The 247,120-nt window shown below is 37.0% G+C and overlaps 2 protein-coding genes across 4 annotated transcripts; both read right to left on the bottom strand.

Annotated features, from left to right (window-relative positions):
• Nucleotides 1-3,800: 3,800 nt before the first annotated feature.
• On the bottom strand, nucleotides 3,801-51,247 carry LOC150083353 (tRNA (adenine(37)-N6)-methyltransferase). Its single transcript, XM_090377990.1, has 5 exons — nucleotides 51,141-51,247; nucleotides 49,026-49,150; nucleotides 24,561-24,735; nucleotides 17,930-18,102; nucleotides 3,801-4,634 (listed from the first exon to the last, which is right to left on the bottom strand). The coding sequence occupies exons 1-5, from the start codon at nucleotides 51,215-51,217 to the stop codon at nucleotides 3,817-3,819; spliced, it is 1,368 nt and encodes a 455-aa protein (XP_090234116.1). The 5' UTR covers nucleotides 51,218-51,247; the 3' UTR covers nucleotides 3,801-3,816.
• Nucleotides 51,248-75,280: 24,033 nt separating this feature from the next.
• On the bottom strand, nucleotides 75,281-234,185 carry LOC150083352 (OTU domain-containing protein 7B-like). 3 transcript variants are annotated; one of them, XM_090377206.1, is made up of 10 exons: nucleotides 233,934-234,185; nucleotides 182,323-182,527; nucleotides 159,127-159,220; nucleotides 142,785-143,012; nucleotides 133,767-134,012; nucleotides 123,511-123,609; nucleotides 113,604-113,731; nucleotides 91,872-92,014; nucleotides 88,193-88,500; nucleotides 75,281-76,552 (listed from the first exon to the last, which is right to left on the bottom strand). In XM_090377206.1, exons 3-10 carry the CDS (start codon nucleotides 159,197-159,199, stop codon nucleotides 75,417-75,419), a joined length of 2,361 nt encoding a protein of 786 aa, XP_090233332.1. In that variant the 5' UTR covers nucleotides 159,200-159,220; nucleotides 182,323-182,527; nucleotides 233,934-234,185; the 3' UTR covers nucleotides 75,281-75,416. The 3 variants fall into 3 exon arrangements, with proteins under 3 accessions (XP_090233332.1, XP_090233333.1, XP_090233334.1); XM_090377207.1 differs by having other exon boundaries at nucleotides 142,791-143,012; XM_090377208.1 differs by having other exon boundaries at nucleotides 75,282-76,552; nucleotides 91,872-91,996.
• Nucleotides 234,186-247,120: the final 12,935 nt, after the last annotated feature.

Below are 247,120 nucleotides of genomic sequence, written 5' to 3'. Positions count from 1 at the left end.
TAACACGTTGCAGCAACACTTGCAAGTCCAAACAAGCACTAGGCATTTCTTTTGTTTTTCGTGGTGCATTGTGGGTGGAATGGTAGCTACGCCAAGAGTTATTATTATTAGCCATATGGTGCAAGGAAGCCTGAGTCTTATGCTGCACCAGGAAAAAAAAATTCCCAAGTTACCCTGAGATAGAGAGAAGAATGATGATATCCAGCTCAAGACCCTGGGTGTGCCAAGCTTATACTCACCAGGTGTGAGCCCCGGGGTTCTTTGGTTACATTCAGTGTGCCATGTTTGTTTCATTGTGAATTTTCCCTCAATTGTTAATGAGTTACAGTGTTATTTCTCATTAATAATAATTTTTGTGTAGCCATGAGCGCTAAGCGGAGGGCAGTTTCTGTGCGGGGGGGGGGGGGGGTAAAAAGAGTGTAAAACACGAACAATTAAGGAGAAAATGGATGTGATCGTCACATGGAGTCTGATGAGCATCGGTCGGATGTGTGTAAGGCATTGGGTTTAGCACCTTCTACTGTATCAACGATTATTAGCATTAGCAAGGGCACATGATGCAAGAAAGCAAACTTATATAGCATCAGTAGTAAAAAAAAACCCTTATTTCACCACATCCACTCGCTCCAAATGTTTGTCTAGTTCTGCTTTGAATCTATTTAAGCTATCAACTTCTACGACAGATGGAAGTTTGTTCCAACAATCAACCACCCGCTGGCTAAAGGCAAACTTCTGCACATCTATCCTACAACAGTCTTTCCTCAATTTGAATTTATGCCCTCTTAGGCAATTATTCTGAGCAAGAGGAGGAATCCCATCAGCATTGAGAATGCTCAAACCACTCAAGGCTTTATGAACAATGTTGATAAAATAAAGTGCACACACACGCAGGGATAACAAGTGTGTCATAACTTATTCATGCAGTGAGACGATGGAAAAAATGGAGAAATTGTTAGTGTTGTGGGTTGATGATATGAACCAAAATAACAGGAATGTTATTTTGGTTCATAATTCTGGACACAGCAAAGTTGTTATTTGACGAAATATGTGAGTAGTCTGGTAGCACTGAAACATTTACAGCCAGCAAGAGGTGGTTTCATCAGTTTACAAACTGTTGTAAAATTCACAATGTGAATGTGTCTGCTAGTGCTGACATTGCAGTGGTGGAAGAGTATTCTTGCGAATTTAAATGCTTAACAGATGAAGGCAACTAGTACCACCATGATTTAGTTTTTAATGTGGACGAAACGAGTAGTGGAGTCATCACTTGAGTAAATATGTACTCAAGTGATGACTCCACAGGACCAAAGTAAAATTTTATTTTATTAATTATTTTATATATAAAGTATAAAAACATGTGCATTAAATGTTTAAAATATTTAATTATTTATAAAGAACAGAAATATTAGCACATACTTGGAAAAGGTTTGGGAATTTTGGAACCTATCTATCTCATTCAATTACATTATAATTTGGTCTTGTTTTGCTGGAACCTAACCATGTCGTAAAACGGGTCTTACCTGTACTGCTGGGTGTACCTGATTTGCAGGAATGTTCAGATATGCTCTGGCATTCACAGTTTCCTCCAGCAGTCTGTACTGTCAGTAGGCAATACGATAGTTCCAATACCTTGTGGTTTCTTCTATATATGCATTCTTCTGAAAAGCATCAATTAGGACTCATCAGACCACAACACAGCAACTCTCAGCAATTTGGCTAATATATACCATAAAGAAGCCTATCAGAAGCTGTAGACACCAGAATTGGTGTACACCATATCAGGGAGACTACTTTGAATGCAGTCTAGGTTATTAGGTTTCTTCATTTTTCCAATATCAGTTTAGTCCCCAAACTTATTCACCACACTTTATATACTGTTCCCAAAACAGTATGTACAAAGTACTTTTTTTTCTTTTCTTTATATTCCAATAAGGTTTTCTTTTAGTTTTATTTCTTCAAAATTTCTTAGTTTTCTCTTCCCCCTACTGCCTCCGTCTCTTGGGGTCCACTACAATGTCCTGAATTTCACTTTGTCAGGCTTTCTGCTTACGTATCTTTTGTTGTTGTTTGTTATTTGGTTTTTAGGAGCATTAGCAACTAAGACCATATTGCTCTGGGGATATGCGGTGGTCATTCTGACCTTTCCGCATCCTCTGTATTTGGTGGTCATGAGCTCTAACTCCGGTCTAATCAAGAAGCGTGTGCTACACACTGCTGCTCCTGCCCACCTGGCTATGGAGGCACCAATATATGTATCTTTTGCAACTCCCACTAGAGTTCTAAATTTTTGCCTTTCTTCATCTGAAGTCATATTAACATCAGAACTGTCCATCTTGCTTATCATGGTCAGGCACCAAACTCTTCACTTTGCTTGTCAGCTATATTCCACCCACATGAAACTGTAGCTATGTATTGATATAGAAGTGCCTGTCAATTGGTCATTTCATTATATATAATTTTTGCCATTAGATTTGATGCTCGAAGCCTTCTATTAATGAATTTCTGGTAGTGAGCATCTAAATTACTGAAAGAAATTTAAGTGCTATCAGCAAAGTTCTCTTCTGTTTTGTATCTAATATCAATTTGCAGAAGCCATATGATCATTCTCAACAACAGAAAATGCAGCTTTACAGGGGGCAATGGTCCAAGGGGTATAGTTCACATGATGCACAAACTTTTAGATTTCTTTACATGTTTAACTTTTATTCCTGATAGACTTCATGTATCTTAAGCTAATTTATACCATAAAATACAACCAAATAATCTCCAGATTTCTATTCAGTGTACAGCTAGAAGTATTAATATGTATAAAATAAGTTAGTGTAGCACTAAACTATATTTTATACAAAAATATCTTGCAAGCCAAGAATCTAACATTCCTCCCTCCCCCCCTTCCATAGATCATTCAGACTTCTTTGGGAATGTAACCCCATATAAATGAGATTCTATTATATAATTATGATTGTTTATAACACTTGGCCACAATCAGGTCCTAGGATGCCCTAATCAGCAGAAAAATTTAACAGTAACTTTTGAGGAGGAGAATTTGTGCCAGGGCCCAAAAAAGGGTTGCACCCTAACTATTACTCTATCTTTTATCTGGCAGCAGAGTATGTACACATGGGAGAAAGGGGACTGTTTGACATCCCATTTTTGAATCTTACAACAGCTATGATCCTCCACCCTTCCTGGTGACATGTGACTTCTCCAAATTTTTACTTTAAAAGCATATAAAACATGAATATGAATATTTACCTCTTGTAAAATAATAACGGTTACAAATGCTGTAATGATATGAACTAAAAAATATAATAATAAATAAATAAGCTTAAAAGTAGGAATTTTTGTCCATGTAAAAAGGCTGGTTATCTCAGAGCAAATAAAAACTGTGATTCACCTGTGCCACAAACCAACCTTTTAAAAATCTTACATGAATGAATGTTTATGTAGTTGGGGATGACAATCCAACAGGAAAATCTGAAGTATAAATTTGCATCATTAGCCATTTCTCACATTGTACTAAAAATAACAACACTTTTAAACAGGAAGGGTTTTTATGTGTGTAAGGTAGCTCCATTTAGCAGTATGCTGCTTGCTGTGCAGTTAATGATGCCTGACCTAGCCAAGTGGTCTACATGTTTGGGTAGACTGTGGTTCAACCCACATGACTACTAAATATTTTAATGATTGTACTCTTGTCAAAACGATTAGTTATAAACTCCTTTGACCTATGTAGATCTTCTGGAATAAAAAAAAAAAAAAAAAAAACTAATTACTTTTTTTATTTTTGTCTGGTTGCACTAGTGGTCTACTTTATTAAGTACTATTCCGGGAGGCATGTTTTGCAAGAGGTATAATCCTAAGGACCTCTACAATAGGCAGATATTCATCAAACCAGCATGTCAAATGCATATTGTCTATAGCACAATAATAAATTCTGTCAGCACACTTCTGTTTCCTGTATAGAGAACGCGGATCTGCCTCCAAAACATTTCTAATTACTTCCCTTGCTTCTTGTGAGCTAGATAAATATTTAAGACAAAAATCACACTTGTTATGATAGCACTGTTTGTGAAACTTATTTATCTCCTTTTCTGCCCTTTCAGTTAATGAAATGAAAAGCCGAGAACTTCCAAAATTTGTCACCCATGGAGGAACAACAGGATCACACGGCTGCACACTTTCAGAAGTTTGATTCTCCTTATCATTTAAAATAACTTCTTGAATACATTTTAAAGACAGATTTTCACTTTCACTAACTGTTTCAAAACTTTGCTTCTCAGTCTCGGTACAATAATCCTTGCCAACCTGAGCTTCATTTCTGGTTAAAAGATTATAATTTTGTTCAATTGGTTTATTGATTACTTGGGGATGCCATATCTTATCACTGAGACCATCAGATGAAATCTCTTTGGAACTAAAACTACAATCATCCATTTGTTTTGTGTTACCTTCTGTACACTTGCCATTCTGTGAACTTGACATTTCAAAGAGTTCTTTGTGAGAATCGTAGCAATACTCACTTTCTAGAAATTCAACCGAACCAGGGTTATCATACGATGGAATATATGGTTTTATATCCAGGACAGGAGTTCCATCTATTAAATCTACTCCACTGAGGTGAAGAGTATCTTCTACAAAGAAAGAAAGAAAGGAAAAGTTTAGTTGATAGATAGGTATATTGCTTTTATAAATGTAACATTTTTATTAATTAACAATATTGAAATTGTACACATTTTGCTAACAAAACAATATTAAATATTCTTTTAGCAGCATGGTGTGTGGGTATATCAAGGCCTGAAAATTGGTAAAATAATGAGTACTTAAACCTGTATGGAGTGTAATCTGCCTTTAATTTCTTAAAGCATTACAGATTATTCTCAGATATTTTAAGATACTTTCTGTACCACTTCTTCAGTGAACTCTTGTAATTACATGAATCACTTCTTGTGAGAGTTCACTGCAGAAATGGTACAGGAAGTACCACGAAATGTCTGAGAATCATCTGTAATTATTTAAGAAATTAAAGGCAGATTACACTCGATGCAGGTTTAAGTACTCATTATTTCACCACTTTCCAGTTCAAACAAATTAAAAGAACATTCACATCCAACTTTTTTTCAAATTCCAAAAAAATAACTGTTGCTAAATTTATATTATAGCAAACAGAAAAACAATGCGGCACAAGTTCACTTGGCCTCCAACTCCACACAAATGCTATGGAAGAGAAGGACTAGTGAATGACCTTGAGCTCCCTGTTTTTTTTTTCCTTTTTGCTATAACAACATGGCAGCAAAATGTTTTCTCTCTCTATGATAAAATTATGTGTTTACATCCGTTCACCGATGATAAAACACCCTTAGTATTTTTGCTACTTTAAAAAAAGATTTCAAAACATTTTATATTTGTATAAATAAATAAAAAAATTCAGCTAAAACGAATTAAATTAATCACATACAAGTCTACACAATATTTAATTTGAAATAGAGAAAGTGCATATTTTGATGAAAATTGACTTTTTAGTTCAAGTTTCTCCCCCCCAACACCCATGGGCTTTACTCTATTCAAAATTACTCTATTAAAAATTTTTGCAAATAGGAAAAATACTGAAAAACCCATTAGCAATATGGGTTTCTCTGTTTCAATGATTTAACTGAAAGAAAAAGACACCCTTTTATAATTTAAAACAGCCAAAGCCACAGAACTCTTTTTTTGTGTTGTCTTTTACAAATATTCCTTTGTATCTGAATACAGTACAACAGCTTATCACACTCATATGTATGTTTTTCTTCTTTAGTTAGTACATACATACATACCAAGTCCTATTTGTTTACTACAGGAATAATGGCCCTTTGTGTTCACTCAATTATTGCCATTTTCATTTAAAGACTTTCATGTTCTAGTTCCTTGCAAAAATATTATAAAATGGACTCTATTTTGAGTATAGACTGAAATACATGATTTATATACATTCTGGCTGAATGCAGCATGTGTTCAAAAGTGGTGAGTTTTTTTTGGAAAGAAACTACAGCCACTATTACTGACTAATAAAAAAAAAAAATGAGAAATATAAGTGCCTACAGCATACACAGTTCTCTGGGACTAGTAATGTTATAATTTTGTGAGTATGTACCAATCTGCTGGTTTTTATTGTTGTATACTGTCAAATTATGATAAACTAGCCAAAAGACATTTCAATAAAATAAATATGACATATACAAACAAGAAATGTAAAACTATATTGTGCACAATGCCCTAACTATGGTAACAACTACATTGATGAATGTATGTGAGGCTTAATGTCCAAGTTTGCAGATGATACAAAGGTTGGCAGGGTTGTTAATGACAGTATGCTACTGCAACAGGAGCTAGAAAAGTTAGGCAGATGGGCTGAGAAGTGGCAACTGAAGTTTAACATTGACAAATGCAAAGTACTGCATATGGGTAGTGGTAACCCAAGAGAAACATACCAATTGTGTGGTACTATACACTCAGGGAGGTGGAGAATAATAAAGACCAGGCAGTAATTGTGCAGTCAGATATGAAGTTCTCTGACAGTGCAGACAGGCTGTCAGAGCAGGTCATGGAGTTTTGTCAATGATATATAGGGATTTTGCTAGCAGAGACAAGGAGGTGATTATCCCTTTGTATAAGGCAATGGTCAGGCAAACACCTTGAGTACTGCATATAGGTCTGGAGGCCCTCATTGTAGGAAGGATGTGGAATTGCTAGAACGAGTACAGAGAAGGCCAACAAGATTGGTGAGAGGAACAAAGGGGTGCTCTTACCAAAGTTCTGCAAGTTGCAGCATCTGGAGACTGGGCACCTGCTAGGTGATCTGATTGAGGTGTATAAGGCCTATCCCATCAGCATTGAGCTGATGGGATTCTTCTGCTTGCTCAGATCAAGAACCTGAGGGGGCATAGATTCAAATAGAGGAAAGACAGTTGGAGAATAGATGTGTGGAAGTATGTCTTTGGGTAGTGCTGGAACAGACTTTATCTGTTGTTGTGGAAGTTGATAGCTTAAATAAATTTAAGGCTGAACTAGAAACATTTGGAGTGACCAGATGGGTGAAATGGGAAGGTGTGTTTTTTTTTTTTTGGCTGATGCTATATAAGCTTGCTTTCTTACATCATATGCCTCAACTAATGCTAACTACAGTGGACAAACAAGTCACAGTATTAAACACAGAATAAATTAATGTAATACTGTAATTGGGCAGCCAATTTTACGAAGTTCGTTATTAGGAGGAACTTCACCAAGGGAACCCAAATAATGCTTATACTTAGAAATTTTGTAAAAGTGAAAACTTTGTACATACATGCTTTTGAATATTAATATTTTCTTATTTTGATTTGATTACCATCATTAAATAAATTATCATAAACAATGAACCCAAAATTTTTAAAAAATCATAAAAAAAAAACAACTTACGTTACTTTATTTATCTTCTACATCTATTGATGTTGTTATTTGGTTTTTAGAAGCATTAGCGACTAAGGCCCTATTTCTCCGGGGATATGCGGTGGTCATTCCCTGACCTTTCCGCATCCTCCGTATTTGATGGTCACGGGGTCTAATCAAGAAGCGTGTATTACGCACTGCTGCTCCTGCCTACAGAGGTGCCATCTATTGATGTATTGTCTAATATGATTTTGTCATCGCCTGGATCTAAATTCCAGAGAATTTCAGCTTTTTCAAACCAAATCAGACAACAATGATTGTCTGATTTGGTTTGAAATCATGATTGTCTGATTTGGTTTGGCCTATTGTTGTGGTCATCATCTGACCAATGTTAGATCAATAATAACAAAGGTTCAAACAGAGCAGCCCCTCAAAAATATAAATTAAGCAACTGTTTTTTATTTTTAAACTAAGTTTATCTTAGTTAAGCAATAGAACCATATGGCTTCGTATACATATTCAGTGCTTTTTTTGGGACGGTATGCAATGGTACGGTATTAACAGTGACGTGTGACATTTGGATGCAGTACACTTCAAAATTTGTAATATTCCGTAAATTTTTTTCGCAGGTTTACTTACTATTCAAATAAGCTTAAAAGTTATTTAACTAAATTTGCATTTTTCACTGTCTATTGTTAAGAAATTTTATATATAAAACTTTATAACCATATTTAGAATTCTAAATTACTCAGTTGGACCTCTGTTTAACGAACTCCTTTTATAGCGAATTCCCCTTGGAAGTTACATTTAAAATATAGTAGTTTCCGTTCAGCAAAGAAAATTTTCATATAGTAAAAGGATTGGGACAGACTTAACTCGGTACGCACAGTTCACATTTCTGGCCCTCAGACAATTAGTGCTCCAGCACGAATTAAGAGAGCTAAAGGGATTACCATTCTGCAATTGAGTGGTACTCGTAAACCCTATCCAACCTCTTGTCCCACTTACGGAGAAGTGCGACAAGTGGTCAGTCTGGTCAGTGGTGAGCAGATCAAGGGGGTATTCCAGATGCTGACAATGGGCTCAGGTCAAGCTTCTACTGCATTAGTGTCCAACTTTTTCCCATACAAGGGCCATATTCAAATTTATTTTTCTTTCGCTGGCCGCACTGAGTGATTCGAGAAAAATTAGTGTGTTACATTTTCCATATCTTGTTACATGTAAAATTGAAAATATTCAAAAATATTACTAAACAATATGCAATTACATTTACTGAACAAAACATGTAATGAGAAAATTTTTTTTATAATTAACAAAATTTAAAATACTGTTTTAGTTTACTTTTCGTGTGGGCCGTAGGTTGGACACTACTGTGAATCAACTTTAAGCACCCTGTTCAAGAATTTTCAGAGAGTGGTGTTCTTTTATCCCATCAAATAATCATCTGTTGTTTCGCACAAGTGCATTATCCACATTTTTCCCTATCTCTGTTTACATGGTCTCAGTATCTGAATATCCGAATGAAGTTAGAAAGTTGTCAATTAGGTTACAGTTATATGAAAGAGATACAATTTTGGAAATGCCTAATTGATAAAGATGGGTTTGGAAAAATTGAAGCATTTGTTGAACACTCTTGAGTGCGATACTAATTTCATCGAGTGAATGTGAACGAGAATTATCACAAATGAATTTGATTGTCAACCCAACCAGAGCTTCGCTGATTGACAAAACAATTTCTTCACTACTATTTCTTAAAATTGTAGGCCCACCGCTGACACACTTTGTCAAAGCACTTTATCCAGCAAATATGTCGATTCTTGGCTGCTTTGGAAACGTCATTCAAACACACAAAGAGGAAGAAAAGAAGTCAGGATAGGGTGTCGGATGAGAACTTAATAAAAATTTGGAATATTCTACAAAAACTTTATTAAGAAATTATTTTTACTTAATATATTCACATTTTTTCACAAATACTTATTTTTTACATACTTGAAATTTGAATAATAAATTTATGCTTAATAAACTGTTAGTATACTTAATTCGTTGTTCTTATTCCAAAAACACTACTACTAAAGTAACAATATCACGAAAAAAAACTTTTTAGAGTACATTTCATATCCTTTTTAATTTTTCCTGATAACGAAGAATGAGTACTGGCACCTATTTTTTTTTAACAAAAAAAAAAGCACTGCATATAAGTGGCTCTCAAATTTCAATTATGCCATTGCAGCAGCAGCACATGGATTTGATTATACAATACATATGAACATGTACAAGTAAAACATGGCTGTCCATAAAGCTGATAGTACAAAACTTCTCTGAGAGTGCTGCTGGATAATGAATGGAGTTCTCCTGATATGATAACTTGATGTGCCCAAAAATTCATTCAAAAACTTCCTCCTCCACTATTATTCAAAACAATAAGTAAAGTGGCCAGTGGACTTTTAACTGCCATAAGTAAATGCTATAATCTCATGAGTTCACAGCAGTCTGCTGACCACCAAAATGTGTTCTTTCATATAATGAATGCATAGTGCTGCATTCTCTAACCAGCCTGTTTAATGATTTCTAATTCATCACAGGAATCAAAATACATAATAAAATTTCATTATACTATATTTTCATACTGTGCCTAATGTTGCAATGTGATACATAAATTTACTAGAAACATTTCAGCAGATGTAAACAGAAAATATCAATAGCCTGTTCCACCAGCAGTCAGCCAACCTATTTTTTTGACAGTTTCTCTGTGTGACTAACTTTTATATGCAGGGTATGTGTAGGTAAAAATATGGGAATGAAGCTGACAATCAACAAACATGGGTAGAACGTAGTTGTTATGACAAATTATAATGAACAGCAATTAATGATGATTATTTTTTTTTTTTTGATAGAACATTATTAAAGTGATTTTGTCAGCAAATGTTTGGCAATTTTTTTGTGCCTTGGTTTCCAAATTTTAACCAGCAGCCTAAGGGGATAAAAGAATTAACTCAATAAGTTAATCATGTAGAGTGGGAAAAAGTGTAGTGACTGGAGAAAATTCAAGTAGTGTTTATGCAAGGGGCATTTTCAAGGCCACTTTATGTCAAGGAACTGGGTATTTCTTACCATGTGTACACCATATCTAAAAATTTCATTACTTCATACAGTATTTCCTTGCTACCTTTTCTTATTTCTGATTACACCATGAATTGTCAAAATAATAGAACAAACTTATCTAAATCTCCCAAATGCTCCCTCATTCGTTTTAGAAATAAACATGGTTTCAGTTCTGATCTCAATGATGTCCATTTCCATTTAACGTCTGCCAACCCTGTGTACTAGATATTGCGAACTAGATAGCGTAAGCTCAGTATAGTACAGTATATAATATAATACTGTCAATTAATCAGTAAAATCTATTAATTTTGTTAAACTTTGTTGTCAATTAATTGTTATGTATTTTAACTAAATACATAGAACGACTTAGATTACAAACGTAACATAATTAATTAATAGATAACTTAATATGGAAGTTATATAAACGTAACTCGTAGATAATACTTGATACTGAAATATATAGCGTTATAACTGTGTTCGGATACAAGTTTAGGGTTATAATTTTGTACTGAAATTTTATTGAAATTAAATCTAAATCATGACACAGACCAGAGCAGCAAAGCAAAAGGCTCAAGCTAATGGGAGTGCTGTGGCTCAGGGGAGAACTGAGGGGGCAGTTGCCCTCTGAATCACAGCCTTTTAAAATGCACTGCTTGCATGATGTTTGTGGAGCAATCAGGTACGGGACATGATATTGCCATGGGGGATGTCTTTGTGTGTATGTCCGATGCAAGGAGTGTAACGAAATCAGATGACAACTCAGCGTTGTTATGGGCCTATATGAGAGCTTAAAGGACAGGGTGGATGCCCTCGAAGGATCTAAATTGAGGGGCCCATCAAGCTCTCAGCTGCCCACATCAATGCCAGAGCTTGCACTTGGTCATCACACAACACAGCGGCAACCCCCAAGGCAGAATGCGTTGGTCCCACAGGAACTAGTAGTTGTTCGTGACTATTGTCAGGGAAACGGGGAACATGCTTTGTAAAAAGGATAGGTGGAACAGGACTAGGGTATGTCTGCCAGAGGCAAAGGTTGATGACGTTGTAGAGCGGATATCTTCTTTTAAGGGCACAAAAGGTGATATAGTTGTACGTGTTGGCATTAATGATATTAAGAGTAGGAGACCGGCAGAATTACTTAACAAGTACAGGTCACTGTTGAAAAAAAGCCGTGAATTAGGGTTGAATTTGAAAGTATCTGCAATTCTGGCCAGACACGATAGGAGGGAGTATATGATGAGAGCCTTGTCAATCAATTCGGCCCTGGGAAGATTGTGCAAGGCACAAGGGGTAGAATTTTTTTCAGCCTGGTCTGTACTTGTTAACAGGAGAGACTGCTTCTACAGGGATGGGATACACTTAAATAGAAAGGGTGCAAGAATATTTTCTGTGCTCTCGAGGCAGAGTTAGGTGGGTTGGGGGGATACAAAGACTAATAGATTAACAGTAGCCACTGGCAGAGGTGAAAGTGATTCTTGCACTGCTTCTATTGGAATGAGCAACAGCCTTGAAAACAAGATGCAGGATATTTCAGAGACTACTGGGAGTCATTGCGGTACAAGTAAACACATGGGTTGTGTTAGGGTAGCTAAGCATAGGAACAGGTGCATGTAGTAGTAGTGGCATGTGATACAAGAAAGCAAGTGTATGAGCTTATGCAGCATCAGCCGAAAAAAAAAAAAAAAAAACACACCATTCCCTCCAAATGCCTGCTCAGTTCCTCCTTAAATTTATTCAACCTATCAACTTCCACAACGACAGATGGAAGTTTGTTCCAGCAATTAACCACCCGCTGGCTAAAGGCAAATTTCCGCACATCTATTCTACATCTGTCCTTTCTTAATTTGAATTTATGCCCCCTTAGATTCGTAATCTGAACAAGTGGAAGGATCCCATCAGAATTCAGCGTGCTCAACCCATTCAAGGCCTTATACACCTCAATGAGATCACCACGCAGGTGCTTAGTCTCCAGCCACTGCAATTTGTAGAACTTAAGCCTCTCTTGGTAAGAGGATCCCTTCATTCCCCTCACCAATCTTGTTGCCCTTCTCTGTACACGCTCAAGTAAATCTACATCCTTCCTAATATGAGGCCTCCAGACCTGTACGCAGTACTCAAGGCATGGCCTGACCGTTGCCTTATACAGAGGGACAATCACCGCCTTTTCCCTGCTAGGAAAATTCCTATATATCATTGACAAAACCCCATGACCTGACCTGGCATCCTGTCTGCATTGCTCAGAAAACTTTATATCTGACTGCACAATTACTCCCAGGTCTTTTTCATTTTCTACCACCTTAAGTGTACTACCACACAATTGCTACGTTTCAGTGGGGTTACAGAAACCCACATGTATACTTGCATGTACACCAATGCTAGGAGTTTGGTAAATAAATTTGATGAATTTGAGGTATTGCTCAAAACAACAAAGGCAGATATTGTTGGGATATCAGAGACGTGGTTTCACACAGATATAAGGAATGCAGAACTGGAATTTGGGGAGTACAATGTGTACAGAAAGGACAGACAGGATAGGAAGGGAGGAGGGGTTATGCTATTAGTTAAGAAACACATAAAATCCAAGGAAGTGAAGCCAGTCAACATCGCTGGACAGTGCAGGGTCGAGTCAGTTTGGTGTGACATAAGCATTGAGAGATCAAAACTGAGAGTAGGGGTGTGCTATAGGCCTAATGACTCTGGTGAGTATAATATAAAACTGTACAGGGAAATAGAGTGGGCCAGTAAATCAGAGAGTCTTATAATTCGGGATTTTAATTTCCCAGATATTGACTGGAATTTATGGGTTGGTCACTCACACACTAGCAAGGCTTTTATGGATTTATTGGATGATTGTTTTCTACATCAGCATGTTCGGGAGGCAACTAGAGGGAGTAATACTCTTGATTTGATTATCAGTAGTGATTCTTCATGCATTAAGAATCTGCAGATAAAGGAACCACTAGGTGGCAGTGATCACAGTGTGCTGAAGTGAGAGTTACTCAAAGAGGTAACTACCATCAGGGGTAAAGGGAAGGGTTATTTCTTTCGTAAAAGTGACTACGATGGTCTGAGACAGTATTTAAATTCTATACAGTGGGACCAACTGATGATGTTACCAACAGGAAATTCAAAATGGGAAGCATTCAAAGAACTTATCTTGGAAGCTACTAGGCTTTACATACCAACTAAGAAATATTGTTCAAGGTTTAGGCCTAAATGGATGTCAGATGAACTAATGAGACATATGGCAGAGAAGAAAAATGCATGGGATACATATAAATTAACATGTGACACAGAAGCCTATAATAGATATAAGTTGATCTCTAACCAAGTTACAAAGGAGGTTAGGCAGGCGAAGGCAGATTACGAGAAATCTTTGGCAAAGGATGCAAAGAAAAACAGCAAAGAGTTCTTTACTTATGTAAACTCTAGAAGGAAGGGGATGAATCAGATTGGTTCACTTGATATCGATGGTTCAACTGATGATGATCCTGCTCAGGCAGCTAACAAACTACACGAATATTTTGCATCGACATTCACACATGAGGAGTTATTCAGCAAGGGGAATGCCAGAGGTGTATTCAACTCTAGCAGTAAGCTACAGAATCTTGAAATAACTGGGAGTAAAGTGGAGGAGAAACTGTTGAAGATAAACACAAGAAAGGCACCCGGGTGGATGGGATCTATCCAGTTATATTAAAGGAGGCAGCAAAGGAAGTAAGCAAAGCCTTAGGCATAATTATGAGAGATTCCTTGGACTCAGGGGAGGTACCCATAGACTGGAGATGTGCAAATGTGACCCCAATTCACAAAGGAGGACAAAGGGTGACACAAGTGATTATAGACCTGTGAGTTTAACTTCTGTTCCAGGAAAATTAATGGATGGACTGGTTAAAGAAGCACTGCAGGATCATCTAGACAAGACTTCAGTTATAGCTCGGACACAGCATGGTTTTGTTAAAGGAAAGTCTTGTCTGACCAATTTGATTGGATACTATGATGCAGTCACAAAAAAAATGGATGCAGGGAATAAATTTGATATTATATATTTGGATCTTAGAAAGGCTTTTGATACTGCTGCACATGGAAGACTGCTGTACTAATTGGAGCAGTGTGGCATTGGAGGCAAATTGCTGCTATGGATAAAGGGGTGGTTGAGGGGAAGAAGACGGAGAGTGGTAATCAATGGACACTGCTCATCGTGGACTAATGTTATTAATGGAGTCCCTCAGGGTTCAGTGTTAGGTCCATTATTGTTTTCTGTATTTATAAATGATACTAATGATGGTATAACAAGCTTAATGTCCAAGTTTCAGATGATACAAAGGTTGGCAGGGGTGTTAAGGACACTACTGACACTATGCTGCTGCAACAGGATCTGGAAAAATTGAGCAGATGGGCTGAGAGGTGGCAAATGAAGTTTAACATTGATAAATGTAAAGTACTACATATGGGAAGCAGTAACCCCAGAGCAACGTATCAACTCTGTAGTACTACACTGACAGTGGTAGAGAATGAAAAGGACCTGGGGGTAATTGTGCAGGCAGATATGAAGTTCTCTGAGCAGTGCAGACGGGCTGCAAGAGTAGCTCATGGTGTTTTGTCAGTGATATAGAGGAATTTTTAAGGAATTTTTATTTCATAATTTTTATGAAATATTTTAAGGGAGGGGGGGGGGAGAACACAAGGCAAGTTCGGAAACCTTGTGCCTTAGACATTTCACCTTCAAGGCCATTAGGTTCTTTTCTTCTTTCTGCTCCATATGTCATGACTGGTATTATTAATGCCTGGTCCGGTTTGATCTTTAATTCTTTATTAATTTTATCACTTCGTCAGATTTTATTCATTGATAACTATCTAATAGCTGTTCTTTGTTTAACTGTTTCCATATTATCTGTTATCACCATCTCCACGTAGTTAAACTTATAAAATAGCTCGACAGTTTGTCCATTCAGTTCTATCTTTATTTCTCTTTTCTTTCTTATTTTCATTAGTTTAGTTTTGTCAATATTCATTGTGTTATTGTAGTTTGCACATGTGCTGGCTAATGTAGTAAGCAGAGTTTCTAACTTGGTCTTTGTACCTATAATTAAATTAGTAAACTAATAAGAGGAGTTTACCTCAATATAGTGCGTAGAACACTTCCTTATGATACCCTCCAGAAATTAAAACGGAAAGAACGAAAAAATCGACAACTTAACGGTACATTAGAGTAAGATATAAATAATTAAATAATCAATTTAACACAATTCAAATCAATTTAAAACAATTAAAAATCAAATTAACGCAATTAAAAGAATCTAACGAAAATATTCAAACCAATAATAAAACAGGCCTACGTGCTCTGGATTCATAAGCGAAAATTTATTTTTATTTTGTTACACAGAGCATTAAAAACTACGATAAATGAATTAGCTTTCGGCTGGGTGGCAGCCTTCATCAGATTAAAATACTTTGAATGGCAGTTGGAATAGAGATGCACTGCCAGGATGGTGCGTGAGGCACGTGGTTAATTGTTTGTTGATGTTTGTGGCTGTGACGTATGGTGGTGACGTGGCCAGCGTTTGTCTATGGACAGAATTACTGCTTCTGTGATGGGGTTAAGTTGACAACCACTGTTCCTGTTCAAAGAGGTATCCGAGCATTTTATACTTAACGATTCCAACCAGGTGCGCCTTAGGTAATGGTGGGACTTGTCTACAACCACGACATCGCGGTGTGGGTCGATGTCGTGGTGGGTTGTCCGGACATGCTCGGCAATAGCTGAGTGTTCTACATCCGCCAAACGGATCGCCCTTTTATGTTCTGAGAGGCGTTTCTCGAGACGATGTCCAGTCTCTCCAAAGTAGCAGCTCGTGCAGTCACGGCAAGAGATGCGATAGACCACACCACTCTGTAGAAGGGTGGGGACATGTGTTTTTATGTTGGAAAGGAGAGAACGCAGTTTCTTGCCTGGGAGTTGGATGCACTTTACCCCATGCGATCTTAGGATTCTACCGATCTGCTGTGACAGGTTGGGGTAGTATGGGATGAATGCCCTCGTGGAAGACTCGTCACTGTTGGCGTTGCTGTTGGTCGTCACGTTGTCGCGTGCTTGTAGATCACACCTGTTAAGGACATCGATGGGGTAGCCACACCTCGTAAGGTCTACTTTGACTCTGGTGATCTCTTTGCGCCTTTCATCTGCAGAGCTGGAGTGTGTCCAGGCGCGAGTTAGCAAGGTTCGGGCATATCGTAAGCCTATGTGTGCTGGCCAATTTACCAACTTCCAGTCAGCACACGCACGGGGCCACCTCCTCTCAACCGCCCGAACCTTGCTAACTCGCGCCTGGACACACTCCAGCTCTGCAGATGAAAGGCGCAAAGAGATCACCAGAGTCAAAGTAGACCTTACGAGGTGTGGCTACCCCATCGATGTCCTTAACAGGTGTGATCTACAAGCACGCGACAACGTGACGACCAACAGCAACGCCAACAGTGACGAGTCTTCCACGAGGGCATTCATCCCATACTACCCCAACCTGTCACAGCAGATCGGTAGAATCCTAAGATCGCATGGGGTAAAGTGCATCCAACTCCCAGGCAAGAAACTGCGTTCTCTCCTTTCCAACATAAAAACACCTGTCCCCACCCTTCTACAGAGTGGTGTGGTCTATCGCATCTCTTGCCGTGACTGCACGAGCTGCTACTTTGGAGAGACTGGACGTCGTCTCGAGAAACGCCTCTCAGAACATAAAAGGGCGATCCGTTTGGCGGATGTAGAACACTCAGCTATTGCCGAGCATGTCTGGACAACCCACCACGACATCGACCCACACCGCGATGTCGTGGTTGTAGACAAGTCCCACCATTACCTAAGGCGCACCTGGTTGGAATCGTTAAGTATAAAATGCTCGGATACCTCTTTGAACAGGAACAGTGGTTGTCAACTTAACCCCATCACAGAAGCAGTAATTCTGTCCATAGACAAACGCTGGCCACGTCACCACCATACGTCACAGCCACAAACATCAACAAACAATTAACCACGTGCCTCACGCACCATCCTGGCAATGCATCTCTATTCCAACTGCCATTCAAAGTATTTTAATCTGATGAAGGCTGCCACCCAGCCGAAAGCTAATTCATTTATCGTAGTTTTTAATGCTCTGTGTAACAAAATAAAAATAAATTTTCGCATATTCAAACCAATTTTCCTTCCTAGAGGAAGGAAAATCGGTTTGCGTTAATTTGATTTTTAATTGTTTTAAATTGATTTGAATTGTGTATATTTGAATATACACAATTCAAATCAATTGTGCAAAATAATATATTTCTCATGAGGAATTTGCTACAACTGAAACTGTTTGATGTTATAACAAAGATGTCACTTTAACCAATAATATTATAATCAAGTTCAATGGGCTATCATATCACCTACCTTCTACTCTCTCTAGTCTACTTAATGTCAGACCAATGGGATTAAATCTGTGAGGAGAGCGTGTAGCAAATACACCAACACGAGCACCTTGTAACCGAGGTGGTTGAACTTTGGCTTTTGTAAACTTCTCTTTTCCAATTGTTGGAGTATTTTTATGGAAGGCAAATATTAACCTAAATTAAAAATTTTACAATTAAAATCTTCAAAAACAAAATAATCAAATTATATTAGCATAGGCACATTCCCACTAGACCAAACTATGTATACTCATTAAAACTGCTCTTTGTTTGTTTTTTTTTTTTTTGCTTTCATTCATATCTTCTTTCTGGACATTCATATTTCTGGATATTGAGGGGAAGAACAGTAAAAAAAAATTTTAATTAAAAAAAAATGAAGAAATAATTTTTCTGATTACAACTAATACACTTTCTCTATTTATATTCTCTTGGAACCTTACAGAGATGTGCAACCATCTACTGACTGTATTTATAAGTAATAGTAGCCATTTACAATAGTTCTGAAAATCAGCATATATTCACTTCTCAGAGCTATACACACCTCAATCAGGTCCCCTCTAAGGTACCTGGCTGCCAAGATCCGTAGACTACACATTAGAAGTATTTCCTCATATGGGTGCCTTTTACAAATCTCACTAAGCAGGTTGCCCACCTTTGGGACCTTTCAAATCAATACAGCTAAAATAAATGAAACAGAAACTATATGAACATTCAGTATACAGCTGAAAGGCTCCTATTATTTATCTGTGCATGTGCAGTAAGTTTTTCTAATTAAAACTAAAATGAAAGCAATCTGTTAAGATGAATGTGATCTATAAATCCACATGTCAAGAAACATTTAATTTGATGCCACATTTGTTTATTAAAGTTATTTTTTTCTGGATTTGATATTACACAGTTTTTTTGTTTCTTTGTTTTTGCAATTCTTGGAACAAAAATTATTTCCTAATGATTTCACAGAACAAAGCCATATGGAGGCTATTTTTGCACTTACTTTATAAAATAGTCAATCTGCAAAACAAAATTAAAAAAAAAAAAAAAAAAAGCATTCCTGGTTTTCTCCCCCTTTGGTATCCATGTTATGCAAGAAAAAAAATTATTTTCTACTAAATACCTCACTACTTTAACCATAAATAAATATGTCTCAATACCTCACTGATAAATTTGATTTGTAGTACTGCTGAGATTCCAACGTAAATGAATTTCCAAGATATACCTTTTAAAACCTCCTAATAATGGAGTCAAGAAATATCCTGTACTATGTGGATATGAATTGAAAATCTACTGGCAAAAACCTAACTTCCAAGCTCATCTACGTTAGAAATTATTGTATAAAAAAAAATCTAAAGCACTAACTAGACATTTTTCATAATGTAAATTTAAGATCATCATCCTTTTTTTTTCTCCACCCAATAAAATGAGGCAACTCTCTCTCTTAAATTAAAAACACAAAATTAAGTACTAGTTTACCATAAAAAATAAACATTCAAACAGGAGGTGTGTGCAAGAGACCAAGGCATATATTTCACAACTGCTATAAGTACTGAAGTTGTTGTTATTTGGTTTTTTTTTAGGAGCATTAGCAACTAAAGCCATATTGCTCCGGGGATATGCAGTGGTCATTCCCTGACCTTTCTGCATCCTCCGTATTTGGTGGGCATGGGCTCGAACCCCAGTCTAATCAAGAAGCGTGTGCTACGCACTGCTGCTCCTGCCCACCTGGCCACGGAGATGCCAAGTTCTGAAGTATGTGAGTTCTTGTATTTTGTGCTTTTTTTATTATTTTTTTAAATTTTGTTACTGTATTTATAGTTTAAGTTTTATTTAATACTATCTTTTTATTTATTACTTCATGTTTTTTTTTTTACCTATTAATTACTACCAATATACAAAGGTCATTCATATGAATACCACAAAAACAATGTGAAATCCAAACTATGCAAAATGTGATGTTAACCTTGTGTCAGATTACTGATTGAAGTTTGCCAACAACACTGAGCACCAAAGCAACACCATCTTGCTGGTATTATTTGGAATCAGTCAATTTTCAAGATGGTGGTGGCCTTTGCAGTTATAAACCAAGAATTTTGGGGTTTCATAAAAAAAAAAAAAAAGAAGATATAATCTGTAATATTATTTTTGAATAAAAAAGAAATAAAACCTAATGAAATTTATTGCAATATGTTGGCTCAGTATGGTAAAGCATGCAAGAGTCAACGGTAAGTCTGTGAGTGGGTGAATAAGTTTAAGAACAGTACTGAAAGTGTTGAAGTTTCTTTTTCCCAAGGCAACAAATTATACCATGCCCAAAGAAGGGAAGTGAGTTTGCACAAAAAAATAAATGCATGTCACAGTGCTGTTAATTTAAAATATGTTTTCAATTTGAAAAAAAAAAAAAAAAAATTGTTCACAGTTGTATACGAGGTGCTACCCACAAGTTCCCAAAATGAATCTATAAAATAAATTGGACTCACCCTGGGTCTTATTCACCACCATCACCTTCAAAGTAGTCCCTTGAGAGGGTAAACACCCATCCCAGCACTTCCCCTATGATTTTAATGCATCCTCAAAGTCCTTCTTCATCATAGTGTTCAGCACCGCCTGCGATTTGGTTTGGATATCCTCTATTCTGTCAAATCTTTGACCCTTCAGCTTGATTTTCATTCTTGGAAAAAGGAAGAAGTTGCAACGGGCTAAGTCTGGTAAATAGGGGGGGGGGCGATTGTCATGTTGCTGGATGCCAAAAACTGCACCATAGCGAGAGATGTGTGGGGCAGCGCATTGTCATGATGAAGGACCCAGTTCATTTGTGCACCACTTCTCTGGATGTTTCCTCCTAATGGCTTCCCTTAACCACTTCAGGACATCACAGTGGAACTTTGTGTTGACTTTTATGACATTTTCCAGGGTGGTGCTCGATGATGGATGCCCAGATCGATTGTCGTCATCAACTGACATTTGACCGTTTTTAAAACGGTTAAACCAGTAGTAGGTCTGCGTCTGGCCTAAAGCATTGTCACCAAAGCTTGTTTCAACTTCTTATGGGTTTCTGCTGCTGTATTGTTAAGAAGGAAACAAAACTTGATGCAAGCACATTGCTCTCTCGCATCAGCCATTGCAACAATCGCAAACTAAGCAAAACACACCACCAAAGAACTGTGCATAAATATTCAATGACTCTATCCAACCCGACGCCACGTGGCACACTGATTCGCAAAGGATGCATGCAGTGTTACCTAGAGTGCCACAAGTCTGTACTAGATGTAGTTCCAGTGCAACATTCAAATTTTGGGAACATTTGGGTAGCACCTCGTATAACATGTTGAAAGGATGGGTGGCATGAAAACATGAACAACTTTAAAATTTTCCTTGCCCATTTTATGATGAAAAAATTAGTAACTTCGTGGATGACACACCCGTTCAGGTGAGAGAGTTTACATGCCTGCTCAGTTGTTAATGTCAGTTATTAGACTTTGTATCTTTATTGGACTGTGCTATAAAAAATTAAGTCCAAATACAGCAAAAAAATAAAATCTACATATAAGATGAGTGATGAATGCATAACATTAAGTAGCACAATTTTGAAAACTTAAGTACGGTCAGTCCTCGTATAGCACGATAGTTGTGTTCCTAGAAACCCTCGTGCAATATAAACAACAGGCCCTATAGGAAAAAATAGGGTTAGGTGCCGACCACCCAAGATTGAACACACATTTGTAATCAAAACATTACCAAACTCAATAAATAATCACAATAAAATACTTATATATTTTATTATGACTATTACGTAATAAAATATTGCTAATGCTTTTGCTTCTATCGTAAGCAAATTTGTTCCTTGTTTGATTTTCTATCCAAACAGATGACAGCCATTCCATCTCTTCCAATTCTTTGTGTTTTAATCTAATGGATTTTAATTACACTTTGCGTTGTTCCTTCTATGAAAGTTATTTTTATTTTCTCTGCATTCTTTGTAATTCTCTGCGTTGCCTCGTTTAGGCCTATAGCACGTGCAATATCACATAGTCTTTCATTTCGCTCAAAGCGTTTCACAATTTAAAATTTTACTCTATCAACAGAGGCGGACTGGCCATAAGCCTTACCGGGAAAACCCCGGTGGGCCAGAGGCCGGTGTGATTTTGGCCATAAACCATAGTATGAGGCCACTACAAATTTTCCCGGGTAAGAATTTTTGACCCAGTCCCCCTCTGTTTATCGATATTGCTTTTCTTTTTCTCCCTGAATCTGCAGTGTCTTCACCAGGATGCTTCCTTTTCACATCTTTTAAGTATTTTACTTATTTTAGGGAATAAAGCACAATTACAAAAAGAGGAGGCATGCTTCATACACATAAACAAAGCTGCGGGCGTGTAACAACTGAATAAACAACACTGTAAAGGCAAAGATACATTATTAACACCTCACATTTTACTAAAGCACATTTCTGGGGGTTACTACCATAAAACAATAAAAACAATTTCCAGTTGCGTTCCTGCTAGTGGAATCTGTTATAAACTGGCAGTAAACTCGATCTAATTGCATTTGCGATTATATCAATAGCTGAAATTGTGTTGGTTTTTACGTTATTATGGTCATATGTGTTTCCCCTTCACTGATATAAAAAACATTTTCAGAATCTTCTCTTCATTCCCATCGTGTTGCATTCGGTTGGGGTGCTTCTGTGTTCGACTGCCATTTCTTGTAAACACAAAGGCGAATCGTGCATAAACAAATTCGGTTCGTGTTATATAAGATATAGTTCCTCTATTTATAAATTGTGTGTGATCGAATTCGTGTAGTGTAAACATGTGTTATACGAGGACTGACTGTACATTATTTCAATATTTATTTACATCCATGTATACTCAATATCCAACAGATCTGTAAACATTAGCTATTTTGATTCAGTTACTAGAAAGCTTGACTACAACTGCCAAAATATTCAGCTTAGGTTGAGATTAGTCCTTTGACCAATAAGAAGTCCCTACACCACAAGACCACAAAACACCACTGAAAGTAGAGGCTAACACTCTGTCTTATCACAACCCATGTATTAGCACTCTAGCTACTCAAAAGTGCCCATCAGTATAATTTTGACTGGAAAATAGCTGCTGCACAAAAGTTAATTTATTTCTTTTGACATGACAAAGTTTGGAATGAAACATCACTGGAATAGAGTAGGGATGTCAAATGGTTGAGTAAGAGGCTAATTTCACTTAATCGATAGTTGTAATTAACTGAAGTGTGGCGGAACAGCTCAATATCCAATAAACTAACAATTTCTGCTCACAACCTAAATGGAGTTAAGTATTTGTTATCTAAGTACCCCTAGAATTGATAAAAAAAAAAAAAGAACTGATATAAAATTTAAAATTTTTAAACTGAACAGTAAATTTAGGTTATTGTAAATTTAGAAATATCCAACTATTTTTTACATTTTTTGTTGACCATTAGAGATTACAATGAGATTAAATTCCTTCATAAAAAATAATTAGGGAGAACATGTAATTTGGTGTCAGTTTAGTATTAACATTGGCAAATGATGAAAGGAAGCAAGCTTATACACCAAATCACCTTTTGCACCCTTAAAAGAAGATAACTGTTCTAAAAAAATAATAATAAAATAAAATAAATAAATGAATCAAGAGGTTTACTAGACTTTGCAATTATTTTGTAGTGATGGGCATAATTGAATGATTAATTCAGTTATGCCAAATGAACATAAGAAAGGCACCTGGGGTGGATGGGATCTATCCAGTTATATTAAAGGAGGCAGCAAAAGAAGTAAGCAAACCCTTAGCCATAATTATGATAGCTTCCTTGGACTCAGGGGAGGACTCCAGTCGCCATGGACTGGAGATGTGCAAATGTGTCCCCAATTCACAAAGGGAGATCAAAGGGTGACACAAAGGGTTGCTGTTACCAAGAAAGGTTTAAGTTCTGCAAATTGCAATGTCTGGGGACTAGGCACCTGCAAGGTGATCTAACTGAGGTGTATAAGGCCTTGAATGGTTTGAGCCACCTCAATGCTGATGGGATTCTTCCTCTTGCTCAGATTCTGCACCTGAGGGGGCATAAATTCAAATTTAAGAAAGAGAACTGCAGAACAGATGTGCAGAAATTTGCCTTTAGCCAGTGGGTGGTTAATAGTTGGAACAAACTTCCATCTGTTGTGGTGGAGGTCAACAACTTAAATAAGTTCAAAGCAGAATTAGACAAACATTTGGAGTAAATGGATGAGTGAAATGGGAAGATTTTTTTTTTTTTTTTGACTGCTATATAAGCTTGCATTCTTGCATCATATACTAATGCTAATTAGCAATCAAGAGATTTAAATAACTGAAATAATGAATGATTTGAATAATTAATTGAAAATAATTGAAAGAGATCTCAATAACTGAAATAATTGAATAATTTGCTATAATCAAAATAATAAATTATGAATTATGTAAAAAGAATTAGGATTTATTAGGATTGGCTATCAAAAATTTACATGATAATTACATTATGCTCTGAAAATAGAAGCGTAGCTTCTATTAGGAGATTTACTCATAATAAATTAATTTTGAGCCTTAAGGCACCTCACTTCACAATTGTATCCAAAGAAAACATACCATATGTGAGAAAATCCAGATATTCCAACAAGTGCATGTATAGGATTAGAAAAAATATTTTTCCTTATTTTCAGCTGTGCTTTGCTTAAACCACATACCGCAGCTTGGCGAGGTGTTGCATTTTTTGAATTAAAACATGTCCTAATGTATCCAATTGGTTGCATCTTCCAAATATCTAAAACAAATGGAAAAAATGGGTAAGAAAAGGCTTTAAATAATTAAACTGCTTCTGATTTAAAAAAAAAAAAAACTTCTTTATGCACTTTTTATATTTGCTTAATCCATACAGTATTTCTACTTAAGATTAATGAAACAGCACAATAAGTACATCAAAGGTATACTAGAAGTAACATAATTATGAGAACGAAAAAAGTACCATAATGGATATGAACAGAATTCAAGTTATTTAAACATGGCAAATTCAATTATACAGACTACATAAATAAATATGTACTCAAATCATGTTTCAACTTCCGAGTACTATACTTAAATGTAATTGTGTATAAAATTTATAATCATATTTTAATGGAGGAGAGGATCCGGTGTGGACAGCGAACCGCCATTGTTTTCATTGACTTTAAGTCTGCTTTCGACTGTGTCCACCGGCCTGCCTTATGGAAACTACTAGAGGTTGAACATGTACCTCGAAAAGTCATCACACTCCTCCAAACTGCATACAACGGTTTAACCAGCCAGGTGCGCATCCAGAACGATTTATCTGAGGAATTTACCATCCAAACTGGAGTCCGCCAAGGGGATGTAGCCTCCCCGTTGCTTTTCAACATCGTGGTCGACGCCATTATGAGGCAAGCATTCAGAAACAGACAGGGCATACAATATGACAAGGATCACTATGTGACTGACCTGATGTTTGCTGATGATAGTGCTATCCTTGCCGGTAACGACGCTGAAGCCACGGACATCCTCTACGACATTGCCCGCATTGCCCGGCCATACGGTTTGAAGATCAATGCTGATAAGACAAAGGCCCTGACAACAGATGGGTCGCAAGCCACCATCTATCTCGAAGGCGTCCAGATCGAGCAAGTGCAGGACTTTAAATACCTTGGGTCGCTGGTCCAGGAGAAGAAAGTTGCATCCACCATGGAAATCCACAGCAGAATTGGACAGGCGGCCACTGCGTTCGCCTCGCTCAAATGGTGTCTGTGGAAGAGGACCAACATTTCCACAAAGACTAAAATCCGACTCTTCCGGACTTTGATCCTGCCCATTCTTCTTTACGGATCGGAAACATGGATTTGTCTCAAGTTAGATTTGAACAAACTTGAGGTATTCCAAATGCGATGCCTGCGGCAGATCTTGGGCATCTCTCTTCGCGACCGCATCACTAATGATACCATCTGTGCCAGATGCCAACAGCAACCAACCATTGCCGACCAAATCCAGAAGCGAAGGCTTAGATGGTTTGGCCACATATGTAGAATGGGCACGAATAGAATACCATCCACACTCCTTTGGAGACAACGACCCACCCAATGGAGCATCCAACGGACCGCGCCTAGGAAAACATGGGCCAAGCAAGTGGAAAATGACTTGAAGAGCCGACGTCTCGACCTTAACCAGGCTAGGACTGACGCCATGGATCGTAAGGTATGGAAGAACATCACAGAGCAAGTCCGAAACCCTGCGGCACCTACAGCAGCATACTGGTTGCGTGGCCAACCGCCTCCCCCAGCTGCCAGCTAAGGACCGAAGAAGAAGAAGAAGAATCATATTTTATTTTAACTACACTTTAACATTTTGATCTATTTGAAAAAAATTGTGCACATAGGAACAGCCTCAAGAAACAGTTTCATGAAATGGGCTTACTTTAGGCATTAAATTTTTCCTGCCATCCAGCCCCATAAGTGAAATTTGTATTTTAATATATTACCAGATGTTTCAATACTTATGAACAAACTATGTGCTAGTCTTTAATCTGCTGCTTAAAACACATTGGTTCTAACATGTTTGAGCAACAAATTAAGGACTTCACATGAGGTAAATGGTTATGGTTAGTTTAACTATCATTCAATGACTTTTAGCATGGATATTTTTTGCCTTTAATGGTTAAGAGGCAAACATATTATCATTAACTGTTAGTCGTTTGTATCACATTATTTCAATAGCTAACATACACTGAAAGGACAGAATTCATGGAATACCTGGTTCCGGGGCAACGCAATGCTGTCACCCCTCTCACTAGTGGACAAACCCACCGCTTGGCAGGTATATAGGTACACTACATTTATGTAGACAGTAATTCGACGTCAGTATGGATAAATGTTGTGAGTTAACCGACTTTGAAAGAGGAATGATAGTGGGTGCCCGATGCATGGGTCACGCTATTGTGGAGATGGTACAGAAATTATACACCTGTCACATCAACAAGGAACTTTAAGGCAGGTGGTGGTCGGTAATGGCCTGGGTCATGTTCAACTGGCACACGTTGGGCTGGTACATCTAGATGCATCTCTGAATGGTCTAGGTTATGTGTCCATCCTTGCAGACCATCTGCATCCCTTCAAGGTCATTGTGCACTCATCACAGGGCAATGGTCTCTTCCAGCAGGACAATGCGCCTCCTCACAGAGCCGTGGTGACTAGAACATGGTTCAAAGAGCATTCCACAGATTTTACCACCACGGAATGGCCTCCCCGTTCACTGGACATGATCCCTATGGAGCATCTTTGGGATACTGTGGAAAGGTCCATTTTAGCTTTGGATCCTCCACCCAGGAATGTGATGAAATTACAGACAGCAGTACAGCAAGCACAGACGGAAATACTGCATTTTGTGGAATTTGTGGTACAGCATTTACTGCAATTTGTGGAATATTTTCGTGAACTAGTTTGTTTTTTGGTTTTTAGGAGCATTAGCAACTAAGGCCATATTGCTCCGAGGATATGCAGTGGTCATTCCCTGACCTTTCTGCATCCTCTGTATTTGGTGGTCATGGGCTCGAACCCCGGTCTAATCAAGAAGCGTGTGCTAAGCACTGCTGCTCCTGCCCACCTGGCTATGGACGCACCTTCGTGAACTAGTAGACTCAATGCTTCGAAGTGTGACTGCCCTTTTCCGAGTGAAAGGTGAGCTTAACCGTTACTAAGTAGGTATCCCATGATTTCTGTCCACTCATTGTACTCATATCCAATTTATGAATTTTGTTTATAGATGACCATTATATATAAGCTAATTTTCATAATAAATATTTTTGAAAGTTACATGCATCTGTAATTGCATTACAAGTATTAACTTAATCTATCAATATTTTTATTGATTTAACTATACTTTTATTATTTTAAATTTATATACAGTAAACGCTTGATTTTAGAAACCTTGATTTAATGGACTTCTGATTTAAAGGACAAAAAATTTGACTGGTGTCAAGGTGTAATCACCTGAATGCCTCCCATTTAGAATTTGCAGTCATTAACATTATCAGTTGGTAATGCTGAAAAGAGTTGAGAAAAGAGGTTCCCAAACTTTTATACCATGTGCTCCCTTGAAATATTAACAAAATTTGACACATCCACTTACTCAAAATATAGTTAGCAAATAAACAGATTTTATATAAAATTTAGCTATAAATATATATATTTTATAAATTAATATATACTTCAATACATTTAATCTCAAAGACTGAAATAACATAGAATATTTATTTCTTTGTACTTTGCAATAAATATTCTATGTTAGTAGGACGGTTTGACCATATTTCATTAAAAGAGGCTTCATAAAAACCTGACCGCCCAAAAAACCAACTGCACACCACAGATGGGGGGGGGTGCCTCGCACTTTGGGGACATCTGACCTAAGGCCATTACAGTCACCTTTATGAAAACAAAATCCCTTCCCTTTATCCTTGACAGTAGTTGCATCTTTACATAAATCTCACATCAATACACTGTGATCACTGCCACTCAGTGGTTCTTTCACCTGCAGATGCTTAATGTGCATGAAGAGTTACTGCTGATAATCATATCACTGTTGATAATCAGACCATATGTTTTCCCTTGTTGCCCTCTAACATGGTGTATAAAGCAGTCATCCGATAAATCCAGAAAAGTTCTGCTACTCCGTGAGTGATGAGCTCACAAGTTCCATCCCGGAATTTTTCTGCTTTTTAAAACAGATATATCTGTTTAACTGTTTCTAACTGTTCTTACAAACATCGTGTGACCTTTAATCTCATTTTTTTTTTTTTTTATGTAAACCCCAAACACGAGAGGTGTTAGAACCTATAGTACTTAGTACCGTGCTTGGGTTGGAGGTTGAGAAGACGAAAGAAGATATTTGTTGACATTGGACTTGAACTTCTGTAGACTGTAATTTTCAGGAAATACGTATGAAGGAAGGTTGTTCCAGAAAACGGCAGTTGAATGAATAAATGAGGAAGATGAAAAGTTGGTTCTGTGGGTTTGAAGATGGACAGTAAATGGATGTTGGCTGGTGGCGGCACGTGTCCGGACTGTTTTGAAAGAGAGAGAGAGAGCGGGAATTATAGAAGCCAATTCAGAAGAACAGTGCCCATGGAAGTATCTGTAGAAGAGGCATGCAGCAGAAACAGTACGTCTATGAGAAAGCGAGTGGAGAGACTATGTTAGAGATGAGTCATTAATTAACCTAACTGTCCTATTCTGAATGGAACCAAGAAGCCTGAGAGAGGTTTTGGGGGCACCACCCCAGATGTGGGAACAATATTCCATGACAGGGCACATTTGCAATTTATACAGAGTGAGCAGCTGTTTGGAAGAAAAGTAACACCAAGAGCGAAAGAGAAAACCAAGTTTTTTAGATGGAGAAGAAGCAATATTTGTAATGTGCTTATGCCAAGAGAGATTAGAAGTCAGGGTAATCCCCAAAAGAGATATATCATTTTGCCTAGAAATTGGAGTGTCACTAAAGATAAGCATAGGAGCAGAAGAATCCTTTTTGCGAGATATAAGACAAGCCTGAGTTTTAGAAGGGTTGAAATCAACTAAGTTGTCTTTGCCCCACTGGAGAATTATCTGAAGATTGGCATTTAAGGAATTGGTAGCAGATTTTTGAGAAGTTGAAGTTGATTGAGCAGGACAAGGTTTCTCAAAATGGAAAGTGGGATGCAATGTGCTTTCATCGGCAAAACTATGGATAGGATTTCCAGTCAATGGAAGGTCATTAATATACAAGAGGAAAAGAGTGGGGAAAAGAACTGAACCTTGGGGGACACCGGCATTAGTGGAGAAGTTAGAAGACAGAGAGCCATCTATCATCACCCTCAGTGAGCGATCAGAGAGAAAATTGCATAACCAATTACTAAAAACAGGTGGCAAACCATAAGATGGAAGCTTGTTTAGAAGACCTTTATGCCAAACATGATCGAAAGCCTTTGAGATGTCAAGAGCAGCTACTTGTGTTTCACCGAACCTTTCCATCGAATAAGTCCATAAATGGGTAACATAAGCCAGAATATCACCAGTGGATCGACATTGACGGAATCCATACTGGCGATCATTGATCAGACGAAAGGTTTCTAGGTAGTTTAAAATTTGGCGGTTAATTGATTTCTCCATTACTTTAGAAAGAGTAGAAGTAATTGCAATGGGATGATAATTGGATGGGAGGGATTTCTCACCCTTTTTAGGAACTGGCTGGATATGAGCAAATTTCCAAGCAGAAGGGAAAACACCTTTGGAATAAGAAAGTGAAAAAAGGGGGCAAAGAATAGGAGTAAATTCAGGAGCACATGTTTTGAGAACAAGTGGAGAAATACTATCGGTACCTGGAGCTTTCTTAGCATCAAGATTCGTCAAAATCCTTCTGACATCCTTTTGACGGAAGACCACAGGAGGCATTGAATGGAGCGTGTTGGGAATAGTGGGAGGTGTTTTACGAAGATCGTTAATGCATGCATTGAAAGAAAAATGGGCTACTAGCAGGTCAGCTTTATCCTTGGCTGAAGTGACAACAGAACCATCTGGTTTGGACAGAGGTGGGAGCAGAGATGGGCAAAAGTTGCGGCCAATAGCTTTGGCAAGAGACCAGAATGCTCGGCTACCATTAGGGCAAGAAGCAAGTTTTCTACTCTTAGCCTGTTCAAACTCTAGTTTGGACTGGTTAATAACTGCTTTACAATTGTTGCGAGCTTTGGTGTAGGCAGAAAATGAAACTGAAGAATTAGAAACAAGCCAATTACGATATGCAACATTCTTCTCTTGAACAGCCTTAGCACATTTATTGGAAAACCAAGATTTAGATAAAGGACAATATTTTAAAGTGGAGTGTCTGATATAAAGGATTCCATTCCTGCAAGAATAATTTCACTGACACGATCTGAGCAAACGTTGACATCAGAACTTTTGAAACAGTAATCCGACCAAGGAAAAGAAGAAAAGAAGTCTTGCAGGTCATCCCATTTTGCATTCTTGTAATGCCAAACAACACGAGGTTGGGAATAGCCATGAGATAAAGGTTCCATTGGAGAAGAGACAATCACCAAATTGTGATCTGAAGTGCCTAAAGGACCTCTCACTTCGACCGTGTACTTAGAAGGGTTGTTTGTGTGAAAAAAGGTCAAGCGTATTGGCTGTATGATTAGGATTGTCCAGTATTCTTGTAGGTGAATGAACAATCTGGGCAAGATCATTAGTAATTGCAAAAGCCTCAGCATCTCGACCAGCTGGGTCGGTGTGACTAGAAAACGGAAGCCAGCTGGAGTTGTGAACATTAAAATCACCAAGGAAAATTACTTCACTATTAGGAAAGTTGGACTGGAGAAAGTCAAGTTGCAAAGAGAGGAAGTCAAAGAGCTGCAAGTGATCAGTGGAGATGGGAGAATGGTAGAGACAACAGATGAATTTGACACAATGAGGTAGAGAGATTTTAAGCCAGAGAAGATCAAAGAGAGGAGATTCCAAATTGCCAAGTCTCTGTCAGGGAATATCAGAATGGACATATGCACAAGTACCACCTTTGAGGCGAAAAGAATCATACAGCAAATAATTTGGGCATCTGAGATGAGCAGTAGTAGTAGTTATAGACACAATATTATTATTATTTTTATTATTACTAGCCATATAGTGCAAGGAAGCCTGAGGCTTATGCTGCACCAGCTAAAAAAAAATTTCCAAGTTATCGAGAGAGAGAGAGAGAGAGAGAGAGAGAGAGAGAGAGAGAGAGAGAGAGAGAGAGAGAGAGAGAGAGAGAGAGAGGGGGGGGGTAATCGCCAAGAAAGAGAAGAATGATAATATCCTGCTCAGGACCCTGGGTGTGCCAAGCCCATACTCACCAACCAGATATGAGCCCCTGGAGTAGAATATGGCCTAAGTAGCCCTTGCGCCAGAAATAACCATACCAATACAATACACGAGTTCCAACCAACATCTGGAAAGTTAAAGTCCTCCCATTATGACAATCTGATTTACTGCTTTATTTGCCTATACAGCTCTTCATTATATCTATCACAGTCATTTATAATATATCACTACTCTCATTTTTGTTTTTCCAGTGCTTATATCACACCAGACTGACTCAACATTACACTGTCTACCTATGTCAACCAGGTGCACGCTTCTTATCTAAGGGCATAAACCTCCCTATCCTCTTTGTAAACATTGTACTCTCTATATTCAAATTCTGCATCTACTATATCTGAGAGGTACCACATTTCTGATAGCCCTACAATGTCCACATTTGATGATCTAATCAATATTTCAAATTTATTTGAAATATTGATCACATGTAACTGTTTGCCCCATGAAGGCTACCAATAAGCCTTATAATACATGCACCTTGTTTTCTTGGCTGTTGTGTGTTCCAATAGAAACAGTGCAAGAATAAATTTCACCTCTGCTTATGGTTGCTGTAAGACTATTAGTGTGTGTATCCCCCAACCAGAAGCTAGCAGTTTTCTGATCTTAACACCACCTTGATAGCATAACAAATATTCTTCACCCTTTCTATTTAAGTGTATCCCATCTCTGTAGGAAATAGTCTCTCTTGATAACAAGCACAAATCAAGCTGAGAAAAATTCTATCATATTAGCCTTGCAGAGTCTCTACAAGGCCGAATGATCAATAAGGCTCTCATCATATACTTCCTCCCGTCTGGGCAGAAGTGCACTTTCAAATTCAATCCTAATTGGTGACTTTTTTTGTGAATATTGCCCTACACTTGTTAAGAAAATCCTCAGGTTCCCTATTCTTAATATCGTACAAATATTGTACACATTAGTGCCAATGTGTACAATATCACCCTTTTCCCTTAAAAAAAAATGACTGCTCTACAACATAAAACTTTTGCTCCTGGCAGATATACGCTGATCCAATTCCACCTTTTCTTTCCTTCACCCATTCTTTTTACACAATATATTTACAGTTTCCCTGATAATAGGGCCATTGACAACAGCTATCTCAAATTGTTATCAGGTTTGTTCAGAATAAAATTTTGAAGTAGTTAATGTCAGTTTGTCTTTATACAGTACAACTATTTAATATCTGCAGTTTCAATTATTCGTGGATATTTTCTCTGCGAGCCTACTTCACATTTTAAGCATATATTTTTTTTTTTTCTCTACATAATTATGCCATAGAGGTGTAGGTGAAACTCTCCTAATTAAGCCACTCTCTGAATGATTGAACATATACATTTGATGCCTTTTCTACCCTGTATCACATATTATGGGAGTATTTACACGATGTTCTTGCTATTACTGATAGTTGCACTATTCAAGACATTTTACATTCATTTAATAATATTCATCCTAGACTCAATTACATTGTAAAGGGAAAATACTGAAACAAAGTTATTAAATTTTCTAAAATTTGCACTTACTCAGAATTCCTAGTAACAATACTTTAGTTTAAATTGAATTTAGATAGAGATTTTGTAGGTTATTACTTAGTACCAGTAAGGGTATCAAATCCATGTGTGGACAGGTTTTGCAGCTCCGACTAACGAAAAGTTTTTAATTATATTTAGCCGCTTTATTGACTTAATTGTTAGATTAAATTATTTTCTATAAGTAGTTTATAGACCTAGTCAAGCTCCATGGCTTATTTTGAATTTAGATAGTGCGATTTGGAAAGTAAATAATACCTTGTGTCCGTAGATTAACCATTCATAACTTGCCGCCATTGTTATACGATACACCGTGTGCTAGCATAAGGTTTAACTGAAAACTAGATAGCGGGTATAGTAGTATCAATTAATCAGTAAAATTTATTAATCTTATTAAATTTCATTGTCAATTGAACTGTACTTTTTTAACTAAATAAATATAGCGACCTAGTTATTACAAACGTAACATAAATTAATACATATAAGTTAACAGGGGATAAGAACGTCATATAACATAACATGGAGATAATATTTGATACCGAAATACATATATATAGTGTTATAACTGCATTGGGATATAAGTTTAGGGTTATATTTTGTACTGGAATTTTATTGAACTTGAAAAGAAATCATGACTCAGGGGAGAACTGAGGGAGGTGGTTGTCCTCTGAATCACAGTCTATTGAAATGCACTGCTTGTTTGATGCTTGTGGAGCAATCAGAAACAGGACATGATATTGCCAAGGGAATGTCTTTGTGTGGGCACAATGTAAGGAGTGGGAGGAAATCAGGTGCCATTAGCATTAGCATTAGTAGAGGCATTTGATGCAAGAAAGCAAGCTTATGCAGCATCAGCCAAAAAAAAAAAACCCCACTTCCACTTCACCCCTCTGTTCGTTCAAAATACCTGTCCAGCTGAGCCTTAAACTTATTTAGGCTATCAACCTCCACCACAAGGGATGGAAGTCTGTTCCACCAACCAACCACCCGCTGGCTAAAGGCAAATTTCCGCACGTCTATCCTACATCTGTCTTTCCTCAATTTGAATTTATGCCCTCTCAGGTGATTTTTCTGAGCTAGAGGAAGAATCCCATCAGCATTGAGCATGCTTAAACCATTCAAGGCTTTATACACCTCTATCAGATCACCTCGCTGGTGCCTAGTCTCCAGACACTGTAATTTGCAAAAATTAAGCCTTTCTTCGTAAGAGCACCCCTTTGTTCCATTCACTAATCTTGTTGCCCTTCTCTGTACTCGTTCCAGCAGCTCTACATCCTTCTTGAAATGAGGCCTCCAGACCTGTATACAGTACTCTAGGTGTGGCCTGACCATTGCCTTATACAATGGAATAATCACCTCCTTATCCCTGCTGGAAAAATTCCTGTATATCATTGACAATACTCCATGAGCTACTCTTGCAGCCCGTCTGCACTGCTCAGAGAACTTCATATCTGCCTGCACAACCACCCCCAAGTCCCTTTCATTCTCTACCACTGTCAGTGTAGTACCACAGAGTTGATACGTTGCTCTGGGGTTGCTGTTTCCCATGTGTAGTACTTTACATTTGTCAATGTTAAACTTCATTTGCCACCTCTCAGCCCATCTGCTCAACCTTTCCAGATCCTGTTGCAGCAGCATAGTGTCAGTAGTGTCCTTGACAACCCTGTCAACCTTTGTATCGTCTGCAAACTTGGACATTAAGCTTGATATACCATCATCAATATCATTTATAAATACAGAAAACAATAATGGACCCAACACTGAGCCCTGAGGGACTCCACTAATAACATTAGTCCACGATGAGCAGTGTCCAGTGATTACCACTCTCTGTCTTCTCCCCCTCAACCACCCCTTTATCCATAGCAGCAATTCCTCCAATGTCACACTGCTCCAATTTGTGTAGCAGTCTTCCATGTGCAACAGTATCAAAAGCCTTTCTAAGATCCAAGTATATAATATCAAAGTTATTCCCTGCATCCAGTTCTTTTGTGACTGCATCATAGTATCCAATCAAGTTGGTCAGGCAAGACTTCCCCTTAACAAAACCATGCTGTGTCTGAGCTATAACTGAAGTCTTGTCTAAATGATCCTGCAGTGCTTCTTTAACCAGTGCCTTCATTAATTTTCCTGGAACAGAAGTTAAGCTCACAGGTCTATAATTACTTGTGTCAGCCTTTGATCCTCCTTTGTGAATTGGGGTCACATTTGCACATTTCCAGTCTATGGGTACCTCCCCTGAATCCAAGGAAGCCCTCATAATTATGGCTAAGGGTTTGCTTACTTCCTTTGCTGCCTCCTTTAATATAACTGGATAGATCCCATCCACCCCGGGTGCCTTTCTTGTGTTTATCTTCAACAGTTTCTCCTCCACTTTTCTCCCAGTTATTTCAAGATTCTGTAGCTTACTGCTAGAGTTGAATACACCTCTGGCATTCCCCTTGCTGAATAACTCCTCATGTGTGAATGTCGATGCAAAATATTCATTTAGTTTGTTAGCTACCTGAGCAGGATCATCAACAGTTGACCCATCAATATCAAGTGGACCAATCTGATTCATCCCCTTCCTTCTAGAGTTTACATAAGTAAAGAACTCTTTGCTGTTTTTCTTTGCATCCTTTGCCAAAGATTTCTCGTAATCTGCCTTCGCCTGCCTAACCTCCTTTGTAACTTGGTTAGAGATCAACTTATATCTATTATAGGCTTCTGTGTCACATGTTAATTTATATGTATCCCATGCATTTTTCTTCTCTGCCATATGTCTCATTAGTTCATCTTACATCCATTTAGGCCTAAACCTTGAACAATATTTCTTAGTTGGTATGTAAAGCCTAGTAGCTTCCAAGATAAGTTCTTTGAATGCTTCCCATTTTGAATTTCCTGTTGGTAACGTCATCAGTTGGTCCCACTGTATAGAATTTAAATACTGTCTCAGACCATCGTAGTCGCCTTTACGGAAGCAATAACCCTTCCCTTTACCCCTAATGGTAGTTACCTCTTTGAGTAAATCCCACTTCAGCACACTGTGATCACTGCCACCTAGTGGTTCATTTACCTGCAGATTCTTAATGCATGAAGAATCACTGCTGATAATCAAATCAAGAGTATTACTCCCTCTAGTTGCCTCCCGAACATGCTGATGTAGAAAACAATCATCCAATAAATCCACAAAAGCCCTGCTAGTGTGTGAGTAACCAGCCCCCAAATTCCAGTCAATATCTGGGAAATTAAAATCTCCCATTATAAGACTCTCTGATTTACTGGCCCACTCTATTTCCCTGTACAGTTCCTTATTATACTCATCAGAGTCATTAGGCCTATAGCACACTCCTACTCTCAATTTTGATCTCCCAATGCTTATGTCACACCAAACTGACTCAACACTGCACTGTCCAGCGATGTCAACTGGCTTCACTTCCTTGGTTTTTATGTGTTTCTTAACTAATAGCATAACCCCTCCCCCCTTCCTATCCTGTCTATCCTTTCTGTAGACGTTGTACTCCCCAAATTGTAGTTCTGCATCCCTTATATCTGTGTGACACCACGTCTCTGATATCCCAACAATATCTGCCTTTGATGTTTTGAGCAATACCTCAAATTCATCAAATTTATTTACTAAACTCCTAGCATTGGTGTACATGCAAGTATACCTGCACCTGTTTCTATTCTTCTCGATCTTTCTATTCTTCCATCTCGGCATTGCATTGTTATGGGCTTATATGAGAGATAGAAGGACAGGGTGGATGCCCTGGAAGGATTTAAATTGAGGGGTCCATCAAACTCTCAGCTGCCCACATCAATGCCAGAGCTTGCACTTCAACATCATGCAACATAGCAGCAACACCCAAGGCAGAATGTACTGGTCCCAAATGAACTAGTTGTTGTGGGTGACTATTGTCAGGGAAACGGGGACCATACTGTGCAAAAAGTATAGATGGAGCAGGACCAGGGTATGTCTGCCAGGGGAAAAAGGTTGATGACGTTGTAGGGCAGATATCATCCTTTAAGGGCACAAAGGGTGATATTGTTGTACACGTTGGCACTAATGATATTAAGAGTAGGAGACCAGCAGAATTCCTTAACAAGTACAAAACAATGCCGAAAAAAAAAGCCACGAGTTAGGGTTGAATTTGAAAGTGTCTGCAATTCTGCCCAGACACAATAGGAGGGAGTATATGATGAGAGCCTTGTCGATCAATTCTGCCCTGGAGAGATTGTGCAAGGCTCAAGGGGTAGAATTTTTCTCAGCCTGGTCTGTGCTTGTTAACAGGAGAGACTGCTTCTACAGGGATGGGATACACTTAAATAGAAAGGGTGCAAGAATATTTGCTGATGCTATCGAGGCAGAGTTAGGTGGGTCGGAAAATTGCTAGCTTGGGGGGGATACACAGACTAATAGATTAACAGTAGCTGCTGGCAGATGTAAAAGTGATTCTTGCACTACTTCCATTGAAATGCAATTGGAAATGCAGCCTGGAAAGCAAGGCAATGTGAATTTCCAGGACTGCTGGGAGTCATAGTGGAACAAGTAAATACATGGGCTGTGTTAGGGTAACTAAGAGTAGAAACAGGTGCATGTATACTTGCATGTACACCAATGCTAAGAGGATAGTTAATAAATTCGATGAGCTTGAAGTGCTAGTCAAGACACTGAAGGCAGATATTGTTGGGGGTATCAGAGACATGGTGTCACACAGACATAAGCAGTGCAGAATTGGAATTTGGGGAGTACAATGTGTACAGAAAGGATAGACAGGACAGGAAGAGAGGGGTTATGCTGTTAGTTAAGAAACACCCAAAATCTAATGAAATGCATCCAATTGATGTGGGTGGACAATGCAATGTTGAGTCTGTTTGGTGTGACATAAGCACTGGGAAAGGAAAAATGAGAGTAGGTATGTGTTACAGGCCTAATGAATCTGATGAGTATAATGAGCAATTGTGCAGAGAAATAGAATGGACCAGTAAATTAGAGTGTCTTATAATGGAGGATTTTAATTTCCCGGATATTGACTGGAATTTGTGGGTTGGTCACTCACACAATAGCAAGGCTTTTGGGGATTTATTGCATGATTGTTTTCTACAGCAGCATGTTTGGGAGGCAACTAGAGGGAGTAATACTCTTGATCTGATTATCAGTAGTGATTCTTCATGCATCAAGAATCTGCAGATAAAGGAGCCACTAGGTGGCAGTGGTCACAGTGTGCTGAAGTGGGATTTACTCAAAGAGGTAACTACAATCAAGGGTAAAGGGAAGGGTGTTTGCTTTCGTAAAGGTGACGAGGGTGGTCTGAGACAGTATTTAAATTCTATACGGTGGAACCAACTGATAATGTTACCAACAGCAAATTCAAAATGGGAAGCATTCAAATAATTAATCTTTGAAGCTACTAGGCTTTTCATACCAACAAAGAAATACTGTTCAAGATTTAGGCCTAAATGGATGTCAGATGAACTAATTAGACATGTGACAGAGAAGAAAAATGCATGGGATACATATAAATTAATGTGACACAGAAGCCTATGATAGATATAAGCTGGTCTGTAACCAAGTTACAAAGGAGGTTAGGTAGACGAAGGCAGATTACGAGAAATCTTTGGCAAAGGATGCAAAGAAAAACAGCAAAGAGTTCTTTACTTATGTAAACTCTAGAACGAAGGAGATGAATTAGATTGGTCCAATTGATATCAGTGGTTTGACTGTTGATGATCCTGCTCAGGTAGCTAACAAACTAAATGAATATTTTGCATCGATATTCACACATGAGGAGTTATTCAGGGAGGGGAATGCCAGAGGTGTATTCAACCCTGGCAATAAGCTAGATAATCTTATAATAACTGAGAGTGAAGTGGAGGAGAAATTGTTGAAAATAAACACAAGACAGGCACCTGGGGTGCATGGAATCTATCCAGTTATATTAAAGGAGGCAGTAAAGGAAGTAAGCAAACCCTTAGCCATAATTATGAGAGCTTCCCTGGACTCAGGGGAGGTACCCATGGACTGGAGATGTTCAAATGTGACCCCAATCCAGAAAGGAGGATCAAAGGGAGACACAGGTAATTACAGACCTGTTAGTTTAATAACTTCTGTTCAAGGGAAATTAATTGTGGCACTGGTTAAAGATCATCTGGACAAGAATTCAGTTATAGCTAAGACACAGCATGGGTTTGTTAAGGGAAGTCTTGTCTGACTAATTTGATTGGATACTATGATGTAGTCACAAAGGAACTGGATGCAAAGAATAACTTTGATATCATATATTTGGATCTTAGAAAAGCCTTTGATACTGTTGCACATGGAAGACTGCTGCACAAGTTGGAGCAGCGTGGCATTGGAGGCAAATTGCTGTAATGGATAAGTTGGCTGAGTGGGAGAAGACAGAGAGTGGTAATCAATGGACACTGCTCTTCTTGGACTAATGTTATTAGTGGAGTCCATTGTTGTTTTTTGTATTTATAATTGATATTGATGATGGTATATCAGGCTTAATGTCCAAGTTTGCAGACAATACGAAGGTTGGCAAGGTTGTTAATGACACTAATGATGGTACACTGCTGCAAAAGGATCTAGAAAAGTTGAGCAGATGGGCTGAGAGGTGGCAAATGAAGTTTAACATTGACAAATGTAAAGTACTATATATGGGAAGCAGTAATCCCAGAGTAACGTATCAACTCTGTGGTACCACACTGACAGTGGTAGAGAATGAAAAGAACCTGGGGGTAATTGTGCAGGCAGATATGAAATTTTCTGAGCAGTGCAGATGGTCTGCAAGAGTAGCTCATGGTGTCTTGTCAATGATATACAGGAATTTTTCTAGCAGTGATTAGGAGGTGGTTATCCCCTTGTATAAGGCAATGGTCAGGCCACACCTTAAGTACTGTAAGCCTCATTTTAAGAAGGATGTAGAGTTGTTGGAACGAGTACAGAGAAGGGCAACAAGATTAGTGAATGGAACAAAGGGTTACTCTTACCAAGAAAGGCTTAAGTTTTGCAAATCACAGTGTCTGGAGACTAGGCACCTGTGAGGTGATCTGATTGAGGTGTATAAAGCCTTGAATGGTTTCAGCATGCTCAATGTGGATGGAATTGTTCCTCTTTCTCAGAATAATCGGCTCAGAGGGCATAAATTCAAATTGAGGAAAGACGTTTGTAGGATAGATGTGTGGAAGTTTGCCTTTAGCCAGCAGGTGGTTGATTGGTGGAACAAACTTCCATCTGTCGTAGAAGTTGATAGCTTAAATAGATTCAAGGCAGAACTTGACAAACATTTGGAGCGAGTGGATGGGTGAAATAAGTTTTTTTTTTTTTTTTTTTTTTTGGCTGATGCTATATATTTAAGGCTCACATCTGGTGAGTATGGGCTTGGCACACCCAGGGTCCTGAGCTGGATATCATCATTCTTCTCTTTCTTGGTGATTCCCTTCTACTTTTGACTCTCTCTCTCTCTCTCTCTCTCTCTCTCTCTCTCTCTCTCTCTCTCTCTCTCTCTCTCTCTCTCTCTCTCTCTCTCTCTCTCTCAGGTTTACCTCGGGAACTTTTTTTTTTTTTCCTGGTGCATCATAAGCCTCAGGCTTCCTTGCATCATATGGATATAATAATAATAATAATAATAATAATAATAATAATAATAAGCTTGCTTACTTGCATCATGTGCCTTTGCATTTAAAATCTAATTTAACATCTATTGTAAACCTACCACACCGGTATTCTTCTGCATTATAACAGCTATCACCTGTTCACCTACAAAAGATCGATTATCTTTAATCAATTTCTCAATGCCTATAAATATTCAATGACGGAATCTGCTTTGGGCTCAGAAATACAAATATTAAACAGCAGATTCTTAAACAGGGGTTATCCCCTTGCTACAATAAACCGAATTAGTATACAAAAAAACTACACCAACCAACAATAGTAATATCAAAAATACTTTATTTCTGTCCCATATGTTGAACAGTGGCACAAACAGCTTAACAGATTCTTTAAAGATACCAAATTTAAAATTGTGGCCAAGCCAATAAGGAATTTACACAGTATACTGAACAATCGCTCAGTCCTTTCCTCGTTCACAACACAAATAAATGACCTGGTATACATTTCTTGCGGCGACTGCGACTCATCTTATCAACGTTCTACGCAGTTTCCTCTCAATTTTCATGTTAATCAACATGCAGCCTCAGTTCGTGCTTCTCATTCAGCAGCATCAGAATTAGCCTTTCATGCCATTAACGAAAAACACTTTTTTATTTAATGAGGCCAAAATACTTAGTGTCCAATGTAATTATATGAGACTATTAATTGCAGAAACCATCGAAATTAAATTACACGAGAATTCTGTTAATGTTCGCCAGCTTTGGCGAACATTAGCACGAATCGGAGATATCTAATCTCTGATTTGTGGTCTTTTATGTGCATGCGTGAACACAAATAATCTCTATTTAAGTGTCATGCTGGCCCTATTCAGTAATTTTCATTCCTGTGATCACTACATACGGTCGAAAAGTATTGTCAGCTTCAGGAAGGAAAATCATTCTGCAATTTTTTCATTAAATTAATTTTTTATTTAAATTTTTAATTGCATTAAACTGATTTTTAATTGTGTTCAATTGATTTTTAATTATTTTTTCCTTTAATGTAAGATTTTCGATTTTTAATTGTTTTTGTTTTTGTTTTAATTTCTGGAGAGTATCATATGGAAGTGCTCTATGTATCATATTGAGGTAAACTTCTCTTATTCTTTTACAAAGTAATGATATATTAATAAATTTATAGCATAAATAAAGAAATTTTTCATCTTTTCGTTTATTCAAGAAAAAACAAATACTTTACAGTAAACCTATCAAAACAGCTAGTAATGTGAATGATAATACATTGTCTACAAAGTATTATCGTTCACATAACTAGCCATTTTGATGGGTTACGGTAAAGTATTTGCGTTTTTTCATTTGAAAATGTTCTCAGTACAAAGATAGATGATTGTCTCTGTTATGTTGCCTCCTTGTCCTGACTACTTTTCACCATCCACTATCAATGAGTGGTGCCTCCATAGCCAGGTGGGCAGGAGCAGCAGTGGTTAGCACATGCTTCTTGATCAGACCGGGATTCGAGCCTGTGACCACCAAATATGGAGGATGCGGAAAGGTCAGGGAATGACCACCGCATATCCCCGGAGCAATATGGCCTTAGTTGCTAATGCTCCTAAACACCAAATAACAAACAAACTATCAATGAAACATTCCTTGCACTTCCAGTTGCTTGGCTAAAGCATCTGCTTTTTCATAAGTTGTGAGTGAAAATCTATAGTATCAAAGTACCCAGAATGTATCACTAGGAAGAGGGAGTGCACCACCTTTTCCTGGTTGTCATTTATAAAACTGTATGAAAAATTCACATGTTTAAAAGCCAAGAGCTAGACATAAAGCTTTCGATGTTGTCATCATCATTTGGTAAATAACATAAGCTGTGAGTGAAAATTTATGGCATCGAAGTACTCAGGATGCACTGTGTTAAACACGTGGGAATTTGATTCATTTCAGTTGCCATACTGGTAATAGATTTCCAGGTAATCTGGTGTTTACAATTTCATATGATCTATTTTGGCGAAACCATTCTATGGCAAGGGCATCAACATTGGAATATCTTATAATTCGATTTAAGTTTAATTAGTGTAATTAGTTTAATTAGTGTAAGTTTAATTAGTGTCTATTAAAGGATCATGATTAAAAGAGTGTACATGTTGACTTAGTTTAGTTGCTGGTTGGTCTGAATTGAAACTATTATAATGATAGGATGCTCTCATATTGGCTATTTTGGATGTTCCATATTTTGTGGTGGTACTACCTATGTAGCATGCATTACATCCTTGTTGACATTTTATAAGGTATATTATATTGTTTATATCATGGATATTGTATTTATACTTGCTAAAATATGTACTCAGTTTATTATATGATGAAAAAAGTAGTGTGATGTTTGTACCTCTGAAGGTATTACGGAGCTGAGGTGCGAGTTGGTTATGGTACGGTAGTGTAACTATGGTATTTTGTGTATAATCAGTACTAATATTATCAGTGCGAGGATTATTAATTTTTTCTTTTGCGGCTAATATAGTTTCTTGAATTAGCTGTTTGGGGCATTTTCTAGCTATAAAAGTTTTTGTCAGGTATAGTAGTTCTGTGTCAAGTCTTCCTGTGAACGGTTGTATTTGATTGCATTGCAGATTTGGTTACAAAAATTGCGGGAGTTACTAGTAACAGACCATACACTTAAAGATCGAACATCCCTTAACATCAACAGTATTCTAGAATTAACCAGCCTTTTATTTTGGGCAAAACATTTTCAATTCAAGAATGAAATATACGAACAGGTATATGGCCTCCCAATGGGTTTAGGCATTTCCGGCCCACTTTCTGAAATTTATCTTGCTACCATTGAAAACTAAATACTAAAACACTTCCCTCCAAAAATCAAATTGTTCATGCGATATGCAGATTATGTATTAATTATTGGCAATAAGACCACCACTGATGAACTCCTACACAAATTCAATTTCATCCATAAGAGATTAAAATATACTTTAGAACTAGAAGACAATAGCATTAATTTTTTAAATCTGACCATATATAAATATGATAACAAACTAAAAACAAAAACATACAGGGAAATTCCTACATTTTCACTCCCACCACCCCTACAGTACAAAAAAATCAGTATTATATAACCAAATCGACAATGCAATCAAATACAACCATTCACAGGAAGACTTGACACAGAACTACTATATCTGACAAAAACTTTTATAGCTAGAAAATACCCCAAACAGCTAATTCAAGAAACTATATTAGCTGCAAAAGAAAAAATTAATAATCCTCGAACTGATAATATTAGTACTGATTATACACAAAATACCACAGTTACACTACTGTACCATAACCAACTCGCACCTCAGCTCCGTAATACCTTCAGAGGTACAAACATCACACTAATTTTTTCATCATATAATAAACTGAGTACATATTTTAGCAAGTATAAATACAATATCCATGATATAAACAATATAATATACCTCATAAAATGTCAACAAGGATGTAATGCATGCTACATAGGTAGTACCACCACAAAATATGGAACATCCAAAACAGCCAATATGAGAGCATACTATCATTACAATAATTTAAAATCAGACCAACCATGAACCAAACTAAGTCAACATGTACACTCTTTTAATCATGATCCTTTAATAGATAATGCAATTACACTAATTAAACTTAAATCAAATTATAAGATATTCCAATATGATGCCCTTGCCATAGAATGGTTTCGCCAAAATAGATCATATGAAATTGTAAACACCAGATTACCTACGAATCTATCACCAATATGGCAGCTCAAACGAATCAAATTCCCACGTGTTAATGCGATGCATCCTGGGTACTTCGATACTATAAATTTCCACTCACAACTTATGTTATTTACCAACTGATGATGACAAAATTGAAAGCTTCACGTCTAGCTCTTGGCTTTTCAACATGTGAATTTTTCATACAGTTATAAATGACAACCAGGAAAAGGTGGTACACTCCCTTTTTCTAGGGATACGTTTTAAATTAATTAATTTATTAATGTAATGGAACTTTCAGTTTTATTCTCTTTTTACCTTCCTTTCATGTAATTTTTAATCTTAACCAATACGGATCTCAGAGGTGAGTACTAAGATAATAAGTTTTGCTAAGAATTTAATAAATAATCAACAGTACTTCAAGCTTTAAGCTGTACAATTAATCAATCAGATACATTATATGTATTACATTGTATTTATGTCTATGTGTGGGAAACATCTTCAAGAAGCCACAAATTGAAAAACTATTGGCTAACATAGGATTAAAAACACAGAAGAATTAAAAATGCTACTGATCTGTAGGAAAACAATTAGCCAGTACATTTGTAAAAGTAAACATGCGCACAAACTGGAAAAAGTAATATGGATGTTATGTTGAATGTAATCACCATGTAAGTGAAAAGTAAAGAAAAGTATATTTTTAGATATAAACTATTTAATTAACTATTACAAAATGGTTAAAATACAATAATCATTATGATAACCACCCATACATATATATAATGCTCGCATTGAATGTTGGGTTTTTATATAACAAGAATCTTGTTGAACACTATAATAAGATTAACAAAGATATGCCTTGTGGGAAATTTCTATTAAATCAGCTACAAAACCAATATTAGGTGGATGTTATAACACAAAAAGGTAAATATGTACTAATTAAATCACAGCCAAGAAAGAAAGAAAACCTATGAAAGAGAATTTCACAAAAAAAGTGGAGGACTTATTGGTCCTTCATCAGATAACAGGTGGTCTCTTTTAAATAAATGGGATTTAATATTTTGGCAATGTCATTTCTCTGAAAATAGCACAATACCAGGCCAAAATTTGTTCTGTTCTTTGCGAAAATTGCCACTACTAACTGATCATTAACAACCTCTTAATGTTGTTTATAATGGCTAATATCTAAATATCTCATATCTAAAAACCAGAGGACCAAGAAACCTTTTCAAGTTTTCTTTCAATCATTATCAATCAGTCACTAATCTAGCAAGAGAATCTCATGTAATTCTTCCTGTAAACATTGTAAGTTGCTATACATTGTATGCTACTAATAGAGCATTGTAAGAGTTTTTATGGCTCTGAGTGTACAAATGGTGTACAATATCCACCCTACCAGAAGCATTTAAAGAAGGGCCAAAAAAAAAAAAAAAAAAACTGGATAAGTCAGCAACATTATACATAGGAGTCTGATAATCCAGCACATCCACAGTTCCATGGATACCAGATTGTTGGACTCCTATCAAGTATGTTGCTAACTTGCAAGCTCAGATACCAGATTATCAAAATATATTAAAAATTGCACAAATGCTTCAGTTTTCATTTTGTGTTATGATCTCTTTTCCAAGCATTTGCTCAATAAATTATGTATTGAATATAGGTATTATATAATGTATTAATTGCAATGATAATAAACCACTGACACTGAAAAGAAACTGAAGTTCTATACTTAATGAAAAACCATATGAAGGGCCTGAATATCAGGAGAGGTTCTAGTTATATTAATCAAAAAAAAAACAAAAAAAAAAAAAAAAAAAAAAACAATTTTATTGCTTTTGTGTACAACAAACTTAATTTAGTTGATTATGAAAAAAAAGAAATGCATAATTGAGATATCCAACATGAAGTTCCTTTAACTATTTAATTAAGCTATTAAAAATATTTAATATATTTTGCTAGCATAGCACCTGGCATTTCAACTTTGATTTACAGGAATTTTACTAATAAGGATAATCTTGGTAATTATTCCATTATATAAATGCTTGAATACATCACATCTTGAGTACTGTATGCAGATTTACCCCCTTTCAGAACATAATTATGTGTATGCTGGAAAATGTCAGCCAAGAACAACAAGATTAGTTTGTCATAAAGAAGAAATGGTTTGTCATAAAGAATTTCTACAGACAGCAAAAGAAACTTCAGTTTTGTATGAAAACTAACTTTTTTTTTTAAAGGCTGCTGTTTAATAAGCCTGACTTCTTATCATTTATTTGCTTTTTTTATTACTAACAATCTGATGATAAAGTCCAATAAAGTGATGTGTGTGAGTCACTCAAAAAAGCAAAAAAATTCTTCTTGAATGGGATTAATTTTGCAAATGAAGATGCACACTGAAAGAGGACAAGACCACGTCAAAAAATAAAGATATTTCCTCCACACAGGTATTAACAAAGAATATTCATTTAACTTCAACTGTTTTCATATAAATCTTCTTCATAGCTTGTTCTAGAACAGGCATGTAAAACTGATGGTTTGGGGGCCACATGCAACTCTCAAGAATTTACTGTGCAGCCCCAAAGTATCAACTTTCACAGCACATTTTATTGCTATAAGTAAGCCAAATGGTAAATGGGGACACTTAAAGGAGATTAATAAACCTTCAAAAATGTTGTTGGTTATCAGATTGCATATTTTTGTGAAAGAAAAGATTTAATATATTTTGCTAAATAATGCCACTGATATGTTGTTTGCATATCAGCAGCATTATTCAGTAGTGCAGACCCAGACCTCAAGCCACTCGAGAACCATTTGTGAGGCTCCCTCTAGCCCTCCGAGAACTGTCTGTGTAACCCCTGAGCACTTCTGAGTTTGACATCCCTGTTCTAGAAAAAGAGAAACACTCTTACCATTCTTTTTCTATCATTCATCTTTACATGCTGTTTAGTAATAAAAATGTTTTTTTTTCCTTCCTTCTAGATTCATATCTACTTGGGAGCTTTACATTTTAGTGTGGTTTCTCTGTATCAGGTAATGGTCAGCTCTATCATTATAAAAAACTGAGATATTTGGATTTTGCTCATTATGACCACCAACATCCAAATGCTTGGCTTTCCACTGATGAGGTGCTAATTAGTACTAAAACAGCTATTCATGAAGTAGAAATCTTCATAATTTGTTAAATATTTTCATCCATTAATACCCTGGTTCAAGTTCAGTACTTTACTAATTAGTAATTCTCATGCAATGAAGTATCTGCTGATTAACTCTTTGCAGTCTGATGTCACAGCAGCCACAACCTCACAAAATTCCACTTCCCATCTGATGTTGTGGCAGCTGCAACAGTAAGCGCTGCCAAATAAAACTAAGTGCCAGAAAGTTTCTTAAACGAATCCTACGTGCTTCAAGTTGTTCAAAAGACTATGTCCAACTTTGTAGCCTGCAGAGTCACCTTCCAATGCTGGCAATGAAAGCAAGCTGCTTTAGATTTGATGATTTTTTTTTATGATAGGGTACAATAATGGGAAATGGCTTGGAATCACTTTGATTACTACTATCTGCAGCAATCAAAAATGGCCCATTTCTCAGAACCATTACTACTTGTTATTTGGTTTTTTAGGAGCATTAGCAACTAAGGCTATATTGCCCTGGGATATGCGGTGATCATTTCCTGACCTTTCCGCATCCTCCGTATTTGGTGGTGACGGGCTCGAACCCCGGTCTAATCAAGAAGCGTGTGCTACGCACTGCTGCTCCTTCCCACCTGGCTACGGAGGCGGCACCATTACTACCTCCCCCTCTCTCTCTCTATTTACATTTTGGACTCCAAAATCTTTGGAAACCTAGCCTAACTTTCCCTGAGTAGTTTTTGCTAATGCATATGTGGGTATGTTATTTATTATTATTATTATTATTTTATTATTATTATTATTATTATCAAGGCAACCTGATAAGTTGCAGAGATCAATATGGTATCACAAGTCTGTCCCTGTCCTATAGGAATATTTAATACACTAAAGTATATTAAATATTTCAATATTAAAGAATTTTCTAATGATCTCTTTGATCTGCTGAAAGGTGCATGGAAGGGGGAAAAATCATTTTATTTCTTTCACACTCTATTACCACACATGCACTATTTTAAGTTGCACAACAATACTCCAAGAATTTTTAAGAAGTTTTTCTTCATGGTTTCTCCATTAAAAAGAGTCAAAATAACCCCATGTTCTATGAGTTTTCATGCAACTGCTAATAGGTTAAGTTATATGGAAAATATGCAATGGCTAAGTTATTACTGAAATAGCTCACCTATAACCTCACTGCAAAGTGGGGAAGGGGCTGGTGAATTATCAACATTTTTCTGTGTTGTCAGTAACTCTTGAACTTTTTTCACTTCCTTTTCTTGAATTCTTTTAAGTGCAATAATATCCTTCCTGGAAAACAAATAATGACACCAAAATAAGTAGAAGTAAGGTTTTCAGCAAAAATAATGACCATTTTCTATCACAATGAAAATAAAAATTAATATATGTTAATTTGTTCCCTAATGACAATTGGTCAGCCTATTAATGACAGTTTAACAAGAATGGGACAGCTACTTTTCTTGATATAGGTATTGGGAACCTTCAGATATTTTATTTTATTCCCCACTGACATATAAACTGAAATAGGGGTAAATTTTCGGTTAATGAACTCCAAAAGTTCAGTTATATACTTACTGTACTTAAATGTAATGCAATAATAAAGAAATTAATATGCTGCACATTGCTATCTGATTTACACCTAATGGTAATGACAATAAACTATACATAGTATATAAAAAAATGTGTGAATTATTAGGTCAGTTTCTCATTTCAAGAAAATGGATGAAACCTAATTAATATATTATTGATTAAACAACAAGAACAAGGTCAAAATTGTATCGATCACATTTTCCAACATTATTTTCCATACTGGTGTCTTTGTGTCTCAAATAAAAGTATTCTTTTATGCACATGTTTACATACTTTTGTCATAAACAAAAGTATGCCAACAGGTTAAAAAAATAATCCAAAAGAAAAAATCTTCCAAGATTAAAACTAAAACTAGTCAATCCCAAATGGGTTTGCAACAACTTATCCATTTAGTGAAGAATTTTTTTAATCTTAAAATGAGAATAATGTGCTACAACACCATCCTGAATAAGCCAGAGCCTTTCCAATAGTTTCAGGTAAGCATGTTGCCATAACACTGCACTCTAAAGTAAGTCCCCCACCCCAAATAAAAAGAATATTCATCTGGGCCTTTTGAATAAATTTCATCCATGCCAATCAACAAGGGGCATTTAGTTTATATTGCTTTCTCTTGTAGCCTCTTTAACATTGTTAGTTATAATAAGCAGTCATCCAGCAAATCCAAAAATATTCAGCTACTCAGCAGGTTTTCAATCCACAATTTCAACTATTTCCCACGATAAGTTATTCTGATTTTCTTGCCCACTCTATTGTAGTTGTTGATTATAGTCATCATAGTCACTTGGCCTATAACATATTCAGAGGCAGACTGGGTCAAAAATTCTAACCAGGGAAAACTTGTAGAGGCCTCATACTAGTGTTTATGGCCAAAATCATACTGGCCTCTACTGGTCTCTGGCCCACTGGGGTTTCCCCAATAAGTCTTATGGCCACTCTTCCCCTGAATGTACTCCAACTATGACGATTTAGGCTTCCCAATGCTCATGTCACACCAAGCTAACCACTCTTGTCTACTGGCTATAAAGTTTTAGATCTGTATGTTTCTATACTGTTTATCTAAGCCAATTACATGGTCTGTGTTACCTTAGTAAGATCACAAACAGGTGGACACTTCATGTTTGTGATCTTAGTAAGGTAACACAATCCATGTTGTTATTATTATTATTAGCCATATGGTGCAAGGAAGTCTGAGGCTTATGCTGCACCAGCCAAAAAAAATTCCTGCATTACGCTGAGAGAGAGAGAAGGGAATCACCAAGAAAGAGAAAAATGGTTGTATCCAGCTCAGGACCCTGGGTTTGCCAGGCCCATACTCACCAGATGTGAGCCCTTAGGGTAATGTAATTGGCCATTCCATCAAGATCCCTAGCGGGCCCTATAATCCACCTCACCTCCCCACTATTCAGGTTATTGCATTTCGCAAAAGAAGCAATGCAAGAATCAATTCTATCTCTAATTATGGCAGCTATTAAACTATGTCCTCCCGACAAGTGTATACGTTTTCGTATACATCGATATCATTCATTCTTGATCCCCTGCCCACCTTTTTTATTAAGGTGTATTCCATTATTTGTTAACAAGCGTAGGCCTGTTATAGGGAAATAATTCAAACTTCCGAGTAGCCTAATTTCTCTTGGTCATCAGAAAGTTTTTCCTAGTTTTTAAATGGGCATCTGCTAAATTACCATACCTTATATTTTTTAATTCTTTTCGGGTTACTTCTATCTGCCGTTTCAAATACTGCACATGCTTTTCGAGGTCACACATTTTGATCAAGCTGCAGAAAGTTTCTCGAAAACGACGAAATTTCACAAACGGCGCTATATCCAGTCTTGTTGCAATTAGTTGATTTTTTTTAATTTCAATTGAATATTCCAACAACAAATCAGAATTTTTTCTTAATTAACAAATTAAATGCTCAGTGGCACGTGGCTTGCCTTTTATTCAACCATGCAAATGTATATTTTGTTTACATCCCAAGTATCTTCGCTTAGTAACCAGGGGCGGTTCGTTTGTAGCACCACAGAGTACAGTAGTAATATATCTTACTTCTCTGTGGGTAGCACTGCGCAACTGCAGTACCCCTAGCTTTTTAAATCTAAAGATACAGTCAACGGAGTTTGTGAAGAACATTGCAACGCAATGAATATTTTCATTAACAGGTCCTGCCTATAGTATACTCATCCTCTATTTCCTATAAAACATTTAATAATAAACGAATAAAAACACGAAATCATTTTCAACTTTGAAGTTCAGCCGTAGGCGGAAGTACGCGCTACACAGTTCCACATTTTGGTCTGTGGTTCAGTCAATGCCTAGTTGGCAGTCAATGCCTAGTCTGTGGTTCAGTCAATGCCTAGTCTGTGGTTCAGTCAATGCCAAGTTGACAGGTTGCCAACATGCATTTTTAGAGGTGCCAAAACGACACAAAAGAACTTCGGAGCGAGCAGTGCCGATTTGAACAGTGCACCAAACTTGAATGAAAAGGTTATTAATCTATTTTCAACAAATAAAAACCGAAGAATGGATTTTATTTTTAAAAAAATAAAATTCCAAGATTACCCAAGTCTGTTAATGGTAAGTGTCCAGTTAATGTTTTGTAGTATTTTTAACGTGCTTATTATTATTACTATTAGCATTAGTAGAGGCATACGATGCAAGAAAGCAAGCTTATGCAGCATCAGCCAAAAAAAAAAAAAAAAAAAAACCCTCTGATTTCACCCCTCCTTTCGTTCCAAATACGTGTCCAGCTCAGCCTTAAATTTATTTAGGCTATCAACTTCCACAACAAAAGATGGCAGTTTGTTCCACCAATAAACTACCCGCTGGCTAAAGGCAACCTTCCGCACATCCATCATACAACCGTCTTTCAGGTGTTTATTATTATTATTATTATTAGCCATATGGTGCAAGGAAGCCTGAGGCTTATGCTGCACCAGTCAAAAAATAGTCACCCTGAGAGAGAGAGAGAGAGAGAGAGAGAGAGAGAGAGAGAGAGAGAGAGAGAGAGAGAGAGAGAGAGAGAGAGAGAGAGAGAAGTAGAAGGGAATCACAAAGAAATAGAAGAATAATGATATCCAGCTCAGGACCCTGGGTGTGCCAAGCCCATATTCACCAGATGTGAGCCCCTGGGGTTCTGAGCAAAAGAAAGAATCCCATCAGCATTGAACATGATTAAACCATTCAAGGCTTTATACACCTCAATCAGATAACTTTGCAGGTGCCTAGTCCCCAAACACTATAATCTGCAAAATTTAAGCCTTTCTTCGTATGAGCAACCCTTTGTTCCATTCACTAATCTTGTTGCCCTTCTCTGTAGTCGTTCCAACAGCTCTACATCCTTTTAAAAATGACGCTTCCAGACCTGTATGCAGTACTCAAGGTGTGGCCTGACCATTGCCTTATACAAGGGGATAATCATCTCTTATCCCTGCTAGAAAAATTCTTGTATATCATTGACAAGACCCCGTGAGCTACTTTTGCAGACTGTCTGCAGTGCTTAGAAAACTTCATATCTGCCTGCAGAATTACCGACAGGTCCTTTTCATTCTCTACCACTGTCAGTTTAGTACAATAGATACGTTACTCTGGGGTTACTGCTTCCCATATGTAGTACTTTACATTTGTCAATGTTAAACTTCATTTGCCACCCATCTGCTCAATTTTCTAGGTCCTGTTGCAGCAGCGTACTGTCATTAGTGTCATTATCAACCATAGCAACCTTCGTATCGTCTGCAAACTTGGACATAAAGCCAGATATACCATCATCAATATCGTTTATAAATACAAAAAACAACAATCACCCAACAGTGAACTCTAGGGACTCCACAAATAACATTAGTCCACGAAGAGCAGTGTCCATTGATTACCACACTCTGTCTTCTACCACTCAACCATCCCTTTATCCATAGCAGCAATTTTCTTCCAATGCCGCACTGCTCAAATTTGGGCAGCAGTCTTCCATGTGCAACACTATCAAAAGCTTTTCTAAGAACCAAATATATGACATCAAAATTAAACCCTGCATCCAGTTGCTTTGTGACCACATCATAGTATCCAATCAAATTGGTGAGACAAGACTTCCGCTTAACAAACCCATGCTGTGTCCGAGCTATAACTGAAGTCTTCTCTAGATGATCCTGCAGTGCTTCTTTCTCCATTAATTTTCCTGGAACAGAAGTTAAACTAACAGGTCTATAATTACTTGTGTCGCCCTTTGATTATCCTTTGTGAATTGGGGTCACATTTGCATATCTCCAGTCCATGCGTACCTTCCCTGAGTCCAATTATGGCTAAGGGACTGCTTACTTCCTTTGCTGCCTCCTTTAATATAACTGGACAGATCCCATGCACCCGAGGTGCCTTTCTTGTGTTTATCTTCAACAATTTCTCCTCCACTTTACTCTCAGTTATTACAAGATTATCTAGCTTACTGCAATAGCTTAGTTCACCTCTAGCATTCCCCTCCCTGAATAACTCATGTGTGAATGTACATGCAAGATACTCATTTAGTTTGTTAGCCACCTGAGCAGGATCATCAACAGTTGAACCAGCGATATCCAGTGGGCCAATCTGATTCAACCCGTTCCTTCTAGAGTTTACATAGGTAAAGAACTCTTTGCTGTTTTTCTTTGCATCCTTTGCCAAAGATTTGTCATAATCTGTCTTTGCTTACCTAACCTCCTTTGTGACTTGGTTACAGACAGTGGTGAGCTATAGTGGGCTCGCATGGGCTTGCGAGAGCCCATTGTTATTATTTTTTTAAAGTTGCTAGCCCATTCTTGAGACGATCTTTTTTTTTTTTTCTTTAATTTGCGAGCCCATTGTTGAGATTTATTTTACAAATGAAATCCTGAATGCAATTATTGAGTATCCAGAATCGAAACTACGGTGGGGCGAGCGGGACCCCATTCCCAGCATTTTAACGACGCAGTCGATCGGTTATGTATTTTAAAATTGCTTCATTTTTGATTTAATTACAGTCGGACCTCTGTTTAACGAACTTCTTTATAGCGAATATTTTTGATTCCCCTTGGTAATTACATTTAAATAGTTTCCATTGAACAAAGAAAATTTCCATGTAACGAACGGATTAGGAGAGACAACTGCGTATGCATTGTTCTTACCAATTTAAGCAATTTAGGTAATTAGAAAGTGCGAATTGAGGGTGAAAGGGATTACCGTTTCACAATGTTAGTGGCTTCCGTAAAACCTATGCAGTCACATATCGAGAAGTCGCGTTAGTCAATATGCTTTCCAAAGCCAGTAAGAGGATTAAGAAGATTCTCGACACGGATTATAGCCTCTGGTCAAGCTGTGTTGTGGTTCCCGTTTACTTCGACAAACGGACATATGTTTTTCGGAGAATTGAGGGATCCACGTCTTCCAATAAAGTTCTCTTGTCTGTGTTTACATGGTCACAGTAGCAGAATATCCGTGTGATTCCGACATTTTGCACTGTATTCAAAGAACTAGTGACAGTAGCAATGTAGAGTGGGGGATTGAAGCAACTAAGATATTATATAAACTTTACGAAGATGAAATGTTGGCAGATTTTGAAACTTTGTCGAGCCTTTCATTGTGGAAAATGTTCTAAAATATAATAGCATACAGGCAATAATTAAAAAAAAAAAACTATCACCAATCTCCAAAAAACTAGCGCGAATTAAGGATGATTGCTAAAGAACTTGATGTGGAAACTGTAAAGATCGGTCGTGTGTTCGGGCCACGATGGGCAGCTTGTAGCTTGCGGACGGTGATTGTGGGTTTGAGGAATTATCTCGCTTTGTGCAAACATTTTGAATCAGAAGTTAAATATTCCGGATTATTAAATCGACTTTTAAATTTGGAATTTCTTAACCATTTAGCACTTAACGGTTGACATCCTGCAAGAGCTCTCTTACCTTTCAGAAGCTTTACAGAATCACTATGGTAAAAGCAGATAAATTAATTATTCGAATTATCAATGCTATTGCTAATTTGAAAAATTCTGAAGGAAATTATAAAGCTAAAATTGAGAGATGTTGAAGGGAAAAGAATTATTATTATTATTATTATTATTATTATTATTAGCCATATAGTACAAGGAAGCCTGAGGCTTATGCTGTACCAGGCAAGAGAGAGAAAGAAAGAGAGGGTCAGAAGTAAAAGGGAATCACCAAGAAAGAGAAGAATGATGATATCCAGCTCAGGGCCCTGGGTGTGCCAAGCCCATACTCACCAGATGTGAGCCCCCTGGGGTTAGATTTTTGAAGGAATCAAAATTGAAAGTAAAAAAGTTACATCGTGACAAGTTATTAAATGCATTGTTTTATCCTTAAAGGATGACTTATTAATGGAACAAGGTGATTTTATATTAAATAAAGAAAATAACGATACCATTGAAAGAAATATTAAACATATGCTACCCGAAATCCTGAATTTGAAAGAACTTTCGTCTCGGTGGCAAGACAGTGAAAACCGAATAATAAATTTAACTTTTCTAATAAAATATGAAATAAAAATTAATGATTTTAGAGATTTTGTCGAAGACAGTTTATCTTTAAAATCGAGTGAAATTATCTTTTCAATTAAGAAAGCCAGAAATATCTTTGAAACCATTGCGATTAGCAGTGCTGCAGCTGAGCGAGCTTTCAACTAATGAATATTATTGAGTGAATGAATTAATAATGTTGACAATTAAACATATTGAAATAGAAAACCATTGCTTCAATTTGATCCGGATCGTTATGTCAAATCATTCCTCTGTAATCATCGCTCAGCTATTGAGCTAAGCAAAAGATCGACAACAAATATTAATAAAGAAGTAAATTCTATGTGGCAATTTTTAGAATAAATTTTTCTTGAATATTTGTGAAATAATTTTTTTTCATGTAATCTGTGATTTTTTTGTGCAATTTTTCTAAAAAGTTGTTTTTTATGTAATATTTGTTTTTATATTGTGGAATGCTTTGTGATAGTTTTTGTTATTTGTGATATGGGAAATATTTCATGTTATTTTTTATTCGCAATATTAAAATTTTATCATGAAAAAAATATATCCATTATATTTCCCTAGTTGTTAAAAAAAAAGTTGCGCGTAAGCCGAGCACGCGCGGTAGATGGTTTATGCGAAACGTCCTTCGCGTTTCTTTTAGGCATTTTGATTTGTATATATCGATTACGAAATGAAAGAGCTTTTTTATTGTAAATATTTTATTGATCATTCACAGATTTTCATAATTTCTGGAAGACAAGATACAATGGATTTATGATAACTAAAGTAAGAGATGTGTACTTGCGAGTGCAATGTATCTAAATATCTCTGTAAAATAGCACCGATTGATGTACCGATCTTGTAGTTGAAAAAAGAAAGCGAGACGAAAAAAAGAAATTATTGACAAATATTTGTATTGTTGAAATCATACTTATTGCAGTAGTAACTTCAGGAAGCATGATTGTGACGTCATACTATTCAATAATTCTAAAAAGTTAGAACTCCAGACACCGTCGTATCCAGTTTATGAAAACCCCAAACACGAAAGGTATCAAAACCTATATACTTAGTATCGTGCATGGGTTGAAGGAGAAGTATGGGGGGGATGGGGAATGCCGGAAACTTTGCTCTATAGAGACTAAACATGGGTTTCACCACTTCAAGCCTCCAATAAGCAAAGTGAGATTTTATCATCGTAAGGCGACCAGGTTTTTAAGTTTTTTTTTTAGATAGACCTAGGAACATTTTACACATTCACTTATACGCATGGTTAAGGGGGTAATAAGCCGCATCTGTTCTCCCCCCCCTTAATTCTCTCCTGACTCGAGATATCATACCGGTCACGAAAAATGCATCACGTGCTATAATCACAATACTAGTAGTGCGAGCGTGGGAAGCGCCTCTAGTGGAAGCCGTGGATGACGTCACTTCCGCGACCGATCAAATTTACTCCGCAGAAAGTCGGAAAAACTGCGAGCCCATTGTTAAAATATTGACAGCTCACCACTGGTTACAGAGCAGCTTATATCTATCGTAAGCTTCCATGTCACCCATTACTTTATATGTATCCCAACGCATTTTTTTTCTCTGCCATGTGTCTCATTAGTTCATCTGACATCCATTTAAGCCTAAATCTTGAACAATATTGCTTAGTTGGTATGTAAAGCCTAGTAGTTTCCAAGATAAATTCTTTGAATGCTTCCTATTTTGAATTTGCTGTTGGTAACATCATAAGTTGGTCTGACCGTATAGAATTTAAATATCATCTCAGACCTCGGTAGTCGCCTTTACGAAAGCAAAAACCCTTCCCTTTACCCCCTGATGGTAGTTACCTCTTTGAGTAAATCCCATTGGAGCACAATGTGATCACTGCAGCCTAGTGGTTCCTTTATCTGCAGATTCTTAATACATGAAGAATCCCTACTGATAATCAGATCAAGTAATATTCTTGATCTGATTATCAGCATGTTCGGGAGTCAAGCTCTAGTTGCCTCTCGAACATGCTGATGTAGAAAACAATCATCCAATAAATCCACAAAAGCCTTGCTAGTGTGTGAGTGTCCAACACACAAATTCCAGTCAATATCCGGGAAATTAAAATCCTCCATTATAAGACTCTCTGATTTACTGGCCCACTTTATTTTCCTGTACAGTATTTTATTATACTCATCAGAGTCATTAGGCCTATAACATACTTTTATTCTCAATTTCAATTTCCCAGTGCTGACGTCACATCAAACTGACTCGGCACTGCTCTGTCCAGCGATGTCGACTGGCTGTGCCTCCTTGGATTTTATGCATTTCTTAACTAATAGCATAACCCCTCCTCCCTTCCTATCCTTTCTGTACACATTGTACTCCCCAAATTCCAGTTCTGCATTCCTTATATCTGTGTGACACCACGTCTCTGATATCCCAACAATATTTCCTTTGATGTTTTGACCAACACCTCAAATTCATCAAATTTATTTACCAAACTCCTAGCATTTGTGTACATGCAAGTATACATGCGCCTGTTCCTATTCTTAGCAACCCTAATACAACCCATGTGTTTACTTGTACAACAATGACTCCCAGCAGTCTCTGAAATCCCGTGCATCATGTTTTCCAGGTTGCTGCTCATTCCAATAGAAGCAGTGCAAGAATCACTTTCATCTCTGCCAGCGGCTACTGTTAATCTATTAGCCCGTGTATTCCCCGATCTAGCAGTTTTCCGACCCACCTAACACTGTCTCATAGCATCAGGAAATATTCTTGCACCCTTTCTATTTAAGTGTATCCCATTCCTGTAAAAGCAGTCTCTCCTGTTAACAAGCACAAACCAGGCTGAGAAAAATTCTACCCCTTTAGCCTTGCACAATCTCTCCAGGGCCGAATTGATCGACAAGGCTCTCATCATATACTCCCTCCTATCGTGTCTAATAGTAACTGTGACCTGTACTTGTTAAGTAATTATACCGGTCTCCTATTCTTAATATCATTAGTGCCACCGTGTACAACAATATCACCTTTTGTGCCCTTAAAAGATGATATCTGCTCTACAATGTCATAAACCTTTGCCCCTGGCAGACATACCCTGGTCTATGTTTATCTATGTCTACTTGTGTTATTACCAAGGCAATTTAATGTAACTTTAAGAAGAATCACCCCTGTACCTCAGAGGCACAACTCGCCACTGTTAGCAACGTCGTCATCATATTTCTCACAAATTGAAGGAGGTAACAAAAGCCAAGTCACTTCTCCTTTTCTGTGAACTTCTTGTATTCTCTAGTTGATTTGCTTGTTTTGCTACATGAAAAATAAGAATTTCATAATTTTCATCTAAAAAGGAAATTCCAAGGAAAAACGTACAAAGTCTCACCCAAGACAAACTAACTTAGCAAGGTAAAATGGAGAGGGGCTACCTTATTCACACAAGGGGACCCCTCCTCCTTGTTTTCCCCTTACCCAATCATCATTCAGCGGTTTTCTCCTCCCCGAACTCAAAGGCCAACCCTGTCACTTGGTCATGGCGTAAAAAAAAAAAAAAAAAAAAATCCATAAAAGTTTCCTTCATCTTAAAAGAATAAATGTTATATTCATATTACCTGAGAACAACCTCATTCATCCGTATGTATTTATGTTCAAGAATTGTATGTGTTCGGTTTACCTGTTTTTCTGAATGAAAGACCCGACGTTATGAGAGAAAGAACTATGCTAGCCTCTCCTACAAAAGGCTAACTCAGCCACGGAGGGGATGTGTTAGCCTTTCTCAGGAGAGCATAAGATTTCCTGATGTCATTGACGGGATTCAAACCAGGGCCTTTTCATCCACTCGGGGGAAGATGCAGGGCCGGACCAAGGTATTTTCGTGCTCCGGGCAGAAATATTTTTCTACCCCTTTACTTAGGATATATATTTTTTTTCATCGTCATTTGTAAAATTTGGAGCCACAGACAAGGGTACTGCCAGCCCATATCTTAATCGGGCATTAGGAGGATGGTGGTTATAACCACTGTGCTACCCCACGAGGGCAGTTTCTCCCATCCTCGAAAGAATAATTTCTCAACTTCTGCTGGCAGCACGCTCCGATCCCAGCAGTGAATCCAGGAGGGGGCAATCGCAGTGATCGTCCCACCACTAGAACGTGAATAAACTGAAACAAATGGTATACGCTTGTTCGAATTGTTCGTTTGGATTTTAAGTTCCCTGAATGGTGCAATAAAAAGAACACAAAGTGAAGGAAATCAAAATGGTTTTATTTTTATTCAAAGTAATCAGCACCTAATTGAACGCAGTTGTCGCGTGGTTCTAAAAGTTTCCTAAAGGAGTAAACGAAGGCATCCAAAGAGATTACGTTCAGTTCGGCCGTTGCATTTTTCTTTATGTCCTCAAATTCTGAAATCTCTTTCCTTTGAGGGCAGTTTTCACCTACGGAAAGAAAAAGTAGTCCATCGGTGCTAGCCTTTTTATGCTGACCTACGGAAATCCTTACAAGATCGTATAAACACCTTTTCACCTGGCAACGAGAAACATCTAGTAGAATCTGCCTCACATCTTAGAATCCAACAACAATTTGCTTCTGATTTATTTGCTAGAAGAAAACTGCTGTTGGCCAATCCTGCTTCAGCTTCACCTTCGACGGTGCCTCCAGCACCTTCAATAATGTCAGCCTCAACAGTGAGTGGTGTCTTGCATAGATAAAATATTGTCACCTTGAATAGCTCTTAGAAGATCACATAGATCCAGTTAATTTTTTTTTACTTTTTCCCCCTCAGGTCTGGGCAATCTGAGGATTGCAGGCACCCACTGGTATTGCACTGCCTCCAGTGGATGCGGGATTTGTCCAATCTTAGACAATTCGCTTTTATTTTTTTTATATAATTTTTTCCCTTTTAAATTTATTTATATATATTTTTTCTCTTTTTTTATTTTATTTTATTTTTTTAAATTTCTCTTAATTATTTATTTATTTTTTTAATTTTTTAATTTATTTTATTTATTTACTTTTGCGTAATTTTTTTTTCTTATATTTTCTTTAGCTGTACGGATACAGAAAATAGAAGTGGGCAACTGGGTTTTTTTATTTTTATTTATCTTATTTTATTTTACATAATTTTATTTATTGATTTTATTAGCAATTTCCTTTTTTTTACTTTGTATCTGTATATATAAAAAAAATTTATTTTATTTTACTTCTTTTTTTAATACTGTTTTATTTTATTTATTATTATTTTTTTAATTTAATTTAAAAAAAATTCCTGCTCTTATCTATAAATATTTATCTTAGTTTATTTTAATTTTTTTTCCTTTTTTTGTTTTATTATTATTTTTTAAATTATGATTTTATTTATTAATTTTTATTAATTACAAAGATTGTAATGGTCAATCTCCACATAATATACACAAACATAACACTACACGTTTCTGGCAGCTCTGCAGAGTTTTGCGTCATCACATACTATAAAGCGTTTAGGGCATAAGCCTCAAGCAATGGAAAAGTCTCCATAGCTTGAGGCTTACGCCCTAAACGCTTTATAGTCTAAATACATCGTACACCATCAGGCATCTCTCATATTGTGGAGTTATACTTCATAACTGTTTTGCCATCATTGCATCACTCTGGTAACTACCCATCCACCGAAGAAGGGCCAAATAGCCTTGAAACGGTGCTGTCTGGATGATGGTATCCATCTGAGAATAAGTAACATTAGCCTTCTTCTCAGGTGAAGCGTTACTTATTCGAAGTAGTGCAATAGCATGGCAATTCGTTATGAAGGTATTCACAATATGAGATATAACTTAAAACGATGCCGCTTTGGTAATATTCTGTTCATTCAGATTTGGCTATGTATTATTGATGCTTTCGCACTATACTTATACGTATCATTACAGAGCAACAGGGCGGAGATGAACTTATGTTTCTGGAGCCGCTATTGGTGCTAGCTCGGGAGAATGGGGTGGATGGTTAATATGTACAACCAGGGCCAGATTTCCCATTAAGCACCATTAAGCCTAGGGCCTACGAGGAAAGGGAAAAAAAAGAACAGAATAATGCAACTAAAACTTCCAAGTTATATTTCAAAATAAATAAATAATAATAATTCCATAATATCTAGGCTATGTATAACATTTCAAAAGAAAGTATATTTTTTGGGCTTCTTATTGCAGCAAAGTCTTTCATTAACCCCAGGGGCTCACATTTGGTAAGTATGGGCTTGGCACACCCAGGGTCCTGAGCTGGATATCATTGTTCTTCTCTTTCTTGGTGATTCCTTTCTACTTCTCTCTCTCTCTCTCTCTCTCTCTCAGGGTAACTCAGAAATTTTTTTTGGTCGGTGCAGCATAAGCCTCAGGCTTCCTTTCACCATATGGCTAAAAATAATAACGTCTTCAATGTCAATATCACGAGTAATATTGCTCTCAATGCACAGAAAAGCCAAAGACGATAGGCGATCTTCGCTCATAGTTGAGCACATACAGTTCTTGGTTATTATAATTGTCTCTCTTATATTATTTCTCCGTGGTTATTGGATTCTACTCCGTGACGGGCACTGCTACCAAGTACACAGGGTGGTTGTAATGTCTGGTGTTACTGTTGGTCGAGGAACTCTGTGACTATCCTACAGGTGTTCAGAATTGCGACTTTCTGGAGATCGCCTGTTCTCTGGAAGACCTATTGCTGCTAGGCTGCTATGTAGAGTCTTTGGCACCATACCGGTGGTCGACACGATGATTGGGATGGTCGTTACTTCTTGCATGTCACCTCCTTGACCTCATGTTTCAGGTTCGTGTACTTCTTAATTTTTTCCTCATGGGTATTCTGGACATTGCTAGTGTTGGGCACCGCTAAGGCAATCAGGTAGGTAGCCTTTTCCATCTTGCCAACAAGGGTTATGTCCAGTCTGTTGTGAGGGATGGTCTTATCCGTTATTATGGCGCGGTCCCAGTACAGCTCGTGGGTTGGGGTAGTAGTACTGCCTGGGGTTCTTACTTGGAGTATGAACTTTCTTTCATCGGTCAACTAGTATTTCCTCGCTAGCTTCTGATGTATTATCCTGGCTACTTGGTCGTGTCTATGAGTGTACTCAGTCTTGGTGATCACCTTGCACCCCACGGTGTGTGTTGGATCGTTTCTGAGGCCAGGTAGCATCGTTGACATGTGTCATCTGACATTTCGGGCTCCTTTGTGATGTATTTTCTATACTTTCTGGTGTTGATTACTTGGTCTTGGATGGCCAGCATGAATCCTTCCGTCTCGGGAAAGAGCGTCCCGCTTGTGAGCCATCCATTGGAAGCAATATTATCGATGTGATCTTGATGGAGGTCATTGTAGTGTCTGCCATGAAGTGTCTTCTTTGCCCATCTTTCTAGCTTCGTTTCTTGTGCCATCTGGGTGGGAGGGGGCTCCTTGCCTAGGTTGAGTGGGGTATGCCACTTATCTATCTACCATATGGCCTGGTGGAGTGGTGCTGTGTTGTTCTCGAAGTAATCTTTCAGGTTAACTATCGCTGTTTTCTGTTGTTCTATCAGGTCCCTTTCTCCCTCTTTTCAAGCTATTGTTAGTCTCTACACTGCTGACTTGGGTGGTGTTGGCGGCTCTTGGTCTCTTATTATTAACCATATGGTGCAAGGAAGCCTGACGCTTATGCTGCACTAGGCAAAAAAAAAAAATTGCCCTGAGAGAGAGAGAGAAGGGAATCACCAAGAAAGAGAAGAATGATGAGATCCAGCTCAGGATGCTGGTTGTGTGCCAAGCCCACATTCCCCAGATGTGAGCCCCTGGGGGGTTGCTTAAATTTAGAAAATTTTGTTATTGTTGTAGGGTTTTAGGAGCATCAGCGATTAAGGCCATATTGCTCAGTGTACACTGTCTGTAAATTGCATGTTTTCTGTGATCGATTTTCTGTTTGCTGGAGGAAGATGGGCATTGCATCCATCAAGCATACATGTATGTTTTCCCTAATTGCAATAAATATACATGATTGCAATAAAAACTCAAGTTTCTGGGAGAGTAAAAAAAAATAACAAAAAACTATACTACCCTTACCTGAGGCCGACTAACTCAGTCACATTGTGAAAAAAAATAGGCTCCTCCTGTCATCTACGGGACTCGAACTCAGATCTCTGCCACCTGATGTGAGGGGACGGCGATTCTACCAACTATGTATGAATGAGAACAAGTTTAGAAAATTATATTTCTCCTTTTGCATCCAATTATCGATAGATAAAGACTCAAAGCAATAGCGCATTTGGAAAACTTGCAATTAATTTATATTTTATTTGAGATTTTATCAGTTCCGCTACAACGCAGAACACATCACAAACTCATCAGCGAAGTCTTCTTCCAAGTCCAACTATTTCATTAGGGTTACCCGGAAAGTTTTTTTAATCTACTGTTGTGTCTATTTCATCGTCTATTGTGTTTGTAAACAGACAAATCAACCATAGAACACACGCAATTAACAGACATAAGACACAGTACGGCAGATGAATTTAATTATTCGGGTGGCCTAAATATAATAGTTTAGTCTAGTTTGGTTTGGTTTGTGTCTGTAAATTGCATGTGTTTTGCTGGACGGAGAACCGAAGTTTCCGGGAGAGGAACCTTACTATCTACGCCTGAAACCGACTAACTCAGTCACGGAGTGACAAAACCCCATAAAAGTTCCCTGCGTCACGGACGGGATTCGAACCTGGGCCTTTTCCACCCGGTGTGAAGAGTACGGTGACGATACCACTGTCCAGTGCTTCACCTATTCTATCACTATTTTTGAGATCGTCCACAACTGATTATCATTAATGCCATTTCTAAACTGTTCAGTTTTTTTTTTTAATCAGAGTTTTTGCTTCACGAACCAGTGTTAGTTTTTGTTATTCGCATTTTGAGTTATCTACCAGTGGTGCACGGATGTAATATCATTTCAATGATCTCGCATCATCATAACGTAATGACCATCTTGTGTCTGATAGACTTTTGATTGAGATGTTATTACAATGTTTAGACCATCTTTGTGGTGAGGCTGCAAAGAATGTGTAAAACGATTGAAAAATATCGAAAAAATTAAAGGCAGATAAGTAGCTTTCTGGAACGTTGTCCCTACTAAATTAAGAATGTGTGTGGCACATGGAACCATACTGCTAGTTTGTTGTTTTCCTTGATATTGGCGACTCCAGAATACATATAAACTCCAAAAGGAAGGGGATTAAGCTGATTGGTCACTTGATATCGATGGTTCGACTGTTGATGATCCTGCTCAAGCAAACAAACTGAATGAGTATTTTGCATCTACATTCACACATGAGGAATTATTAAGGTTTGAAAATAGCAGAAGGTTATCAAATTGTAGCAGGACACTTAATGATTTTGTAATAACTGAGAGCAGATTGGGGGAGAAATTGTTGAAGTTAAACATAAGAAAGGCACCTAGGGTGGATGGGATCTATCCAGTTATATTAAAGGAGGCGGCAAAGCAACCAAGCAAACCCTTAGCCATAATTATGAGAGCATCCTTGGACTCAGGGGAGTTTCCCACGGACTGGAGATGTGCAAATGTATCCCCAATTCACAAAGGGGGATCGAAGGGTGACACGAGTAATTACAGACCAGTTAGTTTAACTTCTGTTCCAGGTAAAATAATGGAGTCACTGCTTAAAGATCCATTGCAGGATCATCTAGACAAGACTGCACCAGTAATTCATTTGTTGCGCATGGAAGACTGTTGCGCATGGAAGACTATTGTACAAATTGGAGAAGAATGGTATTAAAGGTAAATTGCTACAATGGATAAAAGGATGGCTAAGTGGGAGAAGACAGAGGGTGGTAATCAATGGGTGCTGCTCTTCGTGGACTAATGTTATTAGTGGAGTCCCACAGGGTTCGGTTTTGGATCCTCTGTTGTTTTGTATATTTATCAATGATATTGATGAAGGTATATCAAGCTTAGTGCCTCTCTAACATTCTGCTGTAGAAAACAGTCATCCAATAAATCCACAAAAGTCTTACCTGCGGGTGAGTGACCAACCTTCAATATAGGGAAGGTTAAAATCCCCCTTTACAAGACATTCTGATTTATTGGCTCACTCTAATTCTCTGTACTCGTCACAGTCATTAAGCCTATGACTCCTCCTCTCATTTTTGTTTTAGAAGTGCCTATGTCCCACCAAACTGACTCAACATTGCACTGGCCACCCATGTCAACTGGATGCACTACCTTAGATTTTATGTTTCTTAACTAAGAGCATAATCTCCCCCCTCCTCTCCTGTCTGTCCTTTCTGTACTCCCCATATTCAATTTCTGCATCCCTTATATTTGTGGGACACCATGTCTCTGATATCCGAATTTCATGTCTTGATCAGCCATTCAAATTCATCAAATCTATTTACTATGATCCTAGCATCGTTGTACATGCAAGTATATATGAACCTGTTCTTGCTCTTAGTTACCCAACACAGCCCATGTATTTACTTGTTCTATGACGACTCCCAGCAGTCCGTGAAATCCCCAGCACCTTTCTTTCCAAGCTCCTGCTCATTTCAATAGAAGCAGTGCAAGAATCACTTTCATCTCTGCTTCTTCTTCTTCTTTGGTAGTTGTTGGCGCATCGGCTTCTGTGGCCATAGTGCACCTCCCAAGGTTTTTTGCAGTACTTTGATCTAAGCCCGAGTCGGGATTCGAACCCGCGACCTTTGGGTTGCCAGGCAGGTACTTTAGCCACCCGGCTAGCCCGGTCGGTTTCATCTCTGCCTTGGCTATTGTTAATCTATTAGTCTGTATATCTTCCCTAAACTAGCAGTTTTCCAACCCACTTAACGCACCCACGATGGCATCAGCATATATCCTTACACCCTTTCTATTTAAGGGTATTCCACCCCTGTATAAACAGTCTCTCCTGTTAACAAGCACAGACCACGTTGCAAACAATTCTACCCCACGAGAGCCTTGCATAATCCGTCTAGGGCTGAATTTATCGACAAGGCTCTCATCATTGTTTCAGGGCAGAACTGCAAATAATTTCAAATTTAACTGTAACTTTTCTTCAATATTGACCTGTACTTTATGAACTTAATCTTTATGATTAGGTTCATAAAGATTCACTTTGAGCCCATGCCCAGTAACAATCATTGTTTGATATAATCCTAATGATGGCCATAGCTTATTCCTTTCCATGGTTGTTACATTAGGCATGAGGAGATAAGTCACTCTGCCCAACTCTGAACTGTTCCAACAATCCTGCCATATCTGAATCAACTCCATATTAATTCTTTTCTTCTCCTCTTGTTTGACAACCATATGCCCATATACTCTAATTCTGGACAAGATTTTAATCCGTGGTTGATTCTTTTTAGTCACATATATTAGATATTGCTGTAATATTACTAAATCTACAGGCAGCTTCCCAGATATTACCTGTAAGGCATTATTGGAAACAGCTCTACAGGCTCTAGTGACTCCAAACAGAGCAGCACATCGGGCCGCCTGTAGATGTCTTTGTACATGCAGGTAGTTTATTGCCGAGCCCCATGCACCACACACACGTCACTATCGGGAGAAATATTTATTGATATAGCACTCTCAGTGTCATATCTTTAACTCCCCATTCACATCTTAAATTCCCTTGATCTTGTTATAAACAATTTTCACTTTTTCCCTTAGTACTTCGCATGTGGTACAAGGCTCAGTTTCTCATTCATCATCACCCCCAAATATTTTATCTGGTTCTCGTACCCTACAGTGAGCCCTCTCGTTCTTACAGTGGGATGTCTACTTACACTAAATTTCCCTTTATCATCATACACTTTTTCTTTTTATTATTAGCCATATGGTGCAAGGAAGCCTGAGGTTTATGCTGCACCAACCAAAAAAAATTTCCGAGTTACCCTGAGAGAGACAAAGAAGTAGAAAGGAATCACCAAGACGGAGAAGAATGACGATATCCAGCTCAGGACCCTGGGTGTGCCAAGCCCGTACTCACCGGATGTGAGCCCCCTGCGAGTTTTTTTTTGCAGGAGATGTACTTAATTTATGCATATCTGCCCATATAGGAAGTTTCAACGAAGCCTCTTCAGCTTTACTTTCTATTATTAGCCTAGAGTCTCCATAAATTATCACTGCAACATCATCTGCATGTGCTACCAAATCTATATCCTGCCATTCACTATTTAAATTTCATCTAATACAAAATTCCACAATACTAGTTCAAAGATCGAATCTTGTGGAACTCCTCTTTGTATTATCTTACATACTTTTGTCAGTCTATAAATATTAATAGGACACTATTTGCCTTAGCAAGATACTTTCCCACCATAAGGATTCAACGGCCCCTTAAAGTCCGCAAAAACTCCAAGTGCATACTTATTCATTGTATATTTAACTCTGTCTATCAGAAAATGGCACCTGCTGTAGAACTCCCTTTCTTAAATCCAAACTGCCACTCTGAATACTGTCCTCTTTCCGATACCTATCGTCTAGTCTTTTCACAACTATTCTCTCCAATATTTTCCCAAGAATAGGCATATAGAATATTGGATCTTTAACATCTTTATCTTTTGCTTTCAACAATATCTTTATCAAGGCTTGTTTCCAACAAAGTGGAAAACATTCCTCAAGTAAACAAGTATTGTACATGGGCAAAAATGTATTGGACCATTCTTTAGTAAAGGCCTTAACAACTTCAGGAAAGATCTCGTCTTCCTCTGGAACATTTTTATTCTTTGTCATCTTAACTGCTTCTTTCATCTAGTCCATTCTAAAAGCCTCATTTATATCACTCTGATAACACTGATTTTCTTGCCTTATAAGACTTTGTTCCACAGTGTCTTCCTTCTCATCAGCCTTTAAAAACAATTCCTCTAAAATCACAGAAACAGAGTCCTCCTACATTAAGATCTCAGAGTTGTCAGACTGTATAGAAATTGAACTGTGTCCAATTTCTTTTTTTCCATCTTAATCTTATATGGCAAGCCCCAAGGATTATGACTACCCCCTGTAGAGACAAAATAATATCACAACTGTCTCTTACATTTTCTAATTTTTTTTATGTATCTCTACTCAATTTAATTTCCTTGTATTGCTGCTTATAATCCTCTAATTCTTCATATCCATTCCTCGTGGCTCTCTGAAGCCTCCTATTTTGATTTACTTCTCTCCTCAAAAGGGTAAATCCATTGTGCCATTACGGTACAGATTTATTCAATGTCCTACCGCTTCTCATTGAACCACACGAGACTCGATGAAGCAAGAGAGTGAGCATTCTCCCTTCTTCTGCCACGATGCTGTTCCGTGTCTAAAACCATTCTTCACTCACACAACATCGAATAATGTCCTTGAACTTTTCCCAATTCGCAGAACTCCTCACAAGTATATCTGCACCTTTACTACACATTACATCACTCACCCTTGTTACACTAAATCTGATTACCCGATGGGCACTTGTCGACCATCCATTCAACATTGGCCAATCCTGTACTTTTACTCTTGACGAGGAACGGCTATATTCGATTTGCTCAATACCATATAAAATGTACTCAATTGATTGGGCTTATTCAGAACTTCAAGCCTATTTGCCATTATGCAATCCTCCACTACCTGTTTCTTCCCTCTGCCACAATATAGAATTTGCATTGGCATCCATTTCTATAATGATGTTCTCACTGCTTAAAACCTCACAAATTATCCAGATATTGCAAATAGACACACAGTTCATTCCTGAACTGGCAATATACACATGCAATGTACAATCTGCTTATATGACTCACAATCTCCATGCACACACACACACATCATGCGAGAAAGTCAAACATTACACCTGTGTAACAGACAATTTCACATTACAAATTATCACAGCAGCCCAACAGTTGTGTTCAAACTGCACAATCATAAAATCCATTGGATATCCTTTGACTTTTGAGTCAATTACATACATAGTTGTTCCTGCACCAGGAGACAGTCACACCCTCTTTGCATAACCTTTCAGTTAATTGTGGTGCCTCCGTAGCCAGGTGGGCAGGAGCGGCAGTGCGTAGCACACACTTCTTGATTAGACCGGGGTTTGAGCCCGTGACCACCAATTACGGAGGATGCAGAAAGGTCAGGGAATGACCACCGCATATCCTCGGAGCAATATGGCCTTAGTTGCTAATACTCCTAAAAACCAAATAACAACAAGTTAATTGCAATGCAACTTGATATAAGTGCTGACCATCCACCTGTAAGGTTTTCAACTCTTCTCTATACATCTTTTGTCATCTATCCATATTATATCTTATTCTTGATCTGTTCTACATCCTTTTTATATTCTGAGCATTCTTTATTTCTTACTGAATGGTCAGCACACCTCTCTTTCCTCTTATAGTTTGCACACGTCAGTGCTTCACTCTTAAGGGGACATTCTCGATAAATATGACCATCCCCCACACAGTGCCCACATACAATCTTTGCTTTACAGTTCTTTGCTACATGGCTATATGACAGACATCTGAAACATTTGGTGACAAAAACTATGTCCTTTACTCTATGGTGACCAATAGATAAACACTCTTTCCCCCTTTCCACTAAGACTTTTCTAATAATATTTGGTACCTCTAGTACCTAGTTTCTAGTGCCCTTATCAACAGCTATTACAGAAGACCCAGCCAATTTGGAAAGTATAAAATAAAATATATTCTTGAATGAAGAAGAAAGGAATGGCCAGTTCCTGCTTACTTACGGCGTAGTATAACGAGTAAGGCAAACTTACCACAAAGACGAGACGTGGGAAAAAACCAAGAATTCAAGAATATATTTTATTTTATACTTTCCAAATTGGCTGTTTAATTCTATTACAATACCAGGTTCTCTTACTACAAGGGACGGGAAGTTACTCCCGGTATGTTCCGACGTAAATTTTGCTTTACTACTCTTCCTTCACTTTATCTATATGCTATCTTTTTCTACATTTCGTACCTCAAGAACTATTAGAGTAATTCGAGGGGGATTGAGGTACTATTACTTTTCTATCACCTTATTTCCGTTCTCCTTATTTGGCAACAGCTGACTATCTTTTGTCATCCAATAACATGTTATATAGTATTATTGGTTCTTTACTATCACCATGATTTGCTTTTTACTTTGATCTCGTTGTCTGGGCTATCGGTCGGGCTAAAGTCATCTAGCCTGTTAACCAACTTAAATTCGTTTACCTCCCTAACTAATTATCTTCTATCCACTACTATTTTCTAGTTTAATCTTAGCTTAACTTAGTTGTCACCCTTACAGATATCCTTATGATATCTATTTACCATTCGTCAGGAATAACAGGCAGTTGATAACAGAAACTGATAGCTCGCCAATTGTAGGAGGACACATTGTAAGGGTTAGCCCTCGATAAAGTCCTTTGCAATGTCTCCCCTATCCTTACTACAATTGGCTTGACATAGTTATTTAGTAATTATCCTTATATATATATATATATATATATATATATATATATATGTTTCATTTTTGCTTATAACAATTATGTTTCCCTACCAGGTTATTACCATGGACCAGAGACAGCTATGACAGCTATCACAGCCATTAGTTACCACCTGCTCATTCACACTATGTTCATAGATATTAAGACTGATGTAATGTTTTATCTAGACATTGATGGCATTAATCAGCTCTTCTCTCCCTTGTTAGGTTCTTGTTTAGGTTTTCACTGATTGTATCACCATTATAATTAATTATCTTACGTTTATAACTGTTAACTATGTGACATATCCACTATATATATATATATATATATATATATATATATAGCCCACACAGACAAAACACAAATTTATCCGGAGAAAATATTTAACATATTTATATACTTGTATATAGTATGTACTCTTTATGTACTCCATAAAATATTCCTCAAAGTAATCCTTATGCAATCTAACTTTTAAGTCAAGCTGATTTATGCAATAAAGTACAATTAAAAATCAACTTGAATACTACACTATACTAATTTATTACAGAGAATGGTTCATTTCAGGATGTTTTGATAAATCTTGTCTCTGAACAGCTTAAATGTTTTCAAAATTTATACAGTAACTATGTTGTCTGCCTTTTAATAGCAATATTCATATCAAACTGTAACTATGATACGACAAATTTTTTGATAACCTGTATTCATTAAAGTTCCAGTAAAGTGGGGTCATAGTGGATAAATAAATGAAGTTGACAGTGGAGAATGATTAAGACCTGGAGGTAATTGTGCAATCAGATGTGAAGTTCTGTGAGTGGTGCAGACAGGCTGCCAAGATAGCTCCATGGAGTTTTATCAATGATATGCCAGGTGATATGGGAAGCAAGTTTTTGCCAGCAGGGATAAGGGGATGATTATCTTGTTGTATAAGGCAATGATTAGGCCACATCTTGAGTACTGCATACAAGCCTGGGAGCCTCATTTTAGGAAGGATGTGGATCTGTTGGAACAGATGCAGAGAAGAGCAATAAGATTAGTGAGAGGAATAGAAGAATGCTCTTACCACAAAAGGCTTTAGTTTTGCACACTGCAAAACTGAAAAACAATTGTAAATGGCAACTGCGAGGAGATCTGACCGAGATGTTTATAATTTTGAAAGAACCGAGTAAGCTCAATGCTAGAGTGCCTGGGGCACACATGGAGGTGGAAGAATCTGTAAAGGAGGCCATGGTGGACACTTCTCCACCTAAACAATGAAATCCTTTCTCTTGAACAACTGCACACAAATGTATAAATTCAAATTGAGGAAGGATGCTTGCAAGACAGATGTGCAGAAATTTGCCTTCAGCCAGAGGATAGTTGATTGTTTGAACAAATTTCCATCTGGTGTTGTAGAAGTGGATAATTTGAATAAATTCAAGGAAGAACTAGACAAACTATTAGAGAGGATGGGCAGGTGATATGGGAAGCAAGTTTTTTTTTTTTTGCTGATACATAAAGCTATGCTTTCTGTATGCTACATAAAGCTTGCTTTCTTGCATTACTTTCCACTACTAATACTTTGCATTTTTCAATAACTTAAGTTAAATGTCTGTGCTGAATTTTGGCTGAGAAAAAATCATTACTAATAATATTTTTAACTGTACATTAATGTATTTTTAATGGGACTTTTAAAGTTGCTATACACAACAATTCATCTTATTCAAGTTTTTCTGTACATTACAATATTCTTATATAGTATTCTTAGTAATCAGGCAGAGCAAATCATTTATAACTCTGAAGAACGTTTTACAAAGCATACGAGCAGCTTCTGACAATGTCAACTTTTCACACAGGAGTAAAATTCCTTATGAAAATTTAATTCTATGTAAACAGAATGACCATATAAAGGTTATGTCAAAGTTCTGATATATACCAACTGCATATACACACTCGCATGTATCAGGAATAAAAATGAAGATATTTTTAGATATGTTATAAAATCAATAGCCAATGCATTTTCTTTCAACTATTATTATTATTGAAAATGCTTTATCATTTTTTCCGGGCTCATTTCTTTTTATTCCTGATCTTTTATTATAATTTTGATATTAAATATAAGAAATGTACAAAGATTTTATCACAACTATCAATACAGACTGCATAAATCGCACATCAGAAAGTCAATCTAAATAATTGATTTCTTTGTTCCTTTTCTTTAGTTGCAAATTTTATAAATAGTATTTTTGAAAAATATAACAGCATATTTTTAATATCTTGTTTAGAAATTAACACTGAACTCTACCACTATGCACTGATACAGTATTCTTGATTACATAAAAAAGAAAAGCAATTCATCTGCTTTGATTAAAACCTTTTCAATAATGATCAATATTTTTATGTAAACTTCATATAACCATCACCTTTAAGAATACTATAAAAGACATAAAAGGGTTTACCTTTTCAGTTGGCACATTATGGATGAATATGTATATATTCAATTAAAAGGAAGCAAAAACATGGAGCAATGTTGAAGGGGCAGTGTAACATTAATTTGATAACCTTGTTTTTATCACTTCACTAGGAAATTTGTATTACAGAGGGATTTATATATTAGCATTGTTCTTTTCTTGAAAAGAAGTAAAGGTAAGTTCAACACAAAATTTTATGCTTAGATTATATTTTTATCTTGTATGTTGACAGAAATGACAGGCTGCATGATTTACGGATCACTTGACACTACAAAGATTATTTCTAATAATTTAACTAATAGAGTTTAGCCCAATGCAAAATAACATGAACATGATTTACATTATTAGTATATTTCAGATTGCCTTTCTAAACTTGGTAATATGATTGACATAAGTATACACACAGCATATTAGTCATAAATAATATATAATTAATAAATAAAAGTTAAATTCTATTGTATATTACTACAGGAGAAATGTGATGTTTTATGGAAAAAGAGTAATACAAAGCGTGTGTATGTGTAGTATTGGTATACACAGACATTCATATTTATGTGTTTTCTTTCTTTAACACACAGGCATGAACAAATACAAAAGAAAAAGTAGTTTACAAATGTATGTGTGCTTGAATATTTCAAAAAATTCAGACAAAGATCAAATCATGCACTTAACACAACCACACACACAGAGACTACACAAACTTATACATGTATTGTGCACTGGAGGGAATGTTGCATAAGTGGGATATTTTCAGGAACTTGAGAATTCAACAAAATGTACTATTATTTAATGCTACAAAGAGCAATGAACAGCAAAAACAGCAAAATGTTACAAATTATGAGTATGGTGCTAAACATGATAATCATAGGCATTTTTTTTTTTTAACATCTCTCCCCCCCTCAATTGCAAAATTTATAGAATTGCATTTACCTGGTCATGTTTAAATTTAATTTTGCATAAATGTATCTGTGTACATGTATATATATGTATACCTTGCTTTCACTGACTCTCACACATACATATATATATACATACACATTGTATCAGTATAGACATATACTATTGATACAATGTAACAGAATCACAATTTTGGTTTAATCACCTGGTTTAGTTTTCTTTATAAAAGTAACAACGAACAGTGCAACAAAAAATTCTAACTTATATATTAACAAAAATCTGAGGTTCAGCCCATTGTTTAGTTTTCCTGCTTTAATTGTTTTAAAGCAATTATCTAACATTTTGATTAATGATTATTAAGACCTTTAAGTTTCAGGAGACAATATCATAGCTATAAAAAGTTGACAATCTTTACACAGGTAACATGCATGGGCTTTTATTTAACATACATCATAAAGATTTCATGTTTTGATACTTCATGGCTTATAGGAGAATACTTAGGCTATAGGAGAATAGAATAAACTCTTGGGGAGATCAAATGTAAAATTATAACTTCTTGAGTTAAAAAAATAAATAATAATTTCTGAGACTGCAATATGTAAGAGTAAATGAAAAACACATACAAATGTAGTGGTGATAAAAGCACGTATGTTATGCAATAGTTACTTCAGTTAAGAAGTGTTATTTATTTTAATTTTTTTCACGAGTTAAGGCCTTAACAGATGAAATTTCAAGAACTGCTATTGACATGAAGCTTACTCTGATTTCCTGATTTAATGGGACTTCCGGAAGCACTGGATGACACTGACTGCGACGTAGGACTGTCCTGCATAGCAAGGCTGGGAAACACAGATTTATGACTGGCAGTATTGTGCTCTAGTCTAGATGAGGCTTTCATACCTAAGGACACTTTAGTGACACTTGTTCGTTCCTTCTCACTATGGCACATAAAGGATTCAGAAGAAACAATGGTATCTTCTTTGTGCTTTTGTTTCTGATGTTGAGGAGAGCCTTTCCTCTTTCCTTCTAGCTCTACTTCTTCTTGTTTCTGTTTACCATAACACGAAGAACACAGGTAACTGGTAGCAGCGGTACCATACATGTTACATCCATGATTAATGCAACGAGAAGGATACAAATTTGTATCCTTCTTTCTATCACAACCTTGTCTCTGTTTTAATTCCCTTTCTTGAAGGTATCTACACCTAGCAGAATTCAAATAGTTTCTTATCATTTCTTCTTGATATTCATGCCTTTTATCAGTATGAATTACAGCTGCAATAATGCTGTCTGGAGTACCAACTATGCCACTTGTAGCTAATTTGGAGACTAATGCAGTATCCTTTAGCTTTTTATTTTTGAGTGATTCCATTGATTTACTTTCTGATGCTCCCTTTATAGATCCGGCTCTCCGAGTAATGCTACCAAAGTTCTTTTTTATTTTTCGGCCCATGCTTTTGCCAATGCTCCCAACCTGTTTTGCAACATTCTGTAGCTGCCGAGCTGCTTTACTCTTGTGCTGTGTAAGTAATCCATTTGGGCTAGATGATCCTGATGCCGTATCCATCATGCTATCATCAGAGTCAAAACTCCCAGCTGCCGATCTCCTGTCTCCTTCTGTGCCTGTAGACAGTGTGTCATCATCCTGTAGATCTAATGAATCTTGTCTCTCCATTCTGGGAAGTGGAATTTCAGTAACATCCAAATATTCATTCAGTAATCCCAATTTATCTTTATCAGTTAATGTGAGCTTTGATATAGTGATGGGATCATTTTCATCATTACTCCAAGTAACTTCTGAGCCTGGATCAACTGCAAACTGAATTGATAAGAGTTTATGCTCTGGATCTATCACTGGTACTGCAGCTGAAAAGAAAAGCATAAACACTACTAGTAGAATAAAAAAAAATCAAAAATAAAAAAAAAATCACTATTTTGAAAGAAATTTTGCTATTTATTACTATGAGACTTGAATAATTTGAGTCTATCCAAATTCTTTATATACCAAAAACCCAATATAAAATACTATGCAAAATATTTTTGCCTGTTTAAGCTTATTTAAAGTGTTGGCATGTCTATAAACATTTGATATGATTGCATAATTTAACAAATATAATATGAACCAAAAGCCAAGATGAATTAAAAAAAAAAAAAAAAACATTTATGTTTGTGATTTACAAACAATATAAGGAACAAAAAAAAACAAAAAAAAAAACTGGATACTACAATCTTACATGCATCATTAAGTAAATAGATCATTAAAGAAACTGTTCAATGAGACCATGACCAACTCGTTCTGACTTGTTCATACACATTATTCTCCAAAAGGCTGGATGCGTAACTGTATGTGAAAAATGATTAATACTTATCTATATAATATCCCCGAGTTATTAAATGTCTTATATAACAAAACATTCCTTAATTTAACCATTTGCCTGACTGGTCTACGTGTGGTACAGGCAGATGCAGAAATTGAAAACTGATAGGCATATAAGCAGCACTGGTTGTTTTGATGTCACAGTACCAAAATTTTGATTGCAAAAAAATTTAGCTACTGTGAACTAGATGGCTCTAATCATATAACAAGTGATGAGTAAGACATGGGCAACCACCGATCTGTCAGTTTATATAGTTCATTGGTGGGAAAGGTCATGGAGTCTGTGGTTAAGGATACAATACAGGACTATCTAGATAGGAGAGGTATTCTAAATGGATAAGAGCATGGGTTCATGAAGGGGCAATCTAGCCTAACCAATATAGTTAATTATTATGATGAAATCATAAAACGGTTGGATGCAAGAAGAAACTTTCACATTATTTACCTTATAATATCCATCATGCTATCATCAGAGTCAAAACTCCCAGCTGCCGATCTGACTTTATGGGGAAGCAGATCAAAAACTTTAATTTCATTAAAGTTTTTGATCTGCTTCCCCATAAAGTCACATCTTGAATACTGCATACAGGTGTGGAAGCCTCATTTTAGGAAGGATGTAGATCTGTTGGAATGGATGTAGAGAAGAACAAGATTAGTGAAGGGAACAAAAGGGCACTCTTACCAAGAAAGAGTTCAGTTCTGAAAATTGCAGCATCTGGAAACTAGGTACCTGTGAGAAGAGCTGAGTGAAAATTACTTAAAATATTTTTGAAGTTTAGTCAAAAATATTTTAAGTAATTTTGACAATTGTCTTCGATTTCCAGTCTGTTATTAGTGGTTGGTTTAGTTTTGGGTGGGTTGATTTGCTACGCTTTGCTCTTCCTTTTGGCAGTGAGTAGGTAATGGAAATTGAATACAGGATTAGTTTTTAAGAAACCCGTATACAGGGTGATTCACTACCAGTGCGACAAACTTGCAGGAAGTGTAGGGGGCACAAAGACAAATCGGAATCACATAGCATTGCAGGGTCCGAAATGGCTTTGTCATGCGGTAGGGGATGTTGAATGGGAGGTCGCACGAACAGCGATCTCACTGGAAGTCAGCATTTGCGAACCGTTTCTGTTGAAGAAACCAAGTAGCAAAAGTCCTCCGGAGTGGATAATCCGCAGGCTCCAATGACTGGACACATTGCAGATGGCATGGACTCATTTGGTTTGTTGACAGTATCCTCCATACAGTGGATTGGGAAATACCCAATCGTTGGCCTATCGCTCGAGTACTCTTACTCAGATTGCCTTCTGCAAGACGTAGGACATTCTCCTCATTGTCTGGCATCCTTGTCATTCGCTCTTGATTCATGGTACCTCTCGTGAAACAACCAGTCTCACGTAACCTTCTGTGCACACGTGCGAAAATCGTATGATGAGGAGCACGGGAAACGTTCCTGGTACAAGCGCAGAGCGGTGCGCCCGTTACAGTCCGCAGCTCCATATGCAATGTGCATGTCGGCCAGTTCAACGTTTGAATACTCGTCCATCCTACTGCTTCAGGAACCGGTTCGCAAATGCTGACTTCCAGCGGGATCGCTGTTCATGCGACCTCCCGTTCAGCTTCCTCTACTGCACGACGAAGGCATTTTCGGACCCTGCAATGCTATGTGATTCCGATTCGTCTTTGTGGCCCCCTACACCTCCTGCAAGTTTGTCGCACTGGTAGTGAATCACCCTGTATATTAACAATATTTTAAAGCATATCATGTTATAAATTTAGTCCTTTCACATAATGTATTAATTGGATCAATTTGATGTGAGTGTCGGGCTGAAGAATTTTCCTATCAAAAGGTATGAGTACATCTTTATATTTTACAAAAATTATTTCCCACCATAATATTTAAAATTTATTGCTAATTTATTCTCTTATGTAATTATTACAGTATACTGCTTATTGTGATAACGTAGAATATTATTTGCATAATGTTATCACTTTTATGAAGTTTGAATCAGATAGTAATACATATTGAATTCTGATTGGAACTTCCTAACACTTCCAAAAAACAATGTTTATAGTAATCAGAACTTTGGTTTTCATATCACTTTTTTCTCTTAATGCAGTTTAGGCATGTGCAGTGGAAGTGGTTGTGTACTGTTATTACATTTGTGGCTATTTTTGCGCATTACATTAGTGAGTATGCTTTAGGCACGTCAGTGACTCAGAACATATTGCGATGTATATGTTATGTCTGTAAATTTCATTTGTTTTGTGATTAATTTGCCTGTTTGTTGGATGAAAAACTAAAGTTTCTAGGAGGAAAAAACCATATAAACCCCATCTAAAACTTACTTAGCTACATCGGATTATGTAATATCCAGGTTTGTTATTGAACTCTGACATGTTATGTATCCAGTTACTGCTGTGGCTTCATACAGTTAGCATTAGAATTAGTAGAGGCATACGATGCAAGAAAGCAAGCTTATTTAGAATCAGCTAAAAAAAAAACAAAAACATCCTGTTTCCCCATCCATTCACACTAAAAGCTTCTCTAGTTCAGCTCTGAATTTATTTAAGCTGTCAAATTCCACAACGACAGATGGAAGTTTGTTCTAGCAATCAACCACCCACTGGCTAAAGGCAAATTTCCACACATCTATTCTACAAATGTCTTTCCTCAATTTGAATGTATACCCTCCCCCCCCCCCCCCGAGGTGCAAAATCTGAGAAAGAGGAAGAATCCCATAAGCACTGAGCTTGCTCAAACCATTCAAGGCCTTATGCTCCTCAATGAGATCACCTCACAGGTGCCTAGTTTCCAGACACTGTAATTTGCAAAACTTAAGCCTTTCTTTGTAAGAGCAACCCTTTGTTACATTCACTAATCTTGTTGCCCTTCTCTGTACTCGTTCCAGTAGCTCTACATCCTTCCTAAAATGAAGCCTGAAGGCCTGTATGCCGTACTCAAGGTGTGCCGTGACCACTGCCTTATACAAGGGGATAATCACCTCACCTTCTTATCTGTGCTAGCGAAATTCCTAAATATATTATTGACAAGACACCATGAGCTACTCTTGCAGACTGTCTGCATTTCTCAGAAAACTTCATATCTGACTACACAATTACTCCCAGGTCTTTTTCATTCTCCACTACCCTGAGTGTAGTACCACACAGTTGATATGTCACTCTGGGGTTACTGCTACCCATATGCAGTACTCTGCATTTATGAATGTTAAAATTCAGCTGCCATCTCTTAGCCCATCTGCTCAATGTTTCTAGACCCTGTTGCAGTAGCATACTGTCATTAGTGTCATTAAGAATCCTGCCAACCTTCGTATCGTCTGCAAACTTGGATATTAAACCTAATATACCTTCATCAATATCATTAATAAATACAGAAAACAACAATGGGTCCAATAACCAAACCCTGGGGGACCCCCCCCCCCCCACTAATAACATTAGTACATGAAGAGCAGTTTTCCAGTGATTACCACTCTGTCTTCTCCCACTCAACCATCCCTTTATCCATAGCAGCAATTTGCCCTTAATGCCATACTGCTCCAATTTGTACAGTAGTCTTCCATGTGCAACAGTATCAAAAGCTTTCCTAAAATCTAAGTACAGTGGATTTCAGTTATTTGGGCCATCGGTTAATCAGGGTAGCCACTTATTTGGGACATATATTAAAGACCACAACCATTCGAGAAAATAGCCAGAGTTTTCTTGGCTTAATTGGGACAACATGCCATTTAATTGGGGCAGGAATGTGCAGCACTCGAGATTACCCTACGATTGTCTCCGACCATACCATGTGGTTCGGCTGGATTTCTGGGGGTCACAACCATAAAATAATAAAAACAATTAAACAATTAGCAGTTTCCAGTTTACTGGGCTTTTCTGTTAATGCAATCTATTATACACAGATAGTAAACTCAATCTTATTGCATTTGCAATAATACCAATTGCTGGAATTCTAAGAGTTTTTACATTATTATGGTGAAATGTGTTTCCCCTTAAATGAAATCATATAAAAAACAAATTTTCAGAATCTTCTCTTCATTCCTATTTTTTAAGCTTCCCAATTTGTTACTCCATATCTCACTTGCACATATCGTGTTAGTTGCAATTTGTGTGCCATGTTCTTTGTTACTGATTGCTTATCTTTTTTACTGTTATAAATTTTACAACTCCAACCCCCCCAAAAAAAGTCAGTGAAAACAAATATCAACTACAGTTAGTATATGTATTAATTAAGCTATGCACATAAGCATAAATTAATTTTTATTTTGATAACCTGTGGAAAAATATTCTTCCGATTTTCAAGTATTACTTATTTTCACATATCATTGCAACACCAGGGTACCTGCCCACCCACCGATGAGGAGCCAATAAGCTCTGAAACGGTGCCATATGGGTGATGGTATCTGTTGAGAATAAGTAACAATAGTTTTCTCCAAATGGTAAAGCGTTACTTATTCGAGGTAGCGCTTATTTTTATTTTATTGTTATTATTGGTTTTTTTCTTAGGAGCATTAGCAACTAAGGCCATATTGCTCCAGGATATGCAGTGGTCATTCCCTGACCTTTCCGCATCCTCCGTATTTGGTGATGATGGGCTCGAACCCCGGTATAATCAAGAAGTGTGTGCTACGCACTGCTGCTGCTCCTTCCCACCTGCCTGCGAGGTAGTGCAATATCATGGTAACTCATTGTGAAGGAATTTACAATATGAGATATATACTTAATGCCAATTAATAACTACTTAAGTAGTTGACTACATATGGAAATGATGCAATTGCACTAACTTGTATGCTAGAATTAAAATTTAATTCACAAATGTGATCACAAAGACCAGCACTTACTACATATTGTATTAGAATTTGTGCAAAGCACCTAGTGTATTCAGCTACCATTTCCAGAGGATGCCCTCAGGGGTCAGTACTGGGGCCTTTCCTCTGGAACACAGTCTTAGATCAGTGGATAACAAAATACCACGAGGAGACTATGAAAATTGCTTATGCCAACAATTTAGTAATTGCTGTTGAAGGCCATTCGAGGAAAAAAATGCAAATTATATTAAATGATCTATTTGTATGAACCAAACTTAAACTAAAAATATCACCAACAAAGACCAACTTTATGACCTTCAAAGCTCATTTTAACTATAATCAACCTCCTAAGATCTTGATAGACAACTCTCAAATCCCGTATGTATCCAAAAACAAATATTTAGGCATCCTAATCAATGATAAATTAAGTTTTCTACCACATGTATGTAAACTTAGAGATAAAATAAGGAATTTGACTGCCTCAATAATAAGAATACCAAGGAAAGAATGGGAACTTAGTAAAAGGATCTTGTTTTTATATTATAAAACAATATTTCAGCCAATAGTCTCATATGTGGCAACCATTTGGTATCAGAGTCATAACAGTTAAAATGAAAATGAAACTTAATTCTCTTCAAAGATCCATGTTATTATCTGTTTTAAATTCCCCTAGAACTGTATCAAACAATGCATTACAAGTCTTAGCAGGAACCATTCCCCTGGATTTGTATATCATATTCAAGGGGATGACAGGTTGGCTTAGGAACTAATGGGAATAACATCTGATCCAGTGAATGAGGTCAAACAAGAGAAGAAAAGATTGTGGAAACATCTGACATCTGTGTGGCAGGTTCGGTTGAATGCCAGCAAACATGGAATAGTTATGAGGCAATTTATAATCAAAGTGGACTTTACTGGGGCCAAGAAAATAAATCCTTGGTTTGCTCCTTCGATGAATACAACATACTTATTAACGGGACATGGCTCCCTCAGAGCAAAGTTACATGAACGTGGACTAGAGCCATACCCTTACTGCACTTGTGTGGGTGTGGAAACTTGGTCTCTTTTTTTTTTATTCGACTGCCCACAGTATCTTCAGGCACATCTAGAGTTGTTTAGCAGTGTACCAGATCTGACAGAGGATAACGTAAGTCCCTTGGTCGAAAGCAGTAGGAATTTTAATGCTTTACAGATTTTTAGCGACTGTTTTTAAAAGAAGACTAAAAATAAGATCCCTTCAGCCTCGAGGAAATTAGATGTAGGATGTATAGATGAATTATTAAAGAAACATACACTAAGATTATTTGATTAGTTTCTCAGCTGGTTGGAAGTCGCAGATCAGATAGAACTCTAATGGAAGGATATACAGAGACCCTCAGGTGTTAACAGGATTCTCTAAAGAATGTTGATTGGTTCTTATGCAGTTATACCTAGTAACCTCGTGTGGTCTTAAATGACATCTAGATTTGTGACCATATAGATATGAACTACAACAAACATACACTAGAAAACTACATGAACTTAATGAAATGTGTTTTTCACAAGAACTTTTGTAAGAGAAAATACTCCATTTGCTTACCTATGGACTGTCATTGGAATTACAAATCATACACGTTAGGATTCTCGGGAAAAAGAGAATAATTATAAGTCTCCAACAACTAGAAGAGAACCACCTGAAGAAGAGTTTTTTAAGACTTATGCTGGCACAGAATGGAGAAGACTACTGGGACTGACTTCTTTCGAAAATAAGAAAATGTACTGAGAACATTTGGACCGTGGTGAAAAAGACTAAGACCTTAGGAAATCGTGTATATATGTTAATATAATTGTTACAGTTGTTTTGCCAGAACATCCTCCAAGCCTTGGAGTGGTTGGTCCTGGTGACTCGGGACCAAAATTACATATCTCCTAAGAACAGGAGTGTTTTGGTCAAGATACTCAGACCATAAATGTATATAATTACTAGTTGTTTTTTTTTTTTTTTTTTTTGCTGGCTCTCAGGTATGGGCAACCTGGCAGCAGGATTTCAGGCACCCGCCAGTATTGCACTACCTCTGGCAGGTGAAAGATTTTCGGTGGTAATTACACCAGTACAGGATGACTGTTGACCCAGGCCCGGTGCTAGGGATGGGCACCAGGCAGCAGCTGCCCATGTGTTGGCTGCACCTGGTGGCATAGTAGCCTGACACAAACAAAACAACACACATTAATATTTACACACATACACTTACACTTTTTCAAGCCCATTATGCAGAGTTTCTGCACCATAACAGAGAATACAAAGGTGGAGATGGGCTAATACCTAGGAGTCATCCCGATATAAGAACACACACACACACACACACACACACACACACACACACACACACACACACACACACACACACACACACACACACACACACACACACACACTACCTTGATTACCATTATATAGAATGGATATACAGTAGACTCTAGATTTCCCGGGATAGATGGTAAAAAACAAATCCGGGATAATCGATTTCCCGGTTAATAGAAAAATACAAAAGTCCCCGACATACGTAAGAGATACGTTCCAGGACTTCTTACTTCCTCGAGTTTTACGTAACTCGGGAATGACTAATATAACATATTGCTACTGTATTATTATTGACAAATCTGAATTCCGTGCGATACTTGTTAATGTTTGGCCATTTTGATACATCCTTATTATAATGATTCCTTAGAGATTTAACAGATGCGCCGTTTTCAACCTTTTGAATAATTTCAAATTTTTGTTTAACTGAAAACGCAACTCTTTTGTTTTTACCCATCATTTTCATGATTTCTAAACAAAAAAAAAAAAAATAAATAAATAAAATAATATAAAAAAATTTCGACATCCCTGACATAAATAACGAAACAAAATTTGTCCTTTTGCGCTGCAACGGAGCACAACAATTGACGCGACGCACTAAACATTTGGTCTCTTTTTTTTCGAGTGGCGGGTGTAAAGACAGCGGGGTTTGCAAGATAATAGGTACACTAATAATCTCCCAATGACGATTTATAATGCCGCTTGTCGCTTATGTTGTTGTTATTTTGGTTTTTAGGAGCATTAGCAACTAAGGCCATATTGCTCCGGGGATATGCGGTGGTCATTCCCTGACCTTTCCACATCCTCCGTATTTGATGGGCATGGGCTTGAACCCCAGTCTAATCAAGTGTGTGCGCTACGTACTGCTGCTCCTGCCCACCTGGCTACGGAGGCGTTGCTTATCACTTATTTATGACTTGCAAAATATCTGTTTATATCTATTCTAGTTATTACTTGAATTTTTTGATTTCTGGTTTATTATTTTATTATTATTTTTTTTTTTATTTGGAGTCTTGAAGTGTCCTAGTTAATCCGATCCCGGTTAATCGAGAGTCTGCTGTGTATATATATATATGATAATGTCTATAAAACTGTATATAATCTTCTATATAAATTGTTTATCTCATGAGAATGTACACAAAATTGTGTGTGTGTAAATAAATGGAATGGAACTGCATACTGTATAGTATTTTACTACGGTAAGTCCATCGTAATGTAATTTGATCATACAGTAAATCAATCATAAAGTGGGGGTCCACTATATTTTTAGCTATTTACATGGAACTTCACATAATTGGGGCAGCTGCTCAATCGGGCTAAAGTGCACTAGTCCTGTGTGTCCCAAATAACCGGAATCCACTGTACATGACATCAAAATTATTTGTTGCATCCAGTTCCTTTGTGATTGCATCATAGAATCCAACAAACTGGTCAGACAAGACTTTTCCTTAACAAACCCATGCTGTATCTGAACTATGACTGCAGTCTTATCTAGATGGTCTTGCATTACTTCTTTAACCAGAGACTCCATTAATTTCCCCTGAACAGAAGCTAAACTAACAGAAGTTAAAAGTTAGTGCATTGCATCAAGTCAGTATGTAGTAAGTAACTTTGGTTGACTTAGTACTACATACTGACTTGATGCAATGCACTAAATAAACTTCTATGTCTAGTAAGTACCACAGTCTGAGGCTTTCAGCCCTAAATTTTTATTGAGCTTTAAACTACTGCATACCAGTTGGCATCTCTCGTATTGTGGAGTTAACTTCACAACTGGATTGTCAGTAGTAATACCATCAGGTACATAGCCACCCACCAGTGAAGGGATAAATAGCCCTGAAACAACTGTCTGGGTGGTGGCATCAACTGAGAATAAGTAACAATAGCCTTCTCTAGTGGGGAAGCATTACAATATGAGATGCAAATAAAATGCCATGTGATAAACTTTGGTTGACTTACTTGTATGTCTAATTAATGAAAGTAAGTGTGTGTGTGTGTGTGTGTGTGTGTGTGTGTGTGTGTGTGTGTAAAGTTACACCTCCTGAATCTGGCAATCCATTATTTAGTACCACCCCTTTGAAGTTATATTTAAGGGAAAAAAAATGGGTGAATCCAGCAAATCATTTCATAATTGTCAAATTTAGTTCAATTGGTCATTCACCAAAGTGGCACATTAGAGCTAATTCTGCAGACTACACGTATCATCTCGGAGATTTAAATTTTTACTGGGCATCAACAACATTTTAAACTTTGACAGATCGTGGGATTAAGTAATTGTTGCTTGTGAACAAGAGTAGCGATTCAATGATAATAAACAATGGATTACTCAGTTTGAGAATCATGATTCATACATGAAGCATTATGTTTAGGTAACAAATGAAGCTGGATATGCCCATATGCCAATTAAAAAAAAAAAAAAGAGTGAATAGTCCAGAGGATGTAGCCTTTCGAAATGCATATGCAGGTCCTATATACATTGTAGAAAAGGTTGTATTTTCAAAGAGGCTTGACACTGAATTCACTGAAGTGACTTTACAAAACTTTTTTGGCTTTCCCCCTCTGAAACTTACTGTACACAGTATAGTATATTTTGGAGAGAGAGTAATTTTATTTTTTTTTATATTGTACATTTACTGTATATATTATTCTTCTTGTTAAAAAAAGACCACACTTGTACAGTACTATCTACAATCCTCAGGGTCCTGAGCTGGATATCATCATTCTTCTATTTCTTGGTGATTTCCTTCTAATTTTGACTCTCTCTCTCTCTCTCTCTCTCTCTCTCTCTCTCTCTCTCTCTCTCTCTCTCAGGGTAACACTGAAATTTTTTTTTTTTTTTTGGCTGGTGCAGCATAAGCTTCAAGCTTCCTTGCACCATGTAGCTAATAATAATAAGTTTCAGCACAAAGAAAACATTTTTTGCAGCTTCTTTCTTTCATGACTATAATATGACCACCCAAAATCCAGAAAATTCTAAGATCCAGCAAGGATCAGGTCCCCAGATTGCCGGATTTGAGGGATTGTATATACTTTAATATAAATTTAGAATAAAACTATATGTTGTCACTGCTCCCTAAGAATCTGACCTGGCAATAATTAAAGAACTTAAATCATATATATATCAGATGTGGCCTGACCATGGTTTGCAAGCTGCTTGCAATTATTTTAACACCTGAATTGCTGCTCTCAGGAATATATGGATTGGGAAAATTCATGTCTCAAAATAACACTTAGATATAACAATAAATTATATATATATATAAGAACACAAAAACCTCATAAGTAGCAATCAAATATCTAATGATTTTAATACCAGTTGAAATTTTTTCAATAAATTCAGTTTGTAATTTTTATTCATACCAAAATAGACAGCTATGTCTTTAGTTATGAAAATACCAAAAATTTCCAGAAAACATTTTGCCTTTACACGAGCCATTTCTCTACTGGAAAATGGCACAAAGTTGCCCTCAAAAACGCCTGTTAACTTACTTCTTAAACTGCCCCCCCCCCCAAGATATAAAATTAATAATAATTCAACTCTTTTTTTTTTTTTTAAATGGTATTATTTTATGCCAGCTTATAAGATAGTATTTTTTTACTTTATTCATTAATGAGCATATTAAATGTAGTTGGTTGAAATGAAGCTATTAACCAATTTTGAAATGGCTCAATCTGAAAAGTGAATTTTTATTGCCTATGTGAATTTATTAAAAGTCACCCATGTACTTCAAAACACTTGTCTGTCAAATCTTCAAAAACTATCTTGTGCAGCTCTCACAGTTATTAAGTTTGGCCACCCCTGGTATATAAGGTAAACATTTAAAGGCTAAAATTAAAACAGAACTAATGAATTTATCTTTGGTAAATTCTGTAAGTACTATAATATTTAGTCATATATAATCTTGCTTAACCCCTCCCTCCTTCCTTTCATAAAAAATGGAGAATGCAAAAAGATAAAGTGAAAAGATAATTACCTGGAGGATTAGGAATTTTATCAACATACGTCTCCCTTTCCATAGCAACTAATGCAGAGAAATGTGCTGCATCATAAGTAAGACAAAGAGGAGAACGATGGCATTCAGCAGGAGGACATTCCAGAGGTAGATAAATGCCCCCAAATGGAATAGGAGCAAAGGGTTCTCCTGTCACATCCTTAAGAACAGTATCAGCAATTACTATTATTGGTCTTCTCAGCACATGTGCTAATGCAAGGACATGAAATTCCTCTAAGCTTTCATAAACATCAGGCTGACCACCATCTTCTGGTACAGACCCAAGAGTCCTATAATCAAAACACACATGAAAATTAAACAGAAGTATGAAGGAAATTATAATAAAATTAATGTAGAAGAAATATATACTTTTATATATGAATAGCATTTATCATTAAACCTACATTATAGGTGTAGAAGAGGACAACAAGACTAGTGAAGGGAACAAAATGGTGCACCTACCAAGAAAGGCTTCAGTTCTGAAAATGCAGTGTTCAAGACTATGCACCTGTGAGGAGACCTGACTGAGGAGATTAAGACAACACAAGAGAGGACATCAATTTAAATTGAGGAAGCATGGTTGCAGGATGGATGTACAGACTTTTACCTGAAGCCAGTGGGTAGTTGATTGTTGGAACAAACTTCCAACTGTTATTGTGGAAGTAGGGGTAGTTTAAATAAATTCAAGGAGGAACTAGACAAATTATTATTAGAGGGACTGGACAGATGATGTGGAAAGTAGGTTTTTTTTTTTTTTTTTGGCTGGTGCCATATAAGCTTGCTTTTTTGCTAATTTATATGCATCCCATGCATTTTTCTTCTCTGCCACCGGTTCATTATTTTATACAAAATCCATTTAGGTCTAAGTCTTGAACAGTGTTTCTTCGTGTGAAAAGTCTGCTAGCTTCTAAGATCGTTTCCCAGAATCCTTTCTGTTGCTTTCCCAGAATTTGCTGTTGGTAACATCATCATCAGCTGGTCTCACTGCATAGAATCTAAAAACAGTCTGAGGCCACTGTAGTCACATTTACAAAATGTCCTTCCCTTTACCCCTGATGGTAGTTAAATCTTTAAGTAAATCCCACATTAATATACTGTAATCACTGGAATCTAGTGATTCTTTTATCTGTAGATTCTTAATACGTGAAGAATCACTGCTGATAATCAGATCAAGAGGATTGTTTTTTTCTTGTTGCCCCTCTAACACACTGCTATAGAAAACAATTATCCAATAAATCCACAAAACTCTTGCTAGTGTGGGTGACCAACCAACAAGTTCCAGTCAATATCTGGAAGGTTAAAATTCCCCATTATAAGACATCCTAATTTACTGGCCCATTCTATTTCTACATAGAATTGTTCATTCTCATTATACTCATTAGATCTATAACACACTCCTACTCTCATTTTTGTTTTCCAGTGCTTATGTCAACACCAAACTGATTCAATGTTGCACTGGCGGCCCATATCAAGCGGAAGCACTGCTTCAGATTTAATATAGTTCTTAACTAAGAGCATGATCCATCCTTCCAACACTAACTGTGCTGTCTGTCCTTTCTATACACATTGTACTTCTCATATTCAAATTCTGCATCCTTTAAGTCTAAGTGATACCACGTCCCCAGTATCCACATTTGATGATTAAAATAGTACTTCGAATTCACCAAATTTATTTATTACTCCTAGTATTAGTGTACATCAGCGATTCTCAAATTTATGAGTCCATCGATCCCTTTTGGAACTTATTGAGCTGTCATCAGATGAAGTAGTCAAATGATTAAGAATCATTATATACATACATTTTCTTTCTCTATTATATTTACTCTGAAATTTTATGAAAATGGAATCGCTATGTATTCCAACAGAATGCAGAAAACTTCTGAAATTTTAAATTTAAAAAATAAATACGTAAAACTAAAGTAATAAAAACTTTTATTGAAGAATTTTACATCCTTAATGCAAAGGATGGGCCTGATGAGGATAAACAAGGGCATGAATATTAGGCTGAAAATTTGAGTTTGAGTCTTAGATCACCACGTTCATCGACCTTAAGTCTGTTTCTCACATGACTGAATTCAGGTTTAACCATAAAATAACTTGGGAATGCCAGCAAAAATGTATCAGCAGCTGCCCATAGGTTTGGGCATTTGGCAATAATTCTGTCATTGCTCCATTGATCAGTTGAGTCTGAAGAATGTCCTTTGACAACATCGAGAAGGAAAATATTTATACTAAATATTGATACTGCATCTTGAGGTATGATTATCAATCAGTTACAACCAAGGAAAGCCAATCTATTATAACACGGAGCATTCTTCAAGCACTGAAAGAGTGGTCGCTGATCTGATGTTTTCACTATGATGGAAGTATTAAAGCTGACACAGAGGGCACGCTTGTTCTGTCATAGATGCAAAATACGAGGAATAGAGGGATTTGAAAACAGTTATGTTCAAGTACTCATGGTGATCTTTGGCTTGTCAACTGCTAAGCTAGAATAGCTTAGCAATTGACCATCACAACCATAAGTTCACCTCAAGTTGTGAATCACCCCGCTGCAAAATACGATGACCACTGGGAGTCCATGTAGATGACTCTGAGAATCCCTGGTGTACATGCAAGTATACATGCACATGCTCTTACTTACCCTAACATGGCCCATGTATATGCTTGTTCCACGAGGATCTCCAGCAGGCCTTGAAATCCATGACACATTGCTTTCCAGGCTGCTGCATGTTCCAATAGAAGTAGTGCAAGAATCACTTTCAACTCTGCCTGTGGCTGTTAATCTATTAGTCTGTGTATCCCCACAGGCTAGCAGCATTCCACCCACCTAACACTGCCTCAATAACATCAAGAAATATTCTTGTACCCTTTCTATTTAAGTGCAACCCATCCCCATAGAAACAGTCTATCCTGTAAACAAGAATGACCCATGCTGACATCACAACCTCTGACAGGAGAAGCATCAGCTTGTCATCTGCAGACCAAAAGTTAAAGCACAGTTTTCAGTCTATAGATAGCATAAGCAGATACTCTTCGAATCAGAGTTGATTTCTACAACACAACCACATTCTAGATTGAGAACAGCAAGAACATTATATTAGACTTCAGCAACTATAGTCACATAGCATGTGATGTGCTTCTTTTGTTTTCTTTCATCTAGCACAGAGGGCCTGATTGGCTGAGATATGGATATTGATACCATTAGCCATTCATGGTTTCCCTTTTTTGATGATGTGACCTCCTATCGCCAGGAGCAATTTGAAGAAGAAAAGGGATGGGAAGGGGTTGATCCTGTGATGGAACCATGGAAGTTGGTTCTCAAAGTGCATTTAACAAGTTACTTTCATTATAATTATTTTGTGATATGTAATAATTGTTCTGACATTTTTTAATAAGTTTCACTGTAACAAAATTTCATTATAATGAATATATTTTTGTCTCCTGCATGAATTCAATACTGACATTTCACTGTATACAGTTTTCAAAATTACCTTCTGGCAAGCTTTTGAAATAAAAAACAATTTATATTAAAATAAGTATTCATATGATTGTCCACAATGTTTTTGTTTTCTTAAATAAGTTATTTTTGTTACACACGTGTTGAGTGTAATATGTAGAAATTTCATTTATATATATATGAAAATGAAAATTTTTTTACCCTAATGTAGGTTTCTCTGTTCCATTAGCCTTTAGGTATGGATGCAGTCGGGGTTCAGTAGATGCCATCTTCAAAAGAGTCTGCCACTCCTTTTGCCATTCTTCTTCACAGTACACAAGACCTGCCTGAGCAATATATAAAGACTAGATCCATTTTGTTTAGCATAAGAAAATGCTGAAGGTAGAAGGAAAAGCAAAATCTATGCTTCATTAAATTTGAACAGGCAGTGGATTTATTATTTTTAGAAACATCACTGAAGTTGCATTTTAATTTATTATTTTAACTATTACATCTTATTAATTTTGTTCTGTTTTAAAGTTTAAAGAAATAATCAGAAAATTAGCTGCTAAAGTTTTTCAAAACAGAAATCTAACAGTTCGAAGAAAAACAATGAAAGAAATTAATAAATTCATTTAAAAAGAATAAAACACATAAATGACAACCTAAGGCTGCAATAGCAATAATTTTTCAATTTGTCAAAAGGATATAATAAATGCCTCTTACTAACTCTAATAAAAAAAAAAAAAAAAAACCAGATAATAAAGTACAGGATAGAATTCTCATATATTTCTAATTTAGCTAATCTCAAAAATGGACCTTTAGATATAGTATACTGTAAAATCCTTTATAATTCTCTAATCGTACACCTTATTTCTTTTTTAATACCGTATACAGGAATCCCCATTCTGAGTGCTTTTCTCTTGGTGGCCTCTCATTTTAAAGCTGTTTTCATGACAACCTTTGATTGAAAAAGATTGTCTTCTTTGATTCTTCATCACTATTAGTTTGCTTTATTGACTGAATGTATTAGTTATACTGCTGTAATCTTTAATGTGACATGGCATGATTACCACACAACTGCAGCTATGAGTAGTAATGCAGTTCTGCTTCTTTTGTCACCTTTCACTTCACTCCTCCTCTCCCACTTTGGGAAACCAATTCTAGCACTGGGATATATGTCTTTTGGCTGTATGATATGCTCACAGGCCAATTTGCATGTTTTGTAGGTGGAAAAAACTTGGAAAACTGGTAATAACTCACGGTGGAAACGCAGTGCCCTCTGCCTGAGGTTGGCTAACTGCAGTCCCAAATGAAGAGGTTTAGAGAATTCCTTGTCTTTCAAACCCCAGAACTCTCCAAATGAGTGGCAGGTAGTGATGTATTGTGTCAACTAATATTTATGTTGGAATTTTATAAATATCAATTATTTAATTGAAATCACCTATTTAGTTATTGAATATTTTATTTAAATATTGAATATTTGTAATCCAAATCACAATATTTGTGATTTGGATTAAAACATTTAAAGTAATATGTATTACAATTTAATGAATGCTTTGGAATTATCTTTTCACAAACATATATAGCCTATCCTGATTTGGTAAGTATAAAAATTTCAAATTGTAATTTGAAATGGTATTATGGTATAATTCAAGAAGGGAAATTATGGTATAGTTCAAGAAGGGAAAAAAAAAAAAAAAAAAATTACATATGCACGTGTCTTGTTTATAATAATTTTCTATTATAGATCTATCTATTATATAATAGATGGATCTAAAACAGAATTACAAAAATATTAAAAATAATAGAATTACATCAAAGTGTATTTTGGTATTCGTCCAATATGGTATTGACTTTTGATCTCATCGTTAATTAATTTTTAATTGGAAAAGCAAAGTACAGTCAGTCCTTGTATAACACGATAGTTGTGTTCCTAGAAACCCTTGTGCAATGCAAAATCATGCAATATAAATAACAGGCCCTATGGGAAAAACAGGGTTATGTGCCAACCACCCAAGATTGAACACATTTGTAACCAAAACATTACCAAATACAATAAATAATCGTAATGAAATACGTATTTTATTACGATCATCACGTAATAAAATATTGCCAAAGCTTTTGCTTCTATTGTAAAGCACACTTGTTCTGTTTGATCTTCTATCCAAACAACTGACAGCCATTCCATCTCTTCCAATTCTTTATGCCTTGATCTAATGGATTTTATTACACCGAGTTGTTCCTGCTATGAAAGTTTTTTATTTTCTCTGCATTCTTTCTAATTGTTCTCACGTTGCCTCATATAGGTCTGTAGCACGTGCAATATCACACGTTCTTTCATTTCGCTCAAAGAGTTTCACTATTTCACATTTTTTCTATATTGACAGAGGCCGACTGGCCGTAAGCCTTACCGGGGAAACACCAGTGGGCCGGAGGCCAGTGTGATTTTGGCCATAAACGCTAGTATGAGGGTGCTACAAATTTTTCCGGCTAAGAATTTTTGACTTAGTCTGCCTTTGTCTATTGATATTACTTTTCTTTTTCTCTCTGAATCTGTAGTTTCTTCACCAGGATGCCTCCTTTTCACACCTTTTTAAGTATTTTACTCGTTTTAGGGAATAAAGCACAATTACAAAATGAGGAGCACACTTGATATACATAAACAAAGCTGCGCACGTGTAGCAACTGAATAAACAACACTGTAAAGGCAGAAACACTATTATCACCTCACTAGCTCACATTTTAGTAAAGCACATTTCTGGAGGTCACTATCATAAAACAATAAAAACAATTTCCAGTTGCGTTCCTGCTAGTGGAATCGGTTATAAACAGGTAGTAAACTCGATCTAATTGCATTTGCGATAATACTGATAGCCGGAATTGTGGGGGTTTTACGTTATCATGGCCAAAAATGTTTCCCCTTCACTGATATAAAAAACATAAATACATTTTCAGAATCTTCTCTTCATTCCTATCGTGTTGCATTCAGTTGGGGTGATTCTGCTTTCGACTGCGATTTATTGTAAACACAAAAGGTGAATCGTGCATAAGCTAATTCAGTTTGTGTTATATACGATGTCATTCCCCTATTTATAAATCATGTATGATCGAATTTGTGTAGTGTAAACACGTGTTATACGAAGACTGACTGTACAACTATGAAAAATCTTTATGATACCATGTTTGTATACAAAGTGCACTATGCACCCACTCTTATGTTAATTTTCAGTACAACTTCAATTTCATTTTAACTCACTTTGAGTTGCTGCACATTGGAAATGAGGTAGTTTGGAAAAAAATTTTTTTTTTTTTTTTTGGATAATAAGACTTGTTACTAAAAGTGTTATTTGTTTTTATTATCAAATATAAAAGATGTGGTCAAAAAGTTCAGGCATGAACTTTGGGAAGCAAAGCTTACCAGTCATTCAAATGGCATGCCCTCAAAGTAGTTTCCTTGATTATACACACTGATTGCAATGTCTGTGCAACTTCTTGAAGCATTTCTGATAGGCTTCTTTTAGAATTGCTTATAGTTCCTGTATCACATTCTGAATAATTTCCTCAGTTGTTGTAAATCTATGACCTTTTCAACAGGACTTTAAGCTGGTGGGGGGGGGAAGAGAAATCACAGAAAGAGGGAAAGAGGAGCTAAATCTTTTGAGTATGGAAGATGGGAACCATAGCGATAGAATGCTTTGCAAGAAATTCTTGAATAAAAAAAGTGTTGAGCATGCAGGGATGTTGCTGGTAATTCTGTTTGTGGTATCCCTAGTTCACTGTCTGATCACGAAAAGACAAATTCATAATGAACAATGTTTTGTGAGTTAAATAATATTAGTAGCATTAGTAGAGGCATATGATGCAAGAAAGCAAACTTATGCAGCATCAGCCAAAAAAAAAAAAAAAAAAACCCACTCCCATCTCACCCCTCCGTTCGTTCGAAATACCTGTCCAGCTGAGCCTTATATTTATTTAGGTTATCAACTTCCACAACAAGGGATGGAAGTCTGTTCCACCAACCAACTACCCGCTGACAAAAGGCAAATTTCTGCACATCTACCCTACATCTGTCTTTCCTCCATTTGAATTTATGCCCTCTCACGTGATTATTCTGAGCAAGAGGAAGAATTCTATTGGCACTGAGCATGCTCAAACCATTCAAGGCTTTATACACCTCGATCAGATCACCTCGCCAGTGCCTAGTCTCCAGACACTGTAATTTGCAAAACTTAAGCCTTTCTTCGTAAGAGCAACCCTTTGTTCCATTCACTAATCTTGTTGCCCTTCTCTGTACTCATTCCAGCAGCTCTACATCCTTCTTGAAATAAGGCCTCCAGACCTGTATACAGTACTCAAGGTGTGGCCTGACCATTGCCTTATACAAGGGAATAATCACCTCCATATCCCTGCTAGAAAAATTCCTGTATATCATTGACAAGACAACATGAGCTACTCTTGCAGCCCATCAGTTAAGATGATCAGAAAGAGTTCGAGGCACAAACCTGGCTGGCATGTGTTGCATTCCCAAATCTTGTGTTAAAATTGACTGAAATGTCCCATAACCAATACCAGTTTCACTAGCAACTTTACAGATAGTTAAATGTTGATCACTCCTGATGAGATCATGAGCACAGGCGAATGAGTCATTGGTTTTTGAAGTTGAGGGGTGGCCAGAGTGAGGATTGCCTTCAATAGACAAGCATCCCCTCTTTAAACTTTGTAAACTATTGAAAAGTCTTCAAATCATAGAGCATCTTCTCTAAAAGGTATTTTTCATATTTTGTCAGTTTCTGTTGCACTTTTCAAAAATTTAAAATAAAATTTGATGCAAATCTTGTGCTCAGTAAAATCATTCATTTTAAAATGGGATGAAACCCACAAAACACTTTCTATTCAACGTGCACTAATTCAGACTGACTGCACATAAACACGTTCCGTGTATAATTGATGATATTTGTAAACACCTACATCCTTATGACATCTGCAATAATAAAGATCTTATGATCAGTTTCACTGTTCTCCACAAACTTAGATCTGATGACAGGATTTCATATGAAATCTAAATGTGTCACCAAATTATAACTAAATAGGTTGATCAGGTGTTAAAGTACACATTTAAATACATAAATACATTCTTGCCATCTGTAACTCCATTTTAACAAAAAATATAGTAAAAATATAACTCACATGGTTATAATATTCAGTTAACATTATTTTCCTTTTCCATTAAATGAGGAATCTTGAAGAACACAAGTCTTTCTCACACAAAATATACTGCAACATTGCTGAGGTGAGAAGTTTAGCAAAGTTCAAAGTGGAATTGGATTGTCACCAGGGAAAATTATGAAGAGTTTTTTTTTTTTATTTTATTGGCAGATGTAGAAAAAGTCCACTTTCTCGCATTGTTTAGTCATTGAAGCCCTAATACTAAAAACTATATTCAAAAAGCTTGAGAAATCATTTCTCCTAGAAACGCAGGGTGTTGAAACCTGCAGCCCAGTCCTTCATACTGTGTAGCTGGCAGCCTAGATGGCTGTCAGCCACATAGTGCATCACAAAAAATAGTTTCACACTAACTTGAAAATATCCATTTTTAGTAATTCAATTTTTGGAAAAATTCAATTATTAATGCATTATGTTTACAGAGTAAACATAATGCATTAATAATTCAATAAACTGTAAACATAATGCTTTATGTATCTTCCTCAGTATGTACCAATATTATTATAGCCATATAATAAGAATGTTATTAATGTTATATGACAATAAGTTTTCATATTTAATTAATAAATGCAAAAAAATGAAACTATAAATATAAACATTAATAATAAAAATTAAATTATATTTCAAAAAATCCTACTTAGTGGTAAAGAACTGTTTTTGTGAGTACCAATGCAGCTTTCATGCCCCTCCACATTATTTTTTAAAATTTTATTTGCAAATGTAGAAGAAGTCCACTTTCTTGGATAGTTTAGTCATTGAAACACTGATACTAAAAACTATATTCAAAAAACTTAACAGTATTTACATTGCATGCGAAGAAACCATTTTACAAAGGTTTCTTCGCATGCAACAGTCTGAATATAAAAAAAAACTAAAAAAAAAAAAAAAAGTTTATTTTTCTATAATTCAAAAGCAACCTAAGTATTTACTGTGTTCTCAAATGAAGAATTACTATTATTATTAGCTATATGGTGCAAGGAAGCCCAAGGCTTATTATGCTGCACCAGCCAAAAAAAATTCCCGAGTTACTCTGAGAGAGAGAGAGAGAGAGAGAGAGAGAGTCAAAAGTAGAAGGGAACCACCAAGAAAGAGAAGAATGATGTTATCCAGCTCAGGACCCTGGGTGTGCCAAGTCCACACCCACCAGATGTGAGCCTCTGGGGTTAGGTTGTATAGATTTTACTTCTTTTTAGCCATTGCTGACCCACTGCTCTCCCAAACTTCCATCTTTTTCTATCCTGCAGCATGGTTGGCCAGTTTCCTCCTGCAGAGTTTTACAGGCACCATTAAATTGTAAAATGTTTCAGCTCTTAATTTGTGAAATTAAAGCCTTTAGCTATTAAAACCTAAAGGGATTAATGCTTAATCCTTTTAGCTCTTAATTCGTGTTTCTACAACATCAGCTTTATTGCCTAAAGGTCAGAGGTGCGAACAGTGCATACCCAGGTAACTTGAAATCAGTTCATTATATGGAAATTTTCTTCATTATACAGATACTATTTTCAATGTAATGACCAAGGGGAAAATCAAAGAAGTTTGCTACATAGAAAATTTTGCTATATGGAAGTTCGTTAAAGAGAGGTCCGACTGTATTTGTAAAGATATTATTTTTCTAAAGCATATTTTATTTATAAGAAATAAAATAAAAAACTATGATTCAAATGTTGCTTAAATACCATGCCAGACATACAACATAATACCATGAAAGAGAAAAAAATAGGTTAATCTTTAGAATATGGTGCTGCATTCCATGGATCTTTGTGATGATGAGTGAAGAGCTGTCCTAGTTCCTCCTACATGATGCTTTCCTCACACTGATTGGATGATCTATTCCTGGGCTAACTGTTTCCTGATTTTAAACCAGCAGCAAGGGGGAGTCTTGAAATGATTTTCCCCCTTTGGAACTGGTTTAAAATCTGGAAATGATTTTCCCCCATTGCCGTTGGATTTAAATTTGAAATAGATCATCCAATCAGTGTAAGGAAAGCCAGCTCTTTACTCCTTGTTGCAAAGATCCATGGGATGCATCACCATATTCTAAAGGTTAACCAAAAAATATATTAACAAAAAATTATAAATATGAAATTTTAGGTACTTGGGAAGGGGATCATAAGAAATGTTTATCTCTTATGGCATAAATGGAGTTTGTTTTTTTATAAAAAAAAAAGTAGATACAGCCAGTCTGAAATGTAATTGTTGCAGCAAAGTTTTGGAATGAGTTCTACTGCCCTTTTTTAAAATCTTTTCTGTCTATAAGATGAAGCACTGAAAGCAGCTACATCAATAACGGAATGATACAGAAAGCTATACCACAAACTTGCTTCATGTTCAAACATTTATTCATGAAAATAAGTACCAACATATTTACACGAAGATACAAGTTCAGGCAAGTGTGTATTATAATGAAAAATATGCAATGTTGTTTCACATTCTTTACAACATACAGTAAATCACCTACTCCACTGACATAATATTTATCTGACATGCATTCTGTTAACAAATAACTTTCCAATTAGAGAACACATTCATTCTTTCATATAAATTATTACAAATAATAATAATTTATATTCTTTCATCTTCTTCTTCAAGAGGAGTGTTTCCATTTACAATGGGTTTCCTCAGCCTACAAGTTATTTCTTGTTAGGAATTTTTTCCCGCCATAAAGTGTGGTTCAAGGTGTCTTGGTCGGTTAAGCCTCAGGCTGTCATGCACTCCCGTACTCCATCCATTGGTTGGTTGGTTTTGATTTTATTGGCGCATTAGCTACTGAGGCTATAATGTGCCAAGACCAAGTCATATATAAAAAATTTTAAACTTTCAGTGACCCAATTACTTAGGTCACTATGTCAAAATATATAACAAATGTATAATGGATAAATAAATAGAAAATCACAATAAAATGTGAATTTTATATATGAACAAAAACGTTTATTGATTTTAAAAAGGTAAAAACAACAGAAACATCGTCATTGTCAGATAAAATCTGACTGAGTGTATAAGGCTCAGCCGGATGACTAAAAACAGTAAAATATAAATCACGTTCTTGTCTAAAACGCGGACACACGGTTAAAATGTGATGAATAGTTAAAATGGTGCCGCAGTTCTCGCACATAGGACAGTCATCCGCCCTCAGCAGAAAAGCAAGTGTAAGATGACTGTGTCCTATGCGGAAACAAGCTAGAACAACTTCCTCTTTGCGGTTCCTGCGCAGACTAGACTGCCAGTGTTGGATTACAGGCTTTATCTGACAGAGCTTGTTTGTGACTTGCTCATGCCAAGATTGTTGCCATTGGGAATGTAATTTAGTTTGTATTAGCTGCCTGTAGTCTGTATAGGGGACTAACAGGCAATAAGTGTTGTGTGGTTCTGGTGATCTGGCCGCAGCATCTGCCAGTTCATTTCCCCTGATCCCAATGTGGCTCGGAATCCGGCAAAAACGGATGTCGAATGAACACTCAAACAGGGAATGTAACGTCTGCTGAATCCGTGTCACAATCGGATGAGGATTATACCTCATCCCCGATAAAGCCTGAGGTGTACTTGAAGAGTCAGTGTACATCATACATCTTTGGTGCTTACGGGTTTTAATGTGGTCCAAGGCTAGCTCAATAGCATACAACTCAGCTGTGTATATGCTGCATTCGTGGGGAATCTTCCCAGAGATAGTACTATCTGGAAAGATAGCAGCAGATCCTGCAGACAACTCTGATTTCGAGCCATCGGTGAACACAGGCAAAAAATCAGAGTAATCGGATCGGTGGGCAGCATAGAGTTGTGGTAGACAGATGAGGTCTCAGACTTCATCCATTTCTTAAGGGAAAAGTCACAGGATGGGATATGAGCATGCCAGAGTGGAAGAGTTTCTTTTGGTGTTTTTGCAACCTTGTCTACCGTGATGTTAAACTCTCTGAGTAGCTCTTGGACACGAATACCAAAAGGTCGATTGGCAGTCTGACGGGTATTGTACAAGTTTTCCAAACGTGGCTCGAAAACGGGTGTCCACGTAGGATGGTCTGGCAGGGATTTCAACTTCAACGCATAGTTTAAAGACAGCTACTTACGTCGAAGGGGTAACGGTGGTTCATTTACTTCGACGTATAAGCTCTGGACAGGAGATGTTCGAAATGCTCCAGTAGCGATACGGATAGCCTGATGGTGGACAGGGTCCAACCATCGGAGGACACTATCTCTGGCTGAGGAGAATACCTGGGACTCGTAATCTAATTTGGATCGTACAAGTGCATGGTAAAGCCGTAGTAGGATGCATCGATCTGCTCCCCAACGCATGGAGGAGAGAGAGCGGAAAATATTTAGTCCCCTCGTGCATTTTGTACGAAGTTGACGAATATGTTCGAGAAAGGTCAACTTTTTATCAAACACAAGTCCCAAGAATTTTGTGTCTGACACTACTGAAATAACATTTTGTCCGAGCCTTAATTCAGGTTCAGGATGAAGATTACGCTTGCGACAAAAGTGTACACAAACGGTCTTCTCCGGCGAGAACCTGAAGCCATTAGCAAGTGCCCAGGAATTAAGGCGATCAATGGCTTTCTGCAGTTGTCTTTCAATAACCCTCATGCTGCACGACTGACAAAATATGCTAAAGTCATCAACATAAAGAGCACAGTTTACAGTTGGAGGAAGTTGTTCTGTGATGGAATTTACTTTGATGGCAAAAAGCGTGACACTTAATACTGATCCTTGTGGTACTCCCTCCTCTTGGCCGAAGGAACGAGAGAGTGAGGATCCCACACGAACTTGGAAAGATCGATTGGCTAAAAAGTTTTTAATAAAAATGGGGAGTTTCCCCCTAAGACCAAGGCTATGCAGATCTTTTAAGATGCCAAATCTCCAAGTTGTGTCATACGCTTTCTCCATGTCAAAGAACACCGACACCAAGTGTTCGCGTTTTAGGAAAGCATCCCGGATGGATGCTTCCAATCTAATAAGATGGTCCAAAGTGGACCGGTTCCTTCGGAAGCCGCACTGGATGTTGGAGAAGGTCATTTGATTCTAGATACCATATTAAACGATAATTAACCATTCTCTCCAGGATTTTGCACAGACAGGTAGTCAGAGCAATAGGACGATAATTGGTGGTGACTTTTGGATCCTTTCCTGGCTTAGGAAAGGCAAGAATGATTGCCTTTCGCCAGGAGTCCGGAAACTGCCCTTCAATAAAGATTCTGTTATACAGAAGGAGCAGACAATCCATAGATTTTGGTGAAAGATGTTTAATAATTTCATAATGGATGCCATCTGGTCCAACAGCACTTGCTTTGTAAAGAGTGAGGGCTCTTTTCAGTTCCTCTATAGTGAATGCCCCGTTGTACGGATAGAGCCCCTTGGACTTAAAATTAAGTGCTTGTTTTTCCAGTTTATGTTTCAGGACCAGGAACTCTGGGGAATACGAGGATGTTGCGGAAATGTTAGAGAATGTTTCCCCAAGAGCATTGGCTATTGCAGTTGGATCTGCAATAGTGCATCCATTATAATCTAGGATTGAAGAAGGGTGGGATGTATATTTTCCCTTCATTTTCCGGATTTTATCCCAGACTACCTTAGAGTTGGTAGACTGGTTAATAGATGATGTAAAACGGATCCATGATTCCTTTTGACTCTGACGACGGATGTAGCGTGCTTTGGCTCGTGCACGTTTGAAGGCTATAAGGTTATTCGTGGTAGGATATCGCCGAAATATCCCCCACGCTTTGTTTTTAGCCTTTTTTGCTGTTGTGCATTGTGAATTCCACCAAGGTTTGGGAAATGGTGGAAACCGGGCAGATGTTTTTGGGATAGCACTCGCAGCTGCTTGGTCAATGATTTCTGTGATGTACTTTACTGCGTCATTGATAGGCTCCCGACTGACTGTACTGAGGTCAAAATTTGCCTGATGTTTGAAAGCATTCCAGTCACCGTGATCAAACTTCCACCGTGGTAACCTAAAAGGAAGACATGGGCTCCCACTGTGTAACAAGGTTATCACAGGGAAGTGATCACTTCCGTATGGATTCTCCTCCACTTCCCAAGTGAGTGAAGGGAGTAGAGAAGGGGAGCAGATAGAGAGATCAATGGCAGAAAAAGTACGGGTAGGCATGTGGAAGAAGGTGTTTGTTCCAGTATTTAGAAGGGAAAGGTCATTGTCATTGAGCATACACTCTATGACTCGTCCCCTTCCGTTGATGTTAGCACTACCCCACAGAGTGTTATGTCCGTTAAAATCCCCAAGAAGTAAGAAAGGGGGAGGCAACTGCGTTAGAAGATCAGCAAGGTCTTCCTGGGAGATGTCAGTCCCAGGTGGCAAATAGATAGAGCAGACCGTTAATAAAAATCCCACCGTAAGGCGAATTGCAACAGCTTCTATGCTAGTTGTAATTAGCAAGGGCTGCACTGGGATCTGGTTACCCACAAGGATAGCCACTCCCCCATGAGCAGAGCCATCAGCAATTCTATCCTTTCGAAAAATTGTGATGTTGTGCATGGTGGGATCATCATTTGCCTTTAGATATGTCTCCTGCAAGCAAAAGCAAACTGGCTCGTGCTTTTGCAAGAGGGCCTTGATGTCATCAATATTTCGCCGGAATCCACGACAATTCCATTGTAGGAATTTAGCCATTATTTTGGCTTGGTGGGTCCATCAGGCGGCTTCCGAGGTGCTGAGGGCTTACTTTTATCAGTCTTGGGTTTATCTTTTTTGGGGAAGAATGGATGCTGTCCTGTGTCCATTTCTTCCTCCGCAAAGAGTTCCAAGACTGAATCTTCGGGTACCTCCTTCTGCTCGACATCCATGTTTTCTTGAGTACTAGGGGGGACTTCCCCTTTCTTATTCTTTTCTTTCGTAATTACTTTGGTTACTTGTGGAGCATTAGGAGGTACTGATATAGGGGTGGCAGCTGATCGGTTTTTCTGTGCAGGTTTTTGAGAACTTAAGAGATAACTCGCGATGGGAGTGAAAGACTCCTTTGGAGGAATGGTCATGTCCGTCTGAGTTCCGACGGAACATCTCCCTGCTACCTTCTGGGCGTAGGTAGGTTTGTTGATATTCAGGGATTTCACCGATTTCCTTGCCTCCTGGTATGATATATTTAGCTCTGCCTTCAGCCGTTGGATTTCTTTTTCTTCTTTCCACCTCTGGCATGCTCGTGAGTAGGCCGGGTGTTCGCCTTCACAGTTAATACAGGTGGGTTTTGCGGCTGAACACATGCTGTTGTTTCGTGGTCCTTTGCACCGCATTGAGCGCATGCAAGGACTCCACAGCAGGCCATTTGAGAATGTCCATACTTCTGGCATTTAAAACACCGTAAAGGGTTTGGAACGTATGGACGCACTGAACAATTGATGTATCCAGCTTTAATCTCATCAGGAGGTTTAGGAGAGTTAAAAGTCAGGATAACGCTCCTGGTTTTAACAATTTTTCCATCCCTTCGCGCAGTAATTCTCTTGACGGCAGTAACTCCCTGTGGTTTTAATTCGGAGCAGATTTCCTCCTCGGTTACGTCGAGAAGGTCCCACTCCGAAATGACACCTCTCGATGAATTGAGTGTTCTGTGTGGTGTCACTGTTATGGGTACTCCTCCGATTGATGTTACTCGGAGTAGATGTTCCGATTGCCTGTCATTTTTAGTTTCAATTAAAAGGTCTCCCGAACGAAGCCTCTTAACTGATTTGGGTGAACCTGCTAACCCATCTAACCCTTTTTGAATAAAAATGGGCGACATTTTACCAATTGGTGTTTTATTGGTAGAATGAATAATTAAGAACCTTGGGACTGGCCCTGATTGTAATTCGGTTCGCTGCCTCTTTTTAGCAATAATGCTATCTGCATCTTTGTCAATGGTTTCAGATAGGGACTGGGTTGGGGCCCCTGAAGAAGTTAGTTTATCAGGATTCATGTAAATTTTAAGTGGTTCAGTGCCCGGGCTCCCCACCCACCAGAGCCCAAAGGGATGCCCACTACCCAGCATGCAATAAATGCGCTCGGGAGTGGAACGCCAGGGCTACCCAGACACCATACCCGCACCGCCACCAGCCTGAATCCTGTCCCTCGGACCATGAGGGTAGGGGCGTGGCATTGACACGGTTGACCCTCGCAGGCAAACCTACTAGCCGATTGATCCTAGCCGGGCCTTCCAGGACCTCCCGTCTTGTCGAAGCAGGGGCCCCTCAACCACCAGGATCCCCCTTTCCGAATTTCCACGGGTTGCAGCGCACGGCAAACACGCCGGATTCCACTGATGTAAGCCTGGAACCTGGGCTGTGGGCGTTGGATCCCAGTGATGCTAGTCTGGAAGTCCAGCAGCGTCACTGAGAGGTCCCCTCACCACGTACAGGTGCCCACGTTGAGGGGTATTCCATCCATCCACGTCCTCCTCTTCTTCTTCCAGGAGGTATCCATTCCAGGATAGCCTTTGGATATCTGTTTTCTTTCATCCGTTTTACATGTCCATACCATGTTAAATGCTTTTCTTTGATGGTGTCAATAATAGTCTTTTTCACTTCCATTTTTTCCCTTATGTTTTTATTCCATTTTCTGCCTCTTCTAGAAGTTCCTGCTGAGTGTCTCCAAAAATCCATTTCTGTGGAGAGCAATCTGTTTTCCACTCGCCTATTCAATGTCCAGGTTTCTGCTCCATACAATAGAAGACTTTGAACAATCGTTTGAAATATAAGTTTCTTTGTTTTATTTAGGATATTTTTGCTCCACAGAACAGAGTTTAACATGCCAATAGCCTTTCTGCCATCTGTAATTCTCTTATTGATCTCTGCTTGGGATGATCCATCACTTTGTAAGATTGATCCCAAATATTTGAATTTATCGACTTGAAACTGCAATATTTAGAACATGTCCTGGCCCTGAAGACAACATTTCAGTCTTGCTAAAATTCATTTTTAGACCCCATTGTTTATATTCCTCAATTGACAACATGCATACTTTGCATCTTCTAAGTCTTGTGCTATCACCACCTGATCATCTGCAAAAAGTAAATTGTGAATATAGGTGTTCTTATTAATCGGCAATCCCATTTTATTACATTTTTTTGACCAGGATCTTAGGCAGATGTCGATATAAATTTTGAAAAGTGTTGGTGACATGCAACAACCTTGTAATAAGCCTTTTGAAGTGTCGAATTCAGGTGACAAAGCTGATCCCACTTTAATTCTGCATCTATTATTCCTGTAAATTGCCTTAAGTGCTTATATCTATACCTGACCTCCCAGCTGAAAAACCACTTTGTTCTTCTGATACCTCAATTCAGGCTTCTAAATGGTTCCTGATCCTTCCAGGGATCTTTAACAGTGGGTTCAGGACACATATTACTCTGTAATTTGAACAGCTTTTCCGATCGCCCTTCTTATAAATTGATGTAATATATCCTGTTATCATTTCTTTCGGTATTTCTTCTCCTCTCAGTATACTATTTAACAGTTTTTGTATCAGAACAGCCACTCCTCTTCCTCCATATTTCAGAAGTTCCATGTAAACTCCTCCAGGTCCAGGTGATTTAGTAGTAGTGGCATGTGATGCAAGAAAGCAAGTGTATGAGCTTATGCAGCATCAGCCAAAAAAAAAAAAATCACACCATTCCCTCCAAATGCCTGTCCAGTTCCTCCTTAAATTTATTCAACCTATCAACTTCCACAATGACAGATGGAAGTATGTTCCAGCAATTAACCACCCGCTGGCTAAAGGCAAATTTCCGCACATCTATCTTTCTTAATTTGAATTTATGCCCCCTTAGGTTCGTAATCTGAACAAGTGGAAGGATCCCATCAGAATTCAGCATGCTCAACCCATTCAAGGCCTTATACACCTCAATCAGATCACCGTGCAGGTGCCTAGTCTCCAGCCACTGCAATTTGCAGAACTTAAGCCTCTCTTTTTAAGAAAATCCCTTCATTCCCCTCACCAATCTTGTTGCCTTTCTCGGTAAACGCTCAAGTAAATCTACATCCTTCCTAAAATGAGACCTCCAGACCTGTACGCAGTATTCAAGGCGAGGCCTGACCATTGCCTTATACAGAGGGACAATCACCTCCTTCTCCCTGCTAGCAAAATTCCTATATATCATTGACAAAACTCCATGGCCTGCCCTGGCAGCCTGTCTGCATTGCTCAGAAAACTTCATATCTGACTGCACAATTACTCCCAGGTCTTTTTCATTTTCTACCACCTTAAGTGTAGTACCACACAGTTGGTACGTTTCTCTGGGATTACTTCTACCCATATGCAGTACTTTGCATTTGTCAAGGTTAAACTTCAGTTGCCACTTCTTAGCCCATCTGCCCAAATTATCTAGATCCTGTTGCAGTAGCACACTGCCATTACTGTCATTAACAACCCTGCCAACCTTTGTATCATCTGCAAACTTCGACATTAAGCCCGATATACCTTCATCAATATCACTGATAAATATACAAAACAACAGTGGACCTAACACCGAACCCTGTGGGACACCACTAATAACATTAGTCCACGAAGAGCAGCACCCATTGATTACCACCCTCTGTCTTCTCCCATTTAACCATCCTTTTATCAATTGTAGCAACTTACCCTTAATACCATTCTGCTCCAATTTGTACAATAGTCTTCCATGCGCAACAGTGTCAAAAGCTTTCCTGAAATCCAAATATATGATATCAAAATTATTTTTTTGCATCCAGTTCCTTTGTAACCACATCATAATATCCTATCAAATTTGTTAGACAAGACTTTCCCTTAACAAACCCATGCTGTGTCTGAATTATTGCTGCAGTCTTGTCTAGATGATCCTGCAATGCATCTTTAACCAGTGACTCCATTATTTTACCCGGAACAGAAGTTAAACTAACTGGTCTGTAATTACTCGTGTCACCCTTTGATCCCCTTTGTGAATTGATGATACATTAGCACATCTCCAGTCCGTGGGAACCTCCCCTGACTCCAAGGATGCTCTCATAATTATGGCTAAGGGTTTGCTTAGTTGCTTTGCCACCTCCTTTAATATAACTGGATAGATCCCATCCACCCCAGGTGCCTTTCTTATGTTTAACTTCAACAATTTCTCCACCACTTTGCTTTCAGTTATTACAAAATCATTAAGTATCCTGCTACAATTTGATAACCTTCTGCCATTTTCAAACCTTAATAATTCCTCATGTGTGAATGTAGATGCAAAACACTCATTCAGTTTGTTTGCTATCTGAGCAGGATCATCAACAGTCGAACCATCGATGTCAAGTGGACCAATCAGATTCATCCCCTTCCTTTTAGAGTTTATTAGCATTAGCATTTAGCATTAGTAGAGGCATTTGATGCAAGAAAGCAAGCTTATGCAGCATCAGCAAAAAAAAAAAAAAAAACCCACTTCCACTTCACCCCTCTGTTCGTTCAAAATACCTGTCCAGCTGAGCCTTAAACCTATTTAGGCTATCAACCTCCACCACAAGGGATGGAAGTCTGTTCTACCAACCAACCACCAGCTGGCTAAAGGCAAATTTCTGCACGTCTATCCTACATCTGTCTTTCCTCAATTTGAATTTATGCCCTCTCAGGTGATTTTTCTGAGCTAGAGGAAGAATCCCATCAGCATTGAGAATGCTTAAACCATTCAAGGCTTTATACACCTCTATCAGATCACCTCGCTGGTGCCTAGTCTCCAGACACTGATTTGCAAAACTTAAGCCTTTCTTCGTAAGAGCACCCCTTTGTTCCATTCACTAATCTTGTTGCCCTTCTCTGTACTCGTTCCAGCAGCTCTACATCCTTCTTGAAATGAGGCCTCCAGACCTGTATACAGTACTCTAGGTGTGGCCTGACCATTGCCTTATACAATGGAATAATCACCTCCTTATCCCTGCTGGAAAAATTCCTGTATATCATTGACAATACTCCATGAGCTACTCTTGCAGCCCGTCTGCACTGCTCAGAGAACTTCATATCTGCCTGCACAACCACCCCCAAGTACCTTTCATTCTCTACCACTGTCAGTGTAGTACCACAGAGTTGATACGTTGCTCTGGGGTTGCTGTTTCCCATGTGTAGTACTTTACATTTGTCAATGTTAAACTTCATTTGCCACCTCTCAGCCCATCTGCTCAACCTTTCCAGATCCTGTTGCAGCAGCATAGTGTCAGTAGTGTCCTTGACAACCCTGCCAACCTTTGTATCGTCTGCAAACTTGGACATTAAGCTTGATATACCATCATCAATATCATTCATAAACACCGAAAACAACAATGGACCCAACACTGAGCCCTGAGGGACTCCACTAATAACATTAGTCCACGATGAGCAGTGTCCATTGATTACCACTCTGTCTTCTCCCCCTCAACCACCCCTTTATCCATAGCAGCAACTTGCCTCCAATGTCACACTGCTCCAATTTGTGTAGCAGTCTTCCATGTGCAACAGTATCAAAATCCTTTCTAAGATCCAAGTATATAATATCAAAGTTATTCCCTGCATCCAGTTCTTTTGTGACTGCATCATAGTATCCAATCAAGTTGGTCAAGCAAGACTTCCCCTTAACAAAACCATGCTGTGTCTGAGCTATAACTGAAGTCTTGTCTAAATGATCCTGCAGTGCTTCTTTAACCAGTGCCTCCATTAAATTTCCTGGAACAGAAGTTAAGCTCACAGGTCTATAATTACTTGTGTCAGCCTTTGATCTTCCTTTGTGAATTGGGGTCACATTTGCACATTTCCAGTCTATGGGTACCTCCCCTGAGTCCAAGGAAGCTCTCATAATTATGGCTAAGGGTTTGCTTACTTGCTTTGCTGCCTCCTTTAATATAACTGGATAGATCCCATCCACCCGGGTGCCTTTCTTGTGTTTATCTTCAACAGTTTCTCCTCCACTTTACTCCCAGTTATTTCAAGATTCTGTAGCTTACTGCTAGAGTTGAATACACCTCTGGCATTTCCCTTGCTGAATAACTCCTCATGTGTGAATGTTGATGCAAAATATTCATTTAGTTTGTTAGCTACCTGAGCAGGATCATCAACAGTTGACCCATCAATATCAAGTGGACCAATCTGATTCATCCCCTTCCTTCTAGAGTTTACATAAGTAAAGAACTCTTTGCTGTTTTTCTTTGCATCCCTTGCCAAGGATTTCTCGTAATCTGCCTTCACCTGCCTAACCTCCTTTGTAACTTGGTTGCATATCAACTTGTATCTATCATAGGCTTCTGTGTCATGTGTTAATTTGTAAGTATCCCATGCATTTTTCTTCTCTGCCATATGCCTCATTAGTTCATCTGACATCCATTTTGGCCTAAACCTTGAACAATATTTCTTAGTTGGTATGTAAAGCCTAGTAGCTTCCAAGCTAAGTTCTTTGAATGCTTCCCCATTTTGAATTTGCTGTTGGTAACATCATCAGTTGGTCCCACTGTATAGAATTTAAATACTGTCTCAGACCATCGTAGTCGCCTTTACGGAAGCAATAACCCTTCCCTTTACCCCTGATGGTAGTTACCTCTTTGAGTAAATCCCACTTCAGCACACTGTGATCACTGCCACCTAGTGGTTCATTTACCTGCAGATTCTTAATGCATGAAGAATCACTGCTGATAATCAAATCAAGAGTATTACTCCCTCTAGTTGCCTCCCGAACATGCTGATGTAGAAAACAATCATCCAATAAATCCACAAAAGCCCTGCTAGTGTGTGAGTAACCAGCCCCCAAATTAAAATCTGCCATTATAAGACTCTCTGATTTACCGGCCCACTCTATTTCCCTGTACAGTATATAAGTAAAGAAATCCTTGCTGTTTTTCTTAGCATCTTTTGCCAGGGATTTCTCGTAATCTGCCTTCGCCTGCCTAACCTCCTTTGTGACCTGATTACAGACTAGCTTATATCTGCCATAGGCTTTTTATATTTGCCATTCCTTCCTTCAGCAGGAGTTCCACTTCCCTAACAGAAACTTTTAAGCCCGAGTCTTCTCCACCAAAATCCTCCATCATCTTGAACTCTTCCTAGTCTTCTTTTAAAAGTCCTTCATAGTACTCCGTCCAGTCTTTCAAAGGTATTAATTGCAAACCAGCATTGTGTTTATTCTGTTTTCTCAAGTCTTTAAGAACCTTCCACGATTCCGCTGATTGCTTGAAGCCCAATTTGCTATTAATAGTTGCGCATTTCCTTTCCCATTCTTTGCTTCTACTACCAACCGATTGGCTATTTTCTTTTTTTCAACATAAATGTTCCTATATGCATCATTCCTATCACCCAGCCATTTCTGATATGCAAGTTTCTTTTCCTCTACAGCAGCTGTTACTTTCTCTGTAATCCAGATCTTTTTTGGTCCTTGGCTCTTCTTTTTGCCTAGGATTTCATGAGCTATTTTTTTAACAGTATTTTTTAAATATTCGTAGATTTCTTCAGTATTACCTTTTATCTCTATGTTAATTGCAGCATCCATCTTTGGGTGAAGTTGTTTCTAATGCTGTCATCCTGGAGTAGGTCAATGTTAAATTGATCCACTTATAGCATATCTCCTTCCCTGCATTGTTGGTTGCCCACACATATTTTCTTAATCCAGTTCCATCTCAGTGTTGTTTTAACAAGAAAATGGTCAGATCCACATTCAGCTCCTCTATAAACTCTGACATCTTTCAATACATATGTCCCTGAATGTTTTGAAATAATGTAATCTATAACTGATCTAATTTATCTTGTCTCCTGTGACCAAGTATATTTATGGATATCCTTGAAAAATGTGTTGTTTATTCTCAATCGAATTGTTCACAAAGATTGCATAGTCTATCTCCGTTGTCATTCCTCTCTTTCTCTCCAAATCTTCCAAAAACTTTGCTATTTTGTTGAGTTCCTACTCTTGCATTAAAATCTCCCATTAGAAATATATCTCTTTGCTCTTAGGAATTTTTTCTATTAGTTCTCTCAGATCCTCCCAAAATTCATCCTTCAAGGTATCGATGGTGTCATTAGTCGGGGCATATATTCCCAAAATACACATTTCTCTCCCGTATATTTTCAGTTCCAATGAGATCATTCTTTCATTAATAAATTGCCAGTTTTTGATGTTGTCTCAATTTCTTTTTAACAGCAATAGAAACTCCTGCTCTTGCTCTTTCACTCTTATCAACTCCACTCCAAAAATGGTAGTATTCTCCTATTATTTCCTCTCCACATCCCTTTTTCTTTGTCTCTGAAAACACGACGATGTCTAATTTGAATTTTTGCAGTTCATTCAAAAGAAAGTTTTAGTTGAAAGGCCTTGAATATTCCACCATCCCAAAATCATAGTCCTTTTCCGTTTGCTGAGTCATTTTCGAAAGTGCAGTCCATTTTCATTTTCACTTGTAGGTCGTTTAGCATTTGTGTATTTTTTTACACTGAACGAGGAGCTAGACCATTGCAACAACCCCCAACCCAGAGGGCCGGGGTATCTCTCTTAGTCTGGCTCCTACCCTTTGACCTGTCCGGCTTGGGAGGCCCTACCAGTAGCTAAGCTACCGCCGACTTAGCTCTCCGGGTCATCGGGACACGCAAGCCCCCCACCACGACAAGGTGGAGAACTTATATTCTTTCATATAAATTATTATTATTTGTATTATTATTATTTGTATAAACTGATAATAATAATACAAATACTTATAAAAATTAATAGGCATCTATCTCCTAATAGGATGCATCAGAATAACTATAGCTAGAGGGATAAATGACCAAGAAGCTTTAATAAACACCATAAGGATGATATAATAACAAAGATAATGTTAAAATCACTTCCATCATAATAGAAATTAAAGTAGCAATCAATGCTGTTGTTACTTGGTTTTTAGGAGCATTAGCAACTAAGGCCATATTGCTCCGAAGATATGTGGTGGTCATTTCCTGACCTTTCCGCATCCTTCGTATTTGCTGGTCAAGGGCTCGAATCCCGGTCTAATCAAGAAGCGTGTGCTACTCACTGCTGCTCCTGCACACCTGGCTACGGAGGTGCCAGCAATCAATGCATTTCTCTTGGATCTGCTATGGGCATTTTGCTGTGAGTGATAGGCAAGTAAATTCTTAAATAAATAAATCTTCAATTTATAATCTGTGATGGTCATGTGGGGCATCTCTCTAGTCAGCTCCTCTGAATTTACAAGACAGACTACAAGAGTATTACTGTCCTTTGTGGTATTATATGAATTTAAGTGTGTGGTGTGCTTAACTCTGCTTCTCACTCTCCACTAGGCCTGATGACCTGCATGGGACAATTGTGATGGAAATGTGTCAACAACTAGTGAATGAAAAAGCTAAGGGCCTCACTAGAAAATATCTCATGAGAAAATCTTTCCCCAACATTTGGTAAAGCTAAACACATTAAACAAATACATTAGTTTAGTTTACTTGATCATGATACCTGTTTCATAACAAAAGTAATAGTAATGAAGTTTCTCCAATCATTTTGATAATTGTTTCATCAATAATTATCAAAATACCATACATTAACAATAACTCTTAACAATAAGAATTTGCAATCAAATTCTTGAAGTATTAGTGCAATAAAGATTCTTATCTATTTATGTTCAACACAGTAATGAACATCAATTTTTTTCCATCACAGAGTATAATTGTTATAATATTAGTGTTTAATGACAAAGCTCTCAGGTGATTTTATTGTCATATGTTAAACTAATTCCAAAGTTTCACTTACTGCTTAGCAACCTAAGAAAATTGCAATATTGTGCAGAAACCAAATAAACAGTATAGGAAATCCCTATAACTTTAATGCTTACCTCTTTATTCTGAAGAGCTGTCTGCCACCTCCACCTACGGTAAAAAGCTTCAGTAAATGCGCTATTTGAGAGAAGACTATGCAGAGCTTTTCTGAGGGTCAGTAATCGATCATGAAATCCCCACATACCTAATGTATATCAAAAAATGGCTTTACTATTGATTTTGTTTCTGATCTGAATATTATTTAAATAAAAAGGTAGGGGAGAGTATGGTACACTATCAGTTTTTCTCAAATTGTACATGGTGAGCAAAAGAAAAAAAAACTGTGATGAAATCTATGAAGTTACAAAGGTCAATGTGCATATTTATGCAGACTATACATTGTATCAGTGTGAGTCCTATTACTGTCTCAATACCACTGAATACATTGATATGTTCATTTTTATATATCCTTTAGCAGCTGGGGTATCACAAGGTTTGTATCAAAAGTAATGAGCATCAAGCAATTACACATATTTGCACAAATAGTAGCATATTAAGGTTATCAATGCATAAATACCATCTATCCTCTTCAATAAGACTGCTGAACCAGCAGTCTTAATGAAGAGGATCGATGAGAACTTATATACCCAACATGAAATGTGAGAATAATGCTGCCAACAAGCATATCATTTCATCAACGTGCAGTAACTGAATTTCTTGTGATGGAGTGAAACTGAGCAAAAACAACTATGGATAATGAAAATTAGTGAAACATTTCAAGTATTGCAAATACAGATTTCATTAATCAGTCGCACTATTGTCAGGTGCAAACAGCTGCAAGTGAACTCAACAAGCAAAAAGTTAACATGTCCATCAAAAACAAGTGAAGGATAATGGGTGAAGGAAATTTCATTACAGCTCAACACTGGACAACCATGCCATACATAAAATGATAGCAGCCTTGGAATACAAAAAGCCTGTGTCCACTGGATACCCTACTTGCTTATGGAGGAATATAAACAGAAATGCAGAGATGGAGAGGTGTAATCACAGCTGTTTCAATGCATACTGCAAAAGTAATGACTCCTGTTAAGCATAGTCACTAGGGATATGAGCTGATTCCATCACTTTGAACCAGAAACAAAAAGGCAAAGCATAGGTTGGCATTACACATTCCTAAAAAATAACTGGTGAACAGTACCTAAGCTGGAAAAGTTTCAGAGATAGTTTGTTGGAGTGCTGAGTGATGCATATTTATTGATTTTCTACCAAAAGGGGAACTACCAGTGCTACTCACTACATTCAGACTCTCACCAAACTGTTATGCACTTCATGATAAGCATCTGATGAAACAGTATGTCACTTTACAATGTGAGCACAATAAAACACTAGATATCAGAAAATACACAAAAAAATTGGCTAGGTAGCATTCCATCAGCCCAGAGTTGGCTCTCTAAACTTATGATTAGTTTGGGACCCTTAAAATCACATGGGAGAGGGTACATACTGGGATAATGATTATGCAGCCAAAGAAGCATGCATAATTATGAGTAGGAAAGAAAAAAAAAAAAAAAAAATGGACTTCTACTGCTAGTATTTCCAGTACTGGCATACACATGAATTTTTCTGGTGATTTTGTGGAAGAGGATCAAGTTCCAGGTTTTCTAATTTTTTTTTCTTCTTTTCTGTGTACCTTTTGTTTTTTGTTTAAAATAAACACTCATTACTTCTGCTACAATTGTTCACCACATTTACTATGTCCTTTAATTCTATATCTACACAAAGATTTGCTGCTACTTTCTTTTTTTTTATAAAACTCCATAAAGCATCATCAAGGGTTGTCAAGCCTGAACTGCATGCTGGCCAAGAAAGAATATGCAAATTTGATCCATGACGGATCTATCATTGCAAGAAAATCTTTTACAGAGATAGAGGGAGAGAAAAAAAATGTGAGGATGCCATCTTCCTGGAGGAGCTCCATTTCTGCTTTAGTCACTTGTAAGCCATAAGTAACTTATCATCTTTTAAGGATGCTAAAGATGATATTACCATACATGTTGATACTAATGATTTTAAGAGAAGACAGGGTGATAAGCAGGTATCGGCAATGTTGAAAAAAGACCAAAAGTTAGGGTTAAGTTTGAAATTCTGCAATTCTGTCCAGATACACAGAAGAGTGTACAAAATTAGAGCCTTGCCAATCAATACAGCCTGGAGAGACTGTGCAAGACTTGTGGGGCAAATTTTTCTAGGCATGGTCTATGTGTTAACAGGAAAGCCCACAAATAGAAACTTCTTGCATTGCTCTATTGGGATATGCAGCAGCCTGGAAAGCAAAGTCAGGGATTACAAGGCCTGCTGGATTTCTTCATAGACAAGCAAATACATGGGCTGGGTTAGAGTTACTACAAGCAAAAACATCATTTACATATGCACTAATGCTAGGAGTATAGAAACAAATTTGGCAAATTTTAAGTACTAGTTAAATCATCAAATGTGAACACCATAGAGATATTGGATATATAGTGCTACTCAGACATACGGGTTGCAGAATTTGAATATGGTGAGTACAACATTGCACAGAAACAACAAACAGGAGGGGAGGTTAATGCTCTGAGTTCAGAAGCACAAAGAACCTAAGGCAGTGTGCACCCAGCTCACATAGGTGACTAATGCAATGTTGAATCAGTTTGGTGTGAAATAAGCTCTGTGAAAAAAAAAAAAAAATTACAGTAGAGAATTATACAGGCAAAATGACTGAGTATAACAAACAACTACGGTATATAAACAAACAGAGTGGACCAGTAAATCAAAATGTCTTACAATATCGGATTTTAACTTTCCAGATATTGACTGGAGCTAATGGGTTGGTCCCTCACACGGTAGTAAAACTTTTCTGAATTTACTAGATGACTTTTCTACAACAGCATGTTAGAGAGGCAAGGCAATGAGAGTTAGCAACAGTCTTGATCTGATTATGAGCAGTGACTCTTTATGCATTAGGAAACTACAGATAAAAGAACCATTAGATGACAGTAATTACAGTGTATTGATGCGAGATCTACTTAAAGATATTGCAATTATCAGTAGCCATTTTGCAGTAATATAAGCAAAATAAAGGTGACTACAATGGTCTTGGAGTTTTTAAATTCTATTTACTGAGGCTAACTATGATGTTTCCAGCTACAAATTCTAAATGGGAAATATTCAGGGAAGTATATATGGAAAATATTCGGGGAGTTTACAGTAATACCTCACTCGGCACGGCTTCAAACAGCACGGGTTTCACTATAATATGGTTTTCAATTAAGTTTAAGTTAAATTTACTGTACATATTAAAACTCATTCAATAGCTTCGACACGTACTCTACATATATGCTGTGTTGTCGTAGCCTAGGTATGCATACATATATACTGCTGTGCCAACTCTATTGTCTTACATGCGCATAAGCCAGTATCTCCCCTCAGGCAGTCAGCGGCAATATTGTTCAGTATTCTTAATTCCATCCTGATTAGCCGACACGATAGGTTTTCAAACTTTTCATTTCACTATTTTTTTTATTCCTTTAAATACAATCAAAAATATATCTGCATTTTGGTTAGAAATCACTGCCAACAATATGCGTTCTGTTTGGCACGATGTTTTGCCCCATTTGGAAAATGATTTCACTGGTTTTGAATCGCAAGTTTAGACAATTGCCGAAGACATTGTGATGACTTGGGATTCGAAACTTTGGACACTGCCAATGTACGTGATAGCATTGACTCGCGTGCAAATGACTTTGAGGATGCAACTCTCCTTAAAACTGACAAGCAAGCTGCATAATTAATTTAATAGCGAAAGCTTAATTCGTCTGTTAGTTGCCTGTTAGCTGCACAGCAAACTGCATATGAAGAAGAGAAAAACAATTCTGAAGTGGATAACACTTAAGTGGCACCAAAAGAATTTTCAACAGAAGAATTAGAAAGTTTTTGGGGGTAGGGGGGAAATGACACAGCCTGTGAGGCGATTATGAATGGAGATCCGAATGTTAAACATGGCATCAAAATATGGAAAAATTTTACGAGATGGGATTCGATACTACAAATACTTGTACACCGAGAAAAAGAAGACACTACTTCACCAGACTTCATCATTTAAATACCTAAATAAACAATAAAGCTTTTTTTCTCATCTCTCATTAATGTTACCTTTTCAATAATTAAATTTTTGCAATATTTTTTATTTCAAATCCTTTTAATTGGCTATCAAGCGCAAATTGTTTATAGATTTACTATAATTTGTTTATAGACTGTTTCTCTGGTATGCATTCAATTAAAACCCATTATAATTATACCTCAATCAGCACGGTTTCACATAGCACAGAACGGTTTCGGTACCAATTATCAGTGCTATGCAGGGTATTGATGTATATCTTTTTATACCAACTAAGTGATACTGTTCAAAGCTTAGACTTAAAGTAAAGGTGACTACAATGGTCTTGGAGTTTTTAAATTCTATTTACTGAGGTTAATTGATGATGTTTCCAGCTACAAATTCTAAATGGGAAGTATTCAGGGAAGTATATATGGAAAATATTCAAGGAGTATATATCTTTTTATACCAACTAAGTTGTACTGTTCAAAGCTTAGACTTAAAGGGATGTATATAAGTTATGAGGGAACAGAAATGTACAGTAAGTAAAAACTAGTCTGAAATAAAGTTACAGAGGAGATTTTATAAGCTAAAGCAGATTATAAGTAGTCTCTGGCAAATTATGCAAAAAGTAGCAAAACCTTTTTACTTATATTAACACTAGAATAGAAGGGACAAATCACACTGGTCCACTAAATATGGTATGATTGTTGACAGTCCTGTTCAGGTTGCTGAACAATAGATAGTTTGTATCTACATCCAAGCATTAAGAAACTTTTAGAGATGAGGAATCCAGAAGTATATCACATTATAACTGGAAGCTAAATGATTCTATAATAATTCAGAAGAAAGAGAAACTATTGAAATTAAAGTAAATAAGGTGCCTGAAGCTGGTGGAATCTATCCAATTATTTTAAAATTGGAGCAGCAAAAGATATAAGCAAACCTTTACCATAATTATGACATTCTTGGATTGATGGGATGTCCAAACTGACTGAAGATGTGCAAATGTCTGTTCACAAAGGGGGGGGGGGGATTGAAAGGTGAAGAGAGTTTGTTGTTTGGTTTTTAGGAGCATTAGCAACTAAGGCCATATTGCTCCAGGAATATGCGGTGGTCATTCCCTTGACCTTTCTGTATTCTCCGTATTTGGTGGTGACGGGGTGAAACGAGTAATTACAGACTTGTAGAGCATGACTTCTGTTCCACGAAAAATTATGGAGTCATTGGTAAAAAAGTAATACAGGACCATCTAGAGGGAATGCAGTTATACAGCAATCATAGCATGGATTTGTTATGTGAGTAGTGATGTGTGACCAATCTGATTGGATACTATGACTCAGTAACAAAGGAAGTAGACACAAAAAATAATTTTTGCATCATTAATTTCACATGGAAGACTGCTGAATAAATTGGCAGAGTACGGCATTAGAGGCAAGTTATTACTGCTATGGATAAAGGGATAGTTGAGTAGGAAAAGACAGTGAGTTTCAAAGGACACTGCACTTCTTGGAATAATGCTATTAGTGGGGTCCAACAGGATTCGGTGCTAGACCCAATGTTGTATTCATTATTTATTAATGATACTGATGAAGGCATATCAGACTTAATGTCTACATTTGCATATAATACAAATTGCCAGGATAGTTAATGACAGTAATTATTGTATGCTTCTTCAACAAGATCTAGAAAATTAGACTGATAGGCTGAGAAGAGGCAATTGCAATTTAACACTGACAAATGCAAGGTACTGCATATGGGTAGAAGTAATCCCAAAAAAATTTCCACACATACACAACTATGTTAACCATTTCAATTTATGTTCCCTGGTGTGTGTTGTCTGAGAAAGAGTAAAGATGCCACCAGCATTTAGTTTAGTTTACCCAACTCATTTAAAGTCCTAATCAGGTCTTCAATCAGGCCTTCTCATAGGTACCTAATTTCTAGATGCTGCAATTTACAGAAACAAGTCTTTACTGGTAATAATAGGATAATCATCTATTTGTCCCATAATTCTTTTTTGTAACAAAATTTCTATATATATCTTTGACAGAACACAATATCCTATCAGCTTTGATGAACTGCTCATAAGATCTTCATGTCAGACTGTTCAATTACCGCAGCTGTTTTTCATTTTTCCCTACCTGACTTTGACACCACAGAAATGGTATGTTATACTCGGAACCTTGTAATATCTTGCATTTATCAATGTTAAACCTCATCTCCTACTTTTGATGGAGTACACTAATTACTGTCATTTACTATCCTGCCCACCTTCATATCATCTGAAAACTTAAGACATTAAACTCAATATACCTACAATATCATTAATAAACATTGAAAACAGTAAGGGACTCAACACCAAAACTGGGGAACTTCTCACATTACATTAGTTCATGGACAATAGCTGCCATTTGAACACAACCACTCTCTGTCTCCTGCCACTAAATCAACCCAAATTGACCTAATGTGCACTTGCTCCAATTTGTAGAGTAGTCACTCATGTGCAACAGTAACAAAGGCTCTAGTGAAATCTAAGTATAGTAAACTCTAATATCCAGCACCCCCAGGGATTAAGCACTGCCAGATTTTAAAATTTTCTGGATTTTAGATAGGTATACCTAAGAGGTTCAGCAGTTTAGAGAATTGCATTCCAATGAATATTAAGTGCTAACAACTGAATTTATCTACATCTGTGAGCATTTATAATGACTACGTTGTCCTTTCATCTGTTTATACAGGATTTAAATTGCAAGGATAATGAAATGGTCTTAATTCTTACAGCAGAACAAACTTGCCTTCGTAACAAATTCCCTTATATTTCACTACTTTTAACAGATAGCTTTAGCAACTTTGAAACCAATTTCGTATATTGGCAGCTCATGTCACACAACTTCTTTACAACTGTTTAATCTGTGTGTGTGTTGTCATTAGAGACTAGCTGCTATCTGATGAGTGACCACTTAGCTCTGAAACAGGCTGTCACAGCACTCTCATACTTTAAACAAATGGCCACCAATTAACCTATTAGAAAGCCATCTGTTTAATGTAGTGCAACAGGACACGGCAACTAGTTGCAAAGGCAAGTTTGTTTTGCTGTGAGAATTAAGACTATTGCATTGTCCATGGATTTTAAATCCTCCTGGCTGCAAAAACAGATAAATGACAAGATAGTCCTTCAAGCATCTATAAGTGAGAAATAATCACTCTTTTTGCATGGGGATTCTTAAAGACAAATGCAATCACTGATAGTGTACTGAATTGCTTTGTTTAATATTTTCATATTGTAAAATAGTTTTTTTGAAAAATGTGTCGGATTTTAAAGATTCCAAATTTCTGGATTTTAAAGAGTTTACTGTATATGATAAAATTATTTTTGCATCCAGCCCCTTCATGACTAGTTCATAGTAACTAATTAGTGCGATCTGTATTTAATAAAATTTTAAAATGAGTATTCCCAGAAATTCAGCAAAATCCTGGGAATTGAAATGCAAAAATTTTTATATTTTTCTGGGGATCAGGAAGAGAAATATTTCTAGGGAATCAGGAAATGTAAAGACTATGCATTAGTCTCTACAGAGTTTAATTTAGAATTTTATTTATTGTAAAAATTTAGATTTTCATATATTGTAAAACTAAAATATTTCATTTTTACTTATATGAAATATAAGGCTTTATTTTTATTTGTTGTTGATGGTAAGTAATTTTATATTATAATTTTTTTTTATATCAAGTCACCTGTATAACTATAAAATATCCTTATCTCATTTTAATGTTTCTTTAAAAGTATTGATTTTTAATATAGCTAAGTATTTTTAAAAATAAATCTAGTATTGGTAATAATAGATTTATTTTACTGGAATCTTGCCTGTGGGAAGATTCCAGTAAAGAACCTAATTTTATTATATCTAATTCCCTTTTTTTTTTTTTTTTTTTTTTTTTAAAAACTCTCTCACTTGGAGTTAACTTATTTTAGTTTTGGATCACTTCTGCTGGTATAGCACACTTCCAGGTAGGAGACACTGCAAAGGGCAGAAAACTGTAATATTAATTAGTGTTCTGTATGCAGAGAAGTGTAACTATTTAAAACAAATAATTTTGATTTACTAATCCTGACTGATATAATGCCAAAAGAAATTGGAGAATTACTATGCCTAAATAATTTGCTTGCATAAACAAAATAACTTAACAGAAGTAAAAACAATATAATTTTTTTTTTACTCATATATCCACCTGTATAACTATAAATATAACCATATTTATAATAAAGTAAATTTACAGGGTAAAATCAAAAACAGAGATCTTTTATAAAATTTTGCTTTTTGTTGAAGGAATGAAGCCCAGACTAGAAATGACAATTGCAGGATGTGAAAAAAACTTTATCAAGTAGAACCTGCAAGTTACAAGTAATTCAAAAATGGATGCAATATCATCAAGGATGATGTGATGTGTGGGAGACCTTACACATCAACAAAGACCAACTTGTCCCCTACATTAGAAGCATTATTTGGGTTGGGTATCAAATAAGAATTGAAGACATATAGCCTTTACAGTTATTATATCATATGGTAGTTACCAAGCCCTCATACATATTTGTGTGCAAATTTTTAAGAGCAGATCAGATGGAAACAAGAGTTGAACTTTCAATGGAACTGGTTTAAATTATTCTTGATGATGAGCAAGGAATCCTAAACACAATACCAAAAAGACATGAAATATAATGTTATCTTTATGACTTGCAGAAAAAACATCAATTCTGTGAATGGAATTCTCACATATCTCAAAGGAAGAAAAAGAATCAAGTTTAAAGGTAAAGTCATGCCAGAACTATTTTTTTTTTTTTTTTTGACTATGAAAGCACAATTCACAAATCTTTAACCCCTTCAAGAGAACATATATGCAGATCTACATTTTAAAGGTCAAGTCAAACAATGTATACATTAATGTACAAATTGCATTAAAATTTTTATAGCACGTTGCTATCTCTTATTTGTGTTTCCAACTAATTGTAGGCTCGATTTATGATAGTTCAATTTGGACTCGCAAAAGATGAAAATGACTCATTTCTATGGAATTCCAATCAAAAATTTGATAAAACCAAATTAAGTGATATATATATATATATATATATATATATATATATATAAAAATGTAGGTCACATTACTGCATTATTACTGCAAGAAAAAGAGTAATGACATTTTATTTAAGATTTTTAAGATTATTTTTTAAATTACAATTTCATTTTTGAATAATAATTTTACTCGTGTTAGGCAATATAGTCAAAACAAGAACAAATTAATATTTAAAAGCATTTATGTACAAAGTTTTCATTTTTTCAAAATTGTAGCATTTTTTTTTCTTTTTTCTTTTGTGGAAAAAAAATCCACAAATAAAACTATAATTATACAGTCGAATTTTCAACAGCATGCTCCTATTGAAAATTCAATTTCTTGGGAAGGGCTCCCACAAGTGGCAAACTCATTCACGAAAGGATTAAGAACTTCAGAAGTAAAATGCAGTCCGAAAAAAGAGATCTGATATTCAAGCAAGGAAACATTGGAAATTACATCACAACAATGCTCCTGCTTTATATAAAATATAGAATTTTCATAATTTCATGATAACAAAAGAAAAGCAGTCATACAAATTTAGATGAATTCATGTGGCCAATTGGCAAAAAAGAACTAGGTTTTTTAAACCTACAGTTCTTTTTATGTTAAAGAAGTGAGATAATTGCATTTCAACACATTTTTTTTCCCAGCCCATTCAAATACAAACTCTACACAAATTATGTAGATAAATATGAATTTTATGTGATTTATATAACCTTATATGACTAAAGTCTTACCGAGTGAAGCAGCATGTAAAAGACAATTTCCATCACCTGTTGTTGCTAATGGCCATAATCTCTGACAAGCTTCTTTTTCTGCCCACCAATTAAGCCTCCCTATAGTAAAAAACAATCTAGCTATGCACATAACATACAGTCAGAGATATAAATATAATAAAATAAAAAATTATATGAAAAATGTAATTTACAAGGTATCAGGCAAATTATTCCAAATTACTGTAGATATTTGATTATCATACATTGAGTTGGCTCTGCATTAATATCAACCCCCCCCCCCACTTATGTACAAATGGACTTATCCGTGATGCTGGTAAAAGCTCAAAATTGGAAATGGATGATATAAGGTAGTTGTTTGTACATGTGGAAATCAGTTTTTGAATGTCTTTGAGGAGGAATGGGTCAGCATTGCAATCTTTCTGACTTTGAATATGGAATGAATGTTTGGCTGAACAAAAGCCAAAATAGTTAAGTGCTCCTATTTTGTAGTGTCAAGAATCTGCTGAGTGGTTCAACAGCACACAAACAACCAGCCAAAAGTCACACATGGGAGAGCCACATGCAGGCAATGCCCATAACAAGGACTGCATGTCTTGTCTCATAACATCAGTGATGCAGCACAGTGGTCCAGCTAACCACCCCAATACAATAGGAATAGCAAGACTGTGGACTGTGTGCTGGACATCAGCATAAGAGGCTATGGCAGTATATAGCTATAATGGGTATCCATGCTCACTGAAAGACACAAGAAACCATGCCTTGTGTGGGCATGTCAGCATCACCATGCATTCAGCATTCTCCCACTCAACCATCCCTTTATCCATAGCAGCAATTTGCCTCCAATGCCACACTGCTCCAATTTGTGTAGCAGTCTTCCATGTGCAACAATATTAAAAGCCTTTCTAAGATCCAAATATATAATATCAAAACTATGTGACCACATCGTAGTATCCAATCAAATTGGTCTTCCCTTTAACAAAACCATGCTGTATCCGAGCTATAACTGAAGTATTGTTTAGATGATCATAAAAAAGACTTCAGTTATAGCCCATTAGTTGGTCCCACCGTAACTTTTGTTCCCTGGAACAGAAGTTAAACTAACAGGTCTGTAATTACTAGTGTTGCCCTTTGATCCTCCTTTGTGAATTGGGGTCACATTTTCACATTTCCTGTCCATGGGTACCTCCCCTGAGTCCAAGGATGCTCTCATAATTATGGCTAAAGGTTTGCTTACTTCCTTTACTGTCTCCTTTAATATAACTGGATAGATCCCATACACTACAGGTGCTTTTCTTACGTTTATCTTCAACAATTTCTCCTCAACTTTTCTCTCCGTTATTACAAAAATATCTAGCTCACTGCCAGAGTTTAATTCACCTCTGGCATTCCCCTCCCTGAATAACTCATGTGTGAATGTAGATACAAAATACTCAGTTTGTTAGCCACTTAAGCAGAATCATCAACAGTTGAACCATCGATATCCAGTGGACCAATCTGATTCATCCCCTTCCTTTTAGAGTTTACATAAGTAAAGAACTCTTTGTTGTTTTTCTTTGCATCCTTGGCCAAAGATTTCATGTAATCTGCCTTTGCCTGCCTATCCTCTTTTGTGACTTGGTTACAGACCAGCTTATATCTATCATATGCTTCTGTGTCACCTGTTAATTTATATGTATCCCATGCATTTTTCTTCTCTGCCACATGTATCATTAGTTCATCTGATATCCATTTAGGGCAAAACCTTGAACAATATTTCTTAGTTGGCATGAAAAGCCGAGTAGATTTCAAGATTAATTCTTTGAATGCTTCCCATTTAGAATTTGTTGTCGGTAACATCATCAGTTGGTCCCACCGTATAGTTGTTATTATTTGGTTTTTAGGAGCATTAGCAACTAAGGTCATATTGCTCCGGGGATATGTGGTGGTCATTCCCTGACCTTTCCGCGTCCTCCATATTTGGTGGTCACGGGCTCGAACCCCGGTCTAATCAAGAAGCGTGAGCTATGCACTGTTGCTCCTACCCACCTGGCTATGGAGGTGCCACCACCATATAGAATTTAAATACTGTCTCAGAACATTGTAGTCACTTTTAAGAAAGTAAAAACCCTTCCCTTTACCCCTGATGACAGTTACATTTTTGAGTAAATCCAACTTCACACTGTGATCACTGCCACCTAGCGGTTCCTTTATCTGCAGATTCTTAATGCAGGAAAAATCACTACTGATAATCAGATCAAAAATATTACTCCCTCTAGTTGCCTCCCGAACATGCTGCTGTAGAAAACAATCATCCAATAAATCCACAAAAGCATTGCTAGTGTATGAGTGACCAATCCACAAATTCCAGTCACTATCTGGGAAATTAAAATCCCCCCCATTATAAGACACTCTAATTTACTGGCCCACTCTATTTCTCTGTACAGTTGTTTATTATACTCATCAGAGTCATTAGGCCTATAACACACTCCCACTCTCAATTTTGCTTTCCTAGCGCTTATGTCACACCAAACTGACTCGATACTGCACTGTCCATCTATGTGGACAGGTTGTACTTCCTTGTATTTTGTGTTTCTTAACTAATAGCATAACCCCCCCCTTCCTATCCTGTCTATCCTTTCCTGTATACAACATACTCCCCAAATTCCATTTCTGCTTTCCTTATATCTGTATGACACCAAGTCTCTGATATCCCAACAATATCTGCCTTTGGTGTTTTGACAAACACCTCAAATTCATCAAATTTATTTACCAAACTCCTAGCATTGGTGTACATGCAAGTATACATACACCTGTTCCTATTCTTAGCTACCCTAACACAGCCCATGTATTTACTTGTTCCGCAATGACTCCCAGCAGTCTCTGAAATCCCCTGTGCCTTGTTTTCCAGGGTGCTGCTCATTCCAACAGAAGCAGTGCAAGAATCACTTTCACCTCTGCCAACAGCTACTATTAATCTATTAGTCTGTGTATCCCCCCCCCCAAGCTAGCAGTTTTCCAACCCACCTAACACTGCCTCGATAGCAGTGTTAGGTGGGTCGAAAAATATAACAAGAAAAACATTACAAAAATTTCACATGGACAAATTTATATGTGTTAAAATGTTTAAAGGCTTCTTTTAGCATATACTGCTCAAATGAATTTCAAAAATACTCTACATACAACCTTGTCATAACTATATAAGGATTTAAATCCAAGTCCAGAATTTATGATTAAGAGATTAACAAAGAAAAGGAAAATGTTTAAATATGAATCCAACATCAAAATAATACTGATGCAAAAGAATTATTCAAAGCATATTATTTTTTAAAAAATTAACCGTGTCCTTGTGTCACTAAAAACAATTTCAATTTTATGAAAATTATGTTAATATTTTTGGATCTTTACACAACATGGTTGATGAAAACCTCAAAAAATACTGAAAATATTGCACAGATGGTGATTTTTCTAATTTCGATGAAATAATCTTCTCAAGAAATTAAAACACTGGTAAAGTTTATAAATTTAAAAAACAAGATATCCCAATTTCTCAAATAGCAAAAAAAACTCACAATTGTTAATTTCATCTGTATTTATACACTTAAAATCTTATAACTGCATAAATACTTTTAAGATATATTATTATTAGCCATATGGTGCAAGAAGCCTGAGGCTTATGCTGCACTAACCAAAAGAAATTTTGACTTACGTACAAGGAAATCACCAAGAAAGAGAAGAATGATGATATCCAGCTTAGTACCCTGGGTGTACCAAGCCCATACTCATTAGATGTGAGCCCCTGGTTCATTAATTAGAATATACTGGTTTTTTTTTTTTTTTTTTTAAACAGAAGGTCCTGCAAAATATTTTTGCCCAGGGCTCAGAAAAACTTTCTGCCAACCATGGTTGTATTGAATCAGGTGACAAGTATCATCTAACACAGGATATGGCCTAATGTCACAGTCCAGCCATTTCTCCGTGGGGTATGGGTAATGATGCTGTGTAATGATATATGTGTAAGCATTCTGAGGATTTACTTATCAAGTAAGAGGTGATAAGAAAAAGCCACAAATTATGGCTGTATTTGAAAGTGTCTGGAATTTTGCTAAAACACAATAACAGGTAGTTTATGATGAGTGCCCCATCAATTAAGTCCTAGACAGATTGTGCAAGGCTCAAGGAGTAGAATTTTTCTCAACATGCCTAGTGCTTGTTAACAGGTGGGACTGTTTTTATAGAGATGAGGAATACTCTTGAACAGCAGAAATGCAAGAATGTTTGCTGATGCTGTAGAACCAGCTTTTAGAGTGATGGAAAATTGTTAGTTTGGGAGGGGGGGCAGTAGATAGACTAATAACTTAACAACAACCACAAACAGAGGAATAATTGATACTTGCATTGCTTCCATGTGGTAGCAGGAATAACAAGAGGGGAGAGATATTACAAGAACTGACGAGGGTCCACAGGGCAATAGCAATTACACAGGCTGTGTAAGAGTTACTAAAAAAACACAAATAGGCACACATTTACTTGCTTATACGCTAATGCTATAAGTATAATAAATAAATTTGATAGGTTTAAATTATTGATCAAGTCATCAAACATTGCCAATATATCCATAACAGAAACATGGTGCCATTGAGAATGCAGAATTTGAATGGGGTAATTATACAGAAAGACATACATGTATGTATGTTTCTAAGGTAGGGCAGCTCTGGAACAGATAGTCAGCTCCACTATATAAACCTGTGCTGTATTCAGATATCTCTGTAAAGACAGTCATGGGAATAAAGTGTAGTGTTGGGTACTGTTGTGATGTTGAATGGACACTTAGCTACCAGGAAGCAAGCAACTAGCAAAACACTTCCCAGCACCTGTCCTTACCATAAAGAGGTGGCCCTTGAAAACGTACTGGATGCCTTGAAGACAGAGGGACACACGAAGCAAAATACTATATGGACAAACCAGTGCGACAGAGACAATTTCATAACCTGGATAGAGGAGAAAGGCGCCTCTGTAGCCAGGTGGGAAGGAACAGCAGTGCGTAGCACGCGCTTCTTGATCAGACCGGGGTTCGAGCCTGTCACCACCAAATACGGAGGATGTGGAAAGGTCAGGGAATGACCACCGCATATCCCGGAGCAATATGGCCTTAGTCGCTAATGCTCCTAAAAACCAAATAACAAACAACAAACAAACATAGAGGAGAATGAGACAGTAAAAGGGGAATGGAATAGTAATGAAACAGAGAAAAGAGAGAATAAAAGAGGAAAGGAACAGCAAAAGAATGAAATGAAAAAGGAACACACAAGAGTGGGGGGGATGATGCTTTTGGTTAAGAAACAGACTAGAACAGTACAACCAGTAGACACAGGCTGATATTATAATACTGAGCCAGTCAAGAGCATGTTCCCCCTGCAGGGTGTGTGTTGTTTTTACAATGCGGTTTTTTTAATAAAATACAGACAAACCATTGCACTAATCCAGGTACGAAACATATTTTATTTCAATCTTTGAGCTTAAATGTTAATTTATATAAGTATGTATACTCATAGCTAAAGTTTATGTCAAATCTCTTTATTTGCACTTGTTCTGGAATATAGGGGGGGACATGAAATGTTTTAAAGGGGCACAAGGCATAAAAGTTTGGGAACCTCTGGTCTAGTGTGACAAACACTGGAAAAACAAAAATTAGAGTTACAGCTAATTAAAGGCCAAATCATTGTGATGAGTATAATGAACGACTATACATACAAATAAGAGTGGGCCAACAAATCAAAAATGTTTATATTACAGGGGATTTTAACTTTCGAGATATCAACTGGAACATGTGAGTTGGCAGTTCACACAGTAGTAAAGTATTTCTTAATTTGTTGTATGCTTTCTACACAAACAAATTAGAGAGGCAACAAGGAAAAGCAATATTCTTGTTCTGGTTACCAGCAGTTACCCATCATATAGTAAAAGCTTACTATAGATATATCAGGTTAAGGAGCCTTCAGATGACAGTGGTCACTGCATACTGATATGGAATTTATTCAGAGAAGTAATTACATTCAAGGGTAAAGGAATTTCTTTCCACAAAGGTGATTATAATGGGTTCAGACATGAAAAAAAAAAAAAAAAAAAAAACTCTTTTTAGTGGGACCAAATAATATTATTAAAAAATGTAAATTGAGAAATGGGACATGTTTAGAGAGGTAATCTTAGAGGCAACTATGCATATTTTATATAGATTAAAAGATATTTTTCAAGATTTAGACCAAAATGGGTGTTAAATTATCTGGGTTTAGTAGCAGATAAAAAATGCACGGGACAATTAATTGTCACAGGATACAGAGTCCTACAATAAGTACAAACTATTTGTAACTAAGTTACTCTGGGGGGTTAGGGAGGGAGGGAGGGAAAGACAGATTACAAGAAGTCCTCAGCTAAGAGTTCAACATGTTTGCTGCCAACTATATTTGAGAGAGCCCACTAATGTGCTGTATTTTTGCAATGTGGAGAAATAACAACAGAGAAATAAATCAGAACAAAAACTTAAAATTTTATTCTATGTACATAAACTAACCTCAGAAAAAGCAAACAACAAATAAGAATGTGTACCATGCTATAAACAAAAACAGATCGATGATGATAATAGCCCAGAGTTTAATCAGTGTGCTGACAGAGTTGAGCAGCTCATTTTGCATGCCTTTACTTTCACACTAGTCATATATTGATATTAGTGGCACAGCACTTGGCTTCCTACTGAATGACTGTGTGTGATATGCATAAATGATACATGTTGATGCAGCAACATGTATCATGTTAAAGAAAAGCAGCAAGAAATTCTTTACATATGTTAACACTAGAAGGAAAGGGATGGATCATATTGATCCACTGGATATGAATAGTATGATTAGATGATCCTTCACAGATTGCTGATAAACTGAATAAATATTTTATAGCTACAATCACACATGAGTTTTTAGAGAGGAGGTTGGTAGAAGCCTGTTAAATACTGACTTGGAGTTAAATGATTTTATAAGTAAGAAAGTAAGGTTGTAGAGAAATTGCTGCAACTAAAAGTAAACAAAGCACCTGGAGCTAATGAAATATATTCAATTATACTAAGAAGAGTTACAAAAGAGGTATCTAAATCTTTTGTCATAATAATTAGAGTGCCTTTATATTCAGGGGAAGTACCTATTGACTGCAGATGTGCAAAAGTAACCCCTATTCACAAGGGTGGTTCAAAGGGTGAAGGGGTAAGTACAGACCCATCAGCTTAACCTCAATGCCAGGGAAACATTAGTTAAAGAAATAATGCAAGATCGTCTTGATAGGAGCAGAGTCATAAGGCAACTGCAACACAGCTTTGTTAAAGGGAGATCATGTCTCATAAATTTGATTATTTACTATGAGGTTGTCACAAAGGAACTGGATTCAAAGAATAATTTTGAGATCATCTACTTAGATTTCAGTAAAGTACTTTTGATACTGTACCACTGATACTGTACATACAACTGTTGTATACATTTGAGAAATGCAGCTTTAAGAGTAAGTTACCATTTTGGATAGGACCTGATATAGCTGACTGGCCAGGAGCAAGGGTACAGCGACATCGGCTCTGAGTGGACCATGGTTTAAGCCTATGAGTGCTAAATATAATTAACAATTGTAATAATGATTTATTGTAAATTTATCTGACCTGGTGTAAACTTCTCTGACCTGATGGTTAAGTGGCAAGAGACAAAGGATGGTTATAAATTACCACTGCACTTCATCGACTAATGTGATAAGTGGAGTTCCACAGAGGTCAGTGTCAGGGACCCTTACTGTTTTAATATTTATTAATGACATTGATATAGGTATTTAAAGTTTTACTAATCATTAACCACTGTGCCCACAAAGGTAGGAAGGCCATTATAGTAAACTCAAAATAGTGGAATATGAAAAAGATCTAAGAGTAACTGTGCAGTCTGATATGAAATTCTTTCTGCAATGCAAACAAGCTACTAATCAGCTTGTGGAATTCTGTTGATGACATACAGAAATGGCCAGCAGGAAGAAAGAGGTAATTATTCTGTTAAATAAACAATAGTTAGGTCACATTTGGAATACTGCACTGAGTTTTGGAAACTCTCATTTTAAAAATAGATCTGTTGGAAAGAGTGGAGAGATGAGAACAAGGTTTTCTGGGTGCACAATGGGGTATTCTTACCAAGAAAGACCAGGTTAAGGAAATAGCCATCTCTGGAAACTAGGCACTTGTGTGATAACCTAAGTGAAGTGTATAAGACTTTAAAAGGGCTAAATAACCTAAATGCTGATGGCATCTTTACTCTTTCTAAGATGAAACAAACAAGGGAGCATAAATTAAACTTGAAACGACTGCTGCAGAATAGATATGCAAAAATTTTCATTCAGCTAAAGAGTAATCGATTGTCAGAATAAACTTGTGTATGGAAGCCAGTTTGAATAAATTTAGGGAAGGTCTGGACAAATTATTGGAAGGAATGGGCAAATGAAGGTTTTCGTTTTATTTATTTAATTATTTTTTATGTGCTGCATCCACTGCACCATGAAGTGCAGTGGATGCAAGGAAATGAACTGACAATATTAATACTAATCATAATCTTGGAAATTCATTGCGACCTTTTCCTAGACTACAAATTTGAAAAGATACCTTTCTTTGAGACTGGCCCAGAGGAGTATAGAACAGATTTTTTTGGCACCATGAAGGGTCGTGAATCTGGGACCTCCAAAGTTGAATTTTGCACTGAGCTCCACAACAGTTCACTACATTATTGGACTTAACAATATGCATTATAATAATACTACTATTCCTTCTGAAAATCCAGTACCTGCTAGCCTATCAGATATGAATTTTTCTTGCAGATGATCTAGCAAACACATTTTATCCATGTATGCCCTTGTCATTTCCAATATGATGAAATGTTGAATGGTGACCTGCATTCTGTACATAATCTCCAACCTGACCTATTCAAATTCATATGAAAGCATGAAATCAGCATGTCCAACTGGCTGAATTCTTGCACAGAAATGTTTGTATGAGACTCATTTCCTGTATATATATAATTTACAACATCGCCTACTCAAACGCATCTAACCCAAACTCTTCAGCCAACTTTTTTCCTCTCTCTCTCTCTCTCTCTCTCTCTCTCTCTCTCTCTCTCTCTCTCTCTCTCCACATTCTGCTTAAAGGTCACAAGGAGTCACTAAGAAATAGGTATATAATCTCATTATTCATGAATTTTTTTAGTACTGTATGATACTTAATTCAGTTTATGAACTGTGGTCGGGGATGTTGTGTGCATCCTGTCATTGAATCTGTAGTTCTTAGGTGGGATGTTTGCCTGCAACCATCCAGATGCAAACGCATTTCCAGTGCCATGATGGGTTTATGAGAGGAGTGATACATGCCATGCACTTATATTGAGCAGGTATACTGCAATCAGAATGTATTGTGATATATAATCCACTTTCCAAAGCCTTGGCTTTGGAAAGCTCCAGAATTTGTATTTATTATTTTTTAAAATATTTTTAGACCATTTTATTGTATTTTAATTTATTTGTTTTATCACTTTTATGTAATTTTATTTTAAATATCCAATTACATTAAATACCAGCTTATTTTTTATGAATTTTGTGATTCTTTTAGTGACTTTATTATAGTCGTATTGGTATATTAGAGAAATTGATACAATGGATATTCTTAATGTACGAGGCCTTTGTGATATGAGTTATGATTAACAAAATAACATGTGCTAAATATTTTTAAGATTTCAGCTACAAAATACTGTTTGCTTATTTTGTTATATACATTATTAATTTGATACTACCAACTCAGAGTGTAGTTTATAATTAATTTTAAATATTTAATTTTTGTTACTTGTTTTTGATTTTTGCTAAAACAACTAAGGCATCAATATATTTTTTGTAAATTGCATGTATTCTATGGTTAGTTTGGCTGTTTTGTAAGATGAAAACACTTCAGTCTCTGGAAAACAAACCATGCAACTTTTGCCCAAGACTGACTAGCCCTACCAAGTGTGAAAAAAGACAATCATTCTCCCTGTCTTATCTAGATGAGAGGAACTGTGTCGAATGAAGGGTGAATTTTTTATTTTTTTTAAGATTTTCAAGATATAGAAAATATACTGTTTGTGATCAAACCAGAAAATATACTGTTTGTCTAAAACATTTGTCTAGTTTGCATAATATTAATACCATTGGCATAATAACAATATTATGGTTATAATAAAAATGGTTACCTGAATTTTCCAAGGAAACTAACGTAGAAGTTTCAATAAGGTCTCTCTCCAAAAATTCCCTGAAATCTTCTGGGTAGATGGATAAATCTGGTAATGTGAATGTATACACTGGAGTCTCTAATCGCACATGGAAGTAGTTGCTCTCATGATCTGGGGCTCCAAAGTCCTTTGCAAATTTACTACGAGCTTTTGACACCAGATTAACATTATCGGTTGCACGAGAAATACCCCGAGATAATCGTTTCACTAAAAAAAATTAAGGGGATATATTTTTAAATTATGTAAATTTTTATTGTACAGGGTGCACATAAGACCTAATCAGTTGTAAAACAAAAATGTGCAATGGAATTATCACCAGGGTGCACATTGGCCTAACACTTCAATTTGAGTCCAAGATTAAATGTTAGAAGTGTCTAAAATGCTTTACTTTTGAGGAGTTAAGAACTTCAGTGATATCCAAAAATGCCTTAACCATATTTTCTATTTTATGAAATAAATATCTGTGATCAAACCATCAATGGTGGATGGACTTGAATCCAAATTCACATTCATTTGAGTCACTGGAATTTCATAAGAGTAATAAAATTAAAAAAAAAAAAAAGAAAAAAAAAAAGAGAAAAAAAAAAAAGAAAAAAAAAAGAGAAAAAAAAAAGAAAAAAAAAAGAGAAAAAAAAAAGTAGTATCTGGAAGTGCATTCAATGTCTCAGCAGACTGTTGCAAGGATAAGTATAAAAGTAGATTGAAGTGTATGCATATCATAAACTAGTTCAAATGCCTTTTCAGATTTCCTAATTTTTATGACAGTAAAATATAACTTATAGGCCCACGAAACAACAAAAACAGGTACATTATGATTAAACTGTATATATTAAAGGCCTGTAGAAGGAAACTGGTTAATTTTACACAACTGAAAGTTAGAATGGAAAGTAGTCAGACGATATAAAAAGGAATAACTGAAAAAAAAAGTACTCTAAAGCACCAAGAGGTAAATGGCAGTGCATATAATTATGGCAATTATACTTTGAAGACTGTCTTTGATGGAAGAGCTATAAAAACAGGCAATACCAGAATGAACACAAAAATTCACCACACGACTTGTACTGAAGGATCGTGCATTGCTGATTAAGTTCTATTACCAAAACACAACAATTCCATGGCTACTCTTCACAAAAATCACTAACAGAAGAGATTGGAAGAGTGGTCTCTGTCACAAAACATGTTAAGCAATGCTATACAGAAGTTTGTTAGTTTGTCTACAAAACAAGGCAGAGGAAGGTGACCAGTTTCTGAAGATCTTATTAATCAGACTAATAGCTTAGCATGTAAATCATATTTATTCATTATAGGCACAGCAGTTGAACCTTTGACATTCAGGTGTCTACAAGTTTCTGTGACTGTGTTACACTGGTACACTTAGAAACCGTACATGGCACAGCAGCTAATTCCAAGTGATTCTGAGAAATATTTCAACTTGGCTTTTCAGTTCCACAGAAAGATGGAGTTGGATAAAAGAGCTAACTAGCCTCTAAAAATACTATGGGTCAATGAGGTACACCTATAACAGGAAAAATGTCAATATCCAGAACTGCTGGATATGGAAATACCACATCAATGTTCCATGGTCTCACTGTTATGTTTCTTTTAAGACCCTTCTTAAAGAAAGTTCAACCACATAGTTCAGTTCAGTAACATATATCATGATTGGCACAAGATATCATGAACTGCTCATCCACTAATATTTTTTTTTTTTTGCATTATTCCTTTCCACATTCCCAGACTACTGTCCATTCTAAATTTCAACATGCATGTTTAGTTTTCTTCTGTTTTGCCTTCAAACTGACAGTTTAATTATAACTGCCCTGTATTTAAAAATAACATTGGCCTTTACTGTTTGAAAATATAAATAATTTGCCCTTCACCAGGGGTAAATTATCTATATTAGGAGCAGTTTTGTAAATAAAAGGACTTGCCACATGGAGGATTTACATTTAAAGTTCCATCTACAGTAAGTTGGAACTTTAAAATAGTACATATATCAAAACAGACCACATTAGTGTTGTTAGTATATGTCCATTAGGCATGAATGCAACTAAGGCTATGAGATCTCAGTATATAGCATCTAGAGTAGTGTGTATTCTTCAATTAGTTTCTTTATGGACAAAAAAACCTGAGTTTCCAGAAGATATGTCATGCAACCCTCACCCAAGACTGGCTAATATGAAAACTAACATTTGCATTATATTCACACTAAAATATACTTTAGAAGTAATGCTATATACCACATGTGCTTCACATATCATGACATATTCTTCAAACATCATATACTGTGACATTTCAGTTAGCTTTTTACTTATATGAACAATTGTGCATTTAAGTTAGCTTACATGCTATCAAGTGAAACTATGCCCCAACAACAAGCAGTTTAGCAAGGTGGAAGTCATAAAAATCTAGAAGGAATAAGGTACATAATATAGCTGCATTGATCATGCCTCATAGAAGGGTGGAAAATGGCAAGCAAACCTCATTCAGGCAAACCTCATACAAATTATTCACTTAATGACCAACAGTTTTTACTCTCTGAAAAAAAAAATCAGCCACTGTATCTAAAGGTAGAGTAAATAAAAGTACTATCCACAATTAATCCCAGAGAACTTCAACTGTAGTCTACAGAAAAAGGATAAAAACACCACCTTTTAAAGCCTAAGCACCTGACTGCAAGATTAGAATGGGCAAGAGAACACATGACATGGAAAGAGTGGAAGTGTTCTGTTGATGAAAAGAAGTGGAACTTAGATTTACCTGGCAGCTGGGCTTATTATTGGCACAACCTTAGAACAGAACCAAGAATTTTCTTTCGTAGGCAAGAGGATGAATATGTCATGATTTGGGCAGCTTTTGGCTTTAACAGTAAAACTCCAGTGGTATTAATCATTGATTGTCAGAAGGTTACCAAGAAACATTGCAGGAATTTCTACTCCCTCAGGGAAGAAAAATTGGTGGAAATAAGTGGATCTTTCAGCAAGACAATGTACCCACTCATAATTCAAAGTTCACATAGACATGGCTAGCATATAAAAAAAGTACAAGTTGTGAAGTGGCCAGCCAGAAGCCCTAATCTAAATTAAACTGAGAATTTATGAGAAATACTTTCGAGAGTATATGTAAATGGAAAGCAATTTTTATGTGTACAAGATTTGAAAGCTGAAATCATGAAATGTTGGAATAGTTTACCCAACAAACTACTGAGAAATTAATATCATCAATAGAACATGTTTTTGATGTAATACGACTAAATAGAAAGTCAACTGGACGATAAAGTTTATATTTATTATTAATTTCAGCACTCACTTTTTGGACATTTTTTTTTTATTATGTCGATTATTTCAATAAAATTTATTTGAAATTATCTAAAAACATTGTCACACAATATTTGCATGATCTACATGACATCTGTAATAGCAAAATGAAACAAACATTTTGGCTAAAATGTTTCATAGAAAATGCTTTATTCTACAGAGTTCCCATCACATCTTTTGCATCCTCCCCTCCCCAAGCTCTTCTGACAAGAAAAGCTACTGAGGATGAAGGAAGGTAAGGCTCCAGGGATGGAGCACACATCCCATTATATTAATAAAAAAAAAAAAAAAAAAAGCACGAGCTCATTATCATTAGTCTCCAAGATATCTCCAAGGGCTGGAGAAATGCACTGTCTCCCTAATCCACAAAGGAAATGGGCAAAAGAGGTAATGGGAAACTAGAGTGTGACTTCAACGGTGGGTAAGATCCTGTAGTCTGTGGTTAAGGATATGAATACAGTAAACCCCTGCTATTCGCGGTATCTGTATTCGCGGTTTCGCGATCGCTGATTTAATATAAAATGAAACCTAAAAAAAATGTGAATTTCAAAAGGCCGTGAATATTTTCCGCCATAAAAAAACATGGACGTGGCTAAAATTATCTTTCCCTGTCAAAACAGCGACCAGTGGGTGGGGGGAGAGGGATGACAAAATCGCGAGCGTGGATGTTTCTCGCTAATCCTTGTTCAGTATGTGTAATGCGGTTGTCATGGAATGTTTCGTCGTTTGCTTTTAATTTATACACTTATAAATTGAATAAATTTATCAATTTATAAATTGATATGCTTACAAAAGTGACAAATCTACCGTTTTGCAGTTTAAAACATATTTTTTCAAGTGTGTTAACGAAAGAAAGTGACTTTATTGTGGACAAGTTCTTTCTAACCCGTACAAAAATATGGCTACGAATAACAAGGGAAATGTGAAAATATCAAAGAAGGTGATGACATTAGCGAATAAAATTGAGTTATTAAACAAAATTTCTAATGGTGAAAGTGTCTCCTCAGTGGCAAAACATAAAATCAATGAGTCAACGGTACGATCGATCAAAAAATCGGAAGAAAAAATCCGCCATGGTGGCCGTGAAAACGCGCTAATTGCTTAAAAAATTTGCTCTATAACTCGTGATGTTAAATTAGGAAAAATGGAAAAAGCTTTAAATCTGTGGATAGAAGACCGAACTCAAAATAAAATTCCGTTAAGTTCACTCATCATTCGTGAAAAAGCAAAACTCCATTATCAACACTTTAGCGAAACTGGTGATAGCACTGGCGGGATAAGTTTTTTTGCTAGCAAAGGCGCTGGTTTGAAAGATTTGTTTGAAATTTCTAATAAATATTACATTTAATATTAAATTGTTTCTTATTTTCATTTCGATGTCATATGCTTGCATTTCACTATGTACTGTCTATGTACATAGTCATATTATCAAGGTACATATAATACATACATAGACAAAATTTTAGACTAGTTTTTCTTATATATTTCATACTTTGGAATGGAACCCCTTTATTACTATGGGAGCCATAACTCAGTATTCGCGACATTTCTCAGGAACGTAACCCCCGCGAATAGAGGGGGTTTACTGTAGTATCTCAATGGATCACAGCATGGATTCATGAAGGAGAAATCTTGTCTGACCAAACTGGTTAATTGTTACCACAAAGTCACACAGTTAGATACAAGAAATGGCTTCACCATTATTTAAAAAAAAATTTTTTTTTTATATACACAGGCAACACTACTAAGTCAAAAGCATTCACAACTAATCATCTTAATAGTGAATACAATCAATAACTATTTAGTAGTCATGAGGACTCAAACCACAATTAATTCAAACACATGTATTGCTGCTGCATTCCTGCACTAACAATTCAGCAACATCAAGTCTCTACCTTGATTTTACTCAAATGTTTGACATGGTTCCCTAACAAGACTATCATATAAACTACTGATACATATTAGGATTACTGTAGGATCCTTCATTGGTAGTCATGGCGCCTCTGTAGCCAGGTGGGCAGGAGCAGCAGTGCATAGCACACGCTTCTTGATTAGACCGGGGTTCGAGCCTGTGACCACCAAATATGGAGGATGCGGAAAGGTCAGGGAATGATCACCGCATATCCCCGGAGCAATATGGCCTTAGTTGCTAATGCTCCTAAAAACCAAATAACAAAAACAACTGGTAGTCATAAATGGTCATTCTTCAGGATGGATCAACGTAGCAAGTGGAGTCCTTCAGGAATCAGTGTTACCCCCCCCATTTCTAATCTTCTTTAATGACATTGAATTTGAAAGAGGTTGTACAGGTGAAGCTGTCAACAAAAGTCTGCTGCTGATGATGATTTGAATGTAGAAAGGGTAGTTAACAGCCAGAACCAGGCTATGTTGCTTCAAAATGACTCAAATTAGTTGCAGATATAGTCTTACAGTGTGATAAATAGTTACTGAAGTTTAATGCTTATAAATGTCAAATTTTGCATCTGGAGAACAGAAATTCAGAGTTACTTATAAGCTAGGGAAAGAGGAGTTAAAAGTGGTTCAGGATGAAATTATATATATATAAGTGACGCCGGGAGCCGAATGATCAGAAGCAGGAATGCAATAGCACACACTCTTTGAGTAGACAGTGGTTCGAGTTCCTTACTGCTAAATATATGTCGTTCAACCCGCACCAGACCAGCGTGACAGATTATGACCCTTTCCCTCAACATGATTGAGGAAGCCTCCACTTTGCAGTGGACTGATGAAAATGACTGTAGATAAAAAAAATAATAATAAAAATATAGAAGCAATAGGGAAAGAGTGTGTAAAAAGAGTGAAGAAACAAATAAATAAATGAAGACTGAAGTAGAAAAGGGAGGAGAGTGGAAGGAATATGTATCGTTTGAAAATATTAAATATAAGGCAAATGTAGCCAAACTTATAATTAATTAATTATAATTGGCATTCATCCTTCTATTTCTTTATTTTCACTCTTCTTTATAATATATTCAGTCTGTATATATATATATACACAGAACTAGAGCAAGGATGCTGTCAACATTTAACTTACCTGATCCATTCAGAGCCTTAAACACCTCAATCAGATCTCCTCACGGATGCCTAGTGCCAGATGCTGCAATTTTCAGAACAGCCTTTCTTGGTAAGAGTACCCTTCTGTTTCACTCACTAATCATGTTGTCTCCTCTGCACTCAATCTAACAGATCCACATCCTTCCTAAAATGAGGCTTTCAGATATGTATGCAATAATCATTATGAGGCCTTATACAGTGGAATAATCACCTCCTTATTCCTGATGGCAAAATTCCTGTATATAGTTGGCAAAACCCAGTGAGCTGTCCTAGCAGCCCATCTGTACTATTCATAGAACTCTGGCTGGTTACACAATTATGACTAAGGCCTTTTTAATTCTCTACTACCTCCAGTGTTGTACCATACAGTGGTACAATACCATTATTCTGAGATTACTGCTACCCATGTGCAGCACCTTGCATTTGCCAACATTAAACTTCCAATTGTCACTACTCAGCCCAGTCTGCTTAAATTTTTACAGACCTTGTTGCTACTGCAACAAGATCAGGATAACAGTCATCCAATAGATCCATAAAAGTTTTGCTACTGTGTGAATGACCAACTCACAAGTTCCAGTCGATATTTGAAAAGTTAAAATCTCCCATTATAAATAAGACATTCTGATTTACTGACTCACTCAACATGTCTGTATAGCTGTTCATTATACTTATCACAGTTGTTTGGCTATAACACATACTTCCACTCTCATTTTTAGTCTTTTTAGTCTTCCCAGTGCCTACATCATACTAAACTGACTCACACTGCATTGGCCACCCATATCAAATGGGTGCACTGCCTTAGACCCTAAATGCTTCTTAAGCAAGAAGCAAACTCCTCAATCCCCTCCTGTCCTATCTGTTCTTTCTATATGCACTGTACTCACCATATTCAAATTCCACCTCCTTTATGTCTGAGTGGATAATATCTGCATTTGATAATATAACCAATACTTCCAATTCATCAAATTTGTTTGCTATACTCCTAGCATTAGTTACAATGTATGCGTGCACCTGTTTCTGCCCTTAGTAACCCTAACACAGCCCATGTATGAGCTTGTCTCATAAAGATCCCCTCCCCTTCTGAGCAGGCCTTGTATTTAGCCATTATAGTATTAATTATAATGTTAGATTCAAGTAGTAAAGGTTATGGGGTTATAATTCAACACAGTCATTAAAACACTGAAAATTGTACAGATTTCCACATTCAATTTCTGATTTGAGATACTCTGGTGCATCCAATAACAGAGACCAACTGTTGGTCATCAAGGCTTCAAGCTTGGAGATAAAGACACATCCAAGAGTCAATCTAAATTGTTAATATTGTTATGATATAGTATTAGCAGTGGCAAATGATGCAAGAAAGCAAGCTTTATAGCTCAGATATATATATATAAGTTGTATTAAATTGGCTTGTTAATTCAGCCCATAATTTTCTTATATTGCGTTGGTAATTCAGCCCATAATTTTCTTATATTGCGTTGGTAATTCAGCCCATAATTTTCTTAATTCATCATAACCTCTAGGATATTAACATTCTTTCACCTCTCACAAATCTACAACACTTCTTTTTCTACTTTCCTCACCCTTCTAGTTACTGGCATTTTTTGTGTAACTTTTACATCCATTTATGCATACTTAATTCAATATATTAATACACATATATACTCTTGCATCCTTTAATGCTGCTTTGCATTTTTAGGTGCATCTGTCATACCTGATTTATTAATCTTGCATTCACTGAAACCATTTCATCAACTGTATATCTCTTTTCATATGTAACTCTTTAAACATTACCTTTAAGGGGTTACATTGAATACCCATTGAGATATATATATATATATATATATATATATTTATTTATTTCACTAAAAAGGCCTCTGTGGTAAGGAAATCTATCCATAATTGATGCCGCCAACTCTGACCAATTATAACTTTATAAAAATAAATGAAATAAAATACAAATAAAATAAAATAAATAAGTAAAATCAACTGTAAAGTTTAGATTAAAATCATTAAACCCATACTACTATAAATCTGAATAAAATTACAAATAAAATAATTTTATTTGTAATCTGCTGGGAAGGCTTAGTGCTTTATAATGAATTGTTGATGCAGCACTACTTATGTTGGGGAAGGCAGCAGATGCTGCCAAAAGCTTCAGTTTTATAGTAGTATGGGTTTAACGATTTTAATCTATACTTTACAGTTGATTTTTACTTACTTATTTATTTTATTTTATTTATTTTTATAAAGTTATAATTGGTCAGAGTTGGTGGCATCAATTATGGATATATATATATATATAAGATGGCCACTGCAGAAATGCATAAAATTTATGTTTCCATATCTATATTTATGACATGTTTTTTGATTATTTATGCATTTGATATGATTTGATTCCTCTCCCTACTATTAGCTTGGATAATCAGGAGTTCACTATATGAAATATAGTATTTATACACAGAATTTAGTAGTCTTCAATGTCAAACAAACCAACTGTATATACCAAGCAAAAAAAAAAAAAAAAAAAAAAAAATGGTATTTCATTTTATAATTTATTACTTTAAGTGCAGAGAAATAATCTTACTAGAACCTTCTTCACATTCCATCGCATCATCTTTTCTCAGCAAGGGTCTAGAAGGTGAAAGATATGATACTGATCCACTATCAACGTGCAACCTCTGTGAGGAGCTTTTAGGGATACTACTGACTTTTCTCTCTGCATGCCCATCTCCTGCTTTAAGTGCTGATCCTGGAGTGATGCCTTTAAGTACATAATAGGCTGAAAGGGCTGATTGTAGGTCCCAGTGATTGCCTGTAAAAAATGCATATTTATAACAAACAAAAACTTTGTTTTAAAACAAAATGATAACATCAAAATTTCTGTATAAGACTTGCTTCCAGAAAAAAAATGCACATTTAGCAAATATTGAAATAACCTATTTTCTGCATTAGTTTCTTGATATAATGCAATTTTACTTGGTTAATGCATCAAGGACTTTTGTCAATTTTAACATAAAACATCAGAACAAAGGAACTAGATTATCTTGAATAGCAATGGTATTCCATTAAATATCTCTGACAGCATTCCATTCAATTTTATAATAAAACTGGAATTCCTGGGACTTAGAGGATATAATTAAGGAAACTGAAGTAATAGAAACCCCAGTTCACTTTACTTTTGTATTTTTTTCTCTCTCCCCCCTGATGGTGTTAGGCAATAAGTTAATACTAATAAAGTATCACCCAATGACAATTTCTGAAGGCTGGCTTCTAATATACCTTTAAGTAAAACTATTCCCCTATTTTAATTACTGCTTATCGTTGTGTATTTACATTTTGTATGCCGCTATATATGGACAGAATTTCCTCTCAGTGGAAGGACATTAATATGCAGGAGGAAAAGAATGGGTTAACACAACTGCTGCCACTGATGCATATATGAATCAAAGTGATGTACCGTGATGCATATGAGCAGTCATTCTTAAGTATCCAATACAAGTTCAGTCAGTATGCCAATATTCAACAGTTGTTAATTTCATGTACTTTTACAGCACTCATTTATTGACTGCTCAAGAATGATTACATATATGTACCATGCGCATCATTTGGTTTGATAATTTTATACCTCAATTTTATCAAAAGTTTATTTCATATATACAAACTACGCGCAACACAACAAGAGAACAAAGGAAAGCAATACATGGTTGATGTTATATAATAAAAAAAAAAAGCACACCTCTGTAAATAGTAACAGTTCAGTCTGTGTACCAATACTGAACAGTTTTTAATTTCATATATTTACACAGAATTCATTTATTGACTGATTAAGAATGATTGCATATATGTGACATGGCACATCATTTGGGTGCTGTTTGACATATATGCTTCAGCGGCAGTGAACATGTTAAAAAACAGAGCCTAAGGAACTCCAATATTAGTTGAGGTTAGAAGAAAGAAAGCTGTCTATCACAACACAGAAGTTGCAGCAGAAACTGGTTATTCAGTTGCAAAAAAAAAAGGCAAGCCATAAGAATGAAGCTTGTTTAGAGGTTATTTTTGCTACATATGATCAAAAGTCTTAGGAATGTCACGAGGAACTGCTTGAATTTCCTTAAACTTTTGCATGGAGCAAAATGGTTCCAGACCTGGGTGATCACCTCCAGCATACTGAACACATTTCTAGATCTTACACAGAGGAATATCCCTAGAGTTATTACTATTCCTTATAGCCTGAAGGTGCAAACAGAGGGTTTCGTTGAATATTGATCCCTCTGCTAGATTCCCTGAAAAAGTATTTCTCGTCTTAGAATAATTAAACTATGCCAAAAATTGATGCACTTAGCTGACAAGTATGAATATCAGCTTTACTGGTGTTGTAGACTACTAAATAGCAGCCACTGTGATCCTGAATCTTGCAAACTCTTCATATATGCAAAGAACTCTTTACTATCTGTCTTGGACCACTTTGCCAAATATTTTCATAATTTGCCTTAGCCTGTCTCACTCCTTGAGTAACCTGATTACAAACTGCTTCATACATTTTATACTGAACGGGCTTTCTATTTTATACTGAACATGATTTGTAGATATCACAAGCAGCCTTCTTTTACAATATCAATTTCACCAATTCTTTGGCCATCCAGTTTGGTTTCCACCTTGTGCCATAGCTTTTAAAGATGTGAAATAGTCTGCATTTTCTTAAACATTTCCCATTTAGTATATGTCTCTCTTGAGAATTTCAGTTTCTCCCACCGAGTTGAATCACAAGTTTTAGGAACTTCCTTATGTGCTTTGGTATAATAACTAACGTATTAAGATAGTGTAGCTTAATTTTCAGCACTCACCTCTTGAATGATCCGCTTGGATGTGATGTGATTGATTGAAGTAATAGCTGATTGCAAATCGCATTTATAGTTATGATTATGTACAAATAAGGTTCTTATTCACATTAATCATGTGTCTTCTATAATCACATCACATCCAAGAGGTGAGAGCTGAAAATTAAGCTATGCTATCTTAATACATTAGTAATTATAATCTCCTTTAACCCATCACCAGTAGCACCAGAGGCAAATTACTCACTAGGCACATGCCTAGAGCCTCACATATAGAGGTCTCAAAATGAAACAAGATAATAAAAAAAGTAAAAATAATAATAAACAAATAGATGCAAGTAGTGTATAAACTGTGAACATATTTATAAAATCATCACATGATAATTTATCACATTTGGCTGTCATTAGCATTAGCAGAGGCATTTGATGCAAGAAAGCAAGCTTATACAGCATCAGCCAAGAAAAAAAAAATAAATAAAAATAAATAAATAAAAAATAACCACTTCCACTTCACCCCTCTGTTCGTTCGAAATACCTGTCCAGCTGAGCCTTAAACTTATTTAGGCTATCAACTTCCACTAACCAACCACCCGCTGGCTAAAGGCAAATTTCCTCACGTCTATCCTACATCTGTCTTTCCTCAATTTGAATTTATGCCCTCTCAGGTGATTTTTCTGAGCAAGAGGAAGAATCCCATCAGCATTGAGCATGCTCAAACCATTCAAGGCTTTATACACCTCAATCAGATCACCTCGCTGGTGCCTAGTCTCCAGACACTGTAATTTGCAAAACTTAAGCCTTTCTTCGTAAGAGCACCCCTTTGTTCCATTCACCAATCTTGTTGCCCTTCTCTGTACTAGTTCCAGCATCCCTACATCCTTCTTGAAATGAGGCCTCCAGACCTGTATACAGTACTCTAGGTGTGGCCTGACCATTGCCTTATACAAGGGAATAATCACCTCCTTATCCCTGCTAGAAAAATTCCTATATATCATTGACAATACACCATGAGCTACTCTTGCAGCCCGTCTGTACTGCTCAGAAAACTTCATATCTGCCTGCACAACCACCCAAACCACACATTTGAATTTCCTGCTAGTATGCCATTTCAATTACAGTTCACACTTCAGCCATGAATACTAATGAGAACAGCCATATTGTTTCAATGTTTATACAGAAAGTATACAAATCACAGTTAACACTTACTGCATCTAGTAGTACTTATGATATTGTGTTACACAACACAAAATTCATGTACTATAAAATAATACCAAATATGCTATTTAGTAAACTCTTAAAATATAGTATAAAGAATGTAAGTACCTACATATGTTATGTATTTGACAATTTCAAATGTTTTGATTAATTTTTAACATTTTCCATTACATTCATTTATATTATTATATTATTTCTATAATATTTATATTTTTCTATGGAGGTAACTCCATAGAAAATGAAGCAAACATTCGATTCAGGAGCACAGAAACAAAATTGATAGAGAGAAAAGGAAAAATTGGCAGAGAAACAAAAAAATTCAATAACTGAATTTTTAAAACCATCCAACTCTGTAACAAAAATAGGTACATCCGAAGAAACAGAAGTAAAAAATAAACAGGAAGGTACAACAAACAGAAAAGTAAAATTGATGGAAATTATAGAAAGAACTCGAATTAAAAACTTAAATTCTGAAGGTGTAATTAATCATGTTGAGAATAAAGCAAATACAAGTTTAATAAATTATCCAAATGTTATTGCATTATGGACAAAACCTTTAAGTAATAATGCCATTAATTATTATCTAATAAATCTAACTACAAATGTAGGAGACATTACTAAATTGAAAATTGAATATACAGAAAGGTAAAGTGTTTACTACAGGAATTTACAAGATTCACACTTTTTCTGCCAGAAAGCAAATGGCTCATTTTTTTTTAATCACGTAAGTGTCTATTATTACATTTGCAAATTATTTTCTGCACCACAAATAAAAAAATTTCTACTGGGTGTAATGATTTGAAAAATATAAATAATACTTTAAACGAACATGAACATTTTAGGGTCGTATTACATTGATGTGTATTTTCTGAAAGAGAATGTCAGTAGCTGGCTGTATTGATACAGTGCTGGCTAAGCAAATAAAAACCATGAATAATTATTAGTGACAAGTTTTGAAGAGAACTGTTGCAACTGTTAAGCTATTGTCACATTATCTATTATTATTAAAGGCAATAGAGAACATTTTATTTCTAATAGAAAGAGAAATTTTTGAGTTGTGTAGAATATCTGCCATAATTAAATACTTTCCTTAAAACACATTTAGAAAAATTTGTTAAAACAAGTCAAGGAAATATTAGCTACTTATCACAATCTGTGATTTTATTCAATTATTGCTATAATTTACACTTTAGTGGATGTTACCACCGTTACTTATTTATTTATATATTTGTAACTATGCTGTTATATATTATATTAAAAAGAGGTAAAATCCCGAGTTACCCTGAGAGAGAGAGAGAGAGAGAGAGAGAGAGAGAGAGAGAGAGAGAGAGAGAGAGAGAGAGAGAGAGAGAGAGAAGTAGACAGGAATCACCAAGAAAGAGAAGAATGATGATATCCAGCTCAGGACCCTGGGTTTGCCAAGCCCATACTCACCAGATGTGAGCCCCCGGGGTTAATTTTTTGTGATATAATAACTAATAAGAAAATTGTTATACATTATAACAAAATTCATTGAACAACATAACTTACATACCCCTATATAATATAAGCTAAAACAGTTTAGGGCCTCAAAAATACTTTTGCACCTGGTGCTCAAACTGTTTTAATCTGCCACTGGGTAGTATGAAGAACTGTTATTCCTTTAGGTGCTGGGGTCTAGGTGATTCTACGCACATGCAATTTTAAAAATCAGCAAGAAATAAATCAAACTGTTCACTTTTTGATGCCAACTTTTATAATTTTTTTGAACTTAACTGTGAACAAACCATTTTTTATATTAAAAAAACATAGTTTTATTTAATTTTTGAAAATAAAAACTCCCTTTAGACTTATCAGTGAGTGAAATACAAATTGAAAAACCAATGCACTTCAATGAATGTGTACAATTAGATGCCGGTCTGTCAACAACATGGGCACTGCTGAATGAAACAAAGTGTGCCTCAAGAGTTGGATTCCAGATGACACTTCAATGTTGCAAAGTCAGGGAGCACTGCTGATTGGAAAAAGCCAGCTCACTGTCAGTAACTGAACACGACAGATGCTACACAACACATGCATAAAATTAGGCATAATCTGATTCCTATATTTTTCATTGTTTACAAGTTAATTAATAGAGATTTCTTTAATTTTCAGTGGAGAAATCAAAAAAAGCATTTTCAAAAACAGCTATTAGGTGTTTCAGCTGTATGGATAGAGCACAAATAGCTAAATTGATGTCTGGAGTTTCATCACCTTATGCACCCTGCTCTGGGCTAAAAAAATGAAAACCCTGTAACCTTAACTACTAATTTAAATGGATACTTCCCATACCAAAATGTCACGACAACAATCAGCTAAGGGCTTCTTAACTTTAAAATTTTTAATGCAAATGAATCTCTAATAATAACTAAGTCTTGAATATTGATCCCTCTAGTGGTTCATGTTGATATAGAAAGGCTATATCAACACAGTCCAAACACTAATCCTGTCATACTGGATTAGTTTTTGAACAATGATGTAGAAATGATGGATGTGCCAGAGCCAAAATCTCAATGAAGTGAACACCAATGAGAAGAAACAAAGTGCCAGGTTAGATTGCAGTCAAAACAACTAATTATCAAACTGGCTCTGGCAACTAAAGTCAAAGGAAGTGAAGCCAGTTGACATCGATGGACAGGGCAGTGTCGAGTCAGTTTGGTGTGACATAAGCATAGGGAAATCAAAATTGAGAGTAGGAGTGTGCTATAGGCCTAATGACTCTGATGAGTATAATAATATATTGTACAGGGAAATAGAATGGGCCAGTAAATCAGAGAGTCTTATAATGGGGGATTTTAATTTCCCAGATATTGACTGGAATTTGTGGGTTGGTCACTCGCACACTAGCAAGGCTTTTGTGGATTTATTGGATGATTGTTTTCTACATCAGCATGTTCGTGAGGCAACAAGAGGGAGCAATACTCTTGATCTGATTATCAGTAGTGATTCTTCATGCATTAAGAACCTGCAGATAAATGAACCACTAGGTGGCAGTGATCACAGTGTGTTGAAGTGGGATTTACTCAAGGAGGTAACTACCATCAGAGGTAAAGGGAAGGGTTTTTGTTTTCGTAAAGGCGACTATGATGGTCTGAGACAGTATTTAAATTCTATACAGTGGGACCAACTGATGATGTTACCAACAGCAAACTCAAAATGGGAAGCATTCAAGGAACTAATCTTGGTGGCTACCAGGCTTTACATACCAACTAAGAAATATTGTTCAAGGTTTAGGCCTAAATGGTTGTCAGATGGACTAGTGAGACATGTGGCAGAGAAGAAAAATGCATGGGATACATACAAATTAATGGGTGACATGGAAGCCTATGATAGATATAAGTTGGTCTGTAACCAAGTCACAAAGGAGATTAGGCAAGCAAAGGCAGACTACGAAAAATCCTTGGCAAAGGATGCAAAGAAAAACAGAAAGGAGTTCTTTACATACTTGAACTCGAGAAGGAAAGGGATGAATCAGATTGGTCCACTGGATATTGATGGTTCAACAGTTGAGGATCCTGCTCAGGTGGCTAACAATCTAAACGAGTATTTTGCATCTACATTCACGCATGAGGAGTTATTCAGGAAAGAGAATGATGTAGGTAAAGTAAACATTGGCAGTGAGCTGGATGATTTTGTAATAACTGAGAGGAAAGTGGAGGAGAGATTGTTGAGGATAAACATAAAAAAAGGCACCTGGGGTGGATGGGATCTATCCAGTTATATTAAAGGAGGCAGCAAAGGAAGTATGCAAACCCCTAGCCATAATTATGAGAGCTTCTTTGGACTCAGGGGAGGTACCCATAGACTGGAGATGTGCAAATGTAACCCCAATTCACAAAGGAGAATCAAAGGCTGACACAAGTAATTATAGACCTGTTAGTTTAACTTCTGTTCCAGGTAAATTAATGGAGGCACTGGTTAAAGAAGCACTGCAGGATCATCTAGACAAGAATTCAGTTATAGCTCAGACGCAGCATGGTTTTGTTAAGGGCAGGTCTTGCCTGACCAATTTGATTGGATACTATGATGTAGTCACAAAAGAACTGGATGCAGGGAATAACTTTGATATTATATATTTGGATCTTAGAAAGGCTTTTGATACTGTTGCACATCGAAGACTGCTGCACAAATTGGAGCAGTGTGGCATTGGAGGCAAATTGCTGCTATGGATAAGGGGATGGTTGAGTGGCAGAAGACAGAGAGTGGTAATCAATGGACACTGCTCAACGTGGACTAATGTTATTAGTGGAGTTCCTCAAGGTTCAGTGTTGGGTCCATTGTTGTTTTCGGTGTTTATGAATGATATTGATGATGGGATATCAAGTTTAATGTCTAAGTTTGCAGATGATACAAAGGTTGGCAGGGTCGTTAAGGACACTACTGACGCTATGCTGCTGCAACAGGATCTGGAAAGGTTGAACAGATGGGCTGAGAGGTGGCAAATGAAGTTTAACATTGACAAATGTAAAGTACTACATATGGGTAACAGTAACCCCAGAGCAATGTATCAACTCTGCGGTACTACACTGACAGTGGTGCAGAATGAAAAGGACCTGGGGGTAATTGTGCAGGCAGATATGAAGTTCTCTGAGCAGTGCAGACGAGCTGCAAGAGTAGCTCATGGTGTCTTGTCAATGATATACAGGAATTTTTCTAGCAGGGATAAGGAGGTGATTATTCCCTTGTATAAGGCAATGGTTAGGCCACATCTTGAGTACTGTATACAGGTCTGGAGGCCTCATTTCAAGAAGGATGTAGAGCTGCTGGAACGGGTACAGAGAAGGGCAACAAGATTAGTAAATGGAACAAAGGGTTGCTCTTACGAAGAAAGGCTTAAGTTTTGCAAATTACAGAGTCTGGAGACTAGGCACCGGCGAGGTGATCTGATAGAGGTGTATAAGGCTTTGAATGGTTTGAGCATGCTCAATGCCAATGGGATTCTTCATCTTTCTCAGAATAATCACCTGAGAGGGCATAAATTCAAATTGAGGAAGGATGGATGTCGGATAGATGTGCGGAAATTTGAAATTTGCCTTTGGCCAGCGGGTGGTTGGTTGGTGGAACCGACTTCCATCACTTGTTGTTGAAGTTGATAGCCTAAACAAATTTAAAGCTCAACTGGACAGGTATTTCGAACGAACGGAGGGGTGAAATGGGAGAGGGTTTTTTTTTTTTTTTTTTTTTTTTGGCTGATGCTGAATAAGCTTGCTTTCTTGCATCATATGCCTCTACTAATGCTAATGCTAACTACTTTGTAAGTGGGATGGAGACAAATTCCAGCTGACACCCACCAAAATAAAGTATACCCATATTGTTCCACAGCTAGATGCCATAAAAAATAATTAATGATTGTTATTACATGATTAAGATCATTAGCATATGATGCAAGAAAACAAGCTTTCAAAGCATCACCCCCCCCCAAAAAAAACACGTTCCAATTTCCCCCATCCATTCACTCCAAAAGTTTCTCTAGTTCAGCCATGCATTTATTTAAGCTGTTAGCTTCTACGATGAGAGATAGAAGTGTGTTCTAGAAATCAACCAACTAAAGGGAAATTTACAGACATTTATTCCACAAGCTTTCCTCAATTTCAATTTGTGCCTCCTCAGGTGCAGAATCTGAGCAAGAGGAAGAATCCCATCAGCATTGAGGTTGCTCAAATCACTCAAGGCCTTATATACCTCAATCAGATCACCTTGCAGATGCCTAGTCTCCAGACACTGCAATTTCCAGAACGTAAGCTTATCTTCATAACAGCAACCCTTTATTCAACTCACCAATCTCGTTGCCCTTCTCTGTACACGTTATACTAACTCAACATCTTCTCTAACATGAGGCGTCCAAACCTATATGCAGTACTCAAGGTGTGGCCTGACCATTGCCTTATACAAGCGGATAATCACCTCCTTATCCCTGCTAGCAAAATTACTATATATCATTGACAAGACCTCATGACATGCTCTGGGCCTGTCTTCACTGCTCAGAAAACTTCATATCTGACTGCACAATTACCCCCAAGTCTTTTTCATTTTTCACTACCCTGAATGTAATACCATGTAGCTGGTATGTTACTCTGGAGTTACTGTTACCCATATGCAGTACTTTGTATTTGTCAATGCTAACCTTCAGTTGCCACTTCTCAGCCCATCTGCCCAACTTTTCTAGATCCTGTTGCAGTAGCATCATGTCATTACTGTCATTAACAACCCTGTCAACCTTTGTATCATCTGCAAACCTGGACATTAAGCCTGATATACCTTCATCAATATCACTGAAAAATATACAAAACAACAATGGGCCCAATGCTGAACCCCGGGGGACTCCACTAATAACATTAGTCCACAGAGAGTGGCAATCAATGTCCAGTGATTACCATTCTCTGTCTTCTCCCACCCAACCACCCTTTTATTCATTGTAGCAACTTGTTCTTAATGCCATACCGATCCAACTTGTACAGTAGTCTTCCATGTGCAACAGTATCAAAAGTTTTCCTGAAATCCAAATATATGATATCAAAATTATTTTTGGTATCTAGTTCCTTTGTAATCACATTATGTGCAACAGTATCAAAAGTTTTCCTGAAATCCAAATATATGATATCAAAATTATTTTTGGTATCTAGTTCCTTTGTAATCACATTATAGTATCCAATCAAATTGATTAGACAAGATTTCCTCTTAACAAAATGAAGCTGTGTCTGAATTATTACTGCAGTCTTGTCTAGATGATCCTGCAATGCTTCTTTAACCAGTGCATCCATTATTTTTCCCAGAACAGAAGTTAAACTAACAAGTCTGTAATTACTTGCATTACCCTTTGTGAATTGGGGATACATTTGAACATCTCCAGTCTGTGGGGACATCCCCTAAGTCCAAGGATGCTCTCATAATTATGACTAACGGTTTGCTCACTTCCTTTGCTGCTCCCTTTAATATAACTGGATAGATCCCATCCACCTCAGGTGCCTTTCTTATGTTTAACTTCAACAATTTCTCCTCCACTTTGCTGTTAGTTATTACAAAATCATTAAGCTCCCTGTTAGAGTTTAATAAGCTTCTGTTCTTCACTTCCCTACAGAATTCCTCATGTGTGAATGTAGATGCAAAATACTCAGTTTCAGTTTGTTAGCTTATGCATAAATTGGAAAATAAATAATGTAATCACAGATATTTATAATTATTAGATTAAATAGATTTTACAACTATAAAATCAACATTATCAAAACCATGCTTGACAGTTTAACAATTTTCTGAACTACACAGAGAATGCTCAAAGTAATCCTTCAATTGCATACTAAACAAAGCACTTGATAGTCTCAAGTCAAGACTATCCCTCAAGGACTAGTACTGCTTATTTCCAGTAACATAAATTTAATTAGACAATTTTAACAGGCAAGCTTGTTGGGTTTTAAAATAAAATTATTGATGGCTATTGACCTATAAGAATAAAACTGAGATTTTTCATAAAAATCAAGAAAAGAATATACATATAAATCCTTTATTCTCTCTATTTAATAAATTTTTTTTTTGCAGGTTTTAATTTAAAAAGAAATCCAATTTTATTGACACATTTCAGAAGTTTTACAGATGTGCATATGTATTATGGAATAAAAATTATATACAGAAAAGTTACTATACAGGGTGTTTCAAAAGTGATGGTCAATAATTTAAAGGTGAACTGTACAGACTACAATATGCAAAAAAAGCCTGGTAAACATGGGTCCTTAAATGAATTGTTTTTGAGATATTGCACATTTCTAGTTGGAATCCACCACTGACAAGGTGAACTGTACAGAGTTGGGATCCACCACTGACTTGTTTGTTTAGGTTAGGTTATGCTAATTTTCTCCCTTACCCCTCTCTCAATACTCTGAGACATAGCAGGCATACTAGTACTTGTCAAAGGATAGTCAACATGGAAAGAGGTTACAGCAATGAAGAGTATGTGGACATGCACTTTGTGTATGGTAAAGCCAAAGGCAGTGCACTTGAGGCTGCATATTTGTACTAAGAAGCATTTCCCCGACGAAGGTAGCTCAAATTCATCAGGGTCCATCAATGCCTTAGAGAACATGGGTGCTTCGCACATGGAGTACGAGAAGGTAGGCCGAGAAGCATAACACCTGATGTTGAGGAAAGGGTGTTAGAAAGAACAGAACAAAATCCAAGAATTTCGACAAGGAGGGTTGCTCTGCAAGAGCATGTACTGAGTAATAGCAGTGTGTGGCGAATTTTACATCACCAATTACACGTACAAGGTCACAGCAATACAGACTACCCTCCCAGAGTGAACTTCTGCCAGTGGATGCAACAACAGTGTGTCCTGAACTCCCAATTTTTAAACATTTTGTTCACTGACAAAGCTGGGTTTACTCACGATATTTTTAATTTTCATAACTGTCACATTTGGTCCAACAAAAATCCTAATGCAATTCACGACATCAGCAAAAACGTTTCTCGTTGAACGTCTGGGCTGGACTACTAGGGGGCCATCTAATTGGACTACACTTTCTGCCAAACAAGCTAACAGGAGAGCTGTATCTTCAGTTTCTGCAGAATGTTCTTCCAGACCTCCTTGATGATGATAATGTTCCACTTCAGCAACGCCAGAACATCTGGTTTATGCATTATGGTGCACTGGCACATTTTGCTCAAGTTGTGACTCAGTATCTAACTAGAAGATATAGTCAATGGTGGATAGGTAGAGGTGGGCCTGTAATGTGGCCTCCCAGATCACCAGACTTAAATCCTATGGATTTTTGTATGTGGGGTCATGTAAAAAGCTTGGTGTATACTTCTGGCATTAACACAGTTGAGGAATTGCAGTGTCGAGTTGAAGGAGCCTTTCAGCAAATCAGAAATGACCTAGGAATGCCTGAGAGGATTCACAACTCAATGCAGAGAAGACTACAAAGTTGTGTACGGATGCAAGGACAGCATTTTGAACACCTTTTATAACATCCTGTGACATCTATAAAATCCTGTGGTGTTAAAACCAAAAATTAAAAATGTATTATCTTATGTTTAATAAAACCACACTTAGCAAAGGAGTCACAGCTTCTTGCTAAACTAGTGCTCCCATAGTCAGTGGCGAATCTTAACAGAAAACGTGTATTATTTCAAAAACGGTTTATTTGCGGCCCGATGTTCACTGGGACTTTTTTTGCTTATTTTAGTTTGTACTTTTCACCTTTAAATTATTGACCATCATTTTTGAAACACCCCATATATAAATGAACATTTTCCACCTGCATTTTTTTATTCATCATATTTAGAAAGAGAATTAATTTTATATGAAAATTAGTATTAGTATTAACATGGAGCAAGGAAGCCTATAGCTTATGCTGCACTAGCCAAAAAAAAAATATATAGATATATATATACACACTGTGTGCATATATATATATATATATATATATATATCCAATATTTTAAATAAAATAAAACATAAGCCAGTAGTATAGAGGAATTGCATGTCGCTGCCTCTAATGAACGCCTAATTATTTATTTATTATAATTTAATTTATGTTAATATTTAATATAATTCAATGATAGTATATACATATATATATAAATAAAATAAAATAAAATAATAAGAAAATTTTAAAAAATAAATAATAAAAGAAAAGGAAATAGACAACCAGTGTGCTTCCTTCCACCCGTAGGTAGCTGTCCAGCTGACCTTTGAATTTCCTCAAACTGTCAACCTCTACCATCCATGTAGGTAACTTATTCCAGTAATTCATAACTCACTGGCTAAAATAAAACTTCCTGTAATAAAACTGCCAGTCTAAACATCTCCTCAATAACTTGAATTTATGGCCCCCTAGTTCTAGTATCATTTATAACTGCGAAAATTTCATCCTCATTCATTTTACTTATGCCTCTCAGAGTCTTAAACATCTCAATCAAGTCTCCTCTAAGGTGCCTAGTTTCTAAGCTCTGAAACCTATAATTTATATATTTGAATTATTCCCATATTTGAAGCCTTTCCTCATATGGATGTCCTTTTGCCGATCTCACCAGCCGAGTTACCCATCTTGGGCCCTTTCAAGAAGCCCCATGTCTTTCTTTAGGTGCAGTCACCATAACTGAACACAGTATTCCAAGTGTGGTCTAACAATAGCCATATATAATGGGATTATAATGTCCTTATCTCTACTAGCAACTGTTCAATAAATCATCGATAGAACTCCATGGGCCTTCCTTGCAACCTGTTTACAATGCTTGGAGAACTTAATGTCTGACCATATCGTAACACCCAAGTCTCTTTCCTTCACTACTGGCTTTAGTTTAACTCTACCAAGCATATAAGTTATTTTGGGGTTACTGTTCCCTGGGTGTAATACCTTACACTTTGCTGGATTAAAGCATAGCTGCCATTTTTCTGACCATCCCTGAAGTCTATCTAGATCACTCTGAAGAAGCTCTGTGTGGTGGTGTTCACTAACTACTCTACTAATCTTTACATCATCTCCAAATTTAGACATCACGCACTCTATCCCTTCAGCGATTGTCATTTATGAAAAACAAAAAAAAAAAAAAAAAAAAGTGGTCCTAATACCGATCCTTGGGGGAACCCCACTTCTTATATCAACCCAATCTGAAGAATAACCATTTGTCACAATCCTCTGCGTTCTGCCCTGAAGCCATCCATCTAAGGATTTTCCCAGTGATTCCAACCCGTTCCAGCTTGTAAAGTAACCGCTCATGTGATACTGAGTCAAATGTTTTGCTGAAATCCAAATAAACAATATCGAAATTATTCCCTAAATTCAGCCCATGAGTGACCCTGCCAAAATAGCTAACCAGATTTGTTAAACATGATTTTCCCTTTAAACCATGCTGAGTATCTTTCAGAATTCCATTTCTATCTAAATGATCATGAATTCCACCCTTGATCATTGCTTCCATGATTTTCCCTACTACTGAAGTTAGACTGACTGGTCGGTAATTTCCCACTTCACTCTTAAAACTGCCCTTATGTATTGGAGATACATTGGCACTTTTCCAATCCAACGGAATCCCTCCCGAATCCAGTGATGCTCTCATAATTAGCTTCAATGGTTCAATTCACTCACTTGCCACCTCCCTTAAGATTATAGGGCATATGCCATTAATCCCAGGTACCTTATTGGCCTGTAGGCTCGAAAGTTTTTTCATTAAATAATCATGTGAAATTTCAATATCATTAATTAGATATTTTTCAACTTCACTCCCATAATTTCTCTTTGACATAAAGGGTTTTTCTTCAGTAAATATAGATGCCAAGTAACTGTTGAGTTCATCTGCAACTTCAGCTGGGGTATCTAATACTATCCCACATCCATTACATAAGGATCCGATCTGGTTTGTCCTTCTCTTCTTTGTATTTATATGTGAAAAATTCCTTATCCCCACTTTTTGCTCTCTTTGCCAGCCTAACCTTTTTTTTATGGCACTGTTACAGATCACTTTGTAGCTGTTATAGGCTTCAGTACTTTTTTATTGCTCTAACTTTTCTATGCCGTCTTTTTCTGCTCAAGTAATATGGCAACTTCATTATTTTCAAATTTGAATCCTCCTCCTGGAGTATTTTTTTTAATGGTATATAAGCATTCAAGGCTTCTGTGATTAATGTTTTAAAGGTATACCATAATTCAATTGTATTCACTCTCTGTGCAATACTACCTAGTTAATAGAGGCCATTTAGCACCTTAAGGCATTGTAATTTCCTTTTTCTTAAATTATAACCCATTCCTTTTCCTTTAACTATTTCTCTCTCTCTCTCTCTCTCTCTCTCTCTCTCTCTCTCTCTCTCTCTCGTCCACCGAAGAACATTCTTTTCCCTAGTACTTTCCCTGACATGTTGGTACAAATAAAAATCAAGTTCATTTAAAAATTTTGTCCCCCATGTGGGAGTTTCCTTCCCATTTGCTCCAATCAATTAAAGGCAAATTAAAATAATTAAATATAAGTAAATAAAAATTACAAGTAATAATTAAAACCAATACACAAAAATTATGTATATGAAAGAATATTTTTTAACCACAATATTACTTGGAGTAAATGGTATCTGATTTAGATTTTTTCAATAAGTTAAGACAATGCAATCTCTTATCAGTGAAATATGCAAACCTTCATGAGTCCAAGGCAAGCTCAGACACAGAGGTAGCAGGTTTTTAGTGTGTGGCACTTCCAAAACAGCTGCACAGGCATGCAGCTTAGAAGGAACCCTATTTGAGGCTGCTATACAAACTCAAGTGGCCCTCTTATGTATTAGGTTTTGAATTAAAAGTCCTTGTTTCAACTACCTGTGCATGTCCGAACATTATTGGTCATGTAGCGCACGCACACACACACACTAAATACATCATATGCCGACCGGGCTAGCCGGGTGGGTAAAGTGCCTGCCTGGCAACCCAAAAGTCGCGGGTTCGAATCCCGCCTCGGGTTTGGATCAGAGTAAAATGCAAAAAAAAAAAAACCTTTGGGAGGTGCATTATGGCCACAGAAGCCGATGCGCCAACAAATAACAAAAAAAAAAAATACATCATATAACAATTGCTTCACTACCTTTAAAGAAATTTTTTTACTTTCACAAGAAGTTCCTAAAATTGAACTGGTGCTGAAAAAATACTACTTAAGTTAGATTCAATTCAATACTGAATTACTAAATAATACTGATTAATTCACTAATTCACATATTACTACATTATCCAAAGTAAAAAAAAAAAAAAAGTTTTCTTTTTTCAAATCCTAAAGATAATAAAAGATCATACTGTAAACCAGTTAAATGTGTAGCATATATGTAAATAACAAATAACTACAGCAAAAGTAAATAATAAACAGCTTGCTACAATCTGTTGATCTGCTTACCTTCCAACAGATCTCGAGCAAGTCCAGGATCTGCAGATGTCCTTGCAATAAACTCTGACAAGATAGCATCCATCCTGCATGATTCACTTCACGCCTTTGAATATTTTTTAAAAAAAGTTTTTTTTAAAATTTAATGTGAAAATAAACACACAAACTCACATAATTATGTTTAAATAATTAGTTTAATAAAACTTAAAGGTTTTTATTTAAAAAGTATTAATAAATTTAAATAATTCAAGCACAATAATAGCTCAACACTTTGGAACCTCCCTAAACTTTATTTTAAGACGTATAACACAACCTGGGATTGGATCAGTTTCTGTTCCATCAAGTGTATACCAATACTGGAATACACAAGAATACTACACACTCCACAAAGTACCATACTTTCTAGATGATAGGAAACACTGGACAATAAGTGTTGCTCAACAGTACAATTTGCCAGGATGCCTTCTAAAATGCATCCATGTTTTAGAAAGCAAATTTTGGAGAAAAAAATATTTTATTGTATATACTTGAAACTCTATTTCACAAGTGCTTATTAAACAAAATTTCAGTGTGGGACAAAGATTTAACTCATCACAGAGCAACAAAAGCTTATCATTGCTATCACACTTGTCAATACTAATGTTATGGTCTGAACTTCCACGTTCTTTAAAATGTGCATCATCTTCCTCCTGATTCCACATTTCTTGAAAAAGTTGGCAACTGCCTCATGTTTCAGTAAATCCTATGAATTTTACACAAAATTTTTCACCCAACTTGTGAAATTGTTGGTTGCTTCATTCATCCTGTGTCAAATTGCAATTCCGTGTCTCTATTAATTTAGTTCACTCCTTATGCATGAATGCTTAAATTTTTTTTTAATCACGATATGACATCCAATAGCTGCAATAGGCTAAGGCCTCCTGGAATCACAGCTAACTCTGTTTAATTATTATTATTATTATTTTTTATTTTTGGCTGGTGCAGCAAAAGCCTGTGGCTTCCATACACTAAATGGCTAATACAAATATTAATTCAGTAACTAACATTTTTGTTGTTTTCGTAATGTGTGACTTTTAAAAGAGGAGTTATTTTTTTTTAGAAGGCCACCTGGACATTTTCACCAATTTCTCTAGCTATATCAAGAGATGAAAAAAAATCCTTTTTGCAACTAAATTTACCTTTGGATCATAAGATGCAAAAGAATTTTAAGTAACATTTTCAAGTAAACAAAAAGTGCATCTCATGGTCGGGAAATATGGTATGCTCAAAAGAGTACAGAAATGCCTAGTGTGCTATACTTGCTTTAAAAAAAACAACTCTTCCTTGTGAGAATAAAACATATGTGGAATGGTACAGCTTATTTAAAGTGTTTACTACATCAAACATAAAAATATATGCTCAATATACACTTTTCAAAAAGACTGATCACAGTAACATACACACACTCTCTACTTCTGGTACAAATCAGCTTTTCATGTAGTCCAAGAAAACTTGGAGACTTATCTGTAACTTAGCCGAGGAGTTCTTTAACTGTGGACTGAAATCCCCCCCCCCGTTGGTGATTGCGAATGACTTGTGGAAGCAAATCACAAATTTTCTTTCGATTTTGCATTAAGCATGGCTGTTGAACCCCGACTTTTGAGTATTATTAACTTACAAATTGGTTTTCCATGTGCTTACTTCTCTTAGCAAAGACACAATGAACGTTTAACAATAATATATTGTTTTAATTACTAAAAATTATAGAAATCTTATAACACCATGAATAATCAGACTAAAATATGAATAGCAAGTGCTTAAAAAACGGTACTCACCTTTGAATAAATCTGCAATAATTTTTTGAAAAGAACAGTAATTAAATCATTTAGGTGAGAAGGTAGAGTGAAGGAAATTAAAGGAGGTGTTAAGGGTGATTTAACGGATTTTAAAATGGGCCCAAGGAAGTAGAAGTGCACATCTCCAATCCTAGGTTGTCATTAGAAAAGGAAGAAATCATTAAGAGTAAATTAAAATTTTAAAAATGGATAATATAGTATGACGGAGCCAATATTCGTTACGAAGGACTTTCGTTGATTATAACGTCTTCAGTTGGCAAATTAAGCGGGAAGTGAACGCATGCTGCATTTTAAAGGTTGTCCATGCTTCCCACGATGCTCTTTTGGACATGTGGGAACGTTAAGTGCGAGAGGTTCCAAGTCGGGGAAAGGTTGAAGGGACTTTCATGTTTATGATATTGAGGTTAGAATAGTGCTGGAACCATTCGATAATAAGTGCTTTATAGTGAAGAATTTTGTGACCGGATTTGAGTTTAATAATGGTGATAGCAGAATCGACTAGGGGGGGGGGGGTGTGGTTGCAGGTATGAGCAAAATGAAGATATTTTCCGGTGTGAGTATTTTTTCTGAAAATTTTTGTACTTAATTTTGTATCCGTTTTGAAGATAGTAAGATTAAGAAAATTGATCAGGTTGTTCATTCTGATTTCAAGGGTAAGTTTGAGCCTGTCATGTATAGAATTGAACTTTAAAAAGAGACCATCTATGGAAGATCTATTACCTATTATAATCTTACTATCTTCAAAACAGATACAAAATTAAGTACAAAAATTTTCAGAAAAAATACACATACCGGAAAATACCTTCATTTTGCTTCGCACCATCCCCTTAGTACAAAAAAAGCTGTCTTATACAACCAAATCCATAATGCCTTCAAATTCAGCTCCTCACAAAATGATTTACAAAACGAACTTCAATACCTCACGGGGAAATTCATATCTAAAAACTACCCTCCCCAACTCATCTCTCGTACAATCTCCACCGTTAAAAATAAAATTAATAACCCATCTAAACATAATAATAATAAAAAAGCAAACACACGCATAATTCGCCCCTACCATAACAAACTTGCAGGACAATTCCACCGCATATTTAAAGGTACAGACATTTTGCTCACCTTTTCCACATACAATAAACTAGGATCCTTTTTTAATTCCTATAAAGACACACATAAATACGCCACTAGTGACCTCAACAATATTATGTATCTTATTAAATGCCAGCACCACAACAAAATTCGGCTCTACTAAAACCTCTAACACACGCGCATACTACCACCAAAACAGTTTTAGAACAGGCCAATCAAGCACAGAACTTACAATACATGCTCATACCTACAACCACACCCTCATAGTCAATTCCGCTATCACCATTATTAAACTCAAATCCGGTCACAATTCTTCACTATGAAGCACTTATTATCGAATGGTTCTGGCACCATTCTAACCTCAATATCATAAACACGAAACTTCCCTTCAACTTTTCCCCGGCTTGGAACCTCTCGCAGTTAACGTTCCCACATGTCCAAAAGAGCATCGTGGGAAGCAAAGCACGGACAACCTTTAAAATGCAGCATGCGTTCACTTCCCGCTTAATTTGCCAACTGAAGACGTTATAATCAATGGAAGTCCTTCGTAACGACTATTGCCTCCGTCATACTATATTATCCGTTTTAAAAATTTTAATTTTTAAATTTCATTTTAATTTACTCTTAATGATTTCTTCCTTTTCTAATGACAACCTAGGATTGGAAATGTGCACTTCTACTTCCTTGGGCCCATTTTAAAATCCGTTAAATCAACCTTAACACCGCCTTTAATTTCTTTCATTCTACCTTCTCACCTAAATGATTTAATTACCATTCTTTTAAAAAAATTATTGCAGATTTATTCAAAGGTGAGTACCATTTTTTAAGCACTTGCTATTCATATTTTAATTGTTTTAATTATTATTTACGTTATAGAATTGGGATAGCCAATAGTGGCACACTTCCCAATGTTAAAAAAATAACATAAACAAGCTGACCTAACCTGCTGTACCACCAGGTAAGATTTAAACTATGCCTTGTAATATTTACTCATAATATATCCTATCAAATTTGTCTGACAAATTTGATAGGATATTATGATGTGGTTACGAAGGAACTGGATGCAAAAAATAATTTTGATATCATATATTTGGATTTCAGGAAAGCTTTTGACACTGTTGCACATGGAAGACTATTGTACAAATTGGAGCAGAATGGTATTAAGGGTAAGTTGCTACAATGGATAAAAGGATGGTTAAGTGCGAGAAGACAGAGGGTGGTAATCAATGGGTGCTGCTCTTCTTGGACTAATGTTATTAGTGGAGTCCCACAGGATTCGGTGTTAGGTCCACTGTTGTTTTGTATATTTATCAATGATATTGATGAAGGTATATCAGGCCTAATGTCAAAGTTTGCAGATGATACAAAGGTTGGTAGGGTTGTTAATGACAGTAATGGCAGTGTGCTACTGCAACAGGATCTAGATAATTTAGGCAGATGGGCTAAGAAGTAGCAACTGAAGTTTAACCTTGACAAATGCAAAGTACTGCATATGGGTAGAAGTAACCCCAGAGAAACGTACCAACTGTGTGGTACTACACTTAAGGTGGTAGAAAATGAAAAAGACCTGGGAGTAATTGTGCAGGCAGGTATGAAGTTTTCTGAGCAATGCAGACAGGCTGCTAGGGCAGGTCATGGGGTTTTGTCAATGATATATAGGAATTTTGCTAGCAGGGAAAAGGAGGTGATTATCCCTCTGTATAAGGGCCTCCAGACCTGTACGCAGTACTCAAGGCGTGGCCTTGAGTACTGCGTACAGGTCTGGAGGCCTCATTTTAGGAAGGATGTAGATTTACTTGAGTGTGTACAGAGAAGGGCAATAAGATTGGTGAGGGGAATGAAGGGATCCTCTTATCAAGAGAGGCTTAGGTTCTGCAAATTGCAGTGGTTGGAGACTAGGCACCTGCGCGGTGATCTGATTGAGGTGTATAAGGCCTTGAATGGGTTCAGCACGCTGAATTCTGATGGGATACTTCCACTTGTTCAGATTACAAACCTAAGGGGGCATAAATTCAAATTACGAAAGGACAGATGTAGAATAGATGTGCGGAAATTTGCCTTTAGCCAGCGGGTGGTTAATTGCTGGAACAAACTTCCATCTGTCGTTATGGAAGTTGATAGGTTGAATAAATTTAAGGAGGAACTGGACAGGCATTTGGAGGGAATGGTGTGATTTTTTTTTTGGCTGATGCTGCATAAGCTCATACATTTGCTTTCTTATATCACATGCCACTACTACTACTCATATCTTTAATTTGGTAATGTCTGCCCCTGAGGTGGGGATTTTAAGACTCTCAGTAAATGGTGGTTTTATTTAAAAATGTGTTTGAAAAGTTGGCTGTATTCAAAAATACTGCAGGATACATATTATAAATGTTAAGATTTAGTACTACAATTACACATTTAGTATACTTCCAAAACACATATGCATAGTAGTAATTTCATTTTACCCATAGATAGGTTTGATTCTGTGAACAACTTGCCAGTGATTTTTGTGATCCAAGTAGATCACAGAATTTAATGGAGGTTGGTTATAAAGGTCAAAAATAAATAATAAATAACTACAGCAAAAGTAAATAATAAACAGCTTGCTACAATCTATTGATCTGCTTACCTTTCAACAGGTTTAACATTCAGTGGCCAGGTTATTATTTAATCAGCAAGTTCTCTTCCTGATGATATGATTATTTATATCTCACATTTATTTATTTTCTGTCAAAATAATCAAGAAACAGTAGGGAAAATAAAAAAAAGTACAGTTCAGTAAAGGAAGATTCTTGATTTCAGTAGTTTCTGTAGATTCCCTCAGATGGCATGCAATGCATTTCCAACATAAAATATGGCATTCTGCAGGAAAAGATTGGCCATCCCTATTATAGAACATTATTTTGAAGTGAATTTGGTAAGAAACAAACACATGTTACTGTAAAAGCTGAAATCTGGAAAATACTAAGTTTGCATTGGCAAAAATATCAACACTTTTCATTTTATTTCAAACCTTTACCATTCCACTCTGATACAATAAATTCTTACATTTGCAAGTGCGTTTTAGCAAAATGATGAAGATAATTTATAAAAACCCACAATTCAAATTAAGTAAAGTTATTTATTTTTTTAAGGAAAGTTTTTTTTTTCACAAATTCTGGTGTAGAAACAGAAACAAGTCATAACCAGATATGCCTGAATACCTTATTCGCATTATTTGGAATACAGTGAATATGTTATCCAGGCAACTTTGCAAGATAGCTGATATCTCCCCTATGCCCTTCTTTAAAAATTGGAAAAGAGAATAAAGCAGAAAATTGTCATTGCTTCCCTTTTCACACTCTTCAATCATAACTTTTCTAATTTTTAAAGAAGGGCATTGGGGAATAAGCTATCCAGGCAAGGTTGTCTGGGTAACATATTCACTATAATCTGAATATAATGAATATCCCTCCCTATTCCCTTGTTCAAGAAATGGCAAAGAGATAATCAGAAGTGCAAAAAGGCAAGCAGTGTTAATTTCCTCCTACAGAAAATTATCACTGTATACAGTAGAATACTTAAGTCACAATGGAAAATAATTTGCAAATGTAATTATTAAACAGGCTTTGACCAATATGAATTGTTAAATGACAGGATAGTGTTAAATAAATGAAATGTTTTTATATTTCAGAATTTTACCAAGACAAAATGATACAACTTATGATTTTATAGTAAATCCTAGGATTTTCCAGATTTCAAGCTTTTTACAGTTGCTTATACACTGGGTGATTCAAGAAGATATGTAGCAACTGATTTCAGAGGAAAGTGAGTAAAAAAAGGTTAGTACAGTCAGTCCTCGTTTAGCACAATAGTTGTGTTCCTAGAAACCCTTGTGTAATGCAAAATTGTGCAATATAAACAACAGGCCCTATGGGAAAAATAGGGTTAGGTGCCTACCACCCAAGATTGAACACACATTTGCAACCAAAACATTACCAAACACAAACAAATAATTGCAATAAAATACGTAAGTATTTCATTACGACTATTACGTAATAAAATATTGCTAATGCTTTTGCTTCTATTGTAAACAAACTTGTTCTTTGTTTGATTTTCTATCCAAACAGATGACAGCTGTTCCATCTCCTCCAATTCTGTGTCTTGATCTAATGGATTTTTAGCATTAGCAAAGGCACGTGATGCAAGGTAGCAAGCTTATATAACATCAGCCAAAAAAAAAAAAACCACTGAGTTGTTCCTGCTATGAAAGTTGTTTTCATTTTCTCTGAATTATTTGTATTTCTCGGTGTTGCCTCATTTAGGTCTGTAGCACGTGCAATATCACATGTTCGTTCATTTCGCTCAAAGTGTTTCACAATTTCATATTTTTTTTTCTCTATCGACAGAGGCGGACTGGCCATAAGCTTTACCAGAGAAACCCCGGTGGGCTGGAGGCCGGTGTAATTTTGGCCATAAATGCTAGTATGAGGCCGATACATATTTTCCCTGGCAAGAATTTTTGACCCAGTGCGCCTCTGTCTATCGATATTGCTTTTCTTTTTTTCTCTGAATCTGTAGTGTCTTCACCAGGACGCTTCCTCTTAACACCTTTTAAGAATTTCTCATTTTTGGGAATAAAGCACAATTACAAAATGATGAGGCACGCTTGATACACAAACAAAGCTGCGCAAGTGTAATAACTGAATAAACAACACCATAAATGCAGAGACACATTATTAACACCTCATTAGCTCACATTATACTAAAGCACATTTCTGGGGGTTACTACCATAAAACAATAAAAACAATTTCCAGTTGCGTTTCTGCTAGTGGAATCTGTTATAATCTGGTAGTAAACTCGATCTAATTGCATTTGCGATAATACGATAGCTGGAATTGTATGGGTTTTTAATGTTCTTAGGGTGAAATGTGTTTCCCCTTCACTGATATGAAAAACAAGTACATTTTCAGAATCTTCTCTTCATTCCTATCGTGTTGCATTCAGTTGGGGTGATTCCGTGTTCGACTGCCATTTCTTGTAAACACAAAGGCGAATTGTGCATAAGCGAATTCGGTTCATGTTATATACGATATCGTTCCCCTATTTACAAATCGTGTATGATCAAATTCGTGTAGTGTAAACAAGTGTTATACGAAGACTGACTGTATGAATAACATGGGTCTGATTCTGAATAATTACAGACTTATACAGGAACTCCCCGACTTACATAAGGGTTGCGTTCCGCGGAACGCTATGCAAGTCAGAATATCCCCCATGTTTCTGCAGCACTCACAACTGTGCTCGCTGAATTGATTGAATCAAAAAATAAATGTTCAACGAATATGTAAACAGAATTATTTATTCAATTTTTTATCTCACGTGCAGGAATAATTAGAAAAGCATGCAATTTTAAAAAAATTCAAAATTATAAAATTACAAAAAAAGAGGAGATAGGCATAGAGTCAGTAAGTTTTCCCTCTCGAGCATTGTTGCCAGAATCGACATCTTCAGCTGATAAGTACGCCTGTGCAGAAGTTGAGGGCTGTGCAGATTTAGAAGCGGTCGGTTGCTCAGCCTTATGAAAGAACATATTAATGTATGAATAGACGGTGGCTTTTTTCTTTTCATCATAGATTTCTTTGTAGCAAGCAAGCATATCATTCACCCCTCTGTTAACTTTTAAGAATTGTTTGATGTCAGGATCCATCTTCTCAAACCCCACTATTGCCGATGCAATTACATGAAATGCCATTGCCATCTCTGGTGATGAAGCATCTCGGCTCCTCATTTGGTTCATCTTGAGCTTCGTCAGCATTTCTTCTTTCACTATTGCTGCCTGCAAGTCAATAAGTTGTTTGTTAGATAATTCCTTCTCCTCTATTAACTACTCCATTTGTATTTCTCGGATACCATCAAACCACCCGTTGCTTGACATCACCCTCCAACTGAAGTAGCTCTGCAACCTTTACAATCTTATCTGTAACCTCTTCATATGATTTGTCTTTTTCGAATCCTTGAAAGCCTTTTACGTGCTGTGGGCATGTTTTCTTCCATGTGCCATTTAAACAACTTTTAGTAATTTCTGCCCAGGCCTTATAATGTTTAAGATGGTGTGGTAAATATTGTAAGATTTCCAAGTCTCTTAACATAAAATTTTTCTCATCGTCTACTGCAGATAATGCCTGAGCAAATGTTGTGTGTAAATAGTATGCCTTTACATTCGAAATAACACTCGGATCCATAGATTGGATGAGTGAAGTAGTGTTTTGCGGTAGAAATATGACTCTCTTTTTCGAATTGAAATCATCTAGATGTGTAGGATGTCCAGGAGCATTATCTAATAGAAGCAAAATCTTGAAAGGAACGTCGTTGTCTTTACAATATTTTTCAACCTCTGAAATGAAGCTGCATTTAAACCAATCCTCAAAGAGAAAGATATTGTTATCTCTCTGGTTCGATCAGAAATCATGGGTAGGGTGGCTTTATTGATGCAGAATTTTCAGAATGGTACACAAGCAGTGGTTTTAATCTGTAATCTCGCGCTGCATTAGTCCCAAGCAAAAGCATGGCTCTACATTTTGAAGCCGTGGAACCTCGCATTGTATTTTCCTCTTTGGCAATGTATATTTGATCCGGCATGTTTTTCCAATACAGAGCAATCTCGTCACCGTTAAAAATTTGCTGCATTCAACAGCCACCGTCATCAATAATTTTTTCCAACACGTCAAAATTTCTCTGCAGCTTCAAAATCAGCACTGGCGACTTCACCACATATTTTAACGTTGTGGAAACCAGCGCAATGCTTGAACCTATTAAACCACCCATTGCTTGCCACGAATTTGGGTTGGGGTTCGCCGTACTTATCCTTAATATCTTTATAAATACTTATTGCTTTTGCTTGAATGGTCATTAGACTCAGGGGCACTCACTTCTGCATCTGATTTTCCATCCATATTATTAACAGCTGTTCCATCTTCGATATAGCGCCTGAACGCTGTTTTATGATCACTGTTGATCTTAACTGCGTTGATCCTTTGACATGTTCTTTTATACGCGCACTGTACTTTAAAATAGTATTCACTGTTGAAGCAGTGAGACCTAATTCCCTTGCAATAGATGCCAAACTTTGCCCTGTTTCATACTTATTAATCATTTTCATCTTCATTTCTAAATCAATTTTGTTTCGTTTCCTGGCATTACCACCACTTGTACTTTTCGTTTGTTGCTTTCCCTTAATTTTTCTAATACGTAAATAGGAACAAAGAGAAGTTGCTGAAAATTTGTTTTTTATATGATTAATAGCATAAAAACATAATAGCATAAAAACCCACGCAATTGCAGTTATCGGAATTATTGCAAATGCAATAAAGATCGAGTTTACTACTCGTTTATAATTTGATGCACTAATAGAAAAATCCAATAAACCGGAAAGTGCAAATTGTTTTTGTTGTTTTATGGTCGTGACCTCCAGAAATGTGCTTTAGAAAAATATCACAAAGGCATTCAAATTGATTCTTATAACGGGAACATATGATAACGATGAAAGGGTAGTGCGATTTCCATTATAAATACGACCTTTTAGAGAGATAAATAGCTTAGTAATATAGTAAAAATTTCAACTTCCAAGGACTTGGAATGAATTACAAAAAAAAAAAACCCCACTAATGTATTGGGTTCATATGATATTTTCATGATACCTCCATTTATTCCTACAGGATGCAAAATACATTTCCACAATTTTTTAAGTATGCACCGGCCGGTAAAAACTTACATAAAGTCGAATTTTCGTAAGTCAGGGCTGTATAAGGTTTGTAAATCCTCAACAATGCACCACTGCATATAGTGATCATAACTCGTGGCACTTGCATGACCTTGACTGCACATACCCAAAAAACGTGTGCAAAACCGTTGCTTTGTTACTGTCAATATGCCCTTTACATTTAAAAGTTCTGAATGTGCTGATAGTGTATGTTTGTCGATCTTGTGATAGAAATACTGTTGCTGCAGTTCCTGAATAACTTGAGTTCCAAATCAACAAGTTATTACCTGAGTTTTCCAAACATTGTGAGATACTGGCTCACTTCCCAGCATTCACATCTTATATCAGTGTGTGGTTTAACAAGATGTGGCTGAGCAAGAGAACATCATTGAGACAGTAAACAGAGTTCATCCATATATACATCTCAGTGCTTCCCCATCAAGGTCATGGACAATACTGCATAAAGAAAGCATATTGCAGGCATTTGCAGTGATCACAGTTTGCTGATGTAGGCTGTACTCAAAGAGGTAATTACTATCAGAGGTAAAGGGAAGAGATACTGTTTTCGTAAAGGTGACTACAGCAGTCTGAGACAGTTTTTAAAATTCTATACAGTGGGACCAACTGATGATGTTACCAACAGCAAATTCTAAACGGGAAGTATTCAAACAAATAATCTTGAAGGCTACTAGGCTTTACATACCAACTAAGAAATACTGTTCAAGGTTTATGCCTAAATGGATATCAGATGAACTAATAAGATGTGGCAGAGAAGAAATATGCATAGGATACATATAAATTAACAGGTGACAGATATAAGCTGGTCTGTAATCAAGTTAGGGAGATGGGGAATATATTATGCAAAAAGAATAGGTGGCACAGGACCAGGGTATATCTGCCAGGGGCAAAGGTTGATGACATTGTAGGGCAGATATCATCTTTTAAGGGCACAAAAGGTGATATTGTTTTACCCATTGGCACTAATGACCTTAAGAGTAAGAGACCTGCAGATTTACGAAAAAAGTCGCGAGTTAGGGTTAAATTTGAAAGTGTTTGCAATTCTGCCCAGACACGAAAGGAAGGAGTATATGATGAAGGCATTGTAAATCAATTCGGCCCTGGAGAGACTGTGCAAGGCTCATAGGGTAGAATTTTTTTTCAGCATGGTCTGTGCTTGCTAACAGGAGAGACTGATTCTACATGGATAGGATACATTTAAATGGAAAGGATGCAGGGTATATCAGCAAATATGCAAGAATATTTGCTGATGCTACCGAGGCAGTATTAGGTGGGTCGGAAAACTGCTAGATTGGAGGGATTCACAGACTAAAAGATTAACAGTAGCCGCAGGCAGAGGCGAAAGTGATTCTTGCACTTCTATTACAATGAGCAGGAGCCTAGAGAGCAAGTTGCTGGGGACTTCAAGAGCTGCTGGGAGTCATCACGGAACAAGTAAATACATGGGCTGTGTTAGGGTAACCAAGAGTAAGAACGAGTGCATGTATACTTGAATGTATACCAATGCTAGAAGTATAGTAAATAAAATTGATGAATTTGAAGTGCTCATCAAGACATAAAAGACAGATATTGTTGGGATATCAGAGACATGGTGTGACACAGATAAGCATTGCAGAATTGGAATTTGGGGACTATAATATGAACAGAAAGGTTTCCTATCATGTTTTCTACAGCAACGTGTTTGAGGGACAACCGAAGGGAGTAAATGATCTGATTATCAGCAGTGATTATTCATGCATTTGCATGATAAAGGAACCACTAGGCGACAGTGATCACAGTGTACTGATGTGGGATTTACTTAAAGATGTAACTACCATCAAGGGTAAAGTGAAGGGTTTTTGTAAAGGTGACTACAGTGGTCTCAGACAGTTTTTAAATTCTATACAGTGGGATCAACTGATGATGTTACCAGCGGTGAATTCTAAATGGGAAGCCTTCAGGGACTTAATCTTGGAGGCTTTTTATACAAATTAAGAAATACTGTTTAAGGTTCAGGCCTAAATGGATGTTAGATGAATTAAGGAGGGTCAGAGCAGAAAAGAAAAATGCATGGGATGCATATAAATTATTAGGCGACAGAGAAGCCTACAGCAGATATAAGCTAGCCTGTAATCAAGTTAAAAAGAGGTTAGGCAGGCGAAGGCAGATTACGAGAAATATTTGGCAAAGGACGCAAAGAAAAACAGCAAAGAGTTCTTTACTTATGTAAACTAGAAGGAAGGGGATGAATCAGATTGGTCCACTTAACACACACGTTTTGACTATTGATGATGCTGCTCAAGTAGCTGATAAACTGAATGAGTTTTTTGCATCTACATTCATACATAAGGAGTTATTCAAGGAGGGGAATGCCAGAAGTTTATCAAAGTTTAACAGGGAGATAAGTGATTTTGTATTAACTGAGAGCAAAGTGGAGGAGAAATTGTTGAAGTTAAACATAAAAAAGGCAATTGGGGCAGATGGAATCTATCCAGTTATAATGAAGGAGGCAGCAAGGGAAGTAAGCAAACCCTTAGCCATAATTATGAGAGCAACCTTAGAGTCAGGGGAGGTCCCCATGGACTGGAGATGTGCAAATGTATATCCAATTCACAAAGGGGGTTCATCAAAGTGCGACAAAAATAATTATAGACCTGTTAGTTTAACTTCTGTTCCAGGGAAAATAATGGAGTCACTGGTTAAAGAGGTGATACAGCATCACCTAGACAAGACTGCAGTAATAGTTCAGACACAGCATGAGTTTATTAAGGGGAAGTCTTGTCTGACCAATTTGATTGGATACTACATTGTGGTCACAAAGGAACTGAAAGCAAAAAATAATTTTGATATCATATACTTGGATTTCAGAAAAGCTTTTGATACTGTTGCACATGGAAGAATGCTGTACAAATTGGAGCAGTACTGCATTAAGGGCAAGTTACTTCAATGGATAAAGGGATGGTTGAGTGGGAGACAGCAGAGTGGTATTAACTGGACACTGCTCTACGTGGACTAATGTTATTAGCGGAGTCCCCCAGAATTCGGTGCTGGGCCCATTGTTGCTTTGTGTATTTAGGAATGATATTGATGAAGGTATATCAGGCCTAATGTTTGCAGATGATACAAAGGTTGGCAGGGTTGTTAATGACAGTAAAGACAGTATGCTACTGCAACAGGATCTAGAAAAGTTACGCAGATGGGCTGAGAAGTGGCAACTGAAGTTTAACATTGACAAATGCAAAGTACTCCATATGGGTAGCAGTAACCCAAGAGAAATGTACTAACTGTGTGGTACTACACTCATGGAGGTGGAGAATGAAAAAGACCTGGGGGTAATTTTGTAGCCAGATACGAAGTTCTCAGAGCAGTGCAGACGGGCTGCCTGGGCAGGTCATGGAGTTTTGTCAATGATATATAGGAATTTTGCTAGTAGAGACAAGGAGGTGATTATCCCTTTGTATAAGGCAATGGTCAGGCCACACCTTGAGTACTGTACACAGGTCTGGAGGAATCAGTTTAGGAAGGCTGTAGAGTTGCTAGAATGAGTACAGAGAAAGGAAAGAAGCTTGGTGAGAGGAACAAAGGGGTGAGCTTACAAAGAAAGCTTAAGTTCTGCAAGTTGCAGCAGCTGGAGACTAGACACCTGCAAGGTGAGCTGATCGAGGTATATAAGCCACTGAATGGTTTGAGCAGGCTCAATACTGACGGGATACTTCCGCTTGCTCAGATTAAGAACCTGAGGGGACATGGATTCATGAGGAAAGACAGTTGTAGAACAGATGTGCAGAAGTTTGCCTTTAGCCAGCAGGTAGTTGACTGCTGGAACAGACTTCCATCTGTTATTGTGGAAGTTAATAGTTTAAATAAATTTAAGGCTGAACTAGACAAACATTTGAAGTGGCTGGATGAGTGAAATGGGAAGGTTTTTTTTTTTTTTTTTTTTTTTGGGTGATGCTGTATAAGCTTGCTTTCTTGCATTATATGCTTCAACTAATGCTAATGCAGATTACGAGAAATCTCTGGCAAAGGATGCAAAGAAAAACAGCAAAGAGTTCTTTACTTATGTAAACTCTAAAAGGAAGGGAATGAATCAGATTGGTCCACTTGATATCGATAGTTCAACTGTTAATGATCCTGCTCAGGTAGCTAACAAACTGAATGAGTATTTTGCATCTACATTCACACATGTGAAGTTATTCAAGGATGGGAATGCCAGAGGTGTATTAAACTTTGGCAGTGAGCTAAATGATCTTGTAATAACAGAGAGCAAAGTGGAGCAGAAATCGTTGAAAATAAACATAAGAAAGGCACCTGGGGATGAGGGGATCTATCCAGTTATATTAAAGGAAGCAGCAAACCGTTAGCCATAATTATGATGAGAGCTTTCTTGGACTCAGGAGAGGTACCCGTGGACTAGAAATGTCCAAATGTGACCCCAATTCACAAAGGGGGTGGTGCTAAGGGTGACACAAATAATTACAGACCTGTTAGTTTAACTTCTGTTCCGGGGAAAATAATGGAGTCACTGGTTAAAGAGGTAATACAGGATCATCTAGACAAGACTGCAGTTATAGTTCGGAGACAGCATGGGTTTGTTAAGGGAAAGTCTTGTCTGACCAATTTGATTGGATATTATAATGTGGTCACAAAGGAACTTGATGCGAAAAAATAATTTTGATATCATATACTTGGATCTTAGGAAAGCTTTTGATACTGTTGCACATGGAGACTACTGTACAAATTGGTTGGGTGGGAAGACAGAGTGTTATCAATGGACACTGCTGTTCTTGGACTAATGTTATTAGTGGAGTCCCCCAGGGTTCAGTGTTGGGACCATTGTTGTTTTCTGTATTTATTAATGATATTGATGAAAGTATATCAGGCTTAATGTTTAAGTTTGCAGACAATATGATGGTTGGCAGGGTTGTTAATGACACTAATGACAGTACACTATTGGAACAGGATCTAGAAAAGTTGATCAGATGGGCCAAGAGGTGGCAATTTAAGGTTAACATTTACAAATGCAAAGTACTGAATATCGGTAGCAGTAACCACCAGAGTAATGTATCAACTGTGTGGTACTAGACTCAGGATGATAGAGAATGAAAAGGACCTGGGGATAACTGTGCAGTCAGATATGTTTCTGAGCCGTGCAGATGATCTGCAAGAGTTGCTGATGGTGTCTTGTCAATGATATACAGGAACTTTTACAGAAGGGATAAGGAGATGAATATCCCCTTGTATAAGGCAACAGTCAGGCCAGGCCTTGAGTACTGTATACAGGTCGGAGGGGAGGCCTCATTTTAGGAAGGAAGTAGAGCTGCTGGAACGAGTATAGAGAAGGGAATCGAGATTAGTGAGTGGAACAAAGGGTTGATGTTACGAAGAAAGGCTTCAGTGTTGCAAATTACAGTGTCTGGAGACCACACACCTGCAAGGTGATCTGATTGAGATGTATAAGGCCTTGAATGGTTTGAGCAAGCTCAATGCTGGTGGGATTTTGCCCCTTGCCCAGAATAATCATCTGAGGGGATATAAATTTAAATTGAGGAATGACAGTTGTAGAATAGACGTTCGGAAATTTGCCTTTAAGACAGTAGATGGTTGATTACTGGAACAAACTTCCATCTGTTGTTGTAGAAGTTGACAGCTTAAATAACTTCAAGGCAGAACCAGAGAAACAATTGGAGCAAATGGATGGGTGAAATGAGAAGGTTTTTTTTTTTTTTTTTTCCGGCTGATGCCATATAAGCTTGCTTTCTTGCATCATATGCCTCTACTAATACTAATATATCCATACTACATGCAGTGTTTCAATACCTCAAACCTGGATATCCTGCTTGATGGCTGGAATTTTGCAACTGTCTGAATGATAGTCACTATTTGAATCATTACATCATATTCAGTGATGAACCTCAATTCCCTCGAGACCGTATCAACAATGCTCACAATTCCCACGTCAGTTGGACAAACATGGCAGGTGCGTCAAACTCAGAAGTACTCAGGAGCCACACAAATTGTTCTTAGGTGGTTCAAGAGCAGTTGTATCTGTAATATCTGTCTGTCCAACTGTCTAATGAAGTTGAGACTTTAGGACCTCCATTATTTTTTAACACTGACAATTCCCATGTCTGATCAGAAATGAATCCCTGTGCAATGTGGAGAGTAATTTTCAACACTGATTTAATGCGTGGTCTAGAAACTTCTATGATCAGTTGATTGGCCCATTTATTTTTGAGGGTTGTCTTACTGGACAGGTATACCTACAGTTTCTGCAAAACAAATTTCTGCAACTGCTAGATGATGTGCCTATGGCAACATGACATCAAATGTACTTTTAACAAAATGGAGCTCCTCTTAATTGTTCCCATGCAGTGGTTATTCACCCTAATGACCAGTTCTCTGGGTGATGGAAATGATCAGTCACAGTGGTCAACACAATTGGCCACATAGGTCAACAGACTTAAACCAATTAGATTTTTGCCTGGGGTATGATGGATGAAATATCTTGTATACCACACAAAAGTGTATACAAAAGTGCAAACACCAGATGAGCTACTTGACTGACATACTGAATGCATTTATGCAGCCTGCATAAATGACAGACATGATGAGCTAAGATGAGCAGTATGCGAGATTCACAAGTGGCCATATGCATTGAAGACAAAAGTGGCATTTTTGAGAATCTTTTAGAAACGTACATTGGTAGTCATTAAATAATGATTCTATAAACTGACCCCTGGCATTCATGTAAGGCAGGCGTGTCAAACTCAGAAGTGCTCAGGAGCCACATAAATGGTTCTCGGGTGGTTCAAGGGCAGTAATATCAGACAAACAGTATATCAGCAGGATTATTCAGCAAATTATACTTAAATATTTTCTCCTTGTGCATAAATATGTGATCTCATAACCATCAACATTTATGAATTTTATATTAGTGTACTCCCTTAAGTGTCACCAGAGAATTAAAGGAGTTGACAACATTTGGGGCTGCACAATAAGTGCTTGAAGGATGCACATGGACCCTAGATCACCAATTTTACATGCTGATGTAAGAGGATCCCATAATTGATGGTTGCCATTCAGATTTCCTAAGATAGAAAGAGGAGATTCAAGTTGAACTAGCATATGATCAAGTCCAGAACAAGGATGTGAGAAATTTGGTGAAATCTTTTCGATCGCTCAGATTAAACATTTCTGATAACAATTTCAATGTATCGAGGTCTATAATACTTTTTTCAAATTTGTTACTTAGTCTGACTTTTTTTGAGGTAGTGGGTGATGTAGCCAACTGGATAACTGCATGGAAGTGCAGTAACACAATTCAAGGAAACTGGAAATCATATTTTTCTTTAAATAGTGAACATGGCATGAACTGAATTACGAGGCTATCACTGGACACAGGAGAAATTCCCAAAGATTAGGAAAGTGGCAATGTATCACCAATACATAAAGGTGGTTTAGTAATGATGGTGAGACTGTTAGTAATCCTAGGTATAACCTCCATGCACAAGTATATGGTGGTGACCACTCAAGTGTAAACCAACGTAAGCAGGGGGTCGAGGTGTGGCGCCCACACCACATGGAGGAACGCCACCCCTCTATGTTACCAGGCAGTACAAGGTGGTAGATAAATAATCAACCGGTGCAATACCACCACTTTGCTTATTGGAGGCTTGAAGTGGTGGAACCCATGTTTAGTCTCTAGAGCTAAGTTGCGGTCAACCCTTCCCTATCTCTTCCATCATGGAGTATGGTTGATGACTTTCGAGGTTATGATGAACATCGTTGCAAGATCCAATATTCCTTACATTTCGAGGGTACAGCTCTAAAATGGTGTTCGCAGGCCAGCCGCTAGTTAGTACACCGGACCGAACCTATTGGTAACTCTCTAGGAGGCTTCCGGATCAGCTAGTTTATAATCTTGCTACCTCTACTCTGCCAGATAGTAACTGGAGGGAGTCCCGAGTAGTGTGTATGCGGGGAGCATTGTTGAGGCCACGTTATGTCAAGGATCTGGGTATATTCTTACCATATGTACGCCATATCCAAAAATTTCATTACTTCATACAGCAGGTCCCACACACTTTTTCTTACTATTGAATATACCATGAATTGTCAAACTAATAGAGCAAGCTTATCTGCGAAAAGATCTCAACCTCCCAAGCACTTCCTAATTCATTTCACAAATATACGTGGTCTCAATTCTAATCTCAACGATGTCCATTTCCACTTGCAGTCTGCCAAACCCCATGTACTTTTTCTGACAGAATCTCAGTTATCGGTTGATTCAACTACTGCTCATCTCAGATGCCCAAATTATTTGCTGTATGATTCCTTTCACCTCAAAGGTGGTACTTGTGCATATGTTCGTTCTGATATTCCCTGTCAGAGACTTGGCAATTTGGAATCTCCTCTTTTCGATCTTCTCTAGCTTAAAATCTCTCTACCTCATTGTGTCAAATTCATCTGTTGTCTCTACCGTTCTCCCAATTCCACAAATCGCTTGGAAGTCTTTGACTTCCTCTCTTCGCAACTTGACTTTCTCCAGTCCAATTTTCCTAACAGTGAGGTAATTTTCCTTGGTGATTTTAATGTTCACAACTCCAGCTGGCTTCCGTTTTCTAGCCACACCGACCCAGCTGGTTGAGATGCTGAGGTTTTTGCAATTACTAATGACCTTGCACAGATTGTTCATTTACTTACAAGAATACCGGGCAATCCTAATCATACAGCCAATACACTTGATCTTTTTCTCACAAACAATCCTTCTAAGTACACGGTCGAAGTGAGAGGTCCTTTAGGCACTTCAGATCACAACCTGGTGATTGTCTCTTCTCCAATGGAACCTTTATCTCATGGCTATTCCCAACCTCGTGTTGTTTGGCATTACAAGAATGCAAAATGGGATGACCTGCGAGACTTTTCTTCTTTTCCTTGGTCTGATTACTGTTTCAAAACTTCTGATGTCACCATTTGCTCAGATCGTGTCAGTGAAATTATTCTTGCAGGAATGTAATCCTTTATCCCACACTCCACTTTAAAATCTCGTCCTTTATCTAAACCTTGGTTTTCCAATAAATGTGCTAAGGCTGTCCAAGAGAAGAACGTTGCATATCGTAATTGGTTGTTTCTAATTCTTCAGTTTCATTTTCTGCCTACACCAAAGCTCGCAACAATTGTAAAGCCGTTATTAATCAGTCCAAACTAGAGTTTAAACAGGCTAAGAGTTGCTTTTGCCCTAATGGCAGCCGAGCATTCTGGTCTCTTGCCAAAGCTATTGGCCGCAACTTTTCCCCATCTCTGCTCCCACCTCTGTCCAAACCAGATGGTTCTGTTGCCACTTCAGCCAAGGATAAAGCTGAACTGCTAGCATCCCATTTTTCTTCCAACTCATGTATTAATGATCTTGGTAAAACACCTCCTACCATTCCCAACATGCTCCATTCAATGCCTCCTGTGGTCTTCCGTTAAAAGGATGTTAGAAAGATTTTGACGAATCTTGATGCTAAGAAAGCTCCAGGTATTTCTCCACTTGTTCTCAAAACCTGTGTTCCTGAACTTACTCCTATTCTTTGCCGCCTTTTTTCACTTTCTTATTCCAAAGTTGTTTTTCCTTCTGCTTGGAAATTTGCTCATATCCAGCCAGTTCCTAAAAAGGGTGACAAATCCCTCCCATCCAATTATCGTCCCATTGCAATTACTTCTATACTTTCTAAAGTAATGGAGAAATCAATTAACCGCCAACTCTTAAACCATCTAGAAACCTTCCATCTGATCAACGATCGCCAGTATGGATTCCGTCATTGTCGATCCACTGGTGATATTCTGGCTTATGTTACCCATTTATGGACTAATTCAATGGAAAGGTTCGGTGAAACACAAGTAGTTGCTCTTGACAGCTCAAAGGCTTTCGATTGTGTTTGGCATAAAGGTCTTCTAAACAAGCTTCCATCTTATGGTTTGCCAACTGTTTTTTGTAATTAGTGATCCAGTTTTCTCTCTGATCGCTCACTGAGGGTGATGGCTCTCCGTCTTCTAACTTCTCCACTAATGCCGGTGTCCCCCAAGGTTCAGTTCTTTCCCCCACTCTTTTCCTCTTGTATATTAATGACCTTCTTCCATTGACTGGAAATCCTATCCACAGTTTTGCTGATGATAGCACATTGCATTCCACTTTCCATTTTGAGAAACCCTGTCCTGCTCAATCAGCTTCAATTTCTCGAAAATCTGCTACCAATTCCTTAAACGCCGATCTTCAGGTAATTCTCCAGTGGGTCAAAGACAATTTAGCTGATTTCAACCCTTCTAAAACTCAGTCTTGTCTTATATCTCGCAAAAAGGATTCTTTTGCTCCTATGCTTATCTTTAGTGGCATTCCGATTTCTAGGCAAAATGATATATCTCTTTTGGGGATTACAATGACTTCTAATCTCTCTTGGCACAAGCACATTACAAATATTGCTTTGTCTGCATCTAAAAAACTTGGTTTTCTCTTTCGCTCTCGGCGTTACTTTTCTTCTAAACAGCTGCTCACTCTGTATAAAACGCAAATCCGCCCTGCCATGGAATATTGTTCCCACATCTGGGGTGATGCAACCAAAACCTCTCTCAGGCTTCTTGATTCCATTCAGAAGAGGGCAGTTAGGTTAATTAATGAACAGTCTCTCTCCACTCGCTCTCTCATAGACATACTGTTTCTGTTGCATGACTCTTCTACAGATACTTCCATGGGCACTGTTCTTCTGAATTGGCTTTTATAATTCCCGCTCTCTCTTTCAAAACAGTCCGAACACGTGCCACCACCAGCCATTTACTGTCCAACTTGAAACCCACAGAACCAACTTTTCATCTTCCTCGTTTATTCATTCAACTGCTGTTTTCTGGAACAACCTTCCTTCATACGTATTTCCTGAAAATTACAGTCTACAGAAGTTCAAGTCCAATGTCAACAAATATCTTCTTTCGTCTTCTCAACCTCCACCCAAGCACGGTACTAAGTACTATAGGTTCTAATACCTCTCGTGTTTGGGGTTTACATAAAAAAGGGGGGGGGAGAAATGTTTAACCAACCTGCTATTTTGACAGTATCATTCATGAGCTGAATCAGCAAAGCATTTGCTAACTCAGAAGCATTTGACTCAGTCCTGCATCACAAGTTACTATAAGCTGGAGCATTCTGGAATTGCAGTAAAAATCCTTAGATAGATCACAGGATGGCTGTGATCTATCCAAGGATAAGGTAGAAGGCTGACGTTTGTGATTAATGGTTACTCTTCAAATTGGGCTAATTTAAGAAGTGAGGCTCCCCAAATCTCAGTACTGGGACCACTGTTGTTTTTTTTTATTCTTTATTTTTAATCTATTATGAACACAACAGAAAAAAAATCCAATTTTTTACATTAATAATATATATTCTTAATTTTTTTAAAAATAAAAGCCCTTCTGCCGTGCTTTGGACTGTTGGAGAGCGAAAAGTAAATCAAAAACTTATGCCTACAACAATTTGATGCCAGCCAGTCAATAACACAGAAGTGCAGAGTGTGTATAACTACTGGAGGCACTGCCATCTATCATAAAACAAATGTGCTTCAATAACTGGATGTGAGTGATACCACCCAACATGATACCACCCAATATAATATAATTAGGCTTAACTTGATCCTGCATTTTTTTCTGTTTGCATGATACCTAACAGAGATCTTCAGAATTTTCAATGGAGAAATAAAAGAAAACACTTTTATTGGTGGCTATTGGGAGTTTCAGTTGTGTGGACTGAGTAGATGAATGAGCACATCACTGAAATCATACTTACTGAATATCTATGACCCCCCCCACCCCCCGCATGCCCAATTCAGGGCTAATAGGTTGTTTACATGACAATGCATCTTTAGATGGAACTGAAACAGGTGCCCATTGCCTGTTTTTTTTTTTTTTTTTTTTTTTTTTGTTAGGTTGTGGTGGACAAAGTATGTGTTATACACAAGGAATCAAAAGACTACTGACTGTTGTTTTCTTACTGCTAAAGCATATAAGACTTTATAAAAGTGGGAAGTTGAAAAGTTTCTCTGCTTCTTGATGAGGTATTCCATTCTATTTTGTATGTTTGCATAGTTTTTCCTTGAAGTGTTCACATATTCAAGAATTGGCTGTGCATTCTCCCTTACAACTAGGCATGTTGGTTTGGAGGCTGTTCTGCTAAAAGCTTTTTTGTGATTGCCATATTTTTGGCACTTAAAATATCTCAATATGTTTGGAATATGTACCCTCATTGTACAATTTAGATATCTCACTTTTATATTGGCTGGAGAATGAGGCACGTTAAAGGTGGGAATAATATTTCTAGTAAGGGCAATGGTTCCATTCCTCTATATAAATATTAGTTTTACATTGGTTATTGGTAGAGGGATCCCACATTGGTAGAGGGATCCCACTTAATGTTTTTGAAGTAGCTTTCATAATGGTTCTAAGGTTGGTTTTGTTCACAAAAGTACCTAGGGTAGTGGCTGAGATCCATTGTGGCTAAATTTTTATATAATTTGATTTAAATTAATTTTACTCACCTTACTTAAAAGTTGGTGTTGAAGGCAACCTTGGTTTTCAAGCATTCTTTATACCTACTAAAAATGCTACTAGACACATGGCTGAGCTCTTCACACATGACTCTTGATAAGAATTACACTTGAAGAGCCACAGACTATTGCCAAGGAAGAAGACTGTTTTCTTGTGTATCATCTGTTAAGAAGCATGGCAGTTCACACCAGCATTCTGCAACAGAAAAACAACCTCTATACTTGTTAAAAGCTTCACATACATAAAATATGTATTTACCAATATTTGAAATTTAAACTGTATTACAATATTCACAAGCAGTCTACAGATCTTTAATTTTTGGTATACAAAATGTGTACTGAAAAGTAATAAATAAAAAAAAAGAAAAAACAATGTGGTATACAAGTAATTCTATGTCACACCAACTGTTATCAAATGAATTTCGTGTACAAAGTGTTACTGTTTACAATAAGCTAAACCTCTCAATGCAATATTTCTTAGCAACTGGTGATGTTTCTGGGTTTCATGCTAAATCCTGTCATTAAGTCCAATCAATAATGAACACTGGCATGCCCTGTACATACAAGAAACTTTATAAAAACTACATATAAATAGTTTTCTCTCCTGTACAGTTTGCTATAGCTTTCCTGCTTTCTTGATTGCAACAGCATGCAACTTGCTGGTCTTACATTAAGACCAGCAAGTTGTTATGCAAATCGAAGCAACTGCAGGTGAACTACGGCGTGTGCGCAGGTCAGGACATGATATAAAAAACATTTGACACTGAGTTCCATTAATCAATGTTACTCTTGTTCTACAGATGGGAAAGGCAGCAGACTTAAGCAAGTTTGACAAAGGCCAAATTGTAATGGCCAGACAACTGGGTTAGAGCATATCCGAATCGGCACAGCTGGTGGGATGTTCATGGTCAGCCATGGTTAGTACCTACCAAAAGTGGTCCGAGGAGGGAAACCCACAAACCGCCAGCAAGGTGTTGGATGACCACGGCTCACTGATGCTCGAGGTGAGCGAAAGCTCTCCCTGATGGTATGTGGCAACAGAAGGGTGACTGTGGCGCAACTAGCCAGTAATTGGAAAGCTGGTGATCGAAGTAATGTGTCAACACACAATATATCAAACCCTGCTGAAATTGGGGCTGTGTAGCCGCAGGCCACTCCGAATGACCAGGCTAATCATGGTTCACCAGCGACAGCGCCTACAGTGGGCACGCGAGCATCGAAACCGGACCTCGAGTGATTGGAAGAAGGTCGTCTGGTCAGATGAAACACATTTCCTGTTGCACAATGTGGATGGCCGGGTATGTGTGCGTCATTTACCTGGGGAGGTGATGGTGCCTGGATGCACTGTGGGACAAAAACAAGCCAGTGGTGTCATGCTTTGGGAGATGTTCTGCTGGGATACCCTGAGTCCAGTCATCCTTGTGCTGTGCACTCTGACGTCTACCACCTACCTAAACATTATTGATGACCAGGTACACCCTTTCATGGCAACAGTCTTCCCCTCTGGGGGTGCCATCTTTCAGCAGGATAATGCACCATGCCACACCATCCGAATTGTTCGAGACTGGTTCGCGGAACATGAGGAAGACTTCCAGGTATTGCCCTGGCCTCCAAATTCCTCTGACATCAATTCCATTGAGCTAGAATTGATGTGTTGGAACAGCAACTCCGATCTGTAGCATCTCAACCACTGACCTTACAGGAGTTAAAGGATTTGCTGGTTGTGTGTTGGTACCAGATACCACAAGACATTTAGAAATCTTGTAGCATCCATGCCTTGCTGAATACAAGCTGTTTTGGCTGCAAGTGGACCAACATCGTATTAAGTAGGTGGTCATAATGTTTTCTCTTATCGGTGTATAACCTTTGTACAAAATACAATTCACATTGTTTAATTTAGTGCTATTCATATGTTAAAAAAAACTTATTTTAAAATAATAAGCCTTAACTTATAAGAAAATTTGGAGAACATTTTTAAATTCCATATATGAAAAAAAATTGCGTGTTGTGAAATAAGTGATAGCTGGCTGGATCAGTAGTTAAATTATATCAGATAATGTTGCACATATATGCATTAAAGCATAGTGATATTTAAAATTAAACAGAGTGAAATATTTATCACTTATGATTACAGAAATTAAATAAGTATTAAGATAATGTAAAAGTATATTTTAGAGATAACAAAATTTCTTTATATAATGTATAATTTAAATTTTGCATTTACAATCTCCTCAAATCTCACAAGAGAAAGTACAATGAAACTTTTCAAGGATTTCATTAGAAAGTGGAATGTTATGTTTAAACCTAAAAATTTGTGTCTGGATTAAAAATTTTGATCTGAATGGGAAAGCTATTATAACAAAAGGAAGTCATAAAGCAATTCTTTTGTTCAAGTTTTCTTATACAGTATTAAGTTTTCTCAGGTTTATGTTATCATTTTTTTTTTTTTTTTTTTTGCCTTATCATAGTTTACACATGTGCAGTTGAAGTGATTATGTAACGACCCAATTTTTATCTTGAACTCTGATAAACTGCATGTCTAGTAAGTGCAGTTACTTTATACAGTTCGAATTGTTGTCAGTGTCATTACTCTGAAAGAAAGTAATGTTCTGCAATCCTACCAATATGACTATTTTATAGTAGAATATTAACTCATCTCTAATTCTTGATTTTAATATTTTCTTTGTTTTTAATGATTTTTATGGATTTCTAGAAACATTATGCCAGTTTAATTTTTACTGATAACTTTTTAAAGAAATGGTGAACAATCCAATTAAAGTATTTTATATTGCTTGATTTTAATGTTTTCTTTCTATCCACTTCCAACTTTTTATAAACACATTTCTGCATCAATGCACAGTGCTGAATGACTGGATTCTTGTTCCATCAGTTATCAACAATGTTAACAGTTAAGCTGAGTCCTGAAGTAATCACAATAAGCAGCATCCACAGTATTTATAAATTATCCAGTACATTAATAAAAGTAATTAAACAAAGAAATTTACAAAGCAATATGTACAACATATTGCTTTGTGATTATTATTAAACAAGTATTAAACAGTTTTTTCAGGTAACATCACATGATATTGCCAAGGAAAATGTGTTTGTGTGCAGGCAATGTAAGGAGTGTGAGTAAATCAGGTGTCAACACAGCGTTGTTATGGGCCTATATGAGAGCTTGACGGACAGGATGGATACCCACGAAGGATTTAAATTGAGGGACCCATCAAGCTCTCAGCTGCGCACATCAATGCCAGAGCATGCACTTGAACATCACGCAACACAGCGGCAACCCCTAAGGCAGAATGTGCAGGTCTCAAAGGAACTGGTCGTTGTCGGTGACTATTGTCAGTGAAACGGGGAACGTATCGCGCAAAAAGGATAGGTGAAACAGGACCAGGGTATTTCTGCCAGGGACAAAGGTTGACGGTGTAGAGCAGATATCATCTTTTAAGGGCACAAAAGATGATATTGTTGTAAACATTGGCACTAATAATATTAAGAGACTGGCAGAATTACTTAATAAGTATAGGTCAATGTTGAAAAAGAGCAGTGAGATAGGATTCAATTTGAAAGTGCCTGCAATTCTGTGCAGACACGATAGGAGAGAGTATATGATGAGAACCTCGTCGATCAATTCGGCCCTGGAAAGACTGCAAGGTTCAAGGGTAGAATTTTTCACAGCCTGGTTACGAAGAATGGCTTAAGTTTTGCAAATTACAGTGTCTGGAGTCTAGGCACCTGCAAGGTGATCTTATTGAGGTGTATAAAGCCTTGAATGCTTTGAGCATGCTCAATGCTGATGAGATTCTTCCTCTTGCTCAGAATAATTGCCTGAGAAGGCATAAATTCAAATTGAAGAAAGACAGTTGTAGGATAGATGTGCTGAAGTTTGCCTTTAGCCAGCAGGTGGTTGATTGCTGGAACAAACTTCCATCTGTTGTTGTAGAAATTAGCTTAAATAGATTCAAGGCAGAACTAGACAAACATTTTGAGTGAGTGGATGGGTGAAATGAGAAGGGTGTGTGGGTTATTTATTTATTTATTTTTTTTTTTGGCTGATGCTATATAAGCTTGCTTTCTTGCATCATGTGCCTTTGCCAATGCTAATGTAATGACTAAATAAATTATTGTGTAGCACGATGGAATATATATAAAAGAAAATAATATATAAGTGATAAAAAAGAAAGTTAATAATTATAACCACTGTAACTGTAATTAATATTTATGGGTCAATGCAGCTGCAGAGCAATCATATAAAATATATAAAATATTAAAATATATAAAATCTATAAAATATTAAAGATAATAGAAAATAATAGAAAAAGTAAATCAATCAAATAATACATTCGGGGATTTAAGAAAACACAGAAAAAAAAAAAAAAAAAAAATTATCATCACCCCTATGGAAAGTCCAGCATCAAGCATAATCGCAAACCTTTATCTATATTATACAGAAAGAGCATTCCAAGATAACCTACTTATATTCAGATACGTGGATGATCTATGTGTGTTTAACTGTCCACATTTCGTCCAGGATTACAGTAAATTATATCCAGAAGAACTTGTATTAGAAAAAACTAATAGTTCTGATACTATAGCAAATTACCTGGATCTTCATATAGAAATATTCCATAATAATATAGACGTAAACATATATAATAAAAGAGATGCTTTTAATTTCAATGTAGTCGGCCTTACAAACTGGAGATCTAATATATCAAAATCAGTGCATGCTAATATCATTTTATCCCAATGTCTGAGGATTGCTTATATTTGCAATAATAATAAAAACTGTTAAGCAAACATAATAGCATTGTACAAGTTGATTAATAATAATTTCCCTATTTCTTACCTGAAATACCACTTCACGAAAGCAATAAGCATAATTAATTTCAAAAATTTGTTTTCTGAACCCATTGGTTCGATATAATTGTCATATTTTGTGCCATGTATATATGTACATAGGATACACTTTACATTCTTGGTGTCTTACAGCGTAGAAAACTTGTACCCACCGGCTTGCAAATTACAGTATATCACTTTTTTTTTTTTTTTTTTTTATACATAGTTAAATTCATTTAAGTTTACTTAAGTTCACGCTGAGGGAGGTAACATGCAAATTTTAGCTCAGGGTCCTACTATAGGAATGGGTTTGTGATCCCGGACATACCCGAGCCACAACTTATATCTTGTAATGTCTTTAAGCTGTCCTACACTATTTTTATTTCTCCAAAATTATTAGGGCAATCCGAGGACGTAGGAGGAACTATTTCTTATCTATACCACTATTTTTCGCCTTTGTGGAGAAAGAAAGAGAGAGAGAGAGATTGAAGTATAAAGGAATCACCAAGAAAGAGAATAGTGATATCCAGCTCGGGACCCTGGGTTTGCCAAGCCCATACTCACAAGATGTGAGAATCCGGAGTTCATATTACTGGAATACAAATTATCCACAACACAAACAATTTAAAGAAATTATTTATTTTTTGAAGAAAATGTGCTTCCTAACCCTCATTGATAAGAGATTGCACTGTCTTACTGTCAGTAAAGGATATATGGGAGGTGTATAAGAATTATTTTCTGATTGTTCAAGCTGTAGTTTGTAAAATTTCTTAAAACTGTTGAGAATGGTTTAATAAAGCTAATTTTTTATTTGAAAAATTATTTATTGCTAAATGTGGTCAGGTTAGTCAGTCTTAGACAAGGATAGACTAGTTACAAAAATAATTAATGATTATAATAATTAATACTAATAAACTAACTATTTCATTAAATTTTTCAAATAAAAAAATTGGCTTTATTAAACCATTCTCAACAGTTTTAAGAAATTTTACAAACTACAGCTTGAACAATCAGAAAATAATTCTTATACACCTCCCATATATCCTTTACTGACAGTAAGACAGTGCAATCTCTTATCAATGAGGGTTAGGAAGCACATTTTCTTCAAAAAATAAATAATTTCTTTAAATTGTTTGTGTTGTGGATAATTTGTATTCCAGTAATATGAACTCCGGATTCTCACATCTTGTGAGTATGGGCTTGGCAAACCCAGGGTCCCGAGCTGGATATCACCATTCTCTTTCTTGGTGATTTCTTTATACTTCAATCTCTCTCTCTCTCTCTCTCTCTCTCTCTCTCTCTCAGGAATTTTTTTTGGCTGGTGCAGCATAAGCCTCAGGCTTCCTTGTACCATATATGACTAATAATAATAATTATGCAAACCCTTCATGAGGAGTCGCTGGCAGGCTGGGATTCGGATGTGGTCATGTTGAGCATCATTCCAGAATGTAGTTCATACTCAAAAAAATTTGATGAGCAGCCCTTCCAAAACCATGTAGCTGTGCAGGTCTGCTGCTTAGAGGGAACCCTACCCCTCTCTTGCTAAATTCAATTAATTTTTGGTTGTGCAGATGCTCAAGTTATTTATTATTGGCAATTCCTTCAAACAGTCATTATTAATTATTTCATCATTTTGTCCTAAATCTTTAAGAGAAAGTGCAGTAACCAGCTATTATCTTTTCATTGCCTAAATCCCATTTTGAAAAATTTCCCTGTAGTCAAATTTAAAGCAATAATTGACATATTTCCTAAATATCACAACCAATAAAGGTCCAACATTAACAATGTTTCTTATTTTACAGTCTTTTTTTACTTTTTTTTTTTTTTATTTCACCTGTCCATATATAATACCTCAATGCATACTATAGGTTTAAAAACCATAAATATTTGAATTAAACAAAAAATAAAATTAAATAAAATTAACTTTCACTGGAACTCAGAAAAGGCAGCTAGCTATAAATTTCATAAATCTATATTCTGTAATTTTATGATTTTAAATAACTGCAACCAACGAATAAATTATTTCAGGAGCAAAAAAAAAAGTAAAAGTGAGTCTAAAAACTACTGCTACCATAAATTTATTTAAAATGAACCACAATGTCTTTGGCATGCTCTACACCACATCATAAAATACAATCATTCTATAGTTCCTTAAAAATACTTCATCCTTCTACTCCTACTGATAAATGTACGTGATTTTATTTTAGTTACTCACAATCCAGTCTTTGGGTGAAATCTGGTAACATTTCATCACTGTGTAATATGAAACAGTTGAAGGAACACCAAAAGATAACAACTCATTTCTAATAAATACTATGGCTACTTATCTTTGCCCTACATATAGATAGATCTATCACAGTCTTCAAATAAACATATCAAGTTAATGTATGATAAACAGTGTCAAAACCAGCAGAAATCGAACACAATCTTGAGAAAAATATAACAAAAAACTTTTTTTCTCAAAAAATCTGCTTACATTTCTAAATCATAAATGCAAAAATGTATTTATATCTCTAATGGTAATATTTAAGTTAACAGACCTATACAAAGCAAATTTCAGAATTACTGACTTTACCTCAGCAGCAGCACTCAATGATGAAAATGTTTCCTAATTTGAATCTGCTTATGCAATGTGAAATAAATGCAGAAAATCAAGAGTAATTAGTAATTATTACTGGAAAACATTCAAATAATTCTATAAACAGGAAAAGATACTTTACATAAGCAGTAAGTGGCAGTTAATATGTACTCCGTAATCTGGAAGCACAATCACCTGATATAAGGAGCACTGCAAGAAGCACACAGTTGGAAGGACCATAACTTAGTGAATCACTGAACATTAGCTAAATTAATGACAGCACAAAAGGCATGCACCACAAAAGCATACCAGCTAACCATTAAAACATGTAAAATGTCCTTTTCAGAAAACGATCAAGAGCAACTACTTCTATTACTTCTATGGAACCCCTCCCAAAAATAAGTAACATAAGCAAAAAGTTCCCGTGTGGATCAACATTCACAGAACTTATATTAAGCAATTATCAGTCAGACAGGAGATTAAGATATGATAGGAGTTGAGCAAGCAATAGTGCAAGCAATAGTTTGCACTGAAAACAACAAAAGTCCTTTCACTAGATACTTTGATCTTCAAACTGTAATGATTTCACATGCCATCTTGGTGTTGTGCTATGAATAAACATTATCCTTGTAAAAATGATCCAGCCTTGACATTTACTTGTAATGAAGTGCTATCAACATAATAGTTACTTCAATTGTTACTGTTTCATCAGAAGGCAGATCAATCATCCCACTGATTGGTTCCTGGCCATCCTGCAGTTGATCCTATTCATTTTTAATGTGCAAGCAGCATCATACTATAAATTCATGTAATAAATCGCTACATTTAATGAAATCAAAAGTAGTGATTTTATAAAAAACCCTTAAGTAATTTATTAATTACTGTACAAACTCCATAAATATTTTATGATATATATTAGTGATGGCTAATGAACAAGTGATGGCTAATGAACAAGTGGCCAAATGATTAACTTGAGTAATCAGTAATCTAATGACTAGCATCACTGAGCAAAGTGGCAGCCATCTAGCCATCTATGTGCTGATATACCTGTGAATCAAGTACATGAGCTTCAGTAAATATGTTCCAGTAACAACAACAAGATGGTCATATCCAACTACATAACTTATCTTCCAAATCTAAAAACAAATCCAATTTGTCTAAAATTTGATTCTACATGACACATCTTGTTCAGAGAAAATACTGGAGCATTCAGCACTGTTGCAGTAGAAAGCATTTAAATATTACAATGTATTTAACAATTGCATTAGTAGTGGCATATGATTCAAGAAAGCAAGCTTATACAGTATCAGACAAAAAAAAAAAAAAACCTTCCCATTTCACCAATTCATTTGCTCCAAAAGTTTGCCCAGTTCTTCCTGAATTTATTTAAGCTATGAACTTCCACAACAACAACAGTAGATGGAAGTTTGTTCCAGCAATTAGCCACTCACTGGCTAAATGCAAATTTCTGCACATCTATTCTGCAACTGCCTTCCCTCGATTTGAATTTATATCTCCTGAAGTGCATTATCTGAGCAAAAGGAAGAATCCCATCAGCATTGACCTTGCTCAAACTATTTCAAGCCTTATACACCTCAATCAGATCACCTTGCAGGTGCTTAGTCTCCAGATGCAGCAATTTGCAGTACTTCAGCCTTTCTTGGTAACAGCATCCCTTTATTCCCATCACCAATCTCATTGCCATTCTCTGTACTCGTTCCAGCAGCTCTATATCCTTCCAGAATTGTATGCAGTCCTCAAGGTGTGGCCTGACCATTGCCTTATACAAAGGGATAATCACCTCCTTATCCTTGCTAGCAAAGTTCCTGTATATCACCAACAAGACCCCATGAGCTACTCTGGCAGCCTGCCTGCACTGCTCTGAAAACTTCATATTTGACTGCAGAATTACCCCCAGGTCTTTTTCATTCTCCACTACCCTGAGTGTAGTACCACACAGTTGGTACATTACTCTGGGCAATCTGAGCAAGAGAAAGAATCCCATCAACACTGAGCTTGCTCAAACCATTCAAAACCTTACACACTTCAATCAGATAACCTCACAGGTGCCTAGTCTCTGGACACTGCAATTTGCAGAACTTGAGCATTTCTTGGTAAGAGCATCTCTTTGTTCTCCTCAACAATCTCATTGCCCTTCTCTGTACTTGTTCCAGCAGCTCTACATCCTTAAAATGAGGCTTCCAAATCTGTTTTCATTCTATTATTTAAATAATAGAATGAAAACAAAATAATTAAAATAATCCAGGCTTTTGAATTAGTCCACAGCAGATTTTGCGTAACTGCAACTTCAGTTCCAAGTGAGGGAATTTTCTCCAAATAGGTACAGATGACCACTTGGAAGGATAGTGGATTGACAAGCAACAAGGTGTCTAAAATCATGTTTCTTAATATTGAATCTAAAAAATTGCTTACATTTTTTTTTTTTTTTTTTTCAGTTTTCATAGTGCTTTTTATTTTTTTGTGTTCTTTAGTCTCTCATCACACTGTGCACTGTATTTTTATGGAATCGCCATAATTTGATGTATAATAGCTAACAATGTTTTGTTTTTTTTATTTTGTCATGCATTAATTATAATGAATAAAGAAACAAAATACAAAACTTTAGGATTTTCTGTATTATGTGAGTAATAAAAATACTAATAAAATAAATGTACAATTTCATGGAATACATAAGAACTGAGAGAGAGAGAGAGAGAGAGAGAGAGAGAGATAAAATGGAAAATGATGCACCATTCCCATTTGTAATAATTTTATATTAAAAGAATTTGTAATAATATTTTTGGATGTTTTATTTCCTATACTCCAACCACAACCACATCAAAAAAAAATGATGGCTGCACGGGTCCTTGAGAACACCTACCTAGATTTCCAAGTGCACAATAAATCATAATACCCGTTTGTGCACAATGCACCAAAACATTCTATAGCCAATACACTAAGTGGCCACTTCATTAGGTTTACAGAAAGACAGATTCATCATGGCATGAACTCAGTGAAGTGTCAAAAGCACAGCAAGAGATGCTGGCCCACGTCTTAACTGCTTCTAACACGTGCAAATTGGATAGTTATCAATCTCTACTCCGATAAGCTCATTCCACCACTTCCCATTTATAATTGTGGATGCTACCCCAAGTTGGCTGGGCGCCTCCGTAGCCAGGTGGGAAGGAGCAGCAGTGCGTAGCACACGCTTCTTGATTAGACCGGGGTTCGAGCCCGTCACCACCAAATACGGAGGATGCGGAAAGGTCACGAAATGACCACCGCATATCCCGGAGCAATATGGCCTTAGTTGCTAATGCTCCTAAAAAAAAACCAAATAACAAATAATAATAACAATAACCAAGTTGGCTGAATTCACTCTCATGTACCTGGAACTAGTTCTGTCCAATTCTGATCATGTGATGTGGCACATTACGCTGTTGGAAGAACCCATTCAAAGATGGATATAAAGCAGCCATGAAAAGATATGGCTGGACAGAAAAAATTTGCAGATATGTGGCGTCCAAATGTTGGTCCACTGATAACAAGGGGCCCAATGTGCACCTCCCACAAATTACATCAGCTTGCATTGTTCATGCCTAACAAGATGAGCCCACAGATTAATACTGTTTTTTGGCCATATTTTGGTCCTCCTCTCAGGGTGAAACAGCAGAAGCTGGGATTCATCACATCTCCAACCCTCCACTGTCTAGTGCTGATGCATAGATGCGGATCGAACGAGAATGTCCCATATATGTTGACTGTTGCACCCCGAATATATATAAAAATGTAACGTTATCTCCGGGTTAAACAGTACAAATGAGAGTGTAAAGACTTGTGTTAACTATGCGGTAACTGAGTGAATGCAATCTGATTTGCCCAAAAAAAAAAAAAAAAAAAAAAAAAAAGTCATGTCTTAGTAGAAGTCTTTATTTAGGTGGCACTTGTGTCCTGTCTGAATGTGCGATGATGGATGAAACAATGTAAATGAGCAAGTCAGTGTTGTGTACTGTTAGAAACCAGTCTGTCCCTAAATAAGTATTAAAAAAAAAAAAAAAAAAAATTGTACTTGTTAGTATGATAGCTGTGGAATAAATAAAAAAAAATTAAAAGATACACATACATAAGTTAAAGATGATTTTAAGTACTATTTCAGAATTTATAAATATTTTACTCTGCCTATGGGAAACATTTTAAACTGAGGATTTCAAATTGCTTAACATTCTGTTCATTAAACTCATTACCAAGTTGCATATGTTTTTCTAGCAGGGCCCCCTCTCCAAATTGGACTGCAGTGGGGGCAACCTATGTGGAACCCCAGGGTCAGATTTACATATAAACTAAACAAGCTACAGCTTAGGGCCTCTCATTACAAGGAGCCCCTCGCTCCATCTTAAAAAATCCTTTTTTACTATTGTCTCAGGTGAACTGTAAGAGAGAAGGGCCTCATACATGTTATAGCTTAGGGACACAAGTTTAAATCTAGGGTCTCACGGCTGCATGGGGGCTCCAGATTTACTGGGGTGCAATGGCACCCCCAGTAAATCTGGTTTTGAGGATAGATTACTATTACAAGGAATATAAAAAGATTTTCATATGTTTATACTAATGGTAGAAGTAAAGTTAATAAATATGAAGTAGTATATTGGTTCACAAATGGCAACATAACAGAAATAACTGAATCATATCATAGTGATATGATTCAGAATTCAGGATGCAGAATTTGAATATTGTAAATATAATGTGTACAGGAAAAACAGATAACAAAAAGGAAGGAGATAATGTTTTTAACTTGGTTTGGTTTTTTTTTTTAGGAACATTAGCAATTAAGGCCATTTTGCTCCAGGGATATGCGGTGGTCATTCTGTGACATTTCCTGTGCAATTATGCTATTAGTTAAGAAACACACAAAATCTAAGGAAGTACATCCAATTGATGTTGGTAAACAATGCAATGCTGAGTCTGTCAGGTGTAACATAAGCACTGGGAAAGGAAAAATGAGAGTAGGTGTGTGTTATAGGCCTAATGAATCTGATGATAATAATGAGCAATTGTGCAGAGAAATAGAGTGGGCCAGTAAATCAGTGTCTAATAATGGGGATTTTCATTTCCCAGAAATTGACTGGTATTTGTGGTTTGGTCACTTGCACACTAGCAATTCTTTTGTGAATTTATTGGATGGTTTTTTTTTTTTTTTTTTTTTTTTACAGCAGCACGTTCAGGAAGCAACTAGAGGGAGTAATACTCTTGATCTGATTATCAGTAGTGATTCTTCATGCATTAAGAATCTGCAAATAAAGGAACCACTAGTTGGCAGTGATCACAGTGTGCTCAAATGGGATTTACTCAAAGAGGTAACTACCATCAGGATAAAAGGAAGGGTTTTTGCTTTCATAAAGGTGACTACTGTGGTCTGAGAAACTATTTAAATTCTATACAGTGGGACAAACTGATGATGTTACCAACAGCAAATTCAAAATGGGAAGCATTCAAAGAAATAATCTTGGAAGCTACTAGGCTTTTCATACCAACTAAGAAATACTGTTCAAGACTGAGGCCTAAATGGAGGTCAGATGAACTAATTAGACATATGGCAGAAAAGAAAAATGCTGTTTTTGTTGTTATTTGGTTTTTAGGAGCATTAGCAACTAAGGCCATATTGCTCCGGGGATATGTGGTGGTCATTTCCTGACCTTTGTTTGATAGCAAACAAACTGAATGAGTATTTTGCATCTACATTCACACATGAGGAATTATCAAGGTTTCAAAATTGCAGAAGATTATCAAATTGTAGAAGGATACTTAATGATTTTGTAATAACTGAGAGTAAAGTGGAGGAGAAATTGTTGAAGTTCAACATAAGAAAAGCACCTGGGGTGGATGGGATCTATCCAGTTATATTAAAGGAGGCGGCAAAGCAACTAAGCAAACCCTTAGCCATAATTATGAGAGCATCCTTGGACTCAGGGGAGGTTCCCACGGACTGGAGATGTGCAAATGTATACCCAATTCACAAAGGGGGATCGAAGGGTGACGCGAGTAATTACAGACCAGTTAGTTTAACTTCTGTTCCGGGTAAAATAATGGAGTCACTGGTTAAAGATGCATTGCAGGATCATCTAGACAAGACTGCAGCAATAATTCAGACACAGCATGGGTTTGTTAAGGGACAGTCTTGTCTGACAAATTTGATTGGTTATTATGATGTGGTTACAAAGGAACTGGATGCAAAAAATAATTTTGATATCATATATTTGGATTTCAGGAAAGCTTTTGACACTGTTGCGCATGGAAGACTACTGTACAAATTGGAGCAGAATGGTATTAAGGGTAAGTTGCTACAATGGATAAAAGGATGGTTAAGTGGGAGAAGACAGAGGGTGGTAATCAATGGGTGCTGTTCTTCGTGGACTAATGTTATTAGTGCAGTCCCACAGGGTTTGGTGTTGGGTCCACTGTTGTTTTGTATATTTATCAATGATATTGATGAAGGTATATTAGGCTTAATGTTGAAGATTGCAGATGATACAAAGGTTGGCAGGATTGTTAATGACAGTAATGGCAGTGTGCTACTGCAATAGGATCTAGATAATTTGGGCAGATGGGCTAAGAAGTGGCAACTGAAGTTTAACCTTGACAAATGCAAAGTACTGCATATGGGTAGAAGTAACCCCAGAGAAACGTACCAACTGTGTGGTACTACACTTAAGGTGGTAGAAAATGAAAAAGACCTGGGAGTAATTGTGCAGTCAGATATGAAGTTCTCTGAGCAATGTAGACAGGCTGCCAGGGCCGGTCATGGGGTTTTGTCAATGATATATAGGAATTTTGCTAGCAGGGAAAAGGAGGTGATTATCCCTCTGTATAAGGCAATGGTCAGGCCACGCCTTGAGTACTGCGTACAGGTCTGGAGGCCTCATTTTAGGAAGGATGTAGATTTACTTGAGCGTGTACAGAGAAGGGCAACAAGATTGGTGAGGAGAATGAAGGTATCCCCTTACCAGGAGAGGCTTATGTTCTGCAAATTGCAGTGGCTGGAGACTAGGCACTTGCGCGGTGATCTGATTGAGGTGTATAAGGCCTTGAATGGGTTCAGCACGCTGAATTCTGATGGGATCCTTCCACTTGTTCAGATTACGAACCTAAGGGGGCATAAATCCAAATTAAGAAAGGACAGAGGTAGAATAGATATGCAGAAATTTGCCTTTAGCCAGCAGGTAGTTAATTGCTGGAACAAACTTCCATCTGTCGTTGTGGAAGTTGATAGGCTGAATAAATTTAAGGAGGAACTGGACAGGCATTTGGAGGGAATGGTGTGATTTTTTTATTTATTTATTTTTTTTTTGGCTGATGCTGCATAAGCTCATACACTTGCTTTCTTGCATCACATGCCATTACTACTACTACTACTACTACTTCCAAAATCCTCCGTATTTGGTGGTCACGGGCTTGAACCCCGGTCTAATCAAGAAGTGTGTGCTACGCACTGTTGCTCCTGCCCACCTGGCTACAGAGGTGGCATTTTTAACTGTGAAGTGTATTGATTCAAGGAGAGCACATTCAACAGATGAGAACTATAAAGGTATTCAGTCAGTCATAAGTGATGGGAAAGCAAAACTGAGATGAGTCTGCCACAAAATCATATGAATGTAATGAACACAGTGACAGTTTATCCAGACAAATGGAGTGGACAAACAGAAATGAACATGATATTATGAGGAACTTTTAATTTTCCAATAAACAACTGGGGCATATGTTTAGGATGTTTGCACTGCAGCAGTACCTTCTGGATCAATTATTATTTATTATTAGCTATATGGTGTAAGGAAGCCTGAGGCTTAGGCTGTACCAGCCAAAAAAAAAAAAAAAATTGACTGCAACTTGTGTATTGGTCACTCACACACTAGCAAGGCTTTTGTGGATTTATTGGATGATTATTATTTTCAAAATCAGCATGTTTAAGAGGCAACCAGAGGAAGTAATACTCTTGATCTGATTCTTCATGCATTAAGAAACTGCAGATAAGGGGGCCACTAGGTGGCAGTGATCACAGTGTGCTGATGTGGGATTTACTCAAAGATGTAAGTGCTATTAGGGGTAAGGGGAAAGGTATTTTGCTCTAGTAAAGGTGAAATACAGCGGTCTCAAACAGTTTTTAAATTCTATTCCGTGGGACCAACTGATGATGTTACCAACAGCAGATTCTAAATGGGAAGCATCGAAGGAGGTAATCTTGGAAGCTACTAGGCGTTTTGTTCCCACTAAGAAATATTGTTCAAAGTTTAGGCCTAAATGGATGTCAGATGACCACTGGTCATATCAATATCTTAAAGATGCTACATGAGGGAAGAATATTCTGGACCTCATTTTTACTAAGTATTCAAATGATAATGATTATTTTAATGCAACCAGCAGCAAGTAGTAATCATAATGTATTTATGTGGACATATTTGGAAAACTATTGTCAAGGCTAAGTTAAAAAGGTACAATTTTCACAAAGGAAATTATGATGGCCTTAGACATAATCTGAATTCCATTTAATGAGAACAATTGGAAATTCTAATAAGTGAAACTGCCAAATAAGAAATGTTCAAAAGAAACATTTCTAGAAACTTAATTTTTAAACTATAAGAATTATAGTATTAGTCCTAATGAGAGTACACTGCTGCAAAAGGATCTAGAAAAGTTGAGCAGATGGGCTGAGAGGTGGCAAATGAAGTTTAACACTGACAAATGTAAAGTACTACATATGGGAAGCAGTAATCCCAGAGTAACGTATCAACTCTGTGGTACCACACTGACAGTGGTAGAGAATGAAAAGGACCTGGGGGTAATTGTACAGGCAGATATGAAGTTTTCTTAGCAGTGCAGACAGTCTGCAAGAGTAGCTCATGGTGTCTTGTCAATGATATACAGGAATTTTTCTAACAGGGATAAGGAGATGATTATCCCCTTGTATAAGGCAATGGTCAGGCCACACCTTGAGTACTGTATACAGGTCTGGAGGCCTCATTTTAAGAAGGATGTAGAGCTGTTGGAACGAGTACAGAGAAGGGCAACAAGGTTAGTGAATGGAATAAAGAGTTGCTCTTACGAAGAAAGGCTTAAATTTTGCAAATTACAGTGTCTGGAGTCTAGGCACCTAGACTCCAGACACTGTTAAAGGTGATCTGATTGAGATGTATAAAGCCTTGAGTGGTTTGAGCATGCTCAATGCAGATGGAATTCTTCCTCTTGCTCAGAATAATCGCCTGAGAGTGCATAAATTCAAATTGGGGAAAGACGGTTGTAGGATAGATGTGCGGAAGTTTGCCTTTAGCCAGCGGGTATTGATTGGTGGAACAAATTTCCATCTGTCGTTGTAGAAGTTGATAGCTTAAATAGATTCAAGGCAAACATTTGGAGCAAGTGGATGGGTGAAATAACGGTTTTTGTTTTTTTTTTTTTTTTTTTGGCTGATGCTATGTAAGCTTACTTTCTTGCATCATATCTTTGCTAATGCTGGTTGGTTGGGTTTTATTGGCACATTAGCAACTAAGGCTATAATGTGCCAAAACCTGGTCATAAAGTAAAACTTGCTAATGAGATATAGACCATAATAGATAGTCACCAAACTGATGAATTTAGTAAAAAAAAAAGTAGTGCAGAATGAATAAATAAAATTATCAAGAGACTAAAATCACTAGGCAGGTATAAGAATAAAGGAATAAAGTTGGAATAAAGTTACTCGGGGAGTAAAACTTGTTAAAGAAGGCTTTGTAAAAACTTCAGAAAAGAGGGTGCAGCTGAAGCATAGTACATAAATTTGATGAATTTAAATATGGGGAGTACAATGGGTACAGATAAGGCAGACAGGACAGGAGGGGGGGTCATGTTTAGTTAAGAAGCATATTAAATCTAATGCAGTGCATATAGTCAACATGGATGGCCAGTGCAATGTTGAGTTAGTTTGGTGTGACATAAGCATTGGGCACACAATTAGAGGTGTGTGTTAGCATTAGCAGAGGCATATGATGCAAGAAAGCAAGCTTATGCAAGCCAAAGGGAAAAAAAAAAAAAAAAAAAAAAACTTCCACTTCACCCCTCCATTCGTTTTAAATACCTGTCCAGCTGAGCCTTAAATTTATTTAGACTATCAACTTCCACAACAAGGGATGGAAGTCTGTTCCACCAACCAACTACCCTAAATCTGAATTTATGCCCTCTTAGGTGACTATTCTGAGCAAGAGGAAGAATCCCATCAGCATTGAGCATGCTCAAACCATTCAAGGCTTTATACATCTCTATCAGATCACCTCGCCGACACCTAGTCTCCAGACACTGTAATTTGCAAAACTTAAGCCTTTCTTCATAAGAGCAACCCTTTGTTCCATTCACTAATCTTGTTGCCCTTCTCTGTACTTGTTCCAGCAGCTCTACATCCTTCTTGAAATAAGGCCTTCAGACCTGTATACAGTACTCAAGGTGTGGCCTGACCATTGCCTTATACAAGGGAATAATCACCTCCTTATCCCTGCTAGAAAAATTCCTGTATATCATTGACAAGACACCATGAGCTACTCTTGCAGCCCATCTGCACTGCTCAGAGAACTTCATATCTGCCTGCACAATTACCCCCAGGTCCTTTTCATTCTCTACCACTGTAGAGAATGAAATTTACATTTGTCAACGTTAAACTTCATTTGCCACCTCTCAGCCCATCTGCTCAACCTTTCCAGATCCTGTTGCAGCAGCAAAGCATCAGTAGTGTCCTTGACAACCCTGCCTACCTTTGTATCGTCTGCAAACTTCGACATTAAGCTTGACATACCATCATCAATATCATTTATGAATACAGAAAACAACGTACCCAACACTGAGCCCTGAGGGACTCCACTAATAACATTAGTCCACGACGAGCAGTGTCCATTGATTACCACTCTCTGTCTTCTCCCCCTCAGCCACCCCTTTATCCACAGCAGCAATTTGCCTCCAATGCCACACTGCTCCAATTTGTGCAGCAGTCTTCCATGTGCAACAGTATCAAAAGCCTTTCTAAGATCCAAGTATATAATATAATAAAGTTATTCCCTGCATCCAGTTCCTTTGTGACTGCATCATAGTATCCAATCAAATTGGTCAGGCAAGACTTACCCTTAACAAAACCATGCTGTGTCCGAGCTATAGCTGAAGTCTTGTCTAAATGATCCTGCAGTGCTTCTTTAACTAGTGCCTCCATTAATTTTCCTGGAACAAAAGTTAAACTCACAGGTCTATAATTACTTGTGTCAGCCTTTGGTCCTCCTTTGTGAATTGGGGTGACATTTGCACATCTCTAGTCTGTGGGTACCTCCCCTGAGTCCAAGGAAGCTCTCATAATTATGGCTAAGGGTTTGCTTACTTCCTTTGCTGTCTCCTTTAATATAACTGGATAGATCCCATCCACCCCGGGTGCCTTTCTTGTGTTTATCTTCAACAATTTCTCCTCCACTTTACTTTCAGTTATTACAATATTCTCAAGCTTACTGCTAGAGTTGAATACACCTCTGGCTTTCCCCTCGCTAAATAACTCCTCATGTGTGAATGTCGATGCAAAATATTCATTTAGTTTGTTAGCTACCTGAGCAGGATCATCAACAGTTGACCCATCGATATCAAGTGGACCAATCTGATTCATCCCCTTCCCTCTAGAGTTTATATAAGTAAAGAACTCTTTGCTGTTTTTCTTTGCATCCCTTTCCAAAGATTTCTCGTAATCTGCTTTCGCCTGCCTAACCTCCTTTGTAACTTGGTTACAGATCAACTTATATCTATCATAGGCTTCTGTATTACGTGTTAATTTATGTATCCCATGCATTTTTCTTCTCTGCCATATGTCTCATTAGTTCATCTGACATTCATTTAGGCCTAAACCTTGAACAATATTTCTTAGTTGGTATGTAAAGCCTAGTAGCTTCCAAGATAAGTTCTTTGAATGCTTCCCATTTTGAATTTCCTGTTGGTAACGTCATCAGTTGGTCCCACTGTATAGAATTGAAATACTGTCTCAGACCATCGTAGTCACTTTTACGAAAGAAATAACCCTTCCCTTTACCCCTGATGGTAGTTACCTCTTTGAGTAAATCTCACTTCAGCACACTGTGATCACTGCCACCTAGTGGTTCCTTTATCTGCAGATTCTTAATGCATGAAGAATCACTACTGATAATCAAATCAAGAGTATTACTCCCTCTAGTTGCCTCCCGAACATGCTGATGTAGGAAACAATCATCCAATAAATCCATAAAAGCCTTGCTAGTGTGTGAGTGACCAACCCATAAATTCCAGTCAATATCTGGGAAATTAAAATCCCCAATTATAAGACTCTCTGATTTACTGGCCCCACCCTATTTCCCTGTACAGTTTCTTATTATACTCAGAGTCATTAGGTCTATAGCCCACTCCTACTCTCAATTTGGTCTCCCAATGCTTATGTCACACCAAACTGACTCGACACTGCACTGTCCAGCGATGTCGACTGGCTTCACTTCCTTGGATTTTGTGTTTCTTAACTAATAGCATAATCCCTCCTCCCTTCCTGTCCTGTCTATCCTTTCTGTAGACATTGTAATCCCCAAATTCCAGTTCTGCATTCCTTATATCTGTGTGACACCACGTCTCTGATATCCCAACAATATCCGCCTTTGATGCTTTGAGCAATACCTCAAATTTATCAAATTTATTTACCAAACTCCTAGCATTGTTGTTATAGGCCTAATGATGACGATGAGTATAACAAACAATTATACAAAGAAATAGTGGGCTAGTAAATTAGAATATCTTATAATAGCTGATTTTAATTTTCCAGATGTTGACTAGAATTTGTGTTTGGTCACTCACACACTAGAAAGGTTTGTTATCTGGTTTTTTAGGAGCATTAGCAACTAAGGCCATATTGCTCCGGGAATATGCGGTGGTCATTCCCTGACCTTTTCGCATCCTCCGTATTTGGTGGTGACGGGCTCGAACCCCGGTCTAATCAAGAAGCGTGTGCTACGCACTGCTGCTCCTTGCCACCTGGCTACGGAGGCGCACACTAGAAAGGCTTTTATCAATTGTTGGATGACTGTTTTCTACAGCAGCATGTTAGAGAAGCAACTAGAGGAAGCAAAACTCTTGATCTGATTATCTGCAGTGACTCTTCATGCATCAAGAACCTACAGGTAAAGCCCTTGTGGCTAACAGTGATCACAGTGTGCTGATGTGGGACTTACTTAAAGACATAACTACTGTCAAGGGTAAAGTGAATGGTTTTTGCTTCGGTTTTTGTCAAGGGTAAAGTGAAACAGTTTTTAAATTCTATACAGTGGGACCATCTGATGATGATGAAGCTAAGGCAGATTATCTCTGACTAATGCCAAGAAATATAGCAAAGACTTCTTTTACTTATATTTACAATAGAAGGAAGGGGTTGACTCACATTGGACCACTTGACAATGGTTTGAATGTTGATGATCCTGCCCAGGTTGCTGATGAACAAAATAGATATTTTACATCTACACTCACATGAGGAGTTATTTATCCTCTTCTAATTGAGAAGAATTCCAGAAGTTTATCAGAATTTAAGAGGGATTTTAAATTCTGATTTTGTGATAACTGAGATTAAAGTGAAAAAGGAATTACTGAAGCTCAACATAAAAAAGGCACCTGGGGTGGTTGCGATCTATCCAATTATATTAAGGGAGGCAGAAAAGGAGGTTAGAAAACCCTTAGACATAATTATGAGGATATCCTTGGATTCAGGGGGAAGTTATATGGACTGAAGATGTGAGAATGATTCCCTAATTCACAAAAGGGGGGGGGGGGCGTCAAAGGGTGACATGAGTAATTACGTACCTTTTAGTTTAACTTCTATTCCAGGGAAAATAATGGAGTCACTGGTTAAAGAAGTAATGCAGCATCGTCTAGACAAGACTGCAGTTATACTTCAGACACACAGCATGGGTTTGTTATGGGGAGAAATCCAGTCTGAACAATTTTATTGGATACAATGATGCGGTCACAAAGGAACTGGATGCAAAAAATAATTTTGATATCATATACAGCAGAACCCAGATAAGACGTTTTTCAAGGAATGGGAGGTTTACAACTTCTTATGAGGGAAAACTTGCTTGAAGGGAAAATGACCTAAGGTTATGAAATATTAACTACACAAATAAAAATGAAAAGATACACATACATAAGTTAAAGAAAATTTTAAGTACTATTTCAGAATTTATAAATATTTTACTCTGCCTATGGGAAACATTTTAATAATTAATATTTGTAGCATTAAAATAAAACTGCCAAGGAGGGGCAAATAATTAGGGCCAATACAGTAGATGAACAAAAATACAGTTATTCCTTAAAGGATAACCAAAAATACTAAAGATAATCTACAGAAATAAAGTATTATAAATTCAGCTTTCAACATACCTTAAAAGAACTCAATTACAATAATACACAGCAACAATCCACTAAGTAATTCAGCACTGTTCAAAACCATCAGAACTTAATATCAAATGCTTCACATAATTAACAATATCGATAAAACAATTGCAATATGTCACTTCCATTATATCAAAATGTTTATACTAAAAAAGGTTTTAGTGCTAAAAGCCTCAGACTATGGAAAATTCACTAATTCAATAAGTTAGTGCCTAGCATCATTTCAGTTTGTAGTAAAACACCAAAGTAGGTGAAATGGCATTATTTTTGTTACATCTCATATTGTGAATGACATCACCACTCAGAGGTGGTGGTATCCACAAAGAATAAGTAACATTAGTCTTTTCCACTGGTGAAGCATTGCCTATTCGAGGCAGTGTAATATTAGGGCAACTCGTGAAGATACCACCACCACAACCCAGGGGTGGCGGTAGTATCCGCAGAGAATAAGTAACAGCCTTCTCTACTGAAAAAACGTTGCTTATTCCAGGTAGTGCAATATCAGGGCAACCTGTTGTGAAGGCATTCACAATATGAGAGTTAACAAAAATGATACCATTCCACCTACTTCGGTGATTTACTATGAACTAAAATGATGCTATGCACTAACTTGCCCAATTACCAAAATGTTTATATTATTTAATTTTTTTTTAATATAAAAAACAACATTATAATACACTATATTCTTTATCATGTACTTCTTACGTGGGAAAGCTTTTTACCCGGGAAACTTCTTACGCAGGAAAATAATAATACACTAGGGTAATTCACCCCACTTTTGATAAAATAAAATAAAATAATTACAGATGCTTTCAACTCTGTGTGTATCTCTTCCTCAGCTATGAATACATAAATACGTTGCTATATCTATATAATATCGATATAGATACACCATAGACAACTCTTAAAAAAACTACAATCGTAGTGTGAAAGGCATCATCTCATTTGTATCTCATATTGTGCTCATCCTTCACGATTACCACGCATTGTACTACCTCAAATAAGTAACGCTTCACTAATAGAGAAGACTATTGTCACTTATTCTCAGTGAGAACCATCACCCAGATGGAACCATTTCAAGGCTAGTTGGCTCTCCATTAGTGTGTGCCTTTCACACTATGATCGTAGTTTTTCTTTAAGAGTTGTCTACACCGATATTACATAAATACAGAATCTTAAACTCTTAAAATATTATTCCTTGTTGCATTTAGTTTATTTAAATAAATATGTTACATATGGAAATCAAGAATGGTACCGCGTGGTCATGTTAGATAAATAGTGTGTGACCACACTTAAACAGAACATTGTTTTACCACAGTAAAAAAAAAACCTTCTGTTATATATTTTTATATTTGTTACGTATTACCACATAACCTGCATCTCTCTTGTCCCATTGGCTGAATAAATATCATTAGGAGGAAAGTTATTTTAATGTATAGAAAGATTACAATATATATAGAGGATAATGGGAATTAAAACACCAAACCTAGTACGGGGAATTTCTTATCTGGATTCTACTATACTTGGATTTGGCGGGGATACACGAATTAATAGATTAACAGCAGCCGCTGGCAGAGATGAAAGTGATTTTTGCACTGCTTCTATTGGAATGAGCAGCAGCTGGAAAACAAGATGCGGCGGATTTCAGAGATTGCTCGGAGTCTTTGTGGAAGAAGTAAATACATGGGCAGTGTTAGGGTAACTAAGAATAAGAACACGTGAATGTATACTTGCGTATACACCAATGCTAGGAGTGTAGTAAATAAATTTGATGAATTTGAGTTGCTGGTAAAAACACTGTCAAAAGATATTGTTGGGATATCAGAGATGTGTTGTCCTACAGATATAAGGAATGCAGAACTGGAATTTGTGGAGTACAATGTGTACAGAAAGAATAGACAGGATAGGGTGGGAGGAGGGGTTATGCTATTAATCAAGAAACACAAAATCTAAAGTGCACCCAGCTGACATGGGTAAACAGTACAGTATTGAGTCAGTTTGGTGTGACATAAGCACTGGGAAAGCAAATTTGAGAGTAGGAGTGTGCTATAGGCCTAATGACTCTGATGAGTATAATGAACAGCTGTACAGAGAAATAGTAGGCCAGTAAATCAGACTGTCTTATAATGGGGGATTTTAATTTCCCAAATACTGACTGGAACTTGTGGGTTGGTCATTTGCATACTAGCAAGGGTATTGTGGATTTATTGGATAACTGTTTTCTACAGCAGCATGTTCGGAAGGCAACCAGAGGGAGTAATACTCTTGATTTGATTATCAGTAGTGATTCTTCATGCATTAAAAATCTGCAGATAAAGGAACCACTAGGTGGCAGTGATCAAAGTTTGCAGTTGTGGGATTCATTCAAAGAGGTAACTACCATAAGGGGTAAAGGGAAGGGTTTTTGTTTTCGTAAAGGTGACTACAGAGGTCTGAGACAGTTTTTAAAGTCTATACAGTGGGACCAACTGATGATGTTACCAACAGCAAATTATAAATGGGAAGCATTCAAAGAATTAATCTTGAAAGGTACTAGGCTTTTCATACCATATAAGAAATACTGTTCAAGGTTTAGGCCTAAATGGATGTCAGATGAACTTATGAAACAAGTGGCAGAGAAGAAAAATACATGGGATGCATATGATGAATTTGAAGTGCTGATCAAGGCATCAAAGGCAGATATTATTGGGATATCAGAGACAAGGTGACATGCAGATATAAGCAGTGCAGAATTTGATTCTGCGGAGTACAATGTGTACTGAAAGGATAGACATGGAGGAGGGGTTATGCTGTTAGTTAAGAAACATAAAATCTAAAGAAGTGCACCCCATAGACATGGGCAGACAGTGCAATGTTGAGTCAGTTTGGTGTGACAAACACTGAGAAAGGGAAAATCAGGGTAGGAGTGTGTTATAGGCCTAATGACTGATGAGTACAACGAACAATTCTGCAGAGAAATAGAGTGGGCCAGTAAATCAGAATGTCTTGTAATGGGGGATTTTAACTTTCCAGATATTGAATGGAACTTGTGGATTGGTCACTTGCACGCCAGCAACACTTCTGTGGATTTACGGGAGGATTGTTTTCTACAGCAACACGTTTGAGGGGCAAATAGAGGGGATAATACTTTTGATCTGATTATCAGCAGCGATGATGCAGGCATTAGGAATTTGCAGATAAAGGAACCACTAAGTGAAAATGATCACAGTCTATTGATGTGGGATTTACTTAAAGATGTAACTACCATTAAGAGTACAGTAAAGGGAAGGGTTTTTGTAAAGGTGACTACAATGGTTTCAGACAGTTTAAATTCAATGCAATGGGATCAACTGATGATGTTACTAACAGTGAATTCTAAATGGGAAGCCTTCAGTGACTTAATCTTGGAGGCTACTAAGCTCTTCATACCAACTAAGAAATACTGTTCAAGGTTCAGGCATAAATGGATTTTGGTTGAATCAATGAGGTTCATTGCAGTAAAGAAAAATGCATGGGATGCATAAAAATTATCAGGTAATACAGAAGCTTACAGCAGATATAAGCTAGTCTGTAATCAAGTCACAAAGGAGATTAGGCAGGGAAAGGCAGCTTACGAGAAATCTTCAGCAAAGGACGCAACTAAAACAGCAAACAGTTCTTTACTCTAAGTCTAGAAGGAAGGGGATGAATCCCTTAATATAGATGGTTCAACTATTGATGATCCTGCTGAAGTAGCTGATAAACTGAATGAGTATTTTGCATCTACATTCACACATTAAGAGTTATTCAAGGAGGAGAATGCCAGAAGTTTATCAAACTCTACCAGGGAGATAAATGATTTTGTAATAACAGAGCAAAGTGGAGGAGAAATTGTTGAAGTTAAACATAAAAAAGGGACCTGGGGCAGATGGAATCTATCCAGTTATATTGAAGGAGGCAGTGAGGGAAGTAAGCAAACCCTTAGACATAATTATGAGAGCATCCTTAAGATTCAGGGAAGGTCCCCATGGACTGGAGAGGTGCAAATATATCCCCAATTCACAAATGGGGTTCAGAGGGTGGCGCAAGTAATTATAGACCTGTTTAACTTCTGTTCTGGGGAAAATAATGGTGTCACTCGTTAAAGAAGTGATGCAGGATCACCTAGACAAGACTGCAGTAACAGTTCAGACACAACATGGGTTCATTAAGGAAAAGTCTTGTCTGACCAATCTGATTGGATACTGTGATGTGGTCACAAAGAACTGGACGCAAAAATTAATTTTCATATCATATACTGGGATTTCAGGAAAACTTTTGATACTGTTGCACATGAAAGACTGTTGCACAAATTGGAGCTGTATGGCATTAAGGGCAAGTTTCTGCAGTAGATAAAGGGATGGTTAAGCGGGAGACGGCAGAGAGTGGTAATCAATGGCCACTGCTCAATGTGGACTAATGTTACTAGTGGAGTCTCCCAGAGTTCGGTGCTGGGCCCATTGTTTTTTTTTTTGTGTATTTATTAATGATATCGATGAAGGTATATCAGGCTTAATGTCCAAGTTTGCAGACGATACGAAGGTTGGCAGAGTTGTTAATGATTTTTTTTTTTTTTTTTTCTTTTTTGGTAGTTGTTGGCGCATAGGCTTCTGTGGCCATAATGTACCTCCCAAGGTTTTTGCAGTACTTTGATCCAAGCCCGAGGTGGGAATCGAACCCACGACTTTTGGGTTGCCAGGCAGGCACTTTATCCACCCGGCTAGCCCGGTCGGCATTGTTAATAATAATAAAGACAGTATGCCAGTATGCTACTGCAACAGGATCTAGAAAAGTTAGATAGATGGATTGAAAAGTGGGAACTGAAGTTTAATACTGACAAATGCAAAGTACTGCATATGGGTAGCAGTAACCCAAGAGAAATGTACCAACTGTATGGTACTACACTCATGGAGGTGGAGAATGAAAAAAGACCTTGTGGTAATTGTGCAGTCAGATTTGAAGTTCTCTGAGCAGTGCAGACGGGCAGCCAGAGCAGGTCATGGAGTTTTGTCAATGATATATAGGAATTTTTCAAGCAGGGATAAGGAGGTGATTATCCCTTTGTATAAGGCAGTGATCAGGCCACACCTTGAATACTGCATACAAGTCTGGAGGGCTCATATTAGGAAGCATGTATTCTTGCTGAAACAGATACAGAGAAAGGGGCAATGAGATTTGTGAGAGGAAGAAAGGGATGCACTTACGAAGAAAGGCTTAAGTTCTGCAAGTTGCAGTGTCAGGCCACACCTTGAGTACTGAGTAGAGGTCTGGAGGCCTCATTTTAGGAAGGATGCAGAGGATCCTTCCTAAAATGAGGTGAGGGGAGGGGAACAAAGGGGTGTGCTTATGAAGAAAGGCTTAAGTTTTGCAAATTACAGTGTCTGGAGACTATGCACCTATGAGGTGATTTGACTGAGGTGTACAAGGCCTTGAATGGTTTGAGCAGGAACGGTGTTGATGGGATACTTCCACTTGTTGAGATTATTATTAAGACCCTAAGGAGACAGATTCAAACTGAGGAAAGACAGTTGTTAGAACAGACGTGCGGAAGTTTTCCTTTAGCGAGTGGGTAGTTTACTGCTGGAACAGACTTCCATCTGTTGTTGTGGAAGTTGATAGCTTAAATAAATTTATGGCTGAACTAGACAAACATTTGGAGTGACCGGATGGGTAAAATGGGAAGGTTTTTTTTTTTTTTTTTTCTGGCTGATGCTCTATAAGTTCGCTTTCTTGCATCATATGCCTCAACTAATGCTAATAAATTATCAGACAACACAGAAGCCTATGATAGATATAAGCTAATCTGTAATCAAGTAAGTCACAAAGGAGATTAGGCAAGCGAAGGCTGATTGCAAGAAATCCTTGGCAAAGGATGTAAAGCAAAAAACAGACTTCTTAACTTACATAAAATCTAGAAGGAAAGGAATGAATCAGATTGTTCCACTTGATATTGATGGTTCAACTGTTGATGATCCTGCTAACAAAACTGAATGAGTATCTTGCATCTACATTTACACATGAGTTATTCAGGGAGGGGAATACCAGAGGTGTATTAAACTATGGTAGTGAGTTAAATGATTTTTTAATAACTAAGAGCAAAGTGGAGGGAAAATTGTTGAAGATAAACATAAAAAAGGCACCTGGGGTGGATGGAATCTATCCAGTTATATATTAAAGGAGGTGGCAAAAGAAGTAAGCAAACCCTTACCCATATTTATGAGAGCTACCTTGGACTCAAGGGAGGTACACATGGTCCTCCGGAAATGTGCAAACATGACCCCAATTCACAAAGGAGGATCAAATACTGTCAAATTATTACAGACCGTTTAACTTCTCTTCTGAGGGAAATTAATGGTGGCACTGTTAAAGAAGCAGTGCAGGATCATCTAGATAAGACTTTGGTTACAGTTCAGACACAGCATGGGTTTGTTAAGGGGAAGACTTGTCTGATAAATTTGATTGGATACTATGATGTGGTCACAAAGAAACTGAATGCAAAAATTATTTTGATATCATATACTTGGATTTTAGGAATGCTTTTGATATAGTTGCACATGGAAGACTAGTGTACAAATTGGAGCAATATGGCATTAAGGGCAAAATCCCCTTAATGTTATACTACTATGGATAAAGGGATGGTTGAGTGGGAGAAGACAGAGTGGTAATCGATGGACAATGCTCTTTGCAGACTAATGTTATTAGTGGATTCCCCCAGGGTTCAGTGTTGGGTCTATTGTTGTTTTCTGTAATTATTAATGATATTGATGAAGGTATATCAGGCTTACTGTCCAAGTTTGCAGACAATACAAAGGTTGGCAAGGTTGTTAATGACACTAATGACAGTATGCTACTGCAAGAGGATCTAGAAATGTTGAGCAGATGGGCTGAGATGTGGCAACTGAAGTTTAACATTGGAAAATGTAAGGTACTGCATATGGGTAGCAGTAACCCCAGAGTAACATATTAACTGTGTGGTACTACATTCAAAGCAGTAGAGAATGAAAAGGACGTGGAGGTAATTGTGCAGTCAGATATGAAGTTTTCTGAGCAGTGCAGACAGCCTGCAAGAGTAGCTCACGGAGTCTTGTCAATGATATATACAGAAATGTTTCTAGCAGGGATAAGGAGGTGATTATCCCCTTGTATAAGGCAATGGTCAGGCCACACCTTGAGTACCGTACACAGGTCTGGAGGCCTCATTTTAAGATGAATGTAGAACTGCTGGAACGAGTACAGAGAAGGGCAACATGTCTGGTTACTAGGCACCTGCAAGGTGATCTGACTGAGATGTATAAAGCCTTGAATGGTTTGAGCAAGCTCAATGCTGATATGATTCTGCCTCTTGCCCACATTAATAGCCTGAGGGGACATAAATTCAAATTGAGGAGAGAGAGTTTTAGAATAGATATGTGGAACTTTGCCTTTAGCTAGTGTGTGTGGTTGATTGCTGGAACAAACTTCCATTTGTTATGATAGAAGTTGACAGTGTAAATTAGTTCAATGCAGAACTAGAGAAACATTTGGAGCAAATGGATGGGTGAAATGGAAAAGTTTTTTTTTTTTTTTTTTTTGCTGTATAAGCTTGCTTTCTTGCATCATATGCTAATTTCAGGAAAGCTTTCGATACTGTTCCACATAAGACTGCTATACAAATTGGAGCTGTGTGATTATAAGCGCAAATTATTGCTCTGAACAAAGGATGGTTGAATGAGAGAAGACAGAGTGCAGTTATTAATGGACACTGCTCTTCATGGGCTAATGTTATTACTAGAGCCTCCCAGGGTACAGTTCTGGACTCCATTGTTATTTTCTGTATTTATTAATGATAAAGGTATAATCACCTTAATGTCTAAGTTTGCAGATGATACAAAGGTTGGCAGGGTGGTTAATGACGGTAATCAGGGTAAGCTACCGCAACAAGATCTAAATAAATTAGGCTGATGGGCTGAAAAATGGCAGTTGAAGTTTAACATTGATAAATGCAACGTACTGCATATAGGCAGCCATAATTGCAAATTAATAAACCAGTTGTGTGGTACTACCCTCACCCCGAAAAATACCTTGGTATAATTGTGCAGTCCGATACGAAGTTCTCTGAGCAATGGAGACAAGCTGCCAGGCCAACTCAGAGTTTTGTCTGTGATATATAGGAACTTTGCTAGCAGTGAAAAGGAAGTGATTATCCCATTGTATAAGGAATTAGTTATGCCACATCTTCAATATTGCATAAAGGTCTGGAGGCCTCACTTTTGGAAGAATGTGGATCTGCTGGAATGGGTGCACAGAAAGGCAAAAACATTGGGATAAAATTGCAGCACCTTGAGACTAGGCACCTGCTAGATGATCTGATCATGGTTTTTAAGGCTTTCAATGGATTAATCAAGCTCAATGCATTTTTCTCTTGCTCAGACTACAAACATGAGGAGGCATAAATTCAAATTGATGATGGATGGTTGCAGGACAGATGTGGGGAAGTTTGCCTTCAGCTAGCAGGTGTTTGACTTTTGGAACAAACTGGTGTTTTGGTGGGCAGTTTGAATACATTAAAGAAAGAAGTAGGTAAATTATTGGAGGGGTGAAAAGTCATGTGGGAGGTGACTTTTTTTGCTGACACTTTATAAGCATGCTTCCTTGCATCATATGCTAATAATCAGTGCACCAATAAAGAGTTTCTCATATATGTGAACACTAGAAGGAGTGGAATAAATCATACTAATCAAAACCTATTAAGGAGAGAAACTGAACTGTAAACTTGATAAAAGAAAATTCTCTTTTAGCCAATGGGTCATCAAACTGTGGGACCAAATCACGTAGCCAGGTGGGTAGGAGCAGCAGTGCATAGTACATGCTTCTTGATTAGACCGGGGTTTGAGCTTGTGACCACGAAATACGGAGGATGCGGAAAGGTCAGGGAATGACCACCGCATATCCCCGGAGCAATATGGCCTTAGTTGCTAATGCACCTAAAAAAAAACCAAACCAAACTGAATCACATATTTTGTACAACTAGAGAGCTTATGTAAATTTAAGGAAGAATTGGAAGTGGTGGCAGTTTGATGCTATAATCTGATTAATTCATTCTAAACTTGAATGAAAATATTTTTTTAAAGGTCTGGCTATTTTGTATAAATTTATTAATAATACAAACTTTTAAATTTCAGTTTTCAGTTGAAAATACAATAAAACCTTGGTCTGGCCAACCTTATCTTTCATTTAAACTCTATTATTAATTTATTTTGTACATGAAATTTCCGCTTTTTTTTTTTTTTTTTTTTAACCCTTAAGCAAGATTTTCTCATATCAAACTTGTTGGAAACAGCTATTGAAAAAATCCAATTGTGTGTTTATGGACTATTGCCAACAGTACAACTATTTTATTTTGAGTTTATACATCAAAGATAAGCTGATTAATCGAAAAAAGCTGCCACTGTTCCGATTCCTCCCTCCCTCAACCACTTTTAAAGTAATTTCTTTCTCATTTATAAGTCCTGCAAGTTTTTACAAAAATGATTTTCACTTTCGAAAGATTAGATGCAACTGTTATGTTTCATTTGATCCATAAATGTTTTTTTACAAAATTCCTTTACACAAAACTCTCCTATAGACAAGTATTGTTTTTTTTTTTGTACTCTTTCTCAAATAAGAATGGTGTCAAAATTATTAATTTTCTTCTGAGATCACAAGTCCATCTCCCACAAAATTTTATTTATTTTATTTTTTACATCAATGCACCTCACTGAACATTCAAATTAGCAGTAACAGCTGTCCCCTTGGAATGGAAATGAGGCAGCCCTTCAAACAGAAATATGAATATATTTGGTACTAACTAAGATGCATTTAGGGCTAAATGCCTCAAGCTGCAAGAAAATTTAGACTATGTATATATTAAGTGCAGCATCATTAATAACACAGCCATTTCTGAATAAACAGAATATTTATAAGGCGGCATCATTTTAAGTTGTTACATATTTTGTATACCTTCACGAGTTGCCATGATATTGCACTACTTCAAATAAGTAATGCTTCACCTAAGGAGAAGACTAATGATCTCATATTGTGAAGGTATTCACAATATGAGTTACAACTTAAAACGATGCCGCCTTATAAATATTCTGTTTATTCAGAAATGGCTGTGTATTAATGATGCTGTACTTAATATATACATAGTCTAAATTTGCTCGCAGCTTGAGGCTTTAGTCCTAAATACATCATACAACATCAGGCATCGCTCATATTGTGGAGTTATACTCCACAACTGTTTTGCCATCATTGCATCACTTGTGTACCTACCTACCCACTGAAGGGCCAAATAGCCCTGAAACGGTGCCGTCTGGGGGGGCCTGATGGCCACCCAGACGGCACCGTTTCATGAGCTTTGAGTGTGAGCTCATGAAACGGTGAAATATGAGCTTTGAGTGTGAGCTGAGTTTCCTCGAATAGGTAACAACAGTCTTCTCTACTGGGGAAGTGTTGCCTATTCTAGGAATATATGAGCTTTGAGTGTGAGTTGAAGGAGTAACTGTCCCTTTCTTTCTTCTACGGCATTTCCTTCCTCTACCTCTCCTACTATCACCTTCCTACAACTTTATCTCTTTTTTAAGTCTAATAGGGATAGTATGAGGATAACCGAGAACTTTATCCCATACCATATTTCAAAACGGTGCCGTCTGGGTGGTGGTACCTATCTGAGAATAAGTAACATTAGTCTTCTCCTTAGGTGAAGCATTACTTATTCGAAGTAGTGCAATATCATGGCAACTCGTGAAGGTATTCACAATATGAGATACAACTTAAAATGATGCCATTATAAATATTCTGTTTATTCAGAAATGGCTGTGTATTAATGATGCTATTGCACTTAATATATACATTTGGTACTAACTTTATGGTTACTAACTTTATAGATGAGTAGTCTTTAGTTAATCCTTAACTAAAGACTACTCACCTGAGACAAGTGGGGTGTTTTTTTTTTTTTTTTCCTCTCTAATGCTCCTGTTCTTTATTGGTTAGTTTGTGAATTAAACTGTTCATAATACTTACAAATGACATTGGGCTATGTCTGCATTTTTTTGGCATGCTAAATCTGCATTTTTTGTGATCTTTTTAGTATTTTTTGACAGAGGAATAGATTCACAACTAAGATCATCAAATCAGAATACAATGTACTAGCAATGAACCATGCACTAGCTACATAAATTTCATTTTTATAAAAAATGTAATTCTTTAAAATATAATCACAATAGACTGCTTCACTACTTTCAATAGTAACATAATTTTGGTTCTCATTTTGATATTTTACTAAATAAAAATTGCTTATTGTCTTTGCCAATTTTTTGTAATAATTGTGAAAACAATGCAGAATTAATGACCTACTTAGTAAATTTTTTTTCCAAAACAGGATCCTGCTATCAGGTAACTAGTAAACAGAGATCATTAAGTTTTTAAGGCTCCAACGCCTGAATATAATAAAATATAAAGGCAAAAAGTTGAGGAAGTCAGCATAGGAAATCTTCTGGGTTAGTGTCACAGATCACTATGTCTGTAGTTAATTACTAAATTAAGGAGTTTTAATATGAGAAATATTGGTATGATGTATGGTGGAATTATTTTAATCATTTGAAGCAGAATATCTGTTCTGTAACTACTTGGCAACAAAATAAAACTAAATTGGATAAGGGATCAAATAAAAATCAGTTTGTGTCCTTTTATAAGTACATACCAGTGATGTTTTTAGACTAAAAACATCATTGGTGTGTAAAGCATGAAAGGAAAACAATTTTTTCCACTGAGAAAAATGTTGTTGATTAGGCAAATCTAAACATATAGACTAAACCTAAAAATACACAAGTTAGTTCCTGATGGTTTTAACTGAAACATCCTGTATATGTGTATTAAAAAAATAATAATAAAAATATTTTATATTCCAGCATGGCCACACAGGTCAGTGGTGTTTATGATTAATAATTAATGGACAAGAATATTATAATTAACTGTATTTAGTCATCACACGGAATCTAAACAGTCAATGTTGTTATATTTTTGAATTAATATTTCAGTTTCTTTTATTGCTTGTGGTATATACCTGCCACTAGAAGTTTTAAAACTGCACAAAACCCCAGGGGCTCATATCTGGTGAGTATGGGCTTGGCACATCCAGGGTCTTGAGCTGGATATCATCATTCTTCTCTTTCTTGGCGAGTCCCTTCTACTTCTGACACTCACTCACTCACTCTCTCTCAGGATTTTTTTTTTTTTTTCAGCTGGTGCAGCAAAAGCCTCAGGCTTCCTTGCACCATATAGCTAATGATGATAATAATAATAATGCAGGAGTAGTACTATACTCTCACACTGACCACTTGTCTACATCATCAATAAAACTGCACATGCAGTTGTTTTATTGATGATATTAAGAAAAATAAAAGAAAATAATGAAAGATATATATGATTATTCTTCTGCACAAAAAGTGGCAGAAATCCAGGACTGCAACAATACAGGAAGTAATGTTTTTCAGCAGCTGAAGTGAACCACAAATTTAGTTATGTTATTTTGGTTTTTAGGAGCATTAGCAACTAAGGCCATATTGCTCTGGGATATGCAGTGGTCATTCCCTGACCTTTCCGCATCCTCCGTATTTGGTGATGACGGGCTCAAACCCAGGTCTAATCAAGAGCGTGTGTTACGCACTGCTGCTCCTTCCCACCTGGCTACGGAGGCGCCTACAAATTTAGTACCATCTTCTCCAATTCTGACCCTTTCTTTTGTGAAAAATGCACCCCCACCCTAAAAGTTGCACCTGAGAGAGCTGCTTTGTGCATTGTCATAGTGTTGTCCAGATTACAACACGAGTAAGTTATACACAATTCAAAACTATTTCAGAAAGGATACAAACCTGACTGAAGATACAGAAAGAAAAGAAACAAAATTAGTTGTACATGAAAAAGATTATTTGAACAAGAAGAAACTCCACAGTCCAGAAACTAGGCATTTACTATGCAAACTTGATTGGGATATTAAAGGATTAAAAGTATTGATTAAACTAAATAAATGAGTTTCTTTTCTGTTTGTTGGGCAATGCAAACAAAGCAACATAGATTTTTAAATTGAAAACTGCAGATTTGACATAAGAAAGTTTATTTTAAGCCAAAGAGTAATTAACTACTAGAATAAACTGATCCAAAGATAGAAAAGCTAATCTAAATTTAGAGGGCAATTTGATTATCCAAATGAATGAAGGTTGTAAAAGTTATAATTCCAATTATTTTTTTATAGTGTGAATGCTACCCTATCATTTCAGAGTTAGTTATTAGCATTTGGAATTTGTACATCATATTGCCTACCCATGTAAATCTTTGGTAAGACTCATAAGAACAAGAGCACAGAAGTTTGTACATGGGGGGGGGGGAGCATTCAAATGGCATCTTTGAAATGTTTGGGGTGGAAGAAAAAAAAAAAAAAAAAAAAAAACACCATTATGAAACCCAACAACAGTCTATTGAAAATTTATGGACAAATTCAAAGCGAGCAAGTTTATAATGTAAAAATTAAAAAAGATAATAAAATAATAAAACACAATTACAAAAAAAAAAAGCAATATAGTTTTTCTCTAATTAGAGACTAATCACTATTCTTTTTTCTTTTTTTTTTACCACTATTCTTTGTGGCATGAGCGGGGCTGTGTTAAAGCTGAAGAATGGAAATGACTAAATCAAAGTACCAGCTATCATGCTAGCAAAATGCATATGGCATGCTGAGACCTTTTCACAGAAGCATAATTAAGAACTTTTTACACCTCAGGCCAAATATCAGCTTAAGTTTTTTGAATTATAAAATATAATTTTAAATTAATATTTAAATCTCTTATTAAATAAATCTGTAGATGGTAAGTACTTTTATAAAAAAAAAAATAGAAGTTTTTATAACAAATGATTTAGATAATGACTGTTATATTTTTAAATATATTATAAATTCAGTTATTCTAAATTTAACTCCATTCAGCACATATGGCTGGGGCACAGTCTCCATATCCTAGTTACACCATGCCTTTTCATATAGTGTAAGCAACAAAATTAATACAATACAGGAAACAGTTCACATAGGTGTGTTGGTGGAGAGGATAGTATATTCTAGTTTACATCCAGATACTTAAAACTCTTAAAATAGTCATTGATAAAAATATAATATCTACTTTAATGATACCTTCTTTTTGAACTAATATTATTTATTAGTGATGATAATGAAAATTAACATTCGCTTACAGTGCAATATCCAAAATCCAGGAGCGGGGCCAAGTGGTTCTTCCCATTCCAATTCCTTTGTCTAATACTAAAAATAAATCAGTCCCAGATACTGCAATATCCTAAATGTAATATTCTACTGTTTGTTACATAAATCATACTGCTATCATTAACCTTCCACTAGCATGGTGTCTAACAGACTCCACTTTTCTAAATATGTCTGTTTTTTGTTTTAAGTTTGTAAGTAAAATAAACTCCTCTTGTGTACCTTTGCCTACCAATATTCTCTAACTAGCGTTATGGTATTTTCCATTTTCATTTTGATATTCTGTGAATTACGAGAAAATAATTTTTTGTTTGCCATTTAACAAAATTAAACTTTCTTCTTGTCCAAATGGCAAATGAGCATTCTGGTCTCTCGCCAAAGCTATTGGTCGCAACTTTTGCCCATCCCTATTCCCACCTCGGTCGGAACCAGATGGTTTTTACTGGCACTTCAGCCAAAGATACTCTGACCTGATAGCATCCTACTTTTCTCTCAACTCAAATATTGATGAACTTGGTAAACCACCACCTACCATTCCCAGTACACTCCATTCAATGCATCCTGTGGTCTTCCATAAAAAGGATATCACAAGGATTTTGAACAAAATTGATGCTAAGAAAGCTCCAGGTTCTGATGATATTTCTCCACTTTTTCTCAAAACTTGTGCTCCAATCATACATCTGTTCTGTGTTGCCTTTTTGCCCTTTCTTATTCCAAGAGTGCTTTTCCTTCTGCATGGAAATTTTCTCATATCCAGCCAGTTCCTAAAAAAAGGGTGACAAATCCCTCCCATCCAATTATCTTCCCATTGTACTTCTACTCTATCTAAAGTAATATAGAAATCAATTAGCTGCCAACTCTTAAACTATCTAGAAACCTTCAATCTGATCAACAATCACCATTATAGATTTTGTCAGTATCGATCCACTGGTAATATTCTGGCTTACGTTACCCATCTATGAACAAATTAAATAGAACAGTTTGGTGAAACTCAAGCAGCTGCTCTTGACATTTAAAGGTTTTGATTGTGTTTGGCATAAATGTCTTCTAAATAAGTTTCCAACTTCATCATCATCATTAGACATTTTCAATCCACTGCAGGATGAATGCCTCTCCAGCAACTTTATAGTTCCTTCCGTTTTGAAATGGCCATCCATTTACTAAACACAAACTCATGAATTTCATCTATCCATCTCCGCCGTTGTAGTAGTAGTAGTGGCATGTGATGCAAGAAAGCAAATGTATGAGCTTATGCAGCATCAGCCAAAAAAAAAAAAAAAAAAAAATTATAAAACAATCCCCTCTAAATATTTGTCTAGTTCCTCCTTAAATTTATTTAACCTATCAACTTCCACAACGACAGATGGAAGTTTGTTCCAGCAATTAACCACTCACTGGCTAAAGGCAAATTTCCGCACAATCTATTCTACATCTGTCCTTCCTCAATTTCAATTTATGCCCCCTTAGGTTCGTAATCCAAATAAGTGGAAGAATCCCATCAGAATTCAGCGTGCTCAACCCATTCAAGGCCTTATACACCTCAATTAGATGACCTTGCAGGTGCTTAGTCTCCAGTTGCTACAATTTGCAGAACTTAAGCCTCTCCTGGTAAGAGGATCCCTTCATTCCTCTCACAAATCTTGTTGCCCTTCTCTGTATACGCTCAAGCAAATCTACACCCTTCCTAAAATGAGGCCTCAAGAATTGCATACAGTACTCAAGGCGTGGCCTGACCATTGTCTTATACAGAGGGACAATCACCTCCTTTTCCCTGCTAGCAAAATTCCTGAATATCATTGACAACACCCCATGACCTGCCCTGGCAGCCTGTCTATTTGCTCAGAAAACTTCATATCTGACTGCACAATTACTCCCAGGTCTTTTTCATTTTCTACCACCTTAAGTGTAGTACCATACAGTTGGTACATTTCTCTGGGGTTACTTCTACCCATATTCAGTACTTTGCATTTGTCAATGTTAAACTTCAGTTTCCACTTCTCAGCCCATCTGACCAAATTTTCTAGATCCTGTTGCAGTAACACACTGCCATTACTGTCAGTAACAACCCTGCTAACCTTTGTATCATAGCATTCAGGAAATATAGTCACATAATGAGGAGCAATATCGCAGTTTGTCTGATACGTAAAATAATGAACCAATGTATACTCCCCACCGTGACTCATGGAAGTGAAACTTGGGCACTCCCCAAAAGAATGGAGTTTGTTTGTTTTTTGGAGCATTAGCAACTAAGGCCATATTGCTCGGGGATATCCGGTGGTCATTCCCGACCTTTCCACATCCTCTGTATTTGGTGGTGACGGGCTCGAACCCCGGTCTAATCAAGAAGCGTGTGCTACGCACTGCTGCTCCTTCCCACCTGGCTACGGAGGCGCCACCCAAAAGAATGGAAGAGAAGCTGAGAACTACACAGCGAAGAATGGAACAAATTATATTGAGAATCAGACTGTTAGATAAGAAGAGAAACACATGGATTGGGCAGAAACTCAAGTAAAGGACATTCTTATCAAAACTAAAGAACTAAAATGGTCTTGGGCAGGACACATAGCTCGAAGACGTGATGACAGATGGACTAAGAAAATAACAGAATGGTACCTAAGAGGAGCTAGAAGAAAACCTGGAAGACAGTTTTTAAATTCTGTACAGTGGGACCAACTGATGATGGTACCAACAGCAGATTCTAAGTGGGAAGCATTCAAGGAATTAATAGTGTAATAAGTTACATGATAATAAATTATCAGGCGACACAGAAGCCTATGATATATATAAGCTAGTCTGTAATCAAGTCACAAAGAAGGTTAGGCAGGCAAAGGCAGATTACGAGAAATCTTTGGCAAAGAAAAACAGCAAGGATTTCTTTACTTATATAAATTCTAAAAGGAAGGGGATGAATCTGATTGGTCCACTTGATATTGATGGTTCAACTGTTGATGATCCTGCTCAGATAGCAAATGAACTGAATGAGTATTTTGCATCTACATTCACACATGAGGAGTTATTAAGATTTGAAAATGCCACAAGGTTATCAAATTGTAACAGGGTGCTTAATGATTTTATAATAACTGAGAACAAAGTGGAGGAGAAATTGTTGAAGTTAAATATAAGAAAGGCACCTGGGGTAGTAGTAGTACTGGCATGTGATGCAAGAAAGCAAGTGTATGAGCTTATGCAGTGTATGAGCATCAGCCAAAAAAAAAAAAAAAAAACCACACCATTCCCTCCAAATGCCTGTCCAGTTCCTCCTTAAATTTATTTAACCCATCCAAAATTTATTCTTCTCTTGACTTCCAGCCATTTATCATTATTACAGCTAATAACTTGTCCCAGATAAGTATGACTCCACCTTTTCAATTACTGCTCCTTCAATCATTATTTCCCTTTCTATGGCATACTTGTTCATCATTACTTTTGTTTTAGCCATTATTCATCTTTAGTCCAAAATCCTTACTAACTGTGCATAACTGATTAAGATTTTCCTCTAATTCTTTGGGATCGTGGCTTATGATCACAATGTCATCTGCAAATTGTAAATGGTTTAGGTACTCTTCGTTCACATTGACTCCTTGCTGCGACCAGTCTAATCTTCTGAAAGCTTCCTAAAGGGCAGCAGTAAACAGCTTAGGAGATATTGTGTCTCCTTGTCAAACTAATTTCTCAATTTTAAATTTGCTACTGTCTTTGTCTAGTCTAATAAAGGAGGGAGCGTTCTCATATATTTTCTTCAAAATCATAATATACGGGGTATCTATGCCTTGTCTTTCCAGTGCCCGAACCATTGCCTTATGCTGTATGGAGTCAAATGCCTTTTCATAATCCACAAATGCCAGGCATAATAGTGTTTTATATTCATTCGCTTTCTCCAATAGCTGTGATATTACGTGAAGGTGATCCTTAATTGAGAATCCTGTCCTAAAGCCAGCTTGCTCTTTTGGTTGATTCTCATCAAGTATTCTTTCTAATCTGTTAGTAATGACTCTTGTGAACAACTTGTAGATGTTGGATAACAAGCTAATTGGTCTATAATTTCCAATTTATCTCCTTTCTTATGCAGCAAAACTATGATTGCATTGTTCCACTCCTTAGCATCACTACCTTTTCTAATGCATTTTGTGAAGAGTCTTGCCAGTTTTTGTGTCATGTCTCTTCCTCCCAATTTTAACAACTCTACAGTAACTTCATCTTCCCTGGGGCTTTCTGATTCTTCATTTTCGTCAACGCATGTTCTACCTCATCAGGAAGAATATTGGGTATGTTGTATGTGTTACTAATTTGCGATCCATCTTCCCCACTGCTGGCATCATTCCCTCACTCCTTGTATAATTCTCTATAGTAGTCTTCTGCTATTTGAATTATGCCTTCTCTGCTATTTATAAGTACACCATTGCTATTCTTCAGTTTCAATATCATTTATGTTCTGTATTACTGCTCATGGCTGCTGATTTAAGTCCTTTGTTTTCACTTAATGCTTGTTCTACTTTTCTTGTGTTAAATCTTCTTATGTCCTCTCTGAGTCTCTTTCTAATGGCTTTGCATAACTCAGTATAGTCAATTTTCTCTTTGTCAGTGTTTATCTTGCTATTCATTTGTTGCCTTTGGTTCATCATGACAAGTGTTTCTTGACTAATTTTTTCTTCTTTGGATTTCTTTTTACCTATAGGTTTCTTGGGCTTTATCACTTTCAGAAAGTTGTAATATTCTTCATCAATATCTTGGTCTTGAGCAGTCTGCAGAAGCTCAAACTTGTTCTTAAGTTCCAGTACATACTGCTTTTTCTCCTCTTCTGTTATCTCAAAGACCTTCATATTTTTTACTCAAGTCAGTTTTTTTCCTTTCTTTTCTTACATCTATATCAAGTGTGCATCTTACCATTCTGTGATCACTTCCAACATTTACCTTATGCAGGACGGTAAAATCATTCACGATATATCTTCTTTTAGTGACGATGAAGTCAATTTCATTAGTTGTTAATCCATTTAGACTCTTCCAAGTCCACTTTTTGTTCATCCTTTTCTTGAAAAAAGTGTTCATTACTGAACACAAAAGTGTTTCCATCTTATGGTTTGCCAACTGTTTTTTATAATTGGGTATCTAGTTTTCTCTCTGACCGCTCATTGCGGGTGATAGTAGATGATGCTCTCTGTCTTCTAACTTCTCCAGTAATGCTGGTGTTCCCCAAGGTTCAGTTCTTTCTCTCACTCTTTTCCTCTTGTATATTAATGGCCTTCTTACCTTGATCAGAAATCCTATCCATAGTTTTGCTGATGATAGCAAACTGCATTCCACCTTACAGTTTGAGAAATGTTGCTCAGCACAAAAATCTTTGACTTTTTGAATATCCACTATCAATTCCTTAAATGCTAAGCTCCAGGTAATTCTCCAGTTCGGCAAAGATAACTTAGTTGATTTCAATCTCTAAAACTCAGTCCTGTCTTATATCTCACAAAAAGGATTCTTCTGCTTTTATTCTTAACTTCAATCATGCTCAGATCACATATTTCTATTAGAGATTATCCTGAGTTCTAACTTCTCTCGGAATATGCCCATCACAAGTATTGCTTCCTCTGCATCTAGAAAAATGGTTTTCTCTTTTGCTCACATTCAGCTGTTCACTCTGCACAAATTGCAAATTTGCGCTACCATACAATATTGTCCCACATTTGGCCTCCAAAACTTCTGAGGCTTCAAGATTCCATTCAAAAGAGGGCAGTTAGGTTAGTTAATGACTCATTTCTAACTGTCTCTCCACTCTCTCAGACGTTCTGTTTCTGCTGTATGCCTTTTCTATAGATACTTCCATGGGCACTGTTCTTCTGAATTGGCTTCTATAATTCCTGCTTGCTCTTCCAAAGCAGTACAATCACTTACCTGAACCAGTCAACATCATTTTACTGTCCAACTTCAAACTAACAGAACCAACTTTTCTTTTTCCTCATTTATTCATTCAACTTCAGTTTTCAGGAACAACCTTCCTTCATAAGTATTTCCTGAAAATTACAATCTACAGAAATTCAAGTCTAATGTCAACAAGTATTTTCCTTCACCATCTCAACCTTCAGCCCCCGTGTGATACTAAGTACTATAGGTTCTAATACTTCTCATGTTTGAGGTTTCATAAAAAAAAAAAAAAAAAAAAACACACATATCAGGTGAACAAAAGCATCTATCTACTCCCATTTCTATGTGGCATCTGTTAGACACCAGGAACAGGTGTCTATTCCTATTGTTTTATTTTGCAATGAGACACCATCTTTTCTGACAAATCGAAATTCAACCTGCATGGCTTGGATGGGAAGCGATATGTAAGAAGACGAAAATCGGAGGCATACCATCTGGTGTTATGACTGCATAACACAGACTGTAAAGTTTGACGATGGTCAGATGGTCTGGGGATGCATAACAAGTAAAGGGGTGGGGTGAACATTAGCAACTTGTAGGAGTGCCTGAAACCCGTTATTAGGGATCACCACACACATCCAAAACAGTATTTTTCAACAGGACTCAGCACTTTGCCACACAACAAAATTGGTAAGTTTTATGCTATTTAGATTTAATGATGAGTTTGTCTTCTTGTCTCAAAAAGCTTATAACATACATACGCCAATGTTTTCCCTTGATTTTCTCCCTTAAGGTTGCAGTCACACCTCAGAAATGCTGGCATTACAGTGTTGGATTGGCCCGGCAACAGTTCAGATTTGAACCCTCTCAACCCTATTGAAAATTGCTGGTATATAATGTCATCTAAAATTGCTCAGAAGAAGCCAATAAGTAAGATTCAGCTGCAGGAGAGCATCGTAAGGGTGTGGTACCACGAAATTGGGCAACGATATATCCAGAAGTTGATTAACTCTATGCCAGATCGTTGCAAGGCTGTAATTGCAGCTCGAGGAAGAACAACAAAATATTGAGGACTTATTTTGCTGATTTACAGTACATAATACTGTTACATTAACTTGTCATTTCAGTTTGTATACGTAAATGCAATAAAATGTATGTTTGCTTGTCATGATTGCCATTTGCATGATTTCCATTAATTTCGCATTTTACCCTTTGGGAAGATATTTATGGCAATTAGGTATATCAGGTGGAGTCTTTTTATTGGGTTTCATTCACAGAGATATATATCCTATCTAACAAATGCATTTTGAACATTTCTGTAACCCACATTATTTGCAAAATTCACAAGTGATGCAGTTTTTTGTCCGCCATTGTATTTTAGACGGTCCTATGGCAAGTGCCTCACTTGCACACCCATAGTGATGGCCCTGCCTTTAGGCACAATATATCATTAGTCACACCATATAGACCTAATCTGCCTGTAATGCAATTGAACAATTCATCTGATCTCACATGATAACATGCATTAAACTAAAAATTATACCCAATACGTTCACAAACTGAAACATTATAATCACATACCTAACAGTGTGCTGGGCTGCCATTCGTCATGACAACCACTTGCACCCAGTGTGATATTGACTCCATGAGACCACAGAAGATGACCTCAGGTATCCTGGACCAGTGGGACGGAAGGATGTCCTAGAGTTCGGCAACAGAGCAAAGTACTGGCAAATACTGCATTCCCCCTGTATCTCCCAAATGTTGGCTGGAATTATGTCTGGGGAATATGATGGCCAGGGGAGCACACAAAATGTCTAGACAATAGCTTCAAACCAGTCCTACATGTGAGGACCTTGTGACGTGGGGCATTGTCTGTTAAAAAAGTCCAGTGCCATCTGGAGATATGGTTACCCTGTAGGGAAAAACCTGGTCTGAAACAATGCCAAAGTAGGATCTGGTGGTGAGGGTGTGTTCAATGGGGATAAGAGGACCCAGTGATGTCCATGAAAACATCCCCCAAATCATGATACCACTTGCTACTAACCTATTTTCATCCAACTGTGAAGTCTGGTTGCAGCTGTTCATCTGCTTGCTGTAGAATATGCACCCATTCTTCATCATGATGAACCATTGGAGCCTTGATTCATCAGACCAGGAAACTCTTTTCCACTCATCCTATGTCCAAGAATGGTGCACTTGTGCCCACTGCAGGTAGAGGTGTCAATGATGGTCAGTCAAAATGACCACATGAACAGATCATCTAATCCCCAGGCCTATCTGCAAGAGCATCCACTGGATGGTGTGTTCAGAAACATTTCTCTGTGTGCTCTAGTTGTAGTTGGCTGTTAATCGAGGGTTTGCAAGCCATCTGTTGTCCCTGATAGCATACGCCGACTGTTGTTCACCTCGACTGCCAACCAGTGGTGATCTCCTCATCCCTGCATGTTGGGTGGTTGTGTGTTCCTCTTCAGACCATTCCCACCACACCTTGCCTGTAGCTGCTGAGAGATTCTGTCCCCACCTTCTTAGTGCTGCAAATCATTCCCCATTCAAAATCAGTCATCCTTCTCTTTCCCCATTGCACAGGATTTTATACTGATGCACTGACAGGAACAACATATGTCTTCACTATATATGCTGTGTCAGTCAGTGATGTCACTCCTAGGTGCTATGGGATACATCCACTGTGGAGACAGGGTGGTCATGATGTTTTGGCTCATGAGCGTACACACACAGCAACTCTAAAATGCAGTACCCTCAAGGATTGAGAGATGGATCTTAAAATATTCTGTTTTTTAGAGAGGTATACTTAATGGTTGAGAACTTTTGGAAGAGCCCATTTCAATGAATTTTAAGCCAAACAATTGAACTGATTTATATCTGTAAACATTTATAATGACTATCTTTTCCATTCATCTGTTCTATTCTAAGAATTAAGACCATGCATTATCTATGATCTTTTAATCCCACTGGCTGCAAAAAAAAAAAAAAAAAAAAAAAAATAGCAAGCATCTTATAAAGAAAGAAATTTTATACCTTTTTCGCATGGATTCTTAAAGCCAAATGTTACATTTGATAAGGATGTTGGTTACTTTCTTAATATTTACAGTTTGTAAATTGTACCACATTTTAAAATAGTCCAGATTGTAAAGAGCTGAATTAGACAGAGAGAGAGACTCTTCAAAAGCATCATCCTAATGTGGGAACAGTATTCCATGGCAGAGTGAACTGGAAATATTTATGGATTTAATATTTATTCAAAAAATAAACAGTGCATAGACCAAAACTCGCTGAAACACTTACTCGCCTTTATAATTAAATTAAGAGATAAAATTAGTATTATTATTAAAGCCTTGAGCTTTTATACTAATTATTTAGACAACAGCAACTGTAGTAATATTTTTAAAATGAATTTCTAAATTCAGTTATTCTGCAGCTTTTCTTTAACTCCATTTGGACTTAAGCAAACTCTGCAGACTGGACTCATATAGCTAAGTTAAAGAACTAACAGTGTCACTATCCTTCCCACCACTTGCTATTAAAAGCATTACTCTGTTATCACCTAATATTGGATGTTTGACTTCCATTAGTATTTTTTATCGCTCTAATTAGATTTTAATTAGCAGCCCCTTTGAATGCACTCGCATGCATTGAAAAAAACAGCACAAAATAATTCAAAATGTTCATTTTTTGATACTGTCTTTATTTTAAATCTTTTCTGACAAAACTATGAAAAATACATTTTTTATATTAAAAACATATTTTTAATTATTTTTTAAAATTAAAACTCCCTTTATACCTGCCAATGAGTGAAATGCAAATAAAAAAACTCACATGCTGCAACAAATGTGTTTTGGCTTTTATGATGCATGAGCAACTAAGGCCATGATACATCAAGTCCAATATTTATATAAGACACAAACAAATGCGTGCAACTGGATGATAGCCTCTCACTAACAGGAGTGCTGCTGCATGAAGCACATGCATCAACAGTCTGATTCCAGATGACATTTCAATATCACAAAGTCAGTTTTCTGTCAATAATTGTGTGACAGATGCCACTCAACAGGTGAATATAATTAAGTTAAATCTAATTATTGTGTGATAATTAACAGACATTTCTGGAATTTTCAGTGGAGAAATCAAAAAAGGTATTTTCAAAAACTGATGCTAGTTTTTGCAACTGTGTAGATAGAGTAGACGAAGAGCATAAATTGCTGAAATATTGTCTTGGGGTCTCATCAACTCTGCACAACAGTTTAACAATGAATCAAAGACATTCAATGGGCATCATTTGTGATTTTTAGAAGCATATTTTTATGTTACCTACCTCCTCAAATATTTTCAAATACTAGACCACCCACTGAAAGCCTAAGAGAAATTTAAATCTGATGACACTATCATTCATGATTACTTAGATTCATTTATTGAAAGCAGCAATTAAAACTATTGTTTCAAATATAATATTAACTTTTGCCATTTAAAATAGATGTATTTAGGTCAGTGTTTCCCAAATGTTTCAGCCACTGCCTCCTTGGTTCCATACACTCATCCAAAGTGTCCCTTACCCTACACCTATAAAAAGATTCAGACTAACAGTTTTCATGAACCACTAAGGAAGATAACACAATAAAATTAAAATCAATAACAATTAATTGCTTATTTATTCAAAATCCAATTAAACCTTTTTAGTTTAATTAATTCAAAAAAATTGATGAACTTGATCCAATGATACCAGCTTTTCAAAGTCTGATAGTCATTTAGCAAGAGTCCTAGATACCACATAGTCAACTAATTCAGGGGCTCACATCTGGTGAGTATGGGCTTGGCAAGCCTAGGGTCCTGAGCTAGATATCATCATTCTTCTCTTTCTTGGTGATTCCCTTCTACTTCTCTCTCCCCCCCTCCCTCCCTATTTCACAGGGTAACATAGGAATTTTTTTTTTTTTTTTTTGGCTGATACAGCATAAGCCTCAGGCTTCCTTGCACCATATGGCTAATAATAATTCACTATTCAATAAATTCCTGATGTGATGGATGGGCTTGATAAAGTGATACCAGTTTCCCAATGCCTAGTTTAAAGTCACTTAGCAAGAGTCTTAAATCACCATGTTTGGTAATCTAGAGTCTATTTCTTTGTTTGGAGAGAAATTGGATGACCACACTCCACCAAATATGATGTTGGAAATGCAACAGGGCGCTTACATTTCCATTAAAAATATAAACAAAGTGACCAGAGGAAATAGCTTTGAAAGCAATAAGAGCAGAAAAATTTAAATATGAAGTGAGGAAGGTATTTTATCCTAGGCTCTAGCCCAGTCAATTGTAAATAAACAATCAACGTGCTGAAAGGGGCCCACGTTGCCTCAGTAATTTATAAAAACCAGTAAAAAAAAATCCACTACTGAAGGAATAAGCAACACAGTTAAAATATATAAAAACAATATATTAAAATTATAATTGACATTATATTATAATGTCCAAGTTAATGATGATACAGAGGTGCACAAGGTGACTGATCTTGACAATGATCAGTGCATGCTGGTTCAAGATCTGAAAGACTAGGCAGGTGGAGGGAAAAAAATGGCAGTTGAGATTTAACACTGATATGTGCAAGGTACTGCATTTGGATTGTGGTAAACCCAGAAAAACATACCATCTGGTAGCATTCAATATCAAATCAAAAGCAGTTAACATTGAAAAAGACCGAGCAGTAATTGTAGAGCCTGACATGAAGTCCTCTCAGCACTGAAAGGCTGCTAGAACAGCTCATGGGATTCTTTTAATGTTATACATGAACTTTGCATATATATGGGGGGAAAAGCAATTATCCCATTGTATAAAGCATTCAGTATGCCACATTAGCATAGGCATATGATGCAAGAAAGCAAGCTTATGCAGCATCAGCCAAAAAAAACCCCTTCCAATTCACCCCTCCATTCGTTCGAAATACCTGTCCAGCTGAGCCTTAAATTTATTTAGGCTATCAACTTCCACAACAAGGGATGGAAGTTTGTTCCACCAACCAACTACCCGCTGGATAAAGGCAAATTTCCTCACATCTATCGTACATCTGTCTTTCCTCAATTTGAATTTATGCTCTCTCAGGTGATTATTCTGAGCAAGAGGCAGTATCCCATCAGCATTGAGCATGCTCAAACCATTCAAGGCTTTGTACACCTCTATCAGATCACCTCGCCAGTGCCTAGTCTCCAGACACTGTAATTTGCAAAACTTAAGCCTTTCTTTGTAAGAGCAGAACCATTCGTTCTGTTCACTAATCTTGTTGCCCTTCTCTGTACTTGTTCCAGCAGCTCTACATCCTTCTTGAAATAAGGCCTTCAGACCTGTATACAGTACTCAAGGTGTGGCCTGACCATTGCCTTATACAAGGGAATAATCACCTCCTTATCCCTGCTAGAAAAATTCCTGTATATCATTGACAAGACACCATGAGCTACTCTTGCAGCCCATCTGCACTGCTCAGAGAACTTCATATCTGCCTGCACAATTACCCCCAGGTCCTTTTCATTCTCTACTACTGTCAGTGTAGTACCACAGAGTTGATACGTTGCTCTGGGATTACTGTTTCCCATATGTAGTACTTTACATTTGTCAACGTTAAACTTCATTTGCCACCTCTCAGCCCATCTGCTCAACCTTTCCAGATCCTGTTGCAGCAGCATACTGTCATTAATATCCTTAACAATCCTGCCAACCTTCATATCATCTGCAAACTTGGACATTAAGCTTGATATACCATCATCAATATTATTTATAATCTTGAAAGACTGGGGGGGTTTTAAATTGCTGTGCATGGAAATTCGCCATGTGTGGTGACCTAATTGAAGTGTTTTAAGGCTTTAAATGGATTGAGTAAACTTAATTCTAATGGCATCTTTATTACCCTTTCTCAGACAATACACATAAGAGGACATAAATTCAATTTGGAAAAGGATGACTGTAAATTGATAAGTAGGAGTATGCTTCAGTTGAGAGTAATACGTCGTTGGAGCAAACTTCCATCTGGATTTTATTTAATGGACTATTAATTTTTTTTTTTTTTTTAGTAATGGTCAGTCTCATAAACTGAATTGGTCTACTTACAGGAAACAACAATTAGCACCATATTCTTTCAATAAAATCATTCTGAAAACAATAATTCCTCAAAATATCACAAAACTGAATTGATAAAATATTTACAATATCCCAAATTTTTTTATCTTGTAAAAATAGCAAATTTAAAATGGTTTTTAATTTATGCATACAAATTATCATACACAATAACTGAAAGAACTTATAATAAAAGATTAACACAAATATGAACACAAACAAATATTACTTGCACATTAACTTACAATATATAATGAAATTGGGTTAATGCTTATTCGCTAGATTTATGTCATTAAAAAAAAAAAATCCTTTTTTTTTTATTTGTCATACATATGGAAACAGTTGCTGAATATTTATTAGCATATTATGATTAAGTATTTTTATTCATACCAACTTGCAACACAGCTGCTGATCAAGTGAACAGCAGCACCACAGAAATTGGCAGACTGCCAAGTTGAGCCTGTCTCATGTATTAAACGCAGTACTAGAAATGTACAGGTGATTTCTAACTAAACTACTCACAGTTACCACATTTATCATCCAACTTCTAATATGAATACTAGTGCCTCAACTTTCCCATAATCAACTTCTCTTGTATTATAATGTGGATTTATCTGCTTTAAAAGAAGAATACAGTTTTTTTTTTCTACAGTCATATTCATACTACCAAAAATGCATTCACATTAAGATATCTTTAAACTCCCAAGTGTTTTTGAAATTAACACCTTCCTAGCTATTGTAGAATGGTAAAGTTCATCAAAGAGGCAAGATAAAGTAATATATCATTAATTTCCAAATGACATAAGATGGTCATAAATTTCTGCTCTACTTCAACTGTCATTTTTAATACATAACTACAAACAATAATTCATTATTTAAAAGGAATTAAAGTAAAATTATATTAGTTTAAATGCTTAAAAAGCAGAGAAAAAAAATCAGGAAAAAAAAAAACTAATGAAGTATGATAAAACTTTAAAAAATGGGGGAGATAATGAAAACTGTGCACCAAATCTGCTACATCACTAACTCCATTCCCAAGCACTATGATGATATTTGCATTCAAAGAGACAGACAAAAGCAGCATTATTACAAAAATAAATAGTTAATAAGAAAAAGAAATGCTTAATTACTCTATCTCATTTATATACTGAGTGCTCATGATACTGTGCAAGAACAGATTTAACACAGTGTGTGTGTATGTATAAATTGGTATCAATTTATTGTCTTTTTATCATTATTCAATCATATTTTTCCTGTAAAAATTTATATGAAGTGCAGTGTTGTTTGATCTGTTATCAGAATTATTTACTTCCAATTTATATCCTTCACCCACGGAATTACTCAATATATTATGCAAGAATAGATTAGCACACCTAGACAGGTCAGTATGCATCATCGTCTTTTTCATCATATACAGGAAGTAAATGATTTACAATAGCAGTACACGAAATGGCGAAACTATAAATTCTGCACCCCGCGACCAGAATGCCAATCATCCCCAAAGTGATCTTTAACAGCTATACAAAATCTGCTGTCTCCTCCCCCCTCCCGGCCAGGAGTTCTCAGCCACACGCGGCGGTAAACTTGGTGGTTTACCGACCCCCCCCCCCACCAAGAACCCGACAAAATTGGAATAAATACCGTGTTTTTATTAATTCGGGCTTATTTTTTACCTGTCAATCGCCAACATCATCATATTGCTCTCGCTCACCGAAGTCTAGAACAGCCTCGGTAAACAGACATCAATCATCATATGAACCAATTACTAATTGGTTCATATGATGATTGATGAATACCAATCACTAATTAAGGATGTTGCTTTTTTTTTTTTAAGGCATATTTTACGTAATCAACTGCAAAATCCTACTTATTTGTTTGTTGTTGTGTACTAAAAGCTACATATTAATGCACTGTTTTTCTTGGATGATATAATGAATGTGCAATACCTGTTTACCCATTTGTGCTGCTTTAATTAGGTCGAATTTCTTTTCTTTTTCAGACGATTTAGGCCTTTATTTTCTTTCTTGTTTTTGGAAAATTTCTAGTTTCTAAAGCACATATTAACATAAAGTTACTGGGCATGATCTCCTGCAAATTATTCATTCGATTATTATTTTCGATATATTACCTACCTAAAATGTTTTTCACTTCTAATCATTTCCCAGTGCCTACATAATATTTATATTTTAATGTATTTTCTTGCTTCTTTTCGAGATGCTTTCCAAGCAAGGAGTTCTGGATGTCGCACTGGATTAAAAGAAATACTCACCCTACTAATTCTAATCAATAATACTAACTCTGACAACCGACAAACAAAATACTGATCAAATTCATTTGAATAGATTAGCTGTGCTGGCAAGAGGCTATTTGCTAAAATAAGACAACACTGATTAAGATGCTGCAGTTTATTGATATATACTACAAATATCTTTGAGACCGATCATCTCTAAAAATTATCAGTTTTAAACGTAGCGTCAAAATACTTACCAATGCTTAGGCGGAGCCGGTGCATTACAGATCAGGGAAGAGAGATGTGGAAGCAGTGGTTGAGCGAAAGCAAGAATTGTAAGATGTATCTTTTAACTAGGTCATCATATCCAATCTATCATATTAACACCCTCTGAGCGAGTTAAATACACTATTTTAGACCCAAACGTAAAATAATATTGGACAGCTTCATATAAAAGCTGCGAATCCAAACATAAACCGCTGTTACGCATTCTCCCAGTTACTGCTCTATCGCCGTGTTACCACAACCTAGATCCAACTTGTCACCAGATGACAGGTTAAAAAGAAAAAAGCCTCGTTTTAAATTCTCTTTCTGGAATTTAGTAAAAGCATTTCATTTAAATTTATTCGTTATATAGGCGATTCCACATTAAACGTACACCAAGTGAATACTAAAACCTATATAATCATTTTGCGATTACGTATTGTTATGGAACTTACGTAAACGATTTGGTACCAAAAGATGAACCAATTTTTGTGTCAAATGTTGTTCTCTAATTATGTGCGTTTGCTTCGATATTCTTAAATGAAGTATTTTTATGAAATAAAAACATTTTTATGATTTCCATTTCTTATGCGATTTTGCGTTTTTCAACTATTTACAGATGATATTCTTATGTACTATACACGTCGCGTAAAACTCTTATGTACTATACACGTCGCGTAAAACTCTTATGTACTATACTCAAATATTTCACTACATGACACACGCTTTTCATTTCACAAGTGCTGTAGTATTTTTCCACTTTACCACTGGAACTCCTCCCCACGTAGTAATTCGCATATTTTTATTTCACGGCAGTGCTAAATCAATACTAAGCACAATACATGATTTAATGGATCTACTGTATTTAGTTTTCTAGCAATTATTAAATCCTGTGGTCGCCAACGACTGAATTGGATTATTTACAGGGCAAAATTATAATATTATTATTTTTTTTATATAAACCCCAAACACGAGAGGTATCAGAACCTATAGTACTTAGTACCGTGCTTGGGTTGAAGGTTGAGAAGACGAAAGAAGATATTTGTTGACATTGGACTTGAACTTTTGTAGACTGTAATTTTCAGGAAATACATACGAAGGACGGTTGTTCCAGAAAACGGCAGATGAATGAATAAACGAGGAAGGTGAAAAGTTGGTTCTGTGAGTTTGAAGTTGGACAGTAAATGGATAAATATTTGCTGATGCTATCGAGGCAGTGTTAGGTGGGTCGGAAAACTGCTAGCTTGGGGGGAGACAAAGACCAATAGATTCACAGTAGCCACTGGCAGAGGTGAAAGAGATTCTTGCACTGCTTCTATTAGAATGAGCAGAAGCCTGAAAAACAAGATGCATGGTATTTCAGAGACTGCTGGGAGCCATTGCGGTACAAGTAAACACATGGGTTGTGTTAGGGTAGCTAAGAATAGACACAGGTGCAGGTATACTTGCGTGTACACCAATGCTAGGAGTTTAGTAAATAAATTTGATGAATTTGAGGTATTGCTCAAAACATCAAAGGCAGATATTGTTGGGATATCAGAGACGTGGTGTCACACAGATATAAGGGATGCAGAAATGCAATTTGGGGAGTACAACGTCTACAGAAAGGATAGACAGGATAGGAAGGGGGGAGGGGTTATGCTATTAGTTAAGAAACACATAAAAACCAAGGAAGTGAAGCCAGTCGACATCGCTGGACAGTGCAGTGTTGAGTCAGTTTGGTGTGACGTAAGCATTGGGAGATCAAAATTGACAGTAGGAGTGTGCTATAGGCCTAATGACTCTGATGAGTATAATAAGGAACTGTAAAGGGAAATAGAGTGGGCCAGTAAATCAGAGAGTCTTATAATGGGAGATTTTAATTTCCCAGATATTGACTGGAATTTGGGGGCTGGTCACACACACTAGCAGGGCTTTTGTGGATTTATTGGATGATTGTTTTCTACATCAGCATGTGCGGGAGGCAACTAGAGGGAGTAATACTCTTGATTTGATTATCAGCAGTGATTCTTCATGCATTAAGAATCTGCAGATAAATGAACCACTAGGTGGCAGTGATCACAGTGTGCTGAAGTGGGATTTACTGAAAGAGGTAACTACCATTAGGGGTAAAGGGAAGGGTTATTGCTTCCGTAAAGGCGACTACGATGGACTGAGACAGTATTTAAATTCTATACAGTGGGACCAACTGATGATGTTACCAACAGCAAATTCAAAATGGGAAGCATTCAAAGAACTTATCTTGGAAGCTACTAGGCTTTACATACCAACTAAGAAATATTGTTCAAGGTTTAGGCCAAAATGGATGTCAGATGGACTAATGAGGCATATGGCAGAGAAGAAAAATGCATGGGATACTTACAAATTAACACATGACACAGAAGCCTATGATAGATACAAGTTGATATGCAACCAAGTTACAAAGGAGGTTAGGCAGGCGAAGGCAGATTACGAGAAATCCTTGGCAAGGGATGCAAAGAAAAACAGCAAAGAGTTCTTTACTTATGTAAACTCTAGAAGGAAGGGGATGAATCAGATTGGTCCACTTGATATTGATGGGTCAACTGTTGATGATCCTGCTCAGTTAGCTAACAAACTAAATGAATATTTTTCATCGACATTCACACATGAGGAGTTATTCAGCAAGGGGAATGCCAGAGGTGTATTCAACTCTAGCAGTAAGCTACAGAATCTTGAAATAACTGGGAGTAAAGTGGAGGAGAAACTGTTGAAGATAAACACAAGAAAGGCACCCAGGGTGGATGGGATCTATCCAGTTATATTAAAGGAGGCAGCAAAGGAAGTAAGCAAACCCTTAGCCATAATTATGAGAGCTTCCTTGGACTCAGGGGAGGTACCCATAGACTGGAAATGTGCAAATGTGACCCCAATTCACAAAGGAGGATCAAAGGCTGACACAAGTAATTATAGACCTGTGAGCTTAACTTCTGTTCCAGGAAAATTAATGGAGGCACTGGTTAAAGAAGCACTGCAGGATCATTTAGACAAGACTTCAGTTATAGCTCAGACACAGCATGGTTTTGTTAAGGGGAAGTCTTGCCTGACCAACTTGATTGGATACTATGATGCAGTCACAAAAGAACTGGATGCAGGGAATAACTTTGATATTATATACTTGGATCTTAGAAAGGCTTTTGATACTGTTGCACATGGAAGACTGCTACACAAATTGGAGCAGTGTGACATTGGAGGCAAAATTGCTGCTATGGATAAAGGGGTGTTGAGGGGGAGAAGACAGAGAGTGGTAATCAATGGACACTGCTCATCGTGGACTAATGTTATTAGTGGAGTCCCTCAGGGCTCAGTGTTGGGTCCATTATTGTTTTCTGTATTTATAAATGATATTGATGATGGTATATCAAGCTTAATGTCCAAGTTTGCAGATGATACAAAGGTTGGCAGGGTTGTCAAGAACACTACTGACACTATGCTGCTGCAACAGGATCTGGAAAGGTTGAGCAGATGGGCTGAGAGGTGGCAAATGAAGTTTAACATTGACAAATGTAAAGTACTACACATGGGAAAAAGCAACCCCAGAGCAACGTATCAACTCTGTGGTACTACACTGACAGTGGTAGAGAATGAAAGGGACTTGGGGGTGATTGTGCAGGCAGATATGAAGTTCTCTGAGCAGTGCAGACGGGCTGCAAGAGTAGCTCATGGAGTATTGTCAATGATATACAGGAATTTTTCCAGCAGGGATAAGGAGGTGATTATTCCATTGTATAAGGCAATGGTCAGGCCACACCTAGAGTACTGTATACAGGTCTGGAGGCCTCATTTCAAGAAGGATGTAGAGCTGCTGGAACGAGTACAGAGAAGGGCAACAAGATTAGTGAATGGAACAAAGGGGTGCTCTTACGAAGAAAGGCTGAAGTTTTGCAAATTACAGTGTCTGGAGACTAGGCACCAGCGAGGTGATCTGATTGAGGTGTATAAAGCCTTGAATGGTTTGAGCATGCTCAATGCTGATGGGATTCTTCCTCTTGCTCAAAATAATCACCTGAGAGGGCATAAATTCAAATTGAGGAAAGACAGATGTAAGATAGACGTGCGGAAATTTGCCTTTAGCCAGCGGGTGGTTGGTTGGTGGAACAGACTGCCATCCCTTGTGGTGGAGGTTGATAGCCTAAATAAGTTTAAGGCTCAGCTGTACAGGTATTTTGAACGAACAGAGGGGTGAAGTGGAAGTGGGTTTTTTTTTTTTTTTTTGGCTGATGCTGCATAAGCTTGCTTTCTTGCATCAAATGCCTCTACTAATGCTAATGCTAATGCTAATGGATGTTGGCTGGTGGCTGCACGTGTTTGGACTATTTTGAAAGAGATTGTGGGAATTATAGAAGCCAATTCAGAAGAACAGTGCCCATGGAAGTATCTGTAGAAATGGCATGCAGCAGAAACAGTATGGCTATGAGGCAGCGAGTGGAGAGACTCTATTAGAGATGAATCATTAATTAACCTAACTGCCCTCTTCTGAATGGAATCAAGAAGCCTGAGAGAGGATTTGGGGGCACCACCCCAGATGTGGGAACAATATTCCATGGTAGGGCGGATGTGTTTGTAAAAGAGACCGTTTATAGCCATTGGTTATTAACTTTATTTTTTTAAAGTTGCACTGAAAACTCATTACCATTTCTAATTATCAAATTTCTTTGACTAATATCTCATATAGAGGGTGTGACAGTTCCAGGTGAGTAAAGCTTGGTCAGTTATTTGTTGGAGGTTTAGAGTCTCACTCCAGCACACTGACATAGTGTGCTAGGTGATAAAAATTTCCTCCCAGTCTATGAGAAGAGAGCATATAATGTCCATAAAATGCATGTTTTAGCATTATCATTAGTGGTGGCATATAATACAATAAAGAAAGCTTATACAGCATCAGCCAAAAAAAAAAAAAAAAAACCTTCCCATTTCATCTATTCATTCCTTTTAAAAGTTTGTCTAGTTCGTCCTTGAATTTATTTAAGCAATCAAACTTCCACAAAGACAGATGGAAGTTTGTTCCTGCAATCAACTACACGCTAGCTAACGGCAAATTCTGCACTTCTATTCGACAAGTGTCTTTCCTCAATTTGAATTTTTTCCCACTCAAGTGCGCAATCTCAGCAAGAAAAAAAATCCCATCAGCATTGAGCTTCTTTAAACCATTCAAGGCCTTAAACAGCTCAATCAGATCACCTCGCAGGTGCCTAGTCTACAGACGCTGCAATCTATAGAACTGAAGCCTTTCTTAGTAAGAATATCCCTTTATTCCTCTCACCAATCTCGTTGCCCCCTTCTTTGTACCAGTTTCAGCAGCAATACATTCTTCCTAATATGAGCCTTACAGACCTGTATGCAGTACTCAAGGTGTGACCATTGCCTTATACAAGAAGATAAACACCTCCTTACCCCTGCTCGCAAGTTCTTGTATATCATTGACAAGATATCATGAGCTACTCTTGGCTGTGTGCTGCTCAGAGAATTTCACATCTCACTGCACAATTACCCCAGGTCTTTTTCACTCTCCACTTCCCAGAGTGTAGTACCGAATAGTTGGTACGTTTCTCTTGGGTTACTGCTACCCACCTACAGTACTTTGCATTTGTCAAGGTTAAACTTCAGTTGCCACTTCCCAGCCCGTTTGCCCACCCACCTTATCTAGATCCAGTTGCAGTATCATACGTTCTTTATTGCAGTTGACAACCTTTGTATCATCTGCAAGCTTGGACATTAAGCCTGATATACACTGGTGTTCAAAGAAAGTGCATCAGCTAGGAATTTCACATTTCTAACTCTTTTTCGCGATGGTATGTCACATTAATGACTAGCATCACAAATAGAAATATAAACAAAAGATATTTATTAATAGATAAGGCAAAGCTAAGTAATATTTGACAGGTGCTCTCAAAATATTCCAAAATGATCATTTGCAACCTTTATACATCAGTTTTCTTAAACAAGGAAATTAGTGTTAGTATTAGCAATGGCCACATGGTGCAAGAAAGCCTATGGCTTATGTGGCACCAGCCAAAAATATAAATAAATAAATAAAATAATAACAAAAATAAAAATTTTAAAAAAAGTATTAATTAATAAGAGAAAATGACATTAGCATTACAAGGGCACATGATGCAAGCTTATATAGCATCAACCAAAAAAAAAAAAAAAAAAAAACACCCCCTTCTCATTTCACCCATTCACTCGCTTCAGATGTTTGTCCAGTTCTGCCTAATCTGTTCAAGCTATCAACTTCTACAACGACAGATGGAAATTTGTTCAACCAATCAACCACCCGCTGGCTAAAGGCAAACTTCTGCACATCTATCCTACAACTGTCTTTCCTCGTTTGAATTTATGCCCTCTCAGGAGTTTATTCTGAACAAGAGGAAGAATCCCATCAGCATTGAGCATGCTCAAACCATTCAAGGCTTTATACACCTCAATCAGATCACCCCGCAGGTGCCTAGTCTCCAGACACTGTAATTTGCAAAACTCAAGCCTTTCTTCGTAAGAGCAACACTTTGTTCCATTCACTAATCTTGTTGCCTTCTTTGTACTCGTTCCAACAGCTCTACATCCTTATTAAATTGAGGTCTCGAAACCTGTATACTCAAGGTGTGCCCTGACCATTGCCTTATACAAGGGTATAATCAACACCTTATCCCTGCTGGAAAAATTCCTGTATATCACTGACAAGGTACCATGAGCTTCTCTTGCAGACCGGATGCACTGCTCAGAAAACTTCATATCTGCCTGCAAAATTACCCCTAAGTCCTTTTCACTCTGTACCACTGTCAGTGTAGTACCACACAGTTGATACGTTATTGTAGGATTACTGCTTCCATATGCAGTATTTTACATTTTTCAATGTTAAACATAAGTTGCCACCTCTCAGCCCATCTGCTCAACTTTTTTAGATCCTGTTGCGGCAGAGTACTGTCATTAGTGTCATTAACAATCCTGCTGACCTTCGTATCGTCTCCAGACTTGGACATTAAGCTTGATATTCCATCATCAATATCATTAATGAACAAGAAAACAGCAACGGAGGATTCAACTAATAATATTAGTCCACGAAGAGCAGTGTCCATTGATTACCACTCTGTGTTTTCCCCCACTCAATCATAGCAGCAATGTGCCTCCAATGCCACACTGCTCCAATTTGCGCAGAGGTCTTCCATGTGCAACAGTATCAAAAGCCTTTCCAAATGATTAAATTTGGGAAAGGCAAAGGAAGTAAGCATTAGCATCAGCATTAGCATTAGTAGAGACATTTGATGCAAGAAAGCAAGCTTATGCAGCATCAGCCAAAAAAATAAATAAATAAAAATAAATAAATAAAAAATAATCACTTCCACTTCACCCTTCTCTTCGTTCGAAATACCTGTCCAGCTGAGCCTTAAACTTATTTAGGCTATCAACTTCCACGACAAGGGATGGAAGTCTGTTCCACCAACCAACCACCCGCTGGCTAAAGGCAAATTTCCGCACGTCTATCTTACATCTGTCTTTCCTCAATTTGAATTTATGCCCTCTCAGGTGATTATTTTGAGCAAGAGGAAGAATCCCATCAGCATTGAGCATGCTCAAACCATTCAAGGCTTTATACACCTCAATCAGATCACCTCGCTGGTGCCTAGTCTCCAGACACTGTAATTTGCAAAACTTAAGCCTTTCTTCGTAAGAGCACCCCTTTGTTCCATTCACCAATCTTTTTGCCCTTCTCTGTACTAGTTCCAGCATCCCTACATCCTTCTTGGAATGAGGCCTCCAGACCTGTACACAGCACTCTAGGTGTGGCCTGACCATTGCCTTATACAAGGGAATAATCACTTCCTCATCCCTGCTAGAAAAATTCCTATATATCATCGACAATACACCATGAGCTACTCTTGCAGCCCGTCTGCACTGCTCAGAAAACTTCATATCTGCCTGCACAACCACCCTCAAGTCCCTTTCATTCTCTACCACTGTCAGTGTAGTACCACAGAGTTGATACGTTGCTCTGGGGTTGCTGTTTCCCATATGTAGTACTTTCCATATGTCAATGTTAAACTTCATTTGCAACCTCTCAGCCCATCTGCTCAACCTTTCCAGATCCTGTTGCAGTAGCATTGTGTCAGTAGTGTCCTTGACAACCCTTCCAACCTTCGTATCGTCTGCAAACTTGGACATTAAGCTTGATATACCATCATCAATATCATTTATAAATACAGAAAACAATAATGTTCTCAATACTGAACCCTGAGGGACTCCACTATTAACATTAGTCCACGATGAGCATTTTTCCATTTTTCCATTTATTTACACACACAATTTTATGTACATTCTCATGATATAAACAATTTATATACAAGATTATATACAGTTTTATAGACATTATCATATATATATATATATCCATTCTATATAATGGTATCAAGGTACTGTGTGTGTTTGCATGTGTGTTCTTATATCAGGGTGGCTCCTAGGCCTTAGCCCATCTCCACCTTTGTACTCTGTTATGGTGCAGAAACTCTGCATAATGGGCCTGAAAAGTGTCAGTGTATGTATGTTGCTTTGTTTGTGACAGGCTATTATGCCACCAGGGTGCAGCCAACGTATGGGCAGCTGCTGCCTGGTGCCCATCCCTAGCACCGGGCCTGGGTTAACAGTCCTTCTATACCGGTGTTATTACCACCGAAAATCTCGCACCCGCCAGAGGGAGTGCAATACTGGCGAGTGCCTGCAATCCCTCTCCCAGGTTGCCCTTACCGGAGAGCCAGCTTAAAAAAAAAAAAAAAAAAAAAAAAAACTAGTAGTTATATACATGATGTTCTAGCAAAACAATTGTAACAATTATATTAACATATATACATGATTTCCTAGTCTTAGTCTTTTTCACCACAGTTCATTTATTGTCAGTACATTTTCTTATTTCAAATGAAGTCACAAGTTGAACTGTCCAGTTTGATTTCATTCAAGAAAAAGAAGTCAGTTCCAGTAGTCTTCCCCGGATTTCAGCTGGTTGGAAGTCTCAGATTGGATGCCTCGATAGAACTCTAATGGGAGGATATACAGGGACCCTCGGGTGTTAACAGGATTCTCATAAGAATGTTGATTGATTCTGGGGCGTTACACCTGAAATCAAAAACTAAGGAACTAGATGGAAACATAGTTTACAAGCACAACCTCCTCTGAAACTTTTGGAGTTATACCTTGTGTGGTCTTAAGTTACATCTAGATCTGTGACCATATAGATATGAACTACATTCTCTTACCCATGGACTGTCACTGGAATTCCAAATCATACACAAGTTAGGACTCTCGGGAAAAAGAATAATTAGAAGTCTTCAGCAACTAGAAGAGAACTACCTAAAGAAGAGTTTTAAGAGATGGTGGCACAGAACGGAGAAGACCACCTGGACTTTATTAATTAATCTGTACATCCTACATCTAATTTCCTCGAGGGTGAAGGGATCTTATTTCTAGTCTACTTTTAAAAACAGTCGCTGAAAATGTCTGTAAAGCATTAAAATTCCTACAGCTTTCTACCAAGGGACTTACGTTATCTTCTGTCAGATCCGATACACTGCTAAACAACACTAAACGTGCCTGAAGATACTGTGGGCAGTGAAATAAAACATGAGACCAAGTTTCCACACCCCCACAAGTGCAGTAAGGGTCTGGCTCAAGTCCACGTTCATGTAACTTGGCTCTAAGGGATCCATGTCCCGTTAATAAGTATGTTGTATTCATCGAAGGAGCAAACCAAGGATTTATTTCCTTGGCGGCAGTAAAATCCACTTTGGTTATAAATTGCCTCGTAACTGTTCCATGTTCGCTGGCATTCCACCGATCCTGCCACACAGATGTCAGATGTTCCCACAATCTTTTCTTTTCTTGTTTGACCTCGTTCACTGGATCAGATGTTATTCCCATTAGTTCCGAAGCCAAACCTTTCCTAAGCCGACCTGTCATCCCCTTGAATACGATATACAGATCCAGGGGAATGGTTCCTGCTCCATTGATTACCACTCTCTGTCTTCTCTCCCTCAAATACCCCTTTATCCATAGCAGCAATTTGCCTCCAATGCCACACTGCGCCAATTTGTGCAGCAGTCCTCCATGTGCAACAGTATCAAAAGCCTTTCTAAGATCCAAGTACTGTATATAATATCAAAGTTATATCCTGCATCCAGTTCTTTTGTGACTGCATAATAGTATCCAATCAAATTGGTCAGGCAAGATTTCCCCTTAACAAAACCATGCTGTGTCTGAGCTATAACTGAAGTCTTGTCTAGATGATCCTGCAATGCTTCTTTAACCAGTGCCTCCATTAATTTTCCGGGAACAGAAGTCAAGCTCACAGGTCTATAATTACTTGTGTCGCCTTTTGATCCTCCTTTGTGAATTGGGGTGACATTTGCACATCTCCAGTCCATGGGTACTTCCCCTGAGTCCAAGGAAGCTCTCATAATTATGGCTAAGGGTTTGCTTTCTTCCTTTGCTGCCTCCTTTAATATAACTGGATAGATCCCATCCACCCCAGGTGCCTTTCTTGTATTTATCTTCAACAATTTCTCCTCCACTTTACTCTCAGTTATTACAAGATTATCTAGCTTACTGCCAGAGCTGAATACACCTCTGAAATTCCTCTCGCTGAATAACTCCTCATGTGTGAATGTCATGGCAAAATATTCATTTAGTTTGTTAGCTACCTGAGCAGGATCATCAACAGTTGACCCATCGATATCAAGTGGACCAATCTGATTCATCCCCTTCCTTCTAGAGTTTATATAAGTAAAGAACTCTTTGCTGTTTTTCTTTGCATCCCTTGCCAAAGATTTCTCGTAATCTGCCTTCGCCTGCCTAACCTCCTTTGTGACTTGGTTACAGACCAGCTTCTACCTATCATAGACTTCTGTGTCACGTGTTAATTTGTATGTATGCCATGTATTTTTCTTCTCTGCCATATGTCTCATTAGTTCATCTGACGTCCACTTAGGCCTAAACCTTGAACAATATTTCTTAGTTGGTATGTAACGCCTAGTAGCTTCCAAGATAAGTTCTTTGAATGCTTCCCATTTTGAATTTGCTGTTTGTAACATCATCAGTTGGTCCCACTGTATAGAATTTAAATACTGTCTCAGTCCATCGTAGTCGCCTTTACGAAAGCAATAACCTTCCCTTTACCCTTAATGGTAGTTACCTCTTTGAGTAAATCCCACTTCAGCACACTGGCATCACTGCCACCTAGTGGTTCATTTACCTGCAGATTCTTAATGCATGAATAATCACTACTGATAATCAAATCAAGAGTATTACTCCCTCTAGTTGCCTCCCGAACATGCTGATGTAGAAAACAATCATCCAATAAATCCACAAAAGCCTTGCTAGCGTGTGAGTGACCAACCCCCAAATTCCAGTCAATATCTGGGAAATTAAAATCCCCCATTATAAGACTTTCTGATTTACTGGCCCACTCTATTTCTCCGTACAGTTTCTTATTATACTCATCAGAGTCATTAGGCCTATAGCACCCTCCTACTCTCAATTTTGATCTCCCAATGCTTATGTCACACCAAACTGACTCAACACTGCACTGTCCAGCAATGTCGACTGGCTTCATTTCCTTGGATTTTATGTATTTCTTAACTAATAGCCTAACTCCTCCTCCCTTCCTATCCTGTCTATCCCTTCTGTAGACATTGTACTCCCCAAATTCCAGTTCTGCATTCCTTATATCTGAGTGACACCACGTCTCTGAAATCCCCACAATATCTGCCTTTGATGTTTTGAGGAATACCTCAAATTCATCAAATTTATTTACTAAACTCCTAGCATTGGCGTACACGCAAGTGTACATACACCTGTTCTTTTTCTTACCTACCCTAACACAATCCATGTGTTTACTTGTACACCAATGATTCCCAGCAGTCTCTGATATATCCTGCATCTTATTTTCCAGGCTGCGGCTGATTCCAATAGAAGCAGTGCAAGAATCACTTTCACCTCTGCCAGTGGCTACTGTTAATCTATTAGTCCTTGTATCCCCCAATCTAGCAGTTTTCCGACCCACCTAACACTGCCTCGATAGCATCAGCAAACATTCTTGCACCCTTTCTATTTAAGTGTATCCCATCCCTGTAGAAACAGACTCTCCTGTTAACAAGTACAGACCAGGCTGAAAAAAATTCTACCCCTTGAGCCTTGCACAGTCTTTCCAGGGCCGAATTGATCGACAGAGCTCTCATCATATACTCCTTCCTATCTTGTCTGGGCAGAATTGCAGACACTTTCAAATTCAACCCTAATTCACGGCTTTTTTTCAACAGTGACCTATACTTGTTAAGTAATTCCGGCGGTCTCCTACTCTTAATATCATTAGTGCCAACGTGTACAACTATATCACCTTTTGTGCCCTTAAAAGATGATATCCGCTCTACAACGTCATCAACCTTTGCCCCTGGCAGACATACCCTGGTCCTGTTTCACCTATCCTTTTTACAAAGCATGTTTCCCGTTTCCCTGACAATAGAGTCACCAACAACTACTAGTTCCTTTGGGACCAGCGCATTCTGCCTTGGGGGCTGCCGCTGTGTTGCTTGCGTGATGATCAAGTGCAAGCTCTGGCATTAGTGTGGGCAGCTGAGAGCTTGATGGGCCCTCACTTTTAATCGTTCGAGGGCATCCACCCTGCCCTTCAAGCTCTCATATAGGCCCATAACAATGCTGAATTGTCGCCTGATTTCCTTAGACTCCTTGCATCGCGCACACATAAAGACATCCCCCATGGCAGTATCATGTCCCGTACCCGACTGCACCACAAACATCAAGCAAGTAGTGCATTTTAATAGGCTGTGATTCAGAGGGCAACTGTCCACCTCAGTTCTCCCCTGAGCCACAGCTCTCCCATTAGCTTGAGCCTTTTGCTTTGCTGCTCTGGTCAGAATCATGATTTCGATTTAATTTCAATAAAATTTCAATTTCAGTACAAAATTAAAACCCTAAACTTATATCCCAACGCAGTTATAACGCTATATTTATGTTTCAGTATCGAGTGTTAAACCACGAAATCCCTTTATATAACTTCCGTATGAAGTTAAGTATTAATTATTTATTTTTTACTAATTATTTATGTTACGTAACCCAAGTCGTTATATGTATAGTTAAAAGTACCATTTAATTGACAATG

This window comes from Mastigoproctus giganteus, chromosome 7 (assembly GCF_048544385.1).
Source record: "Mastigoproctus giganteus isolate SK-2022 chromosome 7, ASM4854438v1, whole genome shotgun sequence".
Taxonomy (NCBI): domain Eukaryota; kingdom Metazoa; phylum Arthropoda; class Arachnida; order Uropygi; family Thelyphonidae; genus Mastigoproctus; species Mastigoproctus giganteus.
The sequence above is the reverse complement of the archived record's forward strand: the minus strand, read 5'-3'. Positions and strand labels throughout refer to the sequence as shown.

Excerpts from the sequence above, each read along its gene's own strand:
- LOC150083352 (XM_090377206.1), bottom strand. The coding sequence starts at position 159,199 with ATGGATGCTATCTTGTCAGAGTTTATTGCAAGGACATCTGCAGATCCT. Across the intron at positions 134,013-142,784 it reads GGAATGTGAAGAAGGTTCTA|TGAAACGATTATCTCGGGGT; the intron begins GTAAGATTATTT and ends AATTTTTTTTAG. Across the intron at positions 92,015-113,603 it reads CAGCTCTTCAGAATAAAGAG|TCTTTATATATTGCTCAGGC; the intron begins GTAAGCATTAAA and ends AAATGGATCTAG.
- LOC150083353 (XM_090377990.1), bottom strand. The coding sequence starts at position 51,217 with ATGTGTGACCTCGAAAAGCATGTGCAGTATTTGAAACGGCAGATAGAA. Across the intron at positions 18,103-24,560 it reads TCTGGATTTTCTCACATATG|GTTAATATTTGCCTTCCATA; the intron begins GTATGTTTTCTT and ends TTTTTAATTTAG. Across the intron at positions 4,635-17,929 it reads TAGACTAGAGAGAGTAGAAG|AAGATACTCTTCACCTCAGT; the intron begins GTAGGTGATATG and ends CTTTCTTTGTAG.